The sequence below is a fragment of the Anopheles merus genome, chromosome X, assembly GCF_017562075.2.
Source record: "Anopheles merus strain MAF chromosome X, AmerM5.1, whole genome shotgun sequence".
NCBI lineage: Eukaryota > Metazoa > Arthropoda > Insecta > Diptera > Culicidae > Anopheles > Anopheles merus.
Window position 1 is genome coordinate 17,932,634 of NC_054081.1, and position 280,000 is coordinate 18,212,633.

At 44.1% G+C, this 280,000-nt stretch overlaps 12 protein-coding genes across 68 annotated transcripts in view; 6 read left to right on the top strand and 6 right to left on the bottom strand.

Annotated features, from left to right (window-relative positions):
- Nucleotides 1–23,126, bottom strand: part of LOC121588934 (neuronal acetylcholine receptor subunit alpha-7-like) — an 83,327-nt gene extending 60,201 nt beyond the window's left edge. The window contains exons 1-3 of one of the 4 annotated variants that reach the window (XM_041907404.1): nucleotides 23,046–23,115; nucleotides 20,816–21,138; nucleotides 16,898–17,519 (exon numbers count right to left, since the gene is read on the bottom strand). In XM_041907404.1, the coding sequence (XP_041763338.1) occupies nucleotides 16,898–17,342 (445 nt within the window). In that variant the 5' untranslated portion in view covers nucleotides 17,343–17,519; nucleotides 20,816–21,138; nucleotides 23,046–23,115. Of the gene's footprint in view, nucleotides 1–16,897; nucleotides 17,520–20,230; nucleotides 20,412–20,528; nucleotides 20,619–20,815; nucleotides 21,139–23,045 lie in introns of all 4 variants that reach the window. The other 3 variants (XM_041907429.1, XM_041907419.1, XM_041907411.1) reach the window with 3 other exon arrangements.
- Nucleotides 23,127–35,985: 12,859 nt separating this feature from the next.
- On the bottom strand, nucleotides 35,986–42,324 carry LOC121595670. Of its 2 annotated transcripts, XM_041919814.1 has the most exons (4): nucleotides 41,237–42,324; nucleotides 41,134–41,162; nucleotides 38,775–38,898; nucleotides 35,986–38,709 (listed from the first exon to the last, which is right to left on the bottom strand). In XM_041919814.1, exons 1-4 carry the CDS (start codon nucleotides 41,340–41,342, stop codon nucleotides 38,489–38,491), a joined length of 480 nt encoding a protein of 159 aa, XP_041775748.1. In that variant the 5' UTR covers nucleotides 41,343–42,324; the 3' UTR covers nucleotides 35,986–38,488. The 2 variants fall into 2 exon arrangements, with proteins under 2 accessions (XP_041775748.1, XP_041775756.1); XM_041919822.1 differs by lacking the exons at nucleotides 41,134–41,162; nucleotides 41,237–42,324 and adding an exon at nucleotides 39,045–39,461.
- A 2,871-nt stretch (nucleotides 42,325–45,195) lies between these two features.
- LOC121595664 lies at nucleotides 45,196–48,100 on the top strand. The gene is made up of 3 exons (XM_041919800.1): nucleotides 45,196–45,551; nucleotides 47,050–47,173; nucleotides 47,297–48,100. The coding sequence occupies exons 1-3, from the start codon at nucleotides 45,312–45,314 to the stop codon at nucleotides 47,509–47,511; spliced, it is 579 nt and encodes a 192-aa protein (XP_041775734.1). The 5' UTR covers nucleotides 45,196–45,311; the 3' UTR covers nucleotides 47,512–48,100.
- Nucleotides 48,101–50,285: 2,185 nt separating this feature from the next.
- Nucleotides 50,286–68,654, top strand: LOC121595633 (ELAV-like protein 2). 7 transcript variants are annotated; one of them, XM_041919741.1, is made up of 4 exons: nucleotides 50,286–50,421; nucleotides 56,476–58,766; nucleotides 58,852–59,350; nucleotides 59,842–68,654. In XM_041919741.1, the coding sequence occupies exons 2-4, from the start codon at nucleotides 58,574–58,576 to the stop codon at nucleotides 60,188–60,190; spliced, it is 1,041 nt and encodes a 346-aa protein (XP_041775675.1). In that variant the 5' UTR covers nucleotides 50,286–50,421; nucleotides 56,476–58,573; the 3' UTR covers nucleotides 60,191–68,654. The 7 variants fall into 7 exon arrangements, with proteins under 7 accessions (XP_041775675.1, XP_041775708.1, XP_041775695.1 ...); XM_041919774.1 differs by lacking the exon at nucleotides 50,286–50,421 and adding an exon at nucleotides 51,535–51,949; XM_041919761.1 differs by lacking the exon at nucleotides 50,286–50,421 and adding an exon at nucleotides 51,535–51,928.
- A 1,408-nt stretch (nucleotides 68,655–70,062) lies between these two features.
- LOC121595629 (acetylcholine receptor subunit beta-like 1) lies at nucleotides 70,063–73,423 on the top strand. The gene is made up of 6 exons (XM_041919728.1): nucleotides 70,063–70,212; nucleotides 70,550–71,409; nucleotides 71,555–71,691; nucleotides 71,771–71,925; nucleotides 72,020–73,061; nucleotides 73,154–73,423. Exons 2-6 carry the CDS (start codon nucleotides 71,349–71,351, stop codon nucleotides 73,316–73,318), a joined length of 1,560 nt encoding a protein of 519 aa, XP_041775662.1. The 5' UTR covers nucleotides 70,063–70,212; nucleotides 70,550–71,348; the 3' UTR covers nucleotides 73,319–73,423.
- A 9,974-nt stretch (nucleotides 73,424–83,397) lies between these two features.
- LOC121597091 (receptor-binding cancer antigen expressed on SiSo cells) lies at nucleotides 83,398–84,519 on the bottom strand. The gene is made up of 3 exons (XM_041922622.1): nucleotides 84,393–84,519; nucleotides 83,755–84,266; nucleotides 83,398–83,674 (listed from the first exon to the last, which is right to left on the bottom strand). The coding sequence occupies exons 2-3, from the start codon at nucleotides 84,175–84,177 to the stop codon at nucleotides 83,522–83,524; spliced, it is 576 nt and encodes a 191-aa protein (XP_041778556.1). The 5' UTR covers nucleotides 84,178–84,266; nucleotides 84,393–84,519; the 3' UTR covers nucleotides 83,398–83,521.
- A 2,117-nt stretch (nucleotides 84,520–86,636) lies between these two features.
- LOC121589671 (fasciclin-1) lies at nucleotides 86,637–101,765 on the bottom strand. 3 transcript variants are annotated; one of them, XM_041908772.1, is made up of 14 exons: nucleotides 100,966–101,765; nucleotides 98,949–99,081; nucleotides 98,652–98,839; nucleotides 98,424–98,557; nucleotides 98,240–98,336; nucleotides 97,958–98,144; nucleotides 97,704–97,864; nucleotides 97,495–97,646; nucleotides 97,333–97,423; nucleotides 97,041–97,267; nucleotides 96,809–96,968; nucleotides 96,581–96,725; nucleotides 92,743–96,507; nucleotides 86,637–86,917 (listed from the first exon to the last, which is right to left on the bottom strand). In XM_041908772.1, exons 1-13 carry the CDS (start codon nucleotides 101,125–101,127, stop codon nucleotides 96,302–96,304), a joined length of 2,043 nt encoding a protein of 680 aa, XP_041764706.1. In that variant the 5' UTR covers nucleotides 101,128–101,765; the 3' UTR covers nucleotides 86,637–86,917; nucleotides 92,743–96,301. The 3 variants fall into 3 exon arrangements, with proteins under 3 accessions (XP_041764706.1, XP_041764697.1, XP_041764689.1); XM_041908763.1 differs by having other exon boundaries at nucleotides 86,637–86,937; XM_041908755.1 differs by having other exon boundaries at nucleotides 86,637–86,961; nucleotides 87,969–96,507.
- A 1,611-nt stretch (nucleotides 101,766–103,376) lies between these two features.
- LOC121599637 (tropomodulin) lies at nucleotides 103,377–130,773 on the bottom strand. 21 transcript variants are annotated; one of them, XM_041927634.1, is made up of 12 exons: nucleotides 130,682–130,773; nucleotides 128,178–128,337; nucleotides 119,643–119,654; nucleotides 116,656–116,808; nucleotides 116,398–116,565; nucleotides 115,951–116,295; nucleotides 115,617–115,868; nucleotides 115,224–115,371; nucleotides 112,445–112,658; nucleotides 109,027–109,708; nucleotides 105,730–107,683; nucleotides 103,377–104,857 (listed from the first exon to the last, which is right to left on the bottom strand). In XM_041927634.1, exons 2-10 carry the CDS (start codon nucleotides 128,253–128,255, stop codon nucleotides 109,675–109,677), a joined length of 1,404 nt encoding a protein of 467 aa, XP_041783568.1. In that variant the 5' UTR covers nucleotides 128,256–128,337; nucleotides 130,682–130,773; the 3' UTR covers nucleotides 103,377–104,857; nucleotides 105,730–107,683; nucleotides 109,027–109,674. The 21 variants fall into 21 exon arrangements, with proteins under 21 accessions (XP_041783568.1, XP_041783541.1, XP_041783551.1 ...); XM_041927607.1 differs by having other exon boundaries at nucleotides 130,501–130,740; XM_041927617.1 differs by having other exon boundaries at nucleotides 128,178–128,397; nucleotides 130,501–130,740.
- A 15,519-nt stretch (nucleotides 130,774–146,292) lies between these two features.
- LOC121603474 (J domain-containing protein) lies at nucleotides 146,293–152,846 on the top strand. 2 transcript variants are annotated; one of them, XM_041932255.1, is made up of 4 exons: nucleotides 146,293–146,746; nucleotides 146,878–147,411; nucleotides 148,930–149,031; nucleotides 151,240–152,846. In XM_041932255.1, the coding sequence occupies exons 2-4, from the start codon at nucleotides 147,325–147,327 to the stop codon at nucleotides 151,609–151,611; spliced, it is 561 nt and encodes a 186-aa protein (XP_041788189.1). In that variant the 5' UTR covers nucleotides 146,293–146,746; nucleotides 146,878–147,324; the 3' UTR covers nucleotides 151,612–152,846. The 2 variants fall into 2 exon arrangements, with proteins under 2 accessions (XP_041788189.1, XP_041788179.1); XM_041932245.1 differs by having other exon boundaries at nucleotides 146,294–146,779.
- A 2,920-nt stretch (nucleotides 152,847–155,766) lies between these two features.
- On the bottom strand, nucleotides 155,767–162,280 carry LOC121603464 (prolyl 4-hydroxylase subunit alpha-1-like). Of its 4 annotated transcripts, none has more exons than XM_041932220.1 (7): nucleotides 161,566–162,280; nucleotides 160,540–160,769; nucleotides 159,974–160,461; nucleotides 159,735–159,907; nucleotides 156,797–157,348; nucleotides 156,542–156,707; nucleotides 155,767–156,461 (listed from the first exon to the last, which is right to left on the bottom strand). In XM_041932220.1, exons 2-7 carry the CDS (start codon nucleotides 160,743–160,745, stop codon nucleotides 156,376–156,378), a joined length of 1,671 nt encoding a protein of 556 aa, XP_041788154.1. In that variant the 5' UTR covers nucleotides 160,746–160,769; nucleotides 161,566–162,280; the 3' UTR covers nucleotides 155,767–156,375. The 4 variants fall into 4 exon arrangements, with proteins under 4 accessions (XP_041788154.1, XP_041788144.1, XP_041788135.1 ...); XM_041932210.1 differs by lacking the exon at nucleotides 161,566–162,280 and adding an exon at nucleotides 160,884–161,543 and having other exon boundaries at nucleotides 156,797–157,345; XM_041932201.1 differs by lacking the exon at nucleotides 161,566–162,280 and adding an exon at nucleotides 160,884–161,542.
- Nucleotides 162,281–163,524: 1,244 nt separating this feature from the next.
- On the top strand, nucleotides 163,525–173,838 carry LOC121592688 (neutral ceramidase). Of its 4 annotated transcripts, none has more exons than XM_041914391.1 (4): nucleotides 163,525–164,023; nucleotides 170,141–170,589; nucleotides 170,650–172,448; nucleotides 173,306–173,838. In XM_041914391.1, the coding sequence occupies exons 2-4, from the start codon at nucleotides 170,437–170,439 to the stop codon at nucleotides 173,481–173,483; spliced, it is 2,130 nt and encodes a 709-aa protein (XP_041770325.1). In that variant the 5' UTR covers nucleotides 163,525–164,023; nucleotides 170,141–170,436; the 3' UTR covers nucleotides 173,484–173,838. The 4 variants fall into 4 exon arrangements, with proteins under 4 accessions (XP_041770325.1, XP_041770316.1, XP_041770335.1 ...); XM_041914382.1 differs by lacking the exon at nucleotides 163,525–164,023 and adding an exon at nucleotides 164,030–164,244; XM_041914401.1 differs by lacking the exon at nucleotides 163,525–164,023 and adding an exon at nucleotides 164,288–165,314.
- Nucleotides 173,839–181,584: 7,746 nt separating this feature from the next.
- Nucleotides 181,585–280,000, top strand: part of LOC121594642 (disintegrin and metalloproteinase domain-containing protein unc-71) — a 108,538-nt gene continuing 10,122 nt past the window's right edge. The window contains exons 1-23 of one of the 18 annotated variants that reach the window (XM_041918177.1): nucleotides 218,202–218,356; nucleotides 221,496–221,980; nucleotides 246,492–247,921; nucleotides 249,137–249,187; nucleotides 249,704–249,852; nucleotides 251,177–251,239; nucleotides 252,448–252,527; nucleotides 252,672–252,741; nucleotides 252,837–252,983; nucleotides 253,333–253,626; nucleotides 253,743–253,915; nucleotides 253,984–254,153; nucleotides 254,228–254,391; nucleotides 254,454–254,769; nucleotides 254,848–255,019; nucleotides 255,164–255,283; nucleotides 255,364–255,541; nucleotides 255,812–255,965; nucleotides 265,588–265,726; nucleotides 270,988–271,146; nucleotides 275,974–276,035; nucleotides 277,799–278,756; nucleotides 279,232–279,687. In XM_041918177.1, coding sequence (XP_041774111.1) covers nucleotides 247,852–247,921; nucleotides 249,137–249,187; nucleotides 249,704–249,852; nucleotides 251,177–251,239; nucleotides 252,448–252,527; nucleotides 252,672–252,741; nucleotides 252,837–252,983; nucleotides 253,333–253,626; nucleotides 253,743–253,915; nucleotides 253,984–254,153; nucleotides 254,228–254,391; nucleotides 254,454–254,769; nucleotides 254,848–255,019; nucleotides 255,164–255,283; nucleotides 255,364–255,541; nucleotides 255,812–255,965; nucleotides 265,588–265,726; nucleotides 270,988–271,146; nucleotides 275,974–276,035; nucleotides 277,799–278,756; nucleotides 279,232–279,687 — 4,145 coding nt within the window. In that variant the 5' untranslated portion in view covers nucleotides 218,202–218,356; nucleotides 221,496–221,980; nucleotides 246,492–247,851. Of the gene's footprint in view, nucleotides 182,459–184,058; nucleotides 186,368–218,201; nucleotides 218,357–220,452; nucleotides 220,540–220,566; nucleotides 220,809–221,495; nucleotides 221,981–246,491; nucleotides 247,922–249,136; nucleotides 249,188–249,703; nucleotides 249,853–251,176; nucleotides 251,240–252,447; nucleotides 252,528–252,671; nucleotides 252,742–252,836; nucleotides 252,984–253,332; nucleotides 253,627–253,742; nucleotides 253,916–253,983; nucleotides 254,154–254,227; nucleotides 254,392–254,453; nucleotides 254,770–254,847; nucleotides 255,020–255,163; nucleotides 255,284–255,363; nucleotides 255,542–255,811; nucleotides 255,966–258,801; nucleotides 258,905–265,587; nucleotides 265,727–270,987; nucleotides 271,147–275,973; nucleotides 276,036–277,798; nucleotides 278,757–279,231; nucleotides 279,688–280,000 lie in introns of those variants that run through there. The other 17 variants (XM_041918202.1, XM_041918169.1, XM_041918231.1 and 14 more) reach the window with 17 other exon arrangements.

Consider the following 280,000-nt stretch of genomic DNA (forward strand, 5'->3'; position numbering starts at 1 on the left):
GATCCTACGTAATAGGAATATCCCACCTCCAATGCAAACATGACACGTGTGTGTGTTTGTATCCTTCGGGACAAGAAAGCGCGTTTATAAGGAGGCCGCATCATCCGGACAATTGTTGAGGAGGCGAGGGGAGCGCGGGGAGAAGTACGGGGAGAGAGGGGAAGGGAGGTCAACAACAAAAACAACAACAAACAGCGACCTTTTGTGTCTGTTGCCAGCATTCTGGGCCACACGGAGGACCACAATGTACAACGGAGCGAAAATAATGCATAAAATATAAAGGACTCTCGTGTCGTCTCATTGTGTGTGTGTACATATCCCACAAACTCAATGTACTTGTGTGCCTCAAACTCGCGGTGTCGAAGACATTGCCTTCTCCTCCCCCTCCGCCCTTCCCTTTGGGATGTGCGCCTGTGTACTATGCAACTCCGCACAATGGAACTGGCAGTGTTGTAACATCCTCCCGCCATCCCTGGAGTGTCCTTTCGTACTTGCCAACGTGCACAATGAAAGTTTTGTTTGCCTTTTTTCCCCGCTGCTATCGCTACCGCCACCAGTGTCTAAATAAAAATGTCCAGAGAGCAAATAACGAACCCTGAAGATGCGGTGCTGGTTGGCGTTCGTTGTGCTTGTTTAATTTCTGAATTGGTAGTGCGACTTCAAACCACATAAAACGAAACAACAGCCAACAAAAAAGGCTGCAACAATTTGAAAAGCGTGCAAATAATACTACCGTTCGAAACGCAACCTTCGCTTGATTCATTCAGCACGGACACGATTGTGTGACAGCCGGCCGCGTCCCAACCCTGAAGTGGCCAGGGGTTGCCACAATTTTCGATTTTTTTTTACTGCTGCTGCTGCTGCTGCTGTTGCTGCTCCCTTCCATGCTAGCTGCGCCAAGACATTCGGGCAAGACACCGAGCAAGGACCAAGAGTTGAGAGCCCGGTAAAGTCCTGCCGAAACAGATTATTCCCGTTCGTGCTTCGGTATCCATTATGCCATAAATTCTGTGCGCACACTGCACACACAGACACGCCGGTGCGCCGCTTGGTCCACTTAGCGACACAACTCGGCACGGCACCCTTTTTCGGTGAAAAATCCGTTCCAAATGAACAGCGCACACACGACCCACCAGCACCGAGCGGGCGAGGAGCTTGCTCGAGTACTTTAATCGGTCACCGGTTGAAAGGGTCCCGGCAGGGTGGGCAGGGGAGAGGGTGCACAAACTCAGTGCGAGCTCTGGTCTCTGTGTGTCTCAACGACACAATGTCTCCTTCTCCCCATGCCCTGTCTCTGTTAGTGGGCTGAAGATGAATGAACTCTTGTGCCATGATGCATTCAGTGCATACAGTAATCGATGTGTCGGTGTGCATGTGTGTGTGTGTTTGTGTGTTGCACTTACGGTAAAGAAATATCGACCGGGTCCGCTCTGCATTCAAAGCAGTCGCTGCCCGACGTTACCGACGACAGGCAGCAAACGCAACGAAAAAAAGAACGGGGAAAAAACTGGAAACATTCTTAAAACGTGCCGGTGGAGTGTGGCGCAGACTGTGTGCGAACTGAGCTTGCACACGATGTTTCTGCAAAGTAACGAACTGTGCGATTTTTGTGCTCCAGATAGGTATTATATCGGTTAACGGTGAGATGGTGTTTTCATCTCGCAAACGAGCAGGAGACAGGAGGGTTGAGGCTTTTCTGTTGAAGAAGCTTGAAGATGCTAAAACGCTTTTAAAACCGCCGCCCCGCTATGAATACCTTTCTTCTCGTTTCGTTTCTCTGTTGCTTCTGCTTTCTTTTGTGTTTGCTTGCACGCTCACCGTTGTGGCACTCGAGCGAGTGCGGTGTTTTAGTCCCTGTGACTATCTATCGCAATGCACAGAGCGAGCGTAATGGCGGCTCGGGACGGGGGCGCGCGATGTGCTTTATTTTTGCGTTAGTTGCACACCCCTGCGAAGCCTGTAACGAAATACCGATGGGCAGCCCAGCCATGACAGCCGCAAAATGCACTGTCACTTTTGGCTTATATATTGCCATGGAATGTTTCGCCTACCCAACAACACATCTTGCCTGCGAGGGAGGTGAGGGTGGATGGGTGGTGATGGTGTGTGTGTGTGGCTTTAGGACGAAGAAAAAGTGTGCTCTCGCAGCCATCCCGTGTTTCGAGCTGTGGCCGCACACACATATTTTGTTTCGCTTTGTTTGGTTTTCGTTGTTGGGACGCTCCGGCTGGGGCGCTCCCCACGAAGGATGATCTCTCACGTCACACCAGAGAGTGTGCGGTTTCGATAGTCTCCGAAAGATGCTGGCAACAAAAACAAAAAAAAACCGAAACAAAGCTAGAAGAACCTCTCCAAAAGCGACTCCCAGCTGCAGGGTAGCTTAGGCAGAAACGATATAATCTGACGATGACAAGCTTCCCGTGTACCCGTACCGCATCGTTGCTTAGGCAAATGAATGTGTTTCGTGCTCGCTTCGATCGTTCCACGTGTGTTGGTTTGGGTATGTGGGTGCGAGCGTGTCTCACATTTGCTTCCCACGGCTGGACAATGTCACACCCCGATTGCATCATCAGCCGGGGTCCGATTTGGCGAAGCGGCATGAGTGGCTTCTGGCACGAGTGCGAACCACACCGAAAGATGTGGCGCTGTTCAAGATTTGCGGGAAGATTCTACCGCTCCGACGTATAGCCATTGCCGACAGCAGTCGTGCAATGTGCAAAGATTGCACAAGCCGGCGTGAAGCATTATCGGTGCCGCTGGTAACTAATTGTTGCTGATCGCCTGTGGGGCTTTCTTGGTGGCAAAAACCATCAAAAACCTCCTGCAGCGGGAAGTTACGTTACCTCCTACTGTGTGTGTGTGTGTTTGTGTGTGTGTGTGTGTGTGTGTGTGTGTGTGTGTGTGTGTGTGTGTGTGTGTGTGTGTGTGTGTGTATGTGTGTGTGTATGTGTGTGTGATTGTATTCTCTCTCATTATCATTGGTTCTTTATACCTTTCGGCCACTTCAGCTCGAAAATGGCATCGTGGTTGTCGTCTGCTAGAGGGAGATGAGAACAAAAAATAACAAATGCAACACATAAACTAGCCGTCAACGGCAGGCAAGACGGGATTTTTTTTTCGTGTGTGCGTGTGCGTCCAGAAGCTGCGTTTGCACAGGACGGTTTGGTAGGATTACATTTTGCCAACACACACACATAGAAACACACACACACACACACACACACATATGCAAGAAACTACCGAGCAAAATGTCATAAAACCTGTGAAGAGCGCTCGAAGCGAGCTTTCCACTTCGCAGCTCTGCCCTGGCGGTAAGCAGGTTTGCTGTGTCTTGTTGCTGCTGGCAGCCACTGCCGCCCGACACCGTGCGCAACTATGTTTAATTAAATTTCCTGTAAAATGTACAGTTTGTGCTATTATGGCAGGAAGGTATGCTTGTTTCTCTTTTTTTCTCTCTCTTCCTTAATTCTTGCTCTCTTAATGATGCAGGCGATCATCTAGCACACTGTGTCGTTTGGGAGAGAAGGAAATTTTTGAACTTTGTTAACGAAAACAATTCAACAAACACCACGAACCGCCCTACAAACGTGCAGTGTAAACTCGCTTTTTTTTTCTCCGTAAGCTCGGTGACATATTAAAAAAGCGCCTCCAACAACCACAGTATGCACCTTTAACAAATGATTAATTTTTGGTAGAATAAGTTAAGACATTAAATGGTACAGAAATCGGTCGACGCCGATCACAGTGTTTGTGTGTGTGTATGTAGTAGTATGTGTGTGTTGTGTGTGTGTTGTTGCGTGTGTGTGTGTGTGTGTGTGTGTGTGTGTGTGTGTGTGTGTGTGGTGTGTGTGTGTGTTTGCGTGTGCGTGTGCGTGTGTGTGTGTGTGTGTGTGTGTGTGTGTGGTGTGTGTGTGGTGTGTGTGTGTGTGTGTGTGTTGTGGTGTGTGTGGTGGTGGTGTGTGTGTGTGTGTGTGTGTGGTGTGTGTGTGTGTGTGTGTGTGTGTGTGTGTGTGTGTGAGTTCTTCATTACGTTTCTCCAGACACTGTCTCTGGCAGCTGGATTTCGAAACCTTTTCCGGCTCGTTTAGGGGGCAAAGCAGAAAAGGAATGAAAAAAATTGCTGATTTTTTTAGAAAACACACACTCAGATACACACAAACACACACACACACACACACACACACACACACACACACACACACATTGACACATACCAAATCCCTGGCCAAGTCTTCGGCCATAATGTTTAACTTCGCTTGCCAACGAGACAGCGATTGTCGTCCACGCCGTCTTCAGTGTGCTGTTCTGTTTGGTTTTGTCTCTCCTTCTCTCCCTGTTGTAAGTGTGTGTGTGTGTGTGTGTGTGTCTATCTATGTGTGTGTTTGTTTGTGATGGGAAATGACGACGAGAAGGACGAAATCTAATTAAAACCAACGGATACACTTGTCTTTTTTTATTTTCCTTCCCTTTCTCGTCTCTTGGTTGCACTACTTTTCAGACTTTCCCAGCGAGCCCTTCCCCACAGTGAGATTAATTTTTGGCCCTGGTGGAATATTGTGGATTTTATTTCCCCTCTCGAAAGGAAACAAACCCTCCCCCTCCCCTTCCACCTACCTTTCTCGAGGTAGTGCTCCCCAGGAGGAGGGAATGTACCGTTTCCGTGTTTATTTGAATTTTGGCGGCACGCTCGTTAACGGGGACAGGGGGGCTATTCGTGCTTAGCGCGTTAGTGGCACTAACAGTTCGCCGATGTGATTCCCGAGACATACGAATTTTCGGCCGGACGTGGCAGACATCGATTTTTATTTTTTTATTTTTTTTTGTTTCGCCCCCAAGTAGAAGTGTCCCGCAGCGTTATCGTGAAGCACTCGAGAAATCGACGTGACATCCGATTAGCATCGTTCGCTCGTCCGCACACAGCAGTGCGCTCGCTGATAATTAGGGTGTCGAGATAAATTAGATTCTTCACCCGGGGCCAGCAGGGCCGCGTTTCTTTGCCTTCAAACCGCATTAAAACTCTGTGTGCGTGTATATATGTATGTTTTTGTGTGTGAGTGTGTGTATGTATATGTGTGTGTCAGCCGTGTCTGGCTTCAAAAGTTGAAGCTCCCAAGCTCAGCGTTTTTTTGAAGGTCGAGTAGAGTCGATTAAAAATGGATGATTATTTAATCCGGTTCGAAGGGCCAAATTGTTCTAGCGAGCCCGAACAAATGTCACAAAAGGCATTCTGGTCTGGATGGGGGAGGAGATTTCCGGGGACCACGTGGCGCAGCCTAGGGATGCTATGTCAAGGTTTTATGTCGTAGCAGCGTTTCCTTATTTTACCACGACCACCCTTTCACCTTACCCTTGGCCACACCGCAATTTTCTCGCTTTATTTGCCACTCTGAAGCAATGAGCATTTATTCGTTGTTCGCGCTGGCAAATTAATCAACCACAAACCCCCCGGGGTAGTATGAATTTTGAATTGACACAAGCGAAACGGTCCCAATATTCCAGCCCCCTCCCCCCTTCCTCCCTCCACCCCCTGGGAAAGCACTAGGGTTTGGCCAAGGGTTTTGTCACCTTCGACCGATTCGGCTAACCATCTGAGACATAATTTCGCTTTGAATAATAAACGCGTGCACCACTTGGCTCGCCCGCAAGACCGGTATCTCTTCCGGTTTTAAGTGGTACAGAGAGAGAGAGAGAGAGAGAGAGAGAGAGAGAGAGAGAGAGAGAGAAAAGAGAGAGAGAAAGAGAGAGAGTGTGTGGCAGCGTAGCGAAAGGTAGTGGGAGTGAACGAGGAAGCGGGTATTCTCCATTTCTGGATTCCGGAGGTCGATCCAAATCAGATTACCCAAAACAGGGCCGAATATTTGTTAGCTGTTCAATAGACCGTTGGCTCGCCTATTACTTACGAACCATTCATTCCAGTTAATGGTGTAGAAACGTGACATTTCGTGTTACAGTGTTCGCTGCGGTCGTGCTGTGGAGCAGTTTTTATCTGCATTTCCGGTTTCCCGTTCCCTTTCCGGCTCGCACGGGTAGCATTTTTCAATTATTGCAAATTGCCAACTTGATAGAATATTTAGTGAACCTAGGTCCAAAGGACCAAATAATGATTGTGTTAGAAATCTAGCGCACATTAAAGTTTTGCAAAAAAATCATGCAAACTTCTACTATTGTCAAAATGTGACAGTTTTTAAATGCCAGAAGATGAAGCATTTGACAGGATCGCTCAATTCTTCTTCATAAATAGATTAAGAACAGACCCAAACACCAGACTGTGAGCTCTTCTCCTTTGCGACACAAGAATAATCCAACAACCGATGATAAAGAACGGTGTAAGACATCCAGGCTGGCAGGCCTTATCGACGTTCTCACGCTACTGATCCCTTCTTGTTTGCAATTGTACCCATAGGCCTCCCATCGATATCGCTATAATTCACTCCGCACTCCCATCGATGCGAGGCGCCAGGGCAGACGACTAGCACAGAGCGGGCGGAGCAGATAATTCGCTTCGCAAATGAAATGCAATTGAATTTTCATAAATTACATCACATTATCGACGATTCTCTTGTCTGCTAGGCGGGCCTGCCTGCTGCTTGTAAGAACAGGAGCCATCCACTTGCCTAGGCAAACCTAACCATACCCATCCACCCAACTTCCTTTGCCATCAGCTACACACACACACACACAGACAGAGGCACATGCCGGTACCCTAAAAAGAGCTGTGGACGATTGGGACCCCACCTTCCAGGACGATTGTCGAGCCGAGTAGTGTCGATTGAAACCGATACCGGAGCATCAACGGAGCCCGGCCCACAGCCGTGCCCGGGGTGTGTAAATAATTGTACGACTAATTAGCGTTAATAGCAGTGCCATTCGACAAATTTGACATTTGCCCCTTGGGTGCCATTAGGCGTGCGGTGGTGGCGACGGCAAGACACTCGAAATTCTAGCCGGAATGGACCAGAGTACCATTTCCGCGAAACATGCTGAAGGGAAGATCGCACGCCCGCAAAATGATTCGCCGTTACTTCCGAGGCTGTTTCCAGCACCGACGCTCCATCCCGCGGGTCGATGGTTTATCGGAATGTTATTGGTTTTTGAATCCGTGCAATCAGTGTATGGGTGTTATGCTGTCGAGTGGGGATTTTGAAATGAGGTGAAAAAATGGACAGTGAAAGCCGAACAAAAAACCAAAAAAGAAAAAAAAACAAAACAAAAATAAAGGCAGGAAGTTCGCAACCTCGCACCCCGGCATAAAAGCGCTTATTACATTATTAAAACCTACGGGTATACAAATCCCCACAGTAGCTAGTAGTTTGGGAGCGTATGCGAACCGGCCACCACCAACCTATGCTATTCCATGGTGAAGTGGAAGAGGGCAGGTGGGGGGGGATGGTAAACGCTTTGACCTGAATATTGATCCCTGGGACCCCGGGTGCAATCCCGGAGTAAATGGGGATTTGTAAAATAACGATCGAACGAGTAATATGCCTCGGTTGGGGTTGTGTGTATGTTTTTCTCTTCCTTCTGTTGTTGTTGTTGATTTTGTTGTTGAACGGCTTCACCAGTCCGTTTAAATTATTTAACCGCAGCAGGATTTGTGCGCACCACCATGTACACAACCGTGTAAAGGACTCTCCCTTCCTCCCCATGCATATGGCAATTTCGGTTTTTCTTTTCCCACCCGCTTTCTACCCTTCTTTTGGCAAACTGTCAAGGTTTGGGCACTATTTTACTGCCGTTTCCTTCGGAGCAGGCGGCGTTGTGGGGATTGGCCGGAGAAGGAGGCGCTTTCCGGAAAGCGCCAGCCCTTTATGGGTTTCTGCTCGCTCCCATTTGGTTCGCTTCGGAAGCGAGATAACGCGGCGGCCTCGGAAATTCGTTCCGTACAGGGGCAATCATTGATCCGCAATCCGGCACCTGCCGCTGACCTGGGTAGATAATCAACATGGGAAGCACACGGGTAGGGTGAAGTCGATGTCTCGGGCTGAGATAAGAAAGAAAAAAAAATCGCAGAGCAGCAGGAAGCGAGGCACAACAAACCCTTTTGATATTTCCTTTTCTCAGCCCTTATACTTCCAAAACAGTCTAAATCACAATCCCGCATCGCTCTCTCTCTCTCTTCTCTCTTTCTCTATCCTCTCTCTCTTTCTCTTTCTCTCTCTTAGAGCATTGTTGACCATTTTCTTCTTGCATTCTTCATTCCGTGTGGCAATGGCTACCACTGCCAAGAAGCTGGCTGGCTCCAAAGCTATTCGTATATATATGTATGTGTGTGTGTCTGTGTGTGTATGCAACTGCCAGTACAAACCGGGAGACCAGCACACATTTTACGGCCTTTCGCATCTTGGCAGCATCTCGCGACCCAGGCGAAACCGGATGTCAGGTTAGACAACCGTGCCAGGCACCGCGTCTGGCGCCATTCGTGCGTCACGCTGCGGCTACCTGTGGCCCCCGAGAACCCCCGAGATGGGCTGGGAAGATTAGTCCGTGGCGATTAATAAAGACGACCGAGCCGCAATCACGACCAGAACGTTCCGGCTGCAGATGATTTTAAGTGTGTGTGTGTGTTTTTTTTCTTTTGTGGCTATGCATGTGTGTGCACAACAAGATAACACTTGGAAAGGCTGCACTGTGTGTGGCATGTGTTACTCATTGGCGGCGCTCGGGAAGGAAGCAGAGCGCATAAAGGCACGCAACACGTTTTGCATAAATTGATGAATACGTGTATGGTGTTTGTTTCTTCAATAAGTGAGGTATTCACATATCGAGAAACGAGCGAGGAACACCATTGCCTTTGATACGACAGTAATTTGCATACTTTTAAGCTCTCCACAATCTGAAGATAACACAGGCTAATGGTAGTAGGAGACAGCAGCATGCAATTATCCCATTTGTTATTTTTATAGTGTTGATGATTGGCTTAAACAAAAAGCATCGTTTTACATACAATCAAGCGCCGAAGAAGATGCAATAATTACCGGAAATGTTAATGTACCATTAACACCATTGGATATAGCTGCATGATATTGCCATCAAAGTATACTACGTTTGTGTAACCACCAAACGTAATGCTGGCAGCTTAATTTTATTAGTAACATACAATCAGTGCTACAAAATGTCACGAGCATCACGAGATATTCACTTACGAAAACAATGAACATATCCGTGGTAGCTTGATGCTCATTGCTGATACTCAATGAAAGTGTATCATGACATGCCGAACGCGACATGCAAATGCATGGGTCCAACGCAATACTCTTACTGACAAGCTGAGCTTAATTAATGCCGGCGCAAGCATAATCATTATATTTTCTGGTTGTGAACGAAGCTGTCAAATGCCACTGTTTCAGTCACCAACGCTCATGACTGAAATGAAACTCAAATCAGTTCACGTATACAACTGAGATGATCAGAGGTGAAACTCAAATAGTTGGTGATCGCATGCTTGATGACATTTTGTTTAGTGCCCAATTCTTGGTCACTCACTTGGTCACGACATTTTCTCCCTATGATGAACACGACATTCTTGGAAATACTTGATGTGTGGTCCCAAGCATCAAAATGAGCATGCTTTCTCGCTCTGTCTGGTTTGATGGTGTGTGAACCATGCAACAGAGCAAGAAATCATGCTAATTTTGTTTCTTGGAACCTCTCGCACGCACCGCGTCCTATCGCGATAATCTCCGACTGAAAATGTCGCGTCCAAGTGATTGACCATGTGTTGGTTGCACACAATGTCACCAAGCATGTCATGGTCGCACCAACTAGTTGAGGCTCACCTCTGATCATCACAGTAGCGCTCGTGACGCTGACAATATTTTGTTTCAGCTGGAATTTGTCACGACAATGTTAGTAACGTTTTGCAGAACTGATCACTGTAAAAAAAGTCATGACATAGCGCCTGACCAAAGGGTTGGTCGGACACAATGTCGCCAAGCATGCATTGGTCACACCAATCGTGTTGAGTATCACCTCTGATTATCACAATTGAGTACGTGACGCTGACATAGATTTTGTTTCAGTCAGATTTTTGTATGACATTGACAGTGACATTTTGCAGCTCTGCATACAATTCCCTTCACCGACGGAATGCTGTGGGTTTCCAAAATGGCATAGCGTTTGCATTACGATAACTAAAATAAATACCAACTTTTGCCACACCCTGTAGAGGCTTTAGGCATTCATCCAGCGATGAATTATACACTTACAGAACTTTTCATTCTAACCAATATAACACCTCCTCCGCCTCCTACACTAACTCCGCATGCTCAACCGTATGTATGCAGTTCGCCAAACGGTTGCGTCTGCATTTATGCAACACGTATTTCAAATTCGATCATTTTATGAATTTCTCCACCCGAGCCCATATTCCCCGCATACTGTCCGTTTGCAAAGCAATCGAAACGTTTCGCGAACAATCAATACATAGGGATAGGATATTCATTTTGGACACCGTTTCAATGCAAAGGTGGTGAAATATTCAAGCGCACCCGATTCGAATCGCACGCGAAACGGGTGAGCAAATAATGTAGCATTTCCAGTTACCCCACCGTGCTCGACACACGTGCTCTGCCGTCTCGTTCTCTGTTTAATTTCAAACAATAGTGCGCCTTGCTAGCCATTGTGCTCTCCCTGGATGACATGCTCCCGGGTTCACGTCTTGCGTTTGCCGTATGACGTCTTGTGTAACTCGCTCAATCGAGAATGGCGTGGGCTGCTCCACCGATCTCCGGTAATGAGATGCTCGAGCGATGTGAAAATCGGGAAAACTATCTGAATGATTCACAATATTAATCACGAAGCCATTTCGTGCAGCCGTGGCACCGACATGAAGAATTCAACCAGGGCAGCCACGGTGGTATGCGAGTAGTCGACGCGGCATATTACGCTTGTCTAACAATGCGCACTGTACCATCCGGCAGCTGCTTCCGTTCGCCGTTTCGTTGTGAAGGGCGGAAGCCGACCGGCGGTAAGAGGGGCGAACAACACATCGAAACAGTCAATGGCATTCTTTTTACACTCATTTTGATTTGCCCTACCCCTCACCATTTACACACACTCTCAAACTAATACACACACACACACACCGAGTAAGTCGAATGCTATGCAGGCAACGGACAAAGTCAAGCCATTTTTCCTGCCTGTCGACTGCGCCTTTGATCATGTTTCAGAGTGCATGTGTGTGTGAGTGTGTGAGTGTGTGCTATTGCGGATAGAAGAGCCGGGAAAATGTTACCACTGCTAATGGAGATAAAGGACAGCATCCTCAAACACACTCACGCACACACACGGCCTGATTGAAGATGACGTGATGACCGAACTAGGGCAGGCTAGCTCGGGTTCACAGCTGGGCATCTGTGGGGTGGTGGCCGCTTATCGCAACATCAAGGGCGGCCACATCAACGCTGATAAGCTTGGCGCTGGGCAGGCCCGAAACACTGCGACAGAAGGATCTCATCTCGCATAGGCGAGAGTGTCTAAAAGTTCTAACCACAGCGGCACTTCTCCCTCCCCCCCCCCATTCTGTCATCAGGCCAGGCCAACTAAATATTTCTCGAGGCACACTCGTGGCGCATCCCGGTCGGGCGTTCGGGGTTGTTCTTTTTTCTTTCTTTATCGCGGGCAAAGTTTAACAATCAAACCCGGCTGGAGCCATCACCACCACCACCGCGAGTGACAATCGTGCTTGGACGCCGTGCGAGGACGCCGTGCCAGGACGCCGCGCCAGGACGCCGTGCGAACCAAAAAGGGCTATAGCTAGGTTGGCCATTAATTTATTTCCATCCTGCCCGCGCACTGCTGCCGATGGAGCAGCAAACCGTAGACCCCTTGGTGTAACCTATTTTGGGTTGTTTTTTTGTTCCTCGCCCTGTTCTCGTCGCTCTCTTCTCCTATTATCGCCCGTCCGTAGTGTGTTGGATGGAAGGCTGCGGAACGGACGCATGATTGGGAACCGAACCGAATTTTCTCCCGTCCCGAAAACGAATCTCGTCGGAAGGCGGCACAGAAAAAAGGGTGGAAATGGCCACTGGAATGCGTTCATAAAAATGATAGCTCATTGAAATTTTGCGACGGGAGTTGGGGTACATTTTGCCGCATCGAGAGCCATTCTCCCATCGAGGATCTCCTCCGCTACTCCTTGACCTTCACTCCTATTGGCATTCCAACATGCGAGTGAAGCACAGGCACCGAAAAATCCGAGCGTCCGTGTTATATTCTTCCTTCCACCCCCAAAGCGGCTGAAAGTATGCATTTCTCCGGTTCGTTTTATGTGTTAATATTGTTGCAACTGTTATTTGTTTCGCCTTCCACTTCTAGTAGAGCGGCAGTCTACACAGTATCAAATTAGCCACATTTACCACCGGGCACCATTTTCGCTGATTTCAGCCGATGGGCTGAGAAAAGGCCTCTTCATAGAGAAATAAAGAGAGCAATAGAGAGAAGGAGAAGGTGAAAGAGAGATAGAGCGAGATATAGAGAGATAGAGAGAGAGAGAGAAAGAGAGAGAGAGAGAGAGAACTCGCTAAGGATGCAAAAGAGTAAAGTAAGCATACACATACATAAAGCTGGAATTAAAAAAGGCACACTGGGAATGATTGCAAGAATTTTCACACTCGCCCCTCCCCACTCCGGTACGGCAGGCAGCCCTTACGGCAAGAGTGTAGCACACCATCGTCAGCCTCCCTTTTCGCCATCAATCGAGACGAATGCATTCCGTGGCGCATGGCACCCATCGCGCAATCGGTTGGACGGCGTGGCCTGGGAAGGGAACACCGGCGTGGCTAGGCTGATGCAGCGAACCGGAGATGAAAATAACGTAACGTACACAAACACACATACATACATACACATACACGTAGAGCGGGAAAACACACACACACACACACACACACACCACACACACACACACACACACACACACACACACACACACAGATGCACATAAAAATGTGACGTATTCTTCCCAAGGCTGGTTCAACTCTTTCTGAGCCGGCAAAGCCCCATAATCAGGCTCGATTGCGAGAGCTAACTAACTATCGGATGGTGGCAGAGGGGATGGTACTGAGAACCGGTTCCACGAACAAGCACATCATCAGCATAATGTAATCAGAACCGTAATCCCCTTCAGTGCAGAATGCTCCGCACGGTACCGCGCGATCTGTAAAATGCGCCGGGAAGCGCTGCCGCTGCCGCTCGCTATCACAACACACGGCGCTAGGGCTCGTCGCGTTAGTTTCGCTGCTTTTTTCTGTTTTGTAGTTTTGTTTTTTTGTAGTTTTGTTGCTTTGTTTTTTTTTGTCGTCTTATTTCGCTACTACTTTCTTTTCTTTCTCTCTCTATCTCTTTGATTTTACTATTATTTGCTTTGGGGAGGCTCGCTGCTTTGTAGTTCGCAGAAGCGCCTCCGCCAAATCCAGTTCATCAGTTTAGCGTCGTATGCCACAGCGTTGTTGCCAATTTCGCTCGGCTCAATCGTGCTCCGACCGTCACTCACTCGAGCGACTAATTAATGCTCATTTTTCCTGGGCTAAGGCTGTTCTTTTCGTGTTGGTTGTTGTTGCTCGAAGCACAGCGAGTTTTATTTATCGTTTCGGGGAACGTAGGGCGAGCATGAGGAATGAAATAAATTGTAGCTAAATCTAGACCGAAACCGAGACCTGCAGGATTCGCTTGCTGAGGGCTTGCTGAGGAGTGAAGCACATTTCCCAAGCTGCCGCCAAGACTCTGGTCAGACTGAAACGCTAATCCTTGCCACGATCGTCTGAGCGAAACGGTGCGAGCTAACAAGTGAAGCGTTTTGGTTTTTAGTACATTAGCTTAGTGCATTTGGTGTTGGATGGATCGAGCGCTCAATCACGTTAAGTAGCGTTTATTTTAAAGTCTGTTTTTTGTCCTTTGTCCGTTACAATTTTATTAAACAGCGGTAGACAGCAGAATCATGAACACGGTACAAATCTCTATAAATGGTTTTTCTATGGTTAATGTACTAGCGATTACACTTATTTTGTTCTGGTCTAGCCGTTAGCCGTGCCCTTTTTTACTGTATTTTATGCTTAAGTCGTCGTCTAATCGTTTTAATGTGCTTGAACAAGGATTTATTTAATCCTACTTAGGTATTATTGTCGTTTCAGTTTCAAACATATCACACTCTTTCCAACAAATTTACTGTAAGTGTGATTGTAATTTGTAAACATCGCGAGTAAGGACTCAAAGTATCTTTAACTGAACAGTGTGAAGTTCGATTCTCACAAATGCTGTGCATATTTCGACTGTCAGACGCTTGCAATAGCTCCCATGTGTGTGTTTGTCATGAAATTGTTTATACAATTTGTTAGTTCTCGATATTAAATATCTTTTAGTTTAAAATTTTCTGTAATTGCAAATTTTAAAAACTGCAAAATATTTTTGTTTGTTGAATTTCCCCACGTGACTGCATATTCATATGGCGTCATTCATCAATTACGTAACGCAAAAAATGCAGAAATTTTACCCCCTCCCACCATGGTGTTACAAACTGTATCATAGTGTAACGTTGAAAGGCACCCCTCCCTTTCAAACTCTACGAAGATCTGTGACCTCTCGTTCAAATGGTTTTTCCTATTGAACAAAATCAATTTTTATATTTTTTATTTATTTTAATTCATTTCGATATATCAACTTTTGTTTTGGAAAGAAAACTGATAAAATTATATTATTTTTACATAAAGAAAAAGGTCTCCCATACATCAATCAAGGTCGAAAAGATTATAATAATCGGATACTCAGCGCTGTTTGCAATATTCTTGCATGCAACGTTCTTGCTCAAGATGATCAGCAGAAGTAGATTTCATTTTCCTGGTTCTTCATAAATATATCCATGTGTCCAGAAATGTTTATTTAGCTTTGGATTTTGTATCATCATCAAATTGATAGTTGTATTTCACATATCTTGTGATTCTTAGTATGTTAGGCATGTCTTACAAGTTACGAACAAAATAGGTACTATTTCGGCGGAGTTTCGGCTGCATTTTCGATGTATCCATAACCAGTGCTGCAAAATGTCATTGTCAATGTCATACAAAAATCCGTATGAAATAAAATCCATGTCAGCGTCACGTACTCAATTGTGATGATCATAGGTACTCAAACAGTTGGTGTGTCTAATAAATGCTTGGTGATATTTTAGCGATCAACGTTTGGTCAGTCACTTTGTCATGAGTTGTTTTTTCTGTTATCAGTTCTGCAAAATGTCACTGACATAGTCATGACAAATTCTGACTGAAGTAAAATAATGTCAGCGTCACAACCTCTACTGTGATGATCAGAGGTGAGACTGTAACAGTTGTTGCGACCATCACGTGTAGTGCGTGCGAGTGGTCCCAATCAACAAAATTAGCATGTTTCTCGCTTTGTTTGATCCGATAGACAAAGCAATCAGTCAAACCAGACAAAGGCAGAAAGCATGCTTGTTTTTTTTTTTTTGCTTGGGACCACACGCGAAGTATATTACAAGAATGTCGTCAGAAGTATATTCCAATAATGTCGTCAGGAGTATATTCCAAGAAACACCGACAGAAAATGTCGTGTCCGAGTGTGTGACCAAGAGTTGAGTGCTAAACAAAATGTCATCAAGCATGTGATTGATCCACCAACTATTTGAGTCTCACCTCTGATCATCTCAGTTGTGTACGTGAGCTGATTTGAGCTTCGTTTCAGTCATAAGTGTTGGTGATTGAAACAGTGGCATTTTATTATGATCATAATTATGCTTGCGCCGGCATTAAGCTAGGCATAGGCATCAGCTTGTCAGTCAGAGTAACGGGTTTGATTCAAGCACTCGCACGCCGCATTCGGCATGCCATGACGCACTTTTATTGAGTATCAGTTACGACGGATATGTTCGATGTTTTTGTTGGTTATTAACTAGTGACGTTCATGAAATATTGCAGTACTTTCTATAACATTACGACCAATGATCAACTCTGATGATAAAAGAGCTAACTGCATTAACTCCATCTTCAGTTTTTTTTAACGAATTGGGTTTGAAAGGAAGTGGATTGATGTTACACCTGTTTCCAGCGTTACAGTTAAATTTCGTGCCACTTCGTCGCGAATCGCATGTCCTTATCATCAAATGCGTGCCTTTACATTCGAATACGTGCCACTGCAGTCTTCGTAGTAAGGGAAAGCAACGTTACTGCGACGGTCCTTAGGTAAATTTTTCTATCTCCTGTGTGGTACATACATACATGGTGCGTGTAAAAAGTAGCGAATTTTTTTTTAAGCCGGCTGTACTTCGAAGGTTCCGCATGTCCGCGTAGGACGTTACGCCAAATAGAAGAAGAAGAAGACCTCGAAGGTTGTAAATTGAAGAAGAAGTATTTTCGTTTAATACTTATTTGTTACTACAAAAAAACAAATCAAACATTTCCCTTTGTATTACGTAACACAAGATTAGCTCCCCTCTCCCCCATGTAACAAATCTTAACATTTGACGACATCCCCGCACCTATCAGCGTTACGTAATTGATGGATGATGCCTATGTATAAACAATTTTTTTTGTTTCTACAACAAAATATAAAAAAATATTATCTAACACAAGAAACCAATGACAGCGTGTTCACGCCAAGAGTGTAGTACAATCGTTATATATACTAGTGTCAGTGCTAGGATTAGGATGAGATAGAATGAGATAGAGGATGTGTGTAAGAATAATTGTAAAATAAAGTTTAGTCTAAATCCTCAAGCGGTCTCAGCAACATCAATTTTTTTTGAATTATTGAATACAGAGCATCTCTCGAACAAAATGTTGTTTCGTTGCATGCTCGATTGCTGACAGAGCGCTGCCCAAAGCGCCAATCAACCAGTTATGAGCAAACGCAATAACTGAAACATGCATGAACTGCAGTGTTTACTTACCAGGCAACATGGCGGCAATTCCTAGTATGAGTGGTAGTAGCTGCCGCACCGACAGCAGTACTACAGCGGTGGCCGTGTGGGTGCCAGCACAGCCGGCGGCGCTACTGCTGTACCGACTGGCGGCGACCGGCGCCAGGCCCGACACGGCACCGGTGATCGAGGACAGCCGCGTCTGCAGACCGCTTGGGCTACGGGCACAGTACAGCAGAGCGACGAGCGCACCGATCGACGCCGTAACAACCGTCACGACCGAGCCGAGCGCATGGCCGGTAGGGGATGGTGGCGGTGGTGATAGTGCCAGCCCGATCGTGGCAGGCTGTGCATGGGTAAAGATGGTGGCGCGGTACGAACGCTCCGGTGCGCACGCTGTGGTGACTGTCGCCGCGAACGGCGAAATTGCGAGCAGCAACAGCACCGGCACCGTCACTGCCTGCATCACATCCATGGTCGTGGACCGGTCGCGCTACCGGTCGTGGCGCTGGTGGTGCTGGTGGTTCGGTGTGCTAGCGAACGCGGGCGCTAGGGGCGGGGCGGGCGCGCGCCTGTTCGCTGTTGGCGGGCCCGGTGCTTGTGAGGATGGTAAGCCGTTCCGCCGAGGCCGGCTCGTTCTGCCTTTACGCGGCTGATGTTCAGTGGTGACAGCCCCCAGCACAGCGGCGACAGAAGAGAAGCGTGGGAAGGAAAGGGGCAGTTGGTTTTTTTACGTTTATTTGGTTGGTTTTTTGGTTTGTTTTGGTTGGTGGTAGTTTGTTGATATTGATTTAGGGAAGTTTGTTAAATGAGGATTTTTTTGTTTGTTTGCCAAAGCAGCGATTATTGAAGTTTTTGGTTTTGGGTTTATACGTTTTTAGTAGTATTTGTAGTAGTTGCAACAGTAGTTTTTGTTGTTGTTTTTGTTTTGCCAGACAATTGTTCGTGCAAGAATGGGTTTTATGTTTGTTTGTTTGTTTGTTTGGGTAAAGTTGAACAGGAGATATCACAAGCATTGAAAAATAAAGTGAAACATACAAATACAGTGGCAAAGAGATAGAGTGACATGTAGTGAAAAAGAGAGGATAATGGATAAGAAAGAAAGAGAGAAAGAGAGAGAAAGAGAAAGAAAGAGAACGCACGAAGAAGACAGTGTGAGTAGTGTGCTTTCGAGCTTGTGGCGAAAATGACAGTTTTCAATAGGAGTGGGGGGAGGGGGCGTGTTGTAGGGCTGTAGAAAGTTCAGTTGGTTTGTTTTTGGTTTTTACTGCACCACTACAGTGCTATTTAGTTCGATATTACAAACACCGCGTGCACACTTCCGGTTTGATGGCTGATTTTTAGGGGTTAGTGTTTTTGATTTGTTATTTGTTGATTTGTTGGGTTGTAGGGCTAGGGGGCGCCGAGGTGGGTAGGTGGGTTGGCGAGGGAAAGGAGAGCTAAGCAAACGTGCGTTATTTAGTGAACTTAATTATTACTTGGCTTTGTTTAAAAGTTTTTTTTTTGCTTTTTTGGAGCACCTCGCATCCGTTCTGGCGGTGCGTGGCGGATATGGCGGAGTACTCGCTGTCGATTAGGATGCAGCAAAAGCTTTACTTTAGTCAAATTAAATAGGCCGGTGCGGTGTACGTGTGTGTGGGTGGTGTTAGTTGGAGTTGATTTCGGAGGGTTAGGCCCAGTTTATGGCGATTAGTTCGTTTTCTTTAAGGCACAAAGTGGATGTTACTTCTGCACGGTTTTAGCGCACTGTTTAGGGTGGTTGTATTTAGCTTCATCCAGAATTCCGTGACTGCTCAACGCTGCGGCGGGGGCGACCGACTGTCTGCACACTCTCAAACACACAAATGTATGACTCCCTTTAAGTTATTAACCATTGCACACGTGCACGCACACATACACACGCTGTGAGTTCGAAAGAGTGACCGATGACCGTGCGTTACGTATCGGCCCAAGTGTTCAACGCCTCTGTCATTTTGTGCGTGCGTGTGTCTTTGCACAGAGTTGCCTTGCTAAAAATGGACGAATCGGCTCTTACTGTCTGCTGCATGCGCACTATTTTGCTATTCCCCACAAGTGCATTCGATGAACAGGCTTTGTTTTCCACACACTGCCACTGCTGCCGATGTGTGTGTGTGTGTGAGTGTGTGTGAGTGTGTGTGAGTGTATGTGTGTGTGTGTGTGTGTGTGTGTATGTATGTATGTATGTATGTATGTATGTATGTATGTATGTATGTATGTATGTATGTATGTATGTATGTATGTATGTATGTATGTATGTATGTATGAAGATGTGTGTGTGTGTGTGTGTGTGAGTGTGTGTGTGTGTGTATCTATGTATGTATGTATGTATGTATGTATGTATGTATGTATGTATGTATGTATGTATGTATGTATGTATGTATGTATGTATGTATGTATGTATGTATGAATGTATGTATGAATGTGTGTGTGTGTGTGTGTGTGTGTGTGTGTGTGTGTGTGTTTGTGTGTGTGTGTGTGTGTGTGTGAGTGTGTTGACCGTGTGTGGTTGTTGTCTAGCGCACCATCGAGTATGGACCTCAAGTATCAGTATGGGCGACCGTCTGTGTTAGGCAGCTGCGCAACGCAACGCCCGTCCTATGGCTACGCGCAAGACGGCGCTAGTGATGGTGCTATATTTGTTGTTCTTGTTGGGGTGATGGTGTTTGGTGGTAGTTGGTGTTGCTGCTGTTGAAGCTCTTTTGTGTCCTACCGTATACTGGTGCTACAACACACCGTTTGTTTGTTTATGTGAGTTCTGTCATTAACTGTCGCTACTGTCCAGACCCATGTAGACCCTTCCTATGTGTGCTTTTATCCTTTCTGGGCTCTAGATTGCTTCTTTATTTCCTAGTTTGCGCCTCTATCGTGATGTATTCATAAACGGGCCGCAAATTCTCTCTCTCTCTCTCTCTCTCTCGCTCTCTCGCTCTCTCTCTCTCTGTTTGTATGTGTGTGTTTGTGTTTCTTCCTCTTTCTTCTTCATCTTATTATTATTATTATATTTCTTCTTCTTCTTACTCTTCTCCGTTATTTCCCTTCCGCGGTTTCTGAATGAAAAGGAGGGGTCCACGGGTCATCCCCCTCCCGTCGCTCGTGTCGAATGCTGGGGAAGATGGGTTTGTTTTAATTTTTAATGCCGTTTTTAATGCCGGTTTAATGCGTTTTGCTTTTCGTTTAAACGCACGAGCGTTTCTTTAATGCGTTTTTGGGTGGGTGGGTGAGGTGAGTTGGTTAAAAGGTTTTGTTAAACGGGGAGCTTTTTTGTTGTAGTTGTAGTTTTTTGCTTGTTTAGTTATTATTACTGGCTATAATTGTTACTGAGAGGTATTGAGTTCACTTTACTTCCTTTGCTGCGGCCCAGCAGCTGTTGCGCGAACCCTCGGCACCGATCGGCGAACCATAGTGTCGAAGCGCGCGGCGACGGCGACCATTTTGCCAACGACTGATCCTGCGCTCCTGCGTGCGAGCGGGCTCGCGCGAACGCCTATTCCTGTCGAGAGAGGGCACCGGCAGATGCTACACACTGTTTCTTTTGCCATCGCACAAGGGTGGGAGGGGAGGAAGAGCGTTGGTGAATGAAAGGGTGAGGGCAAAAAACAAAATCAAATCAAAACATCCGCGCTAAAGCGCTGCCGCTAACCCGAAAAATGGAACTGTTCACTTTGTGTGCACTTGATTCTTGGACACTCAAACACACACACACATACACACACAGATACACACGCGCACTCTGTTGTTGCATGAAATGGGAATCGCAAAGGAAAGGAAAACATAGAGACAAAACTATCGCAACAAACGCGCGCTGCACGCTGGGTGGATGTGGAGCGTGAGAGAGATGTGTGTATGGGTGTGTATGCATGTGTGTGAGTGTGAAGGCTGGTTTTGGCTATCGAACACTCGGCACGCTCACGCCGCCCGCCGACATACTTTTCATAATCGCTGCGCTGCAGAACCCTGATACGTCGATAATGCCGCCGAAACTGCCCAACAGCATTAGGGCTTCGCCCGGGAAAGGTTCCTCTTCTAGCAAGCACTGGCTGCGTGTGCTCGTTTTTTTCTCTCTCTGATGTGTGCCTGTGTGTGCGTGTGTGATTTTGTTTTGGTTTTTTTATTGACCACTTGACTGTAAGGTTTTGTTATGTTCTTTTTTGTTTTTGTTTGATGTTTAGTTTCCTTATGCTAAAGTAGCGAAAGTAAGCGTTAGTACTACTTTCGCTTGGAGCACACGCGACACACACGCGATCGTTTCTCTGTGGAGGGTGAAACAGAAACTGTCATATATTGAACCTGTCAAAGTGAGTCGCGCTCAACGCCATCGAACGATCGGGTAAAGTGAAATGTTGGCTGGAGTAGTGTGGGATTGTGGTGTTAGTGAATGGCTGAGAAAGTGAGAGAGAGAGTGAGAGAAATAGAGGATTTGTGTCGGAAGCTATGGGGTAGGGAAGCAATGGGTAACAAACACAGAACAGGGTTTTGGCTATTTATATGTAATATCGTTTCGCCTTTTCTGCAATGGCTGTGGTCAACACAAACAACACGCCAGCGTCGATCGTTAGCTTTTTCACACGTATCCGTAAAGGCGTTTGAGAAGGAGGAAGGGACCTTCTGCGTCAAGGGATTGCAGCAAGAGCGCACCAACAACGTGCAGAATCGATCATCGCTCAACACTCACAGACACACACACACGCACACATACACACATAGGAATACACAGTTGAGCATGAGTGTTCGGTCGGTTGATTGTCGCGGTACCCTCGATGGAAGATTGCGGCCCTTGCCAGAGCTGATTGTTGCGGGGCGTCCTTGTTGCTCGGTTGGCGCACCGGTCACGCTTTCGGTGCAGTGTGTCGCAACACAACTGCCAGCACCAAAACACATACACACACCAACATATATATATATAGACACGTACACAAAGCCCAGACGGACTTCCGCATTTGCAGACCCGTATACTCGTGCCTTTTGTTGGAAAGTCGATACTGTGCCTCGCTGTCAATCGTATGTGCATGTGTGTCTGTATGTGTACGAGTATTTGTGCTTTGTATATGTGTCAAGCGTGGACCCCAACGTGTACACGAACCAGTGATTAATAGTGGCCTGAGGCATAGCTTCACAAAAAAAGAAAAACAAACCGGGTGTCCCTACTGCTGCTGCTGCTGCTGCTGCTGCTGCTGCTACTACTGTTTAACTACTGCTACTGATGTTTAAGAATGCACGACAACACATGACGGATCGGCACGTGCGTTTGGTATGCTTTGCTCTCCACTGAAAAGTAGGCCCACCCGCACTGCACCGTACACGACCATTTCGTAGGAGTCTCCGGGGGCGTCACACCAACAGGTTTGCATAAATAAAAAAAAAAAAACAAACTATCACTTGGCACACCACAGGAAACTGAAACTAATCCTGTGGCGTTTTTTTTCGTATGCAGAGTAATTCGGCGTAACCTTAAACGGCCTCCAAGCTCGAGCGGCTCAAATTAACCCACACGAAAAGCGCTAACCTTTCCTGGATATTTTCTCTGCCGGTGTGCGTCTGTATGTGTAGCTGGTTTGTGTGTGTCGGTAATGTGGATAAGGATGTGTGATCTAGACACAGGCACGCGGGTATGTGCGTGCTTGGCTGGAATTTAAATCTCGCGTGCCGGCGCAAGCACATTGAGGGCTCACAATGCCGGCTGCTAGCAACGGTTTTAAATTGGAGAATTAAAGCAAGAAAAAAATACTAAAACCACATACACTCAGACAAAAAACGACACAGAAACACACACAAAAACACACTAAAAAGGAAACAATGGTCGAGCACTAGCAATAGCAAGCTTATTTTTTTGTGTCGCACTCGATGATTGGTGGTTGATTGGTTGATGCAAATTGAGCGACTCCGGGAGTTTGTGTGTGTGTGTGCGGTTTGCTTTAGCTGTTTGTTGTTTTTATCTCTTCTTTTTCTTCTTCTTCTTTCAATTCAGAAAGAAAATAGGCACGTGCACACTCGGATCCGCTCCACACCAAAGTGGCCTGCATACACACGTGAGGTGATTTCACTTTTTTGGTACACTGCAACACTGTCACCCGAAATGTTTTGTTACGTTTATGTGTTGTGCATGTGTGTGCGCGTATGTGTGTATGTATAGTGCCAGTGTGAATAGTGCTTTTTGTACCCGGGGCAGTCGACGGCTTCCACCGGACCAGGCAGCTAGATAAAAAAACCCGTTCGGTAGGATCGAGCCGCTACGTTTAACTGAAGGCAGGCAACGGATTCACACCGTACCAAACCCCGAGCTCGACTTGTGCATTCGAAGCCTGCCCGACGCGATATAAAAGGGTGGGATAGGAGGAAGGGGGGATAGGAGTCGGTAGTGTACAAACCTTCTTCGTAATGTCGGTCACCGAACCGAAGCGGGAGTGCAAAGGAACACAAACCCGCGCACAGCATGGCACGGCATGGCGGCCCCGGGCGAGTGAAACGGCACGACGCGGAAACAAAGCATCCCAAACACACATACACGCACACTCGCTGGACCGAAGCGAGCCGAAGTGCACGGAAAAAGCGCGTCAGAGTGAACACCGCTCGGACTCGGTGCGACAGCGATTGCGCAACGGGACACGCGTTACCGACGTAACGCTACAATCAGTAACGCCGACGTCATCGCTTCGCCTTTGGGGGATTCAATTGCTGGAGTTTGAATGAACAGCGCCGGCCGCGATCCACGCGGCCGTATAAAGGTACAGTCGATACCACTTTTCTCCTTACTGCTCCTCATCCCATCCATGGTTGAGTTCGTTGCAAAATGGCGCAAAACGATGACGTGTCACACGCGGGAAAGCATTCCAGCAGCCGACCGAGAAGGACGAAGATATAGGAAAAGGGTTTCTGACATTGCTGCTGCTGCTGCTGATGCTTCCCGAAAGTGGGAATATGTGTGCGTGCCTACGCCGCTAGCGATCGGTATTATGTAATGCAGCAATCCTATTTTTTACAGTAAAATACGGGGGAGGGTCATACAAAATAGACATTGACATAGCAATGGTTTAGTAGCAGTTTTTGCTTAGATGTAACGCATCATCGAGATTATAGTAATGATAAATAGCATTTTCATAGCATGATGAAATGTGTCATTCCTACTTATGTGTGTGTGTTAGTTTTTTTTATATGGCAAATGCCTGCGTATTTATTTGATTCCCTACTGTTACCATTGATGACAGGAAAAGGTCAGTACCGTTGTGTGGTTGATATGTGGGAGAAGAGGTGAGAGGGAGGCGGATATGAAGGGAAGGCGGAGGGGATAGATAGAAAGGAAGAATGGTGGTGAGTTCTGTACGACCCGAAGCGACGCATCCGAATGAAAAACCGCAATGGTACCACGTGAGACCAAATCCCTTCCTCCAAATTCGCCTCCCTTGCCCACCACTATTGCGCTTGCCGTACGCCGAGTCGGACCAAACTGGTTCATTTTGGTTTTTCGGACAACGTGCACGGCCCGAAGTTCACCCGACCGAGCATCCCGAGTGTGACCCGATGAAATGAACCCCAAAACCTCCCTCAGAGCGGCCGGTGGAAGAACAATTGGTGCAAGGCAGGGGAGTTTTAGAACAGCATCTCTCGAGTGCAGACGATGCAGGCGGATTATGATGCATGGTGCAGTTCATTCATCAGGCTTCAATATTGTAACACTATCCGGTGTGTACTTCCACCCCATACTGGATGTATCGACCGAGATGTGGCATTTTTAAATTGCCACTAGTCACCCTCTTCCAACCTACTGCCTACTAAGCGTCTCCATCCACCAGGCGGCTCCACCAACCGGGCGTCTCCATCCACCTGGCGGCTCCATCAACCAAGCGTCTCCATTAACTAGGCGTCCCCATCAGCGACAAAAACGCTCCATTTCCATCAATATGATGCCCTCATAGAGACCCTTCACAATCATATTTAACCCTTGAAAATCATATTTAACCCTTCCAAATGGCTCCTGTGTTCACAACCTGCTCCAAACCAAGTCTTCGATTTGTATTGATATGTATCGCTGTAACGCGCTTCGCATCAATCAACACATCTCCAGCCACCGTCACCAAGAAAAAAAAGCTAGGAAAGCCGCGACCCGCTTGTTTGGAATTACGTGGCGCTCTTTCCATGGCCACAGACACACACTCGACGCGCGTGGAAGAATTTTCTTAGCAAGCCCACCAGCTGTCTGCAGCTCCGGCAGAAGGGTTAGCTTCGTTACAGAGGGCACGAAGCATAAACAAATCTGTGAGGGCATTTGTATCACACACACACACACACACACACACACACACACACGCGCGCGCGTGTGTGTGTGCCAGCTGGGTTTTTTGGGTGCTTCAAGGGGGAAACTTTCTCCGGCAGAACACACTTGAGCACTTCAGCTTAGCATTCCCTTCCCCTCCCATTTGCTTGTGCTGTTTTTTTTCCTTTCGTACTCAAAGACATTCCTGTGGTAAGGTGCACAAAACCTTGCGAAAAGTATTTGCCACCAGCCTTTCTCCTCCATCTGTGTGTTTGTAAAACGCCGTCGGGCACGAACGGACGTATTTTAGGAGTGGTTTTTCTTTTCTTTTTGCATCTGTTTTTCTATATATTGCGTCTTTGCTGAGGCGTTTTAAACGTAACTTCCGTTCTGGCATTCTTATGCTGTATCTTTTTCAGCCACTTCAAATTCGCTCCAACGGTTAGTAGTTTTGGCTTTGGGAGTGGATTTTTTTATGTTCTCTTTTTTCTGGCTAGATTAGTTTACCAGTCAACCATGAAGTGGTTCTTGTTGGGTGCTCAATGGAAAGCGCGATCGCATGTGTGTGTACTCAGATCTGCTGTCCAGTTGCAGCTATCTGTTCAATATAATTCCGTCTAAACAAACACACGAATGCCGTACCGCGATACTCATTGGCAGTGCTTCCTGTTCTTTTTCTAGAAGCATTCTTCTGCTGCCATCGCTTCTGTTGTAGATCTTTTCTTTTTACGAAGTGAAAATGCTACAATAATATACCTTATATTCTTGCTTTTTGCCACATTGGTTTGATTTCCACCACACTTACAACAACGGGGCAAGCAAACAAACAAAACATTATAAATGAAACCAACACAGCTCACAGAATCGTGTAAACCGGGAAAGAGGGACTGTAAAATAAGAGAAGGTGAAGGTGTGGGAGCAAGGATCACTAAACAAAAAAACCATTCACACAAACATTCATACATACAAAAACAAGCAAACACACAATGAAAACCGCTCACGTAATGTACGAGAACATATTTTCCCATTTTTGCCGCAATGAAGCCAGCAAGAACCACTCAGCAATCTTTACCGCGCGCCCTTTGCTTTCCGCTCGAGCAGAAGCAGCAGAAGCAGCACCAACCTACCTATGCTAGGTAGCAAACAAAACCTCCCCGATCTCTCTCTCTCTCTCTCTCTCTCTCTCTCTTTGCACTTCAAAAAGAGAAGGATAAAAGAAAAAAAAACCCGCAAGGAAAACGCAGCAATGCGAAATGCCGTGCCCAGATTCCGAAGGTGTTTGAGTAAAGATTCCTGTTTCTAGCTGCAACCTGCGGGCATTTTGAAGGATGTCCGCCCTGCGTTGCGCTGCAGACAGGTTCATGCAAGGGTAGGTAAAACATCGATGTACATATTAGGTTTGTTTTGTTTTTTTTTCTTCTTTTTTTTACGAATGCTCCCAAAGGGAAGGCGAAGAAATGGAACTGCGAAAGCATTGCTGGGTATATTCTGGGCACCACGCCAATTATGCCTACACGAGATGCAGCGGCAGTTGCTCGGGTCTAAGGTGCGAGAAAGCTTTCCTTCACGACGCAAGCATCAAAAAGATCTACTCGATCGCAACATTCTACGTGTGGTGTATTTTTTTCTTTTTTATAGCACTGAGGAAAGGGCCCAAAACACCCCAATCCTGCTTTTGGCTCTCGATTAATGTTACAAGATCGTGTATTAATAACTGGCAGCAGCAGAGAGTTTTGATTTTTTTTTACACAAAATGTAAAGCAAGTGTTTCCAAATGTTGTGCATGTTTGGCGAAAAGTTCCAAAGGGTCTAAAGAATCTTGACAGTGATCTTTAGCAGATGCTTCGCTTGGTGCGTTATATCCATGCAGACTGTTTTACAGTAGGTAAGAGCTCTGGCAAACACCATTAGGGGAAAAGAAAACTTGCGACCTACATCAATCGCTTGCGAATCTTGCAGTTGCACAGGGTAGTTATTCAAAACAGATTTCGGCAGCAGTCGTTAGTGCAACGGGGTGTCCCTGTAGCACACCAACACGCTAACGAATCACATTTGCACGCTCGAGTGAGATCAAGCGACCCGGTAGCCGTAATGTGTGTCATGCCTGCCAACACTGCGCGCTCACTGATTAAGCAAACTGCTGTGAAATGTAGCGCCATTTTAAACTGTACACACACATACACATGGATACACGGACACCTAGATCCTTCAATATGGTGATGGAACGGGACCAGGTTGCAGTAGAAAGGCGTATTGGGAATTAAGAATAAGCTAAACAAATATTTCTTCAAACTCCCTGCAACCCGTTTGCAATGGCTCGCAGTGCTTCTTCCAGCATTCCCTCTCGCTCCCACCGATTATTCACTCCCTTTGTTACCATGCTAAGAATCGGTGCCAGCACTTGGATTTGTGTTTGGCAGAGCGGCAAATCACGTACCAGTGCATTTCCCCGCCTTCCCTGTTCTCAGAGCCGTATCGCCAGCCCCGTTGGTGCAGTTTAAACTATTGTTTCCGATAATCTTTCAACGCGGCCGAGTGAGGAAAACTTCTTTCTCTCCTTTCCGTTCACGTTCAGCCCTGAAACAGCACTTGCTGCCTATCGATCAACGCACGGTACGTGGTGGCAGCATCTGCAGTTGCATTATCTGCATCCAATCGCTGTATGCATCTGGCAGTGGCAGTAAAGGCAGGCAGTGGAAGCACTGGTGTTTGCCTATTTGATTGTTGGCAACTTTGGCACCTAGTCCAGGATTGTTTCAGATTTTTGGGTGTTTTTTTTTGTTTCAATATTTGGCTGTTTCTTTGAGTGTGTGTTTGTGGGAGGCACGGTGTTTATAATGAGCTCGGTACACTGCGATAAAACTACTGCGGAACAGTGTTGGATAATGGGATTGGGCTAAACACTCCTCGGAAGCAGGAGGTTGTTATTAAGCTTTGATTTCTTGTATGTTTGGATTAGGTAAAGTTGATCGAAATCTTGATTATTTTTAGTTTTACTTTAAATTCAGAGTAAATTATTACGGAAAAAATAACCTGGTCTTTCTGTTTAGAATTGAGATACACCTTGAGATAAAATTGTAATCTTTGCGAATTGTTTCGACTTAAATGTTGAACATGCGCAAAACCTAGCAGTTCTTTTTTTTACACACGGTTACTGATCTCCCTAAACTTGGGAAAAAAAACTCGCCTTACAAGAGCATATAATCTTTGCAAAAATCATCCGGGTAGAACATCATCCAATAATCATCCAGATTTTGGTTTCCGAACTCAGTCCTACATTGCTGTATAATTAAAAAGGAGCATCGTCGAATAATTCTTTCGCAAACAATTCAAACCATTTGCTTTGGCAAACGATACCGGGTAGCGGCAAGTCCTGCAGCACCTGCAGATTTAGAGTCGTCAAAACGTTGCAGAACAGAGCGACAAAATCAGTGCCCTGGCACGGCAGTGAAAAACCACACAAACCCTTGCGACCCGTTCAGATGACCCTCCTCCATCCCGCAGTGGAGCGTATTGAGCGAAATGACACACGCTTGCACGGTGAGGGAGGATGTGCAAAGCGCGAATCACCGATTTAGATGCCACGAGATTTTGGCAAATGGCACATTCCATTTGCGTCGCAACGGTACTTCTCGCCAGAGCGTACGATGGAGGGCAAAGGGACGGCCTAAAAGGAAAATGGGCGGCTGAATCCCTACGGTTTGAACTGTTAAACCTTGATGACCTTCCGGAGCGTGTTAATTTCGCGTTACCGACGATTAGATTGTGCAACACGTATATATATATATATATATTATATATATATATATATATATATATATATATATATATATATATATATATATATATATATATATATATATATATATCTATATTCTTGTGTCCGACAACGGTTGTTGATCCAAAGAATAAGAAGAGGAAGGGGTGATCTTTTCGCTTGAAATATTTCTGTACTGGTTGATGGTAGCCAGTGCGTTATTTTACAATATATTTTCCATCATTGAACAGCACGAAAGGGAAATACAATGACCTTGCATATTATTGTTACATTATTGCTACAATTTACAAACTTTTGCAATGATTATTAATCGATAAATGTGAAAATGCATACATAGCTTTTGATACGCAGCTGTTAACACTTACTTATAGTCAGATATTTAAAATTGTACGTAGTGTAGTTCAAAATGTTTACAATCTAAACGAAGTGCTTGTGCGTTGTTATTGGAATGTTAAAATAAAAAAGGCAATTCAGCTCAAAACATTGAAAGTACCCGTCTGGCTCACCGTGCTACCCACTGGCCTCTTAATTTGGTGCAATCGAAAAATGCGGGATCAGACACAGATACCAAAGGATGCTCGGCACATCTTCCCGTATCAGGTCTGGCTACTCCCCATCGCACTGAACAAACGCACTTCCCGCCAAACTCTTTCGTTTTTATATTTTCTTTTTTTTAGTAGTTCTTTTGGACCGTTTTTCTCTTTCTCTCTCACTTTCTTCCGGCGTATAAACCTTTCGCAGAAAGCATCGCTTGCAGTGGGCTGGTAGCGCACTAGATTATGCATTGTTTAATTAAAATTTGCCAGCCTGACAAGTGCCGTATGCAGTGATGTCCTTGCAATATTTGCTTCAAAAACACACACGCACATACAAACACACATATATACACACACATATACACATACAAACATATGCATACTCGGCACGTGGAATTGGCCCTCGGTGTTGGAGCGGTACACGTATGGCCAGAATATAAATGATATTCCAACATTTACCGAACGATTTGGACAGCGTTCAGGATCTTCTGCAAACCGGCGTGCTTTTAGAGTGCACGCTGTGTGTGTGTGTCTATATGTGAACGGTTCGGTTTGGCAGGGTGGAGACTGGTTCTGGCGAGATCGTTCGTCTCACTGGGAAGTTGAAATATGATTAATGCAATGAATGTTCATGAATAATTGCTAGCCATTTCTGTGCTGTCCTCCCGTGCTGCATCCGCCAGTTGCAAGCGAAGCTGGGTAAACAAATATATATTAGCCTCCGGTTGCAGACAAATGGCCGTAAGAGGAACAACGAGCGACCGTGTCCAAAAGGCTACAATCAAGAAGTGGGTAAGAGTTAGAAAGAGAGACAGAGAATGACTGTGGGTAGTACGAAAATGTAGGATTGGGGTGGGTAAGATGTAGGTTCTTTCCCCGAAATAATTTCAAGACAGCTTTGACAGTCATGCGGTGTGTTTGTTTTATGGTAAAAGAAAAGTGGAATTTAATTTAGAGTATCTGCTCGCTCTCGCTCCCCCCCCCTTCCCTCTTTCAATCTCTCTCTCTTTCTCTCTCTCTCTCTCTCTCTCTCTCTCTCTCTCTCTCTTTCTCTGTCGCATACACACACACACTCCGTCTCATTTAACGCCCGATCTCGACTGTTTCCGAATTGCTGTCCCAAAATGTATGCCCTGCCCTGGATGTGCTGAAGGCTTTTGATGGTGGGGTCCCAACGTTCTCGCATGTTGCGATTTCAATGCCCGACGCAGAACGACACGCACGAAACATTTTGCTGTGAGATAACGCGTTGTGTAACGCCTAGGTAACATGTGCTCATGAACACTCAACCGACCCAGTTTACAGCTTAAGCAGGTTAACAGCTCCAAGCCTGTCTATGTAAATCAACTTTTCTTTCGTGCATTGCATATATTTAGGCGTTTTTTTAAAAACCATGTCTTTATAACTGTCTATCAATAAACACAACTATAAACGAGATACTACACACGACATCCTGTAATGAACAGAAAATGCTAACATTGTTCACACTTCTAAATTATCCAGTATAAACTTTGTTACCTCGCCAATCTCATCGTAAGTATTGAGTTCTCCTTAATAAGACTCGACGGCTGGGTCGCGTGCAAAAAGATGAACCACTCTCTCGTGAACTCGCCTGATGAACCTTTTTAGTATCAAGCTCGCTCGTGTGCTAAATTGTGTACGCCTGATAAACACCTCACTTCGGCCAGATTAAATCGCTTCGGGTCCGAACCTTTGCACTGCAGATTGTTCATCGGTCGGGATTGTTCTGACCGTCAGGAAAAAGTCTGGTGCCTCCGTGCTGTTTCCCCGTCCACAGTGCGCAGCGAATGAACTTGTCATGCAGATAGCATCCCATGTGTGTTTGTGTGTATTTATGTTTGTCATCATCGCGTGAACTTCAATTCGTCGATCCGTTCAGCATCGGTCTCGGCTCGGTTCGAGCGGCAAGTCATTCATTCTTGCGCTCTTAATCGATTCATTCATTGATTGCTTCACCGTACCAATGTTTAAATCCTTTTCATTCCTTCCCTATTCCCGGCGCCCTGAACGACTGGTGGCGTGCATAGTTTTGCTATTTTATTCATTGTTTGCTTTGACTGTTTTGTTCGTGTCCTCCTTTCTTGTCGCAAGCTTCGACTGGTACCGCTCGGCAATATCTCCCGATTGCCCCTCAGCCGTTCGGTGCCGGAAAGTTGAATTGCATTTCGACACTGATTGCATTTTTGCCTGCACGCCATTCCGGTTGCAGTTCCTGCGTACAGTCGTTGCCGCCAATGTTTGATACCAATTTAAGCCAACCAACGAATATATTTGAGTTTATAGTTTAATAAATTAAACCGATAATAGAAGTTATTATAATTTATATGTAACGTAAAGAGAGTATTATCTGAAGAAAGTAAATTTTTAAATGGAAAAAAACATTGGTTCCGGGGATGGTGTAGCAAATTTACTGCTAGTAGTAGGTTAAACAGAAAGCAAATACCTGGAAATTAACTTTATAATTTGATGAGCAATCCTAAAACCAGGAAGGTTAGCAACCGCATAATGAAAATATGTAAATCTTTGAGTCATAAACATAAAATAAACATAAAAAGACAATGTGTCATCACTGTTCAATAATAAAGTATAAATATAGCTTATTCGAAACAGTGAGACAGTTCACTAGTTCCAGAAACCTAGATCACTCGTGGTCCAGCGTTTCTCCTAAATAGCAGATTCCGCCGAATGCTCTGCTCAACTTGTTATCCATGTTTGGTTATCACCTGTTCAGGAGGTTGACCTGATCAGCAATACCCCTCCTTCAATATTAGTGCAAGATTGTACCTTAATACTATTAACCGTATGTTTTAACGCCGCCTGGAATCCGACCCGTCGCGTAAAGTAAAGTTCCGTTGTTCTACCCCTCCGTTGCATAAGTGTAACTCGACCTCCTTTCTATCGTAGTGCGAGAATGATGTGATTTAATTGACCTAACCTACGGTACGATCTTGCCTCGATACTTCATTTCGTTCTCTCCTTCTGCATTCAGCACACGGTTCTGGTAATCAAAACGTGCGCCGAACCTAACACACTGGTCGTCCACTTGCATGATTAAGCAATATGATCTAGTTTCCATACGCAGGAATGATTATCCTGCTATGGGTGTTCTGTAAGTAAATGATAGCCATGCCCATCAGTAGTTAAGCTGAAACGATCACGCTTGGTGCACTGAATATAGAGATAGAGTACTAATTCAATTGGTTATGTTTATGGTAGAGTTGATACTAATTCTTTTGGTTCTGTTTATGTTGCAAGCAGAACCAAACAAATTGTTGTCAACTTCACCAATTCTACACATACACATTCTTTCCTTTATTGATAAAGCTTTAAATTATGTGAATAATATAGTTTGGAAATCTAAACTTGATAAGTTTAGCTATCAACCCAAATGATTTTTCGGTGTCAAGCAAGACCAATGCAGTAAATTTTTACTCTTCTATATAATTTTTAATGTCTGTTTTAAGTCTATCAAGCTGATGAACCTCGGATAAACCAGGTTGAAACCCATATTGGGAACTAGGGATAATATTACACTTTTCTACATGGGTTCGACATTTTTTTGTGATGGTATTTTCAAAAAGTTTCCCAAGACAACTGAATAAAGTAATTGGTCTATAATTGGCAACACTTATACTGAGCACTTAACACTTAGATCTTTATCGGTTTTCGGATTGAGTACAATTTTTGCAATTTTCCATTCGATTGGAAAGCGTTCCAGCTTAAGGCAGCTATCTCCCAATACAAAATGAAGTAAGGCGTGACATGTTGTACTAAACTTACGCTCATAGGTGCTCACTATAGAATCTAGATATAAGAAACATTGTAAAAACAGCTCACATGTTATACTCACTATAGAATGGTGTTGCTATCCAACAATGGGTACTTGGATGGTTTTGATTTCTTTGCAGGGTTAGTTTTATTCGAGGCAACAAGTAAAGGTATGGTGATTGAACCATTGACGCATTCAAATTGAAAGATTATCATTGTGTTTGTCAATACAAAGCATCTACCAACGTTTTGACAGTGTATCAATAACTATCCAATTATTACCAGTGATTATTAATAATTTTTTGTGGAGATTCTACCCCGTTCGTAAAAGCGAGCAGTGGTGTTAGATTTCATTATCTATTGTAGTGTTTTAATGTGTGCTTTAAATATTGAAATGTTAAAAAAAATAAAACAAACATGTACTTGCTTCAAACTATCCCAACCCAAGTGAAGCCAAATGCTCACTTGAAAGGATTGCAAAATCTTACACTTTGAATGATGAGCATTTTTTTCATGCCTGTAATGGGTTTATATTTTCAATGGATCGGGCCTCCATACGCTGATGGGTGGCTAAGGCTTCGTACGGTTGTTGTGCCAAACAATAAAAAAATAAATCTAAAACGAATTGGACGCCACTATTATCCAATAGAAAAAAGTCATACACACGTCGATACGTAATTTTGGCGCGGTTTATCACGCACAAATCCACATGTTTTGGTATTTCAAGCACCATTCGAGCAGATCATAGTTAAACATTTAGAACAAATGCCACTTGAGTTGGGATAGTAATAATGGTAATCACTTGCAAAACAAACCAATTAAAGAAATGACATGAATGGAGGACAGGATCGAGAAAAGTTGTGGAACCTTTTTCAAATACTCAGGTAGTATTTATTATGAGCACATCATGAAGCAACGAAGTGGAATGAAATTGGTTCAATTATTTTAATTAGCAATTGGCACTGCAACCAGAACTGATATGACGCTGCCAAAGCCACTAATCGACCTGGACATCCATACACTACGGGGCGGCCTCTAACAAACCTGATCATGAATCATTTTTCTACTATTCATGATGTATCTCATATCGAATCTTATTGTAAATGATCAATTTACTTGTAATACATAAATTAAATAATTTACATACATACACACAATACAGAGACATTCGGCCCAATAACAAAACTAAGCAAGGGAATCGTTGTGTCATACTCTAGGTGTTGGTCTTTATACTGGATGAAAAAGTATTTCTAACGAGTGAAAACCCTCGGTACATCGCCACATATAGCAATCGGTGAATACAGTCGATGTATCAAATAAGCTAAATATTTGAAATTTTATTGTTTTAATAATAAAATGTTTTATTAATTTTTATCGATAATTTTTATTTAATATGTTTAAATTTAAACCACTAATCATTCAAGTAGTTACAACAAATAAGTCCCATCAATCTTCCAAGTGCTTTTAGCAATAAAATAATGTTTAGACAAAACTCTACTTTATTGGTCAACATTTTTAAATAACACACAATATTTGAATAAAACCAATGTTGTCAATGGATTGATCTAAGTTTAACGCATCGTTTTCAAATCCGCCTAGCACCGGTACCGCCGGCCTAAGCCGGTTAGTTCATTTGATGCATCTTCGTCAATAACGCTTAAACCTTCAGCGTGTACAAAAAAATATTACAGTTTTTGGATATGCTGTTATAAAATGTCAGATACATGCAAAATATTGCGGTTTTTTTAAGTTCTAAACTTCCTAGCACGCCGCAACGCCAAGTACAGGGCGTTCTGTTGTTTGTGCGGTAGTGCAGGAGAACGATTTTTGTATGACGCACCGTGCAGAGGCGCGTGCTCTAAACGTGTTTGAATGCATTTTTTCTCACATTTGAGATTAAATGATAAGTCGGGATTTTTCACAGCATATTGACCTCAAGTAAAATGAGGTTTGGAGAAAAAGTGTAAGATATACAACAGTATAATTTTTTTAAATTCATTATTAAAGTTGAAAAATATGGTTTTTAGTCTGATTTTTTCAATTTGTAATTTGTAATTGTAAGGTGCCGGAACACATACGGAATAGTTTTGTTTTATATTTCATAAGAAGAACATAGTAATTTCTTTTCAATGTTACAGTGTCTATCATAACTATGTGGACAGTCGTTTTTTGTGATTTGTGGAAGATCAGTAATAGATAAATAGAAACAGTGAGTTGTGCAGGGTACTATATCATATCTTCTTATATTTTTCAAATTTTTAAAAACATTTTTACACGTTAGAGCATCGATGATAAAGTGGGTGGTGGAAGGTAAAAAATATCAGGCAAGGATTACATTCCTTAACTATGCATGTAGCAGCAGCAAATATTTAGATACTGCTAAAAATCGTTGTTGAGTTTTTTTTGTCGCTTTTGTTTCATCATAACAGTTTTGAGCCGTTATTTACTAAATTGACAAGTTTCTCATGCCATTTTTTAAATATTTTTAATATAAATTATGAATATTAAAATTTACATTAAATTTTTATATTTTTAATATTAATATTTGTAATATTAATATTTATTTTTAAGCCCATATTTTTAATATTAAAAAAAAATTTTGCTTTGTATTTTCAAAACAATCACTACATGCAAAGAATTTTGTATGAACTTTAGGTATGAAAAAAAAAACATTTTAAGACCATTTTTTTTACAATCGTTAATAAATATGTTTTTGTTAAACCCTTTTTGACATATGTTAATTATATTTTTAAACGATTTTCAAATGCGTCAGTTAGCACAAAAAAACTGTGTTTCTAAGTGTGTTTGTAGTTATGGTACGACCATAAATTTGTTTTTTCGTAATAAGTCGTGTAAAAATATTTAATTTTTTTGAAAAAATAAAAGAAGATGTGAAATAGTATTCTGCACAACTCATATATTCACTGTTCTATCTATCTCGTACAGATTTTCCAAAAATCGCGAAAAACGACTGTCCGTATAGTTGTGGTAGGCGTTGAAGCACTGAACCAATTTATTTTTTATTTTTTGTTCAGTAGAGACGGCACGGCCGTATTGCAACTCGCGTACTGACAATTTGCTAATGTTATGCAACAGTAACATTCATAAATATTATAAATAGGACGAAAAGATGGAAGGGCTATGAACCGGGATAAGAATTGGATAGAAATCTGTACCAAGATAGCAACACAGTCATATAGGATAATTGTAAAAGGACATCAAAAACGGAGCAGGATTGCTTGTATGAAAACCTTTGTATGTGCCCTGCAGTCTGAGGTTCTACAGCTCTTAGTACATATCTGAGGTTTTGTTGCGAATACCTGTAAGGGGGCTAAATTTGTTGTTTCCTTATAAGATTTATGTAGATCAACTATTTTTGGAAGATACATTCTGGAACGAGGTGTGATTGAAAATTGTTAGATATGTACACAGGTGCTAAGTAAGCAAATGGTCGTAAGCGAGCCGTTGATGTCGCTCCACGCGCGGAGTCAGGTTGCAATGGGAAGTCCACTGGAAGCGGGTTCCCACGACAACCAGGTGCGGTGTCGTATGTTCGGATGGGCCGGAGCGAACATGATAATCGCAATCATGGTTGGCAACGTAACTGGCAAGCGATCTGGCAGCATCGAGAACACCGGTCCAGCTAAGCACCACCGAATCCAGATCCTAGTCCAGCAGTTCATAAATAAAGATCCCCAGTTTTTTTTATCTTACTCCGGGCTATCGTACACATAGTTAGTTGTTTGCAGTAGATTATTGTTTCTTTTTTCTAAATTATTGTTTCTTTTTTCAACTAATATAATGGCTGATGATGTAATTTGCATGTTCAAAATGTGTTTTGATAACATTACATATTTTTCTTGTGTTTATAAGCGAATTTCTGTATTGTTAAAGAGGTTGGATAGTTTTTCAACATTTCTACTAGTTTCTATATTCTACCATTGTGATTCTGGAGACTGTTAATTGATTCAAGATTATCTGACCAAGCAGTGTTTAGAGTGGTGTGTTAGTGTTGATGGTTTCCTTAAGCCATAGGTAAGTTGAGTTTTATCTGTGTCGCTACCCATTTTTTTCCTATACTTATTGTGCACTTTTATAAAAGATATAACCACATCAGGTATTATGATGTTTCTTGACATGTTTCTGGAACAGCTATATGATGAGCATATATGATGTCATTAGTAGTTTTCATTATCATTTCATCTATTTAAGATGTTTGCACTATTCGATTCTGCTCCGTGATAGTAATATTGTTTGTTGATGCATCTTTGTTATCTGCTAATGAGTCGGGTTTATTAATTAGTAATATATTTTTAAATTTAAAATTTTACTAACAAATAATTGGATGCAAGTTCTGAGTGATATTGGCGTAGAAATATCAATATTGTTATCTGTTAAATTGTAGACGGATTTTGTCTAGAGTTTGGTTGAATGTATGTGGGAGAGTCAGGATAATATATTGAAAAGGGATTTCTGAATTTCTTCAAAAGGGATTTACCAGCTTGATAAGCAATCATACAATTCCACGTTCGGTGTCGTGCGTTAAGGTCTCCACATATTAGGTATTTATTGCTATTATTAGTTAGTTTTTTCTCTATCCTTTTTAAACCTTTCCATGGGCACATTTCTCTTTAAAGATCGAAGGTTGAAATTTCGGCCTATCTACTGTTTGCATTGTATGGCAGTTTTCGAGCAGCTATCAAAGTAGGTACAATATACGGGTGGGATTATCCCAAGGTGTATGTATTTAGAAGGTTGACGCTCCGTACTGCGGCAGAAGCAACAAGCAGAAGCATATCATTTCTATTTAGTTGAATTTGTTTAAAATTGTCGAAATGTATGCAATGCTCTGCACTAAAAAGCAGTATTTGTAGTGTTTTTGCATGTTTGAGCGAATAACTTTTTAACGAATATGTACCTGCCGTGTTTGATTGTGTTTGAAGGTGCTTTTAATTTATTTTTAAAAACTACGTGTGCCACCCATTGGAACCCATTGGAAAAGAACCATTAATTATAATAGAAAATGTGCACCTTAAAAACCAATTTACCTACAACCTTTAAGCTCGATTGTGTTCCAAATTCAGAATTCATCAACAGCGCTCTTTGCGTTAGTAACAACACCTTGATTTTATTACAAAACTACACACAACCATCTAAAACAAACCAAACCAAACACTCAAACCCATGGCGACCGCTAAACGTCGGACCAGATGGTGTGGGGCACCCAGAGCACCCCGATCGCACGCTGTTCACTTGCGATCACGAAAGGTAAAGATCGTGTCCATCAGGAAGATCACCCCGTTGATGACCGCGATCGAGCCCTTGGTGATGGCGAGATCGCGGGTCCGCGTGCGAAACGCATGCTCCCACGCCTCGATAATGAAGACGCCGGACGTCAGGAAGCAGACGCAGCCGAGGAGACTGTAGAAGATGCTCAATCGACGGTGAAGGTGCGCCTTCATCAGGTAGCCTGAAAGAGATTCAGTCGCTGTCACAGCGGATCGATGACCATATGGCAAGCTGCATCGAACGTACCTGCCATGACGGTGAACAGAATCACGATAAAGCCACAGAACGTCCCGGTCGCCAGGAAGCCCGTCACCAGATCACCATCATTAAAGCTGTAGTAGTGCAGCGTGGTACAGGTAACGGCCAGTGACTGAATGATGATAGCAAAACGAAGAAAAAGCAATTGATTGATCGTGGAAGGCGGTTTTCGGACGCTCCAGCTCTTCAGAAGCTAGTAATTTCTCACACAACAACACACACACACATAAATCGAGTCCACGCAGTGAAATTAATTACCAGCTCCAAAAATTTGATGATCGATAATGGCGGACGGTACTCTCTTGGTGCCGTTGGATGAATTCCAACGGGTAGCACACTGTGGTGTATCCTTGGTGCAGGAGCAACGGAATTTTCCGCCATTCCAGTACACTTGCACTAGTCAGACCGAGCACCGAGCTTAAAGGACAAAAAGACGGCCCGTATTTCAACGCTGCGCACTTGTCGCCGAAAGGGAACTGCTTCCTTCTAGTCCGCTCACCCAACTAACACGCAGATCATTCCTCACGCACAGCGCCACTTTTTCCCAGTAGTTTTCCCTTCCGTCTAGATTTCCCTTCCGTCCCAGATCTAGCTCAAAACAGCGCGTTGAGTAACGCGCACCCCAAAAACCAGCCGTAATCCACCAGCGAAGATTGCGTGTCCCAGTGTCCAGCATGTCCGTTGCCGTCTTGACGTGCGAGATTAAGTCTGATGAAATGAGGGTGGCCCAAGACCGGGCCGAGTTTGGAGGTTAATTGATAGCGAAAAATAGCTCCCCCTTGTGCTAAGCCACGTGCAGTGGGTGTGTTGTGGGCCGGATAGCGAGAGAGAGAAAGAGTCGGGGCGAACAGGGAGGGAGATTGAAGTACTTCCAAGCAACGTACGTCTGGCGTTGCGTTGCCGGATCAATTTGGGCGACGCAACGATTTCAAGATCAGTTCTCACCACCGGCATTGCTGCAATCTCGAGTGTTGGACGTGATGATGCTGATCCAACTCTTGCTACACACATAACTGACTTTTCCCATATCTCGAGTTAGTTTTGTTGAACTCAGCAACAACAAAAAACAAGTGAATAACGAATCGGATAGAAATTCCAGCTAACAAGTTTCAAGCTTTTGTTGTTCTTTCCACGCAGCACGTCCCGCGGGACTCGGATGTCGGTGCGAGCGTTAACCATTTTATTAATTAGAAAACTAAGTGAACGAGGCCGTGCTGCAAAGGCTGGCGGGAAAGTTTGTTGCCATCGCGACATCGCGCATTGCAATTTACAGGCAGCGGACAAACGCACGCAAAATCAATACATTCCCGGTTCGGTGTACCAACGGGAGGAATGGTTCGTCCCTTCCCACTGTCCGCGCCGGATGCGGCGAGATGGGGAACGATATTTCAATTGAACCCGGTGACCCTTTCCTTTCTACCCTCGCTGTGTGTCATTTCCACCCAATCGTACAAAGCACTCGTATCCCGTTCAGATCGATATCCCAGATCGACCTATTTTAATGCGCAATGTTTACCTCCTCACTTCATTTTGTTTTGTTTTGTATTGCTTCCGAGCGGTAAAGTGTCGTCACGTTTTACGTCGGAGCAGTGGACGTTACTCAGTAAGGCTGAACACGTTTAATCAATTTGGACATAGTAGTAGACAACGAAACTTTACTCAGTAAAAACATGAATTTATCTATATTTATAAGATAATATTATGAGGATTTAGCATTACAATTCGTTAATATTGTTTTGCTGTTTTAATATTATCCAGAAAGCGCAAGCTTCCGTCGTAAAGCTCCCCGAAAGCTCACAACTCACCTAGGCAAAGTTGTGTTCCGCAATAGATGGCGCTAGTAGTGCCGCGACATCGCAGTGTTGTGCCGACCCTTGCTTGTTTATGCACGATTTAATTACTTTGAATCGTGTTTGGGTTACAGTCTCTGGCTCTAAGCAGACCAGTTCAAGGTCAACCAAGGGTCTGTTTGAATTTCGTTCAGCGAAAATGTTTCATTGCTGTTTTTTTTCACATTGCATAATTTGACGCTCGAGTCGCGCGCTATACGGCTATTTGACGCTCGAGTCGCGCGCTATACGGCTATTGTAATTCAGTCAAAGACACACAAACACGCATACACCAAAATCATAAACAAATATTTGCAGAATACGTTCAATTCAGTATTCCGTGCATCAATCACTTTGCGTGCCACTCATCCATCATTCGGAATTAAAGTGACTTGAATGAATAGTTTAAAGGCGATTTTGAAGTTATTTAAAATTTTCGAATCTTGACTTAGAGTCAACTGTTGGTTTTATGATTTTTGTGTTGTTTTCATTTTATTTTAAAAATAGCTCTTACTTACATCTGACATATACCTAAGCCTTACTGTTCCTAGCAGCGTAATAAGCAAACCAAGATGTTACTGGAATATTTGAAAGCATAATACTCCTGATCATGTCACCAACCACAATTCTCAGAATCCAAGTGCACCTCAGAGCCCCTGGACACTATTTCACAAGGGTACACATTCTGTGTTACGATTTCCTCCTCAACTTTTATCGACAACTCCATGGCTGCTCACACCTTTTATGACAACAAAGGCAAAGGAAACGGCTATGTTTACCGTCCGCAACTCTGCACGCTTCATCTACGCAGTCCAGGATCACCTTGATTGCCAAATCGACGCGGTGATCGCGAGACAAACATTGATCATCCGTCCGCCCCCCGTTAAGCAACCGATGCCGTCATCGACGTGCCAGCTCACGCTAGCTCCAAGCGCCGTCCCTGACGCTGAAAATCGTTGTTTGATGAGCTCATCTCTGGCTCACAGGCGGGAACGCAGCAACAAACCGGGGGAGCAAATGAATCAATGCTACTGTTGAGAGCACGACAGTCAAATTTAAAATTTAGCTTAGCGAGAGTTTTGAGCTCAAAACAAAACAGTGGAACGTGGAATAGAACGCTTGAGCCCCCCCTTTTGGTAGCGCAAAATGAGCAAGTGTGAACATGAGCAGCCGCTACAGCGCAGCACAACCGTGAAAGAAGAAAATTATACACGAACACACCAGTGCGAACCATAAGCATAAGTATCGCCTCGATTGTGCAAACGAAAATATCACCCGATCTAGCACGACGATCAAGCATCCATATAAGCATAATTGCGGATAACGCTACAGTTGGAACAAAGCAGCATCTCTGGATCGTATCGCAAACGCGATAAACAATCATGAAAACGTACAGTTTTATTTCGCACAACCAACAAAATAAACATTTAGCAATGTTAGCGTCAGCGAAACAAACAATATGTGGACGGATCAAAACATAGAATCATCGATGGTCAAAACATAGCGACGTCTCTCGAACGAATACAATAGGGGAACGTAGGGCAAAATTGTCGGGTGGAGCGAAATGACCATCTACATCAAGCGCATAAAAATCACGCCAGCGTAGGGTGGTTTCGCTCCAAATGTTCAAGCTTGAAATATTTTGGGACCTTCTTCTTCTTCTTCTTATTTTAGGCTCAACAACCGTTGTCGGTCAAGGCCTGCCTGTACCACTTATGGGGTTGGCTTTCAGTGACTTTTGGATTACCCCCCATAGCAGAATAGTCAGTCCTACGTAAAGCGGCGCGGTCTAGTTGGGTCTTGAACCCATGACGGGCATGTTGTTAAGTCGTACGAGTTGACGACTGTACCATGAGACCGGCTTGGGACCTATGATGAAAAAAATTAAAGAGTTGTATGATCCTATGTGCCTAAAACCACATTTAATTTTTATTCGTCAATGTTCCAAGATCTTCTTCGTCAGCGTTTTCGTTTTGGTTAGTTTTGAAGTATGATATGATAAAGCTATTTATGTAGACCTACAGAGGTCCGACAATTGATCCAAATAAATTAAATAAAATATTTACTATAAAATATCGTTTCGATATACCATCGAGGAGGATAAAATAACCTACCTTAAAAAATTAAACTACCTTTAAGAAGTCTTTTATGGCGTTGCAATGGAAGACGTTCAACCATTCATGATTGAGAGAACTAACTTCTAAAGTCCAACATGCGCATCACATGAGCACAGGTTATTGTTAAAATCAATACAATGTACACACACCCACAAGGGTAATGTTCATCCCTCCAAAACGAACTATGAAGGTGAGATAAAAAATGCAGCATGATTATGATGATTTGTATGATTTGTATGATGATTTGACACAACCACAGTATGATTTGACACAACCTATCAAACGATTAAATGGCACGCCCACGCAACTCCAAATGGAAGGTTTGGACTGAGAATTACTCAATAAAGAAGTATTTGTTTTGGTTGTTTGACAGCAAACATTCAATTGAGGTTTGTACATTCGTGAAAATATGCGGAGTAATTATTGGAGGTGCAAGTAAGCACTATATATTTATGCGTGGGACATGTCAAATGTCATTAAAAAAAACTTTGGTCCACCTGACAGGTCTGTCACGGATAATTTCTGAATTTAAACTAAAATCTAAATCTTTTCATGACTCGCACAACTTTAATCAACAAAAAGAAGTGGCATTGACATCGTTCAGGAATAGATGAAAGGTTCCAAATGATAACAAAGATCAAAATTTCAAATAACAATAGTTGTGATAATAATAATAATAATAATAATAAATAATAATAATAATAATAATAATAATAATAATAATAATAATAATAATAATATAATAAAAATAATAATAATAATTATAAAATAATAATAATAATAATAATAATAATAATAATAATAATAATAATAATAATAATAATAATAATAATAATAATAATAATAATAATAATAATAATAATATATAATAATAATAATAATAATAATAATAATAATAATAATAATAATAATAATAATAATAATAATAATAATAATAACAATAATAATATGCTTGGGTTACGGACTTGAGTAATTTCCTAAAGGAAAGTTCTAAACTACTGTTCTGTGCGCTGGAACAAAGTCAGCTGTTAGTGCCCAATAATTTAATAATGCATTAGATTCCGCATTCTACAATATTGTAAGCGCGGCTTACAATTCCTAAGCGGCGCTTACAATTCCTAAATTAATAGCTGAATAAATCGTCATTGCAATTGGCCAATATTTTGTTAGGCACGTACATGTTAAGCAATAGGTAATGTTAAAATACCATTAACCCCTTTAATTGTCATCGTTTTCTACAACTGTCCATCTTACCCTCCATGGTGTCCATCTTTCTCCTATCATGTGTCTGCCTTAAAAAAGTCCTCAAAAAAAAGTTGATAAAACTTAAAAGATTCAGTTTCAACTTTTTCAAGCCATCGGTTGTTCTGGGTGTTAACCTTCTGGTCCTGGCAGAAGTTTTTCCCATCAGAGCAAAAGGTTCGGTTCGCCTTCACCGTGTTCAGCAAACACTGCACGCACTGCATGATGTCGCGGTTGTCGCGTCCGGCGCGGATCATCATGATGCATGTGATCCGCTTCCACAATGTACTCTTTTTTGGCATTTTCTTATCACGGGATGTTTTCGCTGCTTGTTCCGTACACTTTAAGCTGTCGAATGTCGTATTGCTTGTTTTCCTATGCCAACTCGATCACGAGTTATAAACTCTGTTGTAACTGTCAAAATTATCCCGAACGCCCTGTATATAACGAACAGTCTTTGCATATGACCATGAATTATTGTTTGCATGTACCAAGAAACGAAAAGTCATCAGTAGCGTTAAAATATTGTAAACCATTTAAATTTCCAACGTTTTGTACTGGTGTCCATCATATCCTGCATAGTGTCCATCTGTCCCATTACAGGTTCCGATTATTCCAAAACCCCCCAAAAAATATGTTTTTAATTGAACATAAAACCAAAACATTTTAAAGAAACTTGATCGTTTCAAACACATTTTATGGCAAAATATGATTGTAACATAAGATCTGAACAATTTCACGGTCACGGAATATATTATATATCGCATGATTTTTAACATTACAGTTTCTGCAATGTTGAACTATTTTTAGTATCCACGATTACACAAAAAGTAATACCAAGAAAGCCTAGCCATGTGCCCAAAATTCCATTAAAAAGCGTGAATTTTTTCTTCTTTTTTTAATGTCATCGTACCATACAGTATGACAGTTTGACAGTTGGTACATACATTTAGGCGTAAATTGTTTCAGACACGTTGATTTTGGCTTCACGGCTTTGTTTTACGCTTCACGGCGTGAAATTGTCTCGGTACGTCTAGGCACACGGTGAGGTGTATCAAGACTACTATCTCACGCATATAGTTATTTAGCCATGAAACGGTAAAGACGGATGCTAGAATAGAACGCGTCTCAACTAACTGGCCTTGGATCTGTGTGATCTATATACTCTAGCGCGCCTTAAGGCATTGTAAATCCAGCGCCGCCAGAGCTCGAAGCAGCACGGGGTTTGCGCGATGACATCATCCCGGTGCTCCAGCCCATTCTTCGCGACTCCTCAACCAATCATCACACGCATCAACGCGTGCACACGCACACGAGCGCAGAAGAGCTAGCCTGCTATGATGACCCGGTGCAGGCGATGTTTCAGTCGTGCTCGAGACGTTCAAGCAATCGGTTCACTTTCTACCGACACAAACACACACAGCGAGCGTGTTTCTTTGTGCGTTTGTCCGTGCTGTTATTGTTTTGTACACCGTGTTCAACCGTGCATCACATTCAACCCGCCCCAAGAAACAAGCCCACAGACAAAAAGCACAATGGCAGTGAGTCGATTGTCAATCGTGAAGTTCTTGGAGTTGGTAAGTTCTTCTCGTTGTAAAAAAATAGCTACCCTTAATGACAAAGTGTTAGGATTTTGTGGTGCTAAATAGAACCCGTATCAAGTTGTGTGAAGCTTTGGCGCGATACGCGCAGTTTGCTGGCGACAGTCTGCCTTGTGTTAGCCTTTTCTGTTTCCCCATCCCCAAGTGCGAATAAGCGTGCGTTTATGGGCAAAATTTTATGGTGCAAAGCAATTTCCAACCCAGACAGTTGAAATATTCTCCAAGAAACACAAGCCATGCTGTGCCCAGAAGTTACCTCCATCCACCGAACATCAACTATCGACATCGTATCGTTGCCTTTTTTGTTTTTGTGGTGGCCCCTTGCTATGTCCATCCGTTAATGTGTTTTCCGTTTCGGTTTATTTGTGTAGCGATTGTTTACATATCCACTGACCGGCTCCCAACCCAGCAGTACGATTGAATTTCCGGTCATTGGTGGGGAGTTGCCACAGGAATTAGAGACTGCGTGTAACGCATCGAATTACAAACCTACGCAGAGTTATAAGCCTAACTGATTGCCAAAACTGGGCAGAAGGAGAAAAGGGCGGCCGAGGGAGAATAAATACGAATGAATTAATAAGTAATTAGATGGATCGTGTGGCGACTATCTCAGGAATTTGAATAGGCAAATTAACACAGCAAAGGCCCTCAAGCTGTTGCAGCGGTGCTGCCTTCATCACCATTCACCGTCGTGGAAGGTTTAATGATCGATGACATCAGCACTTGTGTAGGAGGGGCAAGATCGTGCTTAAAATAATCTATTAACCATGGTCACTGTATGCACCCTCAGCGAAATCTTTCCGAGCTCCGAACACGCGGATTGACCGCGCAATTTCGGGGACGTGCGCGCTTTCGCTCCTCATTTGTACGGCGGCGTAAACAGATGGCCGAGAAAAGGCGTTTGCTCGCTAGAGCAAATGATTAAAGTCATGCGTTTACATCTATGCGTTCACAACCACATCAACAGCATTCCAAAACCACTTTTTCCACGTGCACGCCTAAATGCGTTGAGAACGCGCGAACTGCGCATCAGACCTAACACCGCAACTGGTTCAACTTGACCCAGTTTGGCCGGTTGATGCATGGGTAGAAGGAGAGGACCGAACATCAACGCTAGCTCTGCTCGTGTATTCTTTAAAGAAGGGGAAAAAAGGAAAAACAAAAGCTCGTGAGCAATCACAAACTGCTCAATATCTTCATGTTTGCGCATTGCACTCGCTGGCTGAGCGCAAACAACAAAGCGTTATCATGGCTACATTCTCGCTGCATGTTTTCGCCCCAGCCCCCAGAAGGTGACGAATGCCTACGTTGCCTGTCTGTTTTCTACGAGCTATCTGCATGAAGGCGCCTGAGGTCATCTCAAACAACTCACAGCTGACTCATCGCGCAATAATAGTCTGGGCAGATCTGGGCCACAGCATGACCGGCAAGCATTTAATCGTCCTACGACCTTTACTTTTTGTCCTTTCCTCAGGCGCTGGCCATCACCTGTGTGATACTGCACTACAAAAGTCTTGGAGAGCGAGATGACATCACTAAGCTCTTGTCGGCCGGCACTTTCGTCGGGTACAGTGTGATTCTTATTGCACTATTTGCCGGTAAGTACTCCTCCACCTCTTGATCATCATTGTTTTTTTGTGATAAGCTATCTCTCTGACTCTCTCTCTCTCTCTCTCTCTCTTTCTCTCTCTCTATTTCTCTCTTTATTTCATTCTCTCTAGGGTACATGCTGAGCAATCCGATCAACAAGAAGCTGGACTTGTTCTTCAGTCTGATCGGGTGCGCCATGTTCATCGCGTCCGGCGTGCTGATCCTCAAGGAGTGGGAAAATGCCTGGAACACCGACACGAAAAAGATCGGCATCTCGAAGGGTTCACTGGCCGTCACGAACGGGGTGCTATTCTTCTTCGATGCCATCTTCACGCTACGCGACTAGAGCGTCACTATGATTCTCACCTTTTTTCACCCCACCTTCATTCACAAAATTTGCTATGATATTCAGTGTGTGTGTAATCTCAGCGTCTATCTCCGCCTAGCTTATCAACCAGTCTGCTCTGCTTTACATCCAACGTACAGCAGCATCATTCAAACATCCCCGATCCAAAGAAATAAGGTCCGTCAACTTCCGCACTAGAGGGCGTTATGCTAAAGCTCTTTGTTGGTGCTGTAAGCGCCTACACAGGGGGCGCGCCTTGCACGCAATACGCTTGCATGCAAACAACTCAAGGAAAGCTCTCTCTCTCTCCCTAGGAAAGTGTATGACGCGTATTGGTGTATTTTGGCAAACTAGCTGTTTTATTTCTAATGCCCATTTTCTACTTTTAAATTATAACATTATAAAATTGTTGTAAAATATCATAGCACTACATCACTTCAAGATCTGTCCACTTCATGCACGCCAATCGACATCAACGAATGAGCGATTTGAACCATTTATATACAACCTAATATATAGGACGTAATGCGTGTGTGAGTATGTAATCTTTTTGATATACGTGTATACAAATAAATTAATGTACAAAATAGTTATAATCTGAGTATTCCGAATCAGAACACTTGTAAAAGCGATCCAGCAAAACAAATCTTCATCACATCTCCAGTCTTCCAGCCAGTCAACCTTCCAGCCTACAAAAAAAGATAAGAAGCAGCATATTGCCACCAATTATCCCACGGTACTGTGCAGGCGATAGGGAGATCTAGCCGTGCTCGTTATAAAGTTGCAATCTACAGTTTCTCCATATCGTTAGGCCGCTAGCTTGGTTCCTTTTCTCGCACACCGGCCAGTTTGTAGTTTTCCTGTTGTTTTGCCTAGCAACACCCTACAAATCGTCCTGCCTGAAACGCAGTAACTGTTGGCGAGAAGAATGCAGAGTTGCTGGGAAATTTTACTGAAACTGAACAATTGCTGTGTTGAAAACTCCGTTCTAAAACAGTTTTCCTGCTAAAAGTGCTTCTTTTCAAATGCGTTTGTACGAAATATGCGTCTCATTTGCGTAACTACATTTTTGGCTTGGGTTTTAAATTTTAATTCTCAAAACGAAATGCCATAAAATTTTATGCCCAACGGTTTTAATATATGCATACTTAATACACTCACCAGCAGTAGCTGGACATAGACACATATACAACCGCCTATATGTGTGTACGCGTGCCGGACAGCAACTTTCACTAGCGGGAATATGAAAATCTGTGACTGAACACGGAACAGGAGGGTGCAACTTTTGCTCCGCGAAATTGGTGTAAAACATCTCCATGCAAACCTTTCCATTTGCACGACAGCCGAACAAAACGCGCACCCCATGCCCTGCGCTAGTGCGTCCAAAGCAACCATCCAAAACAATACCCAACCAGAGAAGAGAGACCACCTCCTCCCTCCCATCGTTCTCCAGCATCCAGCCTGCTTCGCAGGCGAGCTGCGGAAAAGTGCTTCCACCGTCACGCTGCAACATCGTCACCGATCGATGCGTTTTACTTTCTTTGCTGTACCCTGCACCCTGCTGACACACCCAGAAAAGGGTTGGCCACGCTTTGCTCGAGCAAAAATCCCCTCGCTCCGTTCAGCAACCTTCGCTCCCTTCATTATTATCGAGTAGCCCGTGTACGGCACGGGCTGCATAAACATAGGAGGGGTTTTTCCCCGCAACCCCCTGTCGCTTTGCAGCAGCTCACCGTTGCCGGAAAGTCTGGGAAAGCCGTTGGATGCAACGACCAAACACACACACGCACATGAGCACACGATAAAAAGAACGAGATTCGAAGCGCAAGCGGACACCCTTTGCTGCGGTTTCGAGATGATTGCCTACTCATTGCATTGGATTTCCACCATCGCTTCGCTAAACTCGCTCGGACACGGGGAAGGGAACGGGGTAAAAGGACAGTCCACTCGAACCGGTGCCGGTCAAGCGCTTTTGCTCACGTGCACGCATGCGTGGACTTTATTTTATTTCATTTTGTTTTTTTGTTTGCCCGTTGTTGCTTTTTATGTAGTTTGGGTACACGGATACACCTCCACATCAGCATCGGTCGAGTGAAAAGTTGTCGTGAGTGTTGGTGAGGTTGGTTTATACTCGAGAAAACCCGCGAGACAAGTGTATTGCGTGCCGTGTGCAATAGAACGGGAGCCGTGCCTTACTTGCGAGGTGAGTGTGTGTCCGTGTGACACACATATCCGCACACAAATATTCTGATGTCCTGTTCGAAAGCATCCCTAGCAGCGGAAAGCAAGCTGTACGATAAAGGAGTTTACTACTCAGCATTTTGAGTTTTTGAAGTAATGCAAGGAAACGATCCAAACTCTCAATTTGCTATTAACTACACTACACAAACGCGGTCTGGTTTCGTCGTCCAGCTAATTCTTCAGCACCGGATACGACGAGCGTGTGTTAGTGATGCGCAAAAGGAACCGGATATGACTTGTACTTTCTTGATCCTTTGGAGCCTTTTAATACTCTCTCTCTCTCTCTCTCTCTCTCTCTCTCTCTCTTTCACACACTCTTTTTATACCGCTCTCTCTCTCTCTCTCTCTCTCTCTCTCTCTCTCTCTCTCTCTCTCTCTCTCTCTCCTACGCTTCTAAAGGAAAATCCACTTTCTCTATTTCTTACTTCTCTCTCTCTCTCTCTCTCTCTCTCTTTCTCGCTCTCACTATCACTCGCACGTTAGTATTGGTGATCGGTAGCTCGCTGTGTGTGCACCGTACGCCAGGTCCTCGCTAGGCTCCCGATTCACTGTTCGCATCAACTTCAATCCAGTGTATATTTTCCCGTGCTAGACAAGTTAATTTTTCGTCCGTTCGTACATCATCTTGATTTTGCGGTTTTGAGTTTGTGCCGTCTTTGATTGATATACGTACGTACCCATCTCTATACACGCATAAAGCAAGCATATTTTTTAAATATCTTTATACCGACAACTACAAAATATCTTCCTATCAACCGATTCCGGAGGTTCTAGAAGCACAGAACAGCTCCCTCAGACTCCCACCTAACCGAAAAAGTCTGCGGGATAAATGGGGTCCGTTCCGGGTGGTGGTCCAGAACATTCCAGCGGTTTCCCGGCTAAGCTGCCTCCCCCGCCCGATCTCGTGTGAAAAAGGTGTCAGTTGAAAGCAAAAAATGAAGGTGTTTCAGGCTCGGTTTTTCGAGATTTCGGGCCGGGATTTTCGGGAGTATTGCACTGGTTTGCTAGTCTAACGCTCAGGGAACCGAATTTTCACACCCCATCTTGCCCAAGTGTGTGTGTGTGTATGTATGTGTGTGTGAGTGTGTGTATGTGTGAGAGTGTGAGGAAAACGCCGGTCCAATAGATCTGGGAGATAGTAACCGCCAGAAACACTTCTGCCTACATTGTACCATTGTACGTAAATAATCCGTTCCCTATCGTAGCCTGGGGCAGATGGGCAAGTGGTCCTTTTCAAAGAACCACGAAGAACCTGACATGAAAATGTATCTCAAAAAGAGGTATCTCTTGTATGTCTTTTTTTTTTGTTGCTTTGAGAGGGTTCGATTGGGAAGACGATTTAGTCCTTGCTCCTCCCGCTTGTCCCTTTACTACCACTGCTTCTTGGTGGTAAGGGGAGCGTGGCACGCATATCCACGCTAGCAGGTCGATGTAATCGATCCAAATAACAATTTTTTTACGGTCCTAACCCACGCATCTACAGCATCTTAACAGTCCTGGCCAATGTGTCGAGCAGGCGCTCAACATCGCTACCCCGCCAACACTGCCCTTTTTGCGATGTCCCAGTTGTCAGCGCCTAAAAACGAGGACCGGCGCACAGTCCTGCGACTTGAGAAAGAGAGAGAGCGAGGCGTGCGAATGACAAAAAGGAGAGTTTTTCGTAGAGCGTTACGATCCGGTCGCGTACTCTCGGAAATCTGCCCTTGCAAAGCACTGTGGCCGAAGCACGGTATGGTTTGCGTAAGGCTCGGAGGGTATGTCGTGGCCAGCGTACCGGCCACAGCGCACACCACTACACGACGCCCCGACAAAACGGCAGGCGCAGTGGCAGTAAACAAGCCTCGAGCCGAGAGGTGGACAGGATAGGAGATAGCAAAACCGAGATAGAGCAAACGAGAGAAAAGTTAGTGAGAGAGCAAGTAAGTGCGCCCGTATGGTTACGTGCTGGCGGAACCTTTCCCAGACCCGACACGATATCTGTGTTCGTCTACCGACGGGCAGGCTCACGCTCGTTTGCAGACATCGCAGCAACTAAAGTGACCCCCACCCCCCGGTTCCACGAGTGTGCGTGGCGATCCGGCAGTCTGATTTTATCCTCTACACGGCGCAGGCCAGCCCTGTTGTGTGAGCCTTCTGCGTGGCACGGAACGGTTTCTAGGTGATAAGGCAACTACAAGTAATATTTCTAGTCATTTAGGTATATGTATACACACACACTTTCCATATACGTACACAACAATAAGGAAAATAAGGCGAAACAAGGAAAACCCATACAAAAACATCATAAGAAGGCAACACTTTTTCGACGCACTTTCTGCGAATCGCGTCAGCACGTAGCGCGCGGCAAATGCTACGGATAGTGTAAAGGGTTGGATCCTTTCGAGATCTGCGTGTGTTTGTGTGTGTGTGTGTGTGTGTGTGTGTGGGTGTGTGTGTGTGTGTGTGTGTGTGTGTGGTGTGTGTGTGTGTATGTGTATGTGAGTGTGTTGTTGTGTGAAATTGGAAGAAGTAGCAAGGGTGAAACCCGTACTCTGTACAACTCCAATCCACAGTCGGCAGGCGTGAGGGATCTCACCGTAACTATAAAGGCTAGAGGTTTTTTTATTGGTAAGTGTCAGCGACCTCTCCGTATCCTTATCGCAAGCGAAGAATAGGGGGAAAGCACGAAGGCAGGTAAGGGAGTGTGTGTGTGTGTGTGTGTGTGTGTGTGGTGTGTGTGTGTGTGTGTGTGTGTGTGTGTGTGTGTGTGTGTGTGTGTGTGTGTGGGATATGTTCTGGTGTGTTCTTGTAAAAAGTGCTGCAACATCATGGTGTAAATCTTGCTCAGGTCTCTTGCTCCCTTGTTTCACCCTCGTTGCGATTTGGTCCTTCGAAGCGGATTTTTGGCTAACAATTTTGCTGGGGTGGGTACAGAGTGCTACTATGGATCTAGCTTCCTCTACTTATCGGTGGCTGTGCGGTACCAGATTATGGTTAAATGGTTTGCTATCCTTTCTGAAGGAATGGTGTCCCTCGAGCCTTAATACAGACGAGGGATTTCCACCAGTGGCACTAGTAGCACGAGCGTGTGAGACAGCGAGGAACTTCTAGGGAAGTAGAATGAGGATTTTGAAGAAAAAAAAAAGCAGACCGGGCACGCGCACAAACAGCCTAGCAGAACCGCAGATCTGTTCCTTGATACGGCACGTGTCTCCGCTCTTTTGCTGTTTTAGCAAGGGGGCAGCCCACTCGGATCGGTCCATCAGCCCGGACGTTACTTTGAAACAAGTGCACCAGCGGTGCGCTCTTTGATATGCCCGCATTCGACCCCGAAGCACTGGATTTGTTGCTCCGGACAGTTGCTCTTGAACGTGTCTATCGGTGCGTGAGGCCTCTTGAACATTACACAGAGCGGGGTTGCTTGCGTTCAAAACTACGTTATCCATAATGGAAGAAGATGCCAGCCCGTCTGTACGTTATCCAGCCGTTTTTGGTTAGATGGAATGATTTTCCTTGCGTGTTGTTCACCATCAACCGTACCCATGTGTGCCAGTAAAAACTACAGACCGGGTAGTAAGCGAGATCCTATGTTTCCAGTACCAATGCGGCCCTCCTCAAAAACACTTATTTATTGCGGAATAGCGTGGTAACACCTCGTTTTCGGCGTATTACCCACCTTTTTGTCCACCCAGCACTGGCCCAAGCACGGAACGGAGTCCTAATTAAAACCTTCCCCTTTGCCACCATATCCTTATACCGGCGTCATGTATCGAGGGTACCAGCTAGCTGTCAGAAGAAACACCTCGGGCAGTGGCAGTGGCGCTAAAGTCGCCAAAGTCCCGGGGTTCTTGATATCTTGATATGATGTGTTCTAACCATGGCTGGGGCAAGACGCCCTCACGCCCCGAATGGATTCAATGGTGTTTTCGAACGCGCCGCTGTGTAGGGTGTGCGCAACCCTCGCACATAAGCTCGCAGCCGCAAAGATCCCCAGGCACAGCGCGCAGGAAATAGGTCAAGCAGTGGAGCACAGCATGGCCCTCGGTTGCGTCTGGAGTCTAGACGTAGCGGGTACGAAGGACGCCGGTGTGAATGAGAAACGGTAACACCTCAGCCTGCGACCACCAGAACGCCCGTAAGGTTCCAATGTAACCACCTCCACGCCCTCCTTCCCCCCTCGCGCACATGTGGGAGGCGTTTTAGGAGGTGATAGACACGCGACATACACACACACTATGTAAAGAGCGTACGTAGCCAGGCGCGGCTTCTTCAACCAAACTACAGTCAGCCCAGACGCATTCCCTGCTCGCTGTGTCTGTAGGCGGTGTGTCTGTGTGTGTATGTGTGTGTGTGTGTATTTGTGTGTGAGTTTTTTTACTATCCTCCCCCTGTAGAATGTTCCAGTACCATTTTCCCGAACGAGGCGCACACGTGTGGGTCTGTGTGAGTGTGTGGCTGGTTCAGCGAGAGCGTAACCTCAGGATATTCGTGGCGTGCATGCTCACGGCTTTTGCTCGCCGTGTTTCTATGTATGTGTGTGTTTGTTGGTTTGTGCTTTTCATTCTCAAGTGTCGACGCACTCTCCAGCCCCGAGTGACGGCGAATGTAGGGTGGATTCATAAATCTTTGCCCACTCACACACACCCTCGCTGCACTCGCTCGCTCACGGGAACTAGGGCAAAGGCTAGGCGAGGAGATTGTGCGCGAGACCGTGCTAAATACAACTACACACGGCCACACACCCACACCAGCAGACAAATGCCATCTCGAGACGATGTATACGCAATTGCATAATTTATCATGTTCTAGCGAAGCGTGAAAGCAAAAGGTAGAAAGGGCGTTTCCTTGCTTCATAGGAGCAACACGAAAAATCACGACCAATTATGTTCGCCTAATCAGAATCCAAAACTCAACCAAAAACCGGCAAAATGGGAGCCGGAAGGAAATTTTACACCCTGCTGGCGCTCGCCGTGTTATGTAACGGTGGTTGCTATGGATTTTTGCTGGCAGAACTTACAACGTTGTTGCTTGTAAGGACGTTGCTTCCGGTTTTCTGTTCGATCAATCAAGCTAGCAAGCAAACGCCCTGAAACACATGTAACCCAATATCCAGTGAGAAAAAGAGACACAGAGAGAGATCTGTAAATCGATAAATTAATCCTTTTACTATCAGAATGATTACAACTCGCCTACATATCTCAATACTTATTGAACATTTCACAAAAGATGGATTTATCAGTCAACTTATTCCCGAAAAACCGATCCCCAATCGTCCATTTACCAGTAGTTTTGAATTGCACCCAGGTTTATTCCATTTTCGAGTCGCTTGTGCATGTGGGTGTGTAGTGTCCGAAAAACAAACATTTTTACTACATTCTTCATTCAGCTTCATTTGGGCAAAGGCGTGTACAAAAGCGGCTCGTAAGCTCCCGCTCGTGTGTTTTGCGTGTGTAATTAACAGTGTGCGAAATGATTTTAGCACCACCACCACCACAACCCTACTTCTTGGCACCTCATTCGGTTCGGGGCCCTTAGGGATAATTTTCCTCTCTTATGCTCTCTTCCGTTTTAACGCACACCAACACAGACGACGATGACAATCACGAGGAGAGCGATTCCGAACGCTCGATTGCCTACATTTGGGCGCGGACTTTCCCTTTTCGAGGGTTTGCGAGGATGAGTACGAGCGCGCGATCCTTTTTTTCGGGTTTGGTTTTCGTATTCTCTCTCTCACTCTCTCACACATACACACACTCACACGCAAATGCGTCGAGCGCGCGAGAGCGTCAGGAAGTGAGAGAGCCGCCGTGTGCGGCTGCTAAAAATTTTATCAATGCCACGGGTTCGAGCAGTTCTCTCCGATCTGCTGAAAATGTCGAGCGTCCCCAGTACGCCTAGCGCGCTCTGTCGTTCTGTGCTACAACGCCGGTGAATGGTTGTTTAAAATAAGGCTAGCCGGAATTTGCAGACCATTTCTTCATCCTCTGAGCTCCGTCTGCGTGGCTTTCTGTGTGTGTGTATGTGCGTGTGTGTGTGTGACGGAGGTGCGTTTTATATTATTTCTTTCCCGGGTGGACTAAATAACAGTTTCGTTCGATTGTGCGAGATTAGAGCCTAGAATTTCGAGGCAAGCTTTCGCGTGTATCCTTCACCCAGATAAGGTACAATCTCTTCGGCAAGGTGTCAGTTTAAAGGCTAGTTGTAGACCAAGTTGCTAGCCCTTTCCTCCCATAAGCTTGTACCCTCCGGCCCGCACTGTGCGTTGGCGTTGCTGCTGTGGTAAGGCTAGCCAACACAGCGAGTGCGCATTACACAGCAATTTCGAACACCGTGAACCGCCAGATGAACCGTCTCGCGTCCCTGGTTTGCACGGTGTGGCAATCGATTTTTGAGTCCTTTTCGAGGTAGCGCGATAGAGCGGGATAGAAATAGGGAGAGAAAGCAAGAGTGAGAGCAAAAAGTGTGAGCGCAGCGGCCACGGAGCGGAACCAAACAGGGCGCACCTTAGTGAAACGGAGATACACGCCCTTACCCTTCGAAAAACAAGGGGAAAGAAATGTTGGAACCTTTCGTTGTAGAGGAGCGCGTTTTTTTTTCGCGCTCGTAAGACAGCTCACACCAGCTATTTTGCTGGTTGGCGCAAAGGAGCGCGCAATAAGAAGCTAGAAACATAGCTGGGCTGGGAAAAAGGAAAAAAAAAACGTTTCTGAACTGAATTTTCCTAACTTTACGCTGTTTTTTCAGATACCAGAGATTTGGATTACCGTTACGACCGTTTTCCGTCGCATAATCTACAACACCCCGGATCGGAATAAGGGCTGTAGCTGCGCAACCAGGCAAAGTCAGAAGTTCATCTGTACGGTGCGGCATTGCAGAACGTTAGCACATACACACAGCGGAACCAACGACCAGGAAGTGCATACTTCAGAAAACGGAAGAAGTAAGAAATAGAAGAAAAAAACACGAAAGGACATCTACAGCCGACCGGGCGCGAAACGAACGGAAAACGGGCAATGAGAACGGAACGCAGAACACTATTTACATAGGAAAACGGTAGCCGAAAAAGAAAGGGAGTAGGTGGAAAACAAAAGATCAATTGCTTCCTATTTACAAAATTATCCTAGTAAAGATTAACTATATAATCTTACAACACGCGTACACGACAAAAGGTAAACAGCAAGTATTAAAAAATAAAATAAAACCGGAGGTAAGCGAAAGCGCCAACCAAACTGCGTGTCCACGACGAACGGCTAGAGCAGCTAGAACCCATCAACCTTGCGAGGCGAAACTAGCTAACCACTACAGGCACGCAAAGGAAGCGAAGGCAGGAGCCAATTCCAAGATTCCGCGCGCTGTAATAGCCAGACAAACATACACCAACATACACCAGTAACACACGCCGTACGCCGACTAGCCGGTGCCGGTATTGTGCCCAACTTCCAAAAACGCCAGCAGCCTCCGCAACCCAGGAAACATCCCCTCCGCAACACGAGTGAAGCCGATATCTAGTGACACAGTGAGGTGACAGCTGCACGACAATCAACATTAGCATTCAAACAAAGAGAACAAAAAACCAAGAGTGAAATTTAAAAGACAACAAAACAACATAAACAATACTCCATCCCCGCCCCGCCACCCCCTCCCTACCGCTCTCGCGTGACTCCCGCAGTAGCGCCACTGGAGGCCTAAACCCCCGGTCCGTGGGCGAAAGCACCGTCTCGAGTGTCTCACTACCACTACTGGCCGGATCACGTACACATCGGCAAACCAAACAGCAGCCGAACTGACCAGCTTCCGCAGTGTAATTAGCAGAGCAGCAGAAGCAATATAAACCTGCAGTATTCACATTCCAACGGCGTGCAAACCGGGGGATAAGAAAACACACACCCGCCAACGAGGAGAAAAAATACATACCCCTGGTGCACACCTACGTCACGCCCGTAGCGGCCAACTATATATATACATATACATGTATGTGTGTATAAAAGGGTAAAAATCTTCTTTAACCGTACAACACTAGCACAAATTTCCCGTCGTAAACAAAGCAACGAACAAGTGCAAGGCAGAGCCGAGCAAGCGAGATAGGTGTGGAAAACGAGTAAAAGTTGACCGCAGGATTTTTTAAGAATGCAAAAGAAAGCCAAGCAATTTAGCAAAGCAAAGTATAGCGAAAACCATTAAATATTCTAGTCAAAACAACAAAAACAACAACAAAACAAACGCATAAAATCACCAACCCTTTTCATCCTCCCCCATCACGCCACGGTTTAGAAATCGTCCGCGGTATATTGGCTGTTTGAGCGAATTTTTACTACGAAAGTGCAAAGCGCTTTATAGAAAAAGGAAAAGGAAGTCTGTTCTTAACTCACCCAACAATTTCCAGTTTTTTCGAGCGTAAGCGACGTACACGAGTAGGTGTGGTTTGGACGTGAGTGTGTGTTTGAGTGTATGAAAGAGAAAGCAAGAGAGTGTGTGTAGCGTGTGTTTATAAAAAGGAAAAGCGCGCGTGCAATACTTACGAAAATTCACTTAGCCAGGTGAACGGGGTACAGCAGCAGTAAGCAGTACCGGAATATAGCGAGAGAGAAAACGAAAGACAGCAACTAGTCACAAACGCAGCCAGCACTACTGGACAGCCGAGCCCCTCCCCCCTCATCTATCTAATCGCTTCCCCTCTCTATTGATCGAACCAGCAAAGGTGCCCCCACTCAGTGAACTCAGAGAACAAACACTCACGTGCTGTGGCGAGCTGCGCGCAACAGAACAAATAAAAAGCAACAGCGAATCCATCCATCTTATTAAGATTAGCGAACACAGTAGTACCGCGGCAGCCGGCGACACGATGATCTCCAACGGATTGGAAACAGTGCAGCAGAATGGGCGCTCCGGCTCGATCGGCAGCGGCCAGGAGGATAGCAAGACTAATCTGATCGTAAACTATCTGCCGCAGACGATGACACAGGAGGAGGTGAAGTCGCTCTTCTCCAGCATCGGCGATGTTGAGAGCTGCAAGCTGATCCGCGACAAAGTCACCGGTAAGTAGTTGGGAAGGTTGGGAGCCTGCCACGACAACACTAAACATTGTTCCCCTGTCCCCTTTATCTTGCCCAACGCACACAGGACAAAGTCTCGGGTACGGGTTTGTCAACTACCACCGGCCGGAGGACGCAGAAAAAGCAATCAACACGTTCAACGGGCTGCGCCTGCAGAACAAAACGATCAAGGTGTCGTTCGCCCGGCCAAGCTCGGATGCGATCAAGGGCGCCAACCTGTACGTGTCCGGTCTGTCCAAGAGCATGACCCAGCAAGACCTGGAGAATCTGTTCAACGCGTACGGGCAGATCATCACCTCCCGCATACTATGTGATAACATTACCGGCCTATCGAAGGGCGTCGGCTTCATCCGGTTCGACCAGCGCTCGGAGGCGGAACGGGCGATCCAGCAGCTGAACGGCACGACACCGAAGGGTGCCTCCGAGCCGATCACGGTGAAGTTTGCCAACAATCCTAGCAATAACATCAACAAGGCGATCCCACCGCTGGCGGCGTACCTAACACCAACACCGAACCTGCGCCGCTTCCCACCGGGACCGATCCATCCGCTCAGCGGCAGATTCAGGTAAGCCGCCGATTGCTGTTTGTGTATAACTTTTGCTGTTGCTATTGTTGTGGTCATTTGCTTTACACGTGCGTGTTGTCAACCTAGTCGAGCATCCGAACTGCACCCATCAATCAACAAGCTAGCTGCTATCAAACTGGACCGAGAGGACATCTGCAATCAGTCTCCCTATGCGAGTCAACCTATGCGTTTGATCGCTATGTCTGACAACTGGAGACACACGCACGTGATCGCGACTCATTCGTAGGCGACAGAAAAGTGGGTTAACAAGGAAAAGCAATCGTTCGCACCTGTGTGACTACGAAATAGTGACGCACCTTCTGTTGCGACTATCCTTTGTTAGCACCTTGTTAACACATAGTCATCAGATTCTGTCTACTCACATCGTTCTATAAAATTATTTTTCTCTCTTTCTCTTTCTTCCTTTTTGTATCATCCTTCGCGCCATCGTCACCTCCTCTTCCGCTGGCTTACCCGTTTCTGCCGTAAAGCCTGCCATCAAACTTTAGCCGCTACTCGCCCCTCACCGGCGACCTAGGCAGCTCAGTATTATCCGCAAACGCAATCAACGGTTCCGGCTGGTGCATCTTCGTGTATAACCTCGCGCCGGAAACGGAAGAGAACGTGCTCTGGCAGCTGTTCGGTCCGTTCGGTGCGGTCCAGAGCGTGAAGGTAATCAAGGACCTGCAGACGAACAAGTGCAAAGGTTTCGGTTTCGTTACGATGACCAACTACGACGAGGCCGTCGTCGCCGTCCAGTCGCTCAACGGCTACACGCTCGGCAACCGCGTCCTGCAGGTTAGCTTCAAGACTAACAACACCAAGTCAAAGGCCAATTAAAAATGGGAAAAATTTTAAGTTTCTTTAAACCGTTTTACACTTATGCTCCCGGGGTTTTCGATTCACTTTGATGCATTTACCACCCACCAGTCCATTGTGTACCCATTATGGGTAAGATTTACTGCGATTAAGATTGGATTTGTTTATTTTCTCTCTCTCTCGTGCTTTCTACCATTCTGCACGTTTTTACCCTTGATTCTGCATACACGATTGTGTGCAATTGGTTTTTTTATCTTTAAGTTTAAACTGGCTTCCAAGATGCAGGAAGATTTTAGCAGCACCCTCATTTTGAACATTATTATTAAAATTTGATGCAAACATGCAAATCATACGAATGTTGTGTATGAAACGGTAGTCCCACTCTTGGCAGGGAGCTGTAATGTTGACTTTGTGTGGAGCATAATATTAATTTTACATACCAAACAACACAAAACTAGCAAAACTATCCCAAGTAGCAAAACCGACAACATGCGCACATGTGGCATACAAAGTAAACAGGGGCAGAAACACGCACAATGCGATCACGTCAGTGATCGCTAGAATAGCGCCGTAAGTTGGTGCATCTTGAACCATCGATATCCCCGCCAGTCTAATGTCTGTGTTTTTTTCCAAAAACCTCAGTATGACGAGTCTTCTCGAAAAATGGTGCAATAATTATTTCCTTGGCCATACTAACCCATTACTAGCGATTAAGGATGAATGTTTTTAATTTCAAGACTATATATGTGAGCATGTGCAAAGGTTATGCCGGCCATTTCAAATGATGCAGTCAGTTTTGTTTCCACCCTTTTTCCCCGTGAAAGCCCCCAAAATGGCACCTTAGTGAAATTGATAACTAGAGTCAAATTGCCCAAAACGCTCAAATAATCTTTGTAAAGCAAATATATTAAATGTAAATGATATTTTAGAATGGTGAAAAACGGAAGGTATGATGTAAAAAAAAAAAACGAACACGCTTGCAGAGCTTCTGCTCTGATATAGAAACTGGGAATAGCTATACCCGACTAGTTTTTACCAATCGTGGCTGTCACAAGCTGTGTGAAACATTGAGAGGGTTTAGAGCAAAGAGCAGTGAAAAGAAAGGAAATTGAAGGAAAAATAATTGGGCAGCATTCGCAAGGTGTGACAGACCGCGTAAAAGAGAGCTCTCCCGCCTAATATCGAAATACAAGTCTAGAACAATGTGTATGTGCAATAATAATCAATCTAAAACGAACAAAAAGCAAGGCCGACGGCATTCGAGAACAACTGTGAATTAATAATATATAGTTTAGCAAAATCCATATAAATGCCACCTGGGGACGGTGGAAACAAAAATGACGCGCAGTCATTGGAGGCCGCGCCGCATCACCGCACGGCGAACGGCAGGAGAGTTTTATGATTAGGTCAGGTCGATTTATTTTCTCACACGCTTATCGCGTAAATATATTTATTGACTTATTTGTTTATTTTTTATTTATTTATTTATTGACCTATTTATTTGCTCACTTATCACCACTTAGTTGGTAGGTAGCGTTACTCACGCACCGCGAGCGAGGACGATAAGTTTAAACACCTCAGCGTGACAACCCCGTTACGCTTCTCCGCACGGTTTACACTTTGCAGATTTGAAATATGTTAACCGAAATGGTAACATACTAAGGTGGGGTACTACATTGCCACTAAGGAAATACAGCAGACAAATCCTGGCAAGTGAGCTCCAGCCGCCTTGATAATTAAAAGAGCGCACCTTGCGGAAGAGCGAAGAATCTTCTCACTCTCTCCTGCGTGCCCCTCGGTAATAACTATTTTGTACCGCCTCTCCATCTCATTCTATTCTAATCTTATTTATCTGTACTGTACTCACAAACTAAGTAAGCCAAGTATTTATCTCTTACCTTATCATTCTTAATGAGTAATGAATTATTAATAATTCGATGTATCAGCATTATTCAAAACCAAAAAAAGAAAAAGAAAGGCATTATGGTGTGCGCAAGCCTGCGTTTGTGATTCAGAGTACATCAAAACACAACACTTGTTTGATCTCAGCTTGTTCCTCACCGAAGCTAAAGCAAATGTAACCAGCCACTAGCAATCAAAGAAGATTTGCACACACACCCTAACGCACCGGACTGGCGAAATGCCTTCAAAGGAAAGGAAGAAGGAAAAGAGGAGAAAAGACACAAATAAGGAATATATTACGTTCCATGTACCATTTTCTTTCAATTTTAACTATTTAATTCCAATTAATCGAATAATTGTATCGTATTATCCCCGTATGTAAAGCTCGCAACATGCAAACGATTATTATGAATAGTAATTTATCTTCAGGTACTCGATTCGCCCCATTTCTCTCTTTCTCTCTTGCGTACGCACCAACAGCACGCTCTTTACTAAGCGTTCCTTATTTAACGTCGCTGTTAAGCTAAAATGATTCAATCCAGTAGCCAGAGAGGTGAGAAAGCAATAGAGCCAACATATGCTAGGCAGTGCAAACGCACGAGAGGGAAAGAGAGATAGAGCGCGGAAGTAGGAGAGGACGTACCATCTTGTTCTGATTCTTTAACGGAATTCGGGAGGGACAGGAGCATTTAAAATAAGTTTTAAATAAGATGTTCAATAATTTAGCACCTATGTTATTCCTAGTACGAATATGTGTGTGTGTCTCTGTGTGTTGGAGCGGTACGTAACGAAGTATGGTGATTTGCCCCTCACACTTCCCTACGCTTGTGGTGGAAGCAGGGGCACGGGAGGAGTGCAGGCGATAAAAAATTCTGAAACGTATGAGCCTAGTAGCAAAATTCCAAAATTGATACCAAATTACTTTGAACGTTAAATGAATCTTGTACGATGTGTTGCCCGCCATTACCTTCCACGCGTGTAATGGCCCGCCTCGCGAGAGATAGGGCTTTTTCGTTCTTTATGTAGCGCGGTTTTGGTGGGTGCATAATGGGAAACAGAAAAGCAAAAAACTGTATGAAAATATTACCTTATTGCTGTGTAGTGCAACTTTCAATGCGGAGGGCTGTCAAACAAAGTTGGGACGAGTATCGTGAACAAGGAACACGGAAAGTAAGATATACAATGGAACGATTAGTCAAGGGCGAGCAGAAAGAGAGCGAAACATAACGGAGCGATCTCTTTGTAGTAAAATTTTTATTCTGTGACTTTTTCACCCTTTTTCGTGTTTGTTTTTTGTGTCTTCTTTGTCCATTGAAATGGGTTTATGGACCGCAGCGAAGAATGAAACAGATACAAGAGGGAAATAATAGCAGGACAGTGTACGAAAGAAGAGAGTGAAAGGGCGCAATAAACGCGGTAAGAAAGGAAACAAACTTTAATTCATATTTAGCCGAACTAAGTTTAATAAATGAAATCTAATTGTGCTTAAACTAATCAATTTAATCAATCACTCTTTAACCTATATTTGAGAATATATGGATAATCATAATATAATTTTGGAGCAAGCAAAATTAAACTACACACAGAGAAATATGTAACGCATTCATAAAATATACATGAGCACAAAGGAGATTTAAGCGATGTAATGAAACTATTCCTACCCTACTACTTAACTTCCCGTCCTATCTCTTCCCCAAATATACAAATTCTGACGTTTTTTTATCCACGTATATACGTTGTGAATGAATTGAATGTTTTGTTTCAATTATAACAAACCATGTCATAAGCTAGGAGAGTTGCAAAACAAAAGTATGCAACAACCAATCACTCCTACAAAGACACACACGTGGTTACGCCTACACAACCATGCTATTTTGTATGATTTGAACAATAAATTGCGGGAATTTATTTTCACTTTTTAATAATTGGACAGTAACAGAATTACACAATCGAGATATGAAACGAATTTAATTCCATAGCGCTGTTTTGATAAGTTCTCGGGCGATATAAAAACAAAACTCTTTATACCGTGCGTGGGTGCGTATTTGTGTGTATGAGTTTCATGGCAATGCTCCACCACCTCGCAAGCATATAAGCATACACCTTGCTTTATGAAACAAAAATGCTATCTGGAAGCGCACAATAAAAAGCGTGGTGGAATGTAGAGACAGAAAACAAACGCGGGGCAACGGTATCATATTCTTCTAGTCAAGGTGCTTATTAGTCAAAATTCTACTTCAATTTGGTGGGCGATGTAGAACTGCTTGCATGAGGCAAGCATATTTAGCAGATACACATAACACTATTTTTATCAAAGCATACGGAGATAGGGAGGTGAGAGGAAGAATAATAGCGAAAAAGAAAACAATAACGTACACAATATTATTCGTATTTTCAATGTATTTCTGTACCCGGTAGCTGTATTTATTGTCTCGATGTGCGGTTTAGCGATCTGGAAAGCAAGCATATTCAGATAGTATTGTGATGCGGACTGCATAGATTGAGGCACTTTTGTTAAGGCATACATTGAAAGGGCCCGTTTGTAGATGGCTACACGTTTATATCCGCGCAGAGCTGCATAACATCTCTTATGGGCAGCACTGTCTATGCCATTTAACCTTAATCATTTTCTGTTCTCCTATCAAATTTATTTTCGATGTACGTCGATATTCACAATCCTCTGCCAGTGTGTTTGCGTCAAGCTGTGGTTTAAATTAGCAAGGTAAAACAGTGCACATGGGCACCCTCACACACTTAGCGATGCATGTGCAAGTATGATTATATATGAATATATATATATATATCTATGTTTACATAAGTTTTCCAAATCACATAATTTAACGAGCATATATAAAAGAACAAAACAAACTAGTATTTTGTATATTACGTACGTAAACTACTATGCAATGAAATTTCACTAGAGATTTCAGGGTTTCCCTTCGTTGCTCGTTGCCCTCAACCTAATCCTTTACTACAGGATGCCACACACTCCTAACCAAAAATGACGATAATAGCATATGTCTGTTTATGTGTGTGGGTGTATCAAAAAGAAATATTTCAATGAATTTTCTTCCCCCCGTTCGTCCATTTGCCGTAAATGAAGCAAAGATAATTCAAGTAAGCATTATGCGTTAGATTTTCCTGTTTTCATTCGTTTTTCTTCGCGCAATGACAGAAAAAAAAATGTTACAAAATGATAGAGCAGCAGAGCGAACAGGAAGAAATGGGTTAAAACAACATGAGAAAGAATAAGAAAAGAAAACACACGAATGAAACGGGAAAACAAAACATGAGCAAGGACTAAATCAGATCAGAAGAAAATCTCAACAAATGCAACCGACAAAACTAAAGGAAAATAATCTCTACTCGTTCCCCCTCACGGTGCAAAACAGGTTCAAACTCCAACACAGGGCAATCGAAATATAGTACCACAATTGGATGAAAGAAACGAAAAAAATACCCACAAAACATGTAGCAAATTGGATTTCTTCTTTAATTTGAATCAGCGATCTGTGTTGCGTTAGTAGCCTTACCGTCTCTAACGCACCGCAGAAATGCTAGTAATTTGGATAACACTTCGACACAGAAAGAAACAGCGAAAGGTTTGTTACGGTTGAGTAGCTTCAAATAGGTTTCTAGTCCAGACCCGGCCTACTTCCATATCAAATTGCTCTAAAGATGCGCCTAAAGGTAGGCTATGCGCATCACAATTGCTGTGTACGCTTTACGTCTTTCGTTTATTATTTTTCTATTTACAATTATATTTTATGCAACCTAAGCAAATACATACTTTGAACTTTGGAGCTCTTCGCCATGGTTGCATAGTTCTATAAATTCAGGGGCGCAAGCGCTATATTTTTCCACCGCACCAACGTTCATTACTCCCGGTTTGTGTTTGTTGTATTAGCGGAATGTCTCGGTGTATGTGAGTGTTAACTTTGCAAGATATACCACATGACGAAAGACTGGACTGTTTTAGATGCAAACAAAACCCATAATAAATGCTAAATCCATTGTCACTATTTGAGAACCGTGTGCGTATTTGCTGTCGAAAAGAAGCCCCAACTAAATTACTCAAGCAAAATACATTCAAGCAATTCCTCCAAATCCTCTATTCCTCCTTCACCAAAAGCTTACTGTAGCTAATGAAAGCAAACTAAGGCATGGTAGCGATACTCATACAAAGCAAACCCCTAAGCATACGCAGAAACAATGCTGAATATACCCATTTTTGAACTATTAATGTTAAATCTGGCGGTGGGTGTGACAGTGCTTAGGCAAAAGAGAACCGAAAATATACAAATATACAACACAATGAAGGTAGTTTCTTTTAGGGGAAAATTTTATAAAAAAAAAAACATGTAAAACTTACGAGAGAGGGGCATTTTTAAAACCCTCAAAATCATGTAACGTGCGAACAGCCGTATCCGGGTGTCGATTGGTACCGGCATGTCCTACAGGTAGCTAGAGCATCTCTTAATGTGTATGGGTGTGGATCAGTGCAGTGTGCACCATCGAGCAACTTTAAGGTTTTTATATAAATATATAAAAATGCAGCTTGCAGTGCGGTAAGAGCACACATGCCCGCAAACATCCATTTTGAAGTACAAGAAACTGTTTCAAAAGGAAACACACGTAATCGTAAAAGTGAGGTTATATGGACGAGCAGTAGATGAAAACAAACCAGTAATCCGTTTCCATGTGACAAGACAGATCTACAATCACCGTTCGTGAAATGAATCGTGAAATGAAATAGTCATTCCATTTTGTTTCGATTCGCAGCCACTCAAAATGGCTTGCTAATACCAAGAAGCATTTTTTTTCTGGCGTTTAAAAGGCAAGTAATTTACTAGTACGACTAGAAATTGCTTAAAAGAACTTCAGATAATCGGATTGCCTACTGTAAGGCGCAACCTATCAAATAAAATAGTCAAAACGCTCAAAGGTATGCAATTCGAAGAGCAAAATTCACCTTTAACTCGCAGAGCTGTTTTGGGAGCTTGCTATTCTTTTTGTTCTTTTTCAAAAGGCTTCAGCCTCACCTTCCAATACATTTTATGCACGAAACCACAAAATAATTAATCATAAGAAAAACGAACAAATCATTCGCAGTTGCATGCGAGACCAGGAAGACTTCAGGAAGACTTGTATAGGAAAAGGAAAACTTTGCAACCGTACCCATGTTTGTAGCCACAAAAAGGGGGTCAAAATGGTTATGACAGACAATGCAACCAAACACCAACACGATTTGTGAATCTTATAGGAAAAAAAAACAAAACATGGATGAGTGATACAAAACGAAACCAACCTAGAATTAAACACCGAATGCAAAGTGTAGCAAAAGTATTGTGCGCATACCCAGCTGGATTAAGCGAAGTGACAGCCTACCTTCATAGTGGATCGTAGCATGGTGCTTGCCATCGCATACTACTATCATTATTATCGACATTTTTAAATCGCCGCCTCATATTCCCATTTGCCCCAACCCATGAGTTCCCACTGTTCCCACCATCCTAGTACATCATTAAACTAATGTCGTCCACAAACATACGAAAAGTAATCAGGCGGGCGATGGGAAAGCCAGTTGAGCAATCCCTCCAAGGATGCACAGAAAAAGCAAAAATAAAACGAAAAACGAGTCATCGAGTCAAAACAGTAGCCGTAGCAGACTATTTTCCAGCCCAATTTTCATACAAACTGGTGGAGAATATCTTAATATTTAAAAGAACAGATATATAATATAACTAATTGATTGAATAGTGTAAGCAACTGTAATGGACTAGCAGCTGATTCCACGGTACCGAAATACCACACCGTTATTGGTTCCACATAAAATGTGGCTTCCAGGCATCCCATTATACGTCAGTGTCGTATTATATGTGAATTTGTGTCATTACTGCTTTATCTACGGGTGCACTGTTCATATTCGATAGGAACTACATATTGCTGGAAAGGGTCAACAAGAGCAGAACCCTTTCTTTTTAAGACAGATTCACGTTTCCAATGTGAATACGTTACTTCCCGTTTTTCTTCGAATAAATGTCATTTATGTTCATTTTACTCTTCCTATTTCTCCGATACCCTTTCGCCAATGAAAGCATGGTATGTTTGCCATAGCGCAACCTCCGGTATAACCGACAGTTGGATAGGATGAAATGGGGGTAATGGGAGAGCTGGAAGAGGTTGACTTGATATAAAATAATCGTGCAACAGACAATTAACTTACTGCAGAACAAAAAAAAACAAACATTTAAATATTGATGTGTGGAGATCTGAAGAGCACTATAGCTGATCGAAAACAGAAACAGCATCCAGCAAAACAATATCAGTATTCAAAGCATACACGAACATCCATTCAATCGATTGCATTTCTTGCTATTGAATGTGGGAATTAGGCAGGAGAGCCATAAATATGGGAAGCCAGCGTGAAGGAAGACGATTTAAAACAATGAAAGCAAATAAGCAACATGCGCGCAAACATTATACCAAACACAAACATAAGACAAAATTGTATGTTACTTCTGGAGATTTAAAACCAAAAACACAAAGCTGACAATTCGATAATAAATCAGAAAACAAAAACCGTCCATGTGTAGAGATTTGCTTGGCATGCGGTGGAAATTTATTGAGAAAATCATCTTTCTTTATTTACCTTTGCCATCATTGGAGTTTTGTTGAAATAAGGCTCCTAAAAGTATGCATTTCCTAGCGAGGTAGCGGATGATAGAAGGTATTACAATGGTCAACTACTGTGGCACAACGATTAAACTCATAAAACGGAGTTGTAATTTGCTAAAAAAGTTATCCTGGTAGCTTTGCAATTTCGTTACCATTCCAAATTTATGCAACTGCTTGGCTTTTTAAAGTTGCCTTTTGAAAGGATCCACACATCATACTCGCATTTAAGTCGTGCAGGCTCGCCAGTTCTATTGCTTTAATTCACAGAAATTGCTGCCTACAAGCCGCCTGGAAGCTCTGGTGCTGTGTGAATTGAAGAAAATAGCTCTAAATTGAAAGTTCTATCTAGCAGACAATCTTCTTCTTCTTTGGCCGTTGTCCGTCAAGGTTGCCCTATACCACTAGTGGGTTTGGCTTTCAGTGACTTATGTATTACCATAGCAGGATAGTCAACCCTACGGGTATGGAGACACGGTATATCCGGGGTTTGAACTCATGACTCATGAATGTTCCACCAGACCGGCCCCGTTAGCAGTCATTAACGACTACATTTATCTTTTTTTCTTTTAATTTTCGTTCAGATAGTACAGTGTATGTATTTCTGGTGAGTTTTTCTTCTTGCAATTCATGAAGATTGTTTTCATACATCGCCCTCCAGGCGATCTTTCTTGCGGCAACCTTCTACCCGTGGGTTAAGCGATTAGACATTCTTGCATTTTGTGTGTCTGCATTTTGCTTACATTGGTGATTATCGACCAAAGCGGCATTCCGATAGTAAACGATTGCACACTGCCCCAAGGAGTGGTGTCCTTTCTCTGTGGCATGGGGAAAATTTCACCCCACCAAGCCAAGGAGGCAGGATAAATAACTCGCTTTTCAATCAAACCCACGACTGGTAAGGAAGGGAGAATAGGCTACGATTCTTGAGGGTTTTTTTGTTCTCGGTTTTTTGTTGGATGCTGCGAGAGTATGCTCAGCACACTAAAAAAAACTCTCACACCAGATAAGAATGGTCCACCTGTTCGGCGATCAGAAAGAGACGGAAAGCGAAAGAAAGAAGGAAAGAGAGTTGGAGCAAGATAAATCCAGCGTGTACGCTACCGAGAGGTGAACAGAATATATCCGACACCCAATCTGCAGCACATGCGCATGCTTATACGAAGGACATTCGGGGCGAGCGAGTTTCCAGCATCCCGAGCGAGATGCTCTAGTTTCCGCCCGAGAATTCCAACTGACATGCGCCCATCTCCACCGAGGATGCGCGCCCTCTTGCCAAGTGGGCAGGGATGGAGGGAGACGAGTGATCCACGAACTCATCCGAAAGCCCCATAAGGCGGCCTCGCACTACCATGGCATGGTTAGCAGTCAGCAGCTTGCGTTGTTATCAGCAACAGCGGCAGCAGCTCTGCCGTAGAGGGTAGCCTTGCCCCAAAATCATCGCCCCAACTAGACGACGGCCCGCGGTAAGTTGTGTGCTCTCTTCCTCTCTCCTTCTCCTCCCTTTCTCTTTCTCTTTCTCTTTCTCTCTCTCTCAAACTCATTTGCTCCTCGTCTATCACATCCCCAAAACCCTTCAAAACGTCTCGCGCATTCTCATGTGTAAACTTGAACCCACAAACACACACGCGGACGCACACGAACGCAATACGTGCACACGGAGGTGTGTTTGTGTGTTTGTGGTGTTAAGGAAATCGATAAACCATTATTTGCACAACAGTTTGCGCGTTGCTCGATTGCGCTAAAGCTGCCCGTGTTCTCTTGTTCTTGTCAAAAAAATCAAAACCACAACAAATTTTACAGGCGGCAGTAGCGAGAGCAAGCGTGCACACGACTACCACTCTACCAGCACGCACGCAGCACGCAAGGATCTGTAACACTGAAGCTGTGTGTGTGTGTATGTATGTACGCGTGTGTTTGCCGCACGCGTATGTGTGGTAGTGGCGGCAGTGTTTCGTTCACAGATAAAGGAGTGCCCTGCAGTTTAGAGGAAATTCACAGCAATTCGCAATAACGTGATAGCGTGAACACAAAAGAGGGATTTGTCGGTGAGTGACAGTGCGTGCATGTGTGTGTATGTGAATCTGTCCCCCATTCATCACGCCATGTCCAGCTAACTGAGTAAAATACACCGCGTAGGTGCCTTCCCTTCATCTCCCTCTTCCCATCCATCTCTACTGGCAGTGGGTGAGGAAAGGCGTTTCCTCGTTGTGGTATTTTCCTTACCCCAATCCAACCCACCCCACCACATCCACACCTCTATCTCTCTCTCCAACGTCACACACACTCGTACACGTTCGGGAGTGCACACACACTCGCGTGTTAGTGCGATACCTGGTGCGATTCGGTAATGTCGCACGGCGATCCTTTCCGCGAATAGCCGTAGTCGTCCTCGTCGTCGTTCCAGAGCGTGTGAAACACCTGGTGAAGGTGGTGCTGCAGTGTGTAGAAGGTACTGCTAGCTGCTCTGGCACGCCAGTAACTCGTTGGAAAGTTGAGGCGCTGGGGTACGGCAGCACACGAGCGGTGAGGCGTTGGCCCTCGTGACGTGGCGTGACGTTGTGCAGTAATCGGAAGAAACGGGTATCACATTGCGGGCAAGATGCGTCCGAGTGTGCTAATCCTGTCGGTGCTGTTAGCACTGCAGCACTATCTAGGGATGGGTAAGTTTGACACGAAGCTTGGGGGTCTCAAAGGTGTGTCTGCCTTCTCCAGACGTACATCTTCTTTGTTGCGATGCTCCATCAAACTAACCCATGTTTTCACCACCCTTGTGTCTTGTAACAAATTCATCCCCCCGATACCTAGGGTCCTGTTCCGAGGACGAGGAACGGCTGGTGCGTGACCTGTTTCGCGGTTACAACAAGCTCATTCGCCCGGTACAAAACATGACACAGAAGGTGGACGTGCGGTTCGGACTCGCCTTCGTGCAGCTGATTAACGTGGTATGTAATGGCAACTGCAAACGTACTCCTTCAAACTGACCTCCAGTCTGACTATCTATCTCTTATGTCTTCCATCCAGAACGAAAAGAATCAGATTATGAAATCGAACGTGTGGTTGCGGTTGGTGTGGAGCGACTACCAGCTGCAGTGGGACGAGGCTGATTACGGCGGCATCGGTGTACTGCGGCTGCCCCCAGACAAGGTCTGGAAGCCGGACATTGTGCTATTCAACAAGTACGATCACTGCACGCCCGGTGCACCGCTGCCGATCCTCAAACATACAAGTTAACAAAACACCCTCTTTTCTCCCGTTAACCTTTCCCGATAGTGCCGATGGTAACTACGAGGTGCGCTACAAATCAAACGTGCTGATCTACCCGAACGGTGAGGTACTGTGGGTACCGCCCGCCATCTATCAAAGCTCCTGCACGATCGACGTCACCTACTTCCCGTTCGACCAGCAGACCTGCATCATGAAGTTCGGTTCGTGGACGTTCAACGGTGATCAGGTGTCGCTAGCCCTCTACAACAACAAGAACTTCGTCGACCTGTCCGACTACTGGAAGTCGGGCACGTGGGACATCATCGAAGTGCCCGCCTACCTCAACGTGTACGAGGGCAACCCGACCGAGACGGACATCACGTTCTACATCATTATCCGGCGCAAGACGCTCTTCTACACGGTCAACTTGATACTGCCCACCGTGCTGATCTCGTTCTTGTGCGTGCTCGTCTTCTACCTGCCTGCCGAGGCGGGTGAAAAGGTGACGCTCGGCATCAGCATTCTCCTGTCACTGGTTGTGTTTCTCTTGCTGGTGTCGAAAATTTTGCCACCCACCTCGCTGGTGCTGCCACTGATCGCCAAGTATCTGCTGTTCACCTTCATCATGAACACGGTCTCGATCTTGGTGACGGTCATCATCATCAACTGGAACTTCCGCGGTCCGCGCACGCACCGGATGCCGATGTGGATCCGGTCCGTCTTTCTGCACTATCTGCCCGCGATGCTGCTGATGAAGCGCCCGCGCAAGACGCGCCTGCGCTGGATGATGGAGATGCCGGGCATGAGCGTGCCGCCGCAACCACACACCCACCCGTCGTATGGGTCGCCCGCCGAGATACCGAAGCACATTAGTGCGCTCGGCGCGAAGCAGTCGAAGATGGAGGTGATGGAACTGTCCGATCTACACCATCCGAACTGCAAGATGAACCGGAAGCTGAACAGTGGCGATCTCGGCATCGGCGCGGATAGCTGCCGCCGGGAGAGCGAAAGCTCTGACTCAATCTTGCTGTCGCCCGAGGCTAGTAAGGCGACCGAGGCAGTCGAGTTCATAGCCGAGCATCTGCGCAACGAAGATCTGTACATACAGGTAGGTAGAGGGGGAATGCGGGAGAATCGCATTATTTTTGCAAGAACTAGAAGCCTACTGACAGCTTGACATTTGTCTCGATCTCGATGCAGACACGGGAGGATTGGAAGTACGTCGCGATGGTGATCGATCGGTTGCAGCTTTACATTTTCTTCATCGTCACCACGGCCGGCACGGTCGGTATACTGATGGATGCGCCGCACATCTTCGAGTACGTCGATCAGGACCGCATCATCGAGATCTACCGTGGCAAGTAAAGGACAGGGGCATGCATCCAACAACCACACAAATGGACACACACACACACACACACACACACACACACACACACACACACACACACACACACACACACACACACACACACACACACACACACACACACACACACACACACACACACACACACACACACACACACACACCACACACACACACACACACACACACACACACATACAGACACGCATAGAACACTTACAACTGTAACCTCCAAGTGCACAATGTGGCATGGCTGAAGCGAAGAAGCGCTGTTGGCCGCGCTTCCGGCTCGAGAGTGGCCTCGAATGCGGTACCCCCCCCTTTCAGCAATAGTTCATTATTTAGGGTGAGTCATATACCAGCCCGCACAATCCTCGATCAAACAGCACTCCATCGGATGGCAGGCCCACGTTCAACTACTTCGCTTTTTCGGACAGATAGTCATCGGTCCAGTGCCTGATAAGTATACAAGGTGCAATCTGTCTAGTTCACACTCGCGGTGAGGCACGGTTCTCGCAACCATAGAAAAGCAAGAAGAAGGAAAAAAACAACAATCGCAATGCATTTCGTCAGGTTCGTTAAATAGTTGCCTAGACACCGTTTACCCCATTGATTGTCGGTAAGGAAGAAATAAGCAAGAGAGCGACGAAGAGAAATATAGAGCGAGATAGAGAGCGAGGTAGAGAGAGAGGGAAGAAAAAGAGAGATAGAGAGATAGAGAGAGAGAGAGCGAGAGAAAGAGAGAGAGAGAAAAAGAGAGAGAGAGAGAGAGAGATAACGAATGAGAACCGGTCAACACTGGTACCACAATAGTCAATACACATCAGCGTTACGCCAGCCATACGTTAAGTTTCAGTAGATACTACCTTATCGTTTAATTGCAATAACCAACAAGCGGGTAATTGAGGAAGCAATAGTACTCGCCATCTCGTTGCTGCTAGACACTGTGCAGCCTGCCCAAACGTTGCTTACAGTCGAATTGAAGCAATCCTTGTAGTTGTTTTATGTGACAGATAGAGAGAAGATGAGAGAGTTCTGGAAATCCCGAAAAAGAGAGATAAAGAGAGCGAGAGAGAAAGAGAGAAAGAGAGAGAGAGAGAGAGAGAAGAGGAGGAGGGAGAAGCAGAAGAAGTTAAGAAACGCTACACAACCATTATAGCAAACAATAAGAAAGGAACTTTTACAGTTATAAGCAGCAGCAGCCATGTTCATCCAACAGCATCAACCCTACACTTTACACAGTTACACGAACGCACATACACACGTAGTGTTTGTTGTACAGCTTGGCGGAAAATAGCGTCTGCGGGTTTGCTAATCAACCACTAACGACAAAGGGCAGTCGTCAAACTGGTAAAACATTCTGCCAAAAACGCCAATACGTAGCTCATACGAGTAAGAGAGAGATAGTTAAATAGAGAATGGAAGAAAGAGGAGAGAGAGAGAGAGAGAGAGAGAGAGAGAGTGAAAGAGGAGAGAAGAGAAAAAGAGATTAATGAAGGGGACAACAATGCTCCAACCAGAGTATTAAAGGGGGTAGCAATTTGCCAAGGTCGTTGACTGTTAATTTTTTTATATCGAATAATCTTTAAGTAGCTCAATATTACCTATTCGTTAACGTACGATCCAACGGAGGGAAGTAATGGGGATACATCTATAAGGAGAGTAGCAAAACTATAACTATTCGAATGTTGGCACGTTTAATTCAAGAAAGCGCAAGAAAACTGGAGAGCGAGGCAGAGCGATAAAGCGATAGGCTAAACCAAAAGGCAATACGTGTTTCGCGAAAAATAGCAGGATTCCCCTTTTCCCCTGTAACTCTTCAATGTTGCGGAGTTGTACCCACATTGAGGGTAAATGGAAGAAACGAGTAAAAGCTAGTCAACTGCAATTTCTACAAAACAAAACAAACTAACAAAAAAACGTCGTGTTTAAACCGATAAGTTGGATAACAATAACAAAACAAACAAAAAAACAAGCAAAAGACTATTTAATGTGTGTGTGTGTCTTGTTTTCTGTGACGTCCGTGGCATCGATAGCATTATTAGCAAAACGGCAGTATGTGGCCGGAAGGAGAAGTAGAGGACAAAAAGAAATATGTTGTGTGTCCACGGGACATAACAAGAAAGAGCTTTGTTTCCGATGTTAATAATGGTAACGAGCAAGGATGCTTGGTTTTGTTCTTTTTATATATCTGTCATGTTGTTCGAAATTAGCGAATAGATGAAGAAAAGAAGAGAGCGTGTGGAGAATACTTAAAAAAACACTATCCTATCAGTTGAACTACTAACCTATAAGCAATTGTATCTAATTAAACAAAAGCAAAGACACGCACAGAAACAAATTTGTAAGTTAACCTGTCTACTGTGTACGGGAAACCGACTCACGAGACGAACAACAACAACAACAACAACAAAAACACACACAAAAGAGTATTTTATTATCGTCTATACATCCCTAGTACATTTTCAACTAACGTTTATGTGCGAAACGAAAAGCATAACATTATCGTAAAGCAAACACTAGAGTGGAGGCGCCCAGACAACGCAGATCGGAAAGCAAAACAAGTAAGCAAATAAGAACAAACAACCTACAAACCACACATATAGAACTGCAAACGGAAAGCAAATTACACTCATTACTCATTACGCGTTTTACGTATACATCAAACCAAAACCCTTATACGAACAGCAACTTATAACATAACATAGGACCCTTATAAAATAGCAATGCATTACGTCGTAACCGGAAATAACTGAGGAAGGAAAACAGTAAAACCATGTGTATGGCAGAGAAAAAGATGAAAGGGAAGTCGCATAAAGATGAAGCCGAAGCAAGTACCAGTTCTTCGGAACAAAATCCTAGGGTAATATTGCATGAATGTTTTCTATAACCTAACAAACAAACAAAGAAACGAACAAATAAATAAAACAAAACATTAAAGAAAAACACACAAACAATACGCTAAACCTTGGTAAGGGTGTGAGCTAAATAGAGGAAAAAAAGAAGAAAATAATTCACAAACTACAACAAAAGTTGAAAATAAGATAATGAAGTTCCAACATTCGAACAACATCCATCGTTTTGGTTTGTGCACTAACAATGAGCGCAAAAAAGCAAAACAAAAACAAAAGAGTTCTGAAGAAAACAAACCCGAACACAAATCTGCACCCAAAAACCCATAACATTTGCAAAAGAAAAGCGCGTGATATACAATTCACAATAATTTAGTAAATAATAGAGCAACGAGCAAAAGCGCGTAAAACGACGGAGCGTTACGTGTAAACTATGTTAAGCATTTCTGAAAATGAACTAAACACAACACACTAGAATGCATACCGGAATGTGTAATAGAAAGAACGTAAAAAAATAAATCAAGTATGGTACTAAAGAGAAAACCTAAGACAAAATTGAAGACGGTGAAGCAAACATTAACAAACAATCGAGCGGTTGAAAAATAACAAAAGGGAAAGGAAACAACAGCAGACATAAAGCATAACGGTGCGGAGAGAAAAGAAATCACAACACAGTGAAATCGGTCAAAAAGTCTAGTGCGAATTTACTCAATAGTAAAATTGAAAATGTAATTGTCAAAGGGAAACTTTGACACAGCGCGTTAGCTAAACTTAATTACTCTGATACGGTGGAAATGTGGAAAAAGCATATTTCATTTTCGTTCTCATACACGTTTATATCCAGGAACAGTAAGATATAAAAGTGGAAATGAAGAAAATGGCACTGAGTCTCTGTTTCTGCCTGTAACACGTTTTGTGTTGTGTGGTTCTTAAACAATACTTCCAGCAACTATTATGAAGCAATCAAAAACCAATATGGCTTCACCGGTCGTAATCTTCTTCCTACTCATCGCAAACACGCTAGCAGCAACAAACAAAAGCGAAATAAGTATTTCAATATGTATGCCAGCCGGCACTGACACGTTTATGCACATTAAGCCAACAAATTTGCTGACCTGGCCAACACACACACGCACACATACTCGTGCACGAAACGTTGAAGGAAAATAGAACAGAACAACAACAAAATTTCATTTACAAAAGTACATAATACATTAAGCAAATCCAGAAAAAAGGAGCCACGACAATTTGATACTATCCGAGGCAATACAATGAAAACTACAAGGATACATTTGAATGCGCGAGTGAGCGTGTCTCCTCTCAGTGTGTGTGGGTGCGCCATTTGTGTCAGTAAACTGAAGACAAAAATCGAGATAAGTCTTACAGCAAAAACAAACAAAACACACCACAACAAAACGAAATCGACATCCGTTTGCAGCCCTTAACCCCTGGAAAAAGCAGCACAGGACATTCGGTGCACGTTTGCATATGTTTACGTAGGTTGCTGATTCAATTATCGAACATTACGAGTAAAATATATTGTATTGGATACACATTTTTAATGAAACAATTGCAGAAAAAAAACAACAAATAGTGAATAATTTTAACAAACTCGTGTTTTGGTAATTTTGGCGTCTTTTTTATTTATCTATTTTTTGTTTGTTTGTTTATTCTTCACATCTGCTGCAACACCCTTCGATTAAGACGCGTTTGAAGAATGAACACACACTGCCCTTTAAACGTTCTGTTCAACGCTGAGTTCAGAGTTTTAGAAGTTGACGCCTTGTTGAACTAGAAGGAGTCAGGAGCGTTTAAAATAATCTACGTAAAACGTTAGTTTCTTGAAAGTGTGTGGAATAATAAGTGCTTATTCTGTACTCACCGGAAAGCTTTCGATGATCGTAGATTCGTAAAGAAGCTTGAAAATTTCATGATGTTTTTAGAATCTCTACGATCGGAAAGAAATTAAAGGTCAAAAAAGTATAGAAAATTAATGAGCTCTTAAACTTTTTTAACTGAGATGCTGCAAATATTATTCCGAACGCTGTTTCGACCAAATACATTTTCGATCAGCTCGTGCTGGCGTAAAGTAACATTAAAAGCAATTATTCACACTCTTTCGAAATTTTTGTGTGCACCCAGAAATTGATTTTTACAAAAAGATAATAGATTTGAAATTAATGTTTATGAATGTATATAACCAAATTGATACGCAAATGATCAAATGGGTAAGATTTTCCATGTGAAGGTTACCCAGGTTTTTAACACATTTTGCGCCGCAATATATGAATACGTATGACGGCTCCCCGCACAGCCATGTATCTGACGCTCAGTAATGTTGGGTTTCTTGACTCTTTCGCTGAGATTCATTCATATGAATCTTCAGTGATGAATGATTCGAATCTCGAATCGACTCTTCGAATATTCATGACTATCTAAAGATTCATGAATCTCCACGGATTTATGAATCTCGAATGTTATATGGATCTAAAAGATTAATAAATCCATTTAAATTAATATATCTCCAGGGATTCATGAATCTTTAGAGATGTATGATTTGCATAATAGTTAATTTGCGCGATCTCACCAAACAACATCCCCAACATCTTAAACAACATCTTAAACCCGTCGCGACTTTAAGCCGCGCATGGACGTTCTCCCCGTGGCAAAACAAACTGTGAGGCTGCGTGGACTAACCAAGAAGTCCCGAGAGCCTGTATAGGTTGGCATGATCATGTAGGTTGTTGCTTCAAAAAGAAGAATGATGAGAAGCTCAAGCTCTATGATTTTTTGGGGATGTATGAATCTCATTAACACTCTGGGCGCTGGCATTTTGCATCAGCTTTCTGCGGAGAAAACAGTAAAAGATAAGAGAGCGATGAGAGCGTTTCATTGGCTTACGATCGTTCACTCTCTTTCCGATCCTCACGTACGATGCCGTTTCTGCAATATGCGCTCTCTCTTTCTTCCTGCGGCAATGCGCTCTGCTGAGAGTTGCTGAGAGACCAATCACAGAGAAGGGCAGTGAACAAAGCTGTGATTCCAAAGCGAGCCACACAGCGCCCAGAGTGTTAAACATGAATGGATTCATGAATGCCTAGATATATGAATCAAGAATTATCAAGAATTATTGGAGAATCAAGAATTTTTGCAACCGGGATTCAGATTTATTGAATTATTTCATAGATTCATTCAGATTCATCAATCTGAATCAGATTTACCCAGCACTAACGCTCAGTGATTCTCTTGAGAACGAATGAGGTACGAAAAAGAGGACGACAACGTTACACAACGTTACACGTTACAACGACAATGAAACAAAAGAGTGATAACAATCGTTCGAAAAATTGTCGCTGTAATGCAACAGTAATGCATTAAAGATAGTAAAATTTTCTACAAAACATCAAAGCAAACCATCATTTTATTTCACGTTTGACAACCGTTTCGAGCGTTTCAGTTTTGATCAAGTTTGTGAAAGTCGTTGAGTACATGGAGCTTAACATGCGGAATGTCTACATCTTTTCCAAAACAAATAGTTGATCGCCAGATAGTCGCTGGCTGTTTTCAAAGGATCACAGTAGGTTTTAAAGATATCAAGACTAGAAAGAGTATACGAAGCCAAAGATGAATACTTGAAGTCTTGCATAGAATTACTTACTTACTTACTTATCCGCCGCTACGCTTTGCGGTCTTGGCCTGTCTCAGGAGTGTCCGAAACCGCTCACGGCCTCGCACCTTCGTCTGCTAGTCCGTTATCGCGGCCTTAATGGCGGACGCCTCCACGCCATCTTGTCATTTCGGTTTGGGCCTACCATTCCTTCTCTGTCCTTGTGGATGGCCTAAAAAAACTTTACGGACTGGGTCGTCCGTTTCCATGGGTATAAAATGGCCAGTCCAGAACCTAGCGAGCTTCATACGGTGCACAACAGTGAGGTACCCGTAAATTTCGTATAGCTCGTCATTATAACGGTTCCTCCATTGTCCTTCCACAAATTAGGGGCCAATTATCCTTCTGAGCATCGTCCTCTCGAATGCGACAAAGAGCATTTCGTCAGATTTGGACAGTACATATCTCAGAGGCGTATGTGAGTACCGGTACTATATAGGTACTTTATAGTCCCAGCTTCGTTCGTCGTGACAGGTTCTTCGAGGTGAATTGATTTTGCAGGCTGTAGAAAGACCGGTTGGCAGCCAGCATCCTTGCGCGCAGCTCAGCTATCATGCTATTTTCGTTGCTGACCTTTGACCCAAGATAGGTGAATTTTGGGACGACTTCAAAAGTGCGTTCACCTATCTGTGGGACAGGCAAGCCCATCCCGCTGGCACAGACCTTTGGTGGTAGCAAAAGATCCAGAGATTTTTTCATCCACCTTCACCTGGCAAGTGACGTTGGTCATAGTCATTCTAACTAGTCTTATCAATTTTACACTGGCTATGCTATCATATGCGGCTTTAAAGTCAATGAAGAGATGGTATGTGTCGTTTCTGTATTCAGCCATCTTCTCCAAGATCTGCCGCATGGTGAAGATCTGATCAGTGGTTATTTTTCCGTTTCGGAATCCTCTTTGATAGATTCCGACTATCTCTTCGACGTGCAGGACAAGGCGATGCTGAAGGATCTGGGAGAACATTTTGTAGGCGGTATTCAACACCGTAATACCCCTGTTGTTGCAGTCCAACCTGTCTCCCTTCTTGTATATGGGGTAGATGATGCCGGGATTCCAATCACAAGGCATCGATTCGCTTTACCACACCTGAGTAACAATTTGATGAATCTCGTTTTCTAGTCGAGCACCTCCGTTCTTGACCAGTTCAGCTGCAATTCCGTCGGTTCCTGAAAGTGGAAGTGTATAAAATTATTAATTTTAGTCAAAAATACCCGTTATGCACCTCTCTCTCCTCTTGTTGCCCTGCTCACGATAGAGCTCGTCGATGTTACATGGCCCGGTAAACAATCATTCTCCAGGATGCTCGGTCCCTGACTGCAACCTCCCATCCATGTAGGCACCTGGTCTCCGACAGGACTCGCTTCACCTGATCCAAACATCGAGCTCGCTGTGCTCCCCTGTGTCTTATGCTGACCTGGGGATCGGCGGCATCCTCTTTACATGTCTCAGCTATCGTAGCCTGTCAGCCTTTGCCACCGATGGTCGGTTCTCCGTACAGCTCAGCAAGCTCGTGATTCATCCTTCTCCTTCACGATCCAAGCTGGAAAACACCATCAAAGATGGTCCGGAGGATGCGTCGCTCAAACATACCCAAAGCGTATGCATCCTCCGCTCGGATGGTCCAAGACTCGTGGACCACCGGGTGAATCAATGTGCGATATATCTCATATATTCCCTGCACAATGCGTCTCCGGATTTCACTGCTGACATCATTGTCCGAAGTAACGACCGTCCCAAGATAGCAGAACTCCTTTACTACCTCGAGACTGTCACCTAATACACTGCTTTCCAGATGATCTGAGTCTCCGGCAAGCACGTACTTCGTCGTCATCCCGTTGATTCTCAATCCAATTCTTGCTGCTTCGCGTTTGAGTCGAGTGTACGCCACACACACCTTCGCTGTTGTCCTGCCGAATATCGATGTCATCCGCGAAGCAAAGAAATTAGGGAGACCGGTAAAGGATCGTGCCTTGGATGTCGTTGTCTAGCCCGCGCTTCGACTGACACCTTCCATGGCGATGTTGAAGAGCAGACAAGAGAGTCCGTCACTCTGTCTCAGATCCCTGTGGATTCGAACGATTCCGACGTCAAGTTCGATACTCACGTTACACTCCATTTCATTCATGGTGGCCTCTAACAGCGGGATTAACTTCCCAGGGAAGTTGTACCGCTGCATGATGTTCCATAGCTCATTCCGGTCTATGATGTCGTAGGCCGTCTTGAAGTCGATGAACAGGTGCTGTGTAGGGATCTGGCGCTCTCAGTACTTCTGGAGGATTTACAACCGAGTAAAAATTTGGACGACCCAGCATGGTAGCTGCCGACAGATCTATAGCAAAGGGCACAAGTCTGCAGTACAGGATCTGGGACAGGTTTCTTGTAGGCGGCATAAAGGACTATAATAGCTCGAAGGTCGTGCAGTCCAGCCTGTCGCCCTTTTTGTAGGCTGGATGGATGACACCCAGCTTCTACTCCTTTGGTAGTTCCTCATGTTCCCAGATTTTCACGATCAGCTGATACATTTCGACTGTTGGAATTATGGCAAAACTAGCTCAGAAAATCTGAAAAAAATGTCGGGCATGGGTGATTCTGTCGAGGCATGGCCAGACTCACAGGCACAATGCAGAACGTATGTTGAAGATGTCCAAGTAGATGAAATAAACACAACTCCTCAAATTATGTAGATTCGATACATTAGTAATGCCTTATTTCTCAACAAATATGTATAGAAGGTTCTTGTAAGAATAATCAGCATAATCAGAAAACGAATGCGATTGTGTCATTTTTCATTTTGTTTAATACATTTTAATTTACATTGAATAGTCCTTATCTCTGCGGTAACCAGCCAGACACACACGTTCCCAATCTACTTGTCCTGCCGTGTGAACTGCGGATGGACTCCGTTTTCTCTTCAGAACAGGGAGTTTGGTTTTCGTGCAGACAAGGATAAAGAATAACACAATGGGAATTGTTTTCTCCATCGTCGTTTGTGTTGTAGCTAAGTCACACGCGTAGCTCAAACTAGACATTCAGCCCATTCGCTCAGCTAGAACGAATGGACCTGACTGTTCCAGCCTATGAATAACACATTCGATTAAAATTAATTCTTCAAAATGTTTCCAACTAATGATAATACGAAAATAAACAATCAGTTTTTGGTTTGCCACATCTTTTGACGGATTATCGCTGGAGGTTCAATATGCGTACCGCGCCAGGGCGTCGATTTGACTTCTTGCCCAGCAATCGTTGCTAGTAAGCTCTGTTAAAATTAGGTAAAGAGGAAAAAAAAAGTGGAAACACTGTTAGAGTGTAGATCAATACCTCGTTTCCTTCTCGCAAGATCGGCAACATGAACCGGAAGGGATGGAAGGTCAAAAGTAAGCCATATCTTGTAAGGGTGAGGTGATTGGTATCGTGCGTCGCTTCCTCTCTTCTCTATCTCTCTCTCTTTTCTCTCTCTCCCTCTTTTCTCTCTTTCTCTTTCTCTCTCTTCTCTCTCTCCCTCTTTCTCTCTTTTCTCTCCCTCTTTTCTCTCTTTTCTCTCTCTCTCTTTCTCTCTCTCTTTCTCTCTCTCTTTCTCTCTCTCTCTCTTTCTCTCTCTCTTTATCTCTCTCTCCTTCTCTCTCTCTCATTTTCTGTACACGTAGTCGTTGGCTGGGCAGGGAAATTGCTAAACCCATCATGCGTAGGACGATTCGAGCTGGTGTCGGTTCTGCTGATGCCGCTGGGCCCGCAGCTCTTTCCTCGTTTCCCGTATCAACTGTTTGGTGGTCGTTTCGTCTGCATCGTCCCACCCACTCCGCTCGCCCTCGTTCCAGTCTTCTAGCTCGTTCTATTATATGAATGCGATAGAGAAAATACAGTGATCGAAATGGTTCCAATTTTCTGCAGCTCGAGCGCAGATCCGCTTACCACAACAGGAATGTCAATTTTGGCCACCAGACGGCTAAAGTCGGTAGGCTCGGTTTCGGTCGCGATGCACACCTTCGGCTGGGAGGAGATCTGCGGCGCCATGTCCTGAAAGTAGTCTACCTCCGGCTGCGGCTCGGTCGGGGACGGCGGCTGAGCCAGCGTTTCCCGGTACCGCTCGATGTGCTCCTCGACCGTGCGGGGCGAATCGTCCCACGAGTTCCAGTCCTTCTCGGGGACGTTCTTGCCGCCGGCTGTGGTGCGGCCGCCGGCCGGATACCGGTCGACGCTGACCGCGCTCAGCACCTCGCACTCGCTCGCGGACAGCTTTCGGCGGCGGGCAAAACAACACATCGCCCGCTTCAGCACGCCCACAATCGCTAGCAGCAGTTGCCTGATCCGGTTCATCACCAGCTCTGTGATCATCGCTCACACTCCTGTCTGCAGGGCAGTCAACTTCCAGTCACGGACCGACCAAGGGCAGTGTGTGGATCGGTGTAATGTGTAAAGACAACCTAAAAGGGACAGAGCAAGCGGGCTAGGGATTAGCTAGATCGGTATTCGACAGGGCGTCAGACAATCACTGTTTATAATGTCCCTCAATGGCTCACTGACCGGATAACAGCAAGGAGTGTACTTACTTGGAAAAGGGAAATCACATTTAAAACCCGCTGGCCATCTTCTCTGGTTGTACATCCACTCTTTACGGTGGCTGTAATGTTTACGTACCGTTTTGTCTTCACCCGGGCAGTGGGGGGCGGAGAAGATTGACAGCTAGATCTGTCATACTCGTGCACATACACGGCTTCTTCTTCCTCCGTACCTTTCGCTGACAGCTGATGGAGCGCTGGCTTTGAATTCCTATAGGAAATCTCGTTGTTCAATAGATTCTAGTTGCTTTATTTTTTCTTTCAACAATTTGGAATAAGAATAAGGAATAACAACGGGATGTAAAAAAATCATGTTTGTGTTTGATATAGCGATAGAAGAAATACAACGTTCAAACTTTAGTTCTATCAACGTTATAAATAATTTATTATATTATTACTGTTGTATTATTATTATTATTTTGTACTATTTTCTTCTAATGTAAAACAAAAGTAGGAAAACAGTATTATCAATATTAAATATTGTGCCCTGCTGCGGCGTGCAGGCTTTTACAGTTTTTCCCGATCAGTTAGTGTGACAATTTGTTTTTCAAAATCGCGTGACTGTGAAGGAGTACCCATGCACAGTTTTCAACGAGCAGCGTCCGGACTGTTCTTCTGTGATTCTATTCAGAATATATTATTCGTGTTAGATTATTCGTATGCTTTGCATGCTGCACCGTATTTGCCTGTGATGTGTTTGTGTTGTTAACCCCTTTTGTTGTTAACAATTCGTTACCTTTTGCCAATTGTTAACAAATTTGAAAGGACAACCTCATACATCAAAGGGTAATCAAGTTATGTTACCTACGTTTTTTAATTTATATTTTGACAATTTTAGCTAATAAAATGCATGTTCATGTTTCTTCTTTTATTATTTTATTTCGATAACAGAAATAAAAATAGTAACAATTGTTTGCCCTGTGGAGGGGTTAAATAGTTGCTCAATCAATGGCATCAGCTCCAGGGGCGTCCTATAATATTTGCTGCAATCCTAACACATTGCAAATCGAGAAAAGCAATATTGGCAGCTCGCTTTCCAACGGACGGGGAAGATGAAAGCGACCAGTGCAGGCGGATGAATCGTAACAAACTAGAATAAGAAACTGTCTCCGAAATTACTGCGGACACTACTCGTAAAATAAAATGTTATAACAATGCTGAGCAACTGAGGCCATTCCAAGTGGGAAACCGTAAAAACCAACCTTCCACCACGGCCGACGCTGCTTCGCAACGGCCATTTCGTACGGGAAGATGCAGCTCGCACGAAGGAGAGAGAAAAAACGCGCGCAGGTCTACCACATCACGATTGCAAATAGTGGGCCCCGGTTCGTACCAGGAGCGGACGTTCGGCCGAAGCTGTCGCTTTCCGCACTGACCGTGCGCCGTTTGTACCGCTACGAGCGAGAAGAGCGAGCAAGCAGGCGGCCTCCGATAGAACTTACCACATGCCGGTGCCGATCGCTGCGCATGCAATATGTTTTTTTACCCGTCGCTCGCCACCAGGAGCGAAGATACTGCGCGCGCCCTCTCTCCGGGGGCCTCTTCCGCGAACCAACGGCGTCGAAAAGTCAAGGGCCGTCGTCGGTCGTGGTTCGACATCTCGAGGTTCGCGAGCCGAGTTCGCTACGTCTGGATGGAAACCGGGCCGGACTCGTTCGACAGAGTTTTATCCTGTGACAGGGGCGCAGGACAGCCAAGAGCACTCTGCTCGCGCTCACTCGCACCAGAGGGCAAACCAGCAGCAGCTTGGCGACCGGATCCGAACGGTTGTTGCCTTCAAACGTACCGTTGGCAACAGGAACTCTGAATGCGGGAAATATTCTATCTGTTTACGTTCGTGTTGTGCTAGCTTGCTTGTAATACGCATTGATTTATGTTGTTAGGAATAAGCGCAATACGCCGAATAGCTTTATTCAGAAATAGGTGCCTCCTAAAGACAGCGACAAACCGGTAAAGAGAATGTACAGCATCGAAACGGTCAGTTTGAATCGTGAAATTTTCTTCATTGGTGGAAGTGAAGCAACCCAAGTGACATTTTCGAGCAGATTGTTAGCCTTTTTCGAGTTCCTACAAGCTTAAAGAGCAGGCTTAAAACTGGCTTAAAGAGCAAGCGATATTGCAGAGTTTAAGCTTATTATAACAGTTGAAACGTCAGAGTGAAGCGTTTTTTCTGGTGCCATTTTGAGAATTGTCATCACGTTGTGCACAAGCTACCGACCCAAAACAAAAAATTCGTACTCTTCAATCCATATCAAACAAAAAGTTTATTATAAAACACTTTTCATATTGTTTTCTTGGTCCATGCGTTTCACCGCTATTCTGATACTCCTAGATAGATCGTTTATTTATTCTTACTCAAGGTTTTGGTTGTTGTACACTGAGGACAAAACGGCAAGCTTCTTGTTTGTCCGGCTTCTACCGAAGTTCTGACATTAACTTCAACGCTTCAACACATCGTTGTTCACTCACACATCTATGTTTTCAAGCGTTTATATGAGGCAATGGGTTAAATCGAGCTGTTCACGAGGAGTTTAAGCTAAAAATGTAGAACAGTTGTCACCTGGGAACTGTTCTACATTTTTAGCTTAAACTCCTTGTGAACAGCTCGATTTAACCCATTGTCTCATATAAACGCTTGAAAACATGTTTATGTCAGAACTTCGGTCCTCGGTGTTCAACAACCAAAACACTGAGTAACAAGAAATAAACGATGTATCCAGGAGTATCAGAATAGTGGAGAAACGCAGGGAAAATAACAAAACAACGTGAAGTGTGTTTTATAATAAACTTTTTGTTTGATACGGATTAAGAGTACGCATGTTTTGTTTTGGGCTAGTAGCTTGTGCACAACGTGATGACAATTCTCAAAATGACACCAGAAAAAAAAAACGCTTCACTCTGACGTTTCAACTGTTATAATAAGCTTAAACTCTGCAACATCGCTTGCTCTTTAAGCCAGTTTTAAGCCTGCTCTTTAAGCTTGTAGGAACTCGAAAAACGCTAACAATCTGCTCGAAAATGTCACTTCCCAAGTGACATTTTCGAGCAGATTGTTAGCGTTTTTCGAGTTGCTGGAAGCTTAAAGAGCAGGCTTAAAATTGGCTTAAAGAGCAAGCGATATTGCAGAGTTTAAGCTTATTATAACAGTTGAAACGTCAGTGTGAAGCATTTTTTCTGGTGCCATTTTGAGAATTGTCATCACGTTGTGCACAAGCTACCGGCCCAAAACAAAACATGCGTACTTTTCAATCCATATTAAACAACAAGTTTATTATAAAACACTTTTTCACGTTGTTTTGTTATTTTCCCAGCGTTTCTCCGCTATTCTGATGCTCCTGGATAGATCGTTTATTTCTTTTTACTCAGTGTTTTGGCTGTTGAACACCAAGGACGAAACTGCAAGCTTCTTGTTTGTCCGGCTTCTACCGAAGTTCTGACATAAACTTCAACGCTTCAACACATCGTTGTTCACTCACACACCCATGTTTTCAAGAGTTCATATGAGGCAATGGGTTAAATCGAGCTGTTCACGAGGAGTTTAAGCTAAAAATGTAGAACAGTTGTCACCTGGGTTGGGTTGTCTCCTGGGCGGCGCAACCGCCTGGCGTTTATAAGCCGTGGTGTAGCGATGTACCGAAAGCTGCGAAGCGCTCGCCACAGAGATTGTAGCTCTCGAAATTGATTTTTTTAATGCAGACAAAGATTGGCGAGCACTGAACAGCATTCCTCTTCCGTCTGGTGCAATCTGTTATCGTTCAGAGTCGTAGCAAACGCCATCCTCACTGCAGCACACAAAGCAGTCGATTTCAAGTGTCGTATTTCCTGTCGCATTGCCAACGATACCGGCTACCGGCGGGATGTGTGCGACGCGGTTGACAGCCGGAGAACAAAGGAAAATCCGTAGCTGTCAGTTGTCGCCGCACCGTTTCGGCTGCTGAACAAGTTTATCCTAGACGCACCAGCAACCGGGAGCCCAGCAGCTCGAGCAGGGCGCGTTGCGGTGCGCACGAAAACGTTCCCATGAACAACGGCGAGCCCGCGGACACGTGACAGTTGAGATTGCGTCCGCTCGACACATCCAAGCAGCGAAAATAAGCGTTGCGGGCGCATGTCGCGACAGCCAATTCGCCGTGATGAAAAAATTAAACGAAAATATGTTCTTTTCAAGCGATTCTCGCTAGTAAAATAAAGCATAAATTTCCATAATCAACGTGCACCCGGGTAGAGGGAAAAAACAAGCAGAATCTTTGGGCCACAAACAAAACGCATTCAAAAACGCACACACCCCTTCGAGGAAACGCACTCGCGTCTCATCACAACGGTTTTGCGAGCGAGAAAAGCGACGCTGCAAATACGTCTGGTTTGACGCAAATGCTACCAAAAGCGCAGGAACCGTGGTAGGTTCCCTGGTTCGTGTGGCAAAGGGCGCGCAATCCTCCACGGAGACGATGGGTGACGTTTCGAATGGCCTCGAAGCGCTACCAACAGACGAAGGCGTGAAGCTTCGGGCTGTAGATTAGATTGCATAAACTAGCTTTTCAACAGAACGCTATCGAATATTTCATTTTATGCCACACAAGGGTGTAACGCCGTTTCTACGAACAAGGGTGCAAAACACATTAATGCATCCATTATCTCTTGTTGCCGAATGTAGTAGAAGCTTTCTGTTAGTTTTTCATTTATTTTAGAAATGGAAATTGAAAGTCGTACGAAAACAGAAACATGAAAACAATAACAAACCTGGCGGTTGCAACACTCTCCGCGCTCCGTATCCACACGCTCGAGCTGGCGGGAGCGAGACAGCAATCGTGTTGCGCTAATGCGAACTGCCTTCCCGCTCTCGCCAGTGCACCCGCCACCAGGGCGTGGTGTGGCGCTGTATCACGCAACCTTCACCGGACCCGCTAATGGGCACCAGATGATCTTCAACGAGTCCACGCATGTCCGGGCCGCATGCGACGGGGCAGGTAGCGTTGGAGCTTGCGTTCGCCCCCACCGGAGGTCGTTGGGCCGCGTGTCAGTCGAGCGCGTCGTGGCAGGGGAGAGCCGCCGAAACGTATCCTCCTCTGGGCCACCGGCGGTGCTGCGCTCCTGTTCGAGCGAGTACAGTGTCCATCGCACTTGTTGGGGAAATTTCTAGCTAAAACCGTGCGCACAGACACAGCAACAGCACACCCCTCCCCAGTTTCGCGAAAGCAATAATCCGGCCCGGCGGGCTGGAACCGTGATCGTGCTCGAAGGAGCAGTAAACCCGCCAACCCGGGGCCCGATGGTAGCGAAGCCAAACAACAGCAAACCAAATGGGGAGCGAGAGCATCGCGGATGACGCTTGTGAAGAAACAAGGGTTCACTGCACGTACACAATCTTGGTTCAGCAAAGTGGCATTAGAAACCTGACCATGTGCTCGCTCGGCTAGGAGCGCAGCGCTGTGGAGAGGCTATCCTAACGTAACGTATCTAATGCATGAAGGCATGCGAAGCGTCGCTGCGACCAACGACGTTGGCTGGCTGCGTTGGTCGTTGATATCGCCGTGACTGTTTAGTTCATCTCTTTTGAGAGAATGTGTTAGGATGCTGTGCGGTAAGGGACAGAGCTAAGGCGCGATACACAGTTCCACTATGCGAGCTTAGATCAACTATCACATTGATTAGAAGAGAGCAAAAGGAGAGAGAAAGAGAGCACTTCAAATGTGGGAGATTAGTTTTAGCTTACACAAATAAATATTTATAGTTATAATTATAGGCAGCATCTAACGACAGTTCCATAAACCATCACCATAATATCCCGCAGCTGCTCCACACGCGATCGATTGGGGGGTATAGTTTTTCTAATCCATGTTGCTTAGAAAACCGATTCTACACAGCCAACAGGAGCACAGGGTTAGTTGGAGCTAGACGTGCCGCAACTATTCGTACCGGTTTTCTACCAACGATGCCACACATCGTTACCTCCCCCATACCAACCAACGCTACCGTTCGTCTAATAGTGCAGCCGCCATCGTAACAACCGGTTCAAGCAGTAGTGTTTTTTTTTCATTTCTGGCCGATGCTGTCTAAAACAGTTGGCAGCAACCGGCCGACAAGAAACAGCTAGAGACCAGAAACCGGCTGAGACGTTTTAGTGGAGAGCACCTCCGCCGACCAGTATTTGGAGGGGTGCGCGCGCACCACAAAAGTCTAAGCTGCGAGGAATGGCCCTTCTCGCTCTATCGTGTTTTGCTCTTCCAATACTTGGTTGGCAGTCCCTCGGAACCATCGTGGGGCCCATGCGCAGAAACGAGATTGCGTGTGGTACAGTGGTTGGTAAGCAGCTCGGCTGGTTATTCTAATGCTGATGGACATTAGAGATAAAGAGTTTTCCTCTCCGTTCCAGAACGGCTGAGTAAATATCGTAGAAAATGCTTGCTTAAGTAATGTAGCAGCCAAACACTTCACACCAAGCTTCTCCTGTTTTAAGAGCAATTCGAATTAATGAAGTGAATGCTTTTGAGAAGCTACTGCGGAATGCGGGCGGATAACAATGCACAGTGAAAGCAGCCCATACGAACACCGTGCTAAAAATATGTTGTTAGTGGATCTTAATATTTTCTATTTTCTATATTTTTCGCTAGTTTAACGGTATTGTAACAGTTTCCTTGTGCTGATATTGTAAATTAGCTGTCTTACATTACGACAGAAATCGAAAGTATCATCCACTTTGAAAAAATCATAACAGAGTGAATTTATATAGTTATTCACATGTTGCAAGATCTTCCAAAACCTAATAATTTTCTAAAATTAGTGTCAAACAAAATCATAAACGAAATCAAACCACAAATAAAATCAAAGTCATATTACTATTAAGTTGAACGAAGTATTCACAATTAAAACGCAAACATTCTTCAAAAATCTTCGATATTTCCTACGTATATCTTATTGTTTTAATATTTGCATCTATGAAAAAGCTTCAAAATAATGTAACCATCTTAGCTGCGATTTATACTATATACTTATAATCTTATTCTTAAGCATTTGCTAAAATGCATCTTTACCGTCTTGTAATAATTAATTCAAAAGCCTGCTGTTTGAACACATTTTGTTCTTTGATATTCCTTGCAAAAGTATACTATTAGAAGAAATCATTAATTTTGAAATAATAATACTTCTTACAAACTGATAATTACAAAATATAATGTAACTCCTAAGGTCGCGAAACGTGTATCTTGACTTTTGGATTTTTGGTTTTTCCTAACATAAAAGTCACTGCTTCAAAGCAAAAACATTCCCGGTATTGAAATCTAAAAATATGAAATGATTTTCATCCCGGTCTTCTTTCACTGTGCAATGCTTAGCCCGATTTTCACAGTCACACCAGTTCCAACTTTTTGCCGTAACGCATTATTTGATCAAACCCCGGCTCGTTTCGCGCTGAAACAGTTGCTGACCACTGGACGGAATGGAAACGCCCCACTGAGCCCCGTCTCACTCTCGCGCCTTCTCACAGTGCTCGGCGAAAATCCGCATCCGTGCAAACCGCGTCAACCGTCCGCTCGCCCGTAAGCATGCTACCCTGGTGGTGGAGCCGAATTTTGACCTGCACCAAAACCAGAGTCGGACCCACCGCCAGAGCGCGCCTGCGCACTCCTTCCCACGGCCGTCTGCCGCAGCTTGCTGACGGCGGCTAGCCTGCCCGGCACCATGCGCTCCCGGTAGCCGGCGAACGTCGAGCGACTTGTTCGCTCCGACAGCCGATGAACCCGGGCCGGGTCGCGCGCGTCGTTTGCTGCGAGTGCTTTTCGCTCTGCACGGCTGCTGCCGCTCTGCTCGATCGAACAGGGCGCCGCTTCGCTGCTGCAGCACCAGGCGGGGAGTGGGAGTGGTGGAAATCAATCGAATTGGAAAGCAATCGATACCGATAACCGATCAGTTAAAGCCATCGACTCGTCGAACGCTTATCAGGCGTGCAGGACTGGCAGCAGCAGCAGAAGCGGTTGTGGCTGCGTGTGCGTGCGGAAAAGCGAGAAAACTTTCGACACGTTGCGCGGGCGGGCAGGATGGCGGGCAGTGGATGCTGCGGGGAATTACGTCAGCGACGAATCGTGGAGCGAGCGGGAAAAGGGCGGTGCCTTGTGCGCATCACTAAAGACGAAGGGGTGAGGAGGATGGTGTGGGGGGGAGGGAGGGGGTTGGGTATTACGTACGCACCCGTCCGGCAGAAGGGAAGCAAACGGACCGCGCTCGGTCGGCAATCTCATTTACGGTGGATGTATTATTGAAAGTCGATTTGGATCGTTCCGGGAAGCGTGCCAACGTCGTGATCGCAGTTTAAGAAAACCCCCAACGTACAACGAATCACACACACCTTTGCACACAATTGCCTGTGGACGGAGGGGGTCGCATTGCCCAGCACGCTGCTGCCCAGGCCAGCTGCAATTAGCTGCAATCGTATCGTTTACCCACGTAAACGCCGCTGAGATGCTGAACTGCTGGTGGCTGCGCGGGGAACGCGTTCTACCCCACGGCAGGGGAACGGGCCAGGCGGCAGAGGTCATTTGATTGGGTGTGGTTGGTGGTTTGGTTGATTGCGATGGCGGTGGCGGGTTCGCTTGGGGAAGAAACCGCGTGGCCCGCGACTCGAGCGCGCGACCATCCGACAACGAGTAGTCGCAGTGAACGGTACGAGCATGGCGGCTACCACCTCATCGATCTGCAGATCTGCGCTCTCCCTCTCACACTCATTTTCTCCCGTTTGCTCTCCGGGCAACATCCGTTCGGCACAGCAATCGCGTCGGAAGCGCGTTCTGCTCTCAACCAAATATGGCCATCGGTTTGGGGCAAACCCGCACGATGCTCCTCCATCTTATCTGCACCGGAGCGTGCACACATGCGCAGTGATGGCGTCGGGCTTCGTAAACCATCTGCAACAAACAAAGCAACGTCTTATACAGACACACACATACATACAACTAAGCACGCTATTAATACGCGAGCAGTGCGAGATGTCCAATCACCCTTTCTCTCTCTCTTTCTCTCTTTCGCTCCATTTCCAGAGAAGCGACCAGAACAATACAGAACAAAATCTCCGAATCGATTCGGGATTCAAAACAGTGTTGCCTCAGTGGCAATGGAACAGGATACGATAACGACAAGGAGCAGCAGCAGTAGAAGCAACGGGAAGAGCGCGAGATCATGCGCCCAGCCGGGTCGGGTTTGAGATCGAAGCAATTTCACTTTCTCATCTCGCGCCCAATGGGCCTGCCATGCCTGGAAGTGAACGATTTAATGCGGCATTTCGACAAGATTTTGGAGCAGAAGAAATGCAGCGTGCTGGCATTTGCGTTGCAGCAAAAGTCGTTGCCCAGCACGGGGGTTTGGGTTTTAAGCAACAGCGCAACTTGCCAGAATCAGATCAATAACCATGCTTCCCAAACTTACCACACACACTCGCTCTCATTGACGCCTGGTACACCGCACATGGGGTGTATTGATTTTCGGAAACCATTTGTTTCCCTTCCGAGTTGGCGGACGCTCTTCTATTTTGTTTCTTCTTTCCGGCGACCTTTTCCCACCTTCGGTTCTCTTAGCGGACAGGGGAACAGTAGGCACGCACGTGCGTATTACGAAGCGAGGCAACGTTAGGATTTTGTATTTTTTTTTTTGCGCCGTAACAACTGCGTCACGGCTAAGACGTTTAGGTACGGCGAGCAGAGATTATAGAACGCCCGCACGGATTCTGGTACGGATGATATACGAGCTGTGGTTCCTTTCTTTTGACTAAGTAAATTAAGTCAACTAAATTGACACAGAAACACACAAACACACATACTCACACATCACAGACTGCGCTGGGGGGAGGGGGGGGGGCAAACCGAGTACCCCGAAAGTAAATCCAATTAACACCAATATCTGCGCTAGAGTGTCATCATGCAAGGGACAGGAAGTAATCAGTAATTTGCGACCGCACGAGAGAACCCTCCGCACGCTGACGTGGCCTAATTTAATATGTCGCCTGCCCAGCCCGCCTAATTGGGTATCCGTGTTTCGGGTCGCCGGACCCGGCATCGCTTGGTTTGGCAATCGCGTCGGAAGCGCGTGGATAACGCTGCCAGAGGGCACTGCTTAAAAATGAGCCCGTTGTTTGATTTCCCTAATTGATCATTAGCGGGTGTGTATTATGTGCGAGTGTAAAAACCCGCAGCGCCAGCGAGTGGCAACACGACCTCATCGGCAGCTTAATGAATGCGATCTAGAAAGTAATAAAGCAGGTTTCCGTCTGTCATCGGTTCTGTATTGCACCGGTTCTTATATTTAGTCTGCTCAATTCATCCAAGGTGTGTGTCTGTTAAACTCTTACATTATCGGTTCGGTTGTTTTCTTCTTCTTTCCCTTCTCTGTAGTTGTTTCATTACGTGCTAGAATATTGACACGAGCTAGTTTTAATAATAAGGGGCCAAACAAACACAACGTTGAAACGGGAAAGGCTATTTTAAATAGCAATGTCTTGCTATATTGTTTCGCACCGCCCTGTTCTGCCCAACTTTGCCAAACATATTCAATCACTACCGACAGCCACTCCTAATAAGGCGAATATTGAGGCTCAGTTTGAAAGCACGCTATCGGGAAGAAGGAAAATTGAGGGGCGTCTCCCCGTGAAGAAAACTAAAAACTAAATCGGTTTCCTGTTTGTTACCACCTTACATACTATGCGCTTAATTTGGCAATACGCACTTACGCTCCTAGCATCATCATAATCGTTAGCCTAGTAGAACAGGGAAGGAAGTAGTTAATTCAATTATGAATAGTAGTGGTAGTAGTAGTAATAGTAGTAGTAATATTGGTAGTAGTAGTAGAAGCAAGAGTGTTATTTGCAGTATCAAAAGATGACTATGATTTAAATATCTTTTTGCGATTTATCATAGACCAAAACTAATCTGGGCTTCTTTGCAACTTACACGGATCAATACGTTTGTAAATACGTTTAAACAGCTGCACACGAAACACACACACACACACACGCACACTCTTTTAAATGTTTGTTTCCGTTTTTGTTCGCTATCTTACTTCGTTTCAACAATACACCTCGGTTGGTAGTGTTTGGTATTCTCGGATTTAGATTTCATCTTGTATTTCTGTCTGTTTGCGGAAGGCATTTTACTAGGCAATTCGGTAGTACGGCAAATATCGGAACATGGTACCAGGTTTCTCATTTTCCCCGGCCCATCGTCGGGTTGTATATTAACTTTGTATATTAAGGCACACGAACACACTGGAAAAGGTACGGATAGATAGAGCGTGAATGAAAAGCGGACGAAACAAGGCACTAGGCAAACCAGATTCTACGAAAACTAATCACATTTTGCTGCTTTTGCTTTGGGTAGCAATCAAACAAAGAAAGGAACAGTAACACTATACAGTAAGACTACGCAAAAACACATTACAAGCCACTCTTAACGGGTCGCTGAATTGTACCGACTAATATCGTAACGCTGAAGTAATTATGAAATTAAAAACACCTGCCTATTCGATAAATTGCCTGTTTTAAAAGGACTGTGTCACACTAAATACGAGATTCTTGGATCGCAACTTATTTGCCTTACAACTACGTGAAAGACGGAGATAGAGAGGGAGAAATAGATTCAACAAACAATCGCGTAGAATGGGACATCTAAAACGAATACAATTTCGATACTATGATGCTAGTAGAGTTTCAAATTCGAACTCAAGTATTTGGCAACAAAATGACGGTTCGTTCGCGCCGCATCTCCGTCGAACCGGTTGGAACGAAATGAAAAGCATACTCCACACAATCCAATTTTCCTCGCTCACGGTGTGCTGCACAGCGCACGGCTCGAGACGTCACGATTGGTCGGGTGTGTCCTGGAAACGAAACAATGTTTCCCTGTTTGCCTTTCGTTCCGGCTCTAGACCGCCCCGAGCGCGGTCAGCACCGTCACCAGCAGTAGTGTCAGCGGCTCAATACTGTACAGGCGATGGCCGCCGCTGGTGATCATATCGTACTCGTGCACGAACGGTACATCGATGACGTGGATCAGCCCGTTGGTGCATTCCACATCGGCACGGAACACTGTCGTCCAGCGGCCCGTCTCCTTCCACTGGATGAAGTACCCTGCGAGCAGAAAGAATGCAGACGTGAATTACGTGATGCGCCAGAGAAGGCGGCTTCCCAAGCCCCAACTTACTGTTGTCTTCCTCCTTTACGCGAATCTGCAAGCTCTCCAACCCGACGGTCGGTAGGATGAGCGAATCATGCGACATGTTGCGTAGATCACCCATACTGAACACCCGATCGGCTACGATGAGATGATGCTCCAGCACCATCCGAGACTGTAAACGCACGTAGAGAGCACAACAAAAAGATCATTATTAGCGTGAAGGAATCATCCAAGGTGCTGGTAACGCTCACGGACCTGCTCGCGGTTCCGTACAAAATCGTCGAGGTTCGCGGCGGGATGTTCAATGAACCACTGGATCCAGGCCTTGTCTCTTGGCACGAAGTACGTGAACCGCTTGTTGGTCATGTTGAGCTGATCGTTGAAGTGATTCAGCTTGCCAAAGTGGTACGTAAGACTGCGGATGTGTTTTTTGGAGGATTAATCCTGTTGGCGACATTGTCATTGGCATGCATCATCTGCTACTTACTTGAGCATCGGATCGGTTTCCAGCTTTTCCTGGACGGTCATGTACGAAACGCCCAGCATACGGTCGATGATGTGGATGTAGCCATCCTTAGTGGCGATGTCCCCGAGCACCAGGGAGGCATTGACGCCACCACCCTCGACGGTGACGCTTTTGTCGTGCGTAGTGCGGTTCTCGTTCAGGTTAAAGTAAAGGAAGCGGCGACTGTTCATCGTTGGGATTTGGTAAATCTGGTAGACAGAAAGCGTAAGTGTTAAAGTGTACCAAGAATGCTGACAATTGTCTCTTCACTCACATGGTTCTGGTTATTACGCTTTATCTTGTCGATCGTTATGGCATCTGGCACAACGTGCATCATTAGTACCTCGAGCAGCTTCTTGCGGTTGCTGATGAAAAAAGAGGGTTAAGCATAACACTATACAAGTTCCCGCAATAGATCTACGAGGGCTAACGTTACCTCATAAAGTTGGTTTGCATCATCTGGGCGACAGCTTCATCCTGCGGCACGAACAGCGTCATCTGGCTCATGCCCCGCAGGACGTTCAGAAATTCCGGTGCGTAGTCTTCGATCAGGTCCCTAAACTTCGACCATAGCGTGTGGCTGTTGTCCTGTGGGCATATTTCGCGTTAGTTACCGTATCTAGTTCTACGGGCTGTTAACCATACCGTAAGCATCTGCATCCCGTGCATATCGACGATCACGAGCGGGCGGTGAATCAGATGTACCACACCGTTCGCGACCGGAATGTTCGGTTTCACGATTTCCGCTATGACCGCACCCGGTGTTAGCCGCGAGTTGGAGTACATTGTGTTCGATACGACAAACACTGCGAGCGATGGAACGATGACCAAAGAGAAGGGAAATTAAGGTCAGCTAACCGAACGACGTCTGGAGGTTGGGGTCGGGAGAGAATAATTACCTCGATGCGTATTCTTGCCAGTTTCGTGCCGGAAGAAGGTAATTGTCACCCTCAGATCGTCCTCAAACTGGAGCGTCTCCAGCGGCTTCCCGTACGGGGCCGGCGTTGTGAAGATGGCTTTGTTCGGTATGACATGCCCATCGATGACCCGCTTGTCAATCATGCTCAGGGTGGGATTGGGCGGCACCTGTAATATGAGAAGAAATCGATATGTTGATGGATGCGCACGTCCATGAGAATCAGTTTTCCGAGTGGAACTGCAACCCCCTTCCCACCCCTTACCTTGAAGCCTGTCTCGACCGGTATGAAGAAGGTGGAGATGCCCGACTTCTTGAACACCTGGTCGCGCTTCAGGTTCAGTATCTTCTTCCGAAAGGACCTGTTGGTTGTGCAGAGCATGTAAAGGTTACGAGTAATGAAAATCACCCTCCTGGCGCTTCCTAACCGTCCCCGACGTACGACTTACCTGACCCGGTGCGGCTCAATGTTGATCGCTTCTACGCTCTGCAGGAATCCCCATGCATCAGGATTGGGCGTATCGAGCGTTTTGTTGAACACAGTCGTTATCGGAGTCAGCACATCGTCTATAATGTGCAGTATCTGTCACAGAGAAAGCAAACGAAACGTTTGTAATTTCATCCGGTCCATCAGGGATGACATCAGCGCAAACAGTGGGTGTAAAGCCACCCCCTACCTGGGTGTAGCCGCGGGTGTTTTTAAACTCCATGTTCGACCGCTCCCGGACAATTTTCGCACTGTTCACGTACAGGTCCTCCTGCATGCCGCTCAACGGCCGGCGGCGCGTGATGTACAGCGGCGTACCGTCGTCGTTGAGCGAACGCACCGTATCTCCCAGCTGCGATAGCCGGAGCGGAGTGGACGCTAGGATAACGAGTAGCAGGGAAAACAAAGGCAAGACAGAAAGGCTGGTTAAGCGGAAGCGATTAGAAGCGAAGGATCTGAATCACCGTTCAGAAGATATCGCGCTTACACATGTGGTAGTTGAGGTGCGTTTTGTTGTTGAGGTAACGCTGGAAGGCTTGGTTCGTGGGGGCAAATATTGTCAGTGGATGGTGAACCAGCCTGGACATGGCGATTTCATCGCGTTCGATTAGCGAGTAGAACTGAAATGTTGAAAACATTCGTTAGATTTTCGTAATGTCCCATCTATAGAGAAATCAGAATAGTTCCTGTCTGTGTGATACTTATTCTGTCTAACCTACATTTGTGCGTATCACATTGCTGAACCATTCCCTTGGTTTAGTACCGTCTATAAATTGAAATTTATAGACGAACAAGAATTGGTCCAACACAATGCCTAACTACGTCAGTATGTCATCTCTTTCCAATGTCTGCTAGCGCAACTGGGAAGTCACAAACTATAAACTAGGTCCCCCATACATACTATATGATTTGACATTAATCCCCCTTGCTTGTGTGTGTGCCTGTAACATCACTGCTCAGAAAGCGTTCGATAGCTTCCCAAAATCCAAACGTCTGTGCTTCTTCTGTTTTTTGGAGCACAGACACTCACACTCCTAGGACAAAGCACCAGCCTGGTCCATGCGTAAGTGTGCGTAAGGAGGACATTCTGGCGCCAACGTTCATTTTCAACAGTCGCTAACGTCAACCGATGGGACACTTCTGGAGGTGAGTGATGGAAAATCTGGAACCACGTAGCACGTAGACCGTAAGCTAGACCGTGAGCATTCAGGGATGTACTGTACGGTCCGCTGGTGGAGAAGGGAAGGTCGAAAATGGAGGCTAGAAATGGCAGGGAAGCTAACAAAAAAACATTGAACGAGAGAAAACTATTTCTTGCGCTCTCTTTCTCTCTCTATCACACTACCCAAAACCCAATAAATCCTGGCCCATGGGTTGGCGCCAACTGCTCGCTACGGCTCTGGCTATCTAATGAAACACAAAACCGATGGGGTGTTGGTTTTTTGTGCTTGCTTTTGCCGTCGCTGTTGTTGCAAAATAACTTTCCCTCCTCGTTCGTGCTAGGGGTGGGTGCTTATTGGAGTGGGAACTAGGATGGGAAGGATAATGCTGCATGGCAGTGGTGGTGTTGGTGCTGTTGCTGCTGCTGACTCTCGCATTTCATTCAGAGCCGCGTGCTGTTTGAAACAGAAGGAGCAGGAAAGCAATTTAAACCGACCGATAGTGGTGGTGGTGATTGTGGCATGTCCAGGATCAAACTATTTCCTCCTTCCCTTGCAATTACACCCCAATCCCGGCCGGAGTGCTCGTTGCAATCGCGTGCGTACATCGGCAAACGGGGACGCGCGCAAAATTTATTCCTCCTGCCACCCGCCTGCGTTGACTCATCGGCAGGACATTCGTACGACCTGACGCTGGGTGGAAGGAAGTGTATGTGAGTGAGTCACCCGGTCGGTGAGGCGAGATGATTTGCATTGATTTTAGTCTATTTCTGTACTGTCTATTAAAACGAAGAAGAGTGTGTGCGAGAGCGAGACAGACGAGATAGTGCGAGAAAGAAAATGAAGAACTCCGCGTTTACGGATGGGGAAGTGTGTTGAATTTAAAACGCGCACACCAGTGGATACTGTGTTTGTACCGAAAAAGGAGGTGAAGTGTGCTCAGGAGGGTAAAAACCAAATGCAATAAAGCGTAAACTGTTTTGTTGAATAAAACGCCTGTCGTTATCGATCTAGCCTCGAGTGGTTTTGCTAGAATAGCAGTAGCTGTTCCATTTAAATAATTCTTGTCCAAATCCGGCACGAGCGCTTCGTGCGTCAAATAAATTTTCCTCTCAAGAGATTGTTTTTTTTATTCTTTTACTCTAGGGGATAGAGACTCAAGGGGTTGTGACAATCGGATCGGCTTGAAAGATTACTTTTCTTGCAAACTAACTACTAACAGGTACAAACATCAAATTTCAGAAGATTTAAATCTATCCGCAAAGGTTCGTCGCTTGAAGTCGCTCAGAATTTTTGAGCCCTCGAACGAGACCTCGGTAGGTTCCTTTACAGCTATATACAAACCTCGGACAGGTCGGGATCGTCTCGCATACGCGCCTCGAGCGTAACGGATGATGACCGGCCCACTGTCCAGACCGTCGGCAGCAATTGAAGGCACGCGAGAAGAATGACTACATGTCGGCCATACTGGCCAACACCATGGCGGCTGGACGTCGGTATGTCCATCGCCACCGGACGTGACTGTTTAGCTTGGCACTCGGCTATGAACACTAGAGCTGATCGATGCAGCGGGTTGAACGGTGCAACGGAGATGAACGTGTTGTGTTGTGATGCAAAACGGCGAGTGTTGATCTCGAAGTTCTGAACGTATGGTAAACTTCTAGCAGCCAGTTCTACGTCGCCAGGTCTATGTTGCCATCGTACTTCTATCGCACGTTCAAAGCACGCCAACAGAAACCGGTTCCCACCCTCAAAAAGGCACGGATTTCAGCTGCAATCACGACCGAAAACAAATTTGTGGGGCTTCGGCTTCACACTGTTGGCACTGTTGTCCGGCCGTTTGGTGGTTCGTGGCAGACGCAACTTTTTACATCCGAGCGGATTTGCTACAAACAAAATAACGTACAATCTACTGGGACGGGGGCGCGGTCAGTAAGAAAAAGCTTGCGAACAGGTTGCTTCCAGCGGCAAGACTGCTCGTTGCACCACACAAAGGCACACCACTGTTTCCCTCGCGCACTGAAAAACACGCTAACACACACACACACACACGCGCGCGCGCTTGCACGTATACACAGCGCGAGTAAAACAATCCCGTACACGTCCGCACGCTACGAGGGATGACTGAGAAATGATGCTCTTTTCGTATGTGGCTCGGTTTTGGTTTACGCTATGGTGCAAACGCTTTATGCTTTATGCTCACACTGTGCGCTCACAAACACTTGCAAGCGGTTGAAAATTTTTATTATTAATTGGCAGCTAGTTTAAAATTGTTTTTGATGTATTTCTTGTGTATTGTTTATTTTTTTGGGCTTTTTTACCTTGTTACAATGAGTTGAATCATTTTTTTTTAAAATACTTTATATTTAACGATCAGTTAAATATAGCTTTCAATCCCACCATGCATGTATCCCGCTCTACCAACACTATGATGCATTTGCAACATAGCGAACTTGATTAGAAATAAACGGCAATAACCCTTGAAGGCAAAGAGAAGCAGAAGATAGGTAAAAGCAATCAATACAGCAACCGAATGCTTTTTTAATTTTTTTTTTATTTATTATTATGAAACATTATTACAACATTTCTACACTTTGGATTAACGTTCATTCGATTCGCGAATTGAGAAAACCGGACGAATCATCAGTGGCGCATTAAAGCTTTTCCGAGCTTTCTGTGCTTTTTATAGCATCGTTTGGGTTATGGCAACGGAAGTTTGCCAAACAGAATATTTTTTCCTCGATTTGTAATCCGATACGCAATTTGCATTCCGCAATTCAATTATATTAATGTGATAATGAGTAAGAAAATACTAATACAGAGACCGCTTGTATAACGAGTTGCAATCCGTTCCAGTCATTCCTTATTTTTTTACGAGGCATAAAATAGTTGGATCCAGGTCCTAGAATTCAATGATCTTTTGATTTTTTTTGTTCAGGTTTTTAAGACTTAGGCCCGTGTCTGTGCTCCATCGCATGCGATTTTATCGCACGTGCTGTCAAACGCTTTTTCGTATAATATTGCGATTATTTGGATGATTTTAATAATATAACGATTATGAAAAATTAAGTTGAGATTGTTCCTACAAAACACCACACATTTAGTTTGACAGATAAAATCGGATGCGGCGTCCGACGAAATCAAAATTTTTTGATTCCGTCGTACGACGAAATCGCACGTCCGACGTTATCTGTCAAATCCCATATAAAATTTTGACAGGCCTTCCGATAAAATCGCATCCGATGGAGCACAGACACGGGCCTTATTCAGTACCACGCAGCCGAATAGTCAGTCCTTGCTTCGGGGTTCGGTCGATTCTAGGCTTGGACCCACGGCAGGCACGTTGTTAAGCCGTGCAAGCTGATGACTGTACTACGGGACCGCCTTAAATTTTTATTTTTCTAATTCTAATCCATATACAACAAATTTCCATGCGACTCTTCTCCTAATGGCAACCACTACAGATGAATCGTTTCGTAAACGTCAAAACTCTTGCCTTTATTATTATCTTTAATCAATCAAAACGAACGGTCTAAATATGCCGTTTTGCTTACTTAAGCAATTACGAGAGAGTAGCGAACCACCATTCATTTTGGCCATGGTTCCGTTTATCCACTTTTATTTTCATTCAACTGACATTAGCTTATTTTACACCGATAGCGAACGTATAGCGCAAATTTGCGTAACCAGTGCGTAAAACTATTTCTCATGCATAAAATAAAACACAGGTGTAACAAGCTGAGGAGCGGTTGGAGTTTTGGCTTACATTTTATATTTTGCTTCTTTTTACCATAAACATTCGATAGTGAATAATTTAAAACGTTTCACGATTGGTAGCGAGAAAGGGCGGGGGAGGGGGGGGGGGGGAGGATTTAACTTCCTTCAATTCATATCCATCCTGTTTGCCACTCTTCCCTCTCTCATTCTCGCGCAAGCGAATCGAAACACAGTTTGCTTACCGTATAAATAATAGTAAAATAAGAATCCGCGCCATTGCTAGTTCCCCGGGTGCATGGTTGTGGCGGGGGTCGCTAATTATTGCAACGTGTTTTCCAACTACCCTCGCAAACAGATTTGGTAATAATAATGGGTCGTTTTATTCGGCTTTTCGAGGGCGAACTGGGCGGTGGTTTGCTCCCTAGTGCTTCCTCATGTTCTTCCTCAGCTATGCGACACCGAAAACTGTCCACCGTGCAACTGATTGTAAATCGGTATTTTGAACAATTTTCGTCGATATTTTATTCTTCTTTCTTTTTTTGTTTTTGTTTTAAGCAAGCCATCCCAAAACAAAGCGAAAGCAAAGCGATCCTAAGCCATCGTGATGGACCGTTGGTTCTAATCTCACATGATGTGATGTGTTGGTGCGCATGTTTGTTTTTTCTTCCTCCCCTTTCTTAAAGGCTAATGCAAAGCGACACAGAGGCAAATGCTTCCGCGACAAAAGGACCGCAATGAGTTTGTGGATGAGCTTTTGTGTAAAGATACCATTCAATACCATACAAAACCAGTGCTAAAAAATTGAACAAGTTGGCCAGGAAAATTAGTAAATGAATTAAAATGAACGGCAAAGAGACAAATTTGCAATTAAAAAGAAGAATACAAAATATAATACTTTGTGTCAGTTTGATTGGCGGTTTGCCATAAAAACAACTCAATTTGTCATATTTTAAAACCATATTCAACGAAACATCGTCATAATTCCTTGAATTCCTTGGTAGTTTGCTGCACCATTACCCGCTCATTCCCTATTTGTTGACGGTGCAGATGTAACGCACGGTACAAGAGCTACCAGGGTATGCGTTTATGTAGTAATTAAAAAAAGAAAATAAAAAATTGGTGTGTTCTCAATCCACACGAAAGCAGTTGAGCCCTAATTTCCCTGACAGAGACAGACCGACACTCTCCCCGGGCAAGGATCTTCATCGTGGACACTGAGCGCCGTGGAAATGGCGTGGCAGACAGACCCCATAGACGAGAGGTTTTGTTTTGTTTTTTGTTTTTTTTTTTTTTTTTGCTGATGTTTGGCGCCCAGTCCTCGAAAGCCTAATGTAGCCAAACCGTATCGTCCAGAATCGAAGAAAAAGCCTGCAGGTAGCGTTGGTAGGTAAATTCTCACAGGTAATTCTCGTCCTTTAGGTTGCCACGCGTTGTTTCTGGGGGTCCATTTGGCTGGGTCGCGTGAGGTCGTCTCGGCTTCGGTGAGCTTACTTGTTCTGGGTCAGACGTGCCTGGCGTACTGGAGAGGAGAGGAAGCAGACGGAAGAAAAGATTAGACGGTTTTAGGCGGTCGACAGCGAGCTAGCCAATTAGTGTATGCAAACGCAAACGTTTCAAACGAACGTTATGTTGGCCATGCGTACGCCACAAACACATCGGCAGGGTTGGGGGATGACTTATGTTGCGTGTTAAAGAGAATTTTCGAGCTAGCATTGCACATACTCTTGTTCTTGTTTGTGATTATTATTTTTTAAATATCAGTCGAGGAAAAAATCTACGTTGCAGTTGCTAAATATCATAAAGATGTGTCCAACGAACTCGTAACTTGTTCAATAGTAACTATGGGAGAGTTGAAACATGCGTCAAGGAGATATTAATCTTTCTGGAAAGCTGTCAGTTTTTTGGCGGTTTTTTGTACGTGAAGGATGCACTGCAATCAAACATAACTACTCATGTAAGTATCGTACAACACGGTTAAGGTGGTAGTAGTATTTTTTTTTAGTTTAGGTGGGTTAATGCCGAAAATACATTCTTCTATAGCAATTCAGCTAGTTATGTAGCATCAGCACGTTACTTCATTCCGTCAAGATGATTTTCGACAAATCTTGAATTCCGATCATTCACGTTCGATTGAACACTAGCGGCACCGGAGATATCGTGAATAAGTAAAAGTGCTGTCAAAAATCATGTTGAGAACGCATGTGCAGAAGTTGCCCGCACACGTACAGAACTACTTTTTTGCATTGAAAGGGTGATTCGTTAAATCGGCAGCAATTAATTCAGTTTTAGTCTTATCAGTAGTTTGCAACACACACACAAACACAAACGATTAGAGCAAACGGATGAAAGAACAGCAGATCATAGAATAAAGGAAAACTAAACCCGTCGTACACAATGGCGGCTGCGAATAGTGTGCTGCTGATTCCTACGGATTACGGGCACCGGCTCCGGACGCACCTCGCAAACGGATCTGCTGTGGGGAAGGTCTTCTACAATTTCCGACAATAGGAAGGAGTTGCCCGCGTTGTCTACTAAGAAAAGTTACCACACCGAGAAGCGAGGCCGCTTAGCGAAAGAGAGAGAGAGAGAGAGAGAGAGGGGGGGGGGGAGGATGATGGAGGGGAGCAGGCAGGTTCCCGTATGCCGATTATTCTAATTAGCGAACACTGAACACTGCTTCCAAACGCTGCGAAGCGCACAGTCTGTATCCCCGTTCCTGCACACGTGTCTCCAGCGGCTGTACTTTGCTCTCTATCGTTTGGGTCGCGAGGAAAGTGCACACCAACAATCGAAGAACCCAGCATTACCCCGAACAGCCCGACATGGGATCGCCCTCAATACACATTCCTCGCTCGAGTGGGTTCCTCGTTTAATGCTCACTTTTAATTGAATTTCAACTCTAGATGCAGTATAATATATTCAACGCTATACATACATGTATACATAGGGGTAAGCGTGAGCGTTTAGCACAAAAGAATAGGTAGGCAGACAGGTGGAGGAAAGAAAACAAAAGTACAAAACGTAGACGAACCCCACAAAATTGTACGCGATCGCGTGTGATGTGTTCGCGTCAAACGTTGTCTATAAAAAGTTTGCCGGTTGCTGTCTGCAGTGTCAAACGTCGACAGCCCAGTGTTGGCGGAAAGGGTTGATCAGGAGCTGCAGGAAATGAAGCGATTCCTTTACTACAACACCCACACACCGGGGTCTGACAGGTGTCAGTTGAGCACTAAAAGCCTACGTGTTTCGTTGCTACTTTTTTGTTTTGTTTTGATTGACTTTTTTTTTTAATCTATCCCTCAACAACTCGCTCTACTTCGGCCACACCAACTCGATCCTTGCCTTGTGCGTATATGTGTAGTAGCCGGGCATGTGAGTATGTGTGAGATGAGTATTATTGGTACAACAATTCAATGAAGCACTATACATTGGTGAGCAAAAACACCAGAGGACGTCAGCTACTAAACTATCTATACATAATTTCCAAAAAAAATAAAGTGTTAAAACGAAGAAAAAAAGCAATCGACTGTCTCACTCCTTGGTACAGTTTCCTTTACGCTATATGATAAAAATGGTTTGTTTAAAATTTCTTCCACAATGTTACATAACATAAACTTTCAAAAACCAAATGTAAAGATTAAAAATTTTAAACGGAAAAATTGTTCAAAAATCTGCATGCTCAGCCAGGAACTATCTTTACCAGTTTAGGTGATGCGAAATATATAACGGTGACCTTTTCTTGTCCTGTTCTTATACTCTTCCCCTAATGATGAAGCTAATAAGTTTTTGTTTTTTTTTAATTTCTTTGTATAGTATGATATATTTCTTCTTTTATCTACTTCTGTTTCGTGCTAATCTCTCTTTCAGCTTCTTACTCTTTTATTCGATTAGCAAACAGTCAACAAATGATTATAGGAGAATGATTACAATGTACTTTAGGGGCAAATTAAGACAAATAGCTCAGATAATCGAATAATAGAGAAACGAACAAGCTCAAGCAATGGTTTGCCCATCGCAAAACAAACAGAGTTATATAGATAGAGCTTGGGATTATTTATACTTTAGAATCGTATGTCAAATGTACACAAATTTTTCACACAATTTGCCCCCTGCCAAAAACTGATTTGTAAATTTGTAAATGATGCTGATGCTTATGGTGTTTGAAATTGGAAAAGAACAGTGAGAAATAAAACCAGTAACGATTGAATTGCTTTCGGAAACCTTTACAATTTCTTTTCAGTAGGTATGTATGCTTGCTAAATCGTATGCTACCAACAACGCATCCTTCCCTTCTTTCTGCCTTTCTAAATTACATTCTTTGCTATCTTATAGTGTGATCTTCGAGCTGCACAGATGTGTCCCACGAAGAGCAAAGTGACAGAAACGGAGATGGATACAGTGAAAACAAGAGATAGAGGACATAACATAAAGCGCCGTGGAACGTTTGTGTGCCAGGGGTGCGGAGATACATTGACGACGGAAAACGATGTTTACCGGGCACGGGAAGCGATAAAATAAGAATGAAAAAGAAGAAAAAAAATTAATATAAATATGTCTCAATTATAGAGCGTAGAAAATAGACAAAAACTCAAAAAAGGGAGGGTTGGTTGGTAGTCAAGGGAATATAAGTTTTTGTTTTAGGTATAAAAAAAACGATTAAGTAGTAGGGAAGTGGAATAATCAAACGAAATACGAAAACAAAACACAAGCTCTAAAACGCAGATATTAAAAAAAAAAAACAAACAAACGAGATTGTAGAACGACAAAGCATACAGGGAACAAACGGACACCAATCAGGATGATTTTTTTTTTGTGGAATAAAATCAATAAAATAACGCAACAAAGAGCCGCAAGAGTTGATTATCCTCGCGGGAAAACGAGCTGCACTGAAAGAAAAACGGGTTGGTATATGAAAAACGGGAGCTTGATGACGGCAGCATTCGGTGAATAATTAAGGTGAAAATAGATACGACGAGGTCAGATAGTAGTGGGTGGGAAGAAGGGAAAACATAATGCAGCAGATGGTGTCGGATGAGCGAACAAAACAGCAATGGGCGAACGGATTAGCGAGGCGTGACTGTGTTCCACGAACAGGAAGATGATACGCATTGGAAGGTTCACGACGCCATCAGGAGTTTAGGTGGATAATGTAGTGTGGTGCTGGCAAGTATGTGTATGTGCTTTGGTTTAGCAGTGATGGTCTAAATATAACACATAACCATTAAACTACTTTGAACAACAATAAAAAACAACAACAACAACATGCAAACAGATATGTGTCGATACACTAAACAGCACAAAGTTTAGAGAAAATCAGAGCTTAGCACATAGTGTCACATTAGGTACGTTCTTTGCTTTTGAACGGTTTAAGGGCAACAAACAAGTTAAAACACTTAAAGCTCCTGGTCGCATTGACTGTCCCTTACTTTTTAGGGAAGAACCGACAAGAAAGGACCAGAATAGCATTAATATATTTTAAATAGCAACAAGAGCGAGAATAGTAGAGAAAATCAATAGGAAGTGGCTAACATGTAGGAAATGTATTAAAAGGTGATTTGAGAAAAAAAAAACGTTGGGTGTTTTAATAGTATTATCCAGAGGAAGAAAATAAAGAACCACAGAACAAGTGAATTAAAAAAGTAAACACAATTAGAGGCGTTATCAAATTGAGCAGCAATCATAGTATACCTCCATCAAGATAATCTCCTCTCGATTTATCTGCTTTTACAACAAACGATCAAGGCGAGGGGACGCGACCAATCGTCGTTTTTTTTTTTGTTTATACACTTTATGCACACAGGCACACCGAGCTGTCAAAAGTGACGGCTGAATTTTTTTTCTCTCTCTCTCTCTCTTTTTCTATCTCTGGATTAAGTTAACTAGTACGTTCACTCTCTTGCTCATTCGCTTGCCTCACTAGGGCAGGGTAGCGCAGGGAGATGTAAATTGTTTGTTTGTTTGCTTTGGCAATTGCAATTGTTTGTTCGGTTTCGGCGCAATAACGATTTAAGCAAGATTCATTAACCAACTTTCTGCCTTTACAGTAACTGCAGTAGATGAGACGAAGGCTGCTTTTAGCAAACCTTTCCCTATCTTTTCTTTTGTGGCTGTTCTGCTGAGTAAATAGGTAGTAGTAGTAGTAGAAGTGATGGTGTTGCTAATAGTAGTAGTAGTAACAGGTCGTGAAGAGTGTTGCATGAAGGGGGAAGAGGTCAGACGACGAGCGCAGCGAGATGATCGCATCAGCCCGGGATAACGTGTGGCAAAAAAGGCCGCGCACGCGTGGTCTCTCACTGTATCATGGTTGTTTGTTTCCTATGCATGTTTTGAAAAAATCTAAACTGCAGCCGCTGTGAGAGATTTTTTCTTACTGGAAGTAGGGAAGAAGGGTGAAACAAAAAAATATACAAATAAAATAAAATAAAAAGAACACGAACGAACAAACCCACACACGCTACATAGAAAACATAAATGTAAAATAAGTCAAAAATTAATATACAGACGTTTGGGCACATCCTATCCAAGTGCGTGATATGTCCGTAATGGAAAAGGGTGTGGAAAAGGGAGGGGACGAAGGAGAAGTTCTACTGGGCTGTTCTCATTGGCGACTTGTAGTAGATTCTCGGATAGTTCGGGTACAGGATTTACACGTGTTTGCAATCTTGTCTGCTCATTCACACTAGCATGAGTGGAAATATTTGTTTTATGAGCTAGGTCTTATCTTTACTCTACGATGATTGTATCGAAATAATCGCATGCGTTACAGTAAGGAAAACATTAAACTTAATATATTGCACTATCTCAAACTCAAATTTAACCAAATAAATAAAATAATTACAAACAGATTGCTGTCATAACATTCAAATGAGCTTAAAAGCGCTCCATCTAAGAGTTTACAGTATTTAACAATGTACATTTTATTGCTACAGACGATGTGAATGGACCACCAGAAAGAGATGTTAATAACAAATGAGGAAGGGGGAGGAAAGGACTGATGTGCGTAAGTGTCAAATGCGTCTATGTATTAACCTAATATATTCTTCCACTCATCCATAACGTTAACACAGTACGTTCACAACAACGTATTCCGCTCCACACACACACCGGAGATGTGATAGTGGAGCCTAGGGCTATGTGTTTAATGTTCGTGCTTATTGTGGTGTGGATGAAAGCCAATAGTGCCAACGAGTGCTGGTTGTAAAATATTTAACAACGAACGAGGTTTACACAGTTCAACGGCATCTCGAAGACAGCGTGGTGAATAATGTTTCGATTAGCTTGAACTGCCATCTAAAATGCAACGTATGCCGGTGTATGACTAGAACGGACGGCAGAACGGTCTATCTAAACGATAATGCAGATAGGGTAAGAGCGAGAGAGAGAGAGAGATACACAGTTACAGAAGCACACAGTGTCCAAACATAACTCTGATATGATGGGTTGAACTCTGGGGAAAAAGGTGTTGAGAGATCGCTACAGTAGTACCTGCTGTCGTGTGCAGTGCTGATGTGGGGTATGTTGATGTGGCTAGACTCGTACACGCTGCAGTACGCAGGGGATTGGAATTAGATCGGAGAAATAGTAGTGGGAGGTGTAGGGATGCAGTAATGTCCCGGTATCATGTAAAGGTATCGACAGTGGAGGAAATAAGACGTAAAATAAGAGTAAAAACAGTTGGTGGGATCTTCTCTGTAAGCGTATCCTGAACAGAAGAGAACAATACACACAGACACCGTTCTCGGTAAGGAAGAATCTCGATCCGAACGGGATGCTACAGGAGAATGTGCAATGTTTGGTACAGGTAGACGAATGTGTTTGACCGATCACTTTGGGGCTGGGTTCTATCTGTATATGTGTTTATCGCCCTGTTAAGGAACGTTGGGCAGGAGCGAGGGGGTATAGTGAGCAATTGGGTTGATATTGGGTATTGGGTTGGGTGAGCAACGCGGAGTCGAAGGTTTTGTGGAAAGGAAGATGCTCCTAACGGGTGGATATTATGCCGGAAATGTAACTAAGCATGCACATTCAACAGCGTAAAGTACACGCCAGTAACATTGGGGCATCGGAATCGAATAAAAATTAGCAACATAAAAAAGAAAAACAACAACAATAGGATGGATGTGAATGTGAAACAGACAATGCACTTTCGTATGTAGCTAAAACAGTAGTAAGAAAAAGCGGGGCGACTGTGGCTTGATTGAAATGAAGTACAAACAGCAGGCCAGCGATAAAAGGCACACAAGTACACAAGGAAAAAAAAACAAAAATGAGTTACATATCAGAACTTACACGTTTCCATAACAATTAGATTTTATCATCCCTACTCATACGATGCAAAATGAATTGAAGATTAAAAAACAGAAATTCCTAACTAAAATACTCACTAGATCGTACAGTTTCAAAAATTCAAACAACCAAGACAAATTGAAAGCAAAACCTACATCATCAAAAACATCTCTACATCACAATGAATACCGAAGCAGTCTACATGTCGTCAAACCCAATGAGCATGTGTGTAGGTGCTTTGTTTGATCATTATGTGCTATTTACATCAATGGCCGTCCCGTACTAGTAGTATGCCACGTGTGCAGCTAGTAGACGGCAGGAAGTAATTGATTAGGTACAGGCGTCAAAGGGACTTGTGATAGTTAACGGGTAGAAAGTAAGAGAACACAGACACACACACACTCATTTGTGAAAAAAGACTTTTCTCTCTCTATTAGGAAATATAGCTCCATCATTATCATCATCGTTATGACAGCAGCGTCATCTCAATTAAAAAAAAAGAACATAAGTGGCTACCCTTAGTACAGTTTTAGTTGGCACACGGCATAGGCGCAACGCGTGAAGAGAAGAAGAGCGATAGAGACGGAAAGAAAGAGAGAGAGAGGGCGTAATGCATGAGATATTGGGGGACAGTTAGGCTGGCTGGCTGGCTGGCTGGCTGGCTGGCTTGGCGGCGGCGGCGTTTGTGCAAGGAGCACTTAGTTGATGTGTGCGCGTTCGGGCTTATTTTGCATTTTTGTTCCCTCCACAGAATTATGCTCAGGTTGGAAGAAGGGTTGAGAAGGGGGGGAGGGAGAGCGGGAGGGTGTGAGAAATTTACATATCTTCGTCGTCGGATGGTGGTGGACGGATCACCACGTTGTCCGGATCCTCCTCGACGTCGTAGTCGGCGGGCGGCACCTCGACTTCCGGCTCCTCCTCCTCCTCCTCCGGTTCCTCCTCGACGTCCGACATTTCGGCGAGCTCCTCCTCGATGCGAACCGGCCGATAGTAGCTGCCGCGGGACGAGCGCCCGTCACGCTTGTCGACTCGAACTGATGGGGGGGGGGGGGCATGGTGCGGGGACAGTTGATGGGTAGGGATGGAGGAGTGAGGGATGGCGGGTTGAAGAAGGATGTAGAATGAGAGTGGGAGATTTTCGAGCAGATTTGATTTTGTGAGCGATATTCAAAGTGTGCGTGTGTTTTGTATGTGTATGTTTGGTAGTAGTTTTTTTTTTGTGTTGCGAGAGGTCCAGAGTACCACAATGAGTGGCGAGTCACAATGAGAGATGGGGCAAAAATGGGTGGGAAAGAGGGGGAAAAAGGGGGAGAATGGTTGAACGCGAGAGACAGAGAGTTTGTTTTAGTTAAAACAGAAGTAACAACAGATTTAATAGAAAGAAATAAAGGGTAACAAAACGGCAAGAGCAGAGTAGTCTCTGCGCTAGTACGCACGCGAACCGGATTGAGGATTGAGGCGAGGTATTACCATCACGTAACAAAACGATAAGGAAACTTGAAACTGAGCACTGTGCGAACGCGAGACATCAGATGAGGGGAGGGTGCAATTGTAGAGATGGATTTAAAAGATAAGTTGGAGTGAAGGACGAAGGAGCAATTTGAGAAATAAACAGACAATAAAATGACACATATACAGATAGAAGATAAAACCAGTGCTGCAAAATGCCATGAGCATCACGAGATATTCACCAATGAAAACAATGAACATATCCGTCATAGCTTGATTACTGATACTCAATGAAAGTGCGTCATGACATGCCGAACGCGTTATTCTGACTGACAAGCTGAGCTTAATGCCGGCGCAAGCATTATCATGACGTTTTCTGGCTGTGATCAATGCTGCCAAATGCCAATGTTTCAGTCACCAACACTTACTCATGACTGAAACGAAGCTCAAATCAGCATACGTACACAACTGAGATGATCAGAGGTGAGACTCAAACAGTTGGTGGATCAATCACATGCTTGGTGACATTTTGTCTGGCGTCCAACTCTTGGTAACTCACTCGGACACGATATTTTCTGTCGGTGATAAACACGACATGCTTAGAATATACTAGGCGTGTGGTCCCAAGCAGCAAAATGAGCATGGTTTCTCGCTCTGTTTGGTTTGATGGCCTGTCGGGTCAAACAGAGCGAGAATACATACTCATTTTGTTTCTTGGCACCACTCGCACGCACCGCATATATCTCCCATGACTGTCGCGATGATCACCGACTGAAAACGTCATCAAGTATGATCGTAACAACTGTTTGAGACTCACCTCTGATCATCACAGTAGAGCTCGTGACGCTAACATTATTTTGTTTCAGCCGGAAGTTTTCATGTCTATGTCAGTGACATTTTTCTGAACTAGTCACAATAAAAGTCATGAAATTTTGACTGATCAAGAATTGGTCGCAAAAATGTCACGAAGCATGCCTTCACCAATCGTTTTGAGTATCGACCTCTGATTATCACAAATGAGTTCTTGACGCTGACATGGATTTTGTTTTAGTCAGATTTTTTATGACATTGACAGTGACGTTTTGCAACACTGGATAAAACTCTACTTTGTGCGGCGAGTGTAATCTGGAGGGGGTTGCTCGGATCGTGGTAATATGGATGTAATGTGGAGTTACATCAACATATAGAAACAACTTCATCCGATTCAATCGTGCAGGATACAGTCAAACAAACACGCAGAACCATTAGAGACAGCAAGGCGGTACAGAAAGATGTCAGAAACAGAGAGGAAATCGCCTGGTGGACACAAAAAAAAATTGCTTCAACGAGCGAACGAGGTCACCTGTATGTTAGCCATGCAAAACATTGTATCGCCATTAGAGACACGAAGATGACACAATATGCCCAAGAACGACTCTAAGGGTTCGAATGTTGTTAGCGACCGAAAGACATTCAACAGATGTAGTTTCAACATCGCACGAACCTGGCTTCAATCGTTGATTTGAGAAGAGTTCAATCAAGAGCATAACAGAGAGAGAGAGAGAGAGCGAGGATGGGCGAGAGTGGAAAATCCTGTCCCGAAGAGCTACTACGGTGGACGTCTAAAGCTACTGGAAACGAACTAAAAGACTCGATCAAAGCGAAAACCGCGGAGAGGCCCAATTCACAGTGGTCACACCGCTAAGGAAGCTCTTCCCAGGTGCGTTTCGTTGGCACTGGTTCGGTCGGTACCGGTACGTGCAGAAACCGATAGTACGGTATCGGGTGGCAGTGTTCCGGATCGTCTAACGGGCGCGTCGGGGCAGGTAAGCGATGCGTAAAAAGAAGATCAAGATCAACAGTGAACGGTTAAGGCCGTGCGACTACCGATTGGCTAAACAGGGGGACAAAGGTTTCCAACGACACCACCGCAACCCGAGGTGCCCAAATCACCGTAGCAATATGGGATCAATCGAAGCGGTTTGCAATGCGTATTAAATGAATCCATAAAAAATGGCACTTGGCAGGAGTGAGCCTCCTGCACTCCGTGCCTTTTTCCGTCGATCACCTGCACCAAACCACGCATAGAAACGGTAGACGCGCACCACCGAAGTGTGGGCTAAACTAGAGGGGAGAGCAACCGGTGGCAGTATCTGCCAGAGCATACTCACTTCTGTCGATGTTGCGCTGCAGATGGGCGGCTACCCGATGCCGGGCATCGTTGAACTCCAAATGCAAACCCAGCCGCAGCAGGGTGGTATTCTTTTCGACCAGCTCGGTAATCTCCATCTCGATCTTGTTGCCGAACACTTGCGATCGCTGCGAGCAGTTACGATTGATTGTCGATGTTGCCGGTGCCCGGTGTCGGTTGATAGAGAGACGTTGATCGATTGCAGATTGATTGGCGCAGTTGAGGATCGGTGGTGGGGGTCGGTCGGAAACAAACGAAAAATATTTAGATGTAATTCCACATTCGGGCCGGAAGTGTGTAGGCGCGAAGAGGGCGAAAAAAGTACAGGAAAGACAAAACCACAACAGAAACACATAATGCAAGCTCAAAATACCTGGTTCGAGGCACGGAACTCCTCGATCGTCATCTGCGTTAGGAGGCTCTTGACCAGCGTCACGATCACCGTCGGGCTGATGAAGTTCGTCTCAACGTTCAGCACCCGCAGGGCGTGATTCTGTTCGAGCGCGGCAGCCAACATTAGCGCGGTACGGTCGGTCAGCCCAACGTTCGTGAGCGACAGCACCTCAAGGTGTGTGTTCGACTTGAGCGCCTCGAACAGCTTATCGAACTGCTCGTCCGAGATGGTCTAAAAGGGGAGCAACGGTAAGTACCATACAGTGCACTGGACGGTGGAGCTCCCCTGCAGAAATCCTTCCCCCAATCCATACCTTGATGTTGTTTAGGTTCACCTCCACCAGCTTGCTGTCGTCACTCTTGATGCGCTGGATCGTTTCCTCCGGATCGGTCGTGTTCGGCGCCTCGGCCGGGAAGATCTTCGGTATGGCCGACTTGGTGATGCCGTCCCAGCCGAGCCCGACCGGCTGGCCCTTGTTGAGCAGCGAGGCGTGATACTGGTCCTGGTTCATCATCGAGTGGAAGCCAAGGATGGCGGCCAGATCGATGATCTCCTCCTGCGTCGCATCGGACAACGCCTGCTCGTACTCGTCGCCGAGATCGATTGCGATCTGCTCGTCGGCCGCCTGCAGCTTCGCCGCTTGCGGTGGTGGTATCCACTAAATTAAACAAAAAGAAGAGGAAGAAAAAAGCAGATGAATGTGAAAAGAGCGTCCCACGACCTTCCGACCTTCTTCGTCGCCGATTGAGCGGCTACGCACCTTTTTGCCACGCACGACGCCCGGCACAAACGGTTCCAGCTCCGGGCGGTCCGGCGTTTCCAGCGCCTGCTTGTTAATATGGTCGATCAGCTTCTTGCGATCGAGCGGCCCGGTCGGTGCCTTATCACACTCGTAGTTGGTACGCTGGCTGGGCGGCAGAAACGAATCCTGGAGGAAGAAGCGGAGCGAAGCGTTCATTAGCGGGATAGCGTTACGGGATTTTTTCATTTTTTGGCAGAGCAGCCATGATGCACTTACATCCGGATCGACCTCCTTGGCGAGCATGGTGATCTCCTCCGGCGACAGCTGGGCGAGCAGCTCGTCCACATCGATATCGTCGTACGCGCCGACATCCTTGCCGTACAGTTTGGCCGGTGTCGTGATGGTTTTGGTGGTGGTCGACGACGACGTCTGGTCGATGACATCATGCCGGGGTAGGAGGGGGAGAATGCATACGAAAACCAAAACGATGGAGAAGAATTAGTTGGTGTCGGCAAACGGCCCGAAATGGCTACGATCAGCACAAATGGTAATACAAAACATAATGTGTGGAACATATACAGCCCGGCCCCTTCCGTAAAAGGGGTGCAGTGGGTGAATTGTGTGGAAGGTGAACGGGCGTTGGTGGGGGAGAGGAAGGGAGGGTAAAGTATGTGCTGGCGCCAGCCACGGAGTGTGGTCACGTCATACGTCGTCGATTGGTCGATTGGTAACAGAAGAGCAGGCTAAAAATCACAAATGCAATTCTCGTTCTCTCTCTCGCTCTCTCTCTCTTTCTCTTGCTCTTACGCGTGAGCACAACGCACGGCTCGTGATTAGCACAAGTGACAGGGAGTAGCACAACTGTGTGAGTAATGTGTGTGATGTGTGTGTATGCGTGTATTAGGTGTAGAGTGGGAAGTTATGACAGATAGAAATAACATAACGCCGGTGGCCTGCTTTCCCCCAGCACGGCTCCCGCTTCTTGGTGCAGCATAATTAAATGAATCGCTCGCCTTCCCACTAGCCCGCTTCTTAAGGCTGCGGTATAAGCGAGGCCCCTCTGCAAATGTGACTCCTCTACCGCTACCCCGCGGGCAATTTTATGCATCATGCTCCCTCCAGTTAATTGAAGAAGCGGTCAGCGGAACCCTCTTCTTTGCATCATTCCAGCGTCAGTTGCAGCGGTAGCCACGTTTTATTGCTTCATGCTTCACAATTCATGATGGCACCCCGTGCCCCACAACCCCCTTCTAGCGCTGGAGGTATTAACTAGCTTCACAGGGAACGGTTACGGTGGTACGCGGCGTTCAGCATGTGCTTGCGGAGTAATCCAAGAGCCATGGAATGATCTCACCCTCGTATACACAGCACGCTCTACATCTGGGTTTGTCACGATCTACGCTGAATCCTTTTACTTTGTGGGCCCCCTCTCCCCCTTCTCTGCGACCCTTTTTTCCAACTGGGCGGGATGTAAATGAGGACAGAGGAACTCGCGTATTGGCGGCGTAAGTGTGTGTGCCTTTGAGAGGAACGGATATTGCTTTGTGCGCTCCTCTAGCGGGCTTTGCAGTCAAGGTTCCATGCAGAAGTGGTTCACGGCACGGTAACAGTAAACTTGCGAGCAACAAATGGTGTCGTCGCGCAAAAGATGGCCACACTGCTTGATTCGAGGGTTCAATTGCAGCGGCATCAAGCCTTTATGTTAAGACCATGAGAGATCCACAATAAAAAGCAAAGGGTCGTTTCTATTCATGACGAACTCTAAGAGGAATGTATTTCAATGAATTTTACTTTTTTCAAAGCGAAAGAGAGACATTGGCATTGTTTATTCATGTATCTGTTTTTTGTTTTTTGTTTTTTTAATTTCCAAAAGCGAATTCCATCGCTAAATGCCAGCCTCCAGCAAGTATCTGTGGTTCGTGATTTATTGTAAGGGACGTGACTTTTCCCTGCCCCCAAAACAAAAAGTTACCCGCAACCAGACAACTGTCACGTAAGAAACCTCGATGTGATCAAAGAGCCCATTTCGAACAAATGTTGTTTTAATTTCCATCCAAGGCGTAATAGGGCGTTGGTTGGGCCCCTTCCACTTGGGTGAGGAATTGGCTTTTCCTTGTTCTCATAGCTCCCTAACAGCCCATGCAAGTCAAGTGTTGATGGTAAACATAAAATCGCACGTTTACCCAAGCCCCTTAGCTGTTCGAAAGCCCTCGTCCCATTCCCTTCTACTAGCCACAGCCCAGTGGGAGTGGTAGCGACATTGGTGATACATTACAGGGTTTTCCAAGCCACTTTCAAACTGTAAACATCGTTTTTCACCGCGTGCAAGAGGTTTTTCCATATGACTCTGGTTGTTAATTTCCATCATCATGATTTATAATTTCTTCAGCATGATTTTCAACACTTCCCCCCGTCAACGGGTGATGAGATCCGGTTTCAAACTCCGGTGAAACAACGATAGCAACCGACCGTTGAAGTGTTGAAAATCATGTTGAAGAAATTAAAAATTATTAGGACGAATTTGACGTGTCAGATCGATGTGGATTAACATCTTGCACGCGGTGAATAACAATGCTTACAGTTCGAAACTGACTTGGAAAACCCTGTGCGTTACAGAGATGGCCTATGCATGGCAAAGCCGAGCCAAGATGAAAAAACGGAGAGTGCAAACACAAACGATCGATCAGGAGTGAAACAAGAACACAAACACACAAAAAAAGGCCCCAACAACAACTCCCCTTCCCGCACCCAGGTTATGTGAGTGGAATAAATCCGTTAGTGCAAACACATACACACAACATGATCGGTTCGCAACAGGCTTGGTGGGGAAGGGATGGGTGTGATGCGGGTGCAGCTTGCAGTTGCACATGCTGTTGCTGTCGTTGTTCGTTGGAAAATTAGAAAGAAAAACATACACACACACATACACACACACACACACACACACAACAGATAGTAAAACAACATCATCATTCCATATGTACACAGCCAGACACATACACACATACGCACACACACACACACACACACACACACAATACAAAACACGTGTCTGTTTTTTTCGTTTCATATGGTCTCGGGGCTGGAAGAAAACAGAGTTTGGGGTGGGCAGTGGATGGGTGGTGCCTCTCGGCACGGGATTGGGGAAGCGGGAGGTCACAAAACATAAATTGGAAGGCATGATTGAGTGCGCGAGGAAAATAAAAACAGAGAGGAAGATGGGAGGAATGGGTGGAAAATTATGATTACGGTTGAAAGCTTACCATGTTTTTGCTCTAAGTAAGAAGTGAAGGAGAAAGGGTAAGAAGTAGGTAACGCAGTTGACTCACACGCACGCACACACGGGCAAACACACACACACACTGGCGAGGGCGCGCGCGTGTGTGTTTGGTGTGGAGAGGGGGGTGGGAGGGGTAAAGGCTTTGCTAGTCTTCTCAAACTTTTTGCAACAAAAGAACACACCCTCGGGCAGAGCTTTTGCGTACTTTGTTCGATTTGTTTTCCTTGGCTTTTGCTAGTTTTTTTTTGTTGGGAGGATTACCTTCCTCGGCACTAATTTTTGGGCGTTTAGTTCTCAATTCTGACACTTAGCTATATGTAATTTTTTCTCTCTCCTCTCTCTCCCTCTTGCTCTCTTGTTCTTCCCTAATTATTATCACGGCGCTACTCTTCTTTTTTCACGTGCGCGACCCGGTTACAATGTGCAGACTAAAAAAAAATCACAAAAATTCACACACACAGCAAGAGGAACGGGTGGGACACGGTAACGTAGAACGGGCGCGGGTACTTCTATTTTGATAATCATTTTGTTTTTACGAAAATTTTGGAATAAAAAAGAAAAAAAACGAAAAATGAAATGCAGGATCGGCGGCCAATCATTATAAAACTGTATTAGAGACTGAGAAGGTCATCAAGAAAGCGGCGGGGAACAGCGCCTTTGGCCCAAGACTTTACCCCGGTGGGATGGATAATTCGAGAAGGGAGCTGAGATGCGCTTCCCTTATCAAGCGAAGAAACACACATAAAAAAATCTAATCAAACGCTAGCCAACGTTTCGCGATGGCTTTTACACTGCTCGAAGCCTCGGGGCGCCTATTTGCGCTACTTTCTTATCAAACCACGGGGTGAGTGTGTGTGCCTGTGTGCCGCGAGTGGCTGAACTTTCACTGGCGGAAAATTGGACGGTTTTTTTTTTATCTTTGGTTTTGTTTTATTTTGCTTAATAACCTTTACCGGAAATCGGGGTTAAGATGAAATCTATTTCGGAGAAACTGCATAATCGCGAAAGAAATGCACAGCAGCTAGCTCGCATAGGGATTTTTATGCTGTTTTATCCGGCAAGAGTTAGCAAGACCGAGAGAGAAAGAGAGACACACACACACAGACACAGACATATACGACACACACATGGAGAACAGTGAGAAGAAAATGCGTTCCGTCTCTTTCTAGCAGACGCGTTCTTCGTAACAGTAACGTACTTAACAAAAGAAACAAACGAAACTACAAACCGACCGAAAGTACTGTGTTTTGACGTGTGAGAATATATAAGCGCGTGTGTGTGTATGTTGATTTTTATGTAGCACTAATAGAGCAACTTAAAACGGTACTTTCGTATGCTACCGAAAGCGTTCCGCTCCCGTCAAGGTTGCGGCATCTGTTGTCGCATAATCGAATTACTGGCAAAAGGGAATCAATAGTTTTGCAGCAATTGTCGGACACACTAGCGAGTCACACACACATACACGCAAAAGAACGGCAGACACAACTGCACACACGGATGTTCGTCTTGATTGAAGTTAATTGAACTACGGTGAGGGCCGACAAAAACATACACAGACACACACACTGGACGCGCCCAGGACTGGTCACCGCTGTCCGATGACTTCACCCTAACCAAATACACCGCACCCGCAAGTGCCAGTTCCAGTTCCACTCCCGCTTTCCCGCACAATACACCCTTTATGTATTACAATCACAAACGCTCATACAAACACACGCACTCGAGCAACACAGAGACAGAGACGGCTCTCGCTTCACGCGTACGCTTCGAATGACGTTTGCCAACAGACTGTGGTGCCCCGTCCCCGGGCAGAGCCCGCAAACCTGCAAGACTACACGCGTACGTTCAGTACTTCGAGCAGCGATCGATGGAGCGAAGAGCCCCCTTCCAGCGGTTTTCCAGCGAGATTTTTTTCTGTTTGCCGCGAAGGTTCGCTTTCGACCGAGGAGGCTTGTGTCGCTGCAAACGGATGCAGCGGAATCAATTATGTGCGTGGTGTCTTTTGGTTTCCTGTGGCCACTGTAACGCGCGCCGTCAGGTGGTAATCGGATACGGACTCGGGAGATAACAGCGGAGAGCGTGCGAAAACTGCAAGCATAATCAAATGTTGCGATTGTTTGTGTTGCTCTCTCGCTCGCTGCGTCCTTGTTTGTTGTTTGGTTGCGGCGAACCGTCAAAATCGTCTGCCCGTTTATGGTGTCGCGTTCGGCGCTCCGGTGGCATTTCCGGATTATGAAACGGTTTGAGATTTTCAAAATCAAATTTTCATTAGCTGTATCTCCGGCAGGTTTTGAAACGCAAGGGGAATTTTTCTTTGTTTCTTCTTGCTTTAAAATTTAATTTATAGATGAAGATGACGAAATGCTAGAGGAAAGCAACGAGATCGTCATAAAAGGTGTAACGTAAACTCATCACCTCCAAAAACCACGGCACAAAGCGGCGAACGCTAGGCAGGATTGGGTGTCTTGTTAATGGGTAAATTATTCGCACCGGACGGGTAACAAAGACAGGGCAATAAAAAGACACGATTATTTCCACCACACGATGCAAGGGCATTCGTGGGAATCCGCTGGTGGACCCGTAAGGCCCTTTTCTTTTCTCGTAAGCAGCCGTTTGCAACGAGTCGTAGCGCACTGGGGTGGGGAGTTCGGAGGTCACGCCGCTCGTTCTCTCTTCTCGCTCGCCAAGATGTTTGCTACCCAAGAAGGTAGCGCGCGCTGGATGTCCGATGCTGAGTCACTCAGTCTGAGGCAAGACGACCGGTGAACGATTGACTTCGGCGTAGCGCACTGAATGACATCCTTTAAGAATAGCGGAAATGGCAACATTGACCTTTCGGGAAGAGATGAAGGGAACGCGAGCTGGGGTTGTCTATACATGGTGCAAGTACTACCGTGACTGAATGTTCTGCCCTGACCCACCAAAGAAGCCGGATTAAGCAGTACGCAAACTAAGCGGTCGCGTGGTGTCCCAAGAAAAGGAATCCACTCCCCGCTCCCAAGTAATAGCAATCCTTTTCTGATTAACAATTCCTCATACAACTTCTCTCTCTACACTTCGTAAAGGTCGACATACGTGTGACCGCTTAGGGCCTTCACTCGAGTTAATCCGCAACAGCTCGGACCAGAGTTTAATGCGTTTGCCAGAAACAAAGAAATAATAAAGCGGTCAATACTCTTGCAATGAGCATAATTCGTATTCAGCGTTTCACATGGTTGTTATGTGAAAAACTACGTTATACGAGAGGATTGGTATGTACCATCAAATCAATGTTCGTACAATGATTAAACATTGCAGTAAACATAAAACATTGGCTTGCATTGTTTATGAGAAAAAATAAAATTAGATTATAATAAAGATGGTTGTTTCAAGCATATAAAAAGAGAACAGATTTCTGGACGATGCTTGCAAACTCCTGGATAGTTAGTAAACCATACATTCAACATCTTCACACTGCTGATGGGGCTATGTAACAATGAGATGATATCAGATGAAAGGATTTTCAAATTGGAAAACTGATTGTCCAATGTTTTTGAAGATTGTACTTGATCAATTTTACCAAAAGCCAATCCTATAATTGGCATGATCAAGATAGCAAGGGAAAAGATATGAAGAATTTCTGTTCGCTTTTGTGGTAAAAAGACTGTTTAAATGGGTTGAATGTATAACGGTTTGAAATATATTACGAAAGAGTCAAACATGCTCACCAGGAGATAGGGTTAAAACAGCACTGTAATGGAACATCGGTAAATCTACCATAGGGAAGTATAGATACTAAAGAGAAGAAAGAAAGGCGCAAAGAAGAAGCTACATACACGTGGTGGCGTTTAAGAAGGAGACAAACAACATCTTGTTCTGTACACGGAGGGGGCAGATATACTAAAGAACACAAGATACTTAAAGCAAAAACACTAAAAGATGCAGGAATAGAACAACAAACACCCACACGCACACACCAACTTTCTATTTACACAGCTACAGTCGTCGCCCGCGTGCAGGTCCCACAGGCCCTACTGAAGTGGGTACACGTGAGTCTCGAAGGAGACCCTGCGCAACCGAACTCGCCTTGAGTAACTCTGGCGCCCTGTTAGACTTGCTGTTGCGTTGGAGGTAGCCGCAAGCGGTTACTCAAGGGAGGAGAAGCGCATCTTCAAGTGTTTTCACTGCTGCCTGCCGCGGGTAGAGGAATTGCACTTGCCCACTTGTCTCTACCGTGGGAGTGGCGTGGAACCGCCGACTACATCTCTGGCACCCAACACTGGAACGGGGACGACTAGCGCCAATACCAAGAACGTGCATCGTCCCATGCCCCACGCCCCCATTAGATAGCTGGATACATCTCGCCAACACACGTATGTACGTAGGTCGCAAGCCAAGATGGCATACCCACAATGGCGTCACATAATGGCCACCAGGCGGTGCGGAGCCACTGGTACACGCTGGGTTTTGTGTGCCGTTTTACAGCAATAGCTAAATGCAGGAACCCGGGTAGTAAAATAAATAAAGAACACAATATATATGTGACCGTGTGTGTGTGTGATTGTGAGTGTGTGGTATACCACGAAGGGTGTGTGTGGGGCCCCACTGTGTGGCTTGGTAGGGGTTTGTGGTCTGTTTGGAGGTATCGGGAGGTTGGAATGATGTTGGTTACTATCTGTACGTGGCGCACACTACAGGACATTGTTGTACGCTCGTCGGTGCCCCGTTGATTGATTAATTCTTTTGTGTCATTGTTGTGCTCTCGATGCCGGTTTTGTTGTTGATAGGCGCGGCTCGGGCACCGGTCGCCCAATTCTTGGCTATGTGCTCTAGGGGAGGGTTGTGGAGTGAGTTTTTTGTTTTGTTTTTCGCGCTATGCACTTTGCATTGCTTCGATTTTTGGAGCCGTCAATTGATTGATGCCGAGTGTTTGCTCTGCACAACTTACCTAAACACGTGGAAAAGGGATTGAAAAACACAACTGTTAGAACATGTGGCCCACGTGTGTGGGAAAAGTAATAAAAAAGAGTGAGATAGAGAGAGAGAGAGAGATTGACAGAGAGTGATAGAGAGATAGAGAGGGAGGGGAGCTTGGACCTAAGCTGGTCAAATAGGATTTCAGCGAAAGACGTCTATCTATTTAGCGCGAGCAGTTAGTGGATAGTTAGCGAGCAGTTAGCGAAGCATATGCAGCGAAACAACATTCACACACACACGCTCGCGCACACTCTGAAATAGCTGGAGCTATTGGACCGAGCTGTTCCGCCTGTACGTCATGTGTTGCTGCAGGGTTACATAAGCATCTTCCCATCGGGCGCGAATTAACGACCACTCCGCCGCGAAATGTTTCCCCATTCGATCGGTTGGTTCGGATTAGCACCAATCACCCTTATTTCCTGCATCTTCCTCCACGGTGTCTCCGTGCAACCAGGCAGCTCGTTCAGCAGATTCTGAAAGTCAGCTCGCAGCAGGTCGCAATCAACCCAGCGGTTGTATCAATCAACGAAAGCCATGGTTTCGCGAGTCCAAAAACGTCAACAACAACACAAAACAACCACCACCGCTAATGGACTATCTCTTTTTGTTTTGTTTTACAGGTACCACCCTCATCCTGACATTGGAGGGACATCCCAGGGCTCCCTGGTTTTGAACTTGTCCGTCGTCGGCCACCATCATTGTCGTCATTTCGCTACCACGGGTGAGCGCAACACTCGCAACCTTTCCGCGATTTGTGCCATCATCCCCCCTTCCCTTCACGCAACCTTTGCACGGTCCATTCCACTTCCACTAGCGGTGGTGCGCGAGAGCGTTCCGAGCCGATCGAATTTCTTCTCCGTACGGTACACCCACCCACACACACACACACACACACACATACACACACACACACACACACACACACACACACACACACACACACACACACACACACACACACACACACACAGAAACGCAGACACGCCTGAGCTGTAGCAGGGTATCGGGGATGCTCATCCATCATCAGGGGCACCATCAGGGCCAGCAGGAGGACCGTGTTCAAACGTGCGACAAGGTTCAGCAGAAGCACGGATACCGCAACAGATGAAGCGCAAATGGCTCTGTCCATCTGTCCTTCTGCACGAGCGGCTGGCGCTGTCTGTTGCGTGGTTGTTGTTTTTGTTTCTCCCCCTCCCAAAACAAACCAGCAGCAGGAGAACCTGAGGTTATGTTTATCTGCGCTGTGTATTTCGTTGCCTGGTCAGTGAATTGTGTCAACACTTCAAACCCCCGGCGGGGCCCAGCGAGGTCAGCACGGGTCCAGCAGGACCCTTTCCCTTCAGAAAGTGTCTATGTTTCGGTCAAATGAGCTTCCAGATGTACTTGCACCGGAAGATAGCGGAAGTACATTGAATTTCCAACAACAAAACTACAAAAACATGAATTCCTCCATTCCTTACCCGGTAACTTATGGTCCAATTTATGGGAAACACTATTTAGTGTAGTTGAATGAAAAAAAAAAAACATACAAACACACACACACGAACATAGTAGCACGATCAGCGCGACAGATGCGGAAGATGCTGTAGCGCAACCGCCGCCATGTTGCGAGCGTGCATCTGTGTGGGGACAAATATTGTGAGGTTATGAGCCGTACCGCTCTGCTCGCTTGCTCGTTACGCTTAAGATGTATTATCTAAATTTAAATCTGGTAAGGTATATTTAAAACAAATAGTCCAATACAGAAAAACACGGCTCGCTGCTGCTGCTGTTGCTGCTGGCAAAGAAGCTGCGCCCGATCTGCGCATGGATGTGCGTCGCCCTGCCCTCACAGCAAACTCCCATTCCTCCAAGAAGCGGACGATGCCAGGGATAGAGAGAGAGGCAGGGAGAAAGGGAAGAAGGTGTTGGATGGGGGTGTGGAGGGAGTGATTTTTTTTTTATTGCCTTCAATTCTATCGAAACCGACTCTCCATCGGGGCAGTGTGCTGGCCGTGTCACCACGTGGTAATATGTGTACGTGTGTGGGTGTGTGTGTGTGTGCTGTGCGGTTTCGTGCGTGCGTGAACTCTCGCGTATCGCTGCGGCCGGTGTGTGCGGCAGGGAGCGTGGCGCACCGGTCGTCATTAACAGGCAGCAGGGCAGCAGGGAGTGAGCAGGCAGTAGCATCAAAAAATTAAAAATAGTCAAACACACCAGCGCGAGCCTGTGTTGTTTTGTTCGCTGTGTTGCCGCGCGCGCGTATCTGCCCCTCTCCGAAGCCCATTCCCCGTCCGCGAACGATCGCCAGCACCAGAAGTAGAGGGGGTAGTGTGCGAGGCGGCGAGTTGCGTGCTACCATTATCCCCTATTGTGTGGTGAGAACCCGTCGCACCAAACGCAAACACAACCGTGCCGTGTAGTGCTCTGTGCCGAGCTACAGGAGTGGTGAAAGAACGGCCGACCGACGACGACAACGACAGTTGTGCGCGATGGCGAAGGGACAAACTGCGCTAACGCCACTACCTCATTACGCTGCTAAAGAGGAGTGGTGTGTGGTTCGATGATTTTGTATTTTTGCTCTGCGTTGCAGGCGTACAACAACAACAATAACAACAGGGGGAACGGTCAAATTTGAAGCACAAGTAGGTTGCTTTTTTATGGTGTGTGCCGTCCTGGCTGACTTTTCTGAAGCGAAAAAGAACAGCTGTGATAGAGGAACACACACACACACGCACACATGTGGGAAAAGTTAGTTATGAGAAGCTCGTGTCAAACGAGATAGATGAAGGAGTATGAAGAAATGCGAGTAAAGAGGTTGCGAAAGACGCAAAAGAGTCAGCAAAAACTGGATCACAGCAGGGAGAGAGTAGGAAAGGGTTAAGGAGATTAAGGAAGCGGCAGAAGAGAATTGTGTGTATGTGTGTGTGTGTGTGTGTGTGTGTGTGTGTGTGTGTGTGTGTGTGTGTGTTTGATAGAAGCGATGTATCAAGGAGAGGGAGCCAAAGTCGGGACGCGAACCTGGGACAAGTGCCAGTTGCGCGCGTTGCAACACGAGCGGAGTTCCTCGTGCGAAACACGGTCGGCTCTGCATACTCGACCACCGGTCGCGACAGCAAACCGGCGGAGAAAAGCGCTACTAAAAGCGCAAAGTGATAATAAAAAAATATATACACACAGGCGCACTTAAACCCCAAGGAACGATACGTTTCGCGCACACCAGAGGGAAATAACCAACCGTTGTTTTTGTGGGAAAGATGAAGGTTAATAGGAAAGAGGGGAGGGGGGAGTGTCTCGAATAAAACCGAAAAGGAAAATAAAATAAAACACTCAGCGGGGCAGGGAAACGCGCGCGCGTTTGAAAATAAATACTACACAATGTATTGGAAGCGGTTGCAAAGTGCGCAATCGAAGCGCGGATCGTGACTTTTGCAACAACCTAGGCGGTAGCGGCAAGTAAGCAGCCGTGGCAGCATTAAAGCACATCCAAGCGGGAGGGGTACGCCGGCGCAGGCTTGCGGTGGGAGCAGCGGGAAGCGTTGAGGGAAGGGTGGAGGCCAAACGTCAGCTTCCTGTTACTTACTTCCTCGATCTTGAAGGTGGTCACGGACTTTCTGGTGACATGGTGCGTCTCCTCGTACTCCTCATACGTTTCGGCCATAATTGGAATTCAAATCCGCCTTTCTAAATTCACTTCAGTTTCTATTTTTATAGTATATCTAAACCGCTAGGCTTTGTAATTGCTGTGTGGTTGAACGCGTTTACAGATGCATACAAGAGAATTAGTGGTACAGTTCGGTGTACTATGTTGGGCGAATATGAATGGGATTATTCTTTCTTTTCTTTTTGGAGCGCGGTAAAGCACACACACACACACGTCTGGCACAGGTGTTATTTTCGCTTTTCCTTGGCCCGCTCCCACCGCTTCCCACGATCCTTTTATTTTCACTCTCGGCGCTTGGGTTTTTTTAAATCACGTACGTCCTTCCTCACTCGCCACACATGGGACACGGTGACACCCGAACGCGCGCGCTATCTTTGCCTATGATTCGTTCTACTCTCCTCCCCCCTCCCTCGCGACGCTCTACTTCATCCGTCGTGTATCGTGCGGGTTCGAAAACTTCACTGACAGAGGGCGAAAAACACGCGTGGCTGCTGGATAGAAGCGTTTCGTACTGAGCCGGATTAGCTCACGCACCGGTCCCCGATACCGATCCGCCAGTCAGCCTGCCAACCAGCATGCGCTACATATGCGTCAAATGCGCTCAGCGCGCGTGTGTCTGTGTATGTGAGTGTGTATTTGTGCTCGCGGCCGGTGCGTGTGTGTTTTATTGATGGGATGAAAAAATAAAAAAAAGAAGAAGAAGATAAAACACACACATACACAAACACCTCGGGATGGATGGATTACATAAATACAGAATTTTCCTCGCTCTAGGTCACACTAGACGGCGCATTATCTCGAACGATCGGGTGTCGGCTCCCGTTCGGGTCGTTACACCGATACGCACAATGGGATGCGTGCTGCGCAGGTGGACAGAAAGCAAATGTTTCTGCTTATCGGTCATATCAGTGCGACCTTCTTTTTTATTATTATGTATGTGTGATTATGTTTGTATGGACAACAGAGGAAGAGGGCAAAGACGCACACAATAGTACTAATATACTACCACACACATAGACACAAACACATAAATAATGTGTGCGGTGTACGTGTGTACGTGTGTGTTTTGGAGAGCAATTTGGGGAGCGAAAACACACTAGACTTTCAACTCGGCAAGACAGAATGGAGGGGGCGCGAAAGAGCAGCAATCGCTCAAAAACTCCTTTTTTGGAGGCAAGCGTTTGCCGCGGCACCAGCAGCTTCAGGTTGTCCTTAATATGCGCTGCATTGCATTTCGTAAATCAGTCCTGTTGCCTTCTCGATCGTCACGGCATTGAAACGGTAAACACGCACGCGCACGTAGATACGGATGTACATACACCGCAAAAAGAAGAAAAAAAAAAACTCGACACAAACACATACACGATCGTACGAGAACGAGAGCGAACAAATCCTTGGTTTAAAATAACAAATTTGAACTTAACATTTACGAGCAAGAAAAACAGAAGCTAGCGATTGGGTCAAAAGAAAAACAAGTTGAGAAATTTTAACCTCTGTCGCGCACATACACAGCGAGACACACATACATACACAGACACACACACGCTTATAAACACACTGTTTTTTCCGTTATCTTTCGTTTGCGGTCCTTGAGAGTTGACCGTTACCAGACACCACACTACCCTGCACACTCTGCAACGGTTTGTTGGCGCGCGCCAGGGATCTTTGCTCAAATCGCTCACTTGCGCATTGGTAAGTTAGCGAGCCGAGACAGGAACAGTTTGATAGTAGGCATGGCTGAGAGTTCACATAATGGATGTGTTTGGTTCAACCGCGTTGATTCGATGGTTGGCAAACGGCTGGATAACGTGGTGACGAAATCGGACGGTGCACACGAACGGGCAAAGGATACGCGGGTGCGGGCGCGCGCGCTCGCCCGCCTGTGCGTGTATGTGAAGAGAGTGAGGGGCAGCAAAAACTAATACGATTCCCGGACGTTGCAGATTATTTCGGGACGAGTGTTGTAAAGATGAGCGCAGAGCAAAAGCAAACCACAGGCACCACCAGACACACGCGCGGCCACAAGGGATCCCGTCGTTCGTGCTTGAGCACTTTGCAACTTGAGCGTAAATTCGTCACTGATGATGCACAAAACACACACACACACACACACAGACACAGACACGAGTCTAGCATGGTAAGAAGGGAGTGCAGGGGTGGAGTAGGGGAAAGAGGAAGCGAAAGGGGTAGAAAATCAGAGCAGCTATAAATTCTAAAATCTCGCCTAATGGCCGTTAAAAACCTCGACTGTAGAAGGCGACGCAGTGAACGGGGAGTGTATTTTTTGGTTGTTGTAATTTTTATTCTTGGGAGGAAAGGAGAGAGTTTCGCGTATTAGCAAACTTTAGCAGCAGAAACGGCGATCGAGCAATCGAGCAAACGATCCCAAAACAGGTCGCCGCGCACGATTTTCCAAATCTCACGGAAGCTGCACGGAAGCTGCAACGACACTACTATTCTGGCCTGACGCTGGCAGCCGGGACACTACCCTTCGAGCCGGTTTCGGTTTGGTTCAGCAAACGGTGATCGTTTCACACGCCCGCGCTGAGAGAGCAGATCGCGAGCGAAGCCGCTCACTGGTTGTATCGAGTTACACACAATGGGTTTTGCGTAAAAACGAACCAAATGTACGTACTTTCATGTAAAATTAAAAAATATCTAGCGAAAAATGTTCAATCTGTGAGTAGCCAAGAGGAAAAAACTTAACATAGTCATATAAACTAACAAAAGAAAACATTCAAAAATCTATTAATAAATAACAGCTTTTTGGTTCATAATAATCTTAGGTTTGCATACCCGCACGCCACAAAGAGATAGGAAAATCGATCCCGCATTAAAGCGACCGCGCACAGCCCATAGTGCATCAAGCACGCGAGTGCGAGCGATTGTGCGCGAACGGGTGAGCTTGTGCGCATCGTGCCGTCAGCGCTCGGCAGCAAAAAAAAGAAAAGCGCCCTTGCTCTCGCTCTCAGCGGGGAGAAAGGTGAAGTTCTTTTTTCCATCGATATCCTATCGAGGCGAAAAACAAAGCGCAATCAAAGAATAAAAATCAACCTCACTCACACAAATCGAAGCAACAGATGCTGTCCGCAAACCCTGCATGAAGTTTGCATGGGCAAGAGTAATAAGCGCCCGGTGTGGTCGTTCATACTACTACTACCTGTCGGTTCAGTAGCCTCTTTTGTACGCGTTCTAGCGGCACAGGTACGGAAGCAGTGGAATGGTCTAGTGGCAGACATGTCGGCTTTCCAATCAAGCGTTCCTTGAATCAAACCCCCAAAACAACAGCGGCCCAATGTGCTTCTTCAGTGGTTGTTGTGGTGCATTTAGAATCTGAAAGGGGATTTTCCGAACGCGCTAAATCAATTGCAAAGATCTCTTCTGTCCTGTCATTGACAGGTTTTGCGTTAGATGCGCGCATTGTCTCTTGTCAATTGAAGAATATCGCATGTTCCATAGGGAATTGTCAAATACACACTTGTACGTTTGCTCTCTAACGAGGTTTGTTTTAACAGTAAACTCTTATCACCAACAACCAAAATGTAATTTAAAAATACTCCCGCGAGAGTCAGCGAAAAGAGCGCGAGGAAAAACCCTGTTTGGGGGGATGTTACATCACAGAAAATCACCAGGAAAACTCTGTTCGCAACAGTACTAGCAAGCAAGCTCGTCGTTGTGTGTATATGAGTATGAGTGCGTGAATGGAAAGATACCATTCAACGCTGAAAAAGGGTTAAAATCGGGGGAAAGGCAAGTATGCCTTGGGGAAAATAGTTGAAAAGGAATCGGGGGGGGGGGGGGGGTGCTGGTATCTGGCAGCAAATCTGCTGCAGCGCCTCCGCCCTTCATACAAAATCCGTATTTCAATTTTAGTTCCATGACATTGATTTTATCCAATGGGGGAGGGTGTGAGGGATGCAATTTTCCTGGTAATGTGTTCGATGAACTGCAGAACTGTAGCAGTGCAGGGTCGGGGTGAGGGATGGAGGCGACGATGGGGTTGAGAAACCACGCGCGCACACACAAAGGAAGAACAAATAAAGCGCACTGCTTGTGCACCAGAAGCCTGGGTTTTGTATCGCGCACTTGTCGCGAACGGAAGGAACGGCTGCTGCCGAATGATGGATGGCAGTATACGTCAAACTGTGGGTTAAAGAGTTTTCCCAAAAGGTAAGGGAGGCTGTATTGGGAAGAGAGTGGGCATGCCCCATCTCTCCCTTGCTGGCTCCTGCCTCCGTTCGATTGATCTCCTCTCGTTGTTTTCTCGTTTTGCAATTTCCATCTCGGTGTGCGAATTTTGCTTCCTGAATTTTCTATAATTGAAAAGTGGATTTCCCCTCTCATTCTCTATAACTTGCTTTCTCTCTCTCTCTCTCTCGCTCGCTCGGTCTTCCGGTGGTGTATGTGTGTGGCATCTCTGACGAAAGAGCGCGAAGAGGAGATTGGCTTCCGGGGAAAGGTGGCGGACAGGGAATGCATAGAATTGCCTGTTTGTTTGTCTTTTCTGCTCCGTTGAGATACGGAGGGCACGAGAATCTCTTTTTTGCTCCCCAGGCCAACAGCATGTCCGATTTCATTTCGGGAAAGAGGGAAATAAGTAAAAACCACGGCTCAGAATGTACCTTTTTTCGCACGGTTATGGAATGAGAGGAGTATGTTTTCTTCTTATTTTGCTACCGGAGGCTGTTAGAATCTAATCATCGAACGAGCAAGGCAACGGGACGGACCATGACATATTCGCTGGGTGGATTAATGTTAAATCGTTTGAAAATTTTCCATAACTCACACACTGATACACACACACACACATGGGAAATGTTGGTGCTCGTGTGGGGGATATGAACGTCACCGTGCAAATACGGGAGCGCCGCTGGCCATTTGGAACGGATTGGTGTATATTTGTTCTGTGGCTCGTCTTTCATCTTTATCCTCCGTCGTGTATGCCAATCCGTGTGTGTTGCGGTGGTACGGTCGCTGCCCGGACCGTATTTTTGCTTCTTTTTACTCCTTTAATAACACTCTCTATTTCTATCGCCCCTGTGTGTGAGTGTGTGTGTGTGTGTGTGTGTGTGTGTGTGTGTGTGTGTGTGTGTGTGTGTGTGTGTGTGTGTGTGTGTGTGTGTGGATTTTGTGCACCGCAAAACGAAACCTTACCACACTCACCCCTGTCTGAGGATACGATTTGTCGTATGAATATATGTATGTGTGTTATTTTTTTGCAACACTTGCACAATCTCCATACAAGCTCTACCCACATAACGTATGCACGGAGGGAAACGGTTAATGGCTGGCGAGTCCGAGGAGATTCATATTACACAAGAGGGGAAGGGAAACGTAGTAAGAGAATGAGCAGAGGTAGTAGTCGTCACATACACTCCGGTGCCTATTTTTCATGCTAAATAGTGCATTTTGCACTAGTATATTCATGATATTTATATTTGTTTTCTGCATCTTGAACTCCTAGTTGAGTGAGTGCGAGGAAAACGATAGAGACGCACAAAATAGAGAGTGAAAAGGAGAAAGTACGCTTGTGTGCGCTTGTGTGTGTGTGTGTGTGTGTGTGTGTGAGAGAGAGAGAGAGAGAGAGATAGAGAGAGAGCCCGCACGAAAGCAACGGTGACACCGGGAGGACAAAGATCGATATTGTGTGGTGCAGTTTTTGCACGGTGTCTTGCTACATGAGGAAACAGGTGAAACTGTACGGGACAGTTTTAAAGCAGGATGAGATCCTTAGAAGTATAAAATGTTCTCCAATGCCGTAGAAGTTCTCACCATGGTTATCTCTATCCGAGGGATCTATTATGTATAGAGTAGAAAGGAGATTGTGTACAAACAAGTTTGTGCTAGTTAATGTTGGAAGACAAATAGATTTTCTGAGTTTCTGTTAATTTTGGATTAAATTTACTTCTTCGGGACTTTGAGTATTTTCTTATTTCATGTACCGTTCTTAGTTCATGATTCGTAGCGAACCCGTATCTCGTATAAAATTTAAAGGCTTGGCCATTAATACCTTAACGTAGAATATGGATCAACCTATAATACATGTGACTAGACGGCTTCTACTAGGAATGTACTCATTAGAAAAGCTTAGAAGTAGCACTTGCAGTCTTTGTAGCTAAATTAATAAAGGGTGAAATTGCATCCGAGATTGTACAAAACATTAATTCGTATACTCCTGTTCACGAACTTCGTCCCCTTAAAATTCTCTTAAAGGGAGGTTTTACGATACTAACCAGCTGTTTTACATCGAGTTTCACACTTGGCAGCTGAAATCATGTTAACATCTATTACCAAACCACAAGCCTACTATTTCTCAGCGCCTCAGAATTTCAGCCAAATGATCTTGGCTTGTAGGCTATGCCTACCAAATAGAAAATCAGAAGAACTTTCCTTCCTAGGCATAGTAACCTATGCTTTCTGGCATGATAAATAGTTCATAGTTAACCACCAAATGATCAAGTTGGCTTTTATTTGCTCTCCGTTTGAACTGTAACAATTTCAACCTGAAAAAATCTAAACAAACGTGGATTTGTGGCAGGCTGGAACAGGTTAGCTCATCAAGGATTTTTTTTGTATGAAGCATACATTTTTATATAGCCTTTTTACGCTAAATGTTTTGCTGCTTCTTGTATTCATCAATGCCCTCAAGAGCTTATTATCGATGGTTTCAATTCAATATTTTGCAACAAAAGCTATCATTCTTCTACGGCTCTCCAATTTTCAACATCTTGGAAATTCAAATTTTGTAACGGTTATTGTTACGCTTATTGTTTTTATTTCCCGTTTAGTGGATAACAAAGATCCTAGTGAATGGTCCTGAGTCTAGTTAAAATGATACATCGTTCATCATAATGCACCGTTTCGATGGCGATTCTTAACTGCTTTGTTAAGGAACTGCGAAATCATAAAGAATATATACTTCGATAAATGCCCAGACTATAACAACTAAAAGAAGCAGAATAGTCCAGTACAAGAAATTTCATCACATCAATTTTGAACGTAGTCGGAGCATATTTTTACATGTTGCTCGTGAATTTAAAGATTTAAATCGATGTGTTTATGCTCTTCATATTAAAGCGATTGATTTTTTTTAAACGTAGGCTGAAGAGTTTTTGGAACTTCATGAGGAGGAAACGTTGCACCGATAGACTTCCTACAACCATGCCCCACAACGAAAGACCCTTCTCTAACAGCGAGGACATCAGTCAAGCGTTTACAGAGCACTTCTCTTCACTGTACACCAACACATCGATCCATTCTTGTTATATTGCCGCAGCAATCGCCTCCTTGCCAGATACCGTCAGCTTTTACTTGTTTTTCCGAAGCTGACGTTTATTCCATAATAAATTAGCTGAAGCATTAATATGCTGCTAGGCCGGACTTAATTCCCAGCATTGTATTAAAACGCTGTAGAGACGCTCTTGTTCCAGTCCAGATCTTTAACAAGTCTCTACATCAGCAATGCATGCTGCAGCAATGTAAAACTGCCTTCATGTTTTCTGTGCATAAGAAGGCTGACAGAACCGATGTTTCAAACTATTGAACAAACTACTACCTGCTAAGTGCTTGCAACAACATTTTTGAACAGATTGTAGCTGGAAAACAGCATGGATTCTATTCGAGGCGTAGTATATCAATAAATCTTGTTTCCTTACTTAATTCCTGCTTTCAGCACTTGGCAACACTTCAAGAGTACCACAAGGAAGCATTCTTGGACCACTGCTTTTTGTGATATTTATAAACGACATTGTCAACGCGCTTCCAAACTGCCGGAAACTACTTTAAACTGACGATCTCAATAACTTCATGCCTGTTTCTTATACTGATGACTGCTTAAGACTTCAGAATTATCTGTACAGCTTCACGTTTTGGTACAAACTAAATCGTTTGGGCGTCATCGTCAACAACAGTTCAGTGATTACATTCTCGAGAAAAAAGATTTCCAATACTGTACAACTGTACGATTGTTGACAATCCACTTTGCAGAACTAATTCTGTGTTTGATTAAGGCGTGCAGATAGCAAATCATTACAAGCTCTGCATTTCCAAAGTTAATCATTTATAAGGTTTCATTTTACGTGTTAGCAAACAAATTAAAAGGCTTTTTTAGCCTAAATTCTTTGTATTGTGCTATTATTATTATTATATTATTATTATTATTATTATTATTATTATTATTATTATTATTATTATTATTATTATTATTATTATTATTATTATTATTATTATTATTATTATTATTATTATTATTATTATTATTATTATCATTATTATTATCATTATTATTATTATTATTATTATTGTTATTATTATTAATAATAATATTATTGTTATTATTATTATTATTATTATTAGTATTATTATTATTTTTATTATTTTTTATTATTATCATTATTATTATTATTATTGTTATTTTTTTATTATTATTATTATTATTAAGATGATAGCAGGAATTCCATCCGGCCCAGCTTAGTGGTAGGCTTAAGTGATTTAACAGCTTCCATGACAGCTTCGTCAGATACATGTGGCTGGGTAAAATCTATCGCAAAATCAGGCGTGTTTACGAGGGCTGCAGTTTTGACTTCTGGATCTATCATTGGAGTCGTATAAGCATCCTTAAACCTGAAAGTAAATACTTCGCATATCTCGGAAGGTGTTGTACGGGTAGTTCCATTTTATTCTATTGTATGGGGGATCACTTTTTTGGGGTACGCATAGCGGTTATAGCTGTTATGTTATATTTATAGCTGCGGTATAAACATGAGGTTTCTTTTAAAACATATTTGTTTGTATAAATACGATTCATTTTATATTTCTTGAGTGCCGTTTTTTGGCATCGACTCCCAAACAGTAGTACATCATAGAATCATGAAAAATAGAAACAATTCAAAAAAGGTTTTAACACGCATTGTACTTTAATGTGCCTTGGTCCCACAAATGTATTTATGCCACATACCACTCTGGGAGTCCCCTTTTCGGACTGAAGTCTCTCCAATATAGACGAATTTAAACAGTGAGTAATTTTTCATCAGCTACTTTGTTGATATATTCATACATATCCACTCTTGAACATGTAAACTTTCGTGCATCTTGCAGAAGCCTTAGGCCAAGACTGTTGTTAAATCCCGCCAAGACCGTACTATAAAAATGAAAAAATAAATAAATAAAACAAAGGAGTCTCTAAAACCATAGTGGTTTGACTACAATTCAACGAAAGCAGTGGACGGGAGTGTTGGGACGGGAGTGAAATGCAGTTTGAAGATAAAATACAGATTAAATTTACTGCTAAAACAATCAGAGTCATTCGATGCTGCTCACCAGTGAATCATCCATAGCCCGTTATTGCACGAAGCGGCGTCTAATTTGAAATGATTGCAGCCAGTGGTGGACTAACACGGGTTGAGGCCCTAATCAGACGCACAATTGTAAGCCTTTTTTAGGTGTCGAGCGAGAAGTTGTAGGAGTAATTTTAAACCAAAGAAGGATTGAGAAGCAAATTTATTTGTGAGCGGGGGTGGGTATACCCGAGACTTCGGGGCCCCACGCGGCCGCATAGTTTCCGTACTGCCTAATCCGCTCCTGATTGCAGTCCAAGGAGCAAAAGTCGCATAAGTTATGCTGGATCCTATGGTGATCCTATGCATATCAAATCGTTTTTCGAGCGTGACTTACATTAAAATTCGGAAGAGCTGTAGCATCGCACTGTGAGGAGTTTGGATAAATAGGATAGAAGCTGCACTAAGAATATTCTCTCGTTACGCAATTTTGACGATTGCCATCGAGTGATCCCTTGATACTACCGCTCTATCAATCATACAGTTTACTCGTTGAGCTTAGAAACGCTTACAAAAAGAATAATAAATTCGTATGCACTGTTTAAAGCTGGAGTGCTTCGCGGCAAAGCTGATACACCAGTTGTACTGGACATTTATCATTATTCAATGCCTGACAATACTAGAGCTAGGCAACGTTAGTCTCTAAGCATTACTTTTAATGTTCATAAGACCTTCATGGTGTAAAAATTAATTATTAGAAATAAATGTATAAATAAACATTAAATAATTAGTCAATGACCGACAACACGTTACAGACGTTTTTTACACCACAGTTTAGACACAAAAAACGGATTGAATGAACCCATAACGGGTATGTTATGTATGGTCAATGAGCTGTACCAATACAGTGAAACCCCTCATAACGAGTACCCCTTATTACGATAACTTATTACGATACGTTTTTCACATAACGAGCATATTTTAACGCTCAACAAATACCTCTTTTAACGAGTAAATGCTCGCATAACAGGCAATATCATTGGTGATTCTGATACATTGTTTGCTGCCAATGTGTAATCAAGTTCACATTTGCTAACATTGAGCATTTCTTTAATTTTCATTATCGCTCAGGCAAAAAAGAGTTTCGACACTAACAATCATTTCGATACTATGAACATAACATTATTGCCAGTAGCATAAGTGCCATATGATTGTACACAAGTGTATGGTACATTGGACGAGTGTTTATTGCGTTTTGATACTTAGATTTAATCTACGCATGATCTGCCAATTACTGCCGCTGGATTTTGTAGATGTGATGCCAAGGAATGTATCGAATTTTTAATTCGTGTTGAGGACTATTCACCACAAACAAATTTTCAATTGTGCCTTGTTTTCAAAGAAACAGGCTTATTTTGGACAATCAGAGTCTAGCACGAAATGTCTAACTTCTTCTTTGGCACAATAACCATTGTGGGTCAAGGCCTGCCAGCACTACCAATGGGCATGACGCTGTCAGTGACTTATTGATTACTATAACAGGATAGTCAGCCCTACAGTATGGGGACACGGTCTATTTGGGGCTTGAACCCATGACGGGTATGTTATTAAGTCATACTAGATGACGACTGTATCACCAGACCAGCCACACTAACTGCTGAATAACAATATCTTACACAAATCGACGTAAACCGATAACCTAATTAATTGATTCCTCATATTCGCAAGTTTGTAAGTATTATCGATGCGAAGCTGTGGCTCTACACGAAAATTACGTTAAAAAATGGATTTTGTCAATTTTGAAAAATATTAAAAAACTCAATCATTATGTCATAGAAATAGCAATACAGGTGTCCCCGAGATAAGGCTGTATTTGGGACTGAAACAATGTTTGCAAATGTATTAATTTTACACCAAAAGTCGTTTACACGATATAAATATTGAAGATCGGGTAGTTGTAGAATCTTTGGTAAGGTGTGTGTAACGATTATCAGCACAGAAATTCAAAAAATACATCAAATTCTTCTCACTGACAACTTTTCCCTGTCAAAATCAAAATCGTCGTATCTGCGAATCGTCGTAACTCGAGGGGTTTGTAACTCGGGGGACGCCTGTATATCAATATCCAAACAAACTGTAAATAGCAAACTTAATAATAGTATTTTCAAGTCTTTTTCCAGTTTTCCAGATGCATGCACTTACTCCAGCACATTTGCGGTCCTTGAACTGTTTATTTGATTTTTTATACAAATTTTATGGAAACATGTTTCCCGAAACGGGTTATACGGGTTATAGAGTGAGCCACCGCCAACGGATTAAGCTCGTCATGCCGGGCTTCACTGTAATTTGACTTCCACTAGTTCTTCAATGTATACAGAGAACGATTGCGCTTTGCAGAATAAGACATAATTGTAAAGCAGTGTGTTAAATCTTATCCTTTTTGTATTGCCATGCGTCGCTCTATGTAATTCAAATTCCTTTTTTTTTCAACCCGCGAACCAAGAGGGCCCGCTGTTGAGTAACATACTAAACTTAACTGTGACACGGTCGATGAAATTCAAAAAGTAATCTTTTTAACATTAAATTGTTTAGGGTAATTTGGACCTACACGATAGATTTATGTCGAAGAGCTTGACCGAATCTTTCTAATATCATTCATTCATTCTAATATTATTATAATTATAAGAATTATCAACTTCTCAGAACATATGAAGATAAAGTTCACACATATACGTCTATTTAACTAATTAATCTAACCAGTCAACTGTTCTTCACATATTTATTTTTTTATTCAGAAAGAACGGCTTCCACCGTATTGCTTAATCAGATATTTATATCGATGTACAATCGGGTTCCTTCTGCTTTTTCAGAATTATATATCAAAGAGCTAAGAACACCTCCAACACCACTATCAGGAAACAGAAAGAGCGTGATTGCCGTTTCCCGGGAACTTACTGAGTAAGCGTTTGGGAATTCATTGCCATATCGTTCGGCTTCGTTGCTAATGACGCGCTGGAGATTATAATGAGCAACAAACACAGCAACAACACACAATCTGCTACTCTTTTTTCTGTATTATCTTTACAATTACGACAGGCTTCTTTTACCATTTATATGAGCTGTAATCAAGGTTGGGATTATTTTGTAACGCAGAAAACCATTAGAAGTAACTCCACCTAACCAGCAATATACACTATGATGTGGTTTGGTGTGCTGAAATAGTCTCTAGCATATTGAACACACATGCATCCTTTTGTGGATAAACACTATCATAGAACGGAGATGTTCCAGCGTGGGAAAAGGTTAGGCAACCTTAAAAAATCGCTGCAACCCTGTGCCTGTGGTAACAAACATAAGTCTTCCTTGTTCGAAGCCTTCCTTGCTAGCAGCCTAGGTCATGAGGTTAGTCGAGCGAAAAGCAAATACACTCACCGGACCGTCGTAGATGGATGCCATTATAAAGTTTTCCAATTTTGTACTCACCGCAATGCGTCACACCGTGCCCCAGCGCTCGGTCGGCTAACCAAATGTGCAGTTGTAAAGCCCGAAGGCGAAATGCATCGCTTTCGTACGCTTCACGTCCAGACATTACTCGAGGGCTGCTGCGGGAAGGAGAAGGCTGCGAGCGGCTTCAAAAGTGGTTCGCCCACATACGGAATCGATTCCTCTTCTGGCACAAGAGCACTGGCTCTTAATTTGATTGCTTTCGCACTTTTCTTTTGTGCGTGGGGATGGTGGAAAGCCGTAACCCTCCGAAGTTGAGATGAGTTCTTCTGGTTTTTCTACCGACACCCACGCATCGTCAATGACCTTCACCAGGGACGTTCGGGGCAAAGAGACAAAGCAGCGTAGCAATTACAAACGGAAGCGGACTAGCTGTTTCTTGAATTTCCACAACGACAGTACGGACACGTTTCGAGGATTTTCCGGCGGCGAGACGCCCTACCCCATGAATACTGTGATTTACACCCCAATAACGCCGCGCGTTGAGAAAGCGACGCCTCTTCCAGCATCATCAAGGCAAACAAAGCCAAATCCGTGTTCTCTTGTCTGGTGCGTTTGCCTCTGTTGTCCTTGTTCCGACAGATGATTTTCGCGCTCTGTACAATTCTTTCCAATCCCTCCTTCCGTCCGCTCTTACCACACTTGACCCAAGTGAGTGTGTGTGTGTGTGTTTTTTGCTGCGCAGTTCTGTTGCTTCAAGCGGCTGACTTTATTGCAACAACGCCGAGAGCATTTTCCTTGTCGAGATTTTTCCAGCTGCCCAAGCCACTTGAAAAACACGAACATCAAATTGTGCTGCGTTTTATATTGCTTCTCTCACCTCGTCTGTTCCCCTTTCAGAACCGTTCGTTCTTCTTGCGTGTGTGTGTTGCCTAAGTCTGTGTGTGTATATATTTTTGCCAACCCACTCACCCGAAAAGTGCGACGACTGACTTCAAGGAGATCGGGCAACCGGGCCGTACAAGGAAGATAAATAAAACTATTTTTAATCCGATCAATTAGTCAATGTCACTCGTGTGCAGCTGACGTGCTCGGCGTTCGCTTTGTTACGGGCATGCTCTTGGCCTGCCGTAGCGTTTGCTTTCTAATCGTTGCCAGCAGAGCTTTGGGGATGGCGGGGGAGGGGAGAGATCTTTGTTTTCCACGAAAAAGGCACATGCACGGAGCTGGGAATCCCGGGCCTGGGATCCCAACTCTCGGCAAGGCAGGAAACGGACGCTGGCAAGATGACGAGGTGGAGGACTATTACCTTCGCACACCGAATCTACCGTTTCTTTAATGAAAGGTATCTCAATTTCGGGCAAAACCGAACCTACAGAAGCAGAAATAACGACCGCTGGGAATAATGTCGGGCGAGTCGCTGGTGGGTTCGACCGCACATTATCGATTCGATGGTGGTGGTGGTGCTTCAGCCCAGCACCGGTTCGGCTCGCAATCCCAACTAGGCCACCCAGGTAAGGATGAGCTTGGAAATTGCCGAAACACCTTGCGTGCCAGGCCCACACCGCGCGTGCCATTTTGTGGGTTCGATCGTTACTGTAGTGGTTTCGTGCAATATATTGCTGTCCCCACCTTCGGGCTCCATTACTGACCTGGAGGCTTAAAAGACACACAGAAACAAAAAAAAATATACACCCAGTAGCACAGTTACTAAGCCGTGCAACCCGGATAGTAGTACTTGTGGGCCATGCGGTAATGGCGGCGGTAAATATTGATCACCTACACAATGAGAATTTGAAGCGGGTGTATGAAGCGAAGAGGAAGAGACTGTTGAATGTGAGTCTGTGTGTGGGTGGATACAGTATGTGTGTAAGAGAAGCAAATGAATAAAAGGTAACACAGCTTCCATCCCACAGCGCTGCCCTTATGGTTCTATTCGGCCGTTTGGTCCTTCGAACCGGATTCTCATCATTTGCCCTTTTTATTATTGAACACCGTTCGAAAGCGCTCCCTGGGAGGTGGAAGTATGTGTGTGTGTGGTGGAGAAAACTCTTGGAGCTTTCATTTTCTCCTCTCCCAACTCCACCGCATGGGTATTCTAGCACCGCTTCATCGGCTAAAAATGGCAGCAGGATTTCTGTAGCGAATCCGGACGAACTCTAAAGCGACAAAAGAAAGCGACCGTCTTTTGTTGGCGATGACACTGAAACTACCTGTAAAGCTTCCACCATGCCCGGAGCACTTTTAGCAGGTTGAAAACGAATTCTCAGAAACAACTCAGAACAAAAAAAAATGGAGAAGAAAGAACACCTCTTTGCCTACGCTACTGTCTGGTTGCCATATCGCGGGCGGTGTTGAAACGATTAGTGAAGCAGTGCCGCAGCAGGAAGAAGCAAATTAAGTCCCCGTGTGTTCGATGGTACTGACAGAGCGCCAGTGCGAGCAGGGACTTCTGGAGCGCGGATGAACACGATCATCGTACTGGCCTCGTTAGGAGGGTGTCCAACTATCCAGCCATAAAAAAAGTTCATCGGATTTTGTGGCTGGGTTGAGCCGGGTGCTGCGGTTTGCTGCCACACAGCGCCGCACGACAACGCGAGCTCCTAGCTGCAAGAGCACGACGATGAGCAATGATGAACGAGGATGTTGTTGCTCGCTGGATGATGATGGTGATGATGTGAATGGGTTGTACCGATGCAAGAACGTTAGGGATATAATGTACACTGGGGAACCACTTCTGCGGATGGAGTGGCCCGGTACACGGTGAAAGGCAACCGTGTTGCCAAAAGGAAGTATACTCCAGCAGCAGCAGATAAATCCTCGCGGTGTGGGATTTCGGTCAGCGATATTGGACCGAGCGTGCTTAAAAGCACGTTAACCACAGGGAAGCTACGCGGGTTGGGTGGGCAAGTTTAAACGGAGCTATTTTTAAAACTGGGGATGGCTGTGTGAAATGGGTTTTTGCGCTTCACCTTTCCACTAGCTGTGTGTATGTGGGTTTTGTGTGTGTTTGTGTGTGTGCTTTTGTTCCACGAAACTGGGGAAAATAGCAGCAGCGGACCTACAACATTTAACAATTGCTTTCAGTTTCCACAAAACAAAAAACTGGAAGGATGAATCTGACAACACCAGTCGACGAAAAGCTCATTAGCGCGTAGATGTATCTGCTCAGGTGCGTACACTAACCTGTACTGAGCTCCTGTGCAGGTCTTTGGTAGTATGCAAAAACACTCCAGTGCTAGCATGACTGCAAATACAAGCACTCCACCGCTTATATGTGTCCAGTTGTGCACCACCGTCGACAAGACATTTTAATTAGACACCGTATATACATATATCTGAAGTCAATCTTCCGGGAATAATAAAAACAGCATAAGCGAGTTATAAATTCTGAATGATGCTAAAATATATGAAGTGAAATGATAATAATTTGATATGATGTTTTACTGGTACTCCCAAAAATTATAATTTGAAAGTAATCCAACAATCTAACATGATGTCAACATATATCGCTGGAAGTCAAATAACATCAAAATGCTTTTTAACAATAGGTATATGGAGCCCGTCAATTTGACAGAAGCAAAACTTTGGGGTGAAATACACAAAATACCATTGATTTTCGATGTTTACTTCTCGTATTTTTTCATCATTTCAAATACGCATATGGTGACGGGTTGGTTGATTGCGTTTTGTATGTTAGTTCAGTTTTAACAGTTTTCCCTAGAAAAGTAAAAATAGAAATGAGAGATAACTCTAAACCATCCATTATCGTAAAATAAGCTTGATAAGTGATGTAACATAAATGGCATCAAGCGAAAATGGCAATCAACTTGTTCCTCGTGTTTTTCGCAACTCAAAAAGGAATGAAGGATAAGACATCGAAAATATATCGGTCCATATGTAGGAGAAAGAATAACGACTACCACAATAAATTGGCTGTATGCAGACAACTTTCTATGAGTGTCAAAAGTTGTTTAATGACATAATTTTGAAAACGCATGGACAAGGACGCTGTCCAAATCTGACGAAACCCTCTTAGCCGCGTTCGAGAGGAATATGCTCAGAAGGATACTTGGCCCCGTATGTGTGGAAGGACAATGGAGGAGCCGCTATAATGACGAGCTATACGAGATGTACGGCGACCTCACTGTCGTACAGCGTATCAAGCTCGCTAGGCTCCGGTGGGCTGGCCATGTTTTACGCATGGAAACGGACGACCCAGCCCGTAAAGTCTTTTTAGGCCGTCCACAAGGACAGAGGAGGCGTGGTAGGCCCAAATTGAGGTGGTAAGATGGCGTGGAGGCGTCCGCCATTAAGGCCGGGATAACGGACTGGCAGACGAAGGCGCGAGATCGTGAGCGGTTTCGGACACTCCTGAGGCAGGCCAAGACCGCAAAGCGGTTGTAGCGCCGGATAAGTATGTAAAAATAATTTTAATAAAATTAATTTTTGGCATTATTTGAACTAATCTAAAGACGTCCTAGTAAATCCAATTCCTAGTACATTTGACGGGAGCTCGTAGATATAAGTATATGAGAGCCACCCGTTAACCTAGTGTTAAATAGTTCGCAACAAAGAAAAAAAGTTTTATCAGCTCTTATAAATCTATAAATTTATTGATCAAATGGATCTTTTTTGAAAATCACTGTTCTAAAACTGTTGAGAAGTAAACAAGGGGCCATCTCTTAGAGATCTTCGGAATATTTAGTATTTAGAAAAAGAGCATCATGTAGGGTAAAGTTCTATGAATTATAGCACCCTAAAACAGTTATCCATTCTCTGAAATGTACAAAGAATTCTGAAAACTGATCTGCAAGAAATATAAAATTTGCCTCGGACGTGCCGATACGCTGCTCTAGTTATATGTCTTTACCAGTTATTTGCATCTCTGCGTATCTGATAATCGTCAACTCAAACAACTTGCACCCAACAAAGCAGCCCGTAGTCATTACATGGCTGTTACTGTTACCTACTCAAACTTTATGCATACCTGCTCCAGCCATCTAACATTTCTTCAGCATTCCTCCTTCCCGTCAGCCTCAATATGCCAAGTTCAATGCTCGGAAAGGGTGAAGGGTTAGGAGGGGGAAGGGGGGGGGGATGACTGGAAATGCAAACGATCCCGAAGCTAGGTCCACGCGAATCGGTATCCGCACCAGCATTGTCCGAGGACTGTTGTGGTTCGCTCTCGCGCTCTCCCAAAAGTTCGACTCACTCAGGCACGGGCAGTGCGCTCTCCCGCTGTGGCTCGCTATCACGCGGCAAACTAATACGGGCGCTCTCGCATCTCGTAGAGATCTTGGGCAGCAGCACCCAAAACGGGCTCCGGCCAGTGCGAGCCCCGGTACATTGATGCGTGGATGCTCTGCCGTGTCGGGCTTTCAGTGGTTGATCAGGCACGCTTGCGAGAGGTCGCTTCGAGAGGTTTCCGTGCACGAGCGTGTTACGACGCAGCAGCAAAACCAATCACACGCCTCCGCCCCCGCCCCACACGAGACTACTCGCTACGGTTGCGTACGGTCACACGTCTAACACAAATTGGCCGCATCGACGCTGCCAATTCGCATTGGACAGCACGGCAATACAGACGGACACACACACACGCGGCAAAAACAGACAGCCAGGTCAAAGTGTCAAGGCTGAAGATAAGCCTTCCGAGGGCAAGTGTTGATCTCGCGTCGTTGAAGCTGTGCGGATCGGTGTGTGAGAGGGTTTTTACCAGCTTCCCAGCGTCAGGTGAATAATTGTGTGATTCCCCTTGCAACTGAGGTACGTGCAAAGGTTCTGTTCAGGTTCGACGAGGTAAACAACAGCAGCAGTACACATCATAAACTCGCCCAGACCCTATTAAACGTGTGTGTTTTGTGTGTGTGTGTGTGTTTGTGATTGTCCCGTTTCAGTGTGCGGTGTCGTATTGGAATTTCGGCCAGCGAACGTCAATCAAAATCACACCGAACAACAACAACAACAACAACAGAAGCAACAACGCCACAAAAACCCGTTCCAGTGCACGATCGGGCATTCACAAGCACACAGCGCGCGAAAAAGGGAAAGTCGCCCGCAATTGTTTTTCGGAGTGTACCTGTGTCCGTGCGTGTGTGCATGTGTAGGGCAAGGTCGCCGACGGCACAGCTGAGACGGGTGGCCCAGTAGCAGACAAAAACGCGCGCGGGTAAAACCAGGCCCAAGGTGTTTCTGGCCAGCGAGCGGTTGAAGGTGATTGGAATCGCGCGGGAAACCCCCCCGGAGAGGCCAGACAACAATCAAAACCGCCCCTCCGCGAGCACACCACACCAGTGCAGCTAGTAGCAGCGCTTGCAGTAGCAACTTACAGCAGCCCGAGCACGATGAGCGGTGTCGACGACATTCTGACGTACAAGCGAGACTCCAAGGAGGATCTGTACGCGCTGCTAAACTGCAGTGAAACGTCCACGGTACGTATCGGTATGCGGGGTTCATTAATTCTCGGGGCTTCAATTGGTGGCGTGAGATCAGTCAACTGTGAGCTGCAGAAGGAGGCGAAGCAAACGTAACCTACAGAAGTGAAGGAGATGTGTCATTTGGACGCGAAATTAATTACCTAGAGTGCCGTACTGACGAAAGCATTTCCTTAATAATATTTGCTTTCCAATCTCCCGGGCCAGTCTCTCGCGCCAACCGAGCAAGCTAAAGCAAAAAATGCACACTTGACAAGTGGACATTTTTTACTCCTTTCCTCTCCTTTCTTTAGTCCCCTCCGGACACTACTGTAGAAAAAAAAACATACTGCACGGAAAATGCATCGAAATGCTCAACAGTGGAACCCTGGGAAAATTTTGCACCACGCACACACACACATCTGTCCATTTGCCCAGAAACGACTGCATCTCCGGGTATGCACATCGCGCTGTGGTTCGTTGTCGTTTGGAGAGTGTGCTGTATCTCACCCCCCCCCCTCCTTCCTCTTCACGTCTGCGAGCAACCCTGCACCATCCTACCCACGGACACATCTGTTTCTGCGCATTGTATATAATTATTTGTTGCATTCCCGGAGCAGCAGCAATGGCAGCAACAGAAGCAAGCAGCAGGGATAGAGAAGCTACCGTGTCGTTCCTTTGTTGCAGCCGAGATTGTTAAGGTTGGCCATGTTTGCTGCCTTTCGCTGTGGGTCGCTTTCCCAATGCGCGCCACCATCTTACCGCGTGCTGTTTTTCTCATGAGTTTATTGTTGCTGCTGCTGTTGTTGTTGTTGTTGATGTTACTTTAAATAATCCCGCGTCCCATCGGGGCGCACCACGTCTCCAAAAACCGGGGGACCTGGGCGCAATGAACCTGCCCGCCGTTTTCACCCACGGGTCGCGCAGGGATAAATAAGCTTCAGCGCCGCGGCCGGAACTAGGTTACAGCGCGGGCAGGCAATGCGAGGGCGAGTGTGACGAAGGGCGAGGGTAAGAAAACTCAGCAGAAGAGAAACGTAGGGTTGAAGTGTATGTCTGTGTGTTTGTGTGCATGTATGTATGTACAACTGGTACATTATTTATGAGCCGTGGCATCACACGACTGCAGGTCCTTGGGATATTTCCATCCCGAAAGCAAGCGAGGGTTGGGCGTGAATGAATGAATGTGAGGGTTCTGCAGGTGGTAGAGGAAAAACGGAGCATAGTTAAATGCCAGCGATGCACATGATGCACACCGATGATGACGATGATGAGGTGATGAAGAGCTGGCAACGGTTTTTTATCCTCGCCACCTGAGGCACCGTTTCGGTCCCAAGGTTTCTAGAGTTATTGCAACGTTTTTGTTTTTGTTTTTGGTTTTGTGTTGTTTGTCTCCCTTCATCTGCTATCATTTCTTTCTCATTCTTTCGCTTTCTCAAGCCCCGAGAAGAAACGATGTCATTAACGTATCCGATATGTTACTTCTTATTTTTGCTTCATGTCCCTTGCTGTCTCTCTCTCTCTCTTTCTCGACAGGTGGACCAAATCCAGGCCGAGTTTAAAATACTCGCCTTACAGTATCACCCGGACAAGAACGATGGTGACAAGGAGTCCGAGGCCAAGTTTCAGCAGCTAAAGGTAAGGGATGATGATGATGATGATGAGCATAATGACGAAGATGATAAGCATTTTGTGAAGCATTTTCTCCATTTCCTTCCGCTTTTTTAATGTTCTGCACCAGCGATGTCAAACTCAGTTGATCCCGCGGGACATAATGCTACTCAAAATAGTAGCACGGGCCGCAGCCTAGTTTTCGTATGATATTGCATGATACAAAAATCAGATCGTTGGGCAGTTCTTTTCACTTCAGGTCTCTGACATTTCCATCATTTGAATAGTTTTGTGTCAACTGACAAGATTTAGTGCGCAAAACTAATGGTAAAAAATATTTTATCGAATACAGAATATTAAATGTTAGGTTGATATTGGTGTCATTTTGTTTTTCAATATTTGCTAGCTGGTATTGGTTGTGAACAACATTTACCTACGTTAAAAACAGTGAACTCTTTCTTTTGAGCTGTGAGCTTGCGTTGGAGATTGCTGTTTGTTGAGCAATGTTAATTTTTCCATGTCATTTTCTTATCAAAATTGCTGTTTTCGTCATCAAATATCTTGATTGTTTGCTTAAAAATAAAAAAAAAATTATTTTCCAAAACCACATACGGATGGGTCAGATGCTTCCGGACATTCACATTTGTATGAGTTTACATACAAATACATTTTGTATGAGTTTAAAGCCTAAACATGAATTGTTTCGTTAAAGAATTGTTCAAGAAATATTAGTTACTAACAAATGTATTCATTGAAAAGGGTATAACAGAATTTTTAGTGATTTTTAATCATTTTTCATCAAAATAAGCTTTTTTGGTTTTGCATCTATAGCTCGAACAGTTTTATGGCGATGCATAATAATTTGACAACTATTAGAGAAACCTGCGAAGTTGAAAATCACTGTATATTTCAAGTGTAAGGAATTGATGGACATGCACGGTAGAAGCAGGAATTCAAAATAAATTTTGGCTCAAGCGCACAGTGGGCAAGGGCGGTCGAAAGTCCGAAAAAAATTCTCAGATTAAAAAACTATCGTGTTTATTTCAAAGCCAAATAAATAGTTAGAATTTTTTTTTAATATTATAATTCTATCACTTCAACTTCTGCTCAAAGTTGAAAAATCTTTCCAAACTACGTTTTTACCCCTACTGTTGTTCTTTTTTCACGTAATGAGTTTAGGTGTGAATATTTGTAATAGGTGGACAAATAATATATCATTAGAAAGCCCCAGTATTTTGTATGTATCTGACATTTTGTAACAACATATAGAAACCGTAATACATTTTTTTTATCTAACCCGGGAGGTTTCAGCGTTATTGACGAAGATATATCAAACGACCTATACGGCTTTAAATCGGCAATAAGCGGAAATGAAAACGTTGCGTCAACCTTTGATCGCTAAATTTGACAGCATTGGATACAACAAATTACTAACAATTATATTTTATAATTTATAAAATAATATAAAAATATTATATTATTTTATTTATTATAATTATAACAAATAACAATATTTTCTTCTTTTCCTTTTAAAATAACGAATTGTCTAATGTGGTGCTATGAGCACTTGGAAAATTGATGCTACCAATTTATTTTTCATTACTAAGTTTTTATTATATTTTTAATGGTTATTTTAAACGTTTTATTATCAAAACTAATACAATGAGTCTCAAATATAAAACTATGTTCAAGATTCGATTGTATTCACCGATTGAAATATGCGTCTGAGGCAATATGTAGCAAAGGGATACAGGGCTTTCACTCATTAGAAAGACTGTGACACCCAATATAAAGACTTTCTCTAGAGTATGAAGACCAATACCTAGAGTATGACGCAATGATCCCCTTGTTCAGCCTTGTTATTGGGCCGAATGTATCAATATTGTGTGCCCAAAATGTGAAAACCCCTGTAAAATCGGTGTGCAGTGGCGCCATCTGGATGGTCAACACATAAAATCATTTTTTCCAAGTAAATTGACCATTTTGAACAAGATTCGATATGATATATCTAGTAAATAGTACAAAAATGACTTATGACCGCGGTTTGTTCCAGGCCGCCCCATAGTGAAGCGGTCGAGGGCCACACCGAAAGACTTCGTGGATCAACAGTTTGACAACTCTGGTCTACACCGTCTTCATCCACAGTCGCTTCAGTTTCTATTTCCGCTCCTGCCCACCTCGCCATAAACGGAAATGAAATTTAATGCTTTTGTTTTGTTTCTCTCCCTGTAACAGGAGGCGAAGGAGATCCTGTGCGATCCGGAGAAGCGGGCGAGCTACGACAAGTGGCGCAACAGCGGCATCCAGATCAGCTACAAGAACTGGCTCGGCATGAAGGAGCACGTCCAGCAGAGCATGCACTGGGCGATCCCGAAAACGAAGGACCGGATGCTGCCGGAGGGCGGTACTGCGGCTGGCAGCACCGGGGCTGGCGCCGCGACCAGCTCTGGCGCAGTCGGATCCGGGCTGAGCGCGGCCCAGCCCAACCCGGCCCATCGGCGCGCGTCCGAGGGTGGCGCCGCCCTGTACTATGGCGGGCGCAAGGGTGAGTGGGGCTCGGAGAACTCAAGCGAAGTCGTGAGCAAGTTCCGCAACTATGAGATCTAAACTAACGGTGGGAGGGAGGAAGAGCAGGACGTTTTCGTGGGTGTGTGGGTAAGTGTGTTTATGTGTGCCCATTGATAGTGGAAGGATGCATGTGTGTGTATGTGTGTGTGCGTTGGGGGAGGTAGGTAGGCTATTGTCTTTTAAGAACCCTTGACATCCTTGACAGCTTACGGAGATACCACAGGAGTGATGGACATGAATCTTCCTGTAGTAAGAAACCGTGAACCCTAGAACGGCACACACACGCCCACATAAACACATAAAGTATCATATCCTCTTCAGCTGTTACCTCAAACAGTACCACCTTGCCTAGCAGCATGGGATGCGAATTTAATGAACTCACGGTTGAATTGATAATTGGAGCAGATACGTTACCCAGGCAGCACAACCGTTGTCCAACCGGCAGAGGATATGTTTACGTGTGGGATGGGTGTGTGTGTGTGCTTATTTTGTGCTGCTAGAGAGGGGGTAACCTTTTGTGCTGGCGTGAGTTTATACTTTCATCTTCCATTTCGTCCCAACTCTTGCCTTCGCCCTTTTCAACCTCAGCCACGCTTTTTCACATGCTCCAATTGCGCTCTGTAAATGGTGTGGTGGATTCATGCTATTGTAATGGGGATGATGAGCATGGACAAAAGCGGTAGGTGGAGGATCCCTATTCTCTCTCACTCGCACACAAAAACACATACTCACACATACGCTAGGATTGATTAAAGCCGTATTTAACCGGCTAACGATAAATTAAAATTGATCGATTTTTCTGCGCCTGAAAGGAAGCAACCGAACAGGAACAAACGAGCCGACACTGTGGGATACACATACACAAACAGATGCGCTTGCAGTGTGTTGAATGAATTGAATAATTAAATGATTTGCAAATGATGAGTGCCCAGGCAGGAGCGGGCAATGATGAAATTACTATTAAAATAGAGAAGAGGAAAAATCAACACAAGAAAATAAAAAAAAAAGTATTGCATAACAGTGCACATGTGTAAGAGCATGCTGGTTTAAAAAACCATTAGTGTGTTTTGGTCCTTTGCTTTCTTCCATGCAAACGTTGCCCTGAGTAAAACGGGAAAATGAAAAAAAGAAACCTTTCTCCTACCCCCGAACTCTTCTTCCCACCGTTACGTGTGCGCTTACCTTCCCGCTGATGTGCTCCTGTGTTTCTAATTGATGTGTTATAGTCGTTAATTGTTGATGTTGATGCACACATATATGAAGCAACAGCAAAAGAAAAAAAAAACAACAAGAAGTTAAGAAAACGAGGAATCGCAAAAGGTGAACGTCCTAGCGACACAATGATATGCAACCGCGCTAGAAAGAGGCAAACAGGGCGACTTTGAGAACTATTAAAAAAAAAGAAAAGCAAATGAAAACAAACAGTGATAGACTCATTCGAGAAAGCACATAAAAAAAGTGAAACGGAAAACCCAACACGAGGCAGATAAGAACGAATGCCTAACTGTGCTACTCGGTTATGATAATGATGTAAGACGACAAAACGAAACGACACAAGAGTAATGATTTCCATATGACGACGTGCGACGTGTTCGATCCCAAAATATCGTGAACAAAAAAATAATAAAAAAAGACAGCAAACAAGAACCGAACACAACAGAGAGAAGTGTGACTTGAGAAAGGAGGGAAAACAGGGAAACAACATTGAGGAGGAGTTAGTACTAGTAGTTAAAACACGGTGCCACAAGTAATCAGATCAAATCAAATGCGCTAACTCTTTGCTGCTCTCTACAAAATAAATTAACGTACACGTATATACATATATAAAATATATCAATATATTTTATAGCGATGCGATATTGAATGCAATCTTGCAAAATGGAACTTAATCTTCTAAAACGTACACATACGCACATATGCAAGACAAACACAAGCAACCGATACGCGATAATAGATTGCAACAACAGTAACCCAATGTAAGCAGAAAGCATATTTTTGTTACCTACTATACTATACTATATATAACTACTTGATATGGCACATTTTACCAGGTAAGGCACAAAACTGTGTGACGCAATGTATTTAAAACTATTTAAACAATCAAGCTGTGTAGATGATAATATACATACCTATCTATATACACGTATTATATTTGATGTTAAACGATGTAAATCATGGGTGAAAGAAGCCTCTCTGGCACTGTCTTTGCTGCCCTACCTTTCTCCCACAATCACAAGCGTTTCTGACCTGTCAGTAGAGATGTTTAATCCGAGACACAGTCACAACTGTTTTAGTCCGTAAGAAAGTACCTTTTCACCTTGAGTGTACGTTCTATCCAGCGCATAGCTGCTGTTCATGACTATTGAAAGAAGAGAAGAAAGATAAGCGAAAAAAAAAACAAACTATTTATTACAAAAAAAATAAAATGTTTAATGAAAACAGCAGAAGAGAGAATATAAAGCATACACAAACAAGTAAAATTTGATGAACTTAAAGTTTAATACCCAAAATGAATGTGATGAATGCCAAGTAAGGACCCTGTCCTATTTAGCACTGGAATGAACAAAAAACATTTGACTTGACTGCATTCGGAATCGACCTTTATAGACAATTTGGAGATCCCTTTTATACCCGTTGGCAACCATACAAAAATAAATAAAAAATAAGAAAAAAAGTTTAATGTTAGTTTCTACACTATTTTCTGTACTGAGAAGTATGGCGTTAAAATTGCACGCTAAAGAAAAAAATGAGCAAATGGACAAGTAATACCAGATAAAAGACAAATCAAAAAGTTAAACCCATGCCAGGCTAAACAAGAAAGTGCGCAGCTCCCAGGGGGCGATCAATCTGTCAGGAAATTCTTACAAACTTGCACCCTTATTGCAAACACATGATTCACTATACTGGCTCATTCTCGCATCACTAATAAACACAAAAAACCGTCGACAAACTTTTGAAGGCTCTATTTTTTGGACAATTTATGGCAGAACGCAAAACAAGTAAATCCTATAAACACTTCAGCTAGGAGATGGAAACGTGTAAAACCCCAACCCAACTTACAGGGCCGTATTGACAAATCCGTATTGTGATTTTATGTTGCCTCTTGGTCCCCTTCCCGCCCCATGCGATATTCTAAACATCGCCATTTTTCATGGGGCATATTATTCTGCTTAAAGAGAAAAGGGTAAAAAAGATATGAAGAGAGATAACACAGATAGAGACATTTAACAGAAAAAGCGAGGCATATTTATTTACAAGACACCTACAGTGGTAAACCAAAACTTATTAAAGCGTATAAAGTGTGAAAAAATAGCCCTTCAACCGAGAAAACCAACTGTACAAACAAGGAACAAATACGAAAAAATAAAGAATAATATAAAAAGAAGAATTAGAAAAATATAGAAAGAAGAAGAAACACAGGAAAAAACATAGACATAAATTATGTTCTAGCAGTTGGATTGATTTGTGTGACGATGAAATGATGTTTGATGAAACTAAACAAAATGCAACCGAACACAGACGCGCTAGCAAGCCTTTACAATTTCCGCAATCTTCCTCAGAGCATGGGTTAATAATAGACATATGTCTTCAATGTCACACAAACGAGAGAAAACCTTTAGTATAGAAAAACTACAAACCAAAACAAACAAACAAACATTAACAAACAACCACAATTATATGAAAAAAGGCAACAAAATGGATGTATAATGTTGGTGTGTCAAAATGTGATCCCTAGAAATCTGAGCACCCCACCAAGGCTCCCGCTCTCTATCTCTCTACCCCGTTATGAGCGTAATAATCATTCCCGTGGAAACAAAACCATTAACTCGTTTTTATTGCTTGGCTGTGCTTGATTGTTCAAACACCTGCATTGAGAAAGAAGGGCCGAATTTTAATGTGTAAATCTGTAAGTCTTGCTGTATGCTAGTTTTACGTAAAAATGATTTTTATTTCACAATTTTAGTATGGCAATTTAGTTGTTGTTGGCTGTACGTTCCTTTCTTCATGTCGCTTCCGTTTCACATCAGCAACCATTGAGACGCTTAGCAGAGCGTGCGGCCAGCATTTTCCTTCGGCCATTGACCAGCTTTACAAGCCGCTTGCTAAACTTTAGCTCATGGTTTGCAAAACCGTCCATCGTCCTCGGCGGCAGAAGGCGCCGCTGGCGGGGTCTGATGGGCTTAAGTATTTTTCACCTTTTCTTTTCCATTTTGGTGTTGTCGTCTTAAGATGATGATGAATGCTCTCTTCTTCAATTGATATCGAATGATGGATGGTGTGCGAAGGTAAGTAAGAGGAACAAAACATTGCACTAGGTAAAACGAGCTTAATCGTAGGTTCGCGAGTAAAATCATTAACTGCTATTTAAAAAAAGGGGTTAGTAATGCGGCCTGTTCCTTTCTACAGGAACAAGTGAAAAGGAGTTGGCAAGAAGTTGTGAGAATTTTCATAGCGTTTCCATGTCGGAAACCTTCTTGCTGAAATGCATCTAATTTCTGTCTGCTGTTAATTGAACCAAAAAAATAAAATCTAGACTATGTATGGCGTCAGCCTATTGCTCTGGCCGGCAGCTAATGGCGTCGGTCGCAATTTCGCCGTCTTAACCTGTAATACAACGGTAATAAGCCGATTATAGGCTCGAGTTTACTATCCTAAAGTTTAAAAACTAAATTTCCTAAAAAACTGGTTACATGGAGAAACTAAACGCTATGGCAGATTCGATTTGGTTTCGGGTCATGGTGTATCGTATCGCTTTCACTTATCGGGTGGCTCGCGTGCGACACTTGCTCTCTCGGGCCGCTATCAGAACTCTTCCGCCGAGTGATCCAGCTGCAGCCCGCACGGTCTCCGGAATTCCTGCCCACGCTCGTGGATCCACTTGTTCGACACTGCAATGGTAAACGGAGCAGATTTGGTTAATAGAGACCCCCATGCTGCTGGTGTAGCATCCGAACGGTTCCATCCTTACCCCACTTGGTGCCGGTGAGCACCGGACAGGCGGCATGCCGCGTCGCGTAGTCACCCCGGCCCGAAGCGTGCAGGTTGAACCAGAAAGCGGCCGTCCCTTTGCGGGGCCACAGGGCAAGGTGCAGCGAGGGAAACACGGTGGCGCCACCCTGCGTTACGTCGCTCATCTAAACCGCGCGGGAGGAAATAAAATAATTTAACATGCATCCTTTTTGAAGATAAAAGAAAATGACACCGCTCGGTGTGTCTCACTCACATAGAACAGCACGGTTGCGATGCGGTTGCCCGTGCCGAGGCTCTTGAACGCGTTTCGCTCCTCGCGGCGGGCAAAGTCAAAGTGCGGCTCGTAATGGCCCCCGATGCCGTAGTTTACCACCTGCAGCTCTTCGGCCGTTTCCATCGTCAGCCCGGTCATGTCCTCGACCCGCTGGCTGATCGTGCGTATCATCTCGTCCTCCGCGTCCTTCAGCCAGGCCGACTTGCTGATGCGATAGTTGGCGAACTCGAGCTCGCCCGTTTTGTAGTTCTGCACCGTCGCCCGGCGGAACCGGGGCCGGGCGTACTGCTTGATGCGCTCGATCTCGCGGTCCGACATTACGTCGTGGTAGATGACGATGTACGGCCGCAGGTACGCTTCCTCGAGTTTGAGCGGCCCGATGCGCAGGAACGGCGAACTGTTGGTGGTGTACCGGCAGACCAGCTGCGAACGTAGCTCGATCGGTGGCTGCTGCTCGCCCCGGCACAGCTGCTCATACAGTTTGCGCTCGTTGGTGTCGTACACATGTGGTGTCGCCTCCTTCTGGATCTTCTGGAAGGAAAAGTAGCGTCAATGGGAAGTGATGCGCAGAATTAGCTCGCCACGTAAAGTTTATTTCACCTTTTGTGACGATTTGTACCTCAATCACAGTAAGCTAACTCGTTTGTGAGTAAAGCAACTCATTCAAGAATAACATCCTGATGGATGATTTGACTCTCTGCAGCATCTAGCAATTCACTTCCAGAGCATTACATTAATGAGCTTTACAACCCTACGGCAATCTGAATAATTGCTAAAGTGCCCTGAAGAAGATAGGATTTTTAATGGAGAATATTTTCCCTAGCTCTGCCAAAAAAAATTTGTGAACCTGTTTGCGTCTACACGAGACAAACCTCATTCGTAACAAAACATATCAGTTTTACCCAACTATTGTTTAAAAATTGAACTTCTTAGCACTTAAAACCATGAAATAAAGCCAACGCCATGATCTCCTGGTGTAAGAAATATCAAATAAATATTAACAATATCACAGTACATGTGGTCCCCGAGGAATATGGTACATCTTTTACGTAGTTTCGGAGATTCGCGGGTTTCCAAAAGTTACAGTTCTTTGAGAAAATTTTACTAGTTTGATACATCAATTTAAAATTAAAAAATAAATTCCCTTTTGGACGAGTTTGTAAATATCCTCCAAAAAGTTACAAAATATTAATTTTCAGTCCGAATTATTTTGAGTACAAACATGGCCAAAAACCTATTTAGTGGCTAAAACCTACTACTTCAAGCAAATTTACACGAAAATTGGCTATGCACTGGAACCCTTCATAACGAGTTTAATCCATTCCAGTGACTCCCTCATTATACGAGAAATTCGTTATATGAGAGGTTCTTTTCCATATGATCTGTATAAAAAGTGAAATAATTCGTTCCAGGACCGCAAATGTACTATTAAAAAGAGCATATACGCATCTGAGAAAAGTAATGTCTTTATAATATTAATAATTGAATTAATGTGTGTAGCTCACTATTTTTTGGTCATTATTATTAATCCATTTTTTGAAAAGTGTTCAATTGTTTTAGTCTTTGTTTTATAAAACACGTATTACATAGGTTTGAGTCGGTTGGTGTTCAATTGTTTCAGTCTTGGTTTTATAAAACACGTTTTACATAGGTTTGAGTCGGTTGGTTCCGATTTTGGATATTTCCAGGTAGAGTTTTTTTTAAGAAGCTAGTTTCATTATCAATGAAAATTTGCAGAAAATCTTCAGTACAAGGTCATTTTGATAATGTATAAAGATTTCTATAGTTGGCATCAAATCTACAACACATTTTTACACCACATATGACATTTCTACAACTGACATCAATGGGCAGGGGAAACTTTTGCATTAATGCGCAAGTAGATTGAGAAAATTACGCTAGAAACACTCGTCAAATTATATCACTAAATAAACTTTGCGCGGCAACGAAATTTGCGCGAGCTACCGCAAAATCCAAAGGGAGCTGAGAGCGATCCAAACGTAGCTTAAAAGGATCCAAACGTAGCTGAAAACGATTCAGACGTAGTTGATTGTGATACATTCTCATGGATTGCGATCTATAGCAACCAGATAAAGATTCAGAGGGAAGTGAGAACAGGTGTATATAAACGATCCTAAGTATCGAGGCTCTTATTTTTGTGAGTTATAATCAAAATTTAAAGAAAAATCTCAATGTTTACGGACCGTGATCTTGATTTAAGATCAGCTCTCAAAAACTCCCGAATGCTAGGATACGAAAGATATTACTCGTTGTGCGAGATTTGACTCGTTAAGAGAGGCATTTGTTGCGTATTTAGATTTACTCGTTATGCGAAAAACTCGTAACAAGGGGTATTCGTTATGAAACCCACTTATGAAACACATTATGAAACATTCGTGGAACCCCACTGTATTTTGTCGGAAAACTACGACACATGCGGAACTCGAAAAAAAAAAGAAATTTGGTACACGGGGTAAAAAGATTACATGCAAAAATGTGTGTTGTCCCTGAAGAGAAGAATTCTAGGAAAAATATTTGCGAGCCCCACACGTTTTCCTCACATCGGAGGGATAAGATTACTTGGTAGGAGGTTTTCAAACATATATCTTGTGGATTAGGCACAGTGAATCAAATTATTTGTGAGTTAAATAACTCTGCGAAGAGTTAAATCTTATTTTTATCTGAATTCAATCTGCTCAGTGCTTACACAATCCACGCCGATTTACCATAGTTACTCATTCAAAGTGAATCAAAATATTGGAGAAAGTTATCTACTAGCCGAGCCTCCGAGTCGCCTAGCAACTCACAAGCAGTAGTTTTTTCAAGCAACAAGGCGACTCTTTGAGTGTCTTTTAAATTACAAAAACCTGCAATTATTATGTATACCCTATCCCCTAAACCAACGGGGCCTTCTTACCGTGGTCGTGTCAACCGGCACCTCCTCGCTACCGTCGTCACCGCGCAGTATCTTCTGCTGGGCCTCCTTCTGGAGCTCCTTCACGTAGTACGCCTTGTTGCTGACGGCCCGCTCGTGATCTGGCACCAGCTCCAGCAGCTCCTCTGTCATTGAGAGTGCCGTCTGTATGTTGCCTACAATAGTGGGGGGGAAAGTTTCGTGAAAGCAGCATGTCACTCAGCACCGACGCCCACCATTACCCTGTTTGAATGTGGAGAACGCGAGGTACTCGAGCACATCCTCCTTGGTGGCGGTGCGGTTCACCTCGCTCGTCAGCCGGTCCATCGCCTCGCGCATCCACAGCACGGTGTGATAGTAGTCTCCGTTCAGGTAGCTCTGCCGCCCGAGCTCGAAACAGTCGCCCGCCGACAGCTCGGTACTGTACTGCACCCCGTTCAGCATGCCACGGGCGAGGCTGGCTGTGTCGAGGTTGTAGGTGTCTTGCAGGCGCATCAGCGCCACCGCCGCACCGTTCAGATCCTCGTCCGACGGGAACTTGAGCACGCTTCGGTAGGCGGTGACGTTCTCAAGAAACTCTTTTCCCACCTCGTACGTCATCAGGTTCTCCACGTACCGCCAGTCGGTGGTGAGCCGCTTGGTCAGCAGAAACGCATTAACCGGGTTCGACAGGTAGGCACTGACATCCCTTGCCGCCTCCGTATGCTCGCGCCGGTATTCGTGCATTTTTCTGCCAAATAAAAAAGACATATATGTTGTTAAACGGGGTTTTTGAATATGCCTAGCCCATACAGTTTCAACCACTTACTGCCGTAACTGCATCAGCTTTTCTTCCTGCGCCTGGACATAGTTGTCGAGATTGGTGATGAGTACGGCTTCTGTTTCCAGCAGCTCTTCCATGTCGGCCAACGCGGTAAATAGCTCACCGTCTACCGGTGGTTGTTGTAGCAGCAGCAGCAGGAAGACCGAAACACTGGTCAGCCAAACCGATGACATCTTGCCAAGTGGAGTCATTCTATTCACACTCTTTGCAGGGGACTGAAGAAGGCACACAAAGAAGTAAAACATAGAACAAAGTTGAGTTAGAATTGCCCTGCACATTCTTCGGAGATGTTGTAGGTACGCTTGGGGGGAAAAAACTAATAGCAAAACCTCAGCACAGCTTCCGGAGTCTTGGGCACACACGTCATACGATTTGCTCGGGCCACTGTTGCGTTGACATATGGTGTACAGCAATGCGCTGTCGAGCGTTGATCGTTGCCCTCTCGGTGCGGCGTGCGTACGTGTACTGGTTCGGGCCGTTCTCGCAACCGATCTTGCGCGTCTCTTGCGCGTCTGGAAGCCAACGCGGCTGCTCAGCTTGATAACGATCATAACACATTTCCAACGCTCGCCTGCCGGCTAGCGGGCATCGTCAGCCAACAGGAAGTGTCGACGTTGGCAGTACCGAAGCGTTCCCAAACGCCTTCGTTGTACGGTGAAGACGATCGGAATGGGCGATCTGTGGGTTGATAGTTTATCCTACACACATACAGCGCACCCGGACGCTCTTTGGCTGGGAAGAGGGAACGGCCGGCCATATCATATGGTGAACACATTACCGCACACACCCACCGAGCGAACCCTAGTTTTGCTTTGAAGTTGCTTGCTGGACGGTTGATTGGCCGGGCTGGGGCGGGGTGAAGTGCGATGTTTAGCGGTGCAGTTGATTGTTCGTGTGTGGAGTGACGCAGGAAGCGGGGGTATCGTTCGGATGTATATCTGGCGTACGCAAGGGTTGTACGGGCTACCAAAAACAAAATGCAAGCAATGGCTATTACATCGCGTTACTTACCCGGCTTTACTGTGTAACCACAGTGCTGTCTATCTTTCACTGTTCCCTCTCTTCTGGCAGGGTGTTGGTTCGACAGCTTCCAAAGAACACCAGACACACACACACACACACGTGATAGGAGCGTTTTGCTCCACACAATGCGCAATGCAATCACGCTACCGACCGCAACAACTAAAGGCATATACACGCTCTGCTGCAAGCCGCTACCGTGACACACCGGCTCACACTACTCCGTCTCGAAATCGAAGAAACCGAACACGTCGAAACCACACCAAATGTCACAAGAAGTGTGCGGGTGTGTTGTTGCCCTTTTTCTTGTCCGTCCCTTGCGTCCGCTACGCGCGCGGCGTTCTTTCGCGCAGCACTTCCCAGCGTGGTTCCGACCGAATGCGCTCGCTAGCGACGGCAACCGCGTACGTTCGCGCGCATAAGTGTGTTGGTGGTGCACTGGTGATGATGTACTGCCTCCAGAGAATGTAACCCTTCCCTCCCTCCCTACCCCTTTTTGAGAAAGTGCTGACACGCTGGCTGCTGTCGCGCGGGGGTGGGATTTCGGGAATCGGTTGAAGCTCTGCGTTCGCCGTGAAACACTATGGTCGCTACGGTCACGTAGCATCTGTCAAAGAAACAACACAACTTCCAGCTCCGGCTTCTTTGTTGTTGTTGGCTGTACTATTTCTGCTCGCCATAGTTTCACGGCGAGCAAAAGAGAAGGAGAAAGAGAGAGAGAGACTGAGGGAGACAGAGAGAAAGAGAGAGGGAGAGAGATGTTTGTTTGTGAGAGAAAAATCTTGCACTGCACTCAGCAGCATCTGCTGTCAGCTAGAATGAGAGCAAAGTGGTTGCGCATCGTATGAGAGCGAAAAGGAACGACAGCTAGCCCACAGAGAGTGAGAGTATTACGTTTAGGAGTGTGCTGCATTTGGTTGCTGTCGTTGTTAATGTTTGACAGTATACGGATCCCCCACTTGACCGCACTATGGGCCCACTATGTAAGAATCGCATCTGCTGGATAGTCATTTTAATTAAATAGATACTTATATCTGCGACCAACAAAGCGCTCATTAACTGATAAGCAATCGAGATTGCGCTGAAGGAACACTTCAATGACCTGCACCGCAATCAATCATGTCTTATCAAACTAACTTCATCGTGTTTAATAATGAGATCTTGTTTGTATACTTTTTTAATCTTATTTATGCTTTGGCTTGAGATAAGGAAAACTTCTTCTATCAATGACCAAGGTATACGGGAACGGTATCGATTTCACAATAAAACAGGTTCAGATACGTAATGAATCCAAATGTTCCTCAAAATTTTCAATCGCCCAAAATGACAACTTCAGAGTGATAAATAAGCCTGTTGGTTCAAAGACTATGGTAATCAATCTAAACAACAAAATGATTTCTTACAATTTGTGCTTGAGTTGAGACTCGCTTCGAAAAGGAATGTCAGGAGCATTCAGCGAGTTGTTGTTTTCTTTGAGCATATAATTCACTCATTCAGCGAGATATTGAATTGTTCGGAAGCAGGCGTTGGTATGTTCAGTGTTGCTATTGAGCTGTCTTGTGTTTTGTTTACATCCTGTTCTGTACATATGGATGTGGTTTTTAATTTTTAATTTTTTTTTGAATGCATCAAATAACCATTTCGTAAGCATTTTGATGCATAAATTACCTAAAATCATATATTTTCCTTTAACTGTTTGTTTATGTACATCTGAGAACGAATCAAATTTGCTGTCCAAGAGGTACAGAAATGACAGCTCAAAAGTGTCGCCGAACAAGCAGCGAGCGTTGGCCGTACAATATCTCGCAGAAAGAGGCAATAATATGCCTGAACAAAGCAACAACTCGCTCTCTTGTCGCCTAAACAAAACAACACGTCAATCAACGAACCCCCTTTACATTTTACATCACGTGCTAAGTGGAAATAATAAATTTCTATCCATCTCCAAGTCCCAGTGTGCGCCTTGATGCTGACACGAAAAACCATCTGGCTCTTCGCCTGTGTGTACGCTCTTTCTCTTTCAATCTCCCTGCCTGCTCCCTGCCGTTTGCTATTTCGTATCCAGCGCGAGCCTAACACAACGAGCCCTTGCTTACACACGCACACACGTTCACACGAGAGGCACAAGAAAGCTTGTGTTATTGTTATTTGGTGCGAGTGTCCACAGTGGTACCCCGAAAACGGGGGGTTTGTTTTGTTTCATAGCTCCAGTGATTGGCTTCCCTTAGCCGCGAGATAGTGGCGATTGCTGGAATTGTATATGTGTGTATGTGTTTGTTTGGACTCATCTCAATCATCTGAAGCTCCTGTCCTGTGGTAAAGGAAACGCACGCAACAGTAACGTAGCGTGTCGGTTGGAGTGTCATATTACTTTCGTCCTGCAACGGTTTTTTTTCAAGAACAATGGCGTCTTGGTGTACTGTCGGTACGGTTGCAAGCGAACCTTAAAGTAAGTTCCTCTTGGCTCTTGTCAAGGATTCTCAAAAACCTGAGCTGGACTCAATACAAACGTAGGCATATATATATATATGTGTGTGTGTGTGTGTGCTCAAAGAACAAAGAACGCAAAATCAGACCAACGGGTGCATCCAGCAACTGCAATCAACTGAGATTTGGCGCACAGATCGTGTTGCTGCTGCTGCGGCTGCTCCAAAAATGCTCAAATCAACAGTAGGTATTAGGTAATGGAGATCGTGCGCATGATCACGACCGACGACTCAGAGGGTGAACGTCTGAAGAAAAGTGTGTCTGCCTTTCAAATCTTTACAACAACAACAACAACAAAAAAGCGCTTTTGGAAGAAAGGTTCGATATACCTTCTCTACAAACGCCACTCGCGAAGCCACTCGCGCGGCTCGTCCCGATGGCGATCGAGTCCAGCAATTAAACGCAAGTGGCCAGCGCCATTAAACGCGCGATAATGATAGCCAATAATTGCTACCTTATATGTGAGTGTTGTTATTATGTTTTTTTACGTACCGCACAAAGCGTACAATGGTATGCCTCCTTCAATCGCCGGCCCACATAAGAAACCGAAGAAGAAGCATCGCGGGCCTTTAGGTTTCCTTCTTAGTATATTTCTTCCGCTCTTGGTGAGCTTGGTGCCGTAAGCCAGCCAAGATATCTGCAAGTTCCAGCGCGAAACTAGTTCGTTGATTTGTAGGTTGGTGCCTTTCGCAAACACTGCTCGGTGACATTGCATTTGCATCAGAAACGGGATCCATTTCCTAGTTCTACAAACAACACCCATATATCCCACTTGAAACGCCAGGGTAAAGTCCCACAGGTTGAAGTCTGCGGGGTGTAAAAGTCAGTCAGTCACCTCTTGTTGGGAGGATTACCGACGGCTTCACGAGCTGATTATTAGCACCGTGTGCGCCAACGGATTTGTTCGGTGATTGGCTACTGACGGCTGTAACGATGCGATCACACACTTGTGAATTCTCGAGCGACGATGGCATCCGTGCGACAATAGGGGGGTCGTCGTCCAGCCACTCGAACCAATGGGCACTGCTGCTGCTCCGGCTGCATCTCGGCAATCACTTATCGGAGATAGCAACGCGCAAGAACGCTGGGCGGTATATATTATGGCGCAGTGTGCATTGAACCACTAGCATTACAGTGTACACACGACAACACCCGGGGTGACATTGCGCGTCGACGCGGTGACGACGATCTACTTTCCTTCTGTCCACTTGTACCAGTTTCACCAGGCAACAGGCAGGCTCGAGCAAGGTAAGGTGAGATGGCGGACAGAAGCAGCGACCCTCCTGCCCGAGGAAAGGAAGCCAGCCCTTCTCGGCTTGTCTTGGGCAGTCGAAACCCACGAATACCTGGGGGTTTACACAACCACGCGCTTGGCCAGCTCGGACTGAGCACCTTAAGGCCAAGGGCACCACTAGCGGGAATACTAAGTGAAGCGGACACATGCAAATGCGCATGCCGCCCGTTGTCGCGTTGTCGTTCCGTGCCCGCGCTACGCAATGAGAGCAGGGCCACCAACAACCAGCGGCCGCTGACGGCATTTGCTGGCGGTGGGAGAAATATGGGCCATGCGTGCTACCGTGCTATACGGCGATCGTTCGGCAAGCGGCTTTTAAAAACAAAAACAAAAAATCGAACCGTCCAATATCCAGCTCCCGCCGCGCGGACTCGTCTCACGGCGAATGCACTGCTGCTCGCCGTTAACGGGCCCCTCCTTTGTCGCTCGAGCTGGACTCACATCACCCGTCCCGCTGCACATGTGGTAATCGGAGGTGGAATCGCGCATTACATAATGCCATAAAGCCGAGACCCGTCCCTGCCCCGGGTGCAAGTTTTTCTTTTCGTGTTGTGCTCGGAACAAGAGCGGTCGTTGCTGGTGTTGGGTTTTGGCTTTCGGTGGGGTGGTGCTTGACCAGACCCGGCATAATATTCCGGAATATTGGCCGGCAACCAGATATTATCGAAACCGGCCGAGAAGTAACCGTGGGTAACAGTGGCGCAGCGGTGTGCCCGTGCAAAGGTAGTTTCGCATGCAAACGAGCGCGGGCGATGCTGGTTGCATGGCGGAGAGGTGCTTGACATCAAGTTTTTGTTGATCGAAATCGAACAACCTGACTACTGGCCGACAAAAGGGGGATGACACGGTCCGCTAGTTCAACCGTCAACAGCGACCGTAGTTGTTGCGGATGTTACGCGAGGTACGCGATACGGGAATAATGAGTCTCAGAGTTGTTATAGTGCGAGCAAAAAGATACACGGACCGATAGCAAACTCGAACAACACACAGCAAAAAGTGCACGTTCCAATTTGCGCACCTGTTTTGGGTGAAGAACTCCGGAAATGACACCACTCACACCTCTCCCGCCATTCGTGTGCTGTTGGGCTGTACTCAGACGGGCATGTTTTGATGGAACAGACTAGTGATGGGTCATATGACTGTACTAACAGATTGTCCCAGAGTCGGGTTCAGCTAGGCCGGAATCGATTCCGATCCGTGACTGCAACGAGTTCAATAGGTTCATACGTGTTCGGTAGGTACATCCGAGTTCAATAGGTTTGGTGGGTGCATATGAGTTCAACAGGTTCAGTAGGTTCAGTGGGTTCATACGAGTTTAGTAGCCTGAATAGGTTTGATGGGTTTCTACGAGCTCAGTAGTAATACAGTATGACCTCCCTGGTACGATAGCGTGCTCACTTTTGTTAAAGGTTCTTTGATAGACGGCAAATGTGATAAATAAAAATAGATGCTGTTAGTCATTTCTATTCCTCACTTTTGTCGCCTGTTTAACAACTCAACCTACTGAACTCGTATGCACCTACTGAACCTGTTAATATCTACTGGAACCAAAATTACGACCCGGAGTGCTCCGGATCGCGTGTGGATGGCTCCAACCCGGTAGGTTCGCCCTTCACTACAACAGACTCGAAGTGCCGCATGCAAATGATTGTTTTTCTATATGGAATACACAACGAGAGAATGAGATAGGGAGTTAGAGAGAGAAATACAGAGGAGATTTGAATCTGGCTGCTCTGAACGAATACAGATTTAATTGGTTCTGAAATGGCTCCTATTGAATCCGTTTCACTACCATACTCAATTCGTAGATCAAAACACTTATATACTACAAAAGTTAGCTCGCAAGTGACCCTAGCTGTATTTTTAGCTATACGTATAAGCAAAAATTGATCTATGCTGAACTACAGGGTTTCACAAGTCAGTTTTGAATGTAAACAATGTTGTTCACCACATCCAAGATGTATTTCAACAGCTGTCAAATTGTTTATTTGCATCAAAATGAAATTTCAGTTTCAACATATGATTTTCAGCACATAACAAAGAACTGTCAATCTCAATCCAGCTTGAGTCATATTGAAAATCATGCTGTAGAAATTGAAAATTGATATGATGGAAATGAAATGTCATATCGATGTGCAACAACATTTTGCACGCGGTGAATGTGAATGTTTACATTCGAAACTGACTTCGAAAACCCATTCCAAACCAACCTAATGAAACCAATGTTTACATTCGATAACCCTGTATCTATGTGCGTACCGTTAAAACCCGTTTACTGGGTTTTCCAAAGGTTTTCTAGTTTTGGTTTTGATAAATCTCGTGATTTATGGTTTGCTTCTCTATCCTAACACTTTCTTGCATATGCTTTACAAGTTCCCACAATTAGTTGGCATTATCTAAATATTTTGCAAACAAATTATTCAAACAATTTAGATCAACGAAATTGTTGAATAATTCAAATAAATTGATTGCATCCAAATAATTTCTGGATACTAACAATAAATCGTGAGCTCAGTTTCAGTTTTTAATAAAACTTCTGGAAATTTAAAGCTTATAGCTACGTGGATATATAGTGTAGAGCAGCGGTCGGCAAAGTCCGGCCCGCGGGCCAAATGTGGCCCGCCGCAACATTCAATCCGGCCCGCGAAAGGTTTTGACTGATTTTGAAAGATGGGAAGAAACTGTTCGTATACAAATTACTGAATATCTTTTAGAATAACATTTTATACCCTCGTACTCTTTCAACTTCAATTAAAGTACTATGGAATGACGGATCGATCTCCCGGCCCAGATAACCCAGTAATGTACCCACTTGTACCTCTGTCTTCATTTTTAGCTTCATTTGGAACCTCAAAAAATAAATCTGGGCTCTCTTGCGATGCTTTGATTGTTGCCTAATAGTACCAATTTGTCAATTGTGTTAATGCAACCGTTATGTAATTTTAACATTGTTTCAACACGACAATAAGACTTTCGGAATGAAGGAAATCGCACACGAAATTCAATATTGATGAGATATACTAAAGCCTGGTTACAATAAATTTATTTAAAGTTTTGAATGCGACTTGGTTTTGATAAGAGAGCATTAGACTTTCACCAACGAAAACATCCAATACAACATTTTAAATATAGTGAAACAGCTCCATACATTTTCACGCGATATTTTTTTTATTTTGTTTTATTCGATTTTATTAATTTGACACAAATCAGTTAATTTCCCTTTAAACTATTTTAGGGATTTTTTGATCGTATTTGAAAGCAAGAACAAATATTTAAAATTCCCTGTTGTTTTAACGAGAACGACGATTCCACACTGTTGCTGTTTACGAGTACAACAATTATCAAAGAGCTTTTTCATAAGGAATCAGTTATCAATTGATCTGACATGGCATTACTTATCCATAAAGCATTTTTTAAAATTACTGAATCTATTTTTACTTCGATTATTTTTTGCCGTTCAGACTGTTGTATCATCCCCAGAATATCTTGAATATATTTTGCGGCGTGGGAGGATGGGGTCTTCAGGAAGCGATATTGATCCCTTTTTGTTATGTTTTAACTGATCACATTTTTGGCCATTTATTGCCGATTCTCAAATGATTAAACATTAGAATTATTTTTTAAAGTAGGTATCATTAATTTGGAACCATTTGGAGTGACACTGTATGGTGCAGATAAAGGAATGTAAATTAGGAAGTGTAGTTATGAGTTGATTGTTATGAATAATTTACCAGGAATTGTGAAGTTTACCCAACGACTTGAAAAAAAAAACTAAACATTATGTCGTCCTAAACATCTCCCCCCCTATATCCAGAGATCCATATTCGAATCCGAAAGTAGTTGGATTCGGATCAACCCAAATCCGGCTGCAGACTCATTTTGCCCATCACTAGTTCTTATTTCACGAATGCTCTGCATGCTCGTTAAGAGTCTTAGGCAACAGCGCTTGTTAACAAACATGAGCGTTCTTTGAAGCTGTTTGCGGCCATGATTTACGAATATTTTTGCATTTCCATCCTAGAAATGGAACATTGCTCCTTTGCTTGATTTTATGAAATATTAGAAAATATATTCTGCAAAGGTAGAAACTAAAAAAAAAAAGAAAAAAAAGAACTAATTAAACAAATTTATTATTTATATAACTTCTCGCCACTTTCTTTCCATTGCATCAATAATTTTGTCATATTTACGATCATTTGATAAGGCTTTTCTCAGTGGTGTGCTCATGATCGCTAGATGTCGGTTTCCTTCTATATGAAAGCAAGTACTACTGCTCCTTCCAGATGCGTAAGGAACACAACAGGCCATCACACTCACAAGGTAGTCCGTTGAATTTAATTTTGGAACTTATTGGCATAGCGATTTGAAAGGCTTTGGCTGTTTTAGTGGGTGTTTTTAACGTTGTTTCCGTTTGTGCTATGATCTTGAGTTGCTGCTGGATTATCACTTCTCAATCTGCCAGGTGTCAGTGTGTGTTAGCACGACAACAGCAGCATCGTTTTAACGAGCAGCACTATCATTACGAATTATTATTGTCCACTGGTCGTAAGGGTAGCGTTCCGTACCGCGTATCCGCCGCGTTATCGAACCGGAAACACCAGTCCCAGCATGATTTTGGGGCGGAGCGTGCAACGTGCGGAAGATGCGCAAAGCGGGAGGAATCATTTGCATGCGTGACATATTAGCGCAGCAGGCGCACCGTATCGACGGTCAGTTCGGGTGCAGTAGCTCGTCCGCAAAGTTAACCGCTTGCTCCGATCGGGGGCTGATTTTTGTTTTCTCTAGCTTCCCCAGAGTCGAACGGATCATCCAAGCACAGCAGGTGGCAGTATGCCGGTCATCGACGCACCGGTCGGTACGGTTTCATCATCGGCACAGTAAAACGGCGTCTTCGATCAACCTTTTTGGAGCCCAGCATTCAACCAAACCAAAATAAGAGTCTGTGACATACAGAGAACGAGAACGAAAGAGAGAGTGAGTGTGTGTGTGTGAGAGAGAGAGAGAGAGAGAGAGAGAACGCGAGAAAGAGGCGATCGATCAGGAAAGTTATAAAGCGAGCTAAGAGACCGGGCAGTAACGCAATGGATCAACGGTTGGGTCAGTTTTCTGGGGTAAAATGGAGTAAGCTGCGCATGGCGCTGGCCGTTCTGGCCCTAGCGATCGGTACGACCGGCGCATATCGAGTCGGTGTAGGCCGCGCAGACTGCACTGGACCGTCGGTGGAGATAACGTTTGTAAGTATGCATCGGTTCGCCCCGCCAATCCGCCCCTTAACGGTCTGATTCCGCTTTCAGATGGGCTACGCGCAGGTGACGCAGCGCGGAACCGGCATCCATCTGCGCCAGTACGCGCGCTCGTACGTCATCGAGGACGAGAGCGGCACACGGGTGGTGTTCGTCAGCGTCGACGCGGGCATGATGGGGCACGCGGTCAAGCGGGACGTTCTGGCCGTGCTGCAGAAGAAGTACGGCGAGCTGTACACGCACGCGAACGTCGTCATCAGCGGCACGCACACCCACTCGACGCCGGGCGGCTTCCTCATGTACCTACTGTACGATCTGACCTCGCTCGGCTTCGTGCCGGAGACGTTCAACGCGCTCGTGCACGGCATCGCGCAGAGCGTCATCCGCGCCCACAACAATCTGGTCGAGGCGCGGCTATACGTCGCCGAGACGGAGGTGCTCGAGGCGAACATTAACCGCAGCCCGAGCGCGTATGAGAACAACCCGGAGGAGGAGCGGGCTCAGTACCGGCACAACGTGGACAAGACGCTGGTGCAGCTGCAGTTCGTGCACGCGCGGACCGGCGCACCGTTCGGCGCGATCAACTGGTTCGCCGTCCATCCGACCTCGATGAACAACACGAACCGGCTGGTGTCGAGCGACAACGTCGGGCTGGCGGCGATCCTGCTCGAGCAGGAGCGTAACCCGGGCGCGCTCGTCGGCAAGGGTGACTTTGTCGGTGCGTTCGCGTCCAGCAACCTCGGCGACGTGTCGCCCAACATTAACGGGCCGAAGTGCGAGAAGACGGGCCTACCGTGCGATGTGCTCACGTCATCCTGTCCGTCCGGCGCTGGGGCCTGCTTTGCGTCCGGCCCGGGGCGCGACATGTTCGAAAGCACGGAGATCATTGCCGACCGGCTGTACCGGGCGGCCGCCGGCCTGCTCAGCACGCGCACGACGAAGGCACGCGAAGTAACCGGCCCGGTCGCGTTCGTGCACCAGTACGTGGACATGACGACGGCCGAAACGGTACACTTCGATCGGGCGACGCAAACACCGGTGCGGGTGCGCGGCTGCCTGCCCGCGATGGGGTACAGCTTTGCCGCCGGCACGACCGATGGGCCCGGCGCGTTCGACTTTCAGCAGGGCACCATTACGGACAATGTGCTGTGGAATGCGGTGCGCGACTTTATCGCGGAACCGACGCAGGACGACAAGGACTGCCAGGCGCCGAAGCCGATCCTGCTGGCGACGGGCCGGGCCCGCTTCCCGTACGACTGGCAGCCGAAGGTGGTGCCGACCCAGCTGCTGGTGGTGGGCGACTTCGCCATGGCGGCTGTGCCGGGCGAATTTACCACGATGGCGGGCCGGCGGCTGCGGTCGGCTGTGGCTCGCGCCTCGGTGGCGGCGGGCGGTCGCGACCTGCAGGTTGTCGTCGCCGGGCTGTCCAACATGTACAGCAGCTACATTACCACGCCGGAGGAGTACGAAATCCAGCGGTACGAGGGTGCGTCCACGCTGTACGGACCGCACACGCTCACGCTCTACCTGGAGCAGTACAAGCGGCTAGCGGGGGCGCTGGTGCGCAACGAAACGGTACCGGCCGGCCCGACGCCACCGTACGAGGACGACAAGCAGATATCGCTCACGACCGGCGTCATCTTCGACTCACACCCGCTCGGTAAGGAGTTCGGCGACGTGAAGGTACAACCGGAGGCAGCATACGAGCGGGGTGCCACCGTCAGTGCCGTGTTTATTGCGGGCAATCCGCGCAACAATCTGATGCACGACAAGAGTTTCTTCACGGTCGAGCAGCAGCAGCCGGACGGCAACTGGAGTGTGGTCGCTACCGACGCCAACTGGGAAACAAGGTATGCATGCCGAGGGGCGGTTTAGGAACTCGATCTGGATTAGTGAGGTGCTCTCTAGAGCGCACCCACGGCTCCGGCTATTGTTAGTCCGATTCCGACTTCGGCTAAATCGCTAGTTCCCGGAGCAGGAACGAATGGCTTGGAGCATCAAGTATTTTAACAAGGATATGTTTGAAGTAATGATGCAAGCCACTTTTGAGACAGAGGTCACAACTAGCGAGCAGTTAATGCGTATACTTGTCACGGCGTGTAATGCGACGATGACTAAACGTAAGAGGTACACTCCTAACAGGAGTGCATTTTGGTGGACGTTGGCCATTCGCTAGTTCCTCACTAGTTCCCGGAGTCGGAGTCATCCAGAGTCGTTCAGAGTCGTCGGCAGTTGTCTATAGTCGTCTGGAGTTATTCGAAGTCATCCGGAGTCGTGCAAAGATGCCTTGAGTCGTCGGGAGTCGCCCGGAGTCGGCAGGAGTCGTCCAGAGTCGATCGGAGTCTAATAGATCCGTCCGGTGCAATGTTCTAGTGATCAGGCATTTCATTTTGTTGTGTTTATTTGTTATTCACTTTGCGTGTGCGTGTGCCTTTGTTTTAAAGACCGAGTCCAGGGAACTTCAGAAGACTCCGGAAGACTCCGAATGAATCCGGATGACTACAGAAGACTCTGATTCAGAGCGACTCCGGACAGTTCCGGACGGATCCGGACGATTCTGAACGACTCCGAATAATGCTGGGCGTAACTACCTTCCAGAGTCGGTTCCGAAATTATCGGAGTCGGATCGGAGTCGACTCCGGATTTTTGCCAACTTTACCCATCACTAAGCTGGATACTAATGGTTGTGTTTTGTTGTCCTTCATAGGTTCCGCTGGGAGCGCACCTCGACCATATTGGGTTTCAGCGACATCGAGTTCAGCTGGACGATAGGACCCAACACATTGGACGGGCTGTACCGCTTCCGACACTTTGGCTACTACCGCTACATACTGGGCGGTGTCTACCCGTACGTGGGTGCAACCAACGCCTTCAGCGTCAAGTGATGGGCGAGCGCATCGGTCACTCCCTCCTCATTCGACGCCATAGCAGTTAGGGAGTGAATTGTGAAAAGATAGACGAATGTTGAGGCGAGAATTCTAAGGTAAATCAATAGGTTGGTGGACCCAATAGGAATGAATGTATCTATATGTGTGTGTGAGTGCGAGCGCGCCTGGGAGAGGAACAAGATGGTAACAAACAAAAGGAGGAAGGAAAAACAAAACAACAAAACATTCCACACCTATTTTGCAAACCAAATAGACTAGTCACTGGATCATTAAGGCGCTTAGCTAGAAGGATAATGAATCGATTTTGAATTATTAGATTAAAAATAAATAAATAAATCAAAAAAAAATTAAACACATTATTAAAGACCAATGTTTTAAAGCGTCCACAAGGACAGAGTAGGCGTGGTAGGCCTAAATTGAGGTGGCAAGATGGCGTGGAGGCGTCCGCCATTAAGGCCGGGATAACGGACTGGCAGACGAAGGCGCGAGACCGTGAGCGGTTTCGGACACTCCTGAAGCAGGCCAAGACCGCGAAGCGGTTGTAGCGCAGGATAAGTAAGTAAGTAAGTAAGTTTTAAAGCGTAGCTATCGCACTAACAAGCAATGGTGTTTTTGTTACTTTGTTAATTTATGTTAATCATTTTATTATTAATTTTATTAATTTTATTTTATTAATCATTTTTATGTTTTTATCATTTTTTCATCATTTTTTTTGTTTCTCACAACAATGGTTTTTATGAATTGAATTTTACCCAATTGACATTTTATAGCTCGAATTTTTTCCCTGTACCAGCCTGAGGGAGCTTTAGAACAAGTAAATTAAAACCGACTGTGATATGACTTTTTTGTTGCTTTCTTCATTATCCTTTGGGTAATAATGTGTTCACTCCTTATCATTGGTCATATAGTCAACAGAACTGTGTTTTTTCAATCTTTTTGCAGCTTTTCTCCCCATGTAGGGTGCATGTAAGATTTCATTCCCCACTCACAAGCTCATGAGCGGAAGAACAGTGTGGCAACCCAAGGTATTTATTGAATTTTGATCAAAAATTCCTTCCCAAAAAAGTCAAAATTCCCCCCTTGGGAGTAATTTAGCAACGGTAGCAAACTGCTGTGATAGAAGATGGTCGAATTTTGGTGCTTTCAACACGGTTTATTTTGAGTTCCATTCGAGCATATCACGGTTGTAATTTTAAAAACAACTGTCACTTGGGTTGGGATGTTATTTGGGTAGCCTTAGCAATGAAAGCTAAAAAAAAATATCAAAGCTTGTGTTGTTCTAAAAACGTTCTTAGAAAGCTTCTTCCACGAAAAGCTCGTACATATACAATTATCAATTCAGCGAAAGAGACACACAAAAAAAGAAAGAGAGATAGAGTAAGAGAGAGAGAGAGAGAGAGAGAGAGAGAGAGAGAGAGAAAGAGAGAGATAGAAAGATATAAAAAGAGAACGAGAGAGACAGAACGAGAGAGAGATAAAGATAGAGAGAGAGAGAGAGAGAGAGAGAGAGAGAGAGAGAGAGAGACAGATAGAGAGAGAGAGAGAGAGAGAGAGAGAGAGAGAGAAAAAAAAAGAAAAACCAACATGAGCGTATTTCCTAACAGATTTGCTAATATTTAATGTTTATTATACAATATATTTTTCTAATGCTTCAGGGATGTCAAACACAGCCTGCGTCAGCTGCAGTTGTTGAATGCAGGGTTTTCCGAGTGCCTTTCCAATGTAAATAGCATTATTTACATTATTAGCATTAAATAGTTGTCACGTGTTGTAACTAAAGGCTCTCCTTGAGATACGCTTTTCATACGGATCTAGAAGAAACCGCGTGTATCCGCGTGAAATATTGCTATTTATTCCCCATTTTTTTTTTTTTTTTGAAGTGGTAGATTTAATCTGCACAATCTATGTCATTTTATACGATTCTAACCCAATATTACAACTTTGTAACTTTTTTAATGACTTTTGAAATTAGATCACAAGAAATTTATTTTGCATTTGACAGTTGATTACTCATTGCGATCAACTGGTAATTAAAAAAAACGCGTATCTCCGAATGCGCACATAAGAGAAACCGTACATATCGGAGACTATCTGTATATCGTAACAGTTTCAGCTCAACCACATTATTTTTATCATGTTACAAAGAACCGTCGAACACAATCCAGATTGTATCGTGTTAAATATCGAGTGAAAGTACTGAAAAATTGCAGGGAAATTCAAGCCAATTCCTAATGTTAACAGCATGACAGGGTTTTCTGAGTCACTTTCCAGTGTAAACAGCGTAATCGACACAAGTTCCAATGTCATTAGCATTTGATAATGTTTACGAGACAATATACAATATTATAATATATTACAATTATTCCACACGATTTTCAACAATTCCTCATGAAAAAGATCTTCGGAAATTGTACTCGTAAAAAAGCATCAAAGTTAGAAGAGTTCAACGGTATGAAATATCATACTAAAAGATGTTCAGTATTCAGGGTATTTCGAGCCAATTGTCAATGTCAACAACATTTTTCATTGCTTGCGAGGTGTTTTTCAACACACGTTAAATGTTGTATTTGCATTACACATATTTTTCAGTTCTTTTGCATGATTTTGAACACGTTCTACGTAAGAGTTTGACAATTTTTTTTATGATGTGTTGAAAATCATGAGTGGAATTTAATTTTTATGCCAATATGTGATATGATATGTAATATTTGACCCGTCAACGGGTGATGAGATCCGACTTCAAACTCTGGAGAAAAAACGATGACAGCAGCCCGTTGAAGTTTTGAAAATCGTGCTGAAGAAATTACAAATTTTTATGGTGGAAATGAAATACCAGATCGATGTGGAATAACATTTTGCAAGCAGTGAATATGAATGTTTACATTTGAAACTGACTCGGTGGAGCGGGGCCCCAACGTCCATCACCCATGGGCCCCTTCTTGCTAGCTAACCCCTCATTGACGGGACCCCGCAATTGCTTACTTTGCTTACCGTTAAAATTGCCACTGCCAACATTCGATAACTTTTAACACGCGATTCGAGTTTCAAAGGGAGCAAATGTTATCACGATATCAAATGTACTTGAGAGCGTTAAAAAGTGTTAAGTAAGAGCTACCCCCATGAACCGTGTTTCAGAATTGCCAGCTAGGTAATATGAAGATGTAGAAAAATAAATTCAGACTCTGAAATTCGAAAGCATACTAATGTTTCCTCATTATTAGTCAATACACCACCCTTCGACCCCACGATTCACATGATTATTACGTAAGTGGTGCTGCTGTTAAGTTTGGAGTAGTTGTTTCATCGCCTCAAGATGGTACTGCTGTTGTTTTATGGCTTAACTCAAGTATACAACAGATTGACTATATTTTGGCGAATTTCAATAAAATAATTATTATGCTCAATACAAGATCCATTTATGTCATAGCTGTAATCATTAGGCTGATGTGTAGTGAATCTCTGTAGTGAATTGTGGACCACGCTTGCGATATCTAGTGCGAAGGATGTCTTAAGCGTGCTGACGTTGAGACAACAACTGATGCGTTTGTCCTGTTAAATACTGCAGTTGCGATCAACATTGCTACGCTTGCGAAATTAAGTAAAAACCCTCTATCAAGGTTCATGATGAAGCAGTAAATTAAAAGGGCTGGAAAAAGGTGTAGGGCAATGTTCAGAAATTATAAAGTGGTTCAGGTGCTGGTGTAGTTCATTCATTGCTGATTCATTGGGTAATGTCATAAATAGATTCACATTATCTGGAAGTATAAGGAATTTATTTACAGGTAGTACGTAGGCCTGATCATTGATAGATAGGTTGAAGAGTAGTTGGCATGCCGTAGCTTAGAAAAGGGCCATTGCACAGTCGTCAACTCGTACGACTTAACAACATGTCCGTCATGGGTTCAATCCTCATGTGGACCGTCCCCTCATAGCAAGCACTTACCATCCGGCTGAATAGAAGAGGTTCTACCAATCAAATATAGCTTTAGCTAGTTTAGGAGCTAGCTAGGTTGTGTTCTTCTTTGACACAACAACCGTTGTCGGTCAAGGCCCTGTCTGTATCCACTAGTGAAGTGAGCTTGGCTTTCAGTGACTTATTGTTACCATAGCAGGATAGTCAGTCCTACGTATGGGGCACGGTCTATTCGGGGCTTGAACCCGCAACGGGCATGTTGTTAAATCGTTCGAGTTGACGACTGTACCACTAGACCGGCCCGTAAAATACATTTCACCAAAATAGGGGTCCTTTCCGTTTTAAGTTCTTAGGCTAAAATTTCAGCCTGTCAGCTATTTGTATTGTATAGCAGTTTTCGAGCAGCTATCTATGTCGGTACAATATACAGGTGGGCTTATCCCAAGGTGTATGAATTTAGAAGACTGATTTTTATCATTTCTGTTTCTGAATGAAGATTATAAGAGTGTTTTGTGTATTCGTCAAGCCTCCAGAAAGCTTGTTTGAGCACTCACTTTCACCCGTCCTGTCAAAAAGTGATGTTCATACTTGGTTATAAAAAACAGGCTACAAGCTAAAACTACATACACTTTGATTATATATTCCAACACCTGATCTTTTTAATGCACCTTGGGATAAATGTAAACACCACCTTTTTCTGCCATTTTTTGGAGCAAGTACTCGAATCTAATTCTAGCTTTGAGGCTAGAATAATCTAGACTGAAAATCGCAGGCTAGTTTTGTGTGTGTGTTTTTTTTTTGTTTTATTTATTTATTTATTTATGATTTCAGCCTCCAGCTGTCAAACTCCATACAAAAAGCTGACTAGAATCGTGAAGGGCCCCATAAATGGAAACTCGAATGATCTGTCAATGGTTGCTCGGTATGCGCTCGACATTCATTTGAAAATGTTGAATAGGCATTTTACGGATTGGAAATGAAGCTTACAGCGTTGAACTGACTAGAGAAACACTGTAAAATTGTGGCGGGCCATATTTTGCCGAGCGCTGCTATATAGGGTTTACCAATTCAGCTTGAAACGTGGACAGCGTTATTCACCGTAGGCAATATGTTTTATACATCTGCCACATTTGCCTTTTGCATCAAAATCAATTTTCAATTCTTCCTCATGGTTTTGAACACATGACAAAGTCAATTTCAACTGTAAAACTCTGCCCAGCTTGTGACTTGTTCAAAATCATACCAAGGAATTTAAAACTTATTGTGATACATTATGTGACTGTTGTTGAGAATTATGAGAAAGAAATTAAATTGACAGTCATTGAAAATTATGTGAAATAACTGAAATTTTACTGTGATGCTAATACAATAAATGACAGCTCGTAAGCAGTACAAAATGTTGTTGACATTGGAAATAGACGTGGAAAACCCTGTACAGTTAATCTAATGTTCTACAGTAGATAAAAGTTGAGAAATTAAATTAGTTCAATTAAATCCCAAGTACATTCAACTGAATTTATGATCAATCATCTTGCCTATCAACATGGCGAGATTAAAATAAAAACTGCTTTTTGTTCAAGTTTATTCATTTAAATTTAACATATCTATGTAATTACCAACAAAATTAGCACTCGTTACAAATGATAATAATCCTTTTTTGTAGAACAAGCAACAAGCTTATAATGCACCAGAAATTACTTGCTAAAACAAAAAAACAAACATCGTATGATACGGGACAAAAAAACGAGGGTCGCCTACCTTACGTCAATATGAGAATTCATAACCCTCAATAACAACGACATCGACGATAGCCACCGGGTTCGGAGATTTTATCGTCCTCTCGAACCCAATCATTTCCATCGGATGTTGCACTTCCCGTGGCCCATCCACATCTACTCTCTCCCACACCCTATGATTGATGGGTTTCAGTTTATTGGGATTTGCACGGTGACAACAGACAGTGGCGGAGATCGTTTGAAAATACGTGACATTGCTAAAACTCATATGGCAACAGAAACGAAAACAAAAATAAAAACGATTTTTTACACATCCTGAATTGAATTTTGTGAGACCATCAGCACGGACACAAATATACTGACACTTCAGAGTAGTAAGCAGGGAGGTTAGATAGAGGAGTAATTGGTAAAAATATGCAGCTTCAAGAGCAAGAAAACGAAGCATGCTGCAATAAAAAAGGGTTTTCCACGGAGGGTGAAGGTCTATTCCAATATAAACCAATTTGCGTGCAACAGGCAAACGAGAGGGCGAGGAAAAATTAGCACAACCGCAACAATTGGCTTAATTTTTAATAGTGGCTCCTCGTCCCTTCTACATCTCCCTTTCCTACCATTCCTAACCCCTCTCTTTCACGGTACTATAAATGGGTAATGGGGGACAGAGCACCAGGGCGTTATTACACCGGAGGGATGGTTCAGCACCCGTAACCGCGCATAAAAGATCGTAATAAAAGCGAGGACGCGGTTCGGGGGAAAGACACATCAAGAACAGTTTTGCCACCGTGCCGCCATTGCAACCGAATCGTTCAAATTCAATCAACGTTTGCAATGTCGTTGACTCGTGCGCAAGGTTGTAAAATTGATGCTTTAATTTACCGATTGGGTGGAGGGGACCTGCCCCTGCCTAGCTAGCTGAGTACATATGTGTGTCAACAGATTTGCGCTATCGGAAGGAGGGCTGAGTGCCTGAGCCCTCACTCTCACCGGCCATCCATTTTGGAGCACTGTCATTGTTGTCGCAGGAAAAACGGGAATGAGAGAAATTATTTTCCAATTTCAGCTGGAATCAACCATCCGCTTGCAGGTCGTGATGCCCAACCGCTGGATAATACGGAAACATACAAAAAAAACCGCACACACACACAAACGCACACGAGAGCGCGGTTCAATTCTGGTCATTACTGGCTAAAGACTTGTCATTACCACACTATCGTGCGTGCGTCTAATGTATAATTAAAGTAGTAAAGCTTCCAAAGTGAACGTGCCCGGCGAAGATGTCGCCGAAGTGTTGGTGCGCAATCCGCTGCATGAACGAGGTCTAACAAGGGCGGGTGCCGTGAGTCCCGCGAAAGCAGTGGAATTGATTGGTACGCATGGTTAGTTTGTTTTGTTTTGTTTTGTCCTTTTTTATAACGATCTTGTTTTTGTGTGTTTTTGTATTCAAGATTAGTTCGCTCCCGTTCACCCACGGTCGGCATCGGCGTAGTCGCGTCTCGTTCTCGGACGCAGCACACACCTGTACCCAGCTTCCGAAACTCATAAACCCCGTGTAAGCTAGTTTCGCTGGCGAAGGGAAATCCGCGCTTTGCGTGTCATCTATCATTTAGACCATTCATCTCTTTCTCTCCCTTTCTCTCTCTCTCTCTCTCTCTCTTTCTTTCTTTCACTCACTCCTTTATACACTCTCGCGTACTGCGTGCTACCTCCACATTATTCAAGATTTATCATGTACTTTAGACGTGTATAATGTCCATTTCGTAGGATAACATCGTCTCCCTGCCATTTTGTCCGGACATGATGCCAAAGAAACAATGCGTTAATAAAGCGTTATTGATGCGCGAGGAAGGGCAAGTGTGAAGCAGTAACAAGGTCTCGATTGGCTGGTTGTGGGGATCGTATGTGGTAGGTGTCTGGTGCACGGTGGAGCGGCAGGGAGGAGGGTGTGATTATTTCGCATGTTATGTAATATAGCACGAATTTCCCACCGGTCGTACACAGCACACGACACGTTCAAACGATGACGCTCCGGAACAGTGTTTAGTAGCTCACCCTATTTCACCCTCTTCAAACCCTGTCGCTCACCATTCCCCAATTTCCGTCGCACTCCCGCTGGGAAGGGCTGGAAACGGGATTGACAAGAGGAAAAAAAACCGTTCCTCCTCGTCTCCTTACGGCTCATCGAAGACGGGCTCTCATCGCAGCAGAATCTAACACTCTCGCTCTCTCGTAACATACTTTTTTCCTCGTACGTTAGTGCGTGCCATCTAATACGACTGAGAGGAGTAACGCGAGAGTGAGAGAAGATTGTTCACCGTATACGATCTGCAGACTAAAGCGTGTCGTGATAAGCGCCTCCTCCCTTTACGGCTGTATTGGTCCGCCTGACTACATCGCGACTACATCTCTCATTAACGGGCTGCTAGAGAAAATTTCGCTCCAAAACACGCTTCTTCGGCTCCTGTTTGGTGTGTGTGTATACGTGTGCCACATGTGGATCACCTTTGCACACTGATGAGCGCTCACGTCATACACTCGCACGCCCGTCCGCGTTCTGTCACACGAGTACACGTTCGGAGAGCGAGAGACTACAGGCAGGACACCTCTGTATGTGTGCGTGGCTACATTCACTTTTGATGAAAATAAATGAAAACCACCAACTGAGCGCCCCGTGCACTCGGTAACGTGGGTCCGGATCGAAGCGCTGCGAAATTTGCACAGTCGAAAGCACAAGGCGCACCAGAGGTTCGACAGGTCCAGTGTGTGTGTCTACAGCCCGGTGGTTACCAGCGCAGCAAAGGGTGCAGTGTGTGTGCGTGCGTGCGTGCAAGCGTGGGTGTTTGCAGTGTTTTTTGTGTTAGCTTTGTCCATCTAATCACTTGCCGAGCCTGCAAAAGCGGGCAGACTCGCAAGAACGTGCAAACCTCTCGGGGCTGGCCAGGTCAGAGAGCCAGCAAATACCATTAAAAACGAATAATAAAATTGGTAGAGTGAAGCGGCGCATCCGGTAACTGCAGGTGTGCCTCCGCCCAAAATCCCTGCCGTACCCACAATACCCGGTCGTCCCATCCGTTCAGACGGGATGGGCAGGCTCTAGCTGTAAAAAAGAATTGCTCGTGATCCCGGTCATCCACTAGTGCATGTCCCCCCCGGACCCCTGAATGTTTGCTATTATGTTTTGTACCGTTGTTCGCTGCCTCACTGGTTCCGTTGTCGCGTCTGCACTTGGACAATTCAACCAAACTCAACCGCCTCTATCTATCAACGCAAAAACGCATCTCAAACGGGCACGGCGTGGCAGCAACTCCTAAACGACTCACCCGGGCGTAAGTATCCGCGTGGGCGGTGCTGCAGAAGGCACAGCATCTGCTATGCACTGTAGCCTTTCACCAAAACTCCATAGAAGAGCATATATGTGTTTGTGAATGTGTACAAGCGTGTGTGGGGGGCTGATGCAGACTTTGGAACAACCTTTCTCATGTCATTTTAAGCTGTAAGGTCTGATCACGAGGCATTCTGAGCGCAGGATCTACCGTGCAATACGATTTGTTTGATGTACTAAAGGAAGAAAACATACACACGTAGACAGTTGAGATATTCCCCCTCCTTGTAAAACAAAACAAAAAAGACACGCAGACATTCAACGGTGTATTACCTGGAGAGAAAATGTATCTTAAAATGATAACGCCACCAAATCTGGCGTTGCTGATGTTTCTCAGCAGCTTGTATCCCTCCACTGCTCTTTGTGTACATTATTCCTCACCAATTTTTTTTAAAAAATACAGTATTAAAAAGAGAGATGAAAAAAAGGAGAGAGCGAAAATGAGCAAGAGCGATAAAAGAGAAAGAGAGAAAGAGAATAGGCCAGTCTAATTTCTCTCTTCTTTTCTTGCTATCATAATCATGTTCCAGAGTAGAGCTTAAGGTGTGCACCTAATGAGAATGATTTATCTGTCACATCTTCATGGGGCTCTCTTTTATGTCAAACACAAACTCAAAGTTCTAACATATTTCAGATTAGGAACCGAAATGTTTTAAGACAAGTCCGTGTCGATGTCATTAAAACTTAATAGATAAATTATCCATCCATCCAATGATCTTAATAGATCCATTTTCCAGTAGACGCGGTACTGAGAGTTTCTGGTGTAACGGCTTACTGCACTGCAAGTCACGGACCAGCAGTGTCCTGAGTTTTGCTGGTGGGCGCCATTAGTAATAGGCACAAACAATAAAACAACCTATCTGCCACCCACCCCCTCTCCCTCCACGCTATGTTTTCATTGTTTACCACCAAACAGCATGAGCACTCACGAGCATTGCCGTTCTGGGTGAGCGACTGGCGAACACACTTGCAGACAGTATAAAGCAAGAGCATAATCGTTAGCGTGAGATAGGGTTTTATCGGGTAATAACTGATACCACTCTTCTAGGAGCGCTTTGCGTTACATCAACAGTGTACTATAAAGATATACTGATTAATGCTACTGTAAGAGAGAACCTTTATTCTAGCCTTGGTCTAGAAGATGTAGAGTAATGAAGTAATGATTAGCCAAAAAGGGTCGTTTATTATGATATGGCCAACACGGATGCCTCAGACCCACCTGTTCGACATCTGAAGGAGTTTCAGATGCTTAGAAACCATTATTAATATAGAATCGATGTACAATATGAATCGTAGGTCACAATCTCACTATTGAAGCCGTAAACGTTACCTCTTTTATTTTACCAAAAATTTGAGACCAAGCCAACGAATTACTCCTGTTCAATCATTTTAATTAAGAATCTATAAGTTAGTAAACGGTTATGGCTTAGTTTTACTAAGGTTAAGTAGAACTGAATAATAGATCCAGAAGTGGGCTAAGCTACTAGAACAACTTCAGAAGTAGCGATTTAAATAACCTTTCTTTCTTTCGTGAATCCTTGCAGGTGAGTGAACGCTACCAAATTGTGTTAAGCAGTAAGATAAGGAGACACCGGTTACACACTCGCCAAATGCGTAAACCATCATTCGATTGCAAATGAAGACAAATGGAAAATAGAATCAAATTAACAAAAAGCAACAAACCTGCAAAAACCAACAAGCATAACCGAAAAACACCATTATAAAACATTAAACCGTAACGTTTCAATTTGATGAGCATTATTAATATCTACAGAGTCGTGGCCCCGGCAGCACCAAACTGACAAAACTGATAACGGAAAAGCAAATAAATTTACTAGAAAATAAACGACATCCAAATAATCGTATACACCTAATCTAAAAAATCAAACAGATAAATGGCATGAAGAGCTAATGTAATTTATCGAACCAAAAGCAAAAAAAAAACCAAAAACAACAAACAAAAGCAAAATCTTAATTACAAGGGAAAATAAAGCAAATAATAAGACGCTCGTAAAGCAAATAATTATTTCAGGAAATTAGGCACTAGAGCAACACAGTGGCTAAAACATGGGCGCTTAATATATATATTTATGTATATATATAAATACAAAAATACCTAGAAATACATCCAGTGGAAATATCGGAGGCAGCGTGTTACACCGAGGCCAAGGGTAGCATCGCGGAAGGAGGAGACCCGCCTCAAATCGTACCGCAACAAAACTTTAAGCAGAAAAGCAATAATCCTAACAAATAGCAACCAGTATAGGTTTATTAATTGACTAACCTATTGTCGTGTTGCAAAAACCTTTGAAGTAAACGTATACTCCTACCACCACTCCCTCTTGTAATACCATTCCTCATCGTGGTGACGGTGAGCATTTTTCACATTGGATCGTGTTTGCAAACAGTCCAGTTCAAAGATATTATCACGACGATACTAAGAAGAGTGAGAAATATTGAGTGTGTGTAAAAGAGAAAGAGAGACAATGAGAGGCAAAGGGAGAGAAAGATAGAGAGAGAGAGAAAAAGTGACCGTTGATTTATCGACTACCTGTCAATCCGGTAGCGAGTAGTACGATATTCAGTAGTGTTGCTGTTTAGTGTACCGTCTACCTACTAAGGCTCTGAATGTGCCGTACGTTTGGGTTTGTGTGTTTATAAAGTGCGATCGGTAGCTGCTTTGGAACAATGAGCGGTGAGCAAGTGTGACGCTTGCAACGCAATAATCGCAACCCGAACTAACCTCATCAAACGATTGTAAAACCGATGGCGACCGCTTCCAACGCATGTACTGCTTCGTGCCAATGCGTAGGAGCTGGTGGTCTGTGTGCGCGTCCAAGCGATCGCAGTTAGTGTCCATGCGGTGCGCGGGTTCGTGTATTCGATCGCGTCCGGTGCCGTGTGCGCGATGAGGATTGCAGCAGCTGGACAAGCGGCTAGCAAGTGTGCGCAGTGCGGTGGCAGGTAGTGCCTAGAACGATCGATCGCATTGCCGATCGATACTACTAGCACACGCGACGCACACAAAATACGATCAAGGAACGACGCGAAGTTCGGTGGTTTGTGCGTGAGTGAGTGTGTGTGTATGTTCAAGATAGTCACTCTTTCACTCTAGGTCGCAATCAAAACTCCACTCATTCAGCTCACTATTCGACTGCGCGATAGACAACCACGAGAGGGCGACAGAGCCCAAATATATACACCAAGCAAACATTCTCAGCAACCAACCAGTACCTAGACATATAGAAATAGAGAGAGTGTGTGTGTGTGAGAGAGAGAGAGAGAGAGAGAGAGAGAGAGAGAAAGAGAGAGATATGTAATGTGAAAAAGGGAAAATAAAACAAACAGTTTATCTCCACACTTGAGTGAAAGCCTTTCTGACGTATATGTACGTGTATGTGTACGTGTGAATGTATGTGCAGTTTCGTTTGCATTCAAAGTGTCGTGGTAAATTGCACTTCGGATCCTAACCCCTGCACACATCCGTTGAGTCTAGTGTGCGCATACACACCTGTAAACAGTGACGGATTCCGACCCCAACGAGGTGCTGTGTTTCAACGTGCGAACTATACGTGCTGTAGGGCGTGAGTAGAAGTGTGGGGTTCGGTGATCGTTCCATCATCTGACACGGGAAGCAACACACCCAGAGAGTGTCGTGGTAAAATGTCGCTTGAAGATTCGTGGTTTCACCGGTACCTGCCGCTTAGTCGGTGCGCGTCAACAACCGGACGGAGGAACATTTCTCGGTGGCCGTCGTCATCGTCGTGGTTACTGCTGGTCACACTAATCCTGATCAGCGCCCCTGGAAGACTACAGTCATCAGCAGCAGACGATCGGGGACTTCACAAACGAGGTAAGTGACAGGTTGATGTAGATCTTTGTGCTTGTTAGTTGTTATAGCGCAGTGATTCCCAAAGTGGCCCTTACCGTACACCAAGAGCTGCTAAGCAGTGGGCAAAAAGAATGAAAACACTATACAAATAGAGCTAAATTCCGGTATGAATATCAGTTTAATGAAGGGTATAGGTTCATGATAAGTGCGCGGACCAATATGAGTTCACAATCAGTTTCACGACCAGTATGAGTTCAGGTTCAGTTTTACCACCGTTATAGATTCGTGACTGATACCAAGATTGGGAGTTTGGCTAATCTTTTCCCAATCCATCATTTTAGAGAGCTAATAAACCAGAACGCAACTTAAGGGGCTATAGCTTCAATTAGAAGAGAAAAGTGGGAGCTGGTTGAAAACGTTTGGGAACCACTGCTATAGAGCAATGTCTGGTCTTTACAGCGGCCCGGTACATATATCATTACACCAGTGGCGATTTTAACGGTAAGCAAAGTAAGCAATTGCGTGGGGTCGCGTCGATGAGAGGCCCCGTGGATCTTTAGTCCAGCATCTATAACAGTTGATAGAATATGCCACTGTATTAGCAAGGAGGGCCCCGTGGACGATGGATGTTGGGGCCCCCTGCTAGTCGAACCCTGAGCACCCCCCCTCCGGCAGTGACGAAATTTAAGTTGAAATGTTACATTTTCCAAGACGGATAACGGGTACCACCCGGTAATCATGTACAGAGGGCCTCAACAATTCTTACTGCTTAGGGTCCCCGACACTGTAAATCCGCCACTGCATTACACTATCTGATCATCCCTATATATAACTGTTTCCAAGCCATTTCGTTTAAGTATACAATACGCAACTGACGGGTTCTGGTATAACACTAACATAGTGGACATTAGCATTATTGATCCGCAAGGTTTTTTAGTTAAATAGATTCGCTCAAAAAGCCTTTGCCTAATAAGCCAATAAGATATTTGCTAGGGCTTCATCTAGATCAAGTTCTTTAATTAGTTTTTCACTAAATTTGATACAGTTTAAACACTTTTTGGGAATATTGGAACCTATCTTTAGTTGTCTAACACTTGCGGTCGAATCAAGAACTTACGTTGAACCAATTTGCATTCACGTTTCAGCTTCCCTCATGGCACTCACCACCGACAATGTTGCTGGTACGCATTGCAGCCCGATGCTGAATTTCAAGTACCACGGAAACCGATATAACAATCATCTCGAACTGCATAATTTAACGAACTATTCTTAGATAAAAGCATCATTTTTACCTCGTCCTACAGACAAACTACAATTCCAACCTCATTTAAATTCTCCTTCATGTAATCATACAAATCGTGTTCCACCCCTGTTGCATCGGAGTTCGGTGGATACTTTGGAAATATGATTTACTGTTTTCCAAATCCCCTGAATTTGTGGTGAAATATAATATTTTGCATCCCTCTGTTTGCTGAAATGCTTTATCCCGACTCCCGAATCAGGGATGTTGTGTTAAAGGGCAAAGGCTTTCGTTGGTAGACCGGCGAATTATCTCTCATATTACTGAGTGCAATTCCTCGCTAGTGCAGTACACACTAAATCGGTTTGGAAAACTTTTCTTGTAGCACAGGCAGTTGGAGCCTAGCTCAGCTTGGCAATGGAATTGCTGCTGCTTGAAAGGATTCACAGACTTGAGACATTGAGTTGAGTCTATTTTAACTGGTTCGAATTGTTGATGCTCAGCCAACGTTGCAAATTAATCTACCGACGCACCTTGAAACGTGCTTTGTTTCCTGAGGTAAAGCGTTGCCGGAGTTGGGTATGAAGGAGTAATGTAACTGGAAACATTTCAATAGGATGGTGGTGGCTTTATCATTCCAGCAATCCTAGATCGTAACTAAGCCTGGCAAGCAATCACGTCCCCTGTGCGGAGGCACACTAACCAGTGAACATACAAAACAAAAACCGGTTGAACCTTTTTAACCCTAATCCATAAAACGAACCGGTGCGTCTCTGAGAGCGTCAGCAATCGAAAAATGTGATGAAAAATGGGTAACATCCCATCCGTATGGGCCGCCCCACTTTGAGTCTTTTTTGCATTTCCGGCCTACTGTTAATGTGATCTCATCCTAAAACTTTTACCGTGCCTCCTACCACAAGGTTGTATTTGGGACTCCATTAGCAGCGTTAGGGGAGTTTTTTGTTGTCCCGTTTTATTTTTATATGCCAACATAAATAACAAACCAAAACGGATAGATCAGGGGTCAGTAGCGTTGGTTCGTAATGTAAGATTGGTTGTCGGCCCGCCTCGCAATAAACGCCGAATGTGCTGCGTAACACGCGATGTCATAGTGGCCCAAAATAAAAAAAGCGAATCGCGAAAATTGAACAAAACATGCTTTCCCAGCGCGAGCGTATTTCAACTTCAACAAACTTGTTTTTTAAATGGTACGTTTTAAAATTGGCTTCTTCAAGGGAAGTTGATTGGAAAACGTAAAATCCCTGTCCATCGAATAGCCGTCCGCATGTTTTTCGTGCGTGTGCTCCAACCAGCGGGCGTGAATATCGACAAGCACCGCTCCAGGGTTCTGACACTCATCACTCAACAGCAACCGTTCATACGAAACATTTTCCCTCTCTTGAGTCGAACGCTCTCGCTGCCCTCTTTCGCTTTCCATTATTCAGAGCACGCGGTCTGATATTGGCAAGGTGAGATTGATTTGGCACAAAATTCCGGTACTCCGGTGAGCGACCAATACGGCGCCGTGCACGTGGAATAATGGGTGATGACTCTCGTCTCATTTACATCGGCTCGAGAAATTTTTGGCCAGATCCAAACATACCAACGAACTCTCTCATGTACACACACTTGACAAGAGCAAATCGAGGCGCGTGCGCATGTAAAGAAGATGGGATTTTTCACAGTGACTGACACAACTGTCCAGCGTGTTAACTGGGAGATGTATCCGCTTTTCTTCCTGGCACAGGTTACATGACGATGATTTTAGTTGTATGCTTTTCGCAGATTTTCATCTTGGCAGGTGTTTGGGAGCATCAATTTGTTAAAATTGTTTGCTAAATTGTTTGCTCTTCACGAAAAAAAAAAATCGAGTTTTCCATCGCCTCTCGCACTCCTCATAATTTAAAGCGGAGTATGCGTAAGAGAGGGAGAGAGAGAAAGATATAGAGAATGCTAGAGAGAAAGAAATAGAAAAAGAGAAGAGCGAGAGAAAGTTAATGTAATTTCTCGTGCTAAATATATCACTCACACAACCAAACACAAATGGAGTGTCACGAGCGACTAACCTGCCCGTGTTAGTAGGTCAGTGAGATGAACGCACAGCCAGCCAGCCAGGCAACCAGCCAGCCAGCTCAGTCGCGTTTTGACCGACTGGCCCCGGAAATAACCTTTCCCTCTCATTGAATCACTCTTCTCTCTCTCTTTCTGTTTCTGTTTCGCTTAAAAGACACGCACCTAGCACACTGTCTCCCAACCAACCGTACCGTGACCTTTCTGGCACGTTTCGGGTTTGCCCTTCTTTTAAGACACACGAACTCCGACGAGAGCTGCAGCAGGATGAATCTGAGGGTTACTAATGATAATTATGTTTTTTTTCTTCATATTATCATACATATTTTTATTTTGTTGTATACAAGCCCTCCTCCACACCATTTTAGGATGGATTTGGTGACTTCCTTTTACTATTGTTATCGTACCCAGGGATTCCAGTTGTTGCCATTTGCTCTCAAGTACGTGTATTTTTTATCGTGTCTAGTCGTAGGACAAAAAAGAAACATTAAGATCAGACGTTGTACACATGTTATTTAATTTGTTTGTTTAAATAAACGCTTCATTCTAAATCCATGCGGATTATCTTACCTCTCTCTTTTACACATAATTTGTTTATCTCTTGCTTTCTGTAGGTATTTATCTCTCGCTTTTGCATTTATATCCATCTCTCTCTCTATCATACCCACACATACGGTGATAAGGTTCGTCGTTATCCTTATACACGCACGAACACGTGCACGTTCCCGAACACATACGCAAACACGTCATATACCAGCTCCTTGGAATTAAATACCTCTCCACGGGGTTCCATCACTGCGAACTCAAGCATCCTACCAACACCGCCATCATCAAACTGTTAGGCAACATCTCGTTTCAGCTTAATGATTTGTGTGCCGAAAATTCGTCATAAAACGTGTACCTACCACACTTGTGTGTTTAGTATGTGCATATTATCAATGGGTATACATGCTTTATATGGCGATGTGCATGTGCCTATCGTTTGTTTCTATTTGTGTTCATTTGATCTTAATATTGTTCTTGTATGGAAGAAGTTTTAGGCTAAGAACACCGCACGCGCTGCAGCCAGAGAAGGAAAACGGTGTGTAAAGAAAGCCAAATAAGGCAACGCTAGTTAATGGGTGGGTGCGCCTGGTCGCTTGTAGCCAGAAATGGTGGTGTACTCACACATACACACATACACACGATCCGGCACTAGTCACTGAGAAATGAGATTGAAACCATGATGCTAAAGGTTTTTTTTTCTTTGCTGCTAGATACATCTCAGAACGAAATAATGAAAAAAAAACAAAACTACAACAGCACTACTTTCCCTTAAACCCAACCCAAAATGTTGAAGGGTACAGAGTAAACCCGCAGCAAAAGCCACCAAACAATTTGCTAACGTTTGGCGGTATGACGAGCATGAAAGGAGCAGACTGACAGAGGGAGTGAGCGTGATGGAGAAAGTAGTAACGGTGGAAAATATCACGAAACCATTTACATGTGCCTGCTCCTTCCTGCCGTCTCCTGCAACTGTTGCCATGACGCTAGTGCACGGTGGTCCTGAGACATACATTGGGCTGCACATTGAAATGAATGTTTAAAAATCGGAAAGCGGAGACCATGTTTACACATTATGTTTAAATATACACTGATTTTAATTGTAAATTCGTTTTACTGGTGAATTTTTTTAAACACTTTTATACTGTCATTTTGATACTACAAAATCAAACATTTTTCAATTAATTCTGGAATTTTGCTATATTTGTTTGAAGTATAAATATTGCTTCTTTTTTATAAATACCAAACACGTTTTACAATTTTACTACAAACTTTCTACGTCCACCCATCAGCCTTAGCGTGAACCACTGTGCCACTGTGGAGCACCCGGGTCTGGGTGGGCGGCATTAATGTGACGGCAAGCCACAAATACGCCTGAAAGTTTGTGTGCTGTTTGTGCTCGAGGTTTGTGGAACCTGTTCTGGGAACTTTTACTGAAAAATGCAGAAAATGTTAATTTTTTTCGTTGTGCGCTCGATCGAGTTGCCCAAAAAAAAAATCTAGAAAAGTGAACTATAAAAAAGGAAAATAAAACCAGCACAGCATAACCATACCACCGACATGGAAACGGTGTTTTGTGCAATGCGTTTGGTTGATATTATGCAAATATTGATAAAGTTGCAGCAATTTTTCACTACTCTGCATTCTGCAGCAATGGAGTTTTTTGTTTTGTTTTTCTTCCTCTGCTAGTCGCTTAAATTCTTTCTGTTTTCTGTATTCTTTTTTAAATTATTATCAGTTTTAAAATATTCACTGGTTTTACGTGTGGTTCTTTTTGCTACTTTTTTGCAAATCTTTTTCCCGTTCTATTTTATATGGCTAGCTGTATAGCGTATAGATACATTGAGATCATTTTGTGTAATTTATTTTATGTTTGTTCCTTCTTCGTTCGTTTACACATCTGTTTTATTTATTTTATTTTCTCCTATCTCTCTACCCTACCTGTGTTTAGGTTGATTATATCTCTTTTTTCTCTTTTATTCTATCTTCCAAACCGTTTTCTACGAGTTTCAGTTCACTTTAAGCTTATCTCTCTTAATTTGCATTACGTGTCGCTTAAATACTCTTAAGCCTGAATATTTAAACTTACTTTTCAGCACCCCAATCCAGTTAATACGTTTCATTGAACGTCATAAATATCGTAACCTTCTGAGCCCGGTGCTGTAACGGAGAGCAGGTCTGTGCATTAAAGATTGTTCGCAGACGATAAACTTTCCAGGGTTACCCCCCAATACCTTTTGCCCTTTACTCCGAATTGGGGCCCTTGTGTGGCCGTGTATCGCAACCGAGCAGGTACGGCAAAAATATGTATATTTAAAGAAATAATAATTCTTGATGAGCATTTCAGCCAACCGAAAAGTCTAATGTGGTTCTTTCGCACCCTCCAATTCTTGCACATCATATTCCATGCCTCGCCCCAGGGCACATTGCTGGAGGGCGATTTTATTTTTCACACCCGTTACAGCCCACCTTTAACGAACCAGTCTCCCTCCCATCGAACCCCTCTCCCCATCAATTATCCACACTTGAGCATCCGTTTTGAGCATCCACAGCTTTGAGCATCAGCTAAATTTTCCAATTTTGCGTTTTCCAATCTTTCCACGTGTGTGCAGTTCGCTAGAAAATTGGGTTTTTGGTTAAGAGCACTCTCGCGGGGCCCATATGGTGATCTCAAAACGGTACTCCATCAAAACATCGTCAACGTCGTTTGCCTTGTTAAACGATTCCAAATACGATCAAAACCTTCCGGTGGTGGTGCTATCCGTCCGTCTGCCCACCCTCTGTGCACGTTCTGTCGCCTCTACGTCTACTTCCCCCACCCACCCCTTCTCTCTTTCTCTCTCCCTCTCCCTCTCTTTCTCGCTCTCTCTCTCTCTCTTCTTTCGTGCGCTTCTCTTTTCCTGTTTTTCACTGTGGTTACTTCTTGTCTGCGCTCGATGGGTGCTCTGCTTTCATCCCATCCTTGGCAACGGTTGCGACGTTCTGCCCTTCGATCTGTTCACGCTGATGACGAAACATGGAAACCGATTCGACAACCTTTTGCCCATTACACATACAAACAAACACATCCACCCCGCATTAACATCCATCTCAGCGCGCGTGAGAGGCCAAAAAACGGGAACGAAATTTCGCTCGAGCAGTTTTTATTTATGAGCAATTTTCTATTAATTTGTCAACTCGCTGTTGCGCACTAGCAGCAACTCGGCTATGGCTGTGTGTACGTGCGTGCCTGCGTATCAGAACGATGATGTGTGTGTGCGTTCGTGTTCGTGTTCCGTTATATGTGTGCGCATTAGGTACCCAAATAGAATTCGCCTGCTGCCTCCAAACTGACAGCGAAAGGGAAAGGAATCTTTTTTTTTCCCCAAAAACGAGGGTTTGAGCTGTCATGAAGAAAGCGAGGGGGCGAGCGAGCAAGCGTTCGAGAGAAGCGAGTAAATGAAAGAAAAAAACAGAAAAAACACACACACACACACGCATGCAAATTTATACTCTGATTGAAAACACATAAAAATAACACGCGCGTTCGGTGTAGGTGTTTTGCTCCGGTTGTAGGTTTGGTTCCGTGTATTTCTCGAATTTGGTTAGCTTGGAATAACACATTAATTGTTTGTCATCAATATATTTGACCAAGGGGGGGGGGGGGGCAATGGAGCCACTGGATTTTGGATTTGTTAATAGAAAGCCTCTAAAGCGCTTGAGGGGAAAGAGAAAAACTGATGGTTTTCTTTGTGATGAATAGCTCGCTCAGATTATAATTTAAATATTATAATATATTTAGTTTTATTTTTCGGGCAACAGTACATAAAGAAACGTTTTGCATTCCTTAAGGCGATCACTATATTTTTTATAGTAAGGTATAAACCCTTGAAGAAATTCATTCGGAATATGTTCCGAAGTAAAAGGTTCTCTTTTTTATAAATACTATACCATTTAGACATGTGTTAATTGTTTACGGTCATGGTGTTTCTAATTAACAAAAATGTAACATATTTTCGTTGTCTCAAGTAAAAGTATTATCTATCATTCTATTCCCATGATTTGTCATTGAGTGGTATTGATTTTTTTATCCTAGAAGAATAGCTGAAAGAGTGTTTTTGTGTAAACATCACAATAATACATCAACGTTCATACGCGAATTGGCCATTCTATACTATTATTTTCTCAACCATTATATAAATCGCCAAACAATCAATTTCATTAATACTCAATGAGTATAGTCAGTTTCAATTAGTAAAACCTCTTTTTTAGAGAATTTATTTATTAGGTTTTCGTTATGATTCCCAAATAAATCGAACCATATTATGAAAGTAAATTAGGAGATATGAGAACAATTCCTTAATAGGTGGATGAATCCTTGCGTCAGGCTATTTTAGAGTCATTTTAGTCAGACTATTTTAGAGTAATTATGATTGATTGAAGAAACATTACATCGAATGCAAACTCAGTCGTATTAGATCTCGATTAAATCCTCGATATTTGCAAAAAATGAGTAGACTCGATTGCACATTGTATATGGAAAAACTAGAAAGGAAATAAGAATCATAATATCTACATACATACACTTGGAAACTTCGCAACAACTAGTGATAGATTGTCGGAATCGCATCCACGGCTCAAACCTATTTTTGATTATCGCTACTCCGACTCCGATTCCGGCCAAATCAAACCAACAGTTCCGCTCGGTGACGTCCGAAGCCGCCGGAGCCGTTCAGAGCCATTCGGAACCGTTGGAGTCGTCGATTATCGCATGGGGCGGTTAGTCTATAACAGGAACTGGATCAGGTCGCTGATTGGAGCCACTTTTGATTTTGTCGTAATCACACCACCATAAAAATCAGTTGAAATCCAATATGTAAGACTCATTGGAAGCTTTTTTAGCCAAGTTGAGATTATTTGAACCACATTCTATAAGGCGAGTCCAACCTCCCCAAAAATTTAAACCATGATGAAAGGATTACATTTAAGATAAAATGATTTAGAATAACGATAAAACTAATCTAAATGTCGAAGAAATGCAATGCATAGCTTATTAATAGGCTAGGTCACACAGTCCATACCTTTATTCCCATTGAAATATCAAAAAAGAATCACCAATCTTTTTGCGTTAACACACCACGAATCTTCATCAGATAAAATTATCGTAATTAAACACATTCCTTGCTAAAGACGTGTTCTTGTTGCAATAAATGTACAATATACCACCAGGACGATTGGGCCTTGGAAACCAGCAAAAGCTCATGTTTAAATACAATATTTTTTTACGATCTGTCGAAAGATTGCAGACATGATGAATAGCATGAATTGCTCGGAAAAGATTCGTACTGATCTGAAGGAGTATTTATTATAAATATTTGGGTATATTTTTATTATCTACTTTGCGGCCTGCAAATCACTCAAAATTTGTACTTGCGGCCCTCTGACGAAATGAGTTTGACACAGCTGCCGTAGACGTTTTGTTCGATCCCACGGTATCGTCCGAGTGGACATCAATACAATTCAACCAAAATATTTTGGGAAACGCCCAAACAACCGTAGGAACACAAAAAAAAAAAAATATGGGAATCAACCAAAACATTATGGGAACTAATCAATGAACCGTAGCAAACCCTGTACTTACTACGATGAAAATATTATTTTAGAATTATACCGTTTTTTATCCAAGTGCATCCTAATACATGGTTTATTGTATAAAACAGATTTCGCACCCGCATCCCGCCGGGATTGGCTATATTATGCAATCTGACCAATTGAACGGTCCTGTACAGTTCGCAACACGCATGAATTAACAACATGCCTATCAATGGCTCAAGCTCCGTATGGATCGTGCCCTCCAAATTTAGGACTCTTTCTATAGGTTACTAATAAGTCACTTATAGCCAAACTAATTTAGTTGTACAATCAGACTTTGACCGAAAGAAGAAAAGAAAGCTCTTAATCAGCCAATAGCTACTAAAATACATCCAATTAATGAGCAGAGATCTTTATTTCATTCTATTTAGCTAAAAGATGTTTGGGATGGAACTAACTACTTCACTAACATATATTTTTTGTTTGCTTTCATGATACCGCTCAGGGTGAAAACATTGAATACTAACTATTTGTTATTTTATTACATTTAATGTTTAGCAGCATCCAATACTTTAACAAAACAAGAACAAATAAAATTGCAGCAATCATGCTTTGGTACTGCTATAATTTCGATCCAATGCTGCTTGCTACGCTGGCCCCTCTAAATGCCGGGAAAATGCATCGTTTAAGCTGGAAACTAACGGTGATTGAAATTAAATCCAGTAAGAGATAAAAGCAGAGACAGTGTCGACTCTCTAGTAAATAGTAATTCAACTTAAGAACGCTGGCAAGCGATAACGGGTGCGCGTGTGTGATTATATATCCAAGAGGGAGGAGAGAGATAGAGATAGAGAGAAAGAGATAAGGAGAGATGGAGTGAGAGAGAGAGAGAGAGAGAGAGAGAGAGAGAGAGAGGGCGAAAATGCGAGAAAGCTGTGCGATCGAATGAGGCATTGAGATAATTACGTGTTAATTAGTTTTCGCATAAACTATTCATTTTTTTTGTTGCATGCTTCGCCCTTTGCTAGCCCTGCATACCTTCGATGCAATCAAAACCAAATCAAATCGTAATCAGCGAGCAGAGTAGGGTAGCACACACACAAAAAAATCGTCAGCTTCATAAAGCCACACGCTTCCTTGTGTGCGCTGTTTAATAAGCACTACACCGTTACTGCATCAAAAGAGGAAAAGGGGTACGGCATCGTGCAAAACACACTCTCGCAACTACAAACGAACACACACAGCATTCTGTGGTCTGTTTCATCTTCAGGAAAATACCGGCCCGATATCAATCCCGAGTGGGGGTTTTGTTTTTTTTTTTTTTGGTGAGCACAGAGGGCGACGGTTTTGTAACTTCAGGCTGCACGGCCACCGTTTCGAATGCGGGGAACGGGGTAAAATGCACACGCCTGAGTTGACGAGTTAATAAAGTTTCGCAGGCGGGGTTTTAGCGCTTAATGAACAAATAGTGCACCCGGTGGGAGGGAGGTGTTTTGGTAAAATTCTGTCATATTATAAGATAAACACAGCAGCTCTCCCGGTGCGCGCGTGCAAATAAACAGCTCCGTTTGGTTGGCAAAAAGGGGTAGTGGGCGGGGGGAGGAAGGGGGAGGGGGGTTCAACCGAATCCACCACCCTAGTGCAACACTCGATTCGGACAGTGCAGCAAGTTTGCTTGGACCGAAGAAGACAAAACCAAAACAAAATGGGCGAGAAATACAATCCACACAGTAGTGAACAAATATTTAAAACTTCCCCTCACCCTTCACGGGAGGCTGGTGCAGAGCGTTTCGACGAATGAATCCTCCGAGACAAATGGTTTATTTCCCGCTGCCACCCGTAACTTCCCTGACCACGTTTCTTCCGCGACCCTCGCGGAATGGAGCTTTTTTTATTCTGCGTGTATATGTTACCTTTTCCAGAAAAACAGGAAGAGCTACTCCGGTTGCACATAAAAGTGTCTGTCGAACTGCAGCTTATCTGATGATGTACTGCAGCTTCTCGTGCTGTTGTATGTGCACGTTTTTCCTTCTTACTCTTGTGCTACTGTTGCTCTCTCTCTCGCTCTCCCGCTCATGCTACCGTTGTCGATCAACTGGACTCGCCTGTGTAGATCTGTACGGGGCTGTAATAAAATGGACTTTTACCGTTCCATTTCCAAGTGCACGTCAGGGTTTTCGAGAAGTGGCATTACGTTTCCGATCCGACATATATTTTTTCGTTGCTGCTGCCGCACTCAGTAGGTAAGGTGATCCTTAATCGAAAAGAAACGGGTATAAAACCGGGCAATAAGGTGCTTAGAAAACTAGAACCATTCAACCCACTCGGTGGTCTTGAGATGGTTTGGTGGAAACGGCGCCTTCGTCGGTCCCGTCCAGCGGGACACATACACACCGTGTGGTGCAATCGGTTGGGATGGCTCAGCCTCGCGAGATTAATAAATCAGCCAAGTGATCCAAGCCCCGTTACGACAGGCGCAGGACACTGTTTGATGGTGGGATGGGGAGGGGGTGGGGGGAGGGGGAAGAGTAAGGGAATTCCTTAGCCTTACTCTACGTTGTTCTCATCGGTCCCCGGGTGCAGCAAACTACGGGTAAAATACTCGGGAACTATTAAATATTGGCGAAGCGAGTAGCTAGTTTTATTTCCTCTTGCGAGATAATAGCCCGTGGTCGTTCATGATCTGGGAATTAGACATTTTCGTTGATTTAATTGATGCACTCACTGGTAGAGCAGTGGTCAATTCGTCACTGCTCCACATAGCTCTGGCGCGATCCCGCATTGCGTTTCGCAGTACCGGCGTACCAACGTGCGACGCGAACACTGGGCTTTTGACAAATCGTCGCCATGAGACTCATGCTGGACACTACGGGTGCCCCGGACGCCATTGCGGGCTGTTTGGAGAATCTGCAGTGGAATGTACCGTGTGTGTGTGTGTGTGTGTGTGTGTGTGTGTTGTGTGTGTGTGTGTGTGTGTGTGTGTGTGGTGTGTGTGTGTGTGTGTGTGTGTGTGTGTGTGTGTGTGTGGTGTGTGTGTGTGTGTGTGTGTGTGTGTGTGTGTGTGTGTGTGTGTGTGTGTGTGTGTGTGTGTGTGTGTGTGTGTGTGTGTGTGGTGTGTGTGTGTGTGTGTGTGTGTGTGTGTGTGTGAGGGTAGATGCACCATGGAGTGCCATTGCAGCGCAAACTGGACCACAACTGCAGTCAACTGTGATAGCGCGTCACGCAAACCGTTTGGAATTTTCGTGCGAACGTTTGCTTTATTTTTTTCACATATTTTTCCATGCCTTTGTTCAGGTACACGGTGTACGGGTTACCAATTGGTTCACCTTTTGGGGCGCAACATCGGTAGTGTGAGATGATTGCTCGAACCATTCCTTCAAAGCCAAGCGTAGTACGTTATTATTACATCTTTCACGGGCGGCTCTAAGGGCAGCGCAGAATGGCATAAAGCTTGGCTAAATTGTTTCGACTGCTTTAGTATTTCTCTTTATACATAAAACCCTTTATCTGTAAACGTAATTTATTATAAACACTTTTCTAATTAGATAAAATAAACCATACAATAGCTAACAAAATGTAAAGTACAGTCGAATTATTGGTCATATTTTCGCAAATATGGTAAATAGCTTTATCAACAAGACGGATGAAAAACAGTTGAAAAACCATACAACATCACAAACAAAAGGTTCCATCATGTAGCAGCATCCTACCTCGGGACTGATCCAGAATTTGGCACATCTAAAGCAACTCTCGTGTGTGTAAGATGTTTGTATTAAAAAAATCCCGAAAAAAAAGTATTGCTTTGAATTCGGAATCCGAGCCGTTAATGTAGACGCGGTGATGGACGATTAAAAAAAAACAAAATAATCGGTGAAATATACAACTACAGGATCGATGGTCCCGTGGTACAGGCGTAAACTCGTACGACTTAAAATATGTCCGCCATGGGTTCAACCTTCGTATTGACAGTCCCCCTGTAGCAACTACTGACTGGCTATCCGGCTGCGTGGTACTAATAAGTTTCTAAAAATCTATGTAGCCCTGCATGACCAAATACGTTACGCCAAATGGGAGATATAGATGGAGCAAGGAAAGAAAATAATGTATTAAGCGCTATGGATTTATATAATACTCTTTTGACTTGCAATTGTCCGGTGGCTATTAATATGAGCTCTAGTTGATAGACCGGAATCAGTAAAGCCATCAATGTAGTCGGGTGCATTTGGAGAACAAGCCTTGTTCTTTGTATGTTCATAATCAAAATTTAGCCGTGAAAATAGCTAATGCAGTTCTAGACTCTCGCAATTCATCTTGCATATGCCCTCGATGGAGTCACCCAGTACTTCACGTATAACTGTGGAAAAAGGTTGTGATCAAGAAAATAATTGCAACAATCCTGCATAGCTATTACTCATATTATTTAATCATACTTGACATTCGTTTGATTTCAATATCATCGTAAAAATGTGCAACGTTCCTTAAAAACAGCTTAAACACTCTCAATGGAGGCGCCCAGTACTTCACGAGTAGTTGTATAGAATACCCAAGCGGTCGGCAAACTTCGGTCCGCGGCTACATTAAATTCGACCTGCGAATGGAATTGCCTGATTTGGAAAGATGGAAAGAACCTTTTCGGTTACAAATTACTGACCATAGTTTTGTTTGACATTTCAAACCGTCGAACTCCTCCATCTTTTATTATCGTAATATGGATTGACGAACTTAAAAATATGATTCAAATTGAGGTTAAAACTGTTACACTAGCTTTCGTTCTTTACGACAAAGAAACGAGCGTTTGAAAACAAACACGAATATGTAAAAATATGATTTATGGTGTTACGATTACAACGATTTCCAAAGAACTTTTCATGAGTAATCAGTAATAGCCGGTCTCATGGTACAGTTGTCAACTCGTACGACTTAACAACATGCCCGTCATGGGTTCAAACCCTAAATAGACCGTGCCGCCTTACGTAGGACTGACTATCCTGCTATGGGTGGGGTAATCCAGAAAAAGTCATTGAAAGCCAACCCCACAAGTGATACAGGCAGGCCTTGATCGACAGCGTTTATTGAGCCAAAAAGAAATAAAAAAATCAGTTAGCAATTTTTCTGACATGGTATTACGTGTCCGTAAAGCATTTTGCTAGATATTCAATGTACGATTTGTATCGATAATTTTTTAATCGTTAAGGCCGTTGTACCATCCACAGAATATCTGTAAATAACAAAAAATGGGGCATGGGAGGAGGAAGTCATCAAGAAGCGATATTGCTCTTATTTCGTTGTTTTGGCTAATTTCACTTTTGCGGACTCTGTCGGCAGATGCTTAATTGATGAATCTTTACAATGAGTGTTCACAATAGTAACTAACAATTTTCAACCTTTCTTGGATGACATAATTACATAAAAAAACAACAGCAACCAATAACATTGCTTGATATCATTAGCCAGCTATTTTGGTACCAACAAATAAAACAAAAATAAAACAATTGCATTCTCCTGGTTCGCAGCTCCGGTTTGCCAATAGGTTTGGCGACCACTGAACCACTAGTGAATATTACATTTTATGTTGAATATTTTAAAATATTCATATTATAGTGTTTATTGATACCTAGATACTAGATTTAAAATCGATATTATGTTATGGCTTTTTTCGAAACTTGATTGCATGACACTCATCATGACATCAATGATCCCATCGTTAGGTGGAGACGTTGTATCCTATTTCAGCTTATATGGCGTATGTGTTAGTATATGTTGTGTCTTGTATTCGATAAGTTTTGGTTTGGTATAACCTGGAAAGATGAACTTTGCGCAAAATAAGACATACTTCCCAATACAAGGGAACCCATTCTTGGTCAAACGCTCCCATGAAAACCCATTTCGCTCTTAGGTAGAGCCTTAGCAACACTAGCAGACAGTCTCAGTGGTAGGCTCCAATGCTGTAGTAGTCTTAATTTATCACATTTATTTGTGGTTTTCCCAGCCGGAGAAGTTATCTGCTAACAGTAGCTGAGCGTTGGCTGTATCCAGTGAATAGATAGTTTATATTTAATCAACCGTGCTTTATTAACCCAATTCGCTATATCAATTACACCTAACCTTAACCGAACCCTCTTTCTTCTTCCCACAGGTGAGTACTGACTGCCGTGCGATCGTGCAATGTTTGTGCTGCAGAAGGTTAACAGATGGTACACTGGCATTATTTTAACTCACACCGCGCCCTTGAACCCCGTTCCCTCGTTTCCAATCTGCGGAGAATAGAAAAAGGAGAATAAGAGACGGGTGAGTAGTAAAAACTTCACCGCTCTATTTCATTGTCCGGACTTATGCTGCGGGGCAAATCAACTACAAAGAGCTATAATCTTGCCTGGGCCTTCCAACCTTCTTTTAATGCCTCACACTTTTGCCTCCCGTCTACCGCACCACCAGTTTGTGGAAGATCGTGTCAAAATGCCTCGAAGAAACGACGCCAAACAGGGCCAGCGAATGGGTTGGGGAGGGAATGTTTCGTGCAGGTGTGAAACATTAAAGTTAGGTGCCTCGAAGCGTAAAAGAAACGATCGCCAACCTTTCTAGCCGGGTGTGGCAGGTCCCTTCACGTGCCAGGGAAAGGTGTCATTTTGATGAGGGAAAAACTATACCTTACCTACTCCTGGCTTACATCCGCTATCCCGCTGTCCGCACAAAACACTAGTATGCGGAATTCTTTGAGCGTAATGGTCTCTCTTCACACCCCTGTTATTTTTGTTTTGTGTTTATATCTTTGGTTCTACAGTTGTGTAGCGCGGGTGCAAAGTTTAACCTCTTCATTACTCCGCGGAGCGCACGACTCGCTCAACAATCCATCATGGCAAGTGAGACTGAAAGTGTGACGACATATACGCAATGGTGTGCGCAGTGTGTTGAAAAGCGTAATTAAATTCAGCTTGCTTCAGCAGTGCAAAGGAAGGGAGGAAGAGGAGCGAGACAGGGAAAAAACATCAAGAAAAATCCAATATTTCCCTCGATTTCAATTGACACACAACATTGCAGCAGCGAGCGGGTGGCGTTTTTATTCCACCTGCACCGATTGGCCCTGAACGCCGTCATGCAACAAGCTAATTATATACAAATCGACATTCCAACATCCACACACTACCACACTCAGGGCTACCTGTGTGCTCATGGGAGTGTTTCTGTGTGTATGCACACTCATATAATTAGCGCCCTTCGTTGAGATACGCACTGGGTCGCAACGTGGCTGATGGCTGGATGCAATTAACACCGATCACCTGTCGATCGAAGGTCTGTCTTGCCTGTTTTATTCGAGGCTTGCGCACATAGGGTCGAAAAATAAATTAGCTAAGAAAATGTACTTCACTGCATGCCCGGCTTTGGAAAAAAAATCCGGGTCACTCATCAATCCTTTGTGCCGCTGCCACGTGTTCCTTTGCATCAAGCGAACAAAGAAGGGTTGACAGCTCCGTCTAAAACAAAACGCAATGATATTTCATACAACAGACGCCTAAATGTATGCAATGCGTATAACAAAATGTGCTTAATTAAAACTTTGTGCCTTAGTTAGAAGAGAGTTTTTTTAATTAAACTCTAAAAAAGTTTACAACCTTAAATGGTAATAGTAAAGCAGAAGAAGCGATGGTAAAAGTATGGATTTAAACCCTCGCTGGCTCCTTGCTGGTTTTTGCAAGGGTAATTCCAGACTACACACACAAACACACACACACACGGGCACGCGCACACACACGAGTACGCACACGGGCACGCACACACACACACACACGCGCACGCACACACACACACCTATTAATATATTCATATATATATATATATATATATATATGTAAATATATATATACATATATATATATATATATATATATATATGTATATATATATATATATATATAAATGTATATATATAAATATATATATATATACATATATATATATAAATGATATAATATAATATAATATATATACATATATATATAAATGTATATATATATATATATATACATTTTTTTTTCTTATACATAAATTTAAAAAAAAATTTACATTTCGTGTTAGATAATGAACTGATTTTTAAATCAAAATTAGTACAACAAACTATTTTTGCAATACGGCCTTTTTAGATCGTTCCTTCTGAATAAAAATATAACAAAGTATATTTAATTTACAAGTACTACATCTTCGGATGCTTTGCAACGTGGGTGTTTATCTTCACTTTTACTTGTTTCGCCATGCTTTTCTGATAAAGTACCCTAAAGTTTACTGTGCATTATTGAACGATTGTGTGAGTTAATATTCTTCTGTGAAAAGCTCACTTAAACTATTTCAATTACTACACTGTTAGTTCCAATATGCTTGTTTTTACAAACAACATTATCAAGTACGAATTTGCCAAATGTTATGCTATTGACTTTTCAAAACACCCTTTACAAAACAAACTAGCTTATTTTTAACCCATATGAATACACTATATTATGTAACGTACAAAACACAATATCAATAAACTTGTGACTGTTTCGATAACAAATCCTGTTCCCCTCTCGCAACTAAATGTATCAAGGGGCATAGTTACAACCGATAAAATACTGCGTTACACATCATTATCTGTCGCCATCTACTCCGAGCGTTCGCCTTAGCATCCCATAGCTAACTGCGATTGCTCCTTCACCGATACTGTACCGTCCTTTAAGCACACGGGCAGACGGGAAACCCCTCACGTACGCATGCAATTAGCTCACATATTTCGTGTATCATTTGTATGAATTTCTTTACCTGTTGATGTCTTCTCTTCCCCCGCTCGGGCCAGATTCGACTAGCCTTCGCAACTGGGCTAGACGCTCAAGTGTGTGTGTGTGTGTGTCTGTGTGTGTGTGCTCATCATGCTGCTCGGAAACACGTCAATTAGCTCAAGTGCTTATAATTGCTTTCCTATCAACCGCTGCCTCTTAAAACAGATCTCGCACATTATGAATCGTGTGCGCGCAGCGCTTGCGAACCATGGAATATTTCGCTATTTTTATGCCCAATGAAAACTGGTTCCCTAGGAAACGGCCCCACCGCTTGTTTCCAACCCTCCTGGCTCGATGCGGCTTGGGAGTGTGCGGACTCATTTATCGCGAAAAGCGCGAACGCTTTTCCAACGGATAAGTGCTTCGCCCGAAGACTGTGCGATTGTTGTTGGCACAGCGGATTCATTGGAAGGAAAGGTCGGAAGTGTCAGTTTCTATCAGTTTTTAGAGCCATTAATCATGAAGCAGCGATAGCAGCAGCAACAACAACAATGACAGCAAAGCACATCATAATAAGCTGAGTTTGTTGCAGAAGCAGTTTAGGTCAGGCTCTCCCAAGGTTAAGTGCGTTGTTTTGCCAGTTAGAGGCACAGCTTTGCACCATAGTAATAACCGGCTTCGAGCTTTACCGACCGCGCTGCCCTCTTGATGCTGGCTCGGTCCCAGCTAGGGAACAATTTAAAGGTAACGCCTGTTTTTATGCAATACCACACGCATATCATACGCACCATGGCCACAGCGGCGCCGCAATTTATGCAAAACCCCTCCCGTAACCTAATGCGAGATACGCCAGCTTAACGCCCAGCAAGACTGTTCCGTAGCTGCCGCGGTTTTTTTTTATTCTGCGAGTGAAAAATTGAACCATTTCGCATAACGCATTTTTTACATCCCCGAAAGAGGAAAAAACCCACCAACGAATTGCCGGTAGAGAAAAATAATCGTATCTCTCCTCCTGTACGGCCACCTGCGAGTCCGGCCCGAGCTTTGTCACTGAGATGTTTGGAAAATATTCACTCCACTTGTGCACTGTGTACTGTGCGTATGCGTTGTATGTGTGACAGAAGAGGGATGAAGCACTTTATTCCATTACAACTAACCTTGAAAGTCGAACGAATCTGGCATGGAAGCAAAAAGAAAAGCTCAACGAAATTGGAATAAAAGAGGTAGCCCCCAAATAGCAAGCAGCTGGCGTGGCCGGGCTTGGGCGTGCTTTAAAATATGCATGAGTTTTGGGTGGTTGGCTCGATTGCATTTGCCTACCGAGAGCATAGCCGGCTGCAAAACATCCTTCTCCCCCTTACCCCTCCGCCACGTGCCCCTCCTCAGCCAGGGAGCGCATAATATTTTGTTGGTATTTATTTTATTTTCCGACTCGGCAGTGTTTCGTCGCACTTTGTGTTGTTGCTGTTGCTTTTTTTGTTGTTTTTTTGTACTTTTTTGTATCCAACGAATAAATATCCGATGCGTATTTTGATTGGTTTATATTGCGAAAAATATTTATCGATTCCAATGGGTGGTTATAGAACCTATTTGAGATGAGCACAGAGAGAGGGGGGTAGTGAGTGATGTGTTACCCCTCGGACGAACGATGCGGTGTCAGAAGCCTGCCACGACCGTAGGCAGGATAATTGCAATTCGGGCAGATATTCGATATTCTATTTAATGACTTTTTTTGTAGTTGCTGCTGTTGCTGCTGGCACTGTTACTGTATCGCCCACTCCCCTCACATTGCGTTCATTACATCTGCTCCACTGCGCGGCAGGAAACTGGCGTTGGTTTTTGCAAACTGCATACGCCTCTGTGCCTGTGTTCAGTGTTTTATAATTTATTAACCATTTCGGTAATGTAATACCGGAGGTCGGTTTTAAAAGCTGACGATAGGCGACCGGTGGCAATCAGTAATTAAATGATAAAATGCCTATCTTTGCGTACCGCTCAGCACAGTGTGCGTGTGTTTGATGATGGCGCTTGTGAGGGAACGAAAAAAAATCGCCGTTTTTCAACAGTGCTTCAATCTGGTTTACAATGCATACATTCAGGCGCGACAATGTACACTTCAAAGAGTGCAAAGCTTTTTAATAATATACGTTTAGCATTTTGTTTTTTTTTCTTTTGCATAGCTTAACAGCTTTACAGCTTCTACAGGTATGGGAAGCTAGTGGAACAATGAATAGATTAGAGCATTAAACAAGGAACAATTGCAAATTATTCATTCGGTTGCATTGTGGTAGAGTACTGAAGTGCATAGCGGCACGTAATAGTTATTTTTTTACTAGTTTATATTAAACAGGTTTCTCTTCTGGTTGACAAAATGATCCATCTTTATAATAAATAATTATTTCGATATGCATAGTCCATAGAAAATGATTGTTTCTACGTAACTATGTTTGTTCTAAGTAAACTATGTTTGCATTGTACCTCAATTCAAAGCATCAAAAATCAAACTTCACTAAAATCCAGGTTGAGGACTCCATGTGCTGTAACTGAGCTTATTTGCATTTCATCGCCTCATCAAGCCAAACTATTCGCTTTACTCGACAATCATCTCACAACCATTTGACGGTAAACAGAAAGCAAACATATGAAGCAAAAGAAATTAAAAAATAAAAAGGATTTATTCCAAGGTTGTGTTAACGATACTCTCTGCCAGACAATTGTTTGCTTTCCTTCTTCTAGTCCACCATACAACAAAAAAGCAATGTGATAGAGGAAACATCGACATACACACGCGAGTGTCCTGTTTTGCAAATACCATCAGAATCGCTCACACTTCATCCTCAGATCCCGCTAGCTTTCGATTAAATCGAATCGATTTTACAATGGCGCTTAGTTACAATAAAATCCACCCCTCCTCGCTCCTCCTTCACTCCCATAATCTTTCAACACCAAAAAATGAAGCAATGATTAGAGAACGTTCAGCTTGAGGGTGGAACTAGGACAAACAACAAACAAATAGCAACGATAACATCAAGAAAGAAAAACATACTTACACACAATAAAGGATATTGAAACGGTTTGATTTTGTGTCTGTGTGTCTGGCTGTGTATGTGTTTGTGTGTGTATGTGCGTAACGGAGAGACTAAACCAAACAGCACGCAAATGCAAAGCACCCACCGAAAACCGAACAAGAAATGGTACCGAACATCATCTTCCGCCCATGACAAACATTATCCTTCTTATTCAAATTCACTCTCACTACCTCTCTTTCCCCATCGGTCCCTGTTCCTGAGTGCGCGTTTTGCCCGACGGTTATCTACCCCCCCCCCCCTTCTGCACCATACCACCTACCCCTTCACAATTCCGATGAAATAAAACCGTTTGCTTCCATAATGAAATGAGTAAACGAATCATGAATCACTGATCTTTTCTTTTTTCTTTCTGCTTTTTTGTGTGTAGTAAATGTGCAAACAAATCAATATATGAATTAACATCACCATCGCTTCGGGTTTTCCGCTAAGCAAGTTCGGCCACAGTGATTATCAATACACTACGAACGCCTACACGCGGCCTGCCCTGAAAACTGCGACGCCCTGCGAGACTGAATCGAAACGAGCTGCTGTTTCTCATGTTTTACTTGAACCAACAGCCCGCGTCTGGTTCGCGCGTTTGCTTTCTGGTGTGATTAAATTAAAGCGTGTAAGAAGGGCATAAAAAACAACACACACACATACACATAGAACCGTTTATCTATCATCGATCGATAATAGAAATAAAGACAAACCTCAACGCGAGCTGCTGACAATGAAGCTAGGCAAAATTCCATAGCAGCAGCCACGAACAGTAACAACAACGAAACTTACGCACTCTCAATCTACATGAAATGTAGTTAGAGAAATATTGTTACTCATATCGGGGTTTGTACGAATACGGGCATCACATACTCACACACGCAAATACAGACAGCCCTAAATTCAATCGTTTGACAATAAACGGTTCACTGAGTCTCGGAGTTTCATCCGCTTCCGGGATTGGTTAGTAGCTCCGCAGTCACACCACAGGAAAGAGCGAATAATTAAATTTTCACATTGATTTGTAGGCGTACGGTAACGAAAGCGCCTATAAGTTAGGCTTTACTCATGCACCGTTGCGATAGATGCGAAAGGGCTGGCAGCGAACGGATTTGCTGGAGTTGAAAAACCACACACACACACACACACACCATCACCACCAGACACACAAAATCTTGTCGCAGGTGTAGGCGATGTTAGCTGGCTTTCTGTGTCTATGTGCGTGTGTGTGTATTTTTTTTTTGTTCGAATCGCCGTTCAATTCAAAACATATCATCGCCGAATTCAATATTCGATGAGTAAAATAATACAATTCTAACAGATGGATGCGTGCCCACCGATGTTGGGTGGGCGCTACGGGTCGTGGCCTTTACAAAGTAAATTATGAATTTTCATAGAACGAGTACAGCTCAAATCCTTTTCCCCCTTTTCCCTTTAACCACCAATTCCGTGTTGAAGGTTTAATACACGCGGTAGCGGCATTGATTAAATTTCTATTTCTGCTGCTGCCGTTTGCAAACCCGATTTCCAGCTGGATTTTTTGTCACAGCAAATGCTGCTTAGTTTACTAAAAGCAACAACAACAACAACAATAATTCTAGCACGAGCGGGTTAGCGTGTGGGCGAGTGATACGGTAAACCGCCACGCAAAAACCACCTCGAGCTAGCTTCATTGCATAGAGATACATGAAATAACGATAATTTCGCCTTTGCGCTGCTTCATGCAAATTGGTGCTTATCTCGTACGTACTTCTGGGGAAGGAGCAAGAGGCACAAATGCACGGTGAACGGGCAGTTTTTGGGGGGTGCAGTTGTCGACCCCCTTCCTCCTCCATTCTCCTCCTCTTCTCCAGGATCAAATCGAAAATAGAAGAAAAAACCACAACACTGCGTTGACTCTTCGCTGAAATGGATATTTGCCGGATGCGAAAGCACCCATCAACGGGTGAATTTGTGTGCATTCATGGCTAAGGGGGCTGACCACAGAGCTTACAAATAGCGCCGGAGAAAAAAAGAAAAAAAGAAAAAAAGAAGAGAGAGAGAGAGAGAGAGAAAAGAGAGAGAGAGAGAGAGAGAGAGAGAGAGAGAGAGAGAGAGAGAGAGAGAGAGAGAGAGAGAAAGAGGGCAGAATAAAAAGAGAAACACACAACTACAAAGTAGGTACATCACAACGACAGCAACAAGAAAAGCTCTACCTCCAGAGTGTGTAAATGACAGTGGAAAGTAATGGCAACCGAGCGATTGAAAAATAATAATAAAGCAAAAACGAAACCACCACAGCGAACAAAGCCATAAAGCCCACTACCGGTTGCGCTTGTCTCTGCGTGTTTAGTTTCCGTTTTTTTCTCTCGCTGTCCCATCCTCCTGCGCTTGCGTTTGCTTTTTTCCTTCCTTTTTTTTTCTTTTTGCAAAATAATGTCCACACTCCTTTTTCTTTTTTTGTTTTGGTCCACCCTTTTTTGTCCCAGCGTCAGCCGTTCCGGAGTTTGCAATCGGGCCCGCAGGGGGGGGGGGGGTGTATTTTACGTCTCTTCACCTGCCGGTCCGGCCGACAAACCGCACCGTGACAGGCCTGTCAATCGTCATAAACAAACTGCCCTCCCGGCCCCCACTATCCCCCTCTATCCTTACCACAACCCTCCTCATTTTCAGACCCGCTCAAGGGAGGCATTGGTTGACTGGGTGGTGAATTCAATCAAGCCTGCGGAAAGCTTTTAATGTGCATTTTAGTTTCCGCACGCTTCTCTTGCAAAACCCTTTCACCAGTGAGAGCGGGCACACTGTTTGTTACAGAGGTTATGTGTGCGTTTTGTCTTTTTTTGCCTATATTTTGAATGGAATGTATTCACAAGAGGCGTTATTTTTTTCCTTCTCATTTACGCAAATCCCTTTTTTTCTATCACTGCTGTTGCTATCAGTCTGCTAGCACACTGTACGCTTTGTGGCGATATTGGGAAGCGTTCCCACGCTATAACCTACCCACACATTCAGACAGCGGGTTGAACTCTTTCTTTTATTTGGTTTTATTGTTTTATTATTTTTTTTTTTTGAGTGCAAGTGTGCACAATGGTAAGTGTTGGAATTCGATTGACATTTGACCGTTTCTTGAAATCTATTGATTTACATTCGGGACGCTTTGCAGTTCGACAAGTGAATGACAAGCGTCATTAGCTCCCGGAGCTGGTGACGCCTTACTCTAGGCAATATCACTGTGTGACAAATTGCCAAATTGCCTAACGTGGTATTGTCCACTCTGTTTTATATCGTTTCCTTGTTTTCAATTCGACTTACAGTGTTGCAATGGAAAGCAGATGTAATTGACATATGATGATTTCTTAAACAATTTTCATTGTATACGTTTCGGGGGCGTCGGCCTGAATATTTGTTTTGATATTCTTAATTGACTGCAAACACATAAAAACAGAGGCTACATCTCGGTACGTGATTTTGAAAATGGACATTTTTGAAACATTATTCCAAACTTCATAAATCGAGAAAAGTCGAACGAAAGAAAGGTGACAGGGGACTCATGAAAAAACAATCATTCTCAAAACATTCAATTAATTAAAAACAATAATATATCCCATATCGCCTTATTTATTTTCCTATACCAATCAGCTGTCTTTATTTTTTACCTATTATTTTTTCATCTCTTTGAGGATAACTTACAAGCCATATTCGTGAACATGTTCTTCTGAAAAGAACTGATTCTTCCTTTTTTCTGTAGGCTTACATTGTATAAGTTTTACATGCTTATTTATATAAAAAAAAACTTAATAGTCAGAGCACCTACGACAGAAACTGCTTTTTCTTTTTTTGACACAACAGCATTTTTTGGTTAAATCTGCGTTAGTCGTTAATTGCCTTGGTTCGCTGTAAAAGATTACATATCGGTGAGACCATAGCAGGACAATCAGTGGCTACGCTTAAGAGGCCCGATCCATACGGGACTTGAATCCATGGCCGTCATATTGTTATATTTTACCACGGGGTTGAACGAAATTAATGCATTCTTTATGACTAGGATATCTCTACTAAGAATAGGATAGCATAAAATATAGTCATTTAAAAATCATATTGTAACCTAACAGGTAGACAATTATATTGAACAGATTTAATTTCGAATTGAAATTGCTATGGCTTCTTCTTCTTCTTGTTTGGCTCAACAACCGATGCCGGTCAAGGCCTGCCAACCTATTTGTGGGGTTGGTTTTCAGTGATTTATTGATTTCCCCCCATAGCAGGATAGTCAGTCCTACGTATGGCGGCACGGTCTATTTGGGGCTTGAACCCATGACGGCATGTTGTTAAGTCATACGAGTTGACGACTGTACCATGAGACCGGCTGCTATGGTTAGTACGATAAAAATAATTAGGTGTATGGTAATTTGCCCGTTGTTGCACCCCTACGGGAACAAACAAAGTATTTTATACATTTGAAATGTATAAACCATAATGTTTATATTTATTATTTTTATAATAAACCTCATTATAGTTGAAAAACTTTATTTTGGGCAGAAAAATAATGAATAATGTAAATAAATACGATTAAAAAATCCAATTGTTGCACAGTAACAAACACTACGTATTCTATTATTGCAAACTGTATACCCAATTATTGCACACTTTCCAACTCACTGAAACCGACAAAAAAGCTCTGAAATTAAGCGTGAAAGAGCCTGAAACAAAACACTGTCAAAATGATTGCACGATGCATAAAAGTAGGCTTTAGGCTGTGCAATAAAATATTATGGACACACTCTCTTTATTTCAATTATTACAGGGTCTTCCAATTGAATGAATAACGTTTGCCATTGATCTCAACACTGTTGATTTCGATGTCAATATTTACCACGGCTTACTATTGCATGCATCCATATTGTCAACCCATTTTCATTCGATGTCAACATTGACTGCTTCGGTGTGATAAAAGTCACTGATAGACTGTTTTTTTTTTTGGCGGCCTGCAAATAGTGTGTTTGACTATCCTGCAATGGGGGCAGGGGTTATCCAAAGGTCATTGAAAGCCAACCCCACAAGTGATACAGGCAGGTCTTGACCGAGAAGAATGCTAAGATAAGAAGAAGAAGAGAATGCTTAAACATCTGGCAAAGAAACATATAACATTAGCAGCACAACTCACACTCTTTGCAGTCTACTAAAAACAATCTACGTTTGAATTTTATCACATCGAAGGAAACAATGTTGACATCCAATGAACATGGGTTGACATGAATTAGTAAGCTTTGGAAAATATTCAAATCGAAGTACTAGTTTCAATATATTTCAATAACGAAGTACTATTGTAGTAGTCAAACAGAAGATTATACTTAATAAAAATTCTGCACTTAGCACTTAGGGTAGTGTTCCTTGCGTAAGTAATGTGTGAAGTCGACTGCCCGGCTAAAATGTTCTGGCTCGTTCTGGAGCATAAATGTTTAAGTTTTCAAATAACTCTGGTGCGTCAATTTCCTTTCACAGAATGTTTACTATGAATGTAGCTTGAGAAACAGGACGTCTATGTTTTTGAGGTTGTAGACCTAATAGAGAGCAACGAAAGCAAGGCTGAATACCATCCAGCAGGCAATGTGCATTGCTTTTTCGTCATGACGTCTTGCCAATCATTGACAATAGGTGGAATTTTCCAACAGAAACCCAATCAAATTTTTTTACAGTTTCTTAAAATCGTTAGTGTCGTTAGTCTAGTGAGGCGCTTCGTTATGTGAGCAGAAGCCATTAGCAGCTTCGAGGCAGACAATCCGCCTGACAATTCGCCTAAAGGCATACTTTGCGCTTAACAAAACACTGTCATCTTATTCCTCTAGCAAGGCTCTTATCTCCTACATCGAGTGAAAACGGTACAGAATGCAACAGTTGTTTATTGTAACAACGAACAACACAGAAAAACGCCCCCATTTGCCTTTTCGCTTTCAGCACTAAAAGTGTCACCAGTGTCTGTTTGACTTGTTGTAGTACTTCAGTAATACAGACACATACACACAAAGGCGTCACGTCAACTAATAAAAAATGATGACTGATTGTGAAGGATGGCCGCAATAGCAACACTATGTTTGCACAACAAAAGTTGGAAACACACTGCTATTCTTGGCATCACACACAAACACGGTGATAAGACGACTGTCAATATTTTCCATCTCTTCCTCCCTATCCACCACGATGCAGCCATGCCCGGTAGCGTCCTCAAACTACTAGCCGCAAAAATAAATCGATTCCCTGTGCGAAGCTCGCAAAATAGAGATCGCATGAATACATTATGATAATTAAGGAAGAAAGGTAATTATCCTCCCAAGGAAAGCAACTCGCGCTGCGGCCAGTCCATCCATAAGCATAAGCGATGAAAGAGTTCACTGATGAAAGGGGAGAGGGACAAGAGAAAGAGGGAGAGAGAGAGAAGTTAGACCTTCACCTTCGTAGACAGTCGTTTCCGTTTGCTTGCCACGTATCCCCATTTCGCTTGTTTCACGATTTTGCAAGAATATTGATGAATTGTAGCGTTCGTTTCTTGCCGCACCGGATCTCGTTTGCGTTCGCCTTTCTCGTCTCGCCATCCAACACTGCTTGTGTCAACGACGTTGCTCGCTCCGAGCAGATTCCGAGCGCCTTACACACACAAAACGACAACCAGGCACACCCAATATGAAGACGATAACGGTGAATGTATATATGTGTGGCGATGTATGTATGTATGTATGTATGTATGTATATATATATGCTTGTACCCTCCCTGTGATGGTGCGCGGTAATCTAATCAACGTAAAATCAAATTCAAACTTTTTTCCCAGCCAAACCCGCACCACCACCCGCAAAACATTCTCGCATCTATCGATCATTGGGATATATCATGATGGATCTGCTCGGTCTGCTTTATGCAAAAAGTGCAGCATTAAAAAAAACCTGAACGAGATCAAAATTTACGCTCTGCTCCGATATTCCCGTTACTGCTGACCGCTGTCGCCTGACGTCCAACTTTAAGCTACACACAAACATACACACACACTCACCTACAAAATTGAGATGGGTACACATAGGATGGGAGCGGCTGTCGACGATACGAAGAAAATAGTGAAATCAGGATCCACACACCCACTCACACCTAGCCACAATCACAAGAAGGTACCACAGCCAGAAGAGGAAGAAAAAACACTGACACGAAAAGACGAAATATGCTCGTGTCTCGAAACAGGAAATAGGAAAAGCAAACAAATTGTGCTTCGATGCTTCGAAATCAGTAACTTTTTTCAAGACTGACGACGAAGGGGAGCGGAGAGCCAGTAAGCAAGAAGGAGAAGGAATAGAACTTACACATGGAACGAATTTCGGCAAGGCAGCGCTGCTCGGGCGACGGTGATGTTACTTGCTTGGATAAATATTTTAATGGTTTTGCTCAACTTATCTTGTACCGGTGATTTGATTTTGCCTTCTCGGTTCATTGGAGCAGGGGGCAGCTGCGCTATTTATGTTTCATAATTCTTGCCCAGTTTAGCTGGCTCCCAAAAGCAAACAATGTGCTGTTGCCCTGCTGTGTGTTTAATAATTTGGTTTATCGTTTATTTTGTTATCTTTACATCTCTCTGTCACCCTCTCTATCGCTCTTTCGCTCTCTCCCCCCCTCTCTCTCTCTCTCTCTCTCTCTCTCTCTCTCTCTCTCTCTCTCTCTCACTCTCTCTTTCTCTCTCTCTCTCTTTGTCCCTTGATTTGAGCAGATTGTAAAGCAATTGATTTGTTTAGTATATTGCATACATGTGTCCCCCCTTTTTACTTCAAACCACCTGTCGAATAAATGAAGCGCCTAAAGCTATGCAATCCGCTCGACAAAAATGCCTTTTTTTTGCTCCAGCCATGTTGAGTACAAATCGCAAACACTCGATATTTTATTTCATCCAATTTTAGCATTTATTCTCCACCCAATAGCAACGACAACCACCACAGGGGGAAAAAATACCCGCACAGTTTCCACCGGGTCAACCGTTGGTGCCGAAGACTAAGCCAATTCCAATCCACTCAGCCTATCTGACAATCCTATCGGCCCAATCAGAGTCAAACAAGTGGTACTCGGTATTGCACCCCATTCTCTCTATCTCTCTCTCTTTCTCTCTCTCTTTTTATCTCTGTCTCTACCTCTCTTTATCTCTCTCTCTCTCTCTCTCTCTCTCTCTCTCTCTCTCTTATCGAATTTCGGCTCTCAGTTTGTGCTTGCATTGCTCATTCCCAGGGTTACGAGCCCTTCGCTCTTAGCGCGCACGATCAATAGTTCACTAATCTGCTACTAATCCACTTATCAACTAAAACACAACACAACCGAATATACGTGCTCCACTGCCTACATCCAGCACGCATTACATTGCGAACGTTCCAGTTGGTTCGACTTCAACGACCGAATTCGGACACCCGAAACCGCAACCGCAAGGAGCAAGTTTCGCCATGGTACAAATCGTATTGCTCGATACAGTAACTCGCACTCTGCCCGGATGCCCCCGCAATTGGATGGCCAATCGCATACACACGCTAATCAAGCTAGTCTCAAAAAAGCGCATTTTCGCACCGTGCACAGGCAGCTCATTAGCGGGGCTTGTTTTGTTTGGGTGCGAGACAGCGCACTCCGGCGCACAGTAATGCGATGAGTGAGTGTGATTTTCTAACGCACCTACTATGGTACAGCATCAACCTAGGACGCGCAAGAACCGGTAAGATCGGGTCCGCAGCCCGTAGACCGCAGCCGAGCTAGCGACAAGAACGACCGCTGGCGCTCATAATCAATCATCTATCTGTCATGGATTATCGTTCCTGTGAGCGCAGTGCGCACCGAGTCGTCTTGTGCTGTGTGTAGCTGTGTCCTGCTCGCCTTCCTTCTGCTCCACCTTCTCCACGTCCTGCTCATCCTCAACACCCACCCAACACATGTTCCCGGTACCCTTGCGTGAAAAAATGAAACGAGAAGTGGCACATGTAAAACGGTTCATTCGATTCAGGTGTTCATATCTTCCGGATCGCAAGAACACGTCAAAATCAAATAAAGACACTCGGAAGCTCGTACCACCGCCACTACCGCAACAGTGGCTCTGCAGTGGAATGTGTGTGTGTTTTCTTTTTTTTGCTACTGCTACCAAGACGGGGAAGAAGCAAAAGAGCAAAGAAAAACGGCACACCAGGCAATACACTGCGCTCGAGGGTATTTCTGTTACGGGGCTTATCGAATCTAGTTGGATGGGTCTTACCTTCGTCACCCGTTACACAGGCTTGCCCCGGCCCCCCGTTACACGCGTCGCCAACGGAAAGGAGCAGCAAAGGGCGCTTATAAATGGGAGCATTGGGTGGGTGCAGGCTGGGCAACCTTTAAGAGCTGTACAGAGCACTCGGCACTGCTGTTGTGTAGTTTATTGGTGTGTATATACATTGCGCGATCTGTTCCTCATTTGCGAGTCGCGAATTCCCGGGTCTTACTCAGCGCCGAATTCGATTCGGGAAAGATAACGAACCCTGAAACAGACATCACACACACACACATACATACATACACACACGCATACACGCCCTTGCGCCGGCCAGAGGGAGGAAAGGGACGGGCCGGTGTGCTCACAGATTTTCCACCAAGGGCTGAACCCTGCCCCGAAAACGGATGCCTTCGCCCGCTGATGTGTGTTCTCGCTTTCCATCGAGCGGGATTGCATCGAGGTTTCTGCACGCACACACCAACGAGCCCACCACATACAACAGAGGAAAAGCGCTTGCGCCCTTCGTACGGTTTTCACCCAGCAAGCGTACGAACACTCCCGAAAGGGCGCGCTAGCAAACTTCCAATCCATTTCTCCACCAAACTTCTCCTCATCTTAGCTCGCTATTGAATCACACACACACAAACACACAAATACACACACGCACATGCATACACACAAACACATACACAAATACACACAAATACATACTTACAATGAAAGCACGAAAAGGGCCCAAACGCCCACCGTGCGCGTCCAGAACGGTGCTAGCTGTATTTGTGTGTTGCCTACCTTTCAGGCGCAATTTTCACCGAAACTGCTGCCACTGCTGATGCTGCTGCTATTCAGCAATGGGGGACGCGTCCCGAAAAACACGCAGCAGCAAGCAGAACGGTGCGGAAAGCGAGAAAGCAGAAAGCTTAATCACAACTTCGGAGTGAATCTCTCCCGAGATACACACGTACACACACACATACACTTACTCTCATCCTGCTTCAATCTTCCCTCAAACCTTGCCCCCATTACTTTCTCCATAACCTCCTTCCCTCTCCCTCTTTCCTTCTTCTCACCACCCATCGTTGCTCTCACTCTCGCACACACTCGCGTAGTACTTGGGTGTGCGCCCCGTTGGCCCCGTGGCTGGCTTCGCAGCTTCCACCACCACACAAACACACACACACACACACACACACACACACACACACACACACACACACACACACACACACCTTGCGGTTCACGTGCCAACGTGCTGTGCCCGCCGCACTTAAGCTTCATCCGAAAGCGTCCGACGACGACGATGATGATGATGACGAGGACGACGACGATGACGACGGCGAGGTTTTTTCCAAAAACTTGCAAACTTCCAACGGCCAACCCGAAGCCCGATTTCAGTAGGGTGCGACACTTGCCAGCGTGCGGAATAATAACCGTCCGAAAACAACAAGAAACCCAGCAAAAGGCAAAGAGAGAAGAAAAAACAACAACAAAACGCTGCGCGGTGGACACTGGTGGCCTGGGGTGTCGCCCGGGAGGCAAAGGTGGCAACAGTGGCAGGGGTTAAATGTGCGGTGGAATGCGGGACGCACCCGCTCGGTGGGAGAGTTTGCTCTGCTGGTTTTCCGTTGCCAATTTTCTGTTCGGTTCACAAGTACATTAGCAGGGAAGGAGAAAGCGAGTGAAAGGGAAGCGGGTAAAGGTTGGATTGTGAGCATCTGCCCTGTGGTCTTGCCGAAGGAAAGGGGGTGGGGTGGATCTAAGAAATTGCCATGCTTATGGGAGTGTGTGTATGTACGTATGAGTATATCTGTGCGCGGTGTTCGTGTTGGTCCGGTTGTGTTGCTTCTGTCCGTTCCATTAGTGTGCGCTGATATTTATGTCTGTGTGTGTATGTGTGTGTGTGTGTGTGTGTGTGTGTGTGTGTGTGTGTGTGTGAATGTGTGGGGTACATTTTGGAATGGAAAAAATAAGGACAAATAGAAGTGAATTCAGGTTGATGGAAATTCTCAAAAATTAAGATCTCTTCATCTGGACATGTCACTACAATAAAAACGAAAAAACAGCATGACTTCAGCAGTGCATAACTTTAGGCGTGAAAGGGAAAAGCTTTCCTGTGCTATCAGTATTTTCTATACCCGCTTGTCCTCTGATTGATGGATGAATTGAGTTTGAAAGTAGTTTTCAATGTGGCACTATTTGCTTCCATTACGTCGCTACAAGCCGAACGAACGAGTTTCTAGTCAATGGTAGAGAGGGGGATGAGCGAGACAGTGGATGGTAGAAAAGCCTGCAATTCCAGGGCTACAGTTGTAGCAATACAGCGCTGGAAACAATGACAAATTGCCCCACACGCCGTACGCTAGTGCTCCTGTGTCATACGACTTGCGAGTACTGATTAGGCGCGTAAGGCACACGACATTTACCATAATCCGAATCGATAATGAACAATGATAAGCCTGATAATGGAAGAGCGCGCTGCTGTCGGCTGCTAGATTGCGTGTATGTGTGTTTGAGAGTGAGAGAGAGAAAAAAAAGAGAGACGCACATACTTGCTCACACACACACATACACACACCCAAAACATATGCAAACGATTCGCTGGTGCGAAAAGGCGCGCTGTAGAGCTTCCAATGCTAATAAAACCCTTCCAGTCTCACATACACGTGTACAGCGAACATTAAACACAAACCTCAGGCAAACCTCGGCGAACGAGCGGCCACTGCCTAGCCTGCCTGAAACAAACAAGTGGAACGGAAAGGAAAAAAATGGTTTCTTAAAAAGAGGCAAGTGCGGTTTCTCAGGACATCCGTTAGGCCGCTTGCCCTTTGCTAGTGACGCGAGTTGGCACAAAAAGTAAATTTGTAGTAAATTGACATTCCGTCATTTCGTCCAGGCTAGTCGAACGGACGGATTTTATCTTTAAGTCCACAATGTACGGTAGCTGATAGGTAGCTGGAGCTTTCGTTCATCGTTCGGTCTCTGTCTCGCTCTCTTTCAGCGACTTTGTATACCTCTTCTCTCTCTTTCTATCTCTCCCTCTATCTCTATCTCAACCGACGTTTGGCATGGTCCTGTCCGCACAATAAAGTAGTCAGTACAACACAGACAAGCGGGAGAAAAAAGAGATAGAGAGCGATTGCGACGCCGCGCAGCTAAGCGAGAGACAAAAAGGATGCAAAATCCTGGGAAATTGCAAAGCCCGTGAGAGCAGCCCTTCGTTTCCCTACGCGAACTTCCAGATGAAAAGAGAGGAAAAAATAAAGAAACATATCGCCGAACGGAAAATCCGTATCCGTGCCAATACCTGTAAAAAGCCAAAGCGCGTCAGCAAAGCACGAAAGCTCTCCAGCATTTTTTTTTTTCGGAACGGTAGGTTACGCTCCGGCCACCCTTGGGTTCTCGTGTATCCGGCCGAGTGATTGCTGTTCGTGTGCGTATACAAGCACACACACGCACACACACACATGTGCGCGCAAACAAACAGAAGTAAAGGCAGTAAGGATAACGCGCGTATACGGACATTCCCGAAGCAAAGTTCGGTTAAACGAGCGAGCGAACAAGCGAGCCGACGGCTTGAAACGCACACATTCACACATAGAACGGGCCAGCCTCCCTTGTTCAGGTGCTGCTCGGCATGATGTGAACCAGTTTCGGTTGTGCTTTCGTGAGCGTTGAACACACAACCATTTTCGGCACCAACCAAAAAACCAGATGGTGTAGAGAGGTGCGGTAGTACCACCTTTCCTGAAAGCAGCCCTGCCAAACGCTACTACTGAAAATCTTAGGGGAGCGTCGTGCCCCCACTCCGGTGCACACAAAGGCGGCGTCGGTGGAGAAAGTGAACGCTACACTAGGTTCAGCCAGCTCTTACGACTGGCAGCAGCGCTACCGAAGCTTTTTAGCTCACTGTGCGGCAGCTTAGTAGGCGAACGATTACTTAGGATAGTGGAACAGTGTTGCTAGAAGAGCTGACCGTTGATAAAAACTGATCTGGTAGCCGAAACACAACCTCACCGTTTATTGTGAAAGTGATTTTTGTGAGTGTGTGTGTGTGTGTGTGTGTGTGTGTGTGTGTGTGTGTGTGTGTGTATTATTGAGTGGTAGTAGGTTGTTAAACTAACATAATAAACTTCCCTAATCGATAGGGCGGGACGTGGACGGGATGGTGATGTACAACGCTACCACTTATGTGGAGGTTTACTGAAACGGTGTGGTTGTAACGCTATGCTTTCGGGCACCGTGTGACCGTATCAAAAAATACTCCGGGATGCTGATGTGTCCCATTTGATATAGGTTGGTACAGCTGTGTGCCTTGGTACCATCTTTACACACCATTCGAGGTTGATAGTAAAAGTGGCAAGTTTTCAGAGTAGTAGTTGCCTAAGAAGCCCCTATTCGCATTTGGGGAGCACTCAAACAGTAACGCACCGCAGGAGGACGCTCACACTGCCCGATTGGACAGCAAACTTCCTGGGCCAAAAGAACAGAGCACCTCCAACATATGGTTAACGGCTCTCTACATGTTTTCTAAGACATTTCGCAACTTCCTACGTCATTTCCTCGCTCGCTCTTACCCTCAGTACGTCCCCAATTCAATCGCACTGTTTGGTGTGCATCTCTGGTGTGTCCTGGGCTTGTGAGCAAATGTTGTGAAATACCTACACCTTCACCTTTTTGCAGGTTTACTTATAGTAACGTTGACGATAGTACTAATGTACTAAGAGTGGTTCGTTCACCCTTGAAACCCACATTCTGGCATTCGCCTTCCAATCGGCTGTGTGTGTGCTTCTATAACCAAAATTGTGCGTGTACGTGTGTATGTGTGTGCATGTGTGTGTGTGTGAGAGAGTCTGTGGTGCGAAGAAAGTGCTGTTATCAGTGAGTGAAAGGCGCCGAAAACGATCCGACCGTTAAGGACGCTCCTCCACCTCAACGATCAACCTGCGTGTGTAAGGCGTGATGCGAGTAGTGCAACAATCAACAACCCCAAAGAAACAATACCGCGATATAGTGGCTAGCAAAACGAAAGACTACCTTTCCTGCTACTTCTGATACGACTACTACTGTACTAAAACTAATTCTACTCAGTTACTTACTACTAGTGCTAGCACACTACCAACAACGGTCAATGTATCACACGCTCATCATTCAAACTGTTGCCGATCGTAAGTACCACATACTAGTGTCATGTATTTTGCTGGTAGTGTAATTTTATGTGCCGTGAAAAGATGAGCTCAACCCGTGGGCGGGATAACAGGGATGCTCCTTTTAGCTGTAAGATTTGAACTCACGCCTTATGGTACAGCGAAGTGGAGCCCTTGTGCAAGACGCTACCGGACCGCTAGCCTGCAAGCTGCACTGTACTAGGCAAGGTTTGATTATACAATATGCTAAATGGCTTGCGGCTACGAAAATGAACGCATCTTAGCTCGCGGAGCATTATTTTCAATATTCAAACAACTATTCTAGCGCGTCTAGTAGCATCCCACACACCGTTTAAAGTAATATAACAAGAAGAAGAACAAAAATCAGCTCACTGCACTGAATCAACGATAACTCTCTCCAGCTGCGCTCGAAGAAAAAGCAGCCATGTTGGAGGAATAATTTATCGTAAAACTTTTTCTTCAGCTGCTCCTTGGCCCTCCTCTCTTGTGCATCCAGCCATCCCACTTCAAACAGGCACCTTTTTTATATCTTTTGTGGTGTTTTTTGGTGTTGGTACAGCGGGGAGGATAGGGAGGAAATAAAAGTAAAGAAAAAAACTCACACTCCAGCTATCCAGTTTCGTTCACCAATATCTAGCACTGTTCTTTTCTTCTTATGGTGTTTGTGTGTATATCTGTGTGTGTATAGGTTTTTTTGCTTCTCTTATTTTATATTCCTATTTCTTTATAGCGCAGAACTTTGCGAACGCTCGTTGGACACTTTGCCTTATCCTAACCCCACCCCTTTTGCACCCATCTTGCCCCAATTCTTTTTGTAGTATTGAATCTTACGCCACCGCGTCATTCATGCGTGAACGTTCACACGCCAATGAAAATTCGGCTTGGAATTTGAACCATTGACTGTATGAGGTACTAAGTAGTACGCACCAGCAGTAGTAGAAGAAGCAACATCAGCAGGACAGTCCAGACAGCGGAAAGCGGTGGCAAAGCGGTAGAGCAGAGCAAACGGTCACGTAACATTGGTGTATGAGGCGAACATTTCAAAATCCTGTTACAGACAGGCCAGGATTTCGAAACCCCTTGTTGTTCGGGCAAAACGCCGTGGTTGCTGGCGCTTTTGAGGGTTGTTACTTTCGTCCGGAGTTCGGAGATGGTCGAGCTGTTCTGACAGTTATTGGCCACATTCATGTCGCTGCGGGTGCGAGAAGAATCAAACACACACACACACACATACACACACACATTCGCACAGATAGTTGACTTTTCCAGCAACACACATATGTACGCACACATTGATCTCCAAAATGGCAGATGGATTGAAGAATGATGGCGGACTACTCTTCCCCTATCGTCCTATATTTTGATTCCTTCACCTGGGATCTTGCGATGCTTGCTAACGCTCTTGCGATGAAATGTGTGACCTTCAAGCAGACGAATAGGCGAAGGTGTGAGCCTCGAGCCGTACAAAAGAAAGGGCCTTCGATTAGCCCGTTCGGAATGACTTTCATATTCAGAACATTTACATCACCCGCTCCATCCTCTGCCTGCTGCCATAGCGCCCCAGGCGCGTCCCCGCCCGTCCCGAAACTCGTGGAACCTTGTTATGCAAGAAGGGCTCAGCTTCTCGCTCGAGAGCTGCACAAGTGCTCATCGGGATGGCGAAGGATCCGTAACCTAGCAGATTTGATTGTTGTTACGGCTGTGGGTTGCGGTCGCACGAAAGGCACGGGACGCAATCACGAGCGAGGCACAGTACCAGGAACAGTGCGTGCTCCGAGTGAGCGGGGCCTTTGATTCCTTTGATTTGCTGCTGACAAGTGGCGGGGCAAAAGTGGGGGCCACCCTTTTGTTCTTCAGCTCGGTCCCGGTTGGAATCGTCCAAGGGGGCGGACTGTGAGCTAACAGCGATAACAGATAGTTTCACGATGCGCTTGGTCGGATTTGGTCGGGGAAATTGTGCCCAGGCACGCCGAGTTTTAGCACCGAGAAGCTCCGGTGCCTTTGCCTAGTGCCATTAGCATTCCCTGCTTCTTCTTGTATCTCTTTGACGCTCTCTTTGCCTGTTTGCAATGCATTGCTTTTTGGTGTCGTTTGATTTCGTTCCAGTGAGGATTTCCAGCAAGATGGTGCTTGTGTCCCTGTGTTTGACCTGTGGAGCGCGCTTTAAATGGTTGCCACAATTTGCGCTTATCTCACACATTAAAGCTGCCGTTCACGTTTTATTGTCCCTGCACTGGTGAGCTACTGCACTATCAGAGCGTTGGACGTTATCGAAGTGCAGTTATCGCAAAACGTTGGGCGGTGCTGGAAATGAAACTCATTAAATGTTTGAACGGTTCATCAAGCGTGCACGCCACCCTGGGGCGGGAAGAATCTTCTGCAACACACACACACACACACACACACACCACACACACACACACACACACACACACACACACACACACACACACACACCCACACACACACACACACACCACACACAACACACACACACACACACACACACACACACACACACACACACACACACACACACACACACACACACACACACACACACACACACACACACCACACCACACACACACACACACACACACACACACACACACACACACACACACACACACACACACACACACACACTTCTATACTATACACCGCTTCGCCATCATCATCAACAGCACAAGGCTACTTGCTGCCATTATTAGTGTGTCTTGTCTTATCACCATGGACTCCCCGATTTGTCACCCACTGTCCCACAGCCCGTGCTGGTTCTCGCACGTCAGCAATGGCACTGGTGGTGGTTACCTTTTGTTGCGACTGTCTTTCGCACCGGCAGCGTTGCAGCATTTCCATTTGAATCGGGGAAACCAACTAGCAAAAAAAATCCACTCCTCAGCCCACTCCACAAAATCACACACCCACAATCGGAGACGACGGGTAGAGATTTGCCACGGCAAGCATCTTAAGGGGGTGGTGGACCGACCGAGTTGACTCTTTGTGTTGCTCTAATGGCACGACTCTAACTCGCACAGCTATAGATCCCTTTCGCACGAAAGCAATTAGTATTGGGGTTTGGGTTTTGTTTTGCTGCCATTTGCAACATTTTTTTGTTGTTGTTGTGTGACTTCTGCTCTTTCGCTTCCTTCGCTACACACAAAAGCGTTGCTGCTCCTGTTCAATTGATAGCAATTGATTGGGAGACATGGCATTGCGCTGTGGGTGGGCAGTCATTCCCCCAGTGGGTTTGCTACGGCGAATTATGAGAGCTCGAGCTGAGGTGAATTGTCCGGAATAGAATGATCAACTTTTCATCAAAGCCCACCACTAACCTTGTTCAGCATTACATATTGGCTTGCTATACGAGTGCCCTACTAAAGTTGATCATTGGCGTGTGAGTGTGTTTCCTTTTTTACCCTTTTACTTGATCTGATGAATTTATTTCAGAAGACTTGACATGCCTATACAATACTATTGTGAATCGGAAGTAAGAGGATGTTACCAAATCGTTGGTTTAATTTTTATTCGTTTAGAAATACATGTGGCATCTTCTCCATATGTTTAATTTTTGACATTCTGTCAGTACAAAAATCAATGCATTGATAAATTCGCGTGTGAAAATTTTATTCACTACTTCGCCACGCTGTGAAAGTTTGTGAAGCTTATCTTTGAAACTCTACAACCAGCACCAGCAGAATGACCGACAACGAGTTTTGTTAAAGGGAAAACATATTTCCCTTGATCGTGAAAGGGTTAATGTGCATGGGCCTGTTTGAATGCACCTTTTTTAACAACAGCGACTTGATGAGCACATGACGCCCCTTCGTTATGCAATATTGTAACGCAATGGCGCCATGATACGACTAAGCTTACTAAATGCTATCGAGAATTGGCTTGCTACGATGTTACATTTGTTACTGCTGGCACGTATGCAACAAGCATTTAAAAACGAGCATTATTAACCAACTCCCTTCGCTTGCATGCTGGCATGTGCATTCGAGTGCAGGAAATGACACAAAAGAAAAAATCTATATAAATTTGAGTACCACTAAGCACACTATTTTTTACCAAAAACTAAGATAAAGACAATATTGCATAGCTTCAGGCGTTCAGCAGTACATAGGCTATTGTTGAGCTTAACCCCTGGAATTAAATTTGCTGCAAGAGTGTCGTGTGTATGCAGAAGCAATACACCCCTACATGCATACATACGCACACAGCACACACATACACATAGACGAGAGGAAGTTTACTGGGTAATAATCCCATGTCAACACCTGTGCGACAATAAGAGTCTCCGAATATGCCCTCTCCGTGTAAATAAGAAAAAACACACACACACCCACCCTGTTGATGACTTTCTATTCTAGGATGCAGTGCGGGACATCAAACGGGCCGCCTAAATGTATGCACTTCATGATTCAAATTCCTCTGGCAGGCAAAATTACCTCCTACCAAGCGGGAGCATCTTAATAGAATTCCCAATTCCTAGTCCCATCTGCTCTATCTCCCCATTGACTCTATCTTATGCTTTCCCGCCAGTAATACACATAACTTACGCACCTGGACACAAAACGAATGTTTGTTCCGTTGGCCGTGCCGAACCTGCAAAGACCATCGCTCAATGAGTTTTTCAGAAGCCTAACCTCCCTACTCCCCGTACCCCACCCAATCGTTCATACTCGAAGAGCTTTGAGCTCAATTAAGGGAGTGTCCTGCGCTTGTTTGGCCTCCCTGGAGTCCCACAGCAGAATAAATGGAGTTGATTACGATTCCTGCAGGACGGTGGGAGCAGCAACACATATGATACTCTAAGCAGAGGCTAACCATTCTGACCTTTATTACCGGTCCAAGGTCGGTAATGCTACTTTTGCCACACTGGTTGGCTTACAGTAATGCTACTGTATCATGTCCAATTTTGAAATTGAAGAACTTTGGAATTTCAAGGGAACATTTATTTTCATTCGAGGAAGAAAAGAACCAAACATAGATTGAAGGGATCATAAGTCTTCCTTCATCCTCGTCTCCTGCTCGCCCGTATCACACATCTGTGGAATGTATTGCGCAACTGGTGTCGGCTGGTGGTGGGTTGTGCGGTCACCAGCAGCAGGTATTGTTCGACCAGATTCCGCTTATTTCAACGCAGGTGCGCGATGGCCTTGCTCGACCATGCTTCGGATGCTCGCCCGAGAAAGACAAACCATAACTCATTAGTAGTACCCGAACCAACAGGTCCAGCCCGAAAAAATGCCAACCAACCATAGTGTTTTTGTTTTACCTTTTCAGGTTTGTCGTCTATTTCTGGCCAGCCTTTTAGTGACCCCTTCGGTCCCGCTGCAGACCTACAATTGGCTCTGAAAAGAATAGTCCTTTTTTCCCTCCACCACTCTATCCTAACGAATTCGTATTCGTCGCCAAAGTGCTGACCTTTTGCTGGCATGTAGTCCATTTTTGTTTTTGTTTTTTTTTTTTTGTCGTCGTTGTTTGCTGATGGGTTGACGTTTTTCCGATCCGACCCGATGGTTATGATGAGGCTGATGCATATATCAGCAATATATGTAGTGTATAGCAGCTGCCCTTTTTTACTTTGTTCCGAGTTGTTGTTTGTTTTGTCAGGCCAGTTACAACCGTTTGTGACAGGACACACGTCGACGGGGCATCATGCGGAGATAGTTGCGCACTTTTCTATCTGCTGCTCGTCTGCGACGCTGTGGCAACATGCTGCACAAAACAAGGTTCGCTCGGAGTAATGAATCCGTAGGAGCAAACATTAGCTTGTTGTAGCGCACCGTGCTGTAACTGGGCTCTGGGGCCTACAGGAAGTTACGGAGACAAGAACGACGACTGGAGCATGTGTAACGGGATGGAAGCAGAACTGAATTTGGGCGTGAAATTTAGTGGATGTTCAGAAATGGAGAGAGAGAAAGAGAGAGAGAGAGAGAGAGAGAAAGAGAGAGAAAGAGAGAGAGAGAGAGAGAGAGGAAGAGAGAGGGGGGAAGAGAGAGGGGGGAAGAGTCAGAAAACAGCCAGAAATAAGCACGCTGAGTGTGTGTGTGTGTGTGTGTGGGAGGGGGGTATTTGTGATAAATGTATACTTTTCAAAGAATTATTGCTTTTTAAGACACGCCTACGCAGAAGTGCACTTTCGTCAGACCCAAACTGCTGCCATAAGCAGCAGCATCCCTAACCCCTCGACCTACCCATTTGCTTAAAACACCCCCACCTACTTCTCTTCCTCACCACAACCCACACCCAGCACATAACTCATGGAAGGTGAAAACGCATGCGTTTCCGCACAGCGAAAAGCTACTGCTTGGTGGAGTGATAACTGAAAGTGAACGGACACACACGCACACACATGTGCCATGGTACGACCCGGAAATTCTGACAGGCGTGCTCGCCGTCCTTCCGCAACAGCCAGATTTGCGCTATTCCCGACTGAGTGCCAGTTTGTGTGTTGATTAAGATATTAACTTTCATCCTACCCCCTGATCTCACAACTACCCCTCCCCCTTTCTACACCCCTTTCCTCTTCCTTCATCCCGAAACGTATGCGTGGGACACGATGGGAAGATAATGCAAGCAAAATGCCTGTCTGGAAGCAATTAAACTGTGACAGCTTTGTGACAGGCGAACCAAAGCTGTCATTAGTCGTTTGCGTTTTAAACCCTGATGGCCCGATTGAAACGCACAGTAGTGAGTGGAAGGAATAGAAGAAAAACAAATTACCCACATACGTAGATACACGTACCGAATGACAACCAGATGATCTAGATGAATTATGGCCTAGGCAGTGCGACACCCCTGAAGGGCCCACTCAGTACATACATTAGCCAAAGACGCGATAACAAATCAGTAGCTGCGTGTTGCTGCTGGGTGCTATGAGCAGCAGAAAACTTTATGTCTCTTTTCCTTACCCTTTTCCATCCCTTTTATTTCTTTTTCTCAAGCATGTGAATCTATAACAACAGCAACAAAACCCCGAACTAGAGCAGCCGATCGACCGACCTCGATGGTCGCGTTGTTTGCTACATTCACGTCTACCTTCGACGCACAATGGGTAGAGTTCGTAATTCGCTCCATTCACTGCAGCAAACCGATTCTCCCCGGCGCCCCGATTCCCGACAAGTAGGGCTTTTCTAATAGCGCCAACCAACGCAAGATTTTTCCACAGCACTGCGTTCGAAGCGCCCATTTCGCCTTTTTCCCCTTGAATGTATTCGGTAGCGGGCGACAGGGACGCGTCCTGGCAAACGCAGGGACTATGGGTACGAATATCACGTCATTTAACAGGGACTGGGGGAGGCTTGAGCACAGGTGGAGAAATGTAAAAAAAAGCATCACGAAAGAGTTCTACCCCGCTGCCTTTTTAGACTGTGTTAGATGCGTTTGTGTGTTTGCGTGGGTATCTGTGTATGTGTAAGAGAGATAAAGAAAATGTGCGTGTGTGAGAGAGAGAAGAGAAAGTGGAAAAGAGAGAAGGATGGAGGGAGGGAGGATTTTTCCTTTTCTTTCCTCATTGTCCCTGATTTTTCTATTCACCTCAGAAACCTTGATTTCCATACAAATTTCCTGCAGTGAACAGACACAGACACACGCAAGCGCACACACACAACAGTAATGGTAACACAGTGGTACACAATCTCGTCCGAGGTCAATTTTAAGGCGTCCACATCCTAGATGGAGCTCACGCTCACAAAATTCAGGTATCAAAAGCTGCGGCACAATCCTTTTGTACGATCTTGTGATCCAACCGATAAGGTGGCTGAGGAGTTGGGGTAGCAATGTTGTATAATTCATTTGAGTGGCAGTGGTGATAGGAAACAAACAATCGCAATATCAAACGAAAGAAAAAAAACCCTGTAGTAGGCAATCTGTATGGTAAAAGAGTCAAAGGAAGGTTTTGCTGGTCGCTTGTTTTCTAATTTAAACAAGTTGTATTGTTGACTCATTTAAGCCTTCCACCTATGATAACAAAGTGTGTCCATATATGAGCCGCTGGCAGAAGTGGCGGTGTGTTTTATTGAAAGCATTTCATAGTAGTGTTTTGTTTTATTTAAATGTCCGCAGTCATTTGTGCCTGCAGTAAACAGTAAACCCCACACAAAACACATTAGCCGTATGTATATTAATTAAATTAAAATTAAATTAATTAAATTAATAAAATATTCAGCTCATATATACATGTAGGGCTTGCGCGATACAATTTATTTTGTTTAACGTGACAATTGCGACGAGTGAATTACACGTGAACTGTATTGGTCGGCGGTCGAAAGATAAGAGAGCGACAATCGGCGCATCCGATCGCTCGCAAGCTCGAGGACCACGATCGGCGCATCCGATCGCTCCTATTCGTGTCCTATCCTTCGTGTCCTATCCTTCGTATCCTATACTTCGTGTCCTATACTTCGTATTACATCGCTACCTACCTACACTAACTTAATCTTACCACAGTGTGACGCTCGAAAGTGGTGAATTCGGAAAAGCAGCCAGGAGCGCAACACCACCAGTGGTGCCGAACACCACACGATCCCCCTCCAGTGACGTAGTCACGCTTTTATATCTGCCGTCAAACGCTTATTGCGGACTCGGCGGTCTTATTCTTAGCGAAAATGAACATGTTTTTTCGTTACGGGGACTTTTCCAGCGGCTTGGTTGCCTTAGTATGAGCTTCACACTCAAAAGCGGGTTTGAGTCGATCAATAGAAATTGATTCATTCCTATCCTTCATTTGAATGACAAAAAATTTTCTGAATCTTCGAACAACGGTATATGGACCGTCATAGGGAGCTTGAAGTCCTGTTTTGACCTTATCAACCCTGACAAATACTTGTCTACAATTTTCTAGGGCTTTAGGTATGTAGTTGTTCGTATTATTGTTATCTTTAGGGCTCGATGGCTCTACGGATTTGAATGCTTTCTTTAAATCAACGATTAAGTCAGATGTATCATCATCGATTTCGTCTCTAGATGGTACAAAAACTTCTGCAGGTAATCGGAGACTTTGACCGTAGACCATTTCTGCTGGGCAACCTCTGATTTCATCTTTATAAGAAAGACGAATGCCGAGAAGTATTAATGGTAACCGAACTGTCCATCGTGGTGAGTTCCCACTAGCTTTTAAGGCTTCCTTTAGCCGACGGTGGAAACGTTCCACCATACCGTTGGCTTGTGGATGATAGGCAGTGGTTGCAATATGGTGTGTGCCCATAGTTTGGTCAACTCCTCGAATAATCTTGAAGTGAATTGTCTTCCTCTATCTGTCGTAATTCTTAACGGACAACCAAACCTAGACACATACTGTTCCACGAAAGTTTTGGCAACAGTAGCCGCAGAGATGTTAGTTAGAGGATAACACTCTGGCCATCTGGTGAAACGATCTACTACTGTTAATAAATATATTTTGTCCTCAGATGGAGGTAAGGGTCCAACAATGTCCATATGAATATGGTCAAACCTTCCCTTTGGAAGTGAAAAAGATTCCAAAGGTGATTTTGTGTGCCTAACTACTTTAGCTCTTTGGCAAGCAGAACATGCGCGAGTCCAATTAGCTACATCTTTATTCATGGCTGGCCAAAAATATCGATCAGTCATCATTTTCCTAGATGCTTTTATGCCAGGATGGGAGGCATTGTGCACACCATCGTATGTTTCCTTACGTAAGGATTTCGGGACGTACAGTCTATTTTTCCCCGTAGAGACCTCAAAATACAATTCTGTGTTGTTTAGCAAAAGCTTATCAAGTTTATAAGCAGAGTTTTTATTTTTTTTATTCTCCAATAATGTTTTCAATTGTTCATCAGTACGTTGACATTCAGAGAAAATTTTGTAATCCAAGTTACTAATTGAATCCGTTTCTGCCACACGCGAGAGAGTATCTGCAACTATGTTGCTGTCTCCTTTGATGTATCGAATGTCGCTTGAGAACTGAGAAATGAAATCTAAATGACGATTTTGTCGAGGTGATTTCTCGGTTTTTGACGTCAGCGCTGTGGTGAGCGGTTTATGGTCAGTATATATAATAAATGACCTGCCTTCTAAAAAATGTCTAAAATGCTTGATGCTCAGCACGATTGCCAATAATTCTCTATCGAACGTAGAGTATCTTTGTTCGGTTGGGGTGATTACTCTAGAGAAGAATGCTAGTGGTTGGCAACTTCCTTCAAAATGCTGTTCCAGCACCGCTCCCACGGCGAAATTAGATGCGTCCGTGGTTAAAGAATAAACTGCATCGGACCTTGGGTGTGACAGTATCGTAGCTTTTGCTAGGTCTGACTTGACCTGAAGGGCCGCTTTGTCGCACTCCTCCGACCAGTCGAATGTCTTTAATTTCTGCTTGGTGTGCTGTGCTATCAACTTGTACAAGGGTCTCAACGTATTTGAAACGCTCGGTAAGAAACGGTGATAATAGTTGACCATTCCCACAAATCGCTGTAGTTGTTTAACCGATTTTGGCGTTGGGAATGTTTTTATCGCTTCTACCTTATCCGCGCATGGGATAATTCCATTAGCTGAAATTGTGTGGCTTAAGAAATTAATGGTAGATACACCTAGCACACACTTGGACGGTTTAATTTTTAAATCGTATTCTGCCAGCCGATTGAACACTATGCGCAAGTGCTCAAGGTGCGTTTCCTTCGTCGAACTGGCAATTAGAATATCGTCAATGTAGACGAATACGAAACTGAGGTCATTGAATAAACTGTTCATGAACCTCTGGAATGTTTGACCGGCATTTTTTAAACCAAAAGGCATTCGTAAAAATTCGAACATGCCGAAAGGGGTAGTAATGGCCGTCTTATGTATGTCCTCTTCTGCTACTGGGATCATATGATATGCTCGTACTATGTCAAGCTTTGAAAAAAAATTGCAACCCTGCAGTTGCATGGTAAAGTCCTGGATGTGAGGGATCGGATACCGATCTGGTGTCGTAATGGCATTAAGCCTTCGATAATCCCCACATGGTCTCCAGTCATTGTCACCCTTCGGCACCATATGCAAGGGTGATGACCCTGGTGATGATGATGGGCGACAAATTCCTAAGTCTACCATTTGCTGAAATTCCACATGCGCGATTTTTCGCTTTTGCGGGTCAAGGCGACGTGGCTTCGCAAAAGGCAAAGGGCCTTTGGTTTCAATATAATGAAACACATTATGACATACTGGCTTTCTGTAGTCCGGTGGTTCTACCAAAGATGGAAACTGGTGTAGAACTCGTCCGAAGTCTCCTGCTTCAAGTACAAAATGTTTAGGGGAAGGAGTATCCACAAGTGCCAATGATCCTATGATCGCTAAATTAGTGGTCGAATCAATTAGCTTACGCCCTTTGATATCCACTAGTATTCCGGTTTTGTATAAAAAATCCGCTCCTATTATAGGACGATTTACGGATGCTATGATAAAAATATGGGTAAAAACTCTTTTGAAACCTAAACTTACTTGAATCAGCTTTGTGCCATACGTCACTATGGTACTTCCGTTGGCTGCTTGCAAAACTAAGTCTGTAGGTTTATGAGCTTTACCAGCTAAATGAAATGGAATGACGGATACATCAGCCCCTGTGTCCACTAAAAAGGTAAATGATGTCATCATATCATTTACGAACAAACGAGGAGAAGTACTATATGCTCTAGGGAGATCCGCCAACTCCCGTGAGCTTCTTAGTTTTTTTCTTCCTCTGAGTGTTTGACTCGTGTTGTGGAAAAATTACAGGGCTTAACACACTTGGTTGCTCCGTTACCGTATCTGTAATGATACCAACAAAATGGTTTCCTATCACGAGATGGACTTTGGAAATTTCTTCGTTCTCTAGAGAAGCTGCGTCTATGATCACGATGTTGTCGTTGGGAAAGATTTGACATCTTCTTGATCATGTCGCGTAGTTCGCTTATTTCACGCCGGATTTCATCAGACGCTGAATCGCATGTAACTCTAGCACGAGTATTCACTTCGGATAGTCCACTAGATTGTGTGCATTCCCATAACCTGTCTGCTATCCGCAATTGCTCAGCGTGATCTTTTGTATCAACTGCAACTAAGGCTACCTCAATCGATTTAGGCAGTCTTGACTTCCACAATTTCCTCACAAGAGTTACGGAAAGATCGGTAGAATCCCCAGCTATCTGTAGCATGTATCGATAGAAATCTGATGGAGTTCTATCTCCTATCTCAACATGATATAACAATTTTGACAATCGTGTTTCCTCACTACTTGTCAACCGTTTTAAAATTTCTCCCTTTAAGTGAGAGTATGGTTTTACCGGGTCAGGACTTTTCACAATGTCCAGCACCTTAGCTAATACTTCCTTGGACATTGCAGCGATCAAATATGTGTATTGCGTGCGCTCCCGTGAAATTTTTGAAAGCTCAAATTCCGCTTCTGCTTGAGCGAACCAAACCTCTGGAACGTCCTCCCAAAAAGTTGGTAACTTCGTAGATATACGCTCTACCCCCAGGGGAGGATCGCCCGGTGCCGACACCTTTGTCGTTCCTGCCGAACTTGAACTCTCCTCACCCTTTCCTTCGGCACCAGCTTTCAAAGACATCACTCTGTGGTTTACAAAACCAATACAAAGAAATCTAACCTGTTTTCTAATTCACTACACGCACTTAAATTTTTAAACGTACCAAGGATAAAAATGACCTATAATACTGATCGCAAAATTCAGTTCAATAAATACAAGGTTTTTATAAAATGCAAGGAAAAATTCAAAACGCGTAGTATTTCAGTATAATTTATAACGAAGAAAATGTGAAAAAAAATACTGCGCTAAATTGTATACGATAAAAATGTACTAATGAAATTGCACGTAAGAAATTGCACGTATTTTCTCGTAAAACTCGTAAAACAACGTTGCACTTAATGAAATATTTACTTATAAACGCACCGAAAAAGAAAAAAAAAAAAAAAAACACGCGTCGTATAAAACGCATAAAAATACACTGAGTTTCTGGCACAAGTATCACCGAATGAAAAATAATAATAATAATAATAATAATAAGGAACGGGCTCACCGGTTGTCGATCGATGAAAACTGGATACAAGGCCGCTTTCAACACCGCGTGGCTCCGAAAACGCGATGGCGCTACTACTTCCAAAACGCGATGGCGCTACTGCTTCCAAAATGCGATGGCGCTACTGCTTCCAACACCGCGTGGCTCCAAAAACGCGATGGCGTTACTGCTTCCAAAACCGCGTGGCTCCAAAAACGCGATGGCGTTACTACTTCCAAAACCGATTCCACGGTGGTGTTTCTGGTCACAAACAGCGACAGTGATGCTCCTTACGGGAAATCGGGTGGCTTCCTCTCTACCCCTTGGTCGTGTGGTTTCCGTGCTTACACGGACACGTTGTCGAACTTGTAGCTCTTGCAGATGAAAAACACGATGACAATGGGCTCTCCGTGATCACAGTATCAAACGTGATATATGTGATCGTTCTGCTTATCTCGTGACCACAACGCACGGTGGTGGCACTTTGTATCTACTGATGTCAAATGCTGTACGGCTCCGGGAACTATGATGCTGGCCGAAAACCCCAGGGTACTCCTTCAACACAGCGATGACGTGGGCCCGAGAAAAAAATACTCTTACGGGACGTCGTTGGCTCCGAAAACGGAGGGCTTCAGCAGGGCACTCACGGTGAATAGTAGTCGATCGACCGAACAATCGTGGTTGTGTAATATTATCCTACTGGATACGGCGAAACCACAAATCGCGTCGGTGATAGATTTCTCCTTCACTCCAAAATGCGCTTCAAGCACACGGGATAGCGATGTACCGGGACAATGGATTACGTCGGCGGCAAATACTTAACCGATGACGGCGACGGAGAATGTTCTCCTGGGCGATTGATCACGACAGCAATTTTTCACGTTCCGCGATTTTGATCACGTCGGGGTCACCAATGTAGGGCTTGCGCGATACAATTTATTTTGTTTAACGTGACAATTGCGACGAGTGAATTACACGTGAACTGTATTGGTCGGCGGTCGAAAGATAAGAGAGCGACAATCGGCGCATCCGATCGCTCGCAAGCTCGAGGACCACGATCGGCGCATCCGATCGCTCCTATTCGTGTCCTATCCTTCGTGTCCTATCCTTCGTATCCTATACTTCGTGTCCTATACTTCGTATTACATCGCTACCTACCTACACTAACTTAATCTTACCACAGTGTGACGCTCGAAAGTGGTGAATTCGGAAAAGCAGCCAGGAGCGCAACACCACCAGTGGTGCCGAACACCACACCCTTTATACATATACATATATATATATATATATATATATATATATATATATATATATTATATATATATATATATATATATATATATATATATATATATATTTATTTATTTCTTTATTTATGTATTTATTTATTTATTCATTTATTTATTTCTTTAGAAATGTTTGTGTGTATTTACTAGGACAGTCATTGTTCTTTTAATTGAGCCTGATTATAATCGTGAAGACCGTGCTCACCGTAAATAAATTTAATAAGCATTAATTTACGTCGCTACAAGTCCACGCCACGAAGATGGGGTAAATGGCACAGTGTGCGTATGTCGGGGAGAATGACACCGCGCGGAACATTCTAAACGCGAAACCGCTTTTCCTTGCGTTGGGCTCGAGTTAATTAAAATGAATCCATTTTAACAAAATCCCTTCATTTTTTGCTGTTTGTGATGCTACTTGGATGCTGGTGGAGTTTTCCGGTACTGCGGCGCTTTAATCACAGCAGAAGGGCAATACGTGTAGCAACACACACACACACACACACACACACACACACACACACACACACACACACACACACACACACACACACACACACACACACACACACACACACACACACACACACACACACACACACACACACACACACACACACACCACACACACACACACACACACACACACACACACACACACACACACACACACACACACACACACACACACACACACACACACACACTCACACACACACACACACACACACACACACACACACACACACACACACACACACACACACACACACACAAGGAGGCTCTTTTTGATAAATATTATTGATGCAAAACCGTAAAATTCTGTTGGTTGCGGGCATTGGTACGCGGTGCTCAAGGCACTCCAAATGTCTCAGCGTCTTTTTCACTTGGCTTTTTTCCTTTTTTCCTACGACGGACCGGAAGATCCACCAAACAGCGAGAAAGCAATTTGCGAGCACCGACAAACAACAAACTACCAACAACGAGTACACAATCTCTAAAAGCCTTAAGTTTCTAATTGGACTACGACAACTTCGGGGTTTTGTTTTGTACCGTGCGCCCGCTAGAACTTGCCGTCTGTTGTACGGCAAAAAGAGGTGATGGCAATGCGGGACCGTACCCGGGCCTAGAAATTAAGCCTTTCTTCCTTTTTTCACTCTTCCACGTCCGATGCACCCGCCGCCTGTTTCGGTTCCGGCAAAGGGCGTTGTTTTTCACCCCGGGGTTGGTTTAAAATATTTACCGACCGAAATATCTCGCCTTCATTTCCTGCAAACCGTGACGTACCTTTCGGGCTTTTGTTCGCAGTACAACCGAAAACACCCATCCGCTCCTTCTTTTACGTTTTTTTTAGCACTCTTTCCCATTCTCTCTCTCGCAAGTTCCACTGGCGAGGCCAAAAGCTGTCTTGTCCTGTTGGGGCCAAAAGCTGCCCGGCGGTGCAGACGGGACCAACGAAGAGCGAGGAAAAGGACAATAAATGAAATTAACGCATCCCATGTCACACTTGTGCTGTTGAGCCAATTATGGCTTGGTTTCGAAATTTGTCCGAGGCGAGAAACCGTGAGCGAAGCACAAAGGAAAGCATAAAAATTGAGGATCCAGAAATGCCGCCAGCCTCCTCGCAAACCCATTGGCGTTACAACAATTTTAAAGTCCCTTGTAAGTTGGGGCTCGGGGCGAATCAAAGCGATGGGTGACCGGGACTGTGAAAAGGAAAAGTATGATGAAAAAGCGAACTTGATTTTTGGTTTTTTGTATTATTTTTTATTCTTTGACACTTCCTTCTATTGTGTTTTGGTTACATGCCTTATGTAACTACTGTTACTGGAATAGTTAGGAACGATATGAAGATTGTTTTGTAATATAAAAATCAAAAGATGAGCTCCCGGATGATGAGATGAATGCTCAGTGCTGTTAATATTGCAATATCATTTTAGGCCATCGTTCCTCTGGTGCGAGACCTTGTCCAATTTTCAGTAAAACATAACACAAACATAATTCAATCCTCTATTAGCAGCCGCCTTTCCTGCGGCCACATGGCAATTAATTTATGCAGACAAAAATGCCCGAAATCCTGATCAGGTTTCAATGTATCTCTCAGATACGTTATTTATCGCCTCTTACGTGATTATATCGGAAATCTGACATTGGTGTCCTTTCCGTTTTAAGTTCGTAGGCTGAAATTTCAGCCTGTCAGCTGTTGGCATTGTATAGCAGTTTTCAAAGTAGGTATAATATACAGGTGGGCTAATCCCAAAGTGCATGAATTGAGAAGACTGATTTTAATCGCTTCTGTTTCTGAATGAATATTTTAAGAATGTTTTGTGTATTCATCAAGCCTCAAGAAAGCTTGTTTGAACAAAAGTTTTCACCCATCCTGTGAAAAAGTGATATTCAAAATTGGTTATAAAAAACATGCTATGAGACCACCTGGACTAGATACACTTTGATTCTATATTCCATCACCTGATCGCGTTAAAGCACCTTGGGATAAATGTAAACATAACCTTGTTTTGCCATTTTTTCGAGCAGGTACTCGAATCTAATTCTAACTTTGAGGCTAGAATATTCTAGAATGAAAATTGCAGGCTAATTTTGTGTGTGGTTTTGTATGGAGTGTTAATATGATTTCAGCCTCCAACTGTCAAACTCCATACAAAAAACTGACTAGAATCGTGAAGGGCCTCATTATTGATAATCTAGCAACAATTATATACTGTATTCTTTCTATTTATTTATTTTATTATCCGACTATTCATATGTTTGATCTGAACTACACTGACTATGTACGCCCTTATCTCTTAGAGTTATATGCTGAAACTAGAACTAGTTTTGCTTGTTGATATGCAAATGAAACAATATTACCCATTCACCTCGAAGGCTTAACGAGTGCCAATTTTAATATTTATATCCTAACAAGTGCCTAATAATTGTTGCTACTAAGTGAGAATCTTTAAGCTCTGCGTTAAAAACTGGGTTGTATCGCCTAGAGCAGGGGTCTCCAAACTTTTCAGTTCGCGGGCCGCATTGCTTCACAATCAACCTTGTTGAGGGCCATTTTAACGCTACCTTTAGAATGAGTGGAATTTCAAATCTCGTTTTAATAATAAAATACTACTGAAATATATCAAATTTCTGCAGCTTTCTTTTATGGAATCTTGATTTTCATCTTTCAAAAGTAAAAAAAAAATCAGTTAGAAAAGAAAGCTATTTAATTTAACCTTAACCTAGTCCTCGCGGGCCGCATTAAAGGCTCTTGAGGGCCGCATGCGACCCGCGGGCCGTACTTTGGAGACCTCTGGCCTAGAGCACTTAGCATCAGGTTTACCTAATATTTAACTACAAATCAAGCTTCGAACTATAGGTCCTAAAAAGTCCTACCATTTTGGGTCACTTAACACGGGATTAGCATTCTTTGGTAGTGATTTTACGTTGGTAAGACTTCACATCCATGCCGTTGATGTAACACTGATCGATGCTAGCAAGGAAACATTCGCAGCCACCCTGCTCCGTTAGCTGCCAACTGCTACATCTTCCGAGGCATAATGCTGGCGGTTATTATGTGCTCGAACGGCAACCCAGTGCTTATCGAAGACCGAGTCAAGCACAGGACATAGGAGATGGGAGGATGGTATTCTTGACTGTCTCGTGACCGGTTTGCACAAAATAGAGGGATCGGTAGCAGCACGAAAAAAATCGTCTGCATGCAGCAAACATAAAATCAACGTCACTGGGGTTTAGAATCAACGTAAGCGAGTAGTGTGCAGAAAATGTAAACATAAAGAGCTACAAGCAAAACTGAAGAAGCGAAAACAAAAAATAAACACATAGACACATAGAGGCGTATTGTTTGTCACCGCTTGAGCTAAAAATATTTCATGGATATAGTCAATTGCTGCCATTGCTGGAGCTACTCTACCCATCGGAGCGGTATCCTGAGGATTTGTTCCGTGTGACAGCGACTCTCGACTGCTGCCATCCGGATAGGTTTCGCTATTTTGTGTACTCTCAGGGTGCATGATAGTGCTTTTGTTATGCTTTTTTTAACTTTTCTTTTTTTCTCCAACTCCACCTGGAACGAAGGACGAAACACGGTCCAATGGAGGCGCCCAATTGTGATAATGTGTGTCGCAGTAGCTGTGTGTAGTGTGGCTGCAGGCCCGACTAGGCTTTTCGTTGTCATAATGACAGAGTTTTTGTTTTTTCTTCCTCCTCCTCTCCCCTGGAGCCCGCTTACGTCCATTTGCCGAAACCGATTTGCGTTTGCGAACGGTACCTTGGCTGGTATGTGCAACGAATTTCCATTTGCGCCTGGAATTTGCCGAGTCGCACACATACGCTCTTGACACTGTATCGGAGCTCTTCTTCGCTATATTTTCCTTTGCATTCTTCTTCCAATTCATCTAACCCACTAACGCTGCTACGCTTTGCTGCAAACACCATTCTTGGTACAACCATTGTTGTGCGGGTTTGGGGTGTTATGAGTATTTATAGAAGCCTTCAGTGACTTCCTGCCTTTTCATCGAACGAACACCACCGTCACGAATGCACACGCACCCAAACATACACACTACACCCAAGCACACAGCCACATATTTCACCTGTCATCCTGTGATGACGTGAGGGGAGGAGGGAAGCGGAGAGAGCAACGCATCCGCACCGTTGCCAAGCCCTGTCAAGGCGAAGCTGTGTGTGTGCGTGTGTGCCTGTGTGTAGGCCACCTCTTGGTCTCAATTACGGATGAACCTTTCTCTCTGCTCACCATAAAACGCAAAACAGTGCCCTCATACTAATTCCACCGCGCCAGGCACATCTGCACCATTTCCACAGGTAATAAACTGAAGTGCATAAATATCGTGCGAAACTACAAGTAAACGCCCTGTTTTGTCCGCCTTAGCCTACCGATAAAAATCGTGGAAGTTTAGAACACGGAAATACCGTTGTACAAAAGCACTTTATGTGTGTGTGTGTGTGTGTGTGTGTGTGTGTGTGTGTGTGGGTGTGTGTGTGTTTGTGTGTGTGTGTTTGTGTGTGTTTGTGTGTGTGTGTGTGTGTGTGTGTGTGTGTGTGTGTGTGTGTGTGTGTCTGTGTGTGTGTGTGTGTGTGTGTGTGTGTGTGTGTGTGTGTTGTGTGTGTGTGTGTGTGTGTGTGTGTATGTGTGTGTGTGTGTGTGTGTGTGTGTGTGTGTGTGTGTGTGTGTGTGTGTGTGTGTGTGTGTGTGTGTGTGTGTGTGTGTGTGTGTGTGTGTGTGTGTGGTGTGTGTGTGTGTGTGTGTGTGTGTGTGTGTGTGTGTGTGTGTGTTGATCAAGCAAATTCCTCGAGCATGATCGATTTCAATTTCAATTCCACGGTTGTTGGTTCGGCAGGAAGGAGCTGCCATAAAATTGCTCTAGTATTTAATTGCTTCAATAAAACATGTATACCACCACAATCTTGTATGTCAAGAACCTGGTCAACTTTCACTCAGACAGAATAAAGCATCACACCTCAATGGCTACTATCGTTGCTGTGGCGTTCGCCCCGTCATTCAATTTCCCTTATTTTTTTCTGTTGGCTTCCTACTTACTACATGGTTGTAATCAGTGTTGTTTCGTGGTATTTATTTTTTTGGTTTTACCGGGCTTTTGTGAATGCACAACAAATCGCGTAAATTATTCACTGATCGAACCGGGAAATTTACGCATTTGTCGTACAAATACGATTTAAGCAAAGGCATATTTTTCCCAAATGTTTGAATAGATGATGATGCAATACAATTAACAAATTCTTAAGTTCAATTGCGAGTTGAAGTGTGAGAAATTGTATCGACTCCGACCAGTTGGTACGAGTTCGGGTTGGGTATCGGCACCTACTTTGGCCCGACCCGATCGGAATTATCTGCACCAACGGGTCGACATCGCAGATGCTTTCTCGCATCTTCTGATGATACGGCCTTGGCCCGACCCGATCCGACCTCGCTGCACCAACGGGTCGGAGTCGCTTATGCGAAGTTGCACTTACTGAATCCGTACGATTCTGGGTCGCTTACGGATTGCTCCGACCTGGCAGGTTTGAGTTAACTTGCCCACCACTAATACAAGTGCTTAAGCGCTTTCTTTTAGGAGTTAAAGCACTGATTTTTTCTATGTTCTACTTTTCAGATATGTTCTACTGAAATCACTAAACTTCGTACATAATGCTTGTCAAAATGTCCGCTCTCACATCAAGTTTCCTTTGGTTACCGTTCCATTGTAGCCATATCATAGATACCAATTACATCCAATATGCAAAGACCCTCATTCAGTGTTGCGCGATTGAAAAAAACCCAATCTACCCGGGAAAACACCATTTTGTTTAACGAAAATACCTAATTTGGTACATCCCTAGTTGCAATATTTATTATCTGCTGTGTTGTAGTACCGGGTACCTAAAATGTGTTGCCATCTCCAGGTTTCGAGACGACAAACAGCAAAAAGCATTTCACACATTTGCTCACAGAGGTGAAGGAGGGAGGGGGAGGAATAAGCGCCGCAAGAAGCGGTACTCGAGATATTTTATTATTATACTATATATTAAGCATCGCTTACTCTGATTCGTGAGTCCCACTCCCTCGCGATATGCCGGTATGTTATCACATGTAGCCACTTGTCGCGCCCCTCACAGGGCGCTGGATTAGTTGCCACCGTGTAAAAGACTGCTGACAGGTCTGGCAGGGAAGGGAGCGAAGGTGTTCGATGTCTGCTAGCCGAAACAGAAAGGGACGGGCGTGGGGGGAGGGGGGCAGAGCTTGTGGGATGGGATCAAGAATCAATTAGTGAGCCACTTTAAGTGGCACTCGGCATCGGTTTTGCATACTGGTTTCCACCTCCACCGCTTTTCCTCCTTCCCGCTCGCAGTTTCCGCCGCGCGCATTCGCGCCACGTCAGTTACAGTGCCAATCATGCGCCATTAAAAATGGACGACCTACATTCGATGGCTGATTTGACATTGGGTTTTGTTCGTTCGCTTCCTGCCCCGGATGACAAACGGATGCCACCGTCATCCATGAAACGGTTGAGAGGGGGAGGAGGGAGCGGGAAATGTTGTAAAGGAGCAAGGGAGGCAGGATGTGCATTGATCCGGTAATAAAAAGTGAACCAGATCCGTTTGAATCACATACACACAGACATACCAGAAGAGAAGGCCGAAGTGTAGGGTAGTTTCGTACCACGTCATTAAGGATACATTGGGGTATACTCGGGAGCGAAACATGGCAAGACAAGAGAACGAGGAAGACAGAGAGTCAGATAAATAACGCGAAAAAGAGAGATAGAGAGACAGAGAAAATAGAGAGAGGGATAGAGAGGAAGAGAGAGAGAGAGAGAGAGAGAGAAAGAGAAGATAGAGAGAGGTCAGCCCGTGTCCTACACGATATCCTTTTCCAACCCCTTCCTCCACTTATATGTAGTCGGCATAAGTCGATGTGAATTAATGTAGCTGTCAGTCGGTGCAAACAATTTAACTCTCGTCTCGGCTGCTCTCCATAGATGCCGCTACGGGGAAGAAGGCAAAGGAAGAGAGATAGAGAGAGAGAGAGAGGGATGAGGGGGGGGGGGGCAATGGCGGATTGTGTCGCCTACGCGCCATATCACTGAGTCACCCAATTACGCTCCTAAAATGGCTTCCCTTGTCATGGTGTCCTACCACTCCTCCTCCTCTTTTCATTACATTTGCCTGGGTGCTCCATGACCGTCAACAGCAGCATCATTATCCTCCCACTACATCACTCATTGGCCATACAGTTTGTGTGTGAGTGGGTATGTGAGTATGTGTTGATCCAGATTCCCTTTCTGAAATGGATTGGGAGTTCTGTGCTGTAAGCCACTGCTAGAAGTCAGCTATGAAGGTGAATCAGAACCACACACACACGCATACAAATTAACGCACAGCACTACAATGTTTGGCATTAGAGTGGATATCAATGGGATCTTTGTTTCTTTACATCTTCATGTTTTGCTGTGCCGTTGAGGCAAAGAATAACATTCTAGAGCAGAGATGTCAAATGGAGACCCGCGGGCCATTGCAGCCCGCGAGGTCTTTCGATGTGGCCCGCAAACGCTTGAGCCAAAATTTATTTTGCATTTTTGCTTCTACAGTACATGTGAGTCAATTCCGGACGCCTGAAATATGAAGAGACTTTCAACTTCGCCGGCTTTCTCCACTAATTGTCAGACCATGCATCGTCATTAAAACTTGCCTGTGTTTTTTCGTACCTTTTTTCTATGCATGTAAGCACAAAGAATATAAGAATTCTAAAAACTGTTCAAATCATAGAAAAAAAGGAAATTGTTTAGATTCATAAAAATAGGCATTCAATTCCAGACAGTTTTAGTAAAATGGTAAAAAAAAATAATGAAAGCTCTGTTAAACCCTTTCAAAGAATTAAATTTATTAGTAACAAATATATGATGAACAATTATTTAAAGAAACAACTTGCGTTGCAGCTTCAAACTCACACAAAATCGGAAATGTCTGGAAGTAACTTACTCATCTGTGTATAGTATTGTAACAATACTTTAATTAAGCAATCACTACTTGGTGGGTACTTGGTGATCAAAAAAGTAATTTCAATAAGAAAAATACTTGCAAAAATTTACTAAATTGTTCAACCAACAGGAATCAAAAACGGTTACTAAGGACTTCTATGGCACCTTGCATTATCCGAGTGTCAAATGAAGGTTTGTCTAAGTACGCTGAACGAACCGACCCGACATGTGGCATTAAAGCATAAAAAAAAGAATTTACTGTTTTTTACTTACGTAAATACTGTTCACCATCAGCTCAAAATATTAATGATCAAAATAACACTTATACCAAACATAACATTTACTAATCTGCCATGGATAATCAAACCAAGTGAGCCATTTCCAGTTATTGCTATACTAAATTCTATTGCGTACTAAATCTAGTTAGTTGATACAAAACCATCCAAACCTTAAAAATAACAGAGGCATTTGGCCAATAGAAAATAGTCTGCTTCAGTTAAATTTTACTTCACTTGATTTGCAATCAAAGTTTAAACTGTTGAGACGCCACTGTTATGGCTAAATAAAATTAAAATAACTGCTAAAGATCTGATTTTTTGTATCATACAATGTCATATAAAAACTAGGCTGCGGCCCGTGCTACTATTTGCAGTAACAGTTTTGACCGCGTGGCCGAATGAATTTGACATCACCGTTTTTTAGGAGTTTGCCGCACTGACCTGGTGCCCGGCATAACAACGAATTGAGCAGAAGGGCGATAGTATAACGAAAAAAAATATTTTCATAAAAACTCACACACAGTCCGCACAATCGGACACAAAGTGGGGCATGGCTGCATGGATTTCAGCTGTGAGTCTATGCGTGTGGTTTTATGTTATAAGTTACACTATGTTACCACGGTCACCGTCGCCGCCGTTGTCAGCATGCAATTCTTATGTATATCACTCGGTTGATTTATGCTGACAGTAGAACAAAGGCATAATCGTACAACCAGGCGGTGGTGAGTTTCAAAACTTTATGCCTAGAGGAGCGTTGTGCACACAAAACGGCAAACAACGCGAATGAAGGCAGACAAAACCTCGAGCATTCTAGTCATGTGGCGGTTCGACGTGCCAGACGACGATGTGTTTGGATACATGGTGTGCTCTAACCCCCTACAGCAACCGATGTCGGCAGCTATTCCCCTGCACACGTCTTTTGGCCCTGAACGATGCTAGGGCTCCCAGGTTGTCAAATCGCAAAGGTAAGAAGGGAGAGTAGCAAATGAGGAGGGGGGGGGGAGGATGAACGAGAAAAGGATAACTAGCAAACACAACAGCTAGCAGCAACAACAAAAAACTATCACTGCATCACGATGTCATTGGACTGTAAACTCGAACGATACAATCGACATAATTGGTGATTGTCTGGATACGTCAAATCTAGAACAGCTCTTACTGTTCTTCTTCCTTTATCTCCTGCTCGTTGCAGAATGTACCGTTTGGTGGTAACCAACGTTGCCCGAACGATACATACACAAGGAAACAGACAAACAATAAAATAGAAACTTTCACGTTTGGCTAAGCGCGCGAGATAAAGCTGCGCGATGCAAACTAGTTCCGACCTGCAATTAGCTGACCGTCCAAATTGCCAGCTTGGCCAGTACCTTCAGCCACTCTCTATTTAGACTAAAATGTTTCTCTCTTCTTTCTTTCTTCGTTTCATGTTTTCTTCTCGCCGCAGGTAAGCCGCATTCATTGTTATAATGGTCAACCGCCGATCGAAGCGCAAGCGATACGAAGGGACAACACTACTGCGAGGAGTGGGCGTGGAGTCGAGCAGTAACGGTCAGCGTGACGCAAAAGAAACTCGGACCAGTGCACCGTTACCGTAGCTGAGCAGTGTGTGTGTGTGCGCGCGCGTGTGTGTGTGTATGTTTGCTTTTAAAAGCACGCATACGAAAGCAGCATTCGAAATATCGAGCATGTGGTTTGCGTTAACGCTGGAGCGGACAACTTAAAGACTTCAGATATTCCCCTTCCCTATTACTATTAACGGAGATACCCTTCCAGCTGTAGTGTGGATTTCGGATCGATCGCCCAACTCCTCAGTATACGCATTGTCACTAAGCTAGCAAGACTCTATATGCTATCGCTAGTCATCTGTTAGCGTTATCTCCGTCAGTGGGGTAGTAAACGTTTTTGAAACAGGTTTCATCGTCTCTCGTATATGTATATATAAATATTTATATATCTAAACATATACATACATACATCTATATCTCTCTGTACGTCTGCACTCACACGTTGTGGGCACAGTAGTTTCCGCAGAAGCTGTAATCTGGATAGCTGTGCATCGGTGTGTATCTGTGTTGCTGGTGCCTGTATCTGTGTGTTTCGTAATTTCAGCGTCGAGCAACGAAGTCGAGCAGTAATGCGATTGCAATTATGTGTACCTATGAGAGCATTGCTGCTGCCTTGTTCGAGCTCTCAATGAGAAGCAAGCGATCGTAAGGACGCAAAGAGTGTTTGTGCATGTGTGTATCTAACGAAGGATACTAGTATAGACAATTCAATACCTGCTCAGCAGAAGACTGCTACTCGTTTCGAGATGATCTTGCTGTCCCTCTTGCCCTTCCTTGGCTCACTGTCTTAGACTAAAAAGTAGAACAGCCCAGATTCAGTACGACGACTGCCTGAAATGTTCAGTGTTCCTAACGCTGTACTGTGCACCCGTAATCGGGCTAGTAGCTAAAGCAAACTGTACCGCTGTGCAAAAGTGTCATTTACGCCTGACTGGAGCGTGTGGTGTCCGACGCGGCCAAGTATTGGCGCTGCTCGACCTGTTCCAGGCCCTGCACTTAAACGCACGCAATTCGCTGCGATGATACCGAACGGCTCGTCAGACACTAGCAGTAGGCAGTAGTAGCTGTGTTTGCAGGGCGTGTAGTTAGCGTGTACCCAACTGCCAAACGAAGCCCCAGAGATAGCAAACGGGGGGCGTGCAGAGCGGGAGATTGAGGAAGGGGGCTCGAATAGGCTCGAATGGCATCGTTCGCACACGCAAGCTCGCAGCACGTTCGTACGATACAGCTTTAGTAGACATGAAACTAATGAGCCCGCTGAGGGCGCTGCTACTCGCCCTCGTAATGACACTCGCCGAATCTGCTGGAGGTAGGTGCCTGGTATTTTTGGTTCATGTTTATTTCTTATTCCAAACACCATTTCCGCTGTCCTCAGAACGTAAATAGGGTGCCATGTTTTGCTTTTAGCCAAGTTGAGCTTCTTTTTTTTTTTGACAGTGTGGTTTTAAACAAAACAAAAATATTAAAATCGAAAAAACGGCACAGAAAAAGGAATAACTCTAAAAGCTCCCAACCACAACCAGCAACAAGCGTCACCGCCACCGCAGGACACGCTCGCTAAAACTGACAGCACAGCAAACGAATGACGGAAGAAGGGAGCATGGACCAAAAACCACTGCCTATCGTTAGTGCTCACTGGTTGCAGATAGCTTAAAAATAGATTGCAAACGAGAAGTGGACGTAGAAAACGTCCGATACAGAGAGCGAGAGAGCGAAAGAGAAAGAAAGGGAATACAAAATGTATGACAGCGCTAAAACATGAAACAGGCCATAATGGCGCCCGGCGTTTGGGGCAAGCTGGACTGGAGCAGAAGCTGGCAGCAAAACGCGCCAGTGATGTCCCACGCTGAGTGCAAGTCACGCTGCTTTAGTTAATGGTTTGTTTTAGAATTCCTACGCTTTACCCGTGATTAAAGTAGTGCGGCAAAGCGTTTGGATTCTGAAACGAAACGTTAACAACGCCATAACTTCACAGCGAGCGATAGGAGAAATTTGATGTAACACACAACGGTAATCAGCGATACTACAAGCGAATGAGTTGCGGGAGCCGATACATCAAATCAGAATTGCTTTCTGCAAGCAAACCTTCAACTATGAAGTGGTTAGTGCTGAAACAGTAGCGTGAAACGGCATCTTCAACCGACCAACTCCTCATCTGTGCTTGATCTGTAAGGAAACTTCCACCCGAGCCAATACCCCGTAGAAGAAGTCTCCTGAGTCTCAATTTCCTCATTGTTAAACTTCGACAATCTGGGCGGCCCGTCTGAGTCCAAAAGTGTCTTCCAGCGACATTTACAATCTGGACATATCTCGCCATCAGGATCATGCACTGTTCCAACATCCCCTACCGTGCAGTAACCGCAGCTTGCAGCTCGTCGAGCACAAGTGCTCGAATAAATGTTTACACAAGTTCCTACACATGTTCCCGGCAGCCCAACGACGCAGCTGCCGGTGCCAACTTCCTGCAATCATTATGCAATCTAATCGATGCCGTTTCCCTTTGCTTGATGAACTCTCTTTCCAGAAGCTGACTACACTCTGGATGATTCATTCTGGAATGAGGAAAGTCCAGTAGGTAAGTTTTGATCAGCACATAAATCCATTAGCGTAGCACGCTTTGCGGTCCACCGTACGTCTGACCGCCTACGAGCCTGGTACAGGACAAAGTTTCACATCTTGCCATCTTGTCATTGTCGCTGGCGCTCGACGGCGTGTTTCTGTGTTATTCTGGTGACGCTCCCCGCCCTTGCCATAGCATCCCCGCTCATATCTCGGTGACAAGTTGGAGTGAAAAGTTTCTCTTCTCCCGCGGGCAGAGTTCCTCCCAAAACCCTTACCTCTCGCCCCACCCCATCATCCCTAGTACGAATGCTTTCGTCGACATAGCGAAGAGATAAAGTTCCTAGGGTCACCTGTCAACTCGGTGCCTCAGGAAGCTGCATTGCATAATTTTCGGCTGCCAAATTTGATAACCGATCGCTCCTCTTTTTCTTTCTCTTTCTCTCTCGCTTTTCTGTTTCTCTCTTTCTATTTCTATCTCTCTCTCTCTCTCTTTCCCTTTCTTTTTCACTCTCCGACTATTGTTTTGCAGGTGAGGTCGAGCGTTTACTGAAGGAGCACCAGCAAAACCAGGAGCTAGTGGATAAGATCGGTAGCAGCTACTACCAGATTATCTATCCCGTACAGCTGCGCCATCATGAGAAGATGGGCATCTCGACGCGAGAAGTTAACCAGCCAAAGGTACGCTATCGCTTCCGCGAACCGGCGGATACGAACCGGACACGTACACGTAAATCTTATTATTATGAAGCTAATTATGCTGTGTATGGTGGTGATGAGACGGGTGGAACGGTATGTGTTCCTTTCTATCATAACATATGCATCCCATTTTCACATGTTTCCTGTTTTCGGTTAGTGTTAATTTCTCTTATCATAGAGCTTTTGAGGTTTTGTTTTCTTGAGTTTTTTGTCCCTACCTAGTCGCATCTATTACATTCGTACGTTTTTCCTACCTGTGTTTGGTTTTCCATTCCCGTCATCCTGCGCAAATACTGTTTGAGGAGATGTTTTCCTCGACATGAGGTGCACAGTAGCCCTGCAAACAGTATGCCACTTACCCATTTTAAAAAGATATGTTCACGAGCACAAATCATCGAAATTTTAGGTTAGCTCCATACTTACATGTTTTCTGTTTTCACACGCAAAGCTCACTTCATTATCCACTCACTCAGTTACCAGCAAACCGATAGAAAGCAAATGTTGCAAAGCAAAACAAAAACGCTGGCAAATGTATTTGCATTAGGTACCTAAGCAAACAACCTGGAGTATTCCGAGATAACTATGTCTATGAATGTGTGGTTAAGTGGATTCTGCAGGATGCCATGCCGGTCGAATGTAAAAGGACACGCGTCACTTAAATATACACGCTCTGTCGCTATCTCCCCATGTCTCTAGTACTTAGACATCCGTCCATTATCTTATTACTGCTCACTTGGCACCGTCAATCTAAGCAACAATCTCTAGAGCAAATACATTACATCTGCTCCTTGCGAATAGGGCGCAAGCGTTGCATATATTACATGGCTGTTCGTGTTTGCGTGTGCCCATCAGTGCAAGACAAATCGTTACATAGCATCAACAATTGAGACATCGAAGAGGTGCTTTCAGAAAAAAAAATAACAACATGACTTTTTGCTTTTGCGTACGTCAGTTGCATTGCTTTCGAGCTTATCACGTATGCAATCCGCACAAACGGTTAGCACCTGTTTTACACCACTAAAAAGCAACTCGTTTGTTTATTGGTGAAGCAGTAAGCTTTGGATGCGTACTAGGCGAAAGTTTGTTATCCTTGTTTTGTTTTACGTCAAGCGTACTATTGTTTTACCCGTACAAGATGCCCCAACCTCTTTTGTCTCTTATTTCAGCTGCACGACACTACACGAAAACCACTTTCCCGGCGGATCGGTGGTTGCATAGGTTCGATGTAACTATATTATTTTTCTTTTCATTACTCTTTTATATCTCTGTCGCTCACTCTTGTCGTTTGCCCGGTACTGGTCCGCAGTTTCCACAGCGTGGCTATGACGGTAGCTACTCCGGCAGTGGCGGTGGCCGTGGTCGATCGAGGGTAAGTATCGACGCGTCGTATATATAAAAAAGACGCTAATAAATTTACAATGAGATCGGAAATGTTGAAGCAATTCCTCTACCGGGGCACCTTGGGCCAGCATACATTACCGCAATCTGAAGGTGAACAAAAAAACCATAGGATCGATTAAAAATCTCCAACACTCATTACCGAGCGATTCCTTAATCAGAACAGCGGGAACAATCAAGTGATGAAAAATTTGATACCGCCTTCGGTTGACAGTTTTTCCTTGTCCACGTGCTTTATCTCCGGGAGCTTTGGTTCCCGCTGTAGTGACCCAATTGACAGGTCGGCAAGAAAGGCGATGCCGAAACGGTGGAATGTACACGGCTCCGAACGCCGATCGTGCATAGGGAGCGAACGCGCCAACCAGAAAGAGATTTTCCTGAAGCGGGGAACACAGCAAAAGAAAGAAAATGAAACACAATCACGAGATTTGCATCTTCATCGCGTCAGCGGATGCTTGTTAGGCACACGTACCTGCACAAATCGTTCGGGTCGCTTATTCGTCAGCGGAAATCATAGTCATCCGTTTCCGTTCATCCGGACAATTGCTTTCGAAACAGTGTGCTCACATCTCGAACGTGTGGCGAGAAGGGGCGGTAGTAGGGGGAGAAGTCTCGGCAACACATCACCACCCAAGCTAGATGGGGTGAGGAACTCAGCACTTGTTTGTTCGTGGGTCGAGCAGACTGGAGCACTGTGTGACGGAAATGAACGTATTTATTGGAAAAGAAAAATCCAACGAGGGAATGTGACCTGCTCCGGGCGCCTGCAAGAGAGCTGGTGCCTGCAAGGGAGTCTATGCGATGCAGATGCAAAAGACTCCGGGACCTTCAAGGACACTGGTGACCGGGTACAAGGAATTGACAATCGACATCTCGCACGGTTACAGGCATTGGTGGTATATAATTTGAGCATGCGAATATTCGAACGAGGTCGGGCAGGGTTGTGCTGGTCCCCAGGATTGCCTTAGAGTGGATGCTGTGATCGCCGTTCCCGGGTAGGGAAGGTCATGGAGGAGTGAGGAGAAGAGGAGAGAGGTAGTAGCTGAGTTCCCTCTTACACAGACCTTTACGGACGGCAACCAAACACCGCCTGCGCAATTACGATAAAACTAATGAACCTTCATTTCCCCCCTTTTTACCATTTACACGTTTATCTCTCCCTATCGCTTTCGTTTGCAGACTGGGAAGCATTTTCATCGAACATCACTTTTGATAAAAGCTTTTAACCATAAATTTCGATTAGATTTGGAATTAAATACGTGAGTATTCGCTGCGCTAAGCACGATTTCTCTAGCGAGCGCCTTTTTTAATCGTATCTCAGCCGTTCCAACCCAGCCTCCTAATGGTTTACCTTTGTCTTTTGCTTTTGTGTTCCCCCTCTCTTCAAATGCTATGCCTCGCAGACAATTACTAGCTCCCAACATTGTACAGAAGCACTATCTACCTAGCGGGTTCGCTCAGGATTCACATCGAGTAAGTAGGATCGTTTAAAGGGGGTTTATTAATCAAGGGATCCAGCAAATTCACAGTCTCACTGACGCTCTCGTCTGGTCGGCCGCATTTGACAGGAAATTGAACACTGCTATTACCACGGTACGGTTAAAGACTATCCGGGAGCTAGTGCAGCCTTCCACACCTGCAACGGTGTCAGCGGTGTGATACACGTCGGTAATGAAACGTTTGTTATTCATCCATTTTACGGAGGTGATTTATCGGTATGTTATTTTTCCATCTTCTTTCGATTTGATAACACGACTGACCCCGTTTAACCCGCTCTTCCCGTTAAGGGGATAAACACATGAACACATGATAAACAGGGGAGTCGCGGTGAAGATCTTGTTGCATGTCCCTCCGGTTTAGTCCGTGAGGTCTGAACATTCGTCCAATAGCTCGAATTCTTTCCGTGGAGCTGTTTGGTGTATGTCTTGGGAGAAAAGCAACAACGATAGTCAGCACTCCTTTTATATGTGTGTGTCCTATTAACAAAGCAAACAAATAAAACAAGCGTCTCGTTTCTGTTCTGGAACAAATGCTAAAAAAACACCACCCCGTTCGTTTCAGCAGAAACATCCACATGTTATATTTGAAGCACGTACAAAATCAAATAAAGGCTGTGCGAATTCTGGCAACCTCGAGTGGAGGACGCGATCGATACGCCGCGGCAGCAGCCACCATGCCGGGTTAGTAGAGCTGATCGATCGCAACGGTGCTGGCCGGTACAGGCGGGATGTGCGCGAAACCACCAAGTACATCGAAACGGCCCTCATTATCGACAAGGCGATGTTCCAGAAGCGCAACGGCAGCACCCGGACGGAGGTGGTCCACGATGCCATACAGGTGGCGAACATTGCTGATCTGGTACGTATGAGGAAGGGGACGGGGGGCGGGGGGGGTAAGATAGATGGGAATAAATCCTGTGCCTCGATCGGGACGACTAACGTATCTTTTTCCACTTCCATTTTACCTCACTCCAGTACTTCCGTACTCTGAACACACGCGTGTCCGTTGTATATATCGAAACATGGCAGGGCCAAAACCAGGCCCAAATCGACGGAGGCAAAGATATTAGCAAAGCAATATCCAATTTTAACGACTATACATCTAGGAATTTGTATAAAATAGATAAAGATACAACCCAGCTGCTGACGTAAGTAATTTCAAACAGTCAAAGCGGAGGACTTTTCTGATCCTTGCGTTACCTCATATCATTCGCAGTGGCGAGACATTCGCCGGTGGTGAAGTTGGCATGTCCGTTCCGGAAACCGTGTGCACACCGAAGGCTGTTGGCATAAGCGTAGACATGAATCCTTATGAGCCGCATCTGCTCGCCGGAACGATGGCGCACATGATAGGACACAACATTGGCATGGGTCACGACGATAATCGTAAGTACCGATGATGCTCCCGTAGAATACTCATTCGCTTAACATTTTCCACTGCTCTCAACACGTCTACTCAGGTGACGAATGCATCTGTCGCGACTGGCATGGTTGCATTATGTCGCAATCGATTGTCGGTCTGGAGAACGTACAGCCGTATAAGTTTTCCGAATGCAGCCGACTGGATTACATCGATGCGTTGCGCATCGGACACGGTCTTTGTTTGTTGAACAAACCGAATGAGGTACGTTTTGGGGAGGGGATGAGAAGTGAGGGACACATTCACGACTATCCCGACCTTACCAGGTGGAGCTTCGTAAGAACTGCGGCAACGGGATCGTGGAAGACGACGAGGAGTGCGACTGTGGCAGTGCGCTCGATTGCGACAAGACGGATCCGTGTTGTGACGGCATCACCTGCAAGCTAAAAAAGGAGTCCCAGTGCGCGACTGGGCCCTGCTGTGATAAATGTATTCTAAAGCCTCCGGGCGTCATATGCCGCGATGCGCACAACGAGTGCGACCTACCCGAGTACTGCAATGGCGAGTCTGGCCAGTGCCCGCCCGATGTACATAAAAAGAATGGCAACCCGTGCGGCATGAACTCTACCGGCTTCTCTACAGGTATGTAGTGCTCCAAACATAATGCGCAGATAGGCGCTGAAACTCTTCCATAACGTAATTTCTTTTATTTTCGCGCAGGTTACTGCTTCAATGGTGTTTGCCCTACGCAGGCCGCCCAGTGCGAGCGAATCTGGGGTTACAGCGGTACCGGTGCCGATCGAGTGTGCTACGAACAGTTCAACTCGAAGGGCTCCATCAACGGCCATTGCGGCAAGGACGGCAATGGCAACTACATCAAATGCGAGCCAGAGTAAGAGCTCGCTACTCTACATCTTTCCAATAACTTCAATTCCATATCCAACCCCCCTCTCTATATCTTTCTTCTTTTCTCTATCTCTCTCATTCTTGCTTTCTATATTTTCGTTCTTTCTTTCTCTATATTCCTTATGTCCAGGAATATTCAGTGCGGTTCACTCCAGTGCAAGGATGGCGACCGTACGCCAGTGGAGGACTGCTGCGAACATTTGTACTCGAGGGCAATCATCTCCATACGCGGCACCGAGTACGAATGCAAGTAAGTGTTACGACAACCATCACCATTGAAACTCTCATCTGGCAGTGATGCACCTCTCATGTTAAATTCCTCTACGCCAGGTCAATCACTGGAGCGTCCACTAACTCCAACACGCCACCGTACGGACTGGTACGCGACGGTACACCGTGCGGTGATAATCTGATCTGCGTCAATCAGACTTGCGTCAGTATCTTTCCATACATCGATCAAACAAAGTGTCCGACGAACCATAACAATCTCGAATGCTCCGGCAATGGGGTAAGTAGAGGGGTCGTTCTGATTACCTGCTCTTTTTCTCTTTCTCTCTCCCTTTGTCTGTGTACCTCTGCGTTACCAGATTCCGTGATTGCTCGGAAATTGATGGGAAATACTCACTCTATAGAAAAAGAGCGAGCAAAATACTCCAATATGTCAGAACATCGGGAGTGTTTAGTTAACGCGCCACAATGGCGGCATGCAAAGATGCCTCAGATCCTAACCCGCTTTCCCCTCCGCATACCACCCGCTCCTCTTGTCTGTTTCCGGCAGGACTGTACCAACAACAATAAGTGCTTCTGCAAGTTTGGCTGGACTGGCCCGGATTGCTCAATTCAGGCGCATATCACTACCACGTACCCGTCGCTGATCACGTCCACCACGTCGGAAAGCACTATCATCATGGAGAAGAAAACGACTCGCTACGGTAAGTCCATTCGTTGCCCGTGCTTGCTGCTTTCCATATTTTCCAACCCAAAAAAAACAACAACAACCAACAGTAGTGTTTGCTACGTCTTGTTAAACAATTTCAGTTTGTCCGATGGTTTCGTTTTAGACATTTTAATGCTTTTGTTTTTGATCAATACACCGTGTAGAGATGTTATACAAAATACCTCAAGCCAAATACTACCAATTTAAATTATAATAAGGTAAAACAATAACAAGTCGTGCAGAAGAAGAAAACACTAGCTGCCGTGCAAAACATTACCAGAGCACAAGAACACACATGCCACATTCTATATAATGAGCAGAAACATAAAAAAATCATTACAACTGCCCATGCAACACTCACATGTCCAAGTTTCCTTACAAGATTGTCAATGATCAGTAGAGCCGGCTTCCTTTTAACCTGTTAGCCGTAAACAACACAGCCTAAAAACATGAGTGACTTATTGAGCATAAATTTTAGGTATAATGCTCTCTCTGTCTCTCTCTCTCTCTCTCTCTCTCTCTCTCTCACTCTATCTCTCGCTCATCCTCTCTCTCATCTTCTCTCTATCTCTCCCCCTTTCGCACCCCCTTTTTATATCTCTATTTTTATGTCGGTTTCTAGACTACTCCGTTCCTCTTTGCTCCTTTTGATTACAATCCCATCGTTTCTCACGGTTTAAGCCCTCTGTCGTCTGACCTCTTTCTCTCTGTCTTTCTCTCTCTCCTTCTCTATCTATCTCTCGCTCTCTCGCTCTCTCTCTCTCTCTCTCTGCCTCTCTCTCTCTGTCTCTCTCTTTATATTCCCCTCTCTCTGTCTCCTTCTCTCTCTGTCTCTTCTTTTCACACCCCTTTCCCACGTCTCGTGCATACTTATTATCCTGGGTTTCCCTTTGAGAAATACTAATAACGGGTTTCTAATCGTTTCATTACCTTGGAAAGTTGCTTTAGGATTAGTTAAGTTTGTCAAGATCGTGCCTCCCTCAATCCGCCTCTTTTTATTTGATTTTATCAAGCAAATCAAGTACACGGTTAGGATTGTTAGGATTCACACATTGCTGCAAGAGGGCGCTAGCGTGCGCGAACCCAACTTACAAATTGCTCAGCACCTTTCCGTGCCCGTTTGTACTCATGGCTAGTTGTTTACATTAATCAAAGTACACTCGAGTGTTATATGGCATAAGTGCCGACTAAGCTCGGGCGACTGTAACAGTGCGGTTGAATGAGCTATAGCTATGCTATAGTTAGTTTTCCTGATTGAGTTGATAGCAAAGTGGAAAGCTCAAACTACAGCGAACCATACTCTCCCCATCTACACAAACATACAGCGCCACAAAAATTAACCGGGAACAAATTATGACAATGGTAATCGTCAACTTGTTTTCGATAGTTTCACACAGCAAACACATTCACGCCTACACACAGACACGAATAAACCGTCTGCAAATTTGAGTCTCATGTTACGCTATTACTAGAGCGACAGTGTATTGTTCCTGCGTTAAGTTTGCATTATGTTCTGCCCATCACTCTATAAAGACCGTTTTGACGTTTCTTCGCTTTGTCTCTTTGTTTATAATGCAAAGGTTAAATGAGAGAAAAAACACAATGTTTTCGTTTGCTACAGTTACACACCTCGTGTTTCGGTAAAGGGCTCTTTAGACGGGCACTACGCAATCAGCACTGCAGTAATCAGTAACATTGAAATGCATCCCCTGAATTAATTAAATTTTAAAAACGCATCTCGAGTTTGAGTCCAATTGATAGCAAAGCAACCGATCCGAATGTATTGATAATTCAACAATTAAAATAGGCTAAAAATTGTTACAAACGGTTGCGATTGCGGTTTCTGATTGTGTTACTCCCGTCTAAAGGGGCACTTAAGGCTTAACGGAACGTAACAGAACGCCATGGCCGCTTCTCTTTCTTTTTCTCTTTCTCTTTCTTTGTCTCTCTCTCTTTCTCTCTCTCTCTCTCTCTCTCTCTTGGATCATTTCCGTTCCTTGTTGATGTTGCCACAAATACTGAATAAAAAAACTCAAGTTATAAAACCAGTACAGGCTACCAAACATCGTATCTGTCAAACGCGGCAAACATTACAACTGTCGTACGGTGCAGATTCCATACACATTTTAGTCGATGCTTTGCTATAAAATGTTTCTCTCCTTGTTTCTTTCTCCTCTCGCCTACCGACATCACAACGTACAAAATCGCCGTCACCACACCTTGATTCGCATCAAAACAAAAAAATCCATTACAAATGCCAATTGTAAAATCTAAAACAAAAAACAATCGTCGATTGCATCCAATTCCCGCACGATGTTCGATGCAAAACGCGTGCGAACGACCGCGGCAAACAAATCCTCCAACATCGATACATGCCGATACACAAAACCGACACCATTACTACCCCTTCACACCCACAACCATGTGTGCACGTGTGTGTATGTCTGCCATTGTGTCTGCCCAACGTGTAACATATCCGGAAACACCGGCCTCGTTTGTTTCAATCTGGTTGAAAAACTGGACACTCGCAAAACGCATCCTTTGTCGGTTCACTCCGCCATTACAAAACATACGCGTACGCACACATACACACACAACGCTCCTACCTACGCGCATTCTGATCGCGTGCTGCCTACCTCGTTCACCAATGCGTCCTGATGCGCTCAATACGGCAACACAAATACTCAAACCCACCATCAAACTCCATATCAAATGCAAACGATACAACTGAATCGCACTGAAATCGACGACACAAACCAACAAAAAAATCGTCAATAAAAAACGAACTACAATGGTGCATTTACTGATAACTGATGGTTGGGCCCGCGTAGATCACGACCAGGGTAAGGTCAGCACCCTGGCAATGGTAATCATGTTAGTGGTAATCGTCAAATGTGTCTTCCTTTGTTTCGCGTTAATGGCTGTTTGCTACAGGTAAAATGAACCAATACCTATAATTATTTGTTCAATTCACACTCATTCAAAACTTCCTAGTAACTGTGACTGTCCCTTAAAAACTGAACCGAACCTTCTTCTCGCACCGTTCAATTGAAAACTGTGTTTTAAGTAGCTTCTGTATTCCAAACGTATACAGGATTGTTTTATTACTTTCAAACAGTAACCACGAATTTTTGATGGTTTTAAGATTTGTTTTTGTTTGTCATGTTTGATGAATATCTAAAACTGATGTATGTCAAAATCTAGCTAAAATTATCCTATGTTGTATGGATCATAACGTGATGTAACGTGTTTTCGTGCTACTCAATGTGTCTGAACAGCGTAACTTAAAAAGCGTTACCTTTCAGTTTTAAATTTACGTTTCATACGTTCTGCGGTGCGTGTTACTTGGGAAAAACACAGGGTGCGTTTGTTTAAGTGCAGTCGCACGACACTGTTTGTCAAAGCAATACTCCTATTTTTCGGATGCTTCAAGTGCGGTTTAGCATCTTTTAATTTAATAAATGTTACTTGTTTGAGCGATATTTAAAAGAAACACTTGAATAAGCAGTGTTTGCGTTGCATTTTTTGCAGTACTCTCTGTGTTTGCGTGATTTTTTTTATTCATACGCGTTTTTTACGCCTGACACTGACAAATCATTCGACCATCGTCCAACTATGTCAACTACATGGTTTTTCACCATTACCATATCATGTGTTCATCATCACCAAATTATTGAAGTTTTGTTTTATATTTGTTCACCATCATCCTCGACATCAACCAACAAAAAGTCATCCATAAATGTCAAATGTTTTTCCTAACCTATAAAGTTATACTATATATCTACTTTTATGTTAAGTTTTTGTATGTTTTTTTCTTCTTCTTCCGGTTTTTATTTACATTTTTCCAACACTCTTCCAGATCCCCTAAAACTATTCCCGACAAGCCTGTGGTGCAAGCACGCAGGCGTCCGGCTAATAAACTCAATACCGGCCTAAAATCTAACGTTTAAACCACTCGAATTGGATGAAAGGATGGAGCAAAATGTTAAGCAACGTAATCAAGATAATTCAAACATGATGTGCAAATCAATCGATGATTTGGAACTCTTTACCCAGATCATGATTTAAATAAATTTATAAAATATAATAAAACATAAAAAATCATCAGACATGTCAGTTAAGTGTCCTAGATTAAAAAAAAATAGCTTAAACACTTAGTAACGCCCAAGCTTGAAGGGTGCAGATGTTCTTAATGTCAAAATAAATGGAAAATAATTTGCTAACACTGTCAAACTGTGCTTTTTAGTGACATTTGTAAAGTGAAAACGCAATTCGGTTACTAATCAGCATACGTCATCAACTAAATCTGCTATGACGAATCGTGCGTTAAGCTCCGCTGTCAACAGCGTGACCAAGACAACAGCTAGCAGACAAGAATTGTTTTATGCGCAGCCAACCTGCAATGGAGTATTGTACTCTTCTGCTAAGAGCTTTCACACGCTTTCAAGTACTGCTTGTGTCACTTTGTCCGTGCCCATCGTGCAGTCAGGCCTTAAGGATTTTTTTGTTTTGTTTTTATTCATTTTTGTTGTTAGTTTCTTGTTTTGATATGTATACATACCTCTCTCTGTCTCTCTTTCTGTCTTTGTATCTTTCCGTTTTTTTTTTTCATTTGATTGATATCCGTCCACATAAGTGTTAATCTGTACCAACCGTATTTTAGCCACTCTGCAATAGTAACGTTTCTGTCAGTGTCTCAATGTTCGCACACACACTCACATACATTCAAATCCTGGTTTTTTGAGTTGATTTGTCCTTCAATTAATTTGTACGATTTTATTTCATTGTTGTGTTATTTTCTTGTACTTTTTCCTGTTTTTATTTTCCTTCAAATTTCGTTTGTTTACATTATTTTTTTCTCATCTTCATCGTGCTTCTATGTTATATATTAGTCCTTATTGATTTAACCTACTATGAGTTGTTCATTCCTTTTTCCATAAGCAAAATCATTATAAAATAACAATACACATACCACTAACCAGCCACATTCTTTCTCACCGTTTTCTTACTACTTGTCTGTATCGAGTGTAATTTGCATATACATAATACATATGTATATAGATATTTCCGTTTATTTTTGCATATGTTTACTTTCGTATAACGTGTTGATGTGTTGTGTGCCGTGTAATTCTGTGAATCTGTGCCTATTGTTAATGCATTGGAAGTACGTTGCGAGCAAAAATCAAACTAAAACTCTTATTTCAAAACAAGCAAATCCCATATGTCACTCGTATGTATCGTTTCTGGCTGTCTACTCTTCCTCTGTCTGTGTCTCTCTCGCTCTCTCTCTCTCTCTCTCTCTCTCTCTCTCGCTCTCTCTCTCTCTCTATTATTTCTGTTGAAAGAGCGATTTCTGTTTATGGGTTTCTATTTTCTTCTGTTCTTCTTTTAAATGCTGTTGTATTTCATATCTGTTGTACGATGATGCCTCTCTCTTCATCTTCACTCTTCTGCACATACAAACACATATTGTAATCGCTCCTTTGTTACGTTTTTGATCCACTATGTATCTCTCTGTTCTTTACCTTAATGAAACATTTGTTTGTCGTGTCGTTATAAATAATTGTACAATAATTTTAAAAGCAAATCAATTACCCATTAAAACCATCAAAACTTGTCTCAAAGTCGAAGCAGCTATAATACAACCCAACGATAAGACGCTTTACTTTTCCGTTTTTTTTTTTTAATTTAATGTTTACTGCAAAACGTTTCTAATGCGGCTCTCTACAATGGTGACGATATTATATGGTTGAATGTCAAATTGGCACTCAAAAATATTTGTACTTCAAAAACTCTTCTCCTCTGTAACTGTTTTCAACATCACCTGCACCTGTTATGATATAAGCGTTTACGGATTCCCTCGCAAAATCTCAATGTTCGCATAAGCTGATGATAGTGATCATCCTCCACGATCTTTGGCGAATATTGGTGGTTTGCGTTTCACAATCCTGATTTATACTTACTTTATGTACACTCTCTCTTTCTCTATCTCTCTCTCTCTCTCTCTCTCTCTCTCTCTCTCTCTCTCTCTCTCTCTTACACACACACGCTCCTCTTTTCACAGCACCCCGTCTTCAATTCATTTTCTGTTTGGGGGTTGAAAATGCAAAAAATGCCGATTTCGTATGGGCGATGTTCTATAGTGTCATTTGCGTCACATAGCTTGAACCATTTTTTTTAAATGTTGGGCATAAATTTAAAAAAATTAAGTAAATTACATTCCAAAAAATAATTAACATAACACGATAATGGTGATTTTTGAGTGCTTTCATCTCGCCAGGTCCAACAAAACCATTTTTTCTCTGAATGTTTTCTTTGTTTTCAGATTAACATTTTGCGAAATTATAGTAAATCTGCCTTTAGGCAGAATTTCAAAATTTAATTTCCTGTGCTTGAAACTGACCTTCGCTGGATGACTTTTTTGTCCATATTTTTTAAATAGGTTTCGTTCATTATTACTCTTTATAGTATGAGAAATATCCCAATATCCATTGCGAACATACTGTGTATGTTTATTATACTCCAATTAAACTGAGTACATTAGTCAACTTCTCTACTTCTATCATCCTTTTCGACTTTTGTTTCGCTACAAAAAATGGAACGTCGTTGCATTTCCTATCCGCTCATGGTAAAATTACTTCGTTTACGTTGTTCGAACACATCAAAAACATTGTGCGTTTGTCCAATCCAAACGCCACTAGATGTCGCACGTGCGCTCCCTGTTGTTTTTTTTTATATTCTTTCTGGTCATTGCTAGCTTGCGCTTACTCTCCTTCTACCTCCAGTTTTTGGGTAGCTGACCTTCGGTGACAGTGATTTCTTGTCCGAAAAGCTTCCGTTTTTGTACGCAGTAGATTGTGAATGCTGTTCGATGTGAAGCAAGCAAGCTTTCAGTCGTCGCTTTCAATCATGTATGTACTCGTACTCTTCTAAAACAAAACAACCGGCGAAATATCATGCCCACTAGGTACGGTTGGTCCGATATACGCCTGGCCAACCCGTACGCACGCTCGACTGCGGACGCCCGGACTGGCTATTTGATGTTGCATATTTTTGTCCTGATTTTTCGTTCGTGTCAGTGACGGGAGGAAAGGTCACCTTGTTGTTTGAAGCGTTATTTCTTTTGATCGGAGAGTGAGTTGAGTGAGCAAAAGAGTAAAAGAGGGCGGCCGATCACTGTCGTATTCGAACACAAAAAGCCCACCTAATATAGTATCGAACGTTGCTTTTCTAGATACACGAAAAACACGATTCGATTGATATTGCCGCAAGTCTGGCAATCTCACTCCTTGCGTGTGTGTGAGCGTGTATGCTAGAGGCGTTCCTTGTACAAATTTTGACAGGTTCCCTTATACATCAATGGCCTTCAATAGAAACTGCTAAAAACTAGACGCACTGGACACACAGTGAGTGATTCCTGCGACTTTCGACGAATCGGTAAGGCGTTTGTGCACTTCAGGGGCCAAAAGCGTGCAAGGCTTTGACGTTCCGATGAGGGGCAATATGCAACAGCAATATCCTCCAGGAAATTATTATCGAGTTATTAGTCGAGTCGTTTGTATTTTTGTTGTTGTTTTCCTACAAGAAGATTATGGATACCACCTTGAACATGCCTTCAATACTGCAAATACTGAAAAAATATTTGCGACACGCAGTTTGCCTGCACACCATCACATACCTGAAAGACTCGGAGCCTTATTTGCATAGATATCTGCTTTGACTGTTTACGTTCCGGTAATTTGCTTTTTAAAATATTTTTTTTTATTCATTAAAGAAACATTCATATGCAAACAGGTAATAGACAAGGCTACTACTAGTCAGTTCTTTATTTTAGTTTGTTTTTCTTCTTGGTGATGTCGTGGGAGGTGGAAGAATAGAGCAACACACCCCCTAATACTGAAGATTACCATTGTCATAAACAGAACGGTAAACAACACAATGCTCTCGTCACTAGACCAACCATCGCCGGCGTTGTGATAGTGTCTTAACTGTCCAGATAGTACATTTCTCATAGCTGTGCTCTTGTTCTGTCGTCATGTATGTTCCGCCCTTTGCCTAGCAGCTTTTCTAACACATATGCTCTACCTACACCTTGCGCGATTTCTGCAATAAAAGGCTACGAAAGGTGTCTTCTTCCACGCTTCCATTAGTGGCGGTGTTTCAAACCTTACATCAGCTTTGATAATTTACAATACGATAGTTTCAGACACTCATTCATACAAAAAAGTAAACTCACCGTACAACACCATGCTAGCAAATACACTTCTCACTTTTCACTATAGTCTCTGATATGCTCTTTACGCTAAAGGACAATATTAGTCGACTTAGCCGAAGGGACTAGCTACGGAGCCCTATATTGTTCATCTTTCACGGTTAGGGATGCCACTTACATTTGAAAAACCTACTCTGCTCTCAGTAAACTGGATACAAAACTACAGAAAACCTGAAAACTAACACCAGTCGTACGCAATTTCCATGCCAAAACGAATGCTCAAAAAAGCGGTGTTTGCGTAGTGTTATTTGCTTATCATTCTTTAGTTGTTAAACAACTTTAATTTAGAAAAACCCTCCCCAAAAACTCTGTCACCTGCAAATTAGTTCACTAGATATGAGCATTACTAAAACATTTCTCTTCTCTTTCTTTTCTTTCTTTGTCTCGAAATGAAAACAACCAAAACAACCGACACACACACACAAACTAAAATCTAAACCATAACTGTGTATGATTGTGTGTACACACGCACACACGCATGTTAACGGTGGTGGTACTAACCAAACGTGATATGTTTTGAACCGACCAAATAAAACAAACACACACAAAAATATTAAACATCTTCGCACTTCTGGGTGATCCACGCATTTATCGCACAAAACGTCTCAACCACGACAAAAAAAAACTGCCCGAACAACACTGCGGACCACGCCCGGTTGCCTAACAAACCTGTATACTACCGCTGTGCGATTATCATTTGCGCGCCACTGATGCGATGCGCAACATGAAATTGTTATTTATCACGAATGCAATCACAAACACTTGTGCAAACTGCACCGAAAAACGAATAAAAAATGTACTTTAATGTGCCTGTGCGTGGGTCTCAATGGTGTTTGTGATGCACATACGGAATGTACGATATCTGTATAATATGCTCATCCCACTATGCTATGTGCGATGGGGTTTTGATACATTTGTGCGTCTGCATGCATCAATGCATCGCTTGTATCTACTCACGTGTGCGTGTGTGTGTAACGATCTAACTAACGTGATAACTGTTATACATCGCGATCGGTAACAATCTTTGCAATCATACACACCTTTTTCAATAACGCAATACAATCACAACCCGACTTATCGAACCTCGGTACTACTTAACAATCAAAATAAAACAACAACAAAAACACGCACCACACATATGCAACGGAAACTGTTCAACGCATGGCATCCTCGCGCGGGTGGTGACGACGGCATCGACCTTTACTCTGCCCGTCGGTGTGGCCGACTGAACGCCACCAACGAAATCTGACTCGATCACAAAACTCCGGAACTTCGGTGTCTTCTGCTCTGTCGGAAAAAAACAAACCAAAAACTGAACGAAACTAACTGAAACTGCAACAAACAGCCAACTACCACGGCTCAAACACAGTGTTTCTAGTCGGTGTTTTAATGTCGGTTGTTGGGGGTGTTTTTATAACGTTTGCTCTGATGGCTTTGTGCTACAGGTCAGTTGTAGTACATAATAACTTCTCCTTGTGCCTAAGGTTAGTGACTTTTTTCCGTTTTTGTTCATTCGTTTTTCATTTCTTTCACGAAACAAATATTTGCTATACTACTAGTATCAAACTACTGCTGCTACTACTACCCCTATACAACAAAAACTCTTCTCCCCTCTCTCTTTCTATATATAACACTAGACCTCAGTACTGATATAACTAAAGTCTCTCTACTGTTGCGAAATCTTACTTCTACAACTATCAATATGACACTTCGCCTACTGTCTCTAAATCTAACAAACTGTTTCTGTTTTCAATATATATAACATGTAATTTCAATTACCACTTCTAATATTACTACTAACACTAATGATAGTACTAAAATTACTACTACTTTGACTACTACTTCTATTCTTGACTCTCTTTCTCCCACTATCTGTCTACCAATAATTGCTGCTGACAAAAAAAAACATAATCAATCACGAACGCACAACTAAACTTCCCAATACAGAACAATACAAAACACTATCTCTCTCACTCTTTCTCTCTCTTTCTCTTCTCAATCACTCATACAAAAAAGCATTATACCACTCTTGATACCTATTCTTTTCATTAGCTTCTGTACCAAAACTAATAATAATAAAAAATAAACACTATTCTACCGACTGTACTGTGGCCAAGAGAAGTTATCTCTCTAAGCTAACAGCTGCTACTTCATAATCAACCGAGCCGTGCGGAAACTATTAAAGTTACAAAAAGTATCCCTAGTTTGCATGCCTACGAGTCAACCGGCTCTCTTAGTGAATTTTCGTTCGTTTCTTTCTTAACTATTGAAGCAACAACACTGAATAACAAAATAAAATCTTTATATACCTCAAACACTTTAATCTATCATTGCTTTGCTTTTACTGCTTATATGTACTCTCTCAGACACCGTCGAATTATTCTCCCAACAACAACAAAACACTTTTTTGTGTCTGCAACCTTGACCTTCTCTTTTGAACGGAAACACTAGATTTTTGGATGAAACTGTTAACACTTTAATTTGGACAGTTAAATCGTCACTACTTGCAGAGTTTACCAGTCTAAAAAATAACTGACGATATTTGTATAACATTCGACATTCCTTTCAATTGACACCACAGTCTAACACTTGTGTACACGTCGAATGATATAAGCTATACTGTCCAATTGCATAACACAATCGTCGGTTTCGATTGGACAAACGACAGATTCGGCACGATTTCTTTTTAATTTGTCAAATGTTACGAAAACAAAACATAAACATTGCGTTATTGTTAACTGAAAATTTAACTGAAGTTGTTTATTTGGCAGTAAATAATAAAATTAATTCTGCCAATATAGCATCAACCATAGAAAACGGTGCCGAATCGGACATTTATTCAATCAAAATCTACGATTGTACTTTTTCTATCAAACAGTGTAGCTTACACCATCTAACTCTCCTTTAGACTTTCGTGTCACAGACGAATGTTATAGTTATAAAGACAGTTTTGTACTGCACTGGTAAACCCTGTGATTATGTAATCAGTGCTATTTTCTTCTGTTCTATTACAAACCCAGCTTAGGACATTTAAAAAGATACTTGCATCAATCACTTTATATTATTCCTATACAAAACCAATGATTCAATATTACGATCAGGCTTACTTTCTTGACTTTCATTTTTCCAATCGTATTATATCTGTAATAATATTGTAATTGGAAAACTACATGAAAACAAGTTTGCACCTCGTTTCAACATATAATTCAATTTGTTTATTCAATTCATCAAATTTATGATGTACATGAAACCTGAATTAATACTTAAACTAACATACTAAGTCATTTCATACAAAGTGAGACAGAACGCAAAAGATATTTAATTGCAGCGAACGAACGAGACGTTAACATATAACCGAAATATAAGTAACAAAATCGCAAACACATCGTTAGGATCCTAGGGACTTATGTTGTCTAAGTCTTTCTCTGAATGCTTCTTGGGACAAGTTAAATTCGAATTTACAAATTTTGTTTTCATTGATTTCCTACGCATAATCTACGCATTGATTTCCTTGACGAAGCTAATGTCAGCTATTAGGTCCAAAACCACTTCGGTTACGATGCTCCCAAACTACTCATTTTCATTTTCAAAGCGTAAATAAATGAACGCCTTAAAATTATCGCTTTGATTTAATTAACCTCCATATTGAGCAGTATGCGTATTGAGCCTTCGAATGGTAGAGCGAGCGCCAAGACAATTACCCAACAAAGTGTTATAGTTAGAACCAATCTATTTATTTTACTTATTAGTTTGCAAATTAATTGTTTCCACTTCATTTCAACTAAACGCTTTAATGAATCAAACATCATCCTTCTGACAGTAGAGGATCAAAATATTCGTCCGCAATCTTATACCAGAGCAGTGAATCCAAGAACTTTTTAACCCTGTGTCGTACACTATTTGTTGACTCACACTTCTAAACGGACCTAACTCTCTAACACGTACTAACCGCAAATTTATACTATTTTTATCGCAACGACTCATCCTCATACTCATGGACAAGTTCGACTGTGAATACAATTCGATCGCTTGGTTATGATTGTGTAGATATACGTGTTCCTTTGGACCAATCGTACCAATATTTCGGACCGTACCAATCGGACCAGTCCGTACCGAACCGAAGATCCAACGACCACACCTCCGCAGCAACCAAGCGCGCATGCGCGCATGCATTTGGTTTCACTAGACACCAGTTTGTGTTCTGTTTCGTTTTACTGACATTTACACGATCGTGATTACCTCTATAATACGCAACAAACCTTTAGCTGCATCTCCTTCCTCCTTGCTCGCCGTTTTTTTTTTTGCTCCCTTCTTCGTATGTCTCGCTCTCAATGTAATAATGTGAACGTGTTTGCTATTCTACTCGATTTTATCATCTTTTTTCTTAGAACAATTGTTAATATCTATTTGTAGCGAAGTGTTACTATTTAGACTACAACCTTAGCCTAGCAAACAGTAGAAGCACGAATTAACCACTTTCTGACTTGTTTAGTTTAGTAATATTTTACCCTTCAATGATAAAGAAATGCATGTGAACGCTAGTTTTAAAAATGATGCACCTTGGATTGATTTGGCTTTGTAAGTGTGTATGTTTGTAAGTGCGCGTGTCTGCGTACGAACGAGCGTGCCTACGAGCGTGTGTACGAGTGTGTATGCGAGTGTGTGTGTGTGTATGTGTGTGTGTGTGTGTGGTGTGTGTGTGTGTGTGTGTGTGTGTGTGTGTGTGTGTTTATGTATGTTTAAGTGAGTGATTTAAAATAGTTGTCGCATGCTACACGATAGCTCCATTTAGGCTTGGTTGTGCAGTTTTCTGCTTATTTTAATATTTTCAATTTCTTTTCATTTTGTCTCATCACGTTTATCTTTAATGATGCATACATTTAAATGGCATTTTAAGTGAACTACGAATGACGCAATTGAAACTATATTTCTCGATTCAACCTCAATCTTTACTACAAAAGAAAATCCAGAAAATTGGAGGCTTCATGAAAATCGTTCGCTCTCAAATCCTTCCACTACTTCTCACCTTACAACACCGGCACTACCCCCACCCATTGTCATTTGTGTGTTTTGTGTTCACAGATCTGTCACATCACTCATGCCGAGTGGTTCATCAACATTTATATGTTTTGGAATTTTGCAGTTGCTTTTACTTTCATCCTTTTCATCTTATTCCAATAAAGTTAATTAATAAAAAGAAGAAAAAAACGAGCACATTTAATCATTTAAATAATCTTTTTCTCTCCATCAATCCGGTAAAACAGTTATCTGAATGTTTTAAACTAAGAACATTAACTTTTCTAGCAACCTGATCATGGTTCATTTGCTCCCAACTTTAAACTCCTCAAATATCTTCGTCTTGACCTCATCCTATGTAACTCAGTTTATCTTTCCGTTTTGTGGACACTTCAACGTGCACACTATTTCACTTTTTCCCTTGTTGCTATTTGCATTACGTTGCATTTTGGTTTTGTTATCATATTTTCTCATATTTTCTTTCTATATTCATCCAAGTATCTAGACAATGTTTGTCCATTTTCTATGTGTCCTTTGCATACTTATCTGTCTCCTGTCGCCTACGTCAGTTCAACTAACGTGCTTTTATTACCCTTAATCGTACCTATACTCTATTTATCTATTATCGCAAAACGCCAAACCATTTTCCCTTTTACTCTTCGTATCGTACCTGTTTATTCCCCTCTTCACATCCTAAGAAAGATTTGACCTTAAAAAAAAAACAAATGTTTATCTATCTATATCCTATTCATAACTTCATTAGAATTAACCGAAACACTCGCCAACCGTTTACTGTCAACAGTGACAAGTGCCAAACTGATCTGTGATTTTGTGCTTCTTCTCTTTTCTCACCAACCCTCTCTCTCTCTCTCTCTTTTCTCTCTCACACACTCACTTTTCAATTTACCTTGCTCGGTTTCGCACACCTCCGTGATTGTCGTAATCCGTGTGTCACGACCCGGGTGGGTGTATTGTTCCATCTTCCCCACCACCAATATATGTGTGATGGAATCGTTGCGAATGGAAACGGATATTCTTCGTATACATCTACACATATTATTGTTTTCTTAACACTCAAACACACACACACACACACACACACACACACACACACACACACACACACACACACACACACACACACACACACACACACACACACACACACACACACACACACACACACACATACGTTTACAAAACGTAACAATCACACACCATGCTCACTACTTGGTTTTGCATCATAACATTATTACGAAACACAACTTAATTTGAAACTCATGCCCCAATCTCCATCGATTCCTACTGGATCGGTCATAATTACAACGTTTCTTAATCTGAATGTAAACTCACACGAAACACATCGCTTAATTTCGGTCGGTTGACCATCGACGCCCATCCATTATTCCGGCTACAATCATCAAAAAACTCATCGAACGATCAAAAAATAATAACATCGCCATGTGACGACTACCATCTTTACCGTTGCCGTACGATCGTCGCGCGCTATCGTTCAATTCCTTTCCTCCTTATATCCAATATCCCCAAAAAAACACCGTTTTGTGCTATTTAAAATGCCTTGCATACTGAACGTGCAACCTCAAAACAATAATGAAAAATATGCATCCATCCAATCTACCCCCAATTGAAACCAAATAACTTTCCAACCCAAAACCAAAACCAAAAAACTGCATCCCTATTCCTTGGACACACAATGTCGCGAGCGCAGAAAGAAAACGACGCGCCTTAAGTATGACCCACCGTACGTGAAGAAACCGATGGCGAAGTACGTAGGGGGCGCCACGGCGGCAAACCATCACTCGCAGGACGACGTTTCACTGGAGGGCTCGAACAAGATGATGTTCGGCAATCAAACAACCCAGTTCAGGTAAGTGCGAGGGAGCGGGCGCCGCGTGTTCTTCCGTGTTATGGGTTATTTTGGTTATGTGCGTGCGTGAGTGTGTGTGTGTATGTGTGTGTGTGAGTGAGAGTGAATGTATTAGCGTATATGATATGATGGGGGGCACGAGAGTGTGTCGCACAGCAAATAGGGTCATCGAAAAAAAACGCTGATCGTTTCGGGTCAAATCTCTTCATCCAAAAACAACCAATCGGGGATTGATTCTAATGCAGGGATATGGGTGGGAGCGGATAAACTGGTGGAAACTATGATTTACGACATTTCTTCGCCCGTGTCCCGTTTGAATGCGTCGAAAGGTTGCCGTGCACCGTGCAGCCCGTATAACAGTTCAAATGCAATACACGCTTTACTTGCCGCTCCTTCACGTGCTGGCACAAGAGCTCACTTGCGCTCACGTGCATATGCGGTGTCTGTACTCTTGTACGGACGTATACAGCCGTGTGCAATTGGGTCCTTTCCTTCCTCCTCAGGTGTTTGCTCTAAAAAAAAGTCCTACTTGCAGCTAACCACTTTCCTGCTATTCAATCATCCAAGGACATAGCAACTCAACAGCAACAGCAGCAGAAGAAGAAATAGAAGAACTACTCTTACGCCCTTTGTTTTGCATTCACAATAAAGGAGTACAGGGTAGTTAGAAGAAGGATGAGGGATACGAAGAAGATGAGGGGGAGGGTCCCATTTAAGAAAAAAACTAAACATATACTCGCATTCTACCCCCCTTCCGGACATGCCACCGAGTGCGCTGTGCATTGAGTCTTCTGAAAGTCACTTGACAATATGGAGCGAGAGGAGATGCGGTACCGGCTCTGCCGGCAGTACACACGCAAAATCACTTGTACCGGAGACAAAGAAAGTTACGCTCTTATCTCCTCACCCTCCTTCGCCGTGTGCACGTATGTGTGTACATTTATTTCTGTGTGTTTCTGTGAGCGCACATGCAGAGATGAAGAATTCGCTCAGCGTACCGATCGCCGGTGCAGCGGATTTCTTTATCATCTTGCATTCTGCAAACCCTGTTTGCGATGGCTGTGGCATAGTTTACCTTTTGATTATACCTGGCATTCTTGGGTGCTTAGTTTTGAGTTTCTACCACTTACCGTGTTGCCAATGGGGGTTGTAGTTGCATTGCACGCCGACCGTACGCCTTGCACACGACAGGAAACGGTTGCCTTCTAGGTTCACAGTGCCTTCCACGCCCTAATCATCCGTTCGGAGGGGCTGGCAAGGTTGTAAAAGAAAAACAAAAAAACGACCACACGTTAAATTAAGTCGTGTTTGGTTTTATTGCAGCACTGCTGTAAGCAATGCAAGCACCACTAGCTCAGCAGGTTGATCAATCAGGTTGAACTAAAAGGAATGCTAGCATAATACTGCGTTGCTGTTCCTTTGGCCAGAAATTTTATTTCCTTTACCAATCAAATTTTTTTTTTTTTTTTTTTGAGATTTCACAATGAACAATGCACTTGTCACATTACGTGTAGTTTGCCCGAGTATAACAGTTTGTGTTAATATTCAACCTTATCATGGGTCTCGATCGGCAGTCTTATCAAACGGCCAAAAATTGATATCACGCCAGCCATTCGAATCGATGAACGTTTGATCGGCTTCTTCAAGCTTTCGAGCGATCAAACACACAGCATATGAAAACATATTGAACTTTGTTGTTCGAGACTCCATTAGACTTGCCGTTCGAAATTCGTGGTTAGGATACACACATTTACTGTCTATACTACACGACAACGAGTTACGGTTGGTACACGAAGCATTAACCGAAACGTGAACTACATCTTCTACATGTCATATTCTGCGTCCATATTCAAACGTTCCTGACCAACACACACGAACCAAAACGTCATATCTCTTTCATGCTTATCATCCGTCTTTAATACATTCATCTAGATACACTAGAAGTATGAGCCTACAGTCGACACTGGAATGTAAATTGAAATCAATTCAGAAATAATTCCCACACACGCGTTGAAAATGAAACAAAGACCAACAGAAGAAAAAAACTAAAACAAAAAGAAAAATGAAAAACACGTCGTTCGTGACTCGTTTCGGGAGTCTGCAAATTGGGCTCCCTTAAAATTGCCATTTTTCTTACCGATACCATTCGTAGACCATTATTTAGAGTGATGTTTTGTTTTGTATTGATTTTGGTTTTTACGAGCTGCTTAGCGAAAAAACAACACACTCACAAAACAATCCCACCTCCTCCCAACTTAACGGTGATTCTTGATTGATGCTGTATTATGCTACTTTTAACAAATTATAAAATAACACTTAAAATATTAATGAAATAACAACGACACAAGCGTTACCCCGTTTTCATACCCAATCATGTGTGTTGTGCATATTACGTTTAGTTTTACCTTTGTATTGCGCCCTATTTAACCACTAGTTTGGCTGAATCTATTTCTTCTTTACATCTATCGCACTTTCTTGCTCTCTCATTCTCCCTCTTTCTCTCTCATTATCTCTGTATCTCGGTCTCTCTCTCCCTATCTCTTTGTTACTTATACACATTTTTGCAACCGCAACTCGATTATTGAACCGTTCCCGAGCGTTGCGCACGTTGTTTCGTTTTGTCTAGTCTGCATCTTTTTCTAGTAATCGTGTTTTAGTTTGCTGTTCTTTTTTACCAATTATGGGTTCTGGATAGTCAGCAATGCTTACCTTGCTTGTTCTTAGAACCATGTTAAACATTCGCTTGTTTGTGGCGCATCCTTTTTTTTAGGTTAGTGCGCGTTTGTAGCGCGTTTTTATGCCATTTTCACAATCTTCCTCAAGCCGTTATAGAATGCTTTGTCGTTCATTTTGTTAATAACTTTTAGCCAAATTACTCTTGTTTAATTCAGACACATTCTAGTTAGTTTTCATATTTATTTTCTTTATCATTGTCGCTGTAAAAACATCAATTTAGGTTTAATACCATTAGGATTCGCGTTACAAATTGGTTCTTCACCGCGTTATAAGTTGGGTGGCTTGTAGCTAGAGTTTGTGACATTTACAACGATGCACCCAAAAATATGCAATACCCAAAGTTTTGTAGCCCTAGCCCTCACTTGCTAAGGTGCAGGTATACTATTGCATACTTTTAGGCGAGTTAAACCCAAAGACAGGGAGCAGTAGCAAAAGGCATCGGAGAACGGTTCTAGCAATATGTTTTTTTAAACATTTTGTTTCATTTAAACTAAAGAATCGATAATATTTGAATAGGACAGAATAGCTTGATGCATGTCAATTACAGCGAATGAAGGAATGAAAACGCATTTACAATTCCAATCACCGAAAAGTAGAAACGGATGCTGTTCTGCTTTGTACGATTAGAATGAATTTGCCAGTAAAGAAGCATGCCATTGCCTTACCTAGCAGCTTCTAGATTTCCACCCTCGAATACAATAGACTAAAAACAGTAGGCTAATATGCTGTTGATCAATCTGCCCCTCCACCTGCATACGATTTAAAGCGCACGCAACCATGCATCCTCAAATTTGTGTGTGCGCTAAGCTTGTTTGAACTTTTACTTTATGTTTACGATTTTTTTTTATTTATTTACTTTTTTTTTTGCTGGAATGCGAGTAATGAGAACTATTTTCGAGTGTGTTTCAATTTTTTCCTCATCCCGGTTACGATTTTGGTACGCGTGGTTTTTATCTCTCTTTTTAATGCTAGAGATTGCGAGTTCGAATTTGCCATACTGTCCTGCTTTTACTTAGTACCGAGATATCGGTTTCCTGTTTCATGAAGATTTGGTTTTTCCTTTCGGTTTTATATGTTTCCACTTTTAGCACCATTTTTGTTATTTTGTGCAACCAGTTTTTACTTCAATGAGACGTTTGGTCTATTTGACAACGGTTCGAGCTGTTTGATTTTTAGCTCATCAGGAAGAAGTTTCCTAGACTCTATTTAAGTTGAACTCTATCCATTTCATTATTGTTTATCTGTCTATACATCTATTTTTCTCTTTTACTATTTCTTTTTCTATCTCTCTCTGTCTTTCTCTAGCACATAATAATATTTATTCATATGCAACACAACTCTATATTAATACATATTTTTATATTTATGTTCATATATTGTTTATATACATGTATGAATATAAACATGTATGTACGTATGTATATATATATATATATATATATATATATATATATATATATATATATATATATATATATATATATATATATATATATATATATATATATATATATATATATATATATATATATATATATATATATATAAATATATGTATATCCATCCGAAGCATACTTTAAAACGCACCATTTTTAAAAGTGCCTTACTTTTCTTCCCTACTTTCCCCATTATGTAGAACGTATTGTCATAAAAGGATAATACTTCATAGGATAGAACTAATGCAGGTTTCGTTTTGCTCTTCCCATTGCTCTTCCTTTTCTTTTTTCTCTTTCTCTTCCTCTTTGGCTCTTTCTCTTCCCTTTTCTCTCATTAATTGTTTGTGTTATACGTTCTTAACAACGTTTGTTTTTTTATTTATTTATCGTTTCTTTCGGTGAAATTGTCACGCTCTATTACGTGGTTTTTCTTATTCGGTTTCGTCATTTTTTTTTGTATTTGTATTTTTTTTTATTGTTTTGTTTGTTTGTTTCTTTTTCTATCTCCTTGTCTTTTGTTTTTCTTTTCCTCTCTTTTCTTTTTTTTTTTTTGAACAACTTGTATGCTGCTGACACGTACTATACTCCCCGGGTCCGTTGAATGGACAACAACTGTTCGCATACACCGCGCAACCCGGCGACACTGGAATTACAGAGACCACAAAGCCATCCGCCGAATGACCGGATCAGTCAGCGAAGACGACCCGACCCATTCCGGTAAGTTTTCAATGTGTGCTAGCAACCCAATATCTCCCCAATATCATACTATCGTGCAAGACAACTGCTAGAGCGTAGCGTAAGAACGAAAAGAAAGAAAACAAACCACTGCACAGCAAATCCGAGCCAGAACGCGGGTACTTTCATCTCGCAAAAGCTGTCTGAGACGTAACCGTACAACCTTCAGATGAAAGAATTTAATTTTCAAGAAATTCCTATTTGTTTTTTTCCTGAAACACATCTTCTGCTAGAATGATATGAATTGTATTTAAACCAAGGCTCTATAGATTACTATAGGGCTAGGCGGCAACCTTTGTGTTACAAAATTCATTAATGTTTTCTGTATACTAACACTACTAAGCAATGGTCAGACAAAGACGGTGCGTGCCTCTGAGATAAAAGTATAAATCATAAATATTCATTACAAAATCATCAATCTGCACCTTGCCTGCAGATCCAATTGGCAAGAACATAATTATTATTATTCCGGTCGGCCTAAAGGCTACACATGCTAGCACACGTTTTCGCGCGAGCCATAAAAAGATACAGCGTATTTAGCAAATTGCAATTTTGTTGTATCAATACGTCTCATATGAAAAAACTATGCGGCAAACAGTAACAGGCCCTATATGTTTGTCCGGCACATCCTTCATAGCATGGACGAAATGAAAACTGGTTTTGCTTAGTAGCTTTTAGCACACTAAAAACCCTCAATTACGTTAAGCCGCTCTAAACCACCGTAGAAGCGTGGTGAAGAAGCAAACACGGCACCAAATCTACACTCGCATCACTCTCATCTCACCTCGAGCTCACCCGAACTCATTATCACTCGGCCAGCGGCTTCATCTAGAATCATCACTCATCACTCAGCTTACTTGTTTTCTAATGCTCATCAGCCAAAATCGTGTTCTGAAACTCGTCTTTCGCCATGCCCTGGTGTCTTTCTTTCTTTCTTTCTCGCTTGCCGACTATTAAAAACCGAAACAAACGCGCGGTCTGGGGGTGCGTCCGGCTCACTTTCGCTTGGTCGTCGGCTGCCCCTCCCCCCACACACACCTCCTCCCTCTTCTTCATCTACCATTTCTATACTCGTGTACCGTGCTCTATCGCCAAACAAATGAACAAAAAACAAAACAAAACCAAATGCAAAAAAAACATAATTTGAAAAATATTATCGAACAACTACACCGCTCATCCCGGCCGCGCTCCCCCACGATAATGCGCCACTGTCTCCTTCTACCTTCACCACATTCCCACAACATTGACAACAACTACTCAAACAACAACAACAATAACTACACCAACAACAATATCAACAATAAAAACACGATCAATCTAAATACACTTCCGCGTTTCGCTTCGTTACAATTGCTAACGATGTCCAACGGAACGAACGGAACATGAAACACTTTTGGGACATTCCTTCGAAACTGGTCGAAAACGCAACTGCGTGTTTGTGCCAACTCGGCATGAAAATGTGTTTCGCTCACTGCGTTGTGTTTGAAACACGAATTGAACACGTTCTCGGTGTCCTCCCTGTTTCCGGTACCGGATTGCTTGTACATTCGATTAATTCACACTTTAACACCAACCCACACATACATGTACACACATAAAATATACACTCTCTCACACACAAACACACACAAATACCAACCCCTGATCGGCTGCAAACAAACCAAAAAAAAAAACATGGCTGCGGTGCTCTCCTCGTCTCCTTCTCCATTCCCGCGCATCCAAACATGGCACATTGATCGTGGCAGGCGAGGAGGAGACGGTATCGTTCATCGATCTGCCACCGAACAGTCTGCTGAACAAGCAGATGCCGGAGAAGGGCATCCTGAAGAAGCACGGTCTCGGACTGGTGCTGGGCGACGGGACCAAAGACAAGTGGCACGCGGCGAACGATGACGCGCAGTCCGATAATCTCGAATTGATTGCTCAGCAAGAATCCACTATTCCTTCATCAGGTGGCCAGGTGGTCGTCGGAGGCGGCGGCGGCGTGGGCGTCGGCGGTGGCGTGGGCGGCGGTGTCGGTGGTTTGGGCGGACCAGGCGTCATCGGGGGCGTCCTCGGCGGCGGTGTTGGCGGCGGTGGGGGCATCATTGGCAGCGGGGGTCTCGGGCCGGGCGTTGGAGGCGTGCTCGGCACCGTCTCAGACGTGGAGCGGACGATGAAGAGCCTGAACGGCTACCACGAGGACATCCTCGAAGCGCTCCGTTCGGCCGCGCAGGCCCAGCGGAGCAGCGCGAACACTCCATCCGGTAGCATCAGCGAGGAGCTGCTGCGGAAAACGCTGGCCGAGTGCGTAACCGGGTCGCAGATCAGTGCCGCCAGCGTCCATCCGCAGGATCGCGAGTACAAGCGGAGCGTCAGCTCGCGCACCGGCAGCCGGGAGAACGTGTGCGAACCGCAGCCGCACGTGTTGAGCGACGCCGGCCAGACGGCAACGCTGCTCCATCATCACCGCCAGCAGCAGCAGCAGCAGCAACAGCAGCAGCAGCATCAGGTCCAGCAGGGTCTGCTCGGGGACGAGGACGATACGCCCTCTGTTGGGCCGCTGCGCATCCGCAACCTGGAGGACTTGATCCGCCAACTTGAGCACCATTCGTCGCGGCACATGAGCCCGAGCGGCTCGGAAGATATACGCATGTCTGAGACTGAGGCCGACCGGCACTATAGGGTAGATAGTTCAGCCGCCTGTAGCGAATCATCCCATGGGTAAGTACCGTCCATGGGTCGGTTGGGGGTTCCTGTAACGGTTTTACAAATACCGATTAAGCTTTGAGGTCCCAATCTTTTGATACTTATTTTCTGATCCAGTTCTTATGTAGAGATTAGTTTTTAGTGAGATATCAAGTGTTCCACATCTTCATGGAGATCCGAACCGAACCATTAGTCTTTATTGAGGCATCACTCAGTCTTTGATTGTTCAGGGACATTAGTCTTTAGTGGGTCTCTGAAGTTCTGAGCCCCTTTTTGTGTACAATACCTCCAGAGTAAGGAGATAATTACAGAGCTCACCTCTATTCAGCTCAACTCTGCAATGAGGTTTTAGTTATCTTTCAGTTGGCAGCATGACACGGACATTCTTTTTGAGTATCTCAACAAGATCTATTTATTGGCTTTACCGTCGTGTAGAACTTTGCATAGCTGTACTAACTCTAACTTTTTTTGCCAACCTTTTCCCGTCCAGCTCGAATCAACAACTAGCTCAGGTACAAAAAACCGCCACTATACTGCCACCGTACAGCAGCCGCTGCCGGCCCCCACGCTCCGACGACGAGGGCCGCTTCTCGTATGGAGGCGCCGGTGGCCCCGGTGGCGGTGGTGGCGGTGGCGTCATGGTCGGTGCAGGCGGAGGCAGCGGCACCGTTTCCGGGACAGGGCGCTACCGGCATCCGGCCAGCATACGGCACCAGGGCCACCAGTCCCATTCGCCTCACTCGCCTCACTCGTTTGCCCACCATACGCACCACGGGCACGCGCATGGGCACTCCTCCCATGCCGGCCATTCGTCGCACCATTCGTCCCACACGCACCTGCACCAGGACGAGGAGGGCATCTACGAGAGTGCCGACCCCGTGCATCCGCACGCACACCCGCACGATCGGTCCGGACTCGACCAGCGCGACACCAACGATAGCGAAAGGTAGGTCATTCTGAACCAGAACTCTCACAACCGCTTGGCTTTTTCTTAGGGTTTGTGTTGTTTTATGTTTTCTGTTGTGCCGGGCCATGGCGTGCGCAACGATGTTGGCGCGCCCTCTGTTGTCCGGTTTATCGTTTTGTAACACCCGCGCTAGAGTACAGCTTGCTTTTCGTTGTGGTATGCAGTTTGAAGAAGATGACGCTTCTGAGTAGCGGACGTCCCATAGCGAAGTTAAGCTCCGTTTACCGTGAGACCGTTTGATGCTGAAACGCACTGTTGGCCGAAAAGGGGCTCTAGCCAAACAATGAGCGGC

Bases quoted from the DNA above. Each gene is read 5' to 3' on its own strand.
- LOC121597091 (XM_041922622.1), bottom strand. From the start codon at position 84,177: ATGATCACAGAGCTGGTGATGAACCGGATCAGGCAACTGCTGCTAGCG. The intron at 83,675-83,754 runs GTAAGCGGATCT...TTCATATAATAG, and splicing joins AAATTGACATTCCTGTTGTG to AACGAGCTAGAAGACTGGAA.
- LOC121599637 (XM_041927634.1), bottom strand. From the start codon at position 128,255: ATGGCCGAAACGTATGAGGAGTACGAGGAGACGCACCATGTCACCAGA. The intron at 116,566-116,655 runs GTAAGTGCATCA...TTCTTCCTCCAG, and splicing joins CCAAGGAGGTCGATCCGGAT to GATTCGTTTCTGCCGCCCAG. The intron at 112,659-115,223 runs GTGAGTATGCTC...CCCCCCCATCAG, and splicing joins GCAGCGCAACATCGACAGAA to TTCGAGTCGACAAGCGTGAC.
- LOC121595670 (XM_041919814.1), bottom strand. From the start codon at position 41,342: ATGGAGTTGTCGATAAAAGTTGAGGAGGAAATCGTAACACAGAATGTG. The intron at 41,163-41,236 runs GTTGGTGACATG...TTACGCTGCTAG, and splicing joins CTTGGATTCTGAGAATTGTG to GAACAGTAAGGCTTAGGTAT. The intron at 38,710-38,774 runs GTACGTTCGATG...AATCTCTTTCAG, and splicing joins TCTGTTCACCGTCATGGCAG to GCTACCTGATGAAGGCGCAC.
- LOC121589671 (XM_041908772.1), bottom strand. From the start codon at position 101,127: ATGGACATACCGACGTCCAGCCGCCATGGTGTTGGCCAGTATGGCCGA. The intron at 98,337-98,423 runs GTAAGTCGTACG...CACAACCAACAG, and splicing joins ATTGAGCCGCACCGGGTCAG to GTCCTTTCGGAAGAAGATAC. The intron at 97,647-97,703 runs GTATGGTTAACA...ATATGCCCACAG, and splicing joins ACGGGATGCAGATGCTTACG to GACAACAGCCACACGCTATG.
- LOC121603464 (XM_041932201.1), bottom strand. From the start codon at position 161,105: ATGATCGTTATCAAGCTGAGCAGCCGCGTTGGCTTCCAGACGCGCAAG. The intron at 159,908-159,973 runs GTAATGGTGGGC...CCACTATTGTAG, and splicing joins GTTCTCCACATTCAAACAGG to GCAACATACAGACGGCACTC. The intron at 156,708-156,796 runs GTGAGTGAGACA...CGCGCGGTTTAG, and splicing joins TCGCAACCGTGCTGTTCTAT to ATGAGCGACGTAACGCAGGG.
- LOC121595633 (XM_041919741.1), top strand. From the start codon at position 58,574: ATGATCTCCAACGGATTGGAAACAGTGCAGCAGAATGGGCGCTCCGGC. The intron at 58,767-58,851 runs GTAAGTAGTTGG...CAACGCACACAG, and splicing joins GATCCGCGACAAAGTCACCG to GACAAAGTCTCGGGTACGGG. The intron at 59,351-59,841 runs GTAAGCCGCCGA...TCTGCCGTAAAG, and splicing joins CCGCTCAGCGGCAGATTCAG to CCTGCCATCAAACTTTAGCC.
- LOC121603474 (XM_041932255.1), top strand. From the start codon at position 147,325: ATGAGCGGTGTCGACGACATTCTGACGTACAAGCGAGACTCCAAGGAG. The intron at 147,412-148,929 runs GTACGTATCGGT...CTTTCTCGACAG, and splicing joins ACTGCAGTGAAACGTCCACG to GTGGACCAAATCCAGGCCGA. The intron at 149,032-151,239 runs GTAAGGGATGAT...TCCCTGTAACAG, and splicing joins CCAAGTTTCAGCAGCTAAAG to GAGGCGAAGGAGATCCTGTG.
- LOC121595664 (XM_041919800.1), top strand. From the start codon at position 45,312: ATGATGACCCGGTGCAGGCGATGTTTCAGTCGTGCTCGAGACGTTCAA. The intron at 45,552-47,049 runs GTAAGTTCTTCT...TCCTTTCCTCAG, and splicing joins TCGTGAAGTTCTTGGAGTTG to GCGCTGGCCATCACCTGTGT. The intron at 47,174-47,296 runs GTAAGTACTCCT...CATTCTCTCTAG, and splicing joins TCTTATTGCACTATTTGCCG to GGTACATGCTGAGCAATCCG.
- LOC121592688 (XM_041914391.1), top strand. From the start codon at position 170,437: ATGGATCAACGGTTGGGTCAGTTTTCTGGGGTAAAATGGAGTAAGCTG. The intron at 170,590-170,649 runs GTAAGTATGCAT...TTCCGCTTTCAG, and splicing joins CGTCGGTGGAGATAACGTTT to ATGGGCTACGCGCAGGTGAC. The intron at 172,449-173,305 runs GTATGCATGCCG...TGTCCTTCATAG, and splicing joins GACGCCAACTGGGAAACAAG to GTTCCGCTGGGAGCGCACCT.
- LOC121595629 (XM_041919728.1), top strand. From the start codon at position 71,349: ATGCGTCCGAGTGTGCTAATCCTGTCGGTGCTGTTAGCACTGCAGCAC. The intron at 71,410-71,554 runs GTAAGTTTGACA...CCCGATACCTAG, and splicing joins GCAGCACTATCTAGGGATGG to GGTCCTGTTCCGAGGACGAG. The intron at 71,926-72,019 runs GTACGATCACTG...CTTTCCCGATAG, and splicing joins GACATTGTGCTATTCAACAA to TGCCGATGGTAACTACGAGG.